Source organism: Dipodomys merriami, unplaced genomic scaffold (genome assembly GCF_024711535.1).
Source record: "Dipodomys merriami isolate MVZ:Mamm:240054 unplaced genomic scaffold, mDipMer1.0.p SCAF_1, whole genome shotgun sequence".
Lineage (NCBI taxonomy): Eukaryota > Metazoa > Chordata > Mammalia > Rodentia > Heteromyidae > Dipodomys > Dipodomys merriami.
The window spans coordinates 58559207-58847564 of NW_027202270.1; the positions used below are offsets into that span (position 1 = coordinate 58559207).

General features: G+C 34.8%; 1 protein-coding gene across 7 annotated transcripts; it reads right to left on the reverse strand.

Moving 5' to 3' along the window:
- Positions 1–38247: 38247 nt before the first annotated feature.
- Kcnj3 (potassium inwardly rectifying channel subfamily J member 3) lies at positions 38248–193491 on the reverse strand. 7 transcript variants are annotated; one of them, XM_070023054.1, is made up of 5 exons: positions 193172–193491; positions 192526–192551; positions 191372–192372; positions 180713–180929; positions 38248–41480 (listed from the first exon to the last, which is right to left on the reverse strand). In XM_070023054.1, the coding sequence occupies exons 3-5, from the start codon at positions 192074–192076 to the stop codon at positions 40894–40896; spliced, it is 1509 nt and encodes a 502-aa protein (XP_069879155.1). In that variant the 5' UTR covers positions 192077–192372; positions 192526–192551; positions 193172–193491; the 3' UTR covers positions 38248–40893. The 7 variants fall into 7 exon arrangements, with proteins under 7 accessions (XP_069879155.1, XP_069879173.1, XP_069879165.1 ...); XM_070023072.1 differs by lacking the exon at positions 192526–192551 and having other exon boundaries at positions 191372–192131; positions 192291–192372; positions 193172–193285; XM_070023064.1 differs by lacking the exon at positions 192526–192551 and having other exon boundaries at positions 191372–192131.
- Positions 193492–288358: the final 94867 nt, after the last annotated feature.

Genomic DNA, 288358 nt, shown 5'->3' on the forward strand with positions numbered 1-288358 from the left:
ACTTTGTTAATGACCATAAAGCAACATTTCAATTTATTGGAGAAAAAAAGTAGGACTTACCAAAGAATGGTTGTAGTGTGAATTTAAATAGATACTGTTAAGATGTAGTCTTTAAAACATGTACAAAAATATGTCAGGCCTACTTGCAAAAGGTAAAGCAAAGAATTAGTAGAAGAAAACCTAAAGTAACAAAATGCATTAACAAAAAATACACTAACAGAAACAAGTCACTAAAATTGTTCTGAACAAAATACAAGAGATGCCAACCATAAAAAGAACATTTCTGACCATCAAATAACTAAAATAAAATTACATAGTTGAAGTAAATATATTAGCCAGTATGCCTGTGAATATAATTCAAATTTAGTTACAAATGAAATACAAAGTAATCAAGGTGACCCTCCTGACCTCATCAGAAAGACTAATTGAAAGCACTAAGGATGCCATGTGTATTATAAGCATATCAATATTTATCATTGCCATCTGATTTTGGCAAGAGTTTAAACTAACCCAACTGAAAAGTTGGCAGTTCCTAAAATGCTTCTATAGCTGATCATATGTGTAATCTATGGTGGTAATTTTAAGTAAATATATGAGATGAATGAATTCATGTGTCTGCTATAAGACTTCTTGCAGCAGGATTACTTATAATAATATAAAACTGAAAGTTAATAAAATACTTATCCCTAATGGATTGAATAGTAGATTAAATTCAATGAATGAAAAATTGCATAGCAATTGAAAATAAGTTTTCAAAAGAACTATTTTACAAGCAACATACACAAATACTCTCCTAGATAAAATGCTGAATGACAGAAATTAAAGGTTTTAAAAATTTTTGTTGTCAAGGTGATAATCATTTCATGTCAGAATACATGCACTTCTATTTAATTCTACATGTTATTATTTATTAACACTTTTGTCTCAGTAAGTTATAATGATTTCTTATTATTAGTTTACAAACTATTAAAAGAAATTATTTGAAAGATATGCCACCTCTCATAATTTATATACTTTTACCTATTAATAGTTGCCATTTTGACCAAGAGTCACTTACAAAAGGTCTGCTGTACAATTCATTTGAAAAGAACAAAAATTACCCTCAAAATGCTTTTATTATGAATCGATATAATATAATTTTGTGGTAACTGACATCATCTGAATTATAAATGTATTAAGAGAAGTAAGGACATAGTGAAAGTTATATTAATGTAAGGATATTTGAACTCAAATCAGCCACCAAAATGAGGGAAATTGTAGAGGAAAAAGTGTGTTACTAGAGTGGAAATTAGACAGGCGGTTACTAGGACAACTGTTGCAAGGTAAACAAGGAGGCTGATCTACGTGCTGTAGATTATATACTCTAGGTCTGAGAGAGGGATATGAAGGAATTTAGAAATCAGCATTCCATTCTGATTGGCCTTGGAAACTAGGCAGTTACTGAGTTACTAATTTTAGGAGTTGATGTATGTATTATTTTATGAACTAAATTTAACCATTGCGATCAGATTTTATTTTGCTGTTCCTACATTAATGTGTGTGATTATCTTTCAGGGAAGGCTATCCAGATGCCATCTTGGCCCTAAGCTGTTTCATGGATAGATACATGTCACTGGTCTAGAATAGAAGCAATGCCTCCACATTTTAGTGAGACCAATCCAACTTGCTGTTCTATTTCCCCAACCCCATTCTCTGAAAAATACAACCTTTATTTCTATGTATGCTTAATAAGTTCCCTGACTAAAGGGGTGGAGGTTATTTCAAGATAGTAGAATGTGGAATCATAGGTGAAGCGGAATCACAGAAAAAGCTTTATTCTCCTTCTCTTTCCATTTCCCTAGATTCTTAGCATTAAGAAGTCCTAATAGTCTGAAATAACACTCTCAAATTCCTTATTTTTTCTTCCTACTTTCTCATTTGCATTGGTAATCAAAATATTCTCTATAGAATTTTGGCTCTAACAAAGCAAAGCTCTAGATGTGTTGTTTCTAATTGAAGTACCTCAGTTTGGATATGAATTTTGTGTGGATAGAAACAGAATTCTTACCCCAACCATTTGTGTCTCTTTTAATAAATAGTTCATTATTATTTACCTGGTCTGATGTAAGTTCTAATGTATAAAGAGACAAAATACTGAAGTTAAATGCAAAATTAGAACATAATTTCAAATTTAATTTGATTTTAGAATAAAGATATATCCATTTATTTTCTCTTGGCAGTGCTGGTATTTGAATTTAATATTTCTCCTTCTCTGGGCAGATGCTGCTGAACTGATTGAGACATTCTTCCAGTTCATTTATTCTGGTTATTTTTGAGATAGGTTCTCACCTTTTTGCTCAAGTCAGTGTGCATCAATTTAGCTAAAATGACAGATTCATGCCATACATGCTACCACACACAAATTTTCTTGTTGAGGTTATCTTCCTCCCTCTCTCTTTTTTTTTCTCTCTTTTTTAAAAGTATGGATAACCTGGAATCAGTGCTCCTAATTTCCTCCCCAGAGTAGATGAGATTACAAATATGAAACAATAGCACTGACCCCAGTTTTAAAATAATAATTCCGTTAAATTTTAGGGTAAAAAAATAGAAAGTGTTTTTTTGATAGTAGACTAATAAAGAAGAAATCTGACTCAACTATACCTCAACTTGAATGTAAACACCTTTCTGATTTTTAAAGAGGATATTGTTGTTTAATGTATTTCAAAACATATTTTGGGATATAGTTTACACAATAAACGCAATCACCTTTTTTTCTAAAGCATTATTATGCTCTAAAATTTTAATTTCATTCTGAAGTTTAATGTGTTTTCTCAGACAAATAAGATAGTGAAAATATGCTATAAACAAATATTAATTTGCACTGATTTTTATCCTTTTCCAAAATGTCATATAGATGCCATCATAAAACATTGCCCTGTTAATATGGCTCTTTAATTTAACAAGATGCATTAGTAACCTATTTGGATCATTTTATGTGAGTGGTAAATTTTTTTAAGTGCCAAATATTCTATAATACATGATTTATATATGTATTTTCATGTTGATGAACACTTGTTTTTTTTCCAGTTTGGAGCAATTTTAAATTGTCACAATTATTTGTGTGCATGCATTTGGTCTTTGTGTGTAGACTGCTGTCACTTCTCTTGGATTAATGATTCAATGTGAAATTGTTGTGCCATTTGTTTAGTGCGTAGTTAGCTCTCCAAGACACTACCAAACTGTTGGCAAAATGCTACTATACTGCAGTCCCCAAACACCACAGGGTAGGTCCCTTTGCTCGGCACCCTCAATCCATACTATAATTTGGAATCTTCAGTATCTTTTTATTTTAGCATTCTAATAGGTGCACCAAATTAGGTTTAAATTGCACTTCTCTGATGACAAATGGTGTTCAGTTCCATTGTATTGGTTTACTTGCAGCCCATTTAAGCTTTCCTTTATCTACAAAGTAAATTGTGTAATTTATTTATTTAAATTGGTGTTTGGATTTGAACTCAAGGACTGGCACTTTCTTGGCAATCACTCTATCACTTGAGCCACACACCCCCACCCTGTATTAAAAGGATGCTTTTGTCATCTTTTATTGTTGTTAATGTTTGTTTGTTTTCCAACATAAATCTTACTAAGCAGTCCACTTAGACTCAAATTCATAATTCTCATACTTCACCCTCTCTAATACTGGAATGATTAGCTGTCACTGTATCACTCACCCTCTTCTTTGTGTTTGAGTGTATCCTATAGATTTAATACATGCCTTATTTCAGAAATATTTTTGCATGAGTTTATTTAATGTATAGCTTGCATTTCTTTTTTATTATTGTGAAAATACCATACAGAGGGATTACAATTACATGGGCAAGGTAATGAGTACATTTCTTATCAAGCATTGTTGCTTCCTCCTTTGTTTCCCCTTCCCATCCCTTCCCATCTTTTCTTTGTAATGTTGTCATTCAGGTTCAGTAAAAAATGAAAGACAGGAGAGGTGTGAAGAAGCATAGTTTGTTTCAGTTGTGTTCTAGACACAAGATTCCCTGCATGGTCAAGTGAAGAAGGCACCAGGAGTCATAAGGAGACAGGAGTGAGGAAAAGGGTTAGGCCACTGCTTCATTCATTCATTCATTCATAGATTTCCTTGGTCAAATTATTTAAGGCAGACACATCTTGTTTCCTGGGATTTAGGAGACAGGTAGAAATATTGTGAGCTCACAATATTTAATCTTAATAGTAATATTATGTCCAGGATGGCCGTTTGCTATTTCTTTAAACATCGCTTGAACTCAGGACTTAGCATTCTTGCTTTTCTTACCTGCTCAGAGCTGATACCCTGTACCTTGCATTATGCCTCTGACCCAGTTTTTGCTGGTTATTTCTCAGCAATGAAATTTGCAGATTGTTTTTGCCTGGTCTGGCTTAAATCCATAATCCTCTGATCTTGGTCTCCTGAGTAGCTAAGATTATACACATGGGTTACCAGTGCTTGGCTATCCTTTTGGCATTTCTAAAAATAAGCTGCCCTAGAGGTTAAGCAGTCTCTTTCCACCATGCTGTTTTTTAAGATGTCAAATCACCATTCACAATAATACTCAGAAAGCTTTAATTACAATAAATTTCCTCTCATTAGGTTTATTTGCAGAATGAAGTAGTGGTTCCTCTCAGACAGAGGTACTGATTTAGAAATCAAGTTATTTAAAACTGTGAAGTGAAGCCTGTATTTGGAAGCATTTTTATGCATTTGCCTTTTTATTGATTTATGAAGTGAGTCTTTTTTATTGACATAATAAAATGAATCAACAACTGTTGGTTTTGCTAAACAAAGATGGAAGTTCCACTCCTGCAGTTACAAATTTACTACAATGCTAACACTGTCTATAAGCATTGTGAGTTAAATGCATTATGATTTAATGCAAAAGCATTGCTCTACACACTATCGTTAATAGCTCAGTAGCAACAATGTTAATTCATCTCCATGAAATAAATGTAGAAGGAACATTGGTGACATTCAGTGACAGAGAAATCCAGTAGACTATGTCAAAACAATAGGAATGAGCATCATCATAGAAGGAAAAAAACCAGAAATTGGAAAATACATCATATCCACTAAGGTGAAATCACAACATATTAGGCAAAAATTTAAATGTAATGATCTCATAAATGAAATAAATATTACTACTCAGATTCTCAGAACATGGATGCATTATTAGTAGAATGAAAAATGACATATACTCATCTTGATCAGTAAAAGCTCATCATATTAAATATATATATGTCAGTTCTTACCTTTGAAAGGTCTTAATATCAAAACAGCTAGACAGCTGTATAGATCATGACAGAATGTGATATGTGGTGATATATTTAAGTGCAAGCGAGTTTGTCTAGACATGTTTATCTAAACATCTCTGTGTCAGGTCTCAGTTCTTTGCATAGAATGAAGAAAATGTCACAGATATTATTGTCATTGCCATTATGAAGAGAGAAATGATATGCCATTTATTTGTCACTTAATCTCTGAGTTTCTTACCAGTGGTTGGTTAACAATACTGAGATCCCACTGTTTGGTAACATCTTCCCCTTTGAAAACAAATTGACTCCAAATATTTATCATCTGCAAACTATAAGAGGGATGTGAGAAGGAGAGATTGAATGTAATAGCTGTGATGATTGGAGGGTTACACGATAGATTACAAGAAATTGAAAGGTAAGAAAATAAAATGCAAGTGCAATAAATGGGAAATTTATACATACTAAGACCATTGCAATGTAAGGTTTTCTGGAGGAAAAATTCTTCAAAATTTTGAGATTACAGATTTCTCTTTTGGTTTTTAAAAATCTAAGCTATTATCTGAGATCCAAGCTTTTGATCTCCAACTTTTGTTTCATAAATGAAGTTTGTAGTCTTGTTATTTAATAAGATTAGGAAATTTTGCTGTATTGTTTGTATCACCTACAATTTCGTGGTGTCGACTATACATGTGTATATACACACATGCATAGAACTAAAGAAAAAGGAGAGTTATTCATAAAATGGTTTCTACATTTAAAAATTATTATATGTGGTGATTGTTACCCAAAGTAGATTTCTTAAAATCAGTGGCTGTGTTTTCTTTATGGTTAAGGATACTGAAAGGTGGAAAGTATTAAAGGTAAACAAGATCAAAGGATATCATACCTATTTGTATATATTATATATATATATGCATACACATGTGTAGGTATGTATATATATATGTATATGTATCATATTGAATCTCACAAAATGCTGTGTGATAAAGAAAGAATAGGGAACAGCAGAGGGAGTAAATTTGATCAAAGTATACTCTTCATGAATGGAAATACCACACTGTAACCTCATATTAAAAATACATGTTAGCTCAAAATAAAATTTTATATGACAGTTACTATATGTTTGAAATGGGCAAGTTTCATACATATGAATTATATTTCAACAAAATTGTTAACAACCAAGTTTTATGTATAATAAAAACACTATCAAATGAGTAGAAATCAAGTGTGTTGTGTGATATATTGATTTTGTAACTACCTTACAATCAGTACTTTACATGATTGAAGTATACAGAATATCAGTGTTCGTTTGATGATTGTGATTGTCAACTTGATTGAATTTAGAAAGACCTAGGAGATTAGTAAACATCTGGGAGTATCTATGAAGTTACTTACAGAGGCAATTAACTAAGGAGGGAAGTCTTTTGAATATGGTATCATTATTTCTTAAAAGAGGGATCAATAGAATAAAAGGGGTAAATTCAAAGAGCCCAAAGATAACATGATTCTTTTCTTGCTCTTTCTTTCTTCACTCTCTCTCTCTGTCTCATTTTTAATGTACATACTTTCTGACTGTTCCACATTTAAAACACTTAAGTATCACTATTGTAATGGAACTCATTTATGTCTTCATAGGAATCTGTCACTTTCTGTCTGTCTCCCTCTATTTCTCTCTCAACTTCTATTTTTCTCTTCTTCTCCCTACTCCTCTCATTCTCTCTCCCTGCCTCTCTCTATCTTCTCTTTATCTCTCTGCTGCTGCTTCCTATATGGATGCCTTGATGTGAACTGCACTACTCTTCCTACTACAATGGACTGACAAAATAAGTCTTCCCTTTCTTAAGTTAATTAGATCAGTGTTTTTTCACAGCAACGAATAACTCATACAATACTCTTGATGTTATATATTTGTGTAAAACCTCACCCTGCAAAAAAATCATACCTATGTTTTTTTATTCATATTGTCCTTACCTTGAAACTTATTTACATTAAAAAATACAGTGTGATAGTCTGCTGGTTGAATGTGGGAGAAATTGAAAAATACAAGATTAACCCAATTCAATTCAATAAGGACAGTGCTACCAGAGAAGTACAATTGAATGGGAGTACTTGTATATCTATAATGAATTTTACTTACTGGGATTACTATTCCAGATGGCATTAATTTTTTTGTAACCTTGATCACATATCATCAGGAGAATATAAAAGAATGTAGAAAAGGAATTAATAATTCCTCAAAGCTACTTAAAGTAATTTGCTTATATATCTGGAAAAAAGCAACAAAATATTAATACATTCTATAAGTTTGGTTTGAGTTTCTTACAATACCATTAAGCGGAATTAAAGAGCTCAATTTTCCCAATCAATTTATAACTACTATATATTTGGAAATTCATATTTTGACCTCAAAAATGTGATAAAGGACACATAAATTATATAAGGAAAAACATGGATGTAGATGAAATATGGCATCAAAATATGTGGAAAATGATTTCCTTGGTTAATTTGGCCACTAATATAACCTTTGTACTTCATTCAGTCAGTTGAAAAGAAAACCACTCTCATACAAGTTGATCTTGCATATTTTTCTCTTATACATGTGGATATTTCTTTATTCACATTTTAAAATATGTCTTTTAAATTTGGCATGTGCTACAAACACTCTTTGTAAGCAATATGCAAGCAATTAATCCATGTACATATGTATTTTATCATTATTGATACCAAATGTTTTGTTTTTCTAAATCTCATCCAGATAAATGAAATATCAAATATGGCATTTGGTCTCTGCTATCTACTACTTTTGATATTAGGTGATACATTTATGAAACATAGATCATAAAGTTGCCCAAACACAGAAAACTTAAAAGGCAGCATTAGTTCAAAGAGACCATACTTCTATCAGTCTTTCTGCCTTTCTTTCATTGTATTTTGTTTCTAAATATGTTCAGAAACACAGTTCTTTCCTAAGATGCAATATAACTTCTATGTGAAGATTGTACATTGCTTGAGGTATGTAAAAAGTTGATAAAACTCAAAGACAAAAATCTGCCTTAGTCCGGCCCCAAATTATAAAGCTATCAACTTCTGAGAAAACTAGAGAACATCTCTTTCATTAAGTTGAAAGTATTATCCCTAAAATAGAATTATAACATGAACTAGGAGGGGAGAATTTTAGAAAAACCAAAAACAATATGATCAATTTTCTCCACATTTAAAATCCTGTTCTCACTTTTGAATTGATTCCACAAGAAGTACTGTGTTTCTATAACAATTGATTTTAACATCCATCATATTTCATTTCATTATGTTGGAAACAGAAACTTACCAAGATTAAAACACAATTAAATAATAGATTGCATAACATCAGTCTCCTTTCTCTTATCCTAATATTCTCCAATTTCTGAACAATCATAAAAACATCTGCCTCAGACAACTAAAGAAATACATTCAATTTATTTATTTACATAATTGCTATTCCTTTGTTACAACACCTAAAATTCCTTTCAGACTTTATTGTTTACATCCAATTAAATTCTTCATATACTAGATAGTCTAATTACATAGCATAATTTTAGCTGCTTCTTACTTATGTTGGTTGCCATTTACAATGTCTACAAAACTTCTTATAATGATTCAGGTAACAAAGACTGATTTTATCTACAGGTACCACTCTGCAAATCTCATTGATCATATTGATCAATTTTGTTTTTCAACTAAAACATCACCATGAACATGCCTTTAGTTGAATAAGGTGTTTTATTAGTCATTGAAGCCAGGGAGAAAACACATTGGGAATGGTGATGCATATCAATAAATGAGTGTAGAAGGAGTTGAAAGGTTAGATAACAGAATTCTGACTGGTGTTGGGTGACATGGAGGAGGATTAAAAGAATTTTCATCTTTTGATCCTTGTACCTTATGTTCATTTGTTCTTTCTTACTATCTACTATCTTATTATCTTACTAGAAGTGATGATATACAGTGATTATTAGAGAAAATACCAAAAATTTTTGCAGTATAAAAATTAAAACTTACTTCACTTAATATAATTTTTTCCAAGCCTTTCCATTTCCTAACAAATGGGCAATGTCATTCTTTCTGATGGAGGCATAGAATTCCATTGTGTATATATACCACATCTTCTTGATCCATTCATCTACTGAGGGGCATCTGGGTTGGTTCCATATCTTTGATGTCGGTATAATTTGTGGAGGGGAAGGGGAAAAAAATCGTTTGAATAGGGATACAGGTGGACCCATTGCAACAATGAGATGTACAAGTCGTTATGTCGAAAAATGAACTTTACAACTTTGGTGGGGGGAGCGGGGGAGGAGGATGGGGGGGCGGGGAGAGTATGGGAAGTGATGGGAAGGGGAAACAAAGGAGGAGGCTACAATGCTTGATAAGAAATGTACTCATTATCTTGCCTATGTAATTGTGACCCCTCTGTACAGTATTTTCACAATAAAAAATAATAATCTTTCACATATACAAAACAAAATAAAATAAAATGATTTGGTTGATAAAGGTTAAAAAATTAAAACTAAGTTATTTATTGATACCTGTTTACTTTTGGCCTGAGGTGTCTTAAAATTAATAGGTGTGAATTATGCCAATTGTATTACTAACCAGAGGGATCATTATAAAATCTGTTAAAGATCATACTTAAAATAATTGCAGTAATTAAGGTTTGCAATAATTTATTGGCTAATTAAAACCAAAATTAGTTGCCTAGTTAAAACCAACTTGGTTAAAATTTTATTATTTCTTTCATCTACTGATGGACATTCTTTGGTTTTAATTTATTTAGAATTATTAGTTCCACCAAGAAAGTGCTATTAGACCATATTTTTACACATTCTATTCTGAACTTGTCAAAATTCTTTCTTTCAAAAGTTTAAATTTATACAATTCAAAAATTTTCTCTTGTTTTCTATACTCTGAAGGAATTATATTAGCTATGTTCTTTAAAAGTTTGACTTTTTTAGTCCAAGAAAATAAATTTTTGACTCATTATTTGATGTGGAGACAAAAAAGCAGAAATTTAAAATTAATAATGAAAATTTAATTTCTGATATTATTATCCATATACATAAACTCATTTGAGCTTTATGTGAAATTCAGAGTATTTCTATTCAAAAGTATTATCAAATAAAACACATTTTAATATATCATTCACAAAACCAACAATTTCTAGAACTATCAAGTAACAAACTTAATAAGTTAGATATAAAGCATACATAAGAAAACTTAACAAAAATATTTGAAGCATGTTAAAAATATACATAGAAAAATATTATTTTCAATGTAGAGAGTTAGATGGTAGAGCACTCTTAATTCTATTCAAATATGCTAAATCAATCAAAACTCCAACAGAGTTCCTCATGGAATTTAAAATCTGATCCTAACCATCATGAAAGGGGAAAGAATGAAGTCCCAAATAGGAATATCTATCTATCTATCTATCTATCTATCTATCTATCTATCTATCTATCTATCTATCTATCTAAACAGATGAAAATTGTCCTTTATCCAACACAACATTTCTGAAAATTAAATCTTCCATTTATCTGTATTGCCTTCCATAAGTCTTTTCAATGTAAGTGACTATATCTTTGTAATATTTAGTGTATATGTGTGTGTGTGTGTGTGTGTGTGTGTGTGTGTGTGTGTGTGTGTGTGTGTGTGTGTGTGTGTTTGCCAGTCCTAGGGTTTGAACTTTGGGCCTGGGCGCTGTCTGTCCCTGAACTCTCGGCCTGGGCCCTGAACCTGGGCTCTTCAGTTCAAGGCTAGTGCTCTAAAACTTGAGCCACAGTGCCATTTGTGGTTTTCTGCTGATTTGTTGGAGATAAGAATCTCACGGATTTTGCTGCCTGAGGTGGCTATGAACTGCAATCCTCAGATCTTAGCCTCCTGATTATGATTTACAGGCTTAGTCACCTGTGCCCGGCTAATAGCTATTGTTTTACTGCTATATAGTTGTGATTTGTGATTTTAATATTCTAACATTTGTGGAAGTTTTCTTTCATTTTTTGTTTATAATTTTGAAACAAACATTTTATTTGCTCAACAAACAATATCTAGGTGTGTGAGGTATTCTCTGGTGCTAAGTACTCATATAATAGCCATATTTTTGGAATCCTTTAGAAACAACTATGGATAGAGTTTAAAAAATAAAAATTTTATCTGTATTTCCCAAGAAAGATGTGGTTCTCTTTCAAAAGAGTAGAGTTCCTTCTTTAAGAATGATGTGAAGCTAGATGTGTTTGTGTGTGTGTTTGTGTGTGTGTGTGCACACATGTATATCAGTGGCTCACACTTTTAATCCTAGCTATTTTTTCAAGGGTATTCTGCACAGAAAAAGAAAAATCACATGATCTCTTCTCAAGAAAGAGCTGGATCCGGTGATGTGAACCTGTTAGCTTACTAGCTAACTAGTGTAAGGTGTCACCTTACTTAGGACACCTTACATAGGTGAATCTGGCCCAGCCATGCACTGCTGTATGAAGTAAGACCTTATCTCAAAAGTAGTGAGGAAAAAAGCAAGCTAGAGGCATGGCTCAGTATAAGTGCCTGTCTCACAAGCATGGAGCAAGCTATTCTGGGAGGTATTTCATAGTTTCTGGCTAGCCTAAGCAAAATCTCACCAGACAATAAAATGTAGAGTTCAGTGATTCAGACTTGTCATACCACTGTGCAAGAAGTGTAAGTAGGAGAATCAGAGTCAGCTGGCCAGGGTATAAATGTAAGGTCACATTTAAAAAATAACAAAAGTAAAATAGGAGTCATCACTTAAATGGTATTGCCCCTGCCTGGAAAATGCAAGGTGCTGAGATGAAGCACTAGTACTGGGCTGGGAAGGTGGCTCAGTGGTAGAGCACTTGCCTTGCATTCATGAGGCCCTGGGCTCGATTCCTCAGCACGACATAAGCAGAAAAAAAAAGCCAGAAGTGGCGCTGTGGCTCAAGTGGTAGAATGCTAGCTTTGAGCTGAAGAGCTGAGGGACAGTGCCCAGGCCCTAGGCCCAGAGTTCAGGCCCCACAACCGGCAAAAAAACAAAAAAAGAAAAGAAAAGAAAAGAAAAGAAACACTAGCACTATAGAAGAAAAGTGATTATTAGCAATTTGTGTTCATTACCTCATATATATATATATATATATATATATATATATAGTATGTACATAATGATATAACCCTACATACATACATAAATGTATAATAATACTGTACATATACATACATATATAAACACAAATATATGTTCATATATGTATATGAAGTATATATAGTTATATATAATGTAGATATAATGTATTTAATGCATATATAATTGTATATAGTGTATGTATATTATGTGTATATGATGTGTATATGATAGGTATATATACATTAGTGTATATATATAATGAGAACATTCTATATTTGATACTTGCCATCTTTACAATATTCACTCTACAAATTCATTATAATGTTTAAAATTCTGTTTGTGTAGATCTTCTTGGATGTTAGTAATATTTTATAAATTACTAACTTTATCAGATTTAGTTTTATTTATTTAATGTTCTTCATGAGATTAGAAATGGTACTTCTGGTAAGTATATGTACATTTATTCGTTTAACTAGTGTACATTTACCCTAATTCTGACATACCCATGACCACTTTTGCTAAATTTTCAAATTGATCTTTTGAATTGTTTGAATTTTCTGCAAGTACTTAGTCTATGAATATTTACTTATTTAGGCATTTTCCCAAATTTCCTTTATGATTTCCTTGTGCATCAGTATAGTTTTTACAATGTTAAATAGAAGTAAAAAAGAATGCTTTTATAACTTAATCTTTGAGTGTTTTAAATCATGGTAGTATTTTTTATTGTAAGGAGGAGTTACAATTGCATAAGTAAGGAAATGAATACAATGCTTGTTGAACATTGTTAGCCCTCCTCCATTTTCTCCTGCTTTCCCTTCCCATCTTCCTTCTCCCCCAAATTATAAAGTTCATTTCCAACGAAGTATCTTGTGAGTATCACTGTTGCATAGATTCACCCTTTGTCCTTTGTCTCACCATTTTTGTGATTGCCCTTCCTATCCTCAAATAAGATAAACTTATATACAAAATAAAAGGTAGGAAAATAAAAAACAAAAGGCAGTAAACCAAATTTTAAAAAATGAAAGAAAAAAAGAAAGAAAAAAGAAATAACTGCAGACAATACACTACAGAAACAAAAATAAAACACCTCTTCTTTCCATATCTTGGAGTTCATTCCAATTATTATCATTTAATAATGTCATATTTACATAATTATTGAGCTATTGTGATCCTCTGCTAGCTTGTTATTGCAAACGAGGGAAACCATGTAGGCTATGTTTATTTGGATCTGGAATACTTCACTTAATATGATTTTCCCCCCATCTTTCCATTATCTTATGAATGGGGTGATGTCTTCTTTCTGATGGAAGCATAGAATTCCATTGTGTATATGTACATTTTCTTGATAAGTTCATCCTTTGACAGGCACCTGGATTTATTTCATATCTTGACTATGGTAAATAATGCTGAGGGATTGGGAGTATGGCTTAGTGGTAGAGTGCTTGCCTACTATTCACAAAGCCCTAGGTTCAATTCCTCAGTGTCACCTAAAATAATAATAAATAAATGTAATACTATGGTTTCTCTTCAGATTGTATAAATCTTTCATCTTTTACTTCAGAATTTTTATTAAGTCCATAAGGTGGTAAAAATCTTTTAGGTTTTTCTCTACTATTAACTGTATCCAAAGTTTGGGTCTACATTTACTATTTTCTTTTTACTCTACTGTTATATGCCTTATGTTGATTAATTTTCTATCCCCAATATAATCAAGGATATGTGAGAGAAATCTACTTGAGGATGTATTGCACTTTTGGAAATGACTTTGGTATGGTTTGAGACTATTAATTTTTGAATGTTGAAATATTAGTGTAAAAGTTCTTATTCACAATGCGCTTTCCAATAAGGAAAAGCCCAGGCCAAGATGGATTCAACCAGGGAATTCTGTAAGACTTTCAAAGAGAAACTCATACCCATACGCCTCAAAGTCTTCTGTGAAATAGAAGCAGAGGGAGCAATATCAAACTCATGCTCTAAAGCTAATATCACACTCATCCCCAAGCCACACCAAAAAAAAAGAGAGAGAGAACTAGAGACCAATCATTTTGATGCAAAGCACCTAAATAAAATTTTAAACAACAGAATACAGAAGCATATCACAAAAATCATATATTATGATCAAGTAGGCTTCATCCCATAGATGCAAAGCTGTTTTAATGTACATAAATCAATACAAGTAATTCATCAAATCAACAGAGCCAAGGTCAAGAACCGCATGTTTATCTCTATTGATGCAGAAAAGGCTTTTCACAAAATATCCACATTAAAAGCTCTGGTGAAAAGAGACACAGAAGACACAGTCTTTAAAACAATAAAAGCCACATATGACAGACCAACAACCAATATCAAACTAAATGGGAAAAACTAAAACCAATTCCCCTAAAATCAGAACAAGGCAAGGATGCCCACTCTCTGTTCTCCCCTTCAATATAGTTCTGGAATATTTAGCCAAAGCAATAAGGCAAGTAAAGGACATCAAAAGTATCCACATGGGGAAGGAAAAAAAATAAACTATCCCCATTTGCAGATTACATTATCTTATACCTAAACCATCCCCAAAACTCCACTCCCAAACTCCTATAACTAATAAACCACTTTGGCAAAGGAGCAGGCTACAGAATTAACCCAAAATATTAGTTACCTTTCTGTACACCAACAATGTACAAGCAGAAAGGGAAATCAAGTAAACAATACCATTCGAAATAACCTAAAAAAAATCTAGGAATTAACCTAACCAAAGAAGTAAAAAACCTATTTCGTGAAAATTATAAAAACATAAAGAAATAAATCAAAGAAGGGCACCAGGAAATGGGAAGACCTTCCATGTTCTTGGGTAGGCAGAATCAATATTGTGAAAATGGCCATACTATCAAAAGTGATATACAAATTCAACGCAATTCTCATCAAAATCCCATTGATGTTCTTTACTTAACTAGAGAAAACAACAAAAACATTCATACAGAACAGCAGAAAACCTAAAATAGCCAAAGCAATGCTAGGCAAAAGATGCAATGCAAGAGGTATCACAATACCAGATTTCAAGCTCTACTACAGTTTCATAATAAAAAAAAAATCAGCTTGGTACTGGCACAAAAATAGACCTGAAGACCAATGGAATAGATTAGAAGACACAGAAATAAAACCACATACTTACAGTCAGCTGATATTTGACAAAAGAGCCTAAGACATACAATGGAAATAAGCATAGCCTTTTCAACTATTGGTGCTGGGAAAACTGGGCAGCCACATATAGAGAACTAAAAGTGGATCCCAACTTGTCACCATGTACTAACATCAACTCAAAATGGAAAGACTTCAACATCAGACCTGAAAATCTGAAACCACTGCTGTACAGAGTAGGATAGACACTAGAATTTGAAGGCACAGGCAAGAACTTCCTGAACAGAGTCCCTGGGCCACACAAATTAGAGAAAGACTCAACAAATGGGACTACCTTAAAATAAAAAGTTTCTACACAGCTAAAGACCTAACTGCCAAACTAGAAAGACAACCAACAACTTGGGAAAATATATTTACCAACAACATATCAGACAAAGGTCTAATATCCATTATATATGGGGAACTCAAGAAACCAATCTCCCTACCCCCCACCAATCTAACAAACTAATCATTTAATGGGCAAGGGAGCTAAAGAGAGACTTCTCAGATAAAAATGGCCAAGCAACACATGAGGAAATGCTCATCCTCCCTGGTTGTAAAGTAAATGAAAATAAAGACAGCCCTGAGATACCACCTTAACCTAGTCTGAATGGCCTATATCCTAAATTCAAATAATAACAAATGCTGGCAGGGATACAGAGAAAGAGGCACCTTACTTCCCTTCTGGTGGGAATGTACACTAATACAATCCCTCTGGAAAGCAGTCTGGAGGTTCCTCAGAAAACTAAACATAGACCTTCCATACAACCCAGCAATATTACTTCTAAGCATCTATCCTGAGCAACAGGAACCAGGATACAAGGACAAATGCACCACCTCAATATTCATGCACTGTTCAAGCGCTGTTCACAATAGCCAAGATATGGAAACAACCCAGATGCCCCACTACAGATGAATGGATCCATAAATTGTGGTACTAATATTCAATGGAATATTATGCAGCCATTAGAAAGAACAAAATAATGGCATTCACAGGGAAATGGATGAAACTAGAAAAATCATGTTGAGCAAAATAAGCCAAGATCAGAGAGACAAATGGCACATGATCTCTCTGATATCTGGATGTTAAATTCAAAATACAATGAAATATGATAAAGAAAACAGGACTCAAGAAACAAAGGACCTCTTTTTTATTTGTCATATTGTTTTTAGATGACTCTGTTTCTGATCTCACATATGATATATATATGTGCACATCTGAGGAAAGCTAGGAGGAGGGCACAGAATCAGGGGAAACAGGTGAAAAAATACAGCAGAGGAGTATATCAGCTTCACTGGATATTGATGAAAGTGAACTAAGTAACTCGCAGGCAGCGATAGAAGGGAGGAAATGAGAGGGAAAGAGGGAACAGCTTACACTAAGCAAAAGAAAAAAATGTACATATCACCCTATTTGGAAGAAATAGTTGTATTGTCAAAGTTTGTAGATTTCACAAGCTTTGTAGGCCATGATAATGAAAATTATCAAGGTTAAAATGTGTTTGTGACTTTAGCTAAGTATCACTATCCCACAATATTGTGAAGTGGTTTTTGTTTTGTATTGTGAAAATACTGTACAGAGGGGTTACAATTACATGGGCAAGGAAATGAGTACATTTCTTATCAAGCATTGTTGCCTCCTCCTTTGTTTCCCCTTCCCATCTCCCCCCCCCAAAGTTGTAAAGTTCGTTTTTCAACATAACTTCTTATAGAGTTTATGAAATCACTTTAAAAAGTAATTTAAAAAGAGACAATATCCTCCTTTGGTCTCACTATATGAATGCTTAGAGTCCTGTTTCATTTATCAAGTCTAAGTGTAATTTTTTTGTCTTTTACCATCCATTGGGTTTATTTGTAGGTTTATAGGCACATTCTAATAACTATAAATGGAGGAACCCATGCAACCTATGCTTCTTTGGGTCTGGTTTACTACACTTTATATCATTTTCTTTCCATTTTCTTAGGAATAGTTCAATATTATTCTTTCTGATGGAAGAGTAGAATTCCACTATGTATAATATATATAGCATTTTCTTACCCATGCATCCACTGAGGGATTGATTCCATATCTTGGCTAGAGTAAACAATGATGCAATAAACATGGTTGTGCAGGTAGCCTTTGTTTGTTGAAATGGAAACAAAAGGCTTTTTGTTTTTTTTTGCTTTTAGCTTTGGCTTTTTATCTTTTGTCGCTTTTTTTATTTCTGCATCTTTTGTTGTACACCAACTTATCTGTTTTGAGGATGGTAAAGGTGAGCACAGAAATGGCAAGACAAAGAATGAACAAATGCGGCAATGATCCAAGACATTTTAAAAATCAACAATACAACTTATTGAAGAGGATGGCCGAGGGAAAAACTGAGAGAAAACAGAGAAAACAAGGGAAGAAATGACACTGTTCAAAAAGAAATGTACTCAGTTCCCAACTTAAGTAACTGTAACCCCTCTGTACACCTATACATTATAAATAAATAAATAAGAAAGAAAGAAAGATACAAAAAGCCTTCAAAATTAATTTGAGATATGTACCTGTTTCTTTTTTCAAAGCTTTAAAACATTAATCATTTATTTTATAAAATTACTAAACAACTGTGTATGCATGGTGTTTTCTTTACCAAAAATATTGTTTCTATTGATTCTATTTCTATAATGATTGTAGTACTTTTATGAGCTCTCTATATTCCTGTTTGTGTAATCAGCATCTTTATAGGGAATATGTGTATTTCATCCAATTTTCAAAGCGAATAACATAATAGTTTGTCATATCTTAGTTTTATGATTTACTCACTGCATCATTTACATTAATGCCATCTTTTAAATTATGGACATTGTTTTGGTGCCTGCTATTTTGCTTTTTCTCCATCTTTTTAGAGGTTTTGTAAGGCTTAAATTTCTTCATCATCTCTATTTTTTCATTTGTGTTTTATTCATTAGGTCTTGTGAATATATTATTTCAGTTATATTTTTCTTTTGACTTCTATCATTCTTCTCCATTCTGAAATAATATTCTCTTGAGAGTTTAGCACAATGATTTTCATTCTGTTTGTGTGTGTGTGAGTGTGTGTGTACGTGAGTGCCTGCTGGCTTTGTGTTCAAGGCCAGGTAGTGCTCTATCACTTGAGCCAGAGTTCCACTTCCAGCTTCCCCCCCCCCTCTCTCTCTGTCTCTCTGTCTTTCTCTCCCTCTCTGGAGATTAGAGATAAAAGTCCTATTGACTTTTCCTTGTTGGGTCTTCAGCTGTCAGCAGAAGAAGGCCCTTAGCCTCTGAGACAGTCAGAAGCAGGGTCGAGGGGTCAAGTCAAGCAGGAAGTAGTTTATTACCACACAGCAAGCACTTTTTAAAGCAAAAAACCGCCAGACATGGAAGGGGAGAAAACCAACCAACCAATCACTGTAGAAGTCACCCTATCATGCGCCTAAGCTTTCTATACTTTCCCTGCTGTCCACGAGCTCTTCAAGCACTGCTGTCACTTCGCCTGATTGTGGTATCCACTCAGATTTTAACATAAACAACTCGGGCTCTACCACTCAACTTCCTCTCAGCAGCCATCTTTGCTGCCCATGTGCCCCACATTTCCTGACTGAGCTAGTTTTGAACTGTGATCCCCTGATCTCAGCTTCTTAAGCAGCTAAGATTTCAGGAGTGAATCACCAGTGTCTGGCTGATTCTCATTCTTCTAATATTCACTTTAATATTTATATTTAATGACTAAAATGCATTAAACTACATTTTATTAAATTTCAATAATTTTACATCATTTCACTAGTGCCTATTGATATGTAAATCTTGAACTATGCAATAGTAAATGTTGGTTTGCTGATTTTTAAGTGTATAGATTTTTATCTAAATAGTTATATCAAATGACAGCTAAGATGTGCTTTAGTCATCAGATTCTACAATTGTTTGAATTTGAAGTCAGTTGACCCTTCCTTCAAGATGCAAGCATGGTGAATTTTTGTGAACTTTCCGTATGTATTTAAAAGTGTGGATACCATGAATTTTGAAAACAAAGACTTTAAATATCATTTGGATCTGAAATGTTCCCAAAAGTTTGTAAGTTGAATATCTGGTTGCTACATAGTGACACTACTGAAAACTCATGGGATGGATGGGTATTTTGATGAGCATTATACCTATTGTAGCTACTAAAAGATAAGAACTTGCTAGAGCAATAAGACAACATGCTTTTGAAGGATATAATTTGTCTAGTTTTTACCTTGCTTTCTTTGCTGCCTGTTCTTCTGCCACATCCTTCTGCTATGATGTTCTCCTTCACCAAAAGCCTGAGAGCAATGCAGCCAGCCTGCATAGACTAAAACCTCAGGAACCTCTTTCTTGTAACTTTGAGAAAAAATACCTCTGTCTTCCTTTTGATAAATTTGTTAAAAATACATTTGTAATAGAGATAAAAAAAACTGACAAATTTATGAATCTTGGTTTTCCACTGACCCTAAAAATTTTATATGATTATCCTATCAATTTCTGAAAGAAGCGTTTGAAAACAGCTCATTATAATTGTGAATTGTTCAATAATAATTTACTAGTTTCTATGTAACTATCTTGTGTTTATATTTTAAGGTCACTTTGATTGGAATTTGTCCTTTGTTCTTCCATGGTACAATTATTTTGGTTCTGAACGCTTTTCATCATCTCTAGTAACATTTTTTGGTATAAACTCTATTTTACCTACTATTAATATAGCTATACCAGTTTTATTTGGACTACAATCTTAAAATTTTATATTTATTCACATAATTGTATTGTAACTCTTACAACAAATATAATTAGATTTTAATAACCACTCATTCAGCAGAATTGTTTGGCAAAATATATGATATTTTATAGGTAGCATTTTTAGTGGCAATGATATTAGAACACCTGTCATACAATACCTGCAGTATGAAAATACTAGTTGTGTCAAAATAGGTTTAAACTGCTCAGTATAACAAAATGTAATAAATTGTTCACCAAAGCAATTTCTAAGATCAGTTCTCAGAATCTAACTCATCTGTTTTACAATTTTAATTTTTTTTTGCTATGATATGCAATCACATCTTACTGATAATGAGATTTAGATGGTTACATGTAGGAGTCAGATAAAAGAATAGCACCAGTCTTACTATGTATTCTCCCTTTCTGGTTTTATGAACCACCTTGCCATGAATTCTATAATCATATTGAAAAGATAATTCTTTTGTTATCATTACTCATGTAAATTCTATTCATTAGATGCATCACAAAACTATCAGACATAAGAAGGTACAAAATTTTCCTGACTAATAGGGAAACCATCACATCAAAACTGTATTAGTTGTTACCATTGGTTTGAATGTGGAAGTAATGAAGATTAAACAGGAGTTAGATATACTTGTACCTTTAGCTTTTTTTGAGGACAGTTGTAGTGGTAATTGTTTGCCCAATATTTGATGAGGAATATGTCATAATGGTGCCATAAATAGCCAAGAGAACATGATATAAATAAGTACCAAGCTTATCTTTTCTGGCATGGAATTTCTATGGTTTGACAACTAAGGTATTATTTGGTACTAAAAATAATTACTGACAATCTGGCCACAATATTCAGCAAACATTTTGAACCATATAGATTGTATGCAGGAGTGCCTTATCCTAGGAAGATGCTCTGCAATGTCTTCATTAAATGAATTCTGTGCTGAAGGTTATTAGAATTGTTTGAGACTTGAGTTATGATTTACAGCCACAGGAAACCCTCTGAAGTACAGAAAGTTTACCAAGTTTTCCATGTTCACTTACTATTTGTATATTCATGTTGAAATCTCTTATATGTATATTATATATCATATGTGATTTTTAAATAAAAAACCTACCCTCTTCTGTAACAAAAGTAGCACAATTTTTCTGCCTGAATTTCTAAAAATATGTACAAATACATCCACATTAAAATGTACTAGGTATATTTTAATATGTACATAAAATGTACATATTTTTTGTAAAACCATAATCTAATTTTTTACATATTAAATAGACAGAAATTCTAATAATGATAAAAGAAAATATTTTGCTAATACAACTTCATATTAAAAAACTTATTTGTTTCTTTTTATTCTCAGATTTAGCAACACTCACTCATTGTTGACTTTTACCATTTTATACACTTTCATGATTCCAGAAATCCACTCAAAGAAACTTTTTTTAAGGGGTTGTTCTGAGTCATAACTGAAAATAAGCCTGGGCATTTTTCATAGACTGTGACAAAAAATAGACATCTATGAGAATAACCTTTCCAAAACTATCTGTCATATTGATGTAATTTTTCATTAAATTTCCATTAAGCTGGAGTGTCATTGTGAGACATAATTTTGTCTAAGCCAAGCCACCTCCTTTGAGAAGACCATGTGTGTGTACCCATTTTCCCAGAACTGAACAATCAATTCAGTTAAATTTCTATGAACAGTTCAAAATGTGGTTTGACTTTACGGACACCAAGTTAATGCATTGGATGGAGCATACTCCCATATATATTTCCCAAGATGTGGGGATTAACTACAAATTAAAAATTTTTAAGTCTGGATACAGAGAGGTGAATATATGTGACTTACATATAAATATCACCCTGCAGATGGTTTCTGATGTCCATCACTACCTGAATTCTAGTGTAGAAGAGAAAGTCAATAATTGAGCACATATTGCCTCTGGTGGAGTTGTCTAAGCATCGTTTATTTTTATGCAAACACATCATTTATTTTGATGCAAACAGTTATGAAAATATCAACATTTTTGCATGTATTTTAAATCTAGTAATTAAGATTTAGGAGGTCGCTTAGTGTAGAGCCACTTGCTTAGCATGTGCAAGACTCAACAATAAAAATTTTATTAAAAACATAAAAGAAAATAAAATAAAATTTCATTAAACCAACAAAATCTAGTAATTAAATGAGAGAATTCATTTAATTTCAAATAATAAACTGTGTTTGATATTTCTTCTCATTTTCTGTATTGTCAATATTGGGTATTTCTTTTTGACAAATAATCAACTTGGATTGTTACAATTGATACAAAATTAACTCTTGATAAACTAGCATGAAATAGTTGAATTGCCATTTTTAAAATATCATTAATTATTTTATTCTGCAATTATTGCCTTTCTTTAAATCAAATTTATATTTTGACTAATATGAGAAGAAGGAAAAAAGCGAATAAACATTTGAATAACTTTTTTATTCCAGGGGATTACATGACTGGAATTGTTTGGAATTAAAATTAGCTGTGAAATTACAGGATACAAAGTGACCTAAACTTATTGGTTTGTTCAGCATACTGAAATATTTATTTGCATGCTAATCATGTAGTTTGTTTCTCATCCTCTTTGCAATCAAAATTTTGGTTCTCATCTACAAAGACAAATTCTGTTCTTCAAAACAACTTTTCCTCTATTTCATGTATAACAATTATTTTTTCTGTACCCAAGCCTAAGGCCTACAACTAGCCTTTACATTAAAACACTGAAGATTTCTACTATAGGTAATATATCAATTTACTAAATTTCTGCCACATAATGTCCATGTATAGTAAGTACCAATGTTTAAGACAGATAGAAGAGATGATGGTTGATATAAATAAGATTCTATTTATAATCAAAACTCTATGGTTTAATAAGAGTGCTAATTGAGATGGCCATGACTGTGCATTTTAAAGAAATTTGTGGATAATGTGACTATGAATCTCAAAGGAAATATAATTTCATCTAATCAATTTTAAATAATTAAAGTAGAGCTAACCAAGTAAATTCTATATAGGGTTATAAAAATATGACTCCCTAAAATAATTGTTTTACTCTGATTTATTATTCCTCTTGAAATATATTTTTATATATACTCTACAAAGGGGTTACATTTACATGAGTAAGGTAATGAGTACACTTCCAATCAAGCATTGTTACCCCTCCTTTGTTTTTCCCCTGTCATCCCTTCTCCCCCCACTTCCCCAATTTCTCCCCCCACCCTAAGTGGGAAAGTTCGTTTTCAACATAATATCTTGTACATCTCATTGTTACAGTAGGCCAACCTGTATCCTTATTTCAGCATTTTATTATTTCCCTTCCTCTCCATTAGAAAAAATGTATATACAGGAGGCAGGGCCCTGGAATCAAATACAGTGAAAACAGGGGTTATACCATGAAGGAAGAACATACGAAAGAAACAAAAAAATCACACAGTACATTATAAGTACATTAAAAACAACAGCAAAAAAGATAAAACCCCTATGTCCCTATCTTGGGGTTCATTTCATTTAGCATCACCTTATAGGGTCATATGCACATAGCTTTTGACCTTTCTGCTTCTCGTAGACTTATACTAGTTATTGCAATTAAGGGAAACCATAGTACCTATGTTTCTTTGGGCCTGGCTTATTTCATTTAGTATAATTTTTCCAAATCTTTCCATTTCCTAACAAATGGCATGATGTCATTCTTTCTGATGGAGGCATAGAATTCTAGTGTGTGTGTGTGTGTGTGTGTGTGTGTGTGTGTGTGTGTGTGTGTGTGTGTGTGTGTGTGTGTGTGTGTGTGTGTATCACATTTTCTTGATCCATGCATCTACTGAGGGGCATCTGGGTTCATTCCATATCTTAGCTATGGTGAATAATGCTGTGATAAAAATAGTTTTGCTGGTAGCTTTAGTAAAGCCTTGTTTGTAATCCTCTGAGTAAATGCCTAAAAGTGGGATAGCTGGGGGAGCACTATGTGTAATCTTTTGAAGAGCCTTCATACTTCTTTCCAGAGTGGCTGTACAAGTTTACACTCCCACCAACAATGCAGGAGGGTTCCCTTTTAACCACATCCCCTCCAGCATCTGTTGTTACTAGTTTTCTTGATTATAGGCATTCTAACTGGGGTGAGGTGGAATCTCAATGTTTTGATTTGCATATCTTTTATGGCTAGAGATGTTGAGCATTTCTTCATGTCTATGGGCCATTCTTATTTCTTCTTCAGAGAAGTCTTTCTTTATGTCTTTAGCCCACTTATTAACAGGGCTGTTGTTTCTTAGAGGATTTGTTGGGGGATTTAATTTTTTGAGTTCTAAGTATATTTTAGATATGAGACCCTGATCCCTCTTAATAGAGCTTGATTTCTGAAATAAAGGAGTGAAGTATTTTAACAATGAAGACAGGAAGATAAAATTTGGTAATAAAATATTTAGAAATTTTATTGGGAAAAGAAGCCATATATTTCATCAGAATCGGTTAGTCCTCCTGTTGGGAATGGGTTCAGGCATTTGAGCTTGATCAGCTTGTTTGTTCAACTGGTGATATACCACTTGAGACATAACTAACTCAAGCCTCACTTTTTGTTGGTTATTTTGGAGATGGATCACATAGAATTTTCTGCTTAGGCTAGCTTTATTTGACCTTCAGTCCTCCATATCTCAGTATCTTGAAGAGCCAGGAAGGCAAGCTTGATTAACCAGTACCTGGATATATGCATTCTGTCTTTTAATAATGGATACTATTAGAAGATTGCTAGCAACTTCCATTTATAATAGTCACATTGCACCGTGACTTTCAGATTGTCCTCATTCAGTCAACCACTGAAATTTAAATCTTCATCAAAGCACCCAATCCCCAGGGTGCACAGAAAGTCTCTGTATATAGCTTATTGATCATCTGGATAAAATACATTAGAATCTGTTTCTAAAATTATATTCTAGGTCACAAGTTTTCTAAAATTATATCCTAGGTCACATATTGAGTATCTATGTGAAACAGTGATGTTTTCCTGCCCACAAAAATATTGATACAAGCTCTCTGGTTTAAGTTTACTAAAACTGCAATCCATTGTCTTAATACCAGTAGAGAATGTAAAGAAGATGGATATTATATATAAGCTGAAATTCAGAGCATCAGATTTCTGGCCGTAATTTTCAGCTTATTTTAACCTATTTTGTTTTTGTTTTTACCCTCCTGTAAGGATATAAATCTCATTAGAAATTTCTTATAGACTGACAAAAATAGACTTCTAAGATAATAACTAAATAATCCATTAAATATGTTTCTTCATATGGAAGGATGTCATTCATAAAAACAAGTGCCTGCTCTTGTTTTCAATTTATATAAATCACATAAAATTACTTAGATTTGGGGATAACATTTTAAAAATTATATCTCTTTTATAAAAAGATGGAAATGAGAAAGATCAAGGAGATAGGCAGAATAATGCTACTTACCCCTCACCAAATAAAAGTACATCTTGATGTCTGGTCTTTATTTTACTTTGGAAAGGGAGTTTTGTCAGTAGTTATTAAGTTCAGGATCTTTAAGATCAGAACTTATCCTTGATGATCTGCCCCATGAGACCCACAATATAACGAGAATGTAAGAAGGTGGTAGAAGAAAACCAGATCAAACTGTGACCATGGAGGAAAAGCGTAGTAAGTAACTATTACCCTAGCTTTGATGATGAAATGAAATAACATCAAACCACAGCATGTAAGTTATCTCTAGAGGGTGGAATATGTAGATTCCAGAAAGAAAATCATGCGTAGTGACCCATTGATTTCCCCACAGTGATACCCAAAATAAACTTCTACAGAACTCTAAGATAGTTAACTTGTATTGCTTAGCTGCTAAATATAGGATAATTTATTGCAATTGTCTTTCTATTCAAAGTGGAATATGAAATACAAGTATTAAATTATACCCACTGTTTCCTGAAACTGCTATGCAATTAGAGAATATTTTAGAACTGTAGAGCACAAATAAAAATCATTGAAATCCCATTTAAAAAATGGATCTCTTAGAAATGTTCATTTGCCAGCATATGGTCTCCCATATATGTGGATATTAAATCCAAAATGCAAGGAGATATGACAGAGTAAACAGAACACAAGAAACCACATATATGGTATAATATGTGTGTGTGTGTGTGTGTGTGTGTGTGTGTGTGTGTGTGCCCATATGATGGAAACTAGGAAGAGGGCACAGAATCAGAGGGAAACAGGAGAAAATATCCCACAGAGGGTCCCATCAGTTGCACTTGACATTGATAAAAAACAAACTAAGAAATTCAAGGACAGCAATGGGAGGGAAGGAATGAGAGGGAAAGAGGGAACAGCTTACACTTAGCAAAAAGAAAATATATACATATTACTCAATATGGAAGAAATAGTTGTATTGTCAAAGTTCATAAAATTCACAAACATAGACCATGTTAATGACAATTTGCCTAGGGAAGGTTAAAATATGTTTGTGACTTTAAGCATCACTATCTCACAATAACATGAAATTTATGTAATCACTTACTCTCAATAAAAAATATTAAAAAAATATTTGTTTGTTAAAACCAACTCAAAATGCTGATTGACCCTCATACATCTTGAGAGAAAACAACTTTAATTTTAGATACAAATAAAATAGTGTGTCCTAAAGTAGTAATAGAGAAAAGTGATTTCATTCTTTTCTCAAAACACAGGTAGCCAGATTCACATTCTGAATGGTCTGTAAGAAGAATATTAAGAAACTTATCTGGGCAGTGATTCTGATCTTAAAGAAGAAGCCTACAGATGCTAATTTCAGTTCCATGAATTGACCATGTCATCCAACAGAAAACATGACTTCATCTCAAATTTGGATGATCTTCTTTAAAATTGCTCCATTTTTATTTTTAATATATATTTGTATTATAAAGCTACAGAGGGTTTACAGTTACATGAGTAAGGAGGGTTGAGTAAGTGCATTTCCTATCAAACATTGTTACCCTCTCCTTTGTTTTCCCCTACCACCCTTTCTCTCCTCACCTCCCCAACTCCTCCCCCCCAATGTAAAGTTCGTTTTCAACATAGTGTCTTATATGTCTCATGGTTGCAATGGGCCAACCTGTGCAAAGACAGGGATCTTTGGGAAGATGAGAAATATATCAAATATGAAATATAAACCAGAAAATCATACTCTGAGAAACAGATGTAACTCAGAATAATAAATTATAACACACTATTATTAATAACTCAGGACAGTTGAAATCATGCAATTAGGGTCAAAGAAAACATTTCTTTAAAAAGAATTTTTTTAAAGAAAAGTTCTTGAGGGAAGATTGCAAAAGTGCAAGGTAGCGTCTAACCGAACTTTCTCCAAGAAACCTGCTTTAGCATCCCAGTGAAAAGTCCATGGCTAGAGAGTCACACCAAGTGAGCCATAATAGTACAGAGATTCTGACCAGAGAGTAAGAATTCAGGCATCCTGCTTGAGGAGATAAATTGGAGCACATGGTGGATGCCACAGCTGCTGTGGCGGCAAAGGCACCAACGAGAGAGTGTCCATGGCTTTTCACTCATCTCCAGTATGAACTGAATGACTAGCGGTGGAAATCCACATCCTAGACATATGCATAGACAGACACAGATCATGGACAGTCAGAAAAACCATGGAGCATGAGTACCCCACAAAAGACGTCTGCACTCCTCTTCACAGAGCAGTTCCTGGAAAGTAACCCTCCCTCCCACCTAAGAATATCATCTTTGATACTGTCACAGAGCCTGCTAGAGCAGCTACCAGATGATTCAGGCTAGGGAAGCAGCGACTTTGGCACCATTTTTCAAACGGTCAAAGAATCTGACCAGTGAGAGTCAGCTCCGCCCAGGGGAAGTTTGCCCCATGCAGGAGGAAAAAGGTCCTCCCGGAGAGAGACATTACCAGATTAGGCACAGTGAGAGGTGGCCCTGCCACCGCTGACAGTGAACAAAGACATTCTACTCATATAGCAGCTGAACCTGCAGATTAGCCAGCTGCAGCCAAAAGTCTGTAAACTCTCACTGGAAGAAAAAAAACAAAAGCAAAAAAAACAAAAAAATTGAATAGTCTGTAAAAGCTGAGAGCAGCTCCAGTCTGGGCCAGAAGAGGCTCAAGAGCTTCCTTCTGGGAGAAGCTACAAGAGTTTCAGGAGCTAGACCCTCTGGGAAAAGCCACTGATTCCAGACAGCCACCAGCCGACCAGCTCCCAAGCTCACTTTCAGAGACTCCAACCCACAAAAAACAAGACATCTCATTCCAGTGTTACACACAAAGTAGATCGCTCTCCCACTAAGTTAGTGTGGGAGCAGGGACACAAAGACTACACATTTGTAAGGCAAGACTTTTTCTCTGTCCGCTCAAGCAAACTGATTTGAGAAACAGACTAAGCTAAAAGGAAAACTGACCACTGCAAGGAAATCAAAGGCTCCATCAAGAGACTGGATAGTGACATAAGGGAGACACAAGATTCCCCCAAATAAATTGAAGAGTTTGTTTTTTTTTCCTGTGTAATTTTTATTTTACTGTTTTTTTTCCTTCCTGGTTTTTATTTTTGCTTTTTTCTTCATTGTTATTTTGTTTATTCCTAGAGATGCAGCCTACAATGATCTTCCTATTAATTGTATGCATACTTAATTCAGGCTATGTTTTGATTATTTGATTTTCAATTTCTCAATCTTAGTCTCTTTAATTTTAGTGTTGTTACTTTATACATATATAATATTTAGGTTTTAAATTTTTTCTGTATTAATTTTTTTCTTGTTTATTTTTTTCTTTCTCTGAATTTAGGTCTTAGTTTTCTTCCTTCTGGTCCCTTCCTTCTCTTCATTACTCTTACTTTCTCTTCCTTCTATTTTTAATTATATCTCTTAATCTTTCTTATAATTTCAACTAAAACTATTTTCCTTTATTTTTGGCCCTTCACTTCTTGGTTTTCTTTAGACCATTGGTTTGTCATTCAGCTCGACTGTATCTGTATCAGTTTTGATGGTGTCAAAGTGGCTCATCATTATCCTTTCATTTCAGATTGCTTTAAAGCTCATGACAGATTTGTTCACTGATTACAACTATGTATAATCCCCACTCCTGAAAATCACAATACCTCTCATGAAGATTAATAGAGGAACTCATGGAATCCACAAATAGAAAGCTGAATGAATTGTAACAGAAGGAAAGGGAGTTGAGTGAAAATATGGCCACTCAGTTAAAGGGTTTGAGAAAACCAAATTAAGGAAGTATATGGCAAACACAACTAACATATACTTAATGGTTAAAAGTTAAAACTATTTCCTCTAAAATCAGGAACAAAACAATGATGTCTGCTCTCTCTCCTCCTCTTCATAGATATTGGAAATCCTAGCCAGAGCAATAAGACAAGAGACAAACATAAAGGGAATCCAAATAAGGAAAGAAGAAATAAAACTTCCCCCTATTTGCAGATGACATGATGCTGTATTTAAAGAACCTACTAGACTACTCTCCAGGTTACTCGAGCTTATCCAAAATGTTGACAAAGTAGCAGGGTATAAAATCAGTAGCTTTTCTGTATGCCAACAACGAGAAGGACAATGTTGAAATCAGAAAATCAACTGCATTTATAATAGCTTCAAGAAATTTTAAAAAAGCCTAGCAATTAACTTAACCAAAGAGGTAAAGGACCTCTAACATGCAAACTTTAAAAGCCTGAAAAAGGAAATTAAAGCAGATTTAAGGAAGTGGTAAAAACCCAACATGCACCTGGATTAGGAGGATTAACATGGTGAAAATGACAATATTGCTCAAAGCTCTTCAACAAATGGTGCTGGCAGAATTGGCTATACTTACGTAGAAAACTGAAGTTAGATCCTTACACATCACTCTGCACCAGAATCAACTCCAAATGGATAAAAGACCTCGAGGTAAGAGCAGGTACCTTGGAAATATTACAGGAAAGGATGGGGGATATTCTAGGGCTCCTTGGCACAGGTTGAAGCTTCCTAAGTAAGCATGCGGAGTCACAGAAAACAGGAAGACTGGATAAATGGCATCAGTCGACATCAATCTGCTGAACTTCTGCATGGGAAAATAAATAGCCCACAGATTGTGAAAAGATCTTCAGTAGCTATACAACAGACAAGGGCCTCCTATCAAAATATACCTAGAACTCAAAAAATTGAACCCTCTCCCAAAAAAAGTCCTTGAAGAAACCACCACTTTATTAATAAGTGGGATAAAGAATTAAAAAGAAACTTCTCTGGAGAGGAAATAAGAACATCCAATATACACATGAAGAAATATTCAACATCTCTGGTCATAAATGCAAATCAAAACTACATTGAAATTCTACCCCACCTCACCCCAGTTACAATGGCCATTATCAAGGAAAAAAACAGTAATAGATGCTGGTGGGAATATGGCCAAAAGGCTGAGCTACTACACTGCTGTTGGGAATGTAAAGTTTTTCAAACATTCTGGATAGTAGTATGGAGGTTCCTCAAAAGACTAAACATAGAGATCCCCTATGATCTAGCAATCCCACTCCTGGGCATTTACACAAATGACCACAAAAAAGGCCACACTAATACTACCAACACAACCATGTTCATTGCAGCATTATTTACCATAGCTCAGATATGGAACCAACTCAGATGCCCCTCAGTGGATAAATGGATCAAAAAATGTGGTAGATAAATACAATGGAATTTTATGCTTCCATAAAAATAATAACATTGTCCCATTTGTAAGAAAATGGAAGGACTTGGGAAAATATTACGTGAAGTGAACCATATTCAAAGAAACATAGGCTCCAAGGCATTTGTAATAATTAATATATGTCTAGTTATATGTCTGTGGTTTGTCTGCTGTTGTTACTATTTTTGATTTGGTACCCTCTGTCTTGTAGATACGTTTATCTAATTTCAGAAGGAGAATCACAAAATAGTGAGACATAGGACAAAGGATGAACCAATGCAACAGTGATACTCACAAGATGCTATGTTGGAAATGAATTTTATAACTTGTCAGAGAGGGGCGTCCTGGGGTGGGTGGAAAGAGAAAGTGGGAGAAAACAAGGTAGAGTGTAACACTGTTCAACAAAAAATGTAGGCATTTTCACTGTATTTGATGTGGGAATAATTTGGAGAACGGAAGGGAAAAAACAAATTGTTTAAATAGGGATACAGGCTAACCCATTGCAACAATGAAATGTACAAGACGCTAGCGATGTCGAAAAACGAACTTCACAATTTAGCCCCGATTGGGGGTAGCATAGTTGAGGAGGTGGGAGGGAAGAGATGGTAGGGGAAAAACAAAGAAGGAGGCAACAATGCTTGATAAGAAATTTACTCATTACCTTGCTCATGTGATTGTAACCCCTCTGTACAGTATTTTCACAATAAAAAACATTAAGAAACAAAGAAATGTACCCATTCATTACCTTATGTATGTAACTGTAACCTCTCTGTACATCACCTTTACAATATAAAATAAAAAATTTAAAAACCAATGTACATATGACCATGTAGGAGGATGCTAATTGAAACGAACCCAAGATAGGGACATGAGAGGTTTTTATCTTTGTTGCTATTGTTTTTGATGTACTTATAATGCATTGTGTAATTTTTTCTTTTGTATGTTCTTTCCTCATGGTATAACCTCTGTTTTCACTGTATTTGATTCCAGTGCCCTAAATCTTGTATATACATTTTTCTAATTTGGGGAGGGGAAGGTATAAAAAAAATGCTGAAATAAGGATATGGGTTGACCATTGTAACAATGAGATGTATAAGACACTATGCTGAAAACAAACTTTACAGCTTTGGGGGAAGGGAAGTGTTGGGGAGGTAGGGAAGGAAGAGATGGTAGGGGAAAAACAAAGGAGGGTTAACAATGCTCGATAAGAAATGTAGTCATTACCTTACTCAGGTAACTGTAACTCCTTTGTACAGTATCTCTAAAATAAAAATTATACTAAAAGAGGTAGAGTTTCTGTGATTCCCTTTCCCTTCCACAGAGCAACTGTAACACACTGTTCATTACCTGTTCAATAAAGATTAAAAATAATACAGTTTGTCAGGGACATTATTTCAGTAAGCATGTGCAATGTTTGGAAAATATTAGACATGGTATAGATTTCTAGGCTAAATACCCATTAACCTGAAAAATCTTGAAAAAATTATTTTCTTAAATTTTATTTCCTTATGGAAATACCTATACAGATATGGAAATATCATATAGAAATACTTACACAGATAATGCTCACTATGCTGCATTATTTTTCATAATGGTGATGATAAAAAATAAAAACTAATCCTAAATTCAAAAAGTTCTTGAAACACAAAAGTAGCTTATCAAAAGTGAAATCTTGAAAGATAAAATGAAATTTAATAAATAGAAATAAATAGTAGTCACAAAGCATAAAGCAAAGAAACTCTCAAAAATTTTAAACAAATATACAGACTTTTCAAATACAAGAAAAATGTAGAAATTAAAGAATTAGTCCCAAAAGTCTAATATTGTAATGAAAACCTCAGAAAGAAGGAATAGAAGATAATAGGTGAAACTAAATAAATAACCTAAGAAAGTTTCCTGAAGTATATGAGAACCCAATTGAAAACACTCAGATAATGTGATCAACATAGTCTATGTTTTGGCAATTAAAGCAGAAATTTTAGAATGCTGGGAAAGAAGAGTATTCTAGAGTCATAAACATAAAATGCATTTTGGCTAGGTTCCAGTGGCTCATGCATGTAATCCTCAGGAGGCTGAGATCTGAGTTCATCAGTTTAAAGTCAACCTTCTCCAGAAAACATGTGAGACCCTTATTTCCTATTGATTTCCAAAAAAGCCAGAAGTAGAGATGTAGCTCAAGTGGTACAGTAGCAGTCTTGATTGCCAAAGCTAAAAGACAATACTGTGGCTCTGAGTTCAAGCACACACATATAAAAAATATACTGTAACACAAGTTTAAAAATCAGAAGTACATCAGATATTTTGACAGCAATATTGAAAACTAGAAAATAATGTTGCTATTGAAACTCAAGGAAAAATAAAATTGATGAGAATTAAACTATTAAAATATACATTTTAATAAACTCTGTAAAATATCTCAAAATATTTACACCACAAAAATTTCTTTATTAAAACAAAGTGTAAACTCAGAATGACATATATATGTGTGTATATAATACATATATACATATATCCCTCATGAAACAAGGACATGAGACCATTGAGGTGGATGAGATCCCCTAGAGAAGGCCCAGAACACCAGCTCTGTGGTAGACTTAAAATAATAGTAACAATAATATTAATAAAAATTACAAGTAGAACAAATCAGAATTTGTTAATAGAGAAGATTGAAAGTATGCTGTTTATGGACAGAATGAGAAGAGAGAAAGCAAAGAATAGAGACTTGTTATTGTAACAAGTCATCTATTAACTTTATAACTTTATATGTATGGTTTATTATGTATAGATTTACATCGTATATATGTATATATAGATATATACTTTCTAGTATAGAGGCATATATATAGTATTTATATATGTTTATATGTGAAATAGCTTTAAAATTCAAAAATACAGAAAGAAATTAATTTCTTCCATTGATGAGAGTGAGGGTCATATATTTACTGAAAACTCAGACTCTTGTATATCCATAATATGAATATGCAGCCTTAGACACTTGGCTTTTCACACAAGAAGCTGGAAGTGGAAATCCTGACTAATTTTAGAGCTCTGTAAAAATCTTATCAAGGCCCTAACATCATACCAATGGTATAGGGACAGAAAGAGTGGCTGTGAATGGGGATCTGGACATGGAGAAAGATGACCTGGAAGTAGTTGAAATCTCCAATTTAAGGATATTAAATGTTACATATATCTTCTCAAGTTAAGAAAATTTTATTACCTGTTTCCAGACTAATGAAAACATAGCAAAACTGAAAAATATACAAGTTAAAGTAAACATACAAATACCCTGGCTATTAGATATAAGATATAATTTTCATCAAAAAGAGAGTCAATGACATCTTTAAAACCAAATAAAAATACTGGTGATTAACAACTTATTTTCATGATAGACGTTCACCAAAATATTTTAAAAAATATTTATGTAATGTTTTAAAAGGAGAAAGATAAAAATAGTGTGAGATGCACAAAGTTACAGTAAGCAAAGCAATCAAGAAATATAGTAGGTAACAATAATATGCTTTGTGCTAAAATTCACAAATAATGTGGACAGAATGTTAAAAATAAACATAATATGCTATAAATATGACAAAAAATTAAATAGAGCTCAGCCTAACATGTTCTGAGATCCTTGGGTTGTTTCAAGAAGGATAGAGTTGTCAATTAAATCTAGATTCGATTATGCATGCAAATTTAAAGTCTTCTCTCTTAATTGATATGGACTGTATAAACAAAGGACAAAGACAAAAGGAGTGACAATGATGGTAGGCATGGTTCTGAGTAAGATTCATTGTACTTAGTAATGTGCAGGTGAAAGTGAATCCCTTTTATACAATTATATGAAAATAATGAAAAAGAGAAGGAAAGATCAAATACAGAATCTATCTATCTATCTATCTATCTATCTATCTATCTATCTATACATCTATCTATACATCTATCTATTTTTCTATCAAATCCAAGAGAAAGCAGAAATGCCTAACATAAAGGTATTATTAAGTAAACATTTAGCTAATTGAATTACAGTCAATAGTCATATACCAATGTATCTGATATGCAAATATAGTGACCATAATACATATACATTATGGTATGTACATGTAAATGCATTTATTACACATGTACATACATGCAAATGCATTTATTTACACATGTACATACATGCATGGACACATACAGGAACATACACATTGAATCACAAAAAAGCATGCTCAGGAATTTCCACTTAGTGATGACTTCTGACAAGAGGGAGATAAATAAAACTGTAAAATTTAAGAGTAAAGTGGTAGCTGTTTTAACTGTTTCTATCCCATTACATGTCTTTAAAATTATGTGAAAAATATGGTAATATGTTACTGGGTCATTGTTTTTAAAACACAGAGCTGATGTATTTGGAAATGAAGAAATTTTATGCTTCATGTAAATATTTTATAATTACGGTTCAAGCATCTAAGGGACTCCTGATATTTAGCTGAATTCTCATTTTATTTTTTTCCATTTATGTATTTTTCTGTGCACCACTTGAAATTTCCTCCTTTCTCCACATTTCATTTGTGTTTACATTATTCTCTACTTTTTTTTAAAGGTGTTATGCAATCCTGACCATGTCTGTTACTTATGGTCTTATCACCTTTTACCAACCAATAATCCAAGTCACAGCAAAAAAAATTAAAATCCATTACACAGAGAATCCTCCAGGTTTCCAACCATTGCCATAGTTAACTGAATTTTTATGTTCATGCATTCCAATTATCTTGGATATTCAGTTGTTGACAAAGATTCTTCATAGACTTTATACTTCTAGATGTAGAAACTACATCTCATGTCCACAGAGATCATTGAGGAATCCACTTTATCCAGTTATAAAATGGATAATGTAGTAGAAATTTCCTGCCATGTTAGAACATTTCTATCATGAATAGATATCTGAAGGCTTGAAATAATATTCCCAAGTCACCACACAAGTGATTAAGATTCTGTATTGAGAAAGGACAGAAGTAGAGCTGTGATTCTTCATAAATAATGAGAATGTAGTGGATCTGAAAATATTTGTTCTTACCACAGAGCCAAGATAATCTAAAACAGCCATGATTTCAAGGAATGTGAGCTGGTGATATAGCTCAGTGGAATAGAAGTTCCTGGGTTTAGTCTCTAGGACCAAAGCAGAAGGTGAAAGAGGAGGGGAGGGAAAAGAGAGACAGACAGACAGACAGATAGAGACAGAGACAGAGAGAGACAGAAACAGAGACAGAGAAACAGAGACAGAGAGACAGATACAGTCAGACAGAGATAGACAGAGACAGACAGAGACAGAGAGGCAGAGACAGAGAAAGAGACTTAGATGGAGGCAGAGAGACAGAGGAAGAGGGAGAAGGTGAGGGAGAGAAACTGAGGGAGAGACAGAGATCTCAGAAGACTCAGAAGGCTAGCTTGTCTCAAAATAAAATATAAAAAACCAAAGAAACAAACATTATAACTAAGATAATAATAATTTGAATAAACAAATAACAAGTCTGATGATCATCCTCTCTAAATCGACTAGATCAGAAACAGTAGTAATTTTTCAAGTTAACTGCTTTTAGTTTTATGAAGCCATTGAGACTGGGGAACATGATATATCCTATAACTAGTGCAGGATTAGGAAACTGTTTCTATTGAATACATCCAGCTGAAATAACTGAATACTTAATTAAAAGATGATAAATATTTAAGTAAAATCATGAAACCTGTTTATTTTGCTGCTTTACTTACTGTGACTGGCTCACTAAAGCGTGAGAAGTTTATGAAGATTCTTCCACAAAATGCAGGTGGCAGATGATAAAAGTAATTTCAAGTAATAGCTTGTTCAGTTGACATTTTGGTTCATGCCTCTACTCAGGAAGCTAAATCTAAAGATCACAGTTCAAAGTCAGCCTCCACAGGAAAGTCCAAGAGACACTTGCTTCCATCTAACCAGAAAACGTTCAGGTGTGGAGCTGTGGCTCAAGTGGGAAAATACTAACCTTGGGCAAAAAGCTAAGAGCCAGTGACTGTCCAGGACTGTCAAAAAAAATCAAGTAATACCAAGTAATACCTTTCATGAATTAAGTCTTCTAATAAACTGAATCAGAGGAAAAAATGTTAATAACTGACTGTAAGAAAGTAGAAAAATGATAAGCACACTGTAAAGCTAAACCCAATAGTTTTAAAAGTTTAATGTAACTTTTATAAAACTGAACTTGCAGTATGGAATACATGAGTTCATACTTTTGTAAGCAAAATGACCTTGTACATTTAAATAATGATAGATTTCATGCCAGAAAATGCATTAGTTTAATAGTAATTTGAGTATATACAATGTTAATCAAGAATAAATTCTGAAGCAGAATGCTAAGATGTGTTGTGCAGTCCATCGGAACTCTTCACAAGTAAGGAAGAATGGTGGAAATTTTCATGATACAAGTAGATTGGAAGGCAGATCTTCCATAACCTCAGTCTCCCGCCAGCAGAAATATTACATTATGTGAACCTTTCCTTGTGCAGACAAAAAGGTGTACTAAACCAAATACTTTGAGCATAAATGGATATTTTTCATTAATATTTAAAGCCATGTACAGATGAGTTTAAAACAGCATAGGAAAATTTTTGCAGAAATAATTAATGCGAAAATACCCTTAACTTTTATATTTATATATTTACAAAATATATTTACATATTGCTGCAAAGAATAAATATTTAAATTGAAGGTAAGCATTATCAAAATAATTATATTTCTTTTATTTACAACATCTTCATAAATAGAATGAAATATTTTGCTATAACAAGAGCTATACCATGAAAATACTACAAAAAAGGATCTAGATTCTGGTCATTAATGTTATTCAGGTCACAATACAGAGAAATAATTGCTTGTGATCATGGCATAGATAATCAGTTCCAAGATCACATTGGTCTACTTTTTCCAAGGAGAATAATAGCTTCTACATTGGAGAGCTAAAATTTATATTGGATTTAATTATCTTTTATTGTCTTTTATTTGAGCTCTTAACCATTCCTAAAATGAAAATGAGTTTTTTTAAATCATTCAATAAAATGCATATAATCCTCATGGTTGAAAGACATACCACGTACAACTTTTTTAAAATGTTACATGAAATCAAGAAGTCTTTCTGGCTGAGATAGATGAAATTAAGATGATTTCACTTAGAATGGTCCATGTCACCAAAAAAATAAATCAGGGAAAGGTGAATAAAAGCAATTCTTTATTTTTATCCAAATATATCAGACTTCGTAATATAGTTTCAACAAAAACTTTACCACATGTCATCCAAATCAGAACATTATAGAGAGAAAAAGAGTGCTGCCGATAATTACACACGCACAACATATATAAACTGGAATCTTCCTGGTTAGCCAAGACCTGTGGTCAGTCTAGAAATAGGGGGTAAACTGCAATAACATGCAGAAATACCACCTTTCCCACACATAGGTGGAAAAGATAAAAGAATACCATTCACTTAGTTTAATTAATTTTGACAGGAGTAGCTCTTTCTCATAATTCAGTTCTCTGTCTAAATATTATCCACCTCCCTAAGTTAGTCACCTCCTCTAAATAATTGATTCATACTCTATAAGGTCATTTTCAATTATGTTACACTCCATTCTTCCAACTGTTATGTTGGCCATTGGAAATTGTCCCAATTTTTTTGTCTATTCTTCTTCCTCTCCTACTGGTACTGATTTACAGCGAACATTTTCTTAGTTATGTTCAAATTCCTAGGAACCAAAAAAAAATGCCTAGGACACAGAAGTCACGCAAAAATATTTCTAAATTAATGAATACATTCAGAGAGTCTGTTTTTGGTTCTCCTCCTTGGCACCAAAAACAAATTAAAATGACTCTCCAAAGTAAACTATGGCTCTGTTAATTTTAAGGTTTTGGATTAAATGATCTATATAGTTTCTTCCACTGCTGAGAAACGATCTATGCCCCATGGTCCCCTTTCCATGCTTGCTACTATTTTCTTTCCTATATCCAGCAACTAAGAATGTTTGGTGGTCAAGGGATAGGGCAACTGCTCTATTCACAGTGGATGGGTTTTCAATGTTGATCATTTTGCCAGTAACAATTCCCTGCTATATATTTGCACCTACAGAATTTGGTTAATACAGAGGTAGCCAGAAAGTATTATTTTTAGAGTTTTGAATGCAGTAACTTACCAATAATAAAATCATGACAGGATTGCTAAAATATAAGAAATGAAGTGAGCAAAACCAGCCATTAGCGATGTACATGTTAATTAATGTGAAGGGGACTAATGCTAGGCAGACTTAGATTGAAATGCCCAAAGAAGTATTAAAGGAAAATCAATTCTATTCTAATAAATTTTCATTAAAGAAGAAAAAATCTATCTCACATTTTTATTTTGAAGGTATTGTACTGATGAGAAGCTTAGTTTCTGATAATCAAGGCTTAATAATGACAATATCAGATATCTGGGGTCCAAAAAATAGTATCATCAAAATTATTAGAGGCCAGGAACCCAAGACACCAAGAAAACCAGTGCGCACATACATACATATAGAAACATACACAAAATACTAATGTGCAAACTATGTTCAACTGAGATCTAATTTAATTTCTTTCTGGTCTAGCCAAAGATTTCTATTTATCTATGAGTAACAAGCCTTGGATAAGTTCCTTGGATGATGAAGAATTACATCCTTTTACAATAAATGCTATAAACAGGAGAAGAGCATTAAAAAGAGACTCAGTTAGACATACTTTAGCATAAATATTTATCATATGCTACACTGCATTTCCATGTTTCCTTAAAGACAAACTAATATTTTTAAAGGAAAAATTTTCCAGACAAAGTGGAAATGCATCCAATTAATTCAGTTTGAAACAGGGACCATTTACTGTATAGTAACACATAGATTCTGATATTTTTTCAATAATAACCTGGTTTTTATAACTATATTCATCATTTGTTTGGAGCTTGTATTTGAATTAGACTGCATACAAAGCCAATTTCCTAGCCTTATTTAGTCCAGGAAAAGACTAAGTAATAAATTAATCAAGATGTATCCCCCATCTAGCAACTTTCAAAAATATAAAAAAAGTATATACCATATGCTGGTATGTTCTATAATTTACAAATTAAATGTATAATGGTTATACTTTTGCAGGTCTGTAGTAGCACAAACTTCTGTGACTCTTTCATGATAAGATACAATTGAAAACTTCCCATGACTTTAAACAGCAGAAAACATCAAATCAGATTTTAAAATGACAAATAATTTAAGGCTAAAATATTGGTATTAATAATTAATGCCATTAGCCTTTCTAGTCTAATAAAGTAAACATGCACGATAATTACAACTTTGAACAAAACATCACAAATTTTACCAGATATATTTATGTATGCTGATATGTATGTGTGTGTGTCTGTGTGTGTGTGTGTGTGTGTGTGTGTGTGTGTGTGTGTAAGTTTACTGCCCTGAAAACTATTCACTCAAGTTTGGCTTAATACATATATTAGAAATGATGGGGATAGTACCACCCATTTAAATATATATTTATATAATTTCCAGAATATACAATATAAATATGCCATATATAAATCATGCCATAAAACTAAATGCAAAATTTGCACATTATTGCATGCTTGATGTGATAATACATGCCCATTAATAACTTTCTTAGGATGTCCTCCCTCTGTAACTTTTGCTTTCTGCAGAATAACAATCCTTGGGAATAAAGAGCTGTCAAATATGCTTATTGGATTTTGGGGGAAATGTACCTTCCAGACTCCATAGGGAGAATAGCCTTATCAGCCAAATATCTGAGTATCTTAAATCAAACTTAAATAATGCCTAAGGGGATGTTTTGTTATGTAAATCGATCAGAGTTCATTTTTCGCAATTTGGCTGGAAGATTTCCTTCCATCCTGGCTACTCCTCCAGCCATCTTTTGGAGCTTTGGTGGCAAATCAGCCACAGATTGACTCATGGGATCAGATAACATCTTGGTAGTTTTAGATACCAGTTTTTCTTCTGAGTTGCCAGGAACTGAACTTATTCGTTGAAGTTTCATGGGCAAATCTCCCAAACTATAGGCTTTTTCTGAAGTTGTTGAACTCATCCTCAAAAGTTTTTTGGGAAAGTCTTCTCTTCCAGTAATTTTCTGCAGCTTTGAGGGTAGCTTTGTGCTAATGTCTTCAAGTCCATCTAAGCAGTCCACAGAATTATGTCTCTCTTTGCTGTTAGTTATGGCTGGTGCAATTAAAGGGGATGACATGAGGAGCATTTCCTCCTGCTCTTTCACACTATAAGGTGGTGTAGGGACTTCAAATGTTGCATGAAACTGGGAGTAATCGACTTTAAAGAATCCTTCTTCTAAAGAAATAACAGGGAAAAATCGGTGACCCCACAAAACTTCATCTTCTGTATATGACGTTCGAGCTTGACAAGTCATCCCTATTAACAGAAGAGAAAAAAGCACCTTGATGAACTGGGCATAATGGAAGAACATGGAAAATTAAAGAATTCATTTTGCTTATTCACTTCTCTGCATATACTAAATGATAATCTAAATGGCAAAAAGAAGTTTTACTACATAGTAATAGCCTTAACTACCTATACTTGTTTCCAAGGAAAAGTATAAGACAGTGCTTCTCTTTGATATTTGTAATAAAATGCATTGGTATTTATCTATAAACAAAATCTAAAGAATAAAAAGAATAATTTCAGAATTTGTATCTCTGTGGCGAGCTTGATGTTGAAATTATGTCAGAAAAATCATTTAAGAAGTAATGTAATATGTGAAATACATTTGACTTTGAATCTAAACTTTACCAATCTTAGGATGCCAAATTTTCCTATGCTCTGAGCATGAAAGGCAATGTGATATAGAAAGTTAAATGTGCCAGGTGCTGGTGGCTCATGACTGTAATCCTAACTACTCAGTAGGTTGAGATCCCAGGATCACAGTTGGAGGCCAGCCCTAGCAGAAAAATACCCATGAGATTCTTATCCCCAGTTAACCACTCAAAAACTGGAAGTGGAGCTGTGGCTCAAAGTGGTAGAGTGCTAACCTTACACAAAAAAGAGTTCAGGAACAGTGCCCAGGCCCTGAGTTCAAGTCCCATGACCAGCAACAACAAAAGGTAAATGTGTCATTTAATATTTGTTAATAATTAAGAGTTCACTTTATATTCCTCACATAATGGTAACAAATAATAGAAGGTGAGAGCCAAAGACAACTCTCTCCCAAGTACTGACAAATGAATATGGTGAAGGTATTTCTGTGTTGGATAATAACAAGCCATCATACTTACTGGTACTATCCTTTTGGATTAAAATTAGCTTAGATTTTAGGTATCTCTAGTAGCAAAACAGTCATCTGAGCCTTGAATATAATTTACTTCATGGTGCCTTAATTTACTCAATTTTTTTCTGTTCAATATCACGTATGCAGATTGAATTACTCAAATCAATCAGCCTCTGAACATTCTTTATTCTTTATATCTATAAGTGCATACATATATTAAAACCATAAAGAAAATTTCAGACAAAAGACATAATTTTTCATTCATGATAAAATTCATTGCTACACCTGAAAAAACATATTGCTGGTTATTAAAATGTATACAAAATTTTGTATTAATGGCTATTAAAATGTAAAATGCCAGATGAATTTAAATTATCCTTTCAATGGTAATAGCAACCTTTCTTCATTTACTTCAATTTTCCCCAACACACAAGTGATTTTTATACTTTGAAGGCCTAGTGTAGTTTGGATTAACAAATATTCTGCTATTTTGCCTCTTGAATAATAAACACATATACAATACATGTAGAGCTAAATTGGATAGTTAAAAAGTCACAAAAACATTTTATTGAATCTTTATAAAGTTTTTGTCTTACGAATATTATTAGTAATATATCACCATGGAATGAGCTGTCATTGCACACATTTTTCTAAGACAACTTTTAAAAACTTACATAGAAAATGAATGCCTAGCAGAAGGCAGGTACTATGCTCAGCTTTCTCTTTACTTTTAGATCCCTAGTAACATCTTGCTAAGATATTCAGCTCATGAAAAAGATTGGGAAATTAGTGCTCAGAGAGCTCAAAATATCTTGATTTCTCAGGTACAAATTTGAGAAACTGTAGGGAAAAGATACCACCATGATTTGTGAGGGGGAATGGAGGAGGAGCTTAGCCATAATACCTCCAATATTTTAGATAAAAACTCCATTGTAAACAATATAGAATTTTAACTCTTCCATGGCACAAATCTGACAGTGACTTAATAATGATATTATGAGACAAACAGCTTCCAGAAACTCATATGAAGGTGAGGAAACTATTTTAAATGTTACTTGAAAGTTTAAATGACATGAACAAATCAGCATTTTTAATTTTCAAACAATTTTCAACCTCTATTTTATAAGAAAATTACCACTTCATATTACCACCATGTAAGAAAAAAATTGGATACATTTAATTGGCTTTTTGAGAAGATAAAAATAGAGAAAAGAATTGTGAATAAGACTAAATATCATATGTTCCTATGCATGAAGAAAGTAAGAAAGGCTAAATTATTCTTTATTTCTCCTTAAATCAGACATTGTCTATAAATTCATATATTGCCTACATTTAACCATTTAAAAAGATCATGTTTTTATACTTATATCTAGTATTTTCTTTACAACCACATTTTTAACTTAAACAAAAGTTACTTCATTGTAACCACTGTTAGTTAATCACAACAAAAATGATCTGTAGTAAGAGCACATGTGCAACATAATTCGGTGTTTTAAAAAGCAAGATAGATATGTTCTATAATGGATATAAACACATCCATACATTAAGATTTAAAGTCACTCGAGGTCATGAACAATAAGAGTAAAGACTGAAAAAAAGATTTTATGGCTATCACCATTGTAATCCTTTTTTTTTTTCGTTTCAGTTTTTGTTCCGGGTGTGTTGAAAACACATTTATCAACAATCTATATTGTGGGCAAAGTTCTCTCCCATGCAATAATCTCTCTTATTCCATGTCCCATAACTGCTGTCTTGGAAAAGGTCCAGATAAAATCTTTACTGTGCAGAAGTTGTATTTGCTGTGTCACAGTATCCAGACATTCCCTTTGGTCTGTGATGAACACCTTGTGTGAGTGACAAACATAGGATTAAAGACAGGATTTCTCTGACCAGGATAAAGGGGGAAAAAAAGGACAATAATCAAGTTACAGGTATTCTGAAGGTTTAATTAAGGACATGTCAAACAAGGATTCCTTTTGTCATCATTTGAAAACCATTCACATTTGTTTGTTGTTTTTGTTGTTGAATTAATCTGAGGAGGTGAACTTAGTTTAATGACAACACACAATCCAGAAAGGAAAATGTAAAAAATACAGAGGTTAGACTACATGGGCTCCCTCATTTTTAATAGACATATTGGTGCTGGATTAAAGCACATTAAGCAATAATACATTCCTTCTTTACTCTGTGAATCAATGCAAGGAACAAATATTTTTTTCACAAAATGTTTTCCATCTAAAGATTCAGAAGTCTTAGCTATTTCCAGTAGCAGCATCTGCTGCTTTGCCAGTTTCCACAGAGATGAGCTTGTGTTGATTTTCCCCACATTTGCTCCAGTCTGGAGTCTGGTTTAAACATGCAAACACTCGTATTGACAGTGAAGAGGTGCAACCAAATTGTACCCTGTGAATAATGGTATTCACCTGTATTGACTTTAAGTGACATTTTTATCTAGGAATTTAGGCGTGGTTTATTTAAGAATAATTTGAATTAGAGAAAGAAGTAATAAGATAATACATTCAAAAAGAAGAAACATGTATATTCTTAGAAAACATAATTATATCTACTTTGAAACTTCTCAATTGAAATTTTATTTTTGAACACCATTTTGGGATAACTTATCCAGAAAATAAAATATAAGCTTTCAATTACATCTTATCCTAGATCATTATCTACACACATTTCAGATACCAGACATTTTTCTTCTAACTAATTTTATAGCTTCTGTAACATTTTAAACATATTGCTCTCAAAATAATAAAATCTTGAAGTAAAACCAGATTTAAATTTATGATGTCTGTGGATTAGCCATTGGCACCTAATCTAATGAAACTGTGAAAAGAATAGAAAACCACACAAAGACTAAAGTGCTAGAAAATTTTCTTAGAATCAATAACATAATGTTATAGTTGACTTTAATCATTCCATTTGTGAACATCTCTTTTTTAATTTTTTATTATGACAATACCATACAGAAGGGTTACAGTTATAAGAGCAAGGTAAAGAGTACATTTCTTATCCAGCATTGTTGCTTCCTCCTACAATCCTTAGGCTCATGTTTAGTCTCTCTTGTTATAGAGAGGGAATATGAGACAGAAAATGTTGAAAAACTCTAAATAGTAGGACTATAAGTACTGTCACATTTTTCCATGTTTTAGCATTATATAAAATGTTTATAACTTGACAGTTAAAAAAGAATCACTTATATCCAATGACTTTTAAGATTATTTTTATATTACCATTCTAGGTCAAATTTCCAATATGTAAATACTTCCCCTGTACATTTATTTATTTTCACCAATATTTAGGAGGAATGGGAAATACAAATGATCCCCAGGGAACAATGAAGACAACAGTCATTCTTGAGTACCCCACACCCAGTTTGTAACCTGGACTGACAAACTTTGACAGATTTTCTGGAAAATATAATTATTTATAGTTTATAAGAGAGAAAAAGAGCCATAGAGATTTACATAATTTTAACCACGCTACTTAATATTGGGATTGTTAACCAAATTCATGTTTTCAATTATGCAAAGTTGTGTTTCATTTCGCTTTGGAAAGAAGATAAGTTAATTTCTTAAAGTAATGTAAAGTCCCTACCATTCTTCTCTTTCTTCTCATGCACTGGCATATCCCTAACGATGCATGCAGATATTTTTAATGTGAAGAAATATCTGAATACTTGTTTTTACTGTAGATGTCATAGCACCTCAAATACATCAATTATCAAAGGTCTGTTTCTACAAAGTTAAAATTTGCAAAGATTTTTCTCTCTCCCCCATTTTCTCTCCAGTTAAGTGTCTCTAGTTCTTTTCTATTTTTTTTTTTTTGACTATCCTGTAGGAAACAACTGAACGTAAACATTGAACAACAACGTGTGAGCTACTGCTCTAAAAAAATTCCAGGGACAGGATTTTGATTTTTTTTAATTTTAAAATTATTTTTCCTAACATCAAAAGGTAAATATTTAGTGAAGCCCTGTGGTAATACTATGCATGTCAAGTATTTCTCTAAGCATTTTCCTCGTGTTACCTGTAATCCTCACCAGACTTTAAGGAAGATAATATTTTTCCCTCCCCATTTTCTAGAGAAAGAATTGAACCTCAGGATAGTTGCAAACTAGTAAGATCACACACAGGTCATCTGAGCTGAAGAAATTGGGTTTAGGAATTCATGATCTTTTCCCTCTCTATCAAGTTGTAGACAAAAATAGGAAGAAGAAAGTTAGAATGGCTATACTCAGGAACTCTAATAACAACAGATGATGGAGGGGATGTGGACAGAAGGGAACCTTACTGCATTGTTGGTGGGAGTGTAAACTTGTTCAACCACTTTGGAAAATAGTATGGAGATTCCTCAAAAGACTCCACATAGACCTCCCCTATGATCCAGCAATCCCACTTTTGGGCATTTACCCAAATGATCACAAACAAGACCACACTAAAGCTACCAGCACAACTATGTTTATTGCAGCATTATTTACCATAGCTAATATATGGAACCAACCCAGATGCCCCTCAGGAGATGAATGGATCAAGAAAATGTGGTATATATACACAATGGAATTCTATGCCTCCATCAGAAAGAATGACATTGCCCCATTTGTTAGGAAATGGAAAGACTTGGAAAAAATTTAGTGAAGTAAGCCAGGCCCAAAGAAACATAGGTCCCATGGTTTCCCTTATTTGCAATAACTAGTATATGTCTGAGTCAAGCAGAAAATGTCAGATAAGTTGATGTTACGGAAATGAACCCCAAGATAAGGACATAAGTGGCTTTTCTTTCTTACTATTGTTTATAACGTATTTATAAGGTGATTTCATTGTTGCTTTGTATGTCCCTCCCCCCGGGTATAACTCCTGTTTTCACTGTATTTGATGTTGGTATAATTTGGGGAGGGGAAGGGAAAAAACAAATTGTTTAAATAGGGATATAGTTGGACCCAATGCAACAATGAGAAATACAAGATGCTATGTCGAAAAACCAACTTTACAACTTTGGCGGTGGGGGAGGGGTGTAGTTGTGGAGATGGGAGGGTAGAAAAGGAAGCAGAAAAAGAAAGGAAGAGGCAACAATGATAAGAAATGTACTCATTACCTTGCTCATGTAATTGTAACCCCTCAGTACGATATTTTCACAATAAAAAACTTATTTAAAATATATAGTTAAATGACTACTCAAAGCATCAGTTTTGGATACAAGTATATTGAATCTAATTTTTGTGATCCAGATGACCTAGTTTTCCATAATAACGTCAGAAGGAAGACATAAATAAAATGGCCATTTCTACAAAAGTAAAGACTGGAGGCATGCTCCACAGCTCCGTGGAGTAATTACGCTTGTGCTAGGAAAAGAGGGAGTCACATCCCACTTCTACAATTAACTTTGGAAAACTTCCTTTGCCCCTCTGAACCTTAGTACTTTCAATCTCTAAAATTTAAATATTACATCCTAGGATTATCAGGATAATTTCAGTTATTTGTGGTATGCTTAGAATGCCTGAGTAAACAGTAACTTTTATAGCTATTGCCATAGATTATATGAAGCAGTAAATTTTGAGAACCTTAACATATCAATAAGTCTTTAAGAAATAATGTGATGAATAAATCATCTTTTGATTTGTCAGAAAACAAAATGTTGCTTTTTATATCTTCCTACTGGTTAAAAGTGTTAGCTGTTAGTAGTGAAAATAAAAATTATATATCCAATAAGTAATCTTGTACCAATCCTTGTGATATGGAGATGTTATACATTTCACTTCATTGTAGCATCAAAAGCCATACTGTGGATCAGGCATTATTAGTTCCATTTTTCATGTAAATTTCAGAAAATTTAAACAGGAGAAAGTAAGCAACAGAGCACTACCTCATGATTCCCTTAGTAATGACACACTGGATATATATATACATATATATATATATATATATATATATATACACACACATATATATGCATGTATGTATGTACGTATCCATGTGAATTTTTGGATATTGGGGCTGATTCAATAATTTGTATACAGAATCCTTATTTCTCAATATCTTCTTTAATATATGGAAAGGATATTACTGCACTAATCTGAAGGGAAAAAAGAACAATAACAGCTGATATCCTAGTGTTGGAAAGAAGGAGGTCATGTCAGCCCTAGAGGCCATTGACAAGAGGCAATATTGTAGTTTTGATGCCAGACCAATCTAGTAGCAAACACAGAATTGTAGCTCTATCAATAAGCTTGAATAAGCTACAAAATACCTTTAAAGCTCAGTTTTATCACCTGTACACTGAGGCCCATCTTGCCGACTGCACATAGATATGGTATACATTAAATTCAGTTAAGTAATATATGTAAATTTCATTCAGTAAAAATGTTGATGATTTTCTGACAGAAGAATCCTATAGGCTACAAGTTTCACTGTATTTGATATTGGTATAAGTTGGGGAGGGGAAGGGAAAAAACAGATTGTTTTAAAAGGGATACAGGTTGACCCATTGCAACAATGAGATGTACAAGATGCTATGTTGAAAAACAAATTTACAATTTAGGTGCAGGCAGGGGGGGGGGAGTGGAGGGGAGGAAAGGGAAGGATCCTTAGTTCAGCAGGTGGGAGGGAAGGGATGGTAAGGGAAAAAAAAGAGGAGGCAACAATGCTTGATAAGAAATTTACTCATTACATTGCTAATGTGTAACTGTAACCCCCCTGTACAGTATTTTCACAATTGAAAAAACTCACAAGCTGAGAATTTGAAATAAAAAGTAAAACCCATGATCTTTCCTTTCAAAATCATCTTAGTTTTTTTCAAATTAATAATTGTTTTTATAGTGACACCAGCAAAGTTAGCATTCAGAGTCCATTGTATAACATAAATTATTTCCCTGGTCTCTCTTAAATATAATTCTGAAATTATTAAATAAGAACATGGTCTGTTTTTCTCCCTATAAGTACTTTCAAAATTTCACCAATTCCCTCAGATATACTGGCTTTGAGACACATTTGGCATTCTCTGTGTGTTCTCTATGGTACTGCTCTGAGCTGAACTAAAATTTAAACTATAAACTCAGAAGAATCTCATAATGTTTTAAAGTCTTGTTTATAAAACATAAATACATTGCGTACTACAGAGTTCAATAATACCAAGGTTGCTGGCATCAGACTCTTCTGGGATATAGGTTGCAAAGCCATTAAGAATATATAAATTGCTTCCAGGAGCTATAGTTTTCAAATAGATGGAATCTCTTTAAAGTTCAATGTATTATTCTGTTCAGACAGACTTTTAGAGAGGAGTAGAAGTTTCTGGCAGGTATTCAACCCAACAGTGTCCTCTATTATTAACAAGCACTTGGTCTTACAATATGTTCTCAGACATCAGTTTGCCATTACTGCTCAAGTGAGGTCAAAGAACTCCTACCAAAATAAAAAGAAGAACCCAATTTTATTGGTTAGGAGACAAAGCTTGAATCAGAAACTTAACTACTAATATTTTTAGAACAGTAGTCTAGTTTTCCAATTCTTGGGAAAATAGTAAAAAAAAAAAAAAAAAAAGCAATGAATAGTAAGACAAATACCAAGCTTCCAAACAGCATTTAAATGTAGAAACAAAGGGAAAGTGATAAATTATGACAGGAAAATCATGCTGAAAATAAATTTAATATAGTGTAAAAGTAAGCAAAATATACAGATATTGTATATAAACAAGCTTGTTCTTGGGTGAACCATTCACTATTGCTAACTCTGTTGACATGTTATTTAAGTTATATGAACATTCATTGTGACTATATAAAGTGATACAGGATAATAATATATAATTTGTAAGACTAATATGACAATCAATACTATAACCTTATAATAACTACAAATGTGTAGGCTTACCACATTAGTTAATAAAAGATTACTGGAAACTATTACTGAGGTTACAATGAATTAAAAGTCCAATTAATTAAAATTCACATTATGTATGTTTAAAATACTATATTCTTCTTAGTTATCAGAAACCATTCAAAACAAATACCATGCCCTTTTTAGCTTCTGTCACTTTGACATGGACTTATTCTCAGATTTCAGATCTAAGGAATCATACATCATGCATACATACATACATACATGATCACACATACATACATGATCTGAGATAACTCCAGTACCAGATTACCGTGGGCTGCCCTGAACCAGTGTGATTTAGCTGTAGAAGCAAATACCTTCTCAAAGTTCATCTAACTGCTTGGCTGGCTTCATAATAGGCTGCCATCAGCCTTCCTCTCTCACTTCTGGTGGAAGCACTGAAGAATTTGTAAAACTTTCTTCCAAGTGACAACACCTGCTTCCTCTAACAGTGAAAACATTTCATTCTTGGCTCACCTCTTTAGTTTTTCTCCTCTGTTACCTATTAAAACATGTTACTTGAATTATTTATGCATGCTATTGCTTTCTTGGAAAGATATCCTTTTATTTTTCAAAATACCCTAATTTTATAGGTATAATGTAACGCAGGTACTATTGGAGGATGCTCCATTTTATAGCTTGTAGCAGAAAAGATTATTTTTTCCAAAGAAAAATTATGAAGTTCCTAGATCATGAAATACATTTCCAGTAATAGTGGCATGAAATCATTTGGGGAAACATTATCCTCAGTCACATAAAGAGAGAAAGAGAAAAAAAAAGCTTTTAAAATACCATTTGCAAGCTAGATGCTCATTCCTGTATTCCTAGCAACTCAGAGGAATGAGACTAAGGATCATGGTTCGAACACAGCCAGCAGGAAAGTTTGTGAGACTCTTACATACAATTAATGATGAAAATGCTGGAAGTAGAGCTGTGGCTCAAGTGATAAGAGAGTTACCTTCAGTAAAAATGTCAAGGGTGAGTGTCTAGGGCTTGAGTTCAAACCTCAGGGCCCTCTCTCTATCTCTGTCTCTGTCTCTGTCTCTGTCTCTGTTTCTGTCTCTGTGTTTGTGTCTCTGTCTCTCTCTTTTACATATATACACACACAAACACACACACAAACACACACATATGTACTCCAGCTGCAGTAATAGCATAGAGAATAACATATTCTAAATGTTAAATCATAACACACAAGTTTAGCTTGAACTTATATTGAATCCTCAAAAGCCGTATTGGTGGCTCATGCTACCCAGGAGGCTGAGATTTGAGCACTGTAGTTCAAACCAACTCCAGGAAAGATGGTCCATGAGACTCTTACCTCTAATTAACCTCCTGAAAACCATATGTGGAGCTATGACTCAAAGTGGTTGAGTACTAGCTTTCAGCAAAAAAGCTCTGGGACAGCATCCCAGCCCAGAGTTCAAGCCCCATGATGGACAAAACAGATAGATAGATAGATAGATAGATAGATAGATAGATAGATAGATAGATAGATAGATAGATAGATAGATAGATAGATAGATAGATAGATATCCTCATTGATTTACAAAATCAGGCCTTATTATAGAATGATAATATAAAACAATTATTAGACATTTTCTAGCCTGACTCCTATTTCCTTTACAATTTGGTTTAAGTTACAACTGTAGCTTCATCTCTTTAAAATTATTAACAATAATAGTCACAGCATACAATTAAAAATATATGTTGGATCATATGTATTTTCTATTAAAATGATTACAAATGGATGTTCATAGCCTGTAAAGTCTTGTTATAGTACAGAGAATAAAGTAGCATGTCCAAAGTCTCATGTCATATGATGGCTGCAGTTAAAATAGTTCAATTCCAGACATAGGCTTTTTCATCTTCATGCTGTTCTATTAAACTTGTTGTGAATAGACCACCTTCTCATTGGTTGAAACTATTGTTTTCTGTTCCTATTACTTGCTCCATCATTCTTCAAATGCTTGTCACATTGCATCCACTTCTCAACCTATAATCAACATTTGGCATTGAAAGAACAAATCAAATGCCTTTAATTCTATAGTCTTTCCTGATTTTTATCCTCACAGTACATTTTTTTTGACACTGGAGTTTAGGAACTCATGCTTGCTAGGCAAACACTCTACCACTTGACCCTGGACTCGAAATTCCCCCACTTTTTTTGCTTTCATTATATATGTTTTTAAGTTTGGAAATTTATTTACCTGGGGACCTACTTGGCCTTATCATCTTAGATAGACCTTTAACATCTTTTAAAAAGGTCCTATGGACACATATGTATGTACATATGCATATTTACACATTCATATTTCTCATTCTCTAGTCATTTTAGAGGTCTCAGTGGCTACATTATAACATCACCCAGTAATGAGGTGATTGATTATTTTTTAAGCATCTACATCCTGTCACCTATTCCTCTAGGTGTTTATTCACACTGTATCACAGTTTAAAAAATCTACCCTATCAAACTCCATTATTTTAGTTTTGAAACTGCTTTTGAAAAACTTTTTACCATGTGACAGATATTCCTTGTTCATGTACTGAGTGTCAACATTTTGGGGTAGAGCTCCTACAAAAGCATAACCAGCTACATCCCCATTTAAGGTATGGTCTACAGCTTTTAATTCTGCAGCAGCAGAACCATTCTAAATCACAGTAAGTTTCCTAGGGGACTTCTTATCCACTCCATCTAATTGCTCAACATTGTATTGTGCATTAGATACCTCATAATTTCCTAGAGAGAACAGAAAAAGGAAAAGAATGTGGTAAATATTAATGGAGAAGTAAATTTTATGAAAGAAACAAATCTATGCCCATAATCACTAACCTACTTTACCAATGCTACAGTCATTTAAAAAAGTAAGCAATGTAATCATTAATGTAGTGGATACATGCAATATGTTGATATAGACTGTGTGCTATCAAGATGATGCTTACAAGCTGGGCATCAGTGGCTCATGCCTGTAATTCTAGCTACTCAGGAGGCTGAGATCTGAGGATTGTGGTTCATAGCCAGCCCATGCAGAAAAATCTGTGAAACTCTTAACTCCAATTAACCACCAGAAAACTAGAAGTGGCACTGTGGCTCAAGTGGTAGAGTGATAGCCTTGAGCTGAAGAGCTGAGGGACAGAGCTCAAGTCCAGATTTCAAGCCCCAGGACTGACAAAAAAGAAAAACAAAGATGATGCTTATATTGGAAATATTTGTTTTTATTTGTTGATTTTGTATTTTGCAGTGTTGAGGATTGAACTCAAGACCTAGCATACACTAGACAAATTCTCTGCACTTAATCACGTCTTCCTCCTGGATGATGATGTATTAATTAGTCCAAATCATGAACTATAAAATGAATTTGAAGCATCTATATTAAAAGCATTATATATTGATTAATGGAATGAAGTAAAAGCCTATAAATTCAATTGTATATTCACGGTATAAATTGTGAATACTAACACAAAGGAATAGGATGTATTTGACTGTAAATGACACTTAGCTACAACCCATTACATGAAATTACACATATATAAGTTGGATTATCCATTATCCATAGAATAATTGAATTAATCAAACATTTTGATGCATTTAAGTACTTGATTGCTATTAAATCTAGTATTATTTATTTGTTTTGCTTGTCCAAAAGGCTTTCAATACTACAGGTCAGTTTGTGAGTACAATACATCTTGATAAATAATTTCTATCCATAATCTAAATAAAATTTGTCACCTTGTGAAGCTCTGTACATTTATTTTTACCTGAAAGTTTAAAACTTGCTTGCTCTCTAACTCATGACTCTTATTTTTCCCCCCTATAGATTGCCACATCTTTTTCAATCACAAACTATAGCTATTTTTTAACATCTTCGTTGGCAGAAATTCAACTACATTTTGTTAGCTTGCAGGCTTAGAACAGAGCTGAAATAAATATTTGCAATTCAGCAGTTGTTCTGAATCCATGCTCTGCAGGAAAAGGTCAGAGAATTTTTATTCTAATTTTTCTGTGTGCTACTTATAGTGGGTAAATGACAAATAAATTCCCTGTAATTTTATCGGAACTATTTCTTAATGGCTTTTATTTTGGGTGTGAAAATTCACATCACAGGAATAATCAGAAATATATGGTCTTTTATCATAAGTATTTTTTAAAAGAAAATTAATATGTTTCTACATGTCTCATGAAGGAATTTAGTTTTCTACCATGTCATGAACACGTCCTTAAAAAGCAAACAATCGAGAGTTTCCTAAACTATATGCTTTCTTATATCCTTGGATATTAATGCGATTTACTTTTTTAAAAAGATCACATTACTAAGCAAGTGATATAAAATCTGAGGTCAATAGCACATAAAATACAAGATGTAAACAGTTACTTCTTTAAACTGGCATTTTCAGAAATAAGTGATAACTAATCTCACTAGCTAATAGTAAAATTAAGTTCAAGGAGTAAGGAAGACTTGATTTCCACTAGCTCTCAAAGTGATTTCCACTAGCTCTCAAAGTGAAAAGTAATCTGTCTACAAAGACTCTGCTATAGTAGAGATCCAGAATTTTCAGAGTCTGGAAAAGTTTGGGGAAAATTTTCATTATATATAGCTTTGTAAAATATTTTGGCATTTAAAAGAATTACCTTAACCATCAAATGAAGCTAAGACCTGTAGTACATAAATTTGCCTAATATTTATTCCAAGGCTTGTTAATATTGCAAACCAACCTCACTGAGGTTTAGAAGAAGGGAGAGAGAAAGGAAAGATATCAAATGAATGAATGCTTATGGAGTACATGAAATCAACTAATGTAGTCATATTTCAACTGAAGACTCACTACACAGAATAATAACTAGTTATGAAAAGGATTTCCTTATCACACTCAACCACAGTTTAATATCATTTTGTTATTTAGAATCTGAGGCCACATTATTTTTAATGTAAGTATATATAATATTATTGTCAAGGAGATGTACAGAGGGGTTAGAGTTACATAAGTAGGGTAATAAGTACATTTCTTGTCAAACTTGTTACCTTCTCCCTCATTTTTCTCCCACTTTCCCTTCCCTCATCCCCCCTAATTTACAGATCTTTTCCAACATATTGTCTTGTGAGTATCACTGTTGCATTGGTTCCCCTCTTGTCCTTTGTCTCACCATTCCCTAATTCAGTAAATGTGTATACAATACCCAGGGTACCAAAATCAAAAACAGTGACAACAAGGGATAAAAAATATCTAAGCAAAATGAACTTTAAGACATGAAGTGAAGAGGTTTTCCTTTGCAGTTGTTGTTTCTCATGTACTATGTGATTTCTTGTTTTTTTGTGTGTGTGTTCTTTCCACATTTTTTTATAATGCCATATTTAGGATGAATAATGCTTACCATAAATCTATTACATTGGAACAAATAAAATAAGAATGAGAAAATAAGTCAGTGGCATGTATGTATTTGTTATCTATCAGATAATATTTTGCCCTGGTTAACAAACATTTCAGAAATTAACAAGGTAATCTGCCAATTGATCAAAAAATACATAAAATGTTGTGATTATTTTCTCTTTTACATGTTTGTCAAAAGTATCTAAAATTACTCTGAGGCTTTTACCAATTGATGTTTTTGTTGGACAAAGAATTTAAATTACAAATAATATAAATGACAAATTTATCTGTTTGCATCATGACACAAAATTAATAGAAATATTTAAAGCCAAATCAAAAGAAATTGACACAGTGGAGAGAAGTAAGGGAGCTTTGTTTCACATATGCTATCATAAAGTACAATGGTAATCAGTACAAATAATACCACTAATGTTTACATACAAATTGCATGTCAGATCCTATGTTAAATGAAATCAATTAATTATTTTCAGAATTCCTATTAGTTACTATCTTCTTATCAAGGTAAAGAAACTACCTCTCCCTCAGGAAAAAAAAAAAAGCAACATATCTGATCAGAAACTTGATGGAGGAAACGCAGAAAGTAAGAAAGTATGTGTGCCACCACCCATCATCAGGAATTGCGAATTTAAATAACACCATGCCAAAATGCTTCTATTAGCATGGGCAAAACCTAAAACAACGACAACATAAATGGTACCAAAGGAATGGGAACTCTCCTTCTTTGCTGGAAGAAGTACCAGGTGGCATAGACAACTGGGGTTTCTTGTAAAGCCAGATACACATTTTCCATATTGCCTCAAAATAAAACCCCTTTCTATTTAACCAACTAAATGAAAAATGTATTCCTACATGGACACTTGGACAAGAATGTTCATAGTAGGTTTGTTTATAATAACCCAACTTGAATCAACTAAGATGCTTTTTGGGAAATGAATGGATAAAAACACATAAAAGTGGTAGCATTATTCAGTGATTAAAAATAAGATGAAGGACTTCAAGAAGACATTCTGAACAGGATACATGTTGTGTTATTAGTTTTTGTAAAAGCAATGGCAGTGATGATATAAACATTAATTATCACCAAGTGTTAGGGGGATGGAATTAATAAGTGGTTATCAGTAATTTTTAGAGCAGAAAAGTGATCCTGTGTGATACTTTGATGGACTCGAGATGTTATGCAGTTGTCAAAACTCAGAATATATGATACAAAGAGCAAAACCTGATGAAAAGTATGGAACAAGATAGCTAATTAGTAATTATATTTACCAAAATTATTCCATATAAATGGTTACCATTTTGAATAATTCATGAAGCCATGACTGAAAAGTGTTTTTTTGCTTTCCCATTACACTAAATAATCAAGAGATAGAAATAACATTTTCTCATAAACTTATAAATGAGTTTTAAAAATATGTGGCCATATGCACAACATGAATAGAACTGGATATCTTTATGTGGAACAATCCATGTAGAGAAAGATAAGTACAAACATGATCTCTCACACATGGAATCTAATAAAGCTGACCTCATGGAAATTATGAGTAAAGTAGTAGTTACTGCAGCTGGGGACATATGGGAAGAAATAGGAAAAGACCTACCAGTGGGTATTAACCTAAATCAGATAGAAGAATTTCTGATGTGCTACTGCACAATAGGAAGAATATAATTATACTGTATTGTGTATGTTAATAAGCTGGAGGGAAGAATTTGAGTAGGTTCAATATGAGGAAATAATAAATGAAGAAACAGACATGTTAACCTAATTTTTATACTATACAATGTATGTATTTGTCAAAAATTTACTAGTACCCCTTAATATATAAATAATCATTTTTTATGGATCAATATCAGTTGTTGATTAACAAGGTAAAACATTTAGTTAAAAAGATTTTATGCATTATTTTAGCTATGAAACAAGAAGTCACATGGTTTTTAATTTTATATGATCTACTTTATTGGTAAATTTATGTAACTTAAACACCTTGACCATTGTATTAGTCAATAGCTTGCCTAATCTCAAGTCTTAAAGTAGACCTAACTGTTTTGCTATACTTATAGCTCCCAAAATAAATGAAGGGGAAAAGAAACTACATGTTCAATATATAGGGATTTACCAAATTTAAATCTCATATTGCAGAGTCCACGAAAAAGCATGTAATTGTGCTTTAACCTATGAAGAACTTTTTGGGGAGTCCAGAGCAAGGTGGCAGAGAGGAGAAGCTGGGGGCTAAACAAACTCTTGTGTAGAAACCTGTTTTAGTGTTCCAGTGAAAAGTCCAAGGCTAGAGAGTCACACCAAGTGTTCCATAATAGTATAGAGAGTTTGGCCAGAGAGGAAAAATTCATGTAGATTGGGCAAAGAGACAGATTTGAGCTCTCGCTGCAGCAGCAGCCACCATACCAATAGAGACAGCTTGGGACAAAGGCGCCATAAGTGGTGTGTGAGCAGATTTTACTCACGGCCAGCAAGAACTGACAGGAGTGGAAATCTTCATACTACTGGCCAGCAAGAACTGACAGGAGTGGAAATCTTCATACAGATAGTCACAAACCATGGATGGCCAGAAAACCAAGGGAAAGATGTGAGTACTACACATCCTCACTCCTTTTCATGGAGCAACAGTGGGAAGGTAGTCCCTCCCCCACCACAGAGAAGAACTCCATCTTTGATACTGAGAAAGTCCAGACAGAGCAACTAGCACATAACTTAGGTCTTGGAAGAAGACAATAGGAGCCATTCAACAGGTCAAAGGAACCTGACCTGCAGGCTCAGCTTCACCCCAATCAAAGATTAATAGAGGTATTGTGTGAGTGGGATGAGAATAAACAAAGATTAATAGAGGCATTCATAGAATCCACAAAGAAAAAGCTGGGGAAATCTATGGAGGCCACAAAGGGAATGCTGAATGAAGCCCAATAGAAGGAAAGGGAGCCCAATGAAACTATAACAAATCAGCTAAGGAATTTTAGGATGAACACTGAAAACCAAATTAAGGAGGTAAAGAAGTCCATACAAGACCTAAAACAAAGCTCTAACAATTTGAAGCATAAAATCTGACCAATTAGAAGGAAAGGAAATAAAAAAAATAGAAAGGCTTGACTGTAGGTTAGACCACACAGAAGATTTAATATCTGAAATGAAAGACAGCCTAGACATTATAGAGAATGAACAGACAAGTACTCAAGACAAATTCAAGAAATATGAGTGAACTATTCAACATTTAGAAGAAACCATCAGAAGGCCTAATTTAAGGCTAATGGATGTAGAAGAGGGCCTAGAGGAAGAACAGAAAGATCTAGGAATTTTTTTTTTACTTTTTTTTTTTTTTTGGTCAGTCATGGGGCCTGAATTCTGGGCCTGTGCACTGTCCCTCAGTTCTTCAGCTCAAGGCTAGTGCTCTACCACTTGAGCCACAGTGCCATTTCTGGCTTTTTTTCCTGTTTATGTGGTGCTAAGGAATCGAACCCAGGGCCTCATGCATGCAAGGCAAGTGCTCTACCACTAAGCCACCTTCCCAGCCCTAGGAAATTTATTTAATTGAATCCTAGCAGAGAATTTCCCAATCATGCAAAAAGATAGGCCCATTCAGATACAAGAATCCTTTAGAACTCCAAATAGACCAGAGCAGAACAGAACATCCCACTGTCAAATTGTAATCCACAGAGTCTCAATTGAGACCAGGGAAAAGATACTTAAAGGTGTCAGGGAGAAAAGATCAAACACATAAAGGGAAACCAATCAGACTAACTTCAGATTTCTCAGGAGAGATAATGAAAGCAAGAAGAGCCTGTAATGATGTATGCCACACCCTAAAGACAAACAACTATCAACCAAGAATAGTGTACCCAGCTAAACTCTCCTTTATAATGGAAGGTCAAACCAAAACCTTCCAGAGCAAAGAAAAATTGAAACAATGTATTGCCACCAAAACAGCCCTACAAAAGATACTTAAAGATGTACTACACATAGAAAACCAAGAAGAGCATGATAAAAGCCTAGAAACATTCCCAAACAGAGAAGCCAAGAACCATAGGAAGAACCCAGATGGCACAGCCCCCAAGAAGGTGGATAACATGGCAGGAACTATCAAAGATCTCTCAGTTCTAATCCTCAATATTAATGGACTTAACACTCCAATTTAGCTACATAAATTGTCTAGTTGGATCAAAATGCAAGATTCTTCTATCTGCTGCCTTCAAGAGACTCACCTTGCTCACAAAAACAAACATATTCTGAAAGTGAAAGGCTGGAATAAAATCTACTAAACAAATGGCCCCCATAAATAGGTGTGAGTTGCAAACCTAATATCAGATAAAATAGACCAAATTAAAATTAGCGAGAAGAGATAAAGAAGGTCAGTACATACTAATTAAGGGGTCTCTTCTTCAGGAGGATATTAAAATTCTAAATATCTACTCACCAAATAACGGAGCACCCAAATTTATCCAAGAAACATTACTTTCCTTAAAATATCACACAGATCCAAAGATATTACTTGTTGGGGACTTTAACATACAAATATCAAGTGGCTAAACTCCATAGAGAAATCTCAGATCTAAACAACTGCATAGATAACTAGACTTAACAGACAGGGACAGAATATTTCAGCCAGCAGCACCAGAACATATGTTTTTCTCAGCAGCACACACCACATTCTAGGTCACAAAGCAAATTTATCCAAATTCAGAAACATTGAAATTGTGTCCTCCATTTTCTCAGACCACAAGGGAATAAAACTATTATTCAACAACTAAAGCCACCAAAGAAAATCTTGTAGCACATGGAGGCTGAACAAAACACTACAGAACCAACAGTGGTCCTTAGAAAAGATTAGAAAGCAAATCCAAATGTTCTGGATAGTTAACAAAAATAAACACACAAATAACAAGCTCCTCTGGGACACAGCAAAGGCAGTACTCAGAGGCAAGTATATAACTCTGAGTTCCTCATCAACAAATTTGAGAGATATAAAACCAACATTTTAAGATAACACCTGAACCTCCTTGAAAAAAAGCAACAAGCTAAACCCCAATCCAGTAGACAGAAACAATTAAAATTAAAGTAGAATTAAATTAATTAGAGTCCCCAAAAACATAGAAAGAATGAACAAAGAGTTGGTTCTTCGAAAAAATTAACAAAACAGACAGAACCTTAGCAAAACTTATCACAAAAGGCCTTCAAAGCAGAACTCATACCAATACTTCTCCAACTCTTCAATGAAATTGAAAGTGAAAGTTCACTGCCAAAATCTTTCTAGGAAGCCATCAAAACCCTCATCCCAAAACCAGGTAGGGACTCATCAAAGAAAGAGGACTATAGACCCATTTCTTTGATGAACATCGATGCAAAATTTCTCAACAAAATTTTGGCTAATTAATTTCAGGAATTCATCAAAAAAATCATACACCATGATCAAACAGAATTTATTTTAGGGATGCAAAACTGGTTCAATATAAGAAAATCAATTATTATAATTCACCACATCAACAAGAACAAGGATAAGAACACATGATTATCGCAAAAGATGCAGAAAAGGCAACTGACAAAATCCAACACCCCTTTATGATGAAAGCTCTGGACAAACCACAAATCCATGGACATTCCTCAACATAATAAAGGCTTTGTAAGACAAACCTACAGTCAGCATTATACTTAATGGTGAAAAGCTAAAACCATTTCCTCTAAATTCAGAAACGAGACAACGTTGTCGACTCTACATTTCTCTTCAATTTAGTATTAGAACGCTTAGCTAGAGCAATAAGACAAGATGCAAACATAAAGGGGATCTAAATACAGAAAGATGAATTAAAATTCTCCCTCTTTGCAGATGACATGATCTTGTATTTAAAGAATCCTAGGGACTCCCTCCCTAATTACTGGAGCTGATTCGAAACTTTGTCAAAGTAGCAGGGTATAAAATTAACCCTCATAAATCAATGGCTTTCCTGATGCCAATAACAAGAAGAGCGCAGCTGAAATTAGGAAAGCAACCCCTTTTGTAGTAGTCCCACAAAAAATAAAATACCTAAGAATTAACTGACTAAAGAGGTGAAGGACCTCTATGATGAAAACTTTATAAACCTGAAAAATGAAACTAAAGTAGACCTAAGGAAGTGGACAATCCTCCCATGCTCCTGGATTGGGAGGATTAACATTGTGAAAATGGCAATACTGCCAAAGGCTATCTACAAATTCAATTCAATACCCATCAATATCCCAGCCTCATTCTTCAGTGAAATAAAAGAAGCAACACAAAAATTCATATGGAACAATTAAAGACCCTGAATAACACAAACAATCCTTAGCAGAAACAACAGTGCTGGAGCAATATTAATACCAAATTTCAAACTCTACTATGAAGCACAGCTTGGTACTGGCACAAGAAACAGAAATGAGGACCAATGGAATAGAACTGAAGACCCAGAAATGAACCCAAAGACCTATGTAATTAACAACCTAATCTTCAATAAAGGAACTAAAAAAATAGAATGGAAGAAAGACAGCCTCTTCAGTAAATGGTGCTGCAAAATTGGTTAATAACCTGTAGAAAATTAAAGCTAGATACTTATCCTGCACCAAAATCAATTCCAAATATATCAAAGACCTTGAAGTAAAAGCAGACACCATGAAAACATTACAGGGAGGATTAGGAGAAACTCTATAGCTTCTTGACACAGGCTGAAATTTTCATAATAGAGATCCAAAAACACAACAAATCAAAGGAAGGTTGGACAAATGGAATGCATAAAATTGCAGAGCTTGTGCATGGCAAAAGATATAGCTAGCAAGATGAATAGAAAGCCCATGTATTGGCAGAAGATCTCCACTAGCCAAACAGTGGACAAGAGTCTTACATCTAAAGTATACTTAGAACGCAAAAAATAACTCCCCCAAGAACAAATCCTTAAAGAAACAACTGCCTCATTAATAAGTGGGCTAAAGACTTAAAGAGAAACTTCTCTCAAGAGGAAATAAGAATGACCAATAGACACATGAAAAAAATGCTCGATTCTCTAGCTATAAAAGAAATGAAAGTCAAAAAAACATTGAGATTCCTCCTCACCCCAGTTAGAATGGCTATAATCAAGAAGTCTAATAACAATAGATGCTGGAGGGGATGTGGCCAAAAGGGAACCCTACTGCACTGTTGGTGGGAGTGTAAACTTGTTCAACCACTCTGAAAGGAGTATGGACATTCCTCAAAAGACTCCACATAGAGCCCCACCATGACCCAGCAATCACACTTTTGGGCATTTGCCCAAACAATCACAAACAAGTCATACTAAAGCTACCAGCACAACTATGTTTATTGCAGCATTATTCACCATAGCTAAGATATGGAAGCAACCCAGAAGGCCCTCAGTAGATGAATGGATCAAGAAAATGTGATAGATATATACAATGGAATTTAATACCTCCATCATAAAGAATGATACCACCTCATTTTTTAGGAAATGGAAAGACTTGGAAAAAATTCTAGTAAGTGAAGTAAGCCAGGCCCAAAGAAACATAGGTCCCATGGTTTCCATTATTTGCAATAACTAGTATAAGTCATGGACAAGCAGAAAAGGTCAAAAGCTATGTACATATGAACATATAAGATGATTGTAATCGAAATGAACCCCAAGGTAGAGACACAATAGGTTTTATCTTTCTTGCTCTTATTTCTAATGTACTTATAATGTACCAAGTGATTTTTTTGTTTCTTTTGTATGTTCTTTCCCCATGGTATAACCCCTGTTTTCATTGCATTTGATTCTGGTGCCCTTGTATGTACATTTTTCTAATTTGGGGAGGGGAAGGGAAAAAACAAAATGCTGAAACAAGGATACCATTGTTGACCCATTGTAACAATGAGATGTACAAGACACTATGTTGAAAATGAACTTTTCGGCTTGGTTGGGGAAGGGGAGAAGTTGGGCAGGTGGGAGGGAAGGGATAGTAGGGGAAAAACAAAGGAGGGAGTAACATGCTTGACTGGAAGTGTACCCATTACCTTACTCATGTATCTGCATCCCCTTTCTACATTATCTTTACAATTAAAATATATATTAAAAAAAACTTTTCCCCTTGTATATTGAACCTATCCTTGCTGCTTGAAGCTTGTTCCCTTTGATGCTAAACACTTCCTAGTATTTATATGCTTTTATCATTCTCCTTAATTTTTTATCTTTAAGCATGTACAAAATAATATATGAATACAATGAATCTTGATCAGTGTCACCCTTTCACATTATCCCCATAGCGCTAAACTCTACCCATTCCCTCAATTTTCTTATTTTTCTAGAACATTCCTTGAGTTTTATTACTGCATCTACCCTTCCTCTCTTCATTTTTCTTCCCTCAATTAATAACTGTTTTCTATCAGAAAACACCACATAAAATATTTAAAAATGCTATCACATATGTTCCAAGTCTAGAAATACTGTGGGAATATTCTAGGACTCTTAATTAGTTTCTATCACCTTCAGACCAAAGGAAACATGCATGAGATATATATATATATATATATATATATATATATATATATATATACACATATATATGTATGTATATATATATGTGTGTTTGTGTGTGTGTGTGTGTGTGTGTGTGTGTGTGTGTGTGTGTGTGTGTGTGTGTGTATTGCTTGAGCCATGGGCCTGGGGGCTGTCTCTCAGGTCTTCAGCTCATGGCTAGTGATCTACCACTTGAGCCACAGCACCACTTCTGGTTTTCTGGTGGTTTTTTGGAGATAAGAGTCTCACAGAATTTCCTGCCCATCTGATTTTGAGCCATGATCCTCAGATCTCAGCCTCCTGTGTAACTAGGATTACAGTGGTGAGCCACTGGCGCCAGGCCATGGAATATTTTTTGAAGAGAAATACAAAATAAATATTCAAAGCCTTTATTGACTACAAGTGGAATTTCAGTCTTCAGTGCTCTTACTCAGACACTTTCCATTTTCTTATTTTTGAAGTCTTGATTTTGTATACATTTATTTTTTTCTTAAAGAGAATCCTTACTTTTTTCTCTCACAAAGTGGCATCATGTAATCAGAGAAAATCACTCTGACTTGCATGTGCAATGCATGTGCAATAAAAATGATGTTTCATTTCCTTGGTGATCCTATCTCATGAATCCCATGTTCTTAATATTTATGAGCAATGGGCTATATACATTCTTTACATCTTTAAAGACATTGTCTATCTCATCTCAACCATGCTTTTTGTCCATTGTACATTTCCTGACCTGGTTTCCTGCCTGTATTTTCTTTTTTAATGTTTTTTAATTGTAAAAATAATGTACAGTGGGGTTACTGTTACATGAATAAGGTAATGAGTGCATTTACTATCGAGCATTATTACCTCCTTCTTTGTTTTTCCTCTACCATCCCTTCCCTCCCAACCTCTCCAACTCCTCCCTCCCTCCCCCCATTTCATAGTTTTGACACCAAAACTTGGTCAGTTATTCTGTTTTAAGAACTCTCACATTCAATATTTTTTCTTTCCAAAGCTACTCAATACTAAACTGTTATTTACTTTCTGAGACTAAAGTTCTCTTACATATAACAATTTCTATAGTGAAAAGGTTTGATTTCTCCATTTTCCTTGCTGAAAATCCTATGACTAAGGAGTATGTAGTGCTGTGAATAAGAGGAAAAGAGGGAATTTGTACTTATCACTTGAAGAAATGTGTTATTCCACTCGGTAGGGAGTACTTGATATGTTTTATCAAAGGCTATGACAGAGTCTGATAGTGTTTTACAGAGATCACTTGGTCTGCTCTGTAGAGACAAAATCTGATTCTGTCATAACTGACACAGTGGGCCAAGTGGGAAGCTGTAGTAAAACACGGTGACAAAACAGTAACTGAAAAGATATCAGAAACGTATTTAGAAGACAAAATTAATAGGACTTGACAAATGAATTTTGAAGGTAAGGAGGAGGGCTAGCTAAATATCCTATTAGAATAATGGAGACAGACATGTTCTGAATATTATTTGTTTATGTCCCAAGAAAGAGAGGATAAAGTTGTAAATTAAATCATACCTTTTGTTTTCTATAATCAAATTTATCTGACAGCTTTGTAGCATGATATCTACCAACAGTCTTAGCAACTGATAAAATGAGTAAAGCTATTGTCACCATCTAATGATGTAATATTAAATCAAGAACAATTACTTTCACCTAAACTTTTTTCCATTCCGTTAAGTTCAAAGGAAATGTTATGACACAAATGTCACCTCAGGTCTCAAGTTTCTATATCTGGCATTAGTTTCACTCATTTTAGGCTTTTTGTTTTGCTCTCAATCTGCTGACAGAGCATTCACCAAATCTGAGCCAACTAATCAGATTAAATACATTAAGTTTGAAATACTAGACCTGTATATTAACGCAATTGTTTGTCCAAGGCTCTTTCCTGGATAAACAGGTATCACTAATTTTATTAAAATATAGTTTTAATGAAAACATTCATGTTTCCTATCATAAACAGGAATCTGTTATATAGCAAAGATAACTCTTGCTGTTTTCCCAAAATATAAGAACAAAATGGGCTCTTATTCTAATAAGAGCTCTGATGTGTGAGAAGCTCAATTACTGATTGCACTTAGAGAATCCATGGGTAACACATAGTTAAATCTGAAATTGATCTAAAAGGCAAGTTGAAGTGCAAAAGATGTAGTATTCTTTACATGGCCCAGCCTTACCTGTTTTCACTTTCGTAACACAATTTGGTTTATAAATGTTGTGAGAACCAAGCACATAAGCTCAATGACCAGGGTATCTGTAATAATCTATGTCTTTCAAAAGGAAGAGAATTCTGATCATGTCTAAGTTATCCAAATTAATTTAATTTTCTGAACAAGTTTAAAGAACATTTTAACTTATCTCTTATTTTTTATTAGCTGCTAGATTGCTATTAGAATATACAGACAGAACAGACATCTGTCTCATTTTCTACTGTCATTAGAAAATAATATTTCTGGGTAGAATACCCACATGGCAGGTAGAAGGCCTATAGTTTAAATCCCAGTACAGCTAAAAAAATAAATACTAAAAATAAACGAAAGAAATAACATTGGGTTTTAATACTGATACAGCTATTCTGATGTTTCATATATATATATATATATATATATATATATATATATATATATAATATATGTATATATAATTTTAACTTCTAATTCACCAGGGCAAGAAAGTAAGGAACAGAATGAAGAATGTGGTAAGATGAAATCCCAATCATTATGGAGTATTTTAAAACAATTTTGCTTCAAAATGACATAAAACTAGCTATAAATAAAACTGTGAAGCTGCAAGTTTATGGAGATAATGCTAGAGCGTGGTCGCCACATAAGAGCAGCCCTGATTGCCCTTAGCGAGGAGTCCAGCTGAGCTCATTTCCACCCTCTGCTGACATCTCTAAATCATGATGGTGAAATTCCATATAATTTGTGACAAATCACGAATAAATATATTACTTATCATGATCCAGCAAACTGATGATGCTAAACGTAGCTGAACTTTCTCATTCAAAAGTTCCCCTTCCTAGAACCTTGGAAGTTCACCCAAGGCTGACTGTGCCTGTGGAATAAGGCCAGGATTGAAGGCTTTGGGGATCACAGTGGGTACCTAAAGATTTTAATTTTTACTGAAAACATTACAATAGGTTTTTCCAAGGATCAGCTACATGTGAAGAGCCATATGATGAGCCTTCTTATTAAAAACCTCCCCATGTAATATTTGTAAAGCCAAGCTTTCTGACTCAGCTTTTGTATGACTATAGTCAAGAGTCATTTATGTCAGCCTTTTAATGTGAACATAAGTAAAATGAAGGTCAAGTGCACAAAATAAAAGCAAAATGTCTAACACAGGAACAAATATTGAACAGTCTATATTTATAATTAATAAAAGTTAAAGAAAATATTCTATTCTTTCCAGAGTTATATTAGAGAACAAAATCACTTATTATGTTTACAATGAACCATATGGCAATAAAGTGTGTATATTTCTGTAAGACATTCTAGAGTAAAATGAGATACACTGGGTAGTGTTATAATAATACAAACCTAATTAAAAAGAAAATCTTTCAAGCACACATATTTGAAGGACATAGATAAATTTCAGAATGTTTATAGAGTATAGTTATATAAGCTTATCTTAAATTTATTGTTTATTCCCCCTTCATCCTATGTTCTTCAATTATCACTATGTTGAGACTCCTAGAAAAACCTTCTATGAATTGTTTCAAGCAGGGATTATCTGTGAGAAGAACTTACATTCACCTCATACTTGTCAAGTAGAAAGACTCTCATTAACATACACCACTTCCTTAATAAAACATGAGAAGTTTATGAGCTCGAGAAATAAGCCAAAAAATGGTGATTGATTTGAACATTCTTGTGAACAGGAATGAAGAGTTTATTCAAGTGTTTCTATGATTGAAGTACAAAATAAAAACAAAATTGCTATAGTTCAAAAATTAATGAAGAGATTTAAAAATCTATCCTTGCAACACTTTGGTTATAGAAGACAATTTTCCAGCATATTATTGACAGTAAAATTACTTAATAGATATCCTTAACTTACAGTATAAAAATAGACAATATGGGCAGATTTATTAATGTGGAAGAATTAAAATCTATGATTGGGCAAAGAATAAGTGAGCGTACAGAAAAGACTCTCAGATGAATGGAAAAAAATACCTTAGAAAACACAACACACACACAAGCACATACACACAGATAGGTTTATTTTAAAAATAAAACCTCTACTCTAAATATGTTAACCAAATTCATTATGTGTCATTTTGAGACAACTGTAGCTCAAACTAATGATATTCATCCTTAGTATCCTGATTTTCAAGGTGTTCTTTTAAAAGAAAAAAGTGATGACTTTAAAATATATAGACATATATATTCTAATTAAATAAAGTATTGTCTGTAATAATGTACCTTGAAGTGAACTTTAGTAACAAGTCTTAATAATTTATCCATGTGGAAAAGTACATTTTTTCACTTTATTAGCGAAATGCTAATAAAGTGAACTTCAAATGACTATCCTTTCCAAATTCCATTTCATATAAATAAAAATAAAACAAAATAAAGACTTTAAAATTCTTTAAATAAGCCAGGTGCCAGTGGTTCATGCCTATAATTCTAGCTACTCAGGAATCTGAGATTTGAAGATCATGGTTTGAAGCCAGGCTGGGCAGGAAAGTCCATAACACTCTGATCTCTAATTAACCACCAAAAGCATATAGAGTAGAGTCTACTGCTCAAGCACTAGAAGGCCAGCCTTGAGCAAAAATGTAAAGAGACAGCACCAGGCCCTGAGTTCAGGCCTCAGTACAAGAACAAAAATAAAAATTTAAAATAGTTTCTGAGTAATTCCAAATGTTCTGATTACCAGATAAACATTTGAGAAAAAAAGAAATCCTTTGTTGGAAAAATGCCATATCCTCTATATCATTTTATGAACATTTCCAAATAGCTCATTGACAAAGTCTATTTTTCAGTCAGTGAATTTTCTAGTTATTAGTTAAATCTTTTGCACATCTGGCCCTCAATAAACAATTTTGTAAGTGTTGAGTAGTAGCCCGGTGATCAAGGACTTAAAGGAGAGTTAAACCTCCAATCAGTCTCCCTCCTTTCCTTTCTCCTCAGAAATCAATATGTGTCCTACATAGGCCTCAATCATATTTATCTTTTATACCATTTGGATTTAATGAATAAAAATCCCACCAGAATCTGAGAAAATAATTTAATTTTGTATGTTCTCTTTCATGGCAGAGAATAGCACTGGTTCTTTTATTTTTTTTAATGAATAAGTGATTTCTTAATATGTGTTTAATTTTTTTACTTTTAATTTTTTTGATGGTCGTAGGGCCTGAACTCTGGGCCTGAGTGATATTCCTCAGCTCTTCAGCTTAGGGCTAATGCTCTATCATTTGAATCACAGGGCCACTTCCAGCTTTTTCTGCTTATGTGGTTCTGAGGAATCAAACCCAGGGCCTCATGCGTGGAAGGCAAGCAGTCTATCACTGAGCCACCTTCCCAGCCCTTGATATGTATTCCCTCACTGCTGATCTTGGAACAGAAGCTATTTGTATTTAATGGACATTTTTCAAAAAAAATTATCAAGAAGTGTACAATGCTTATGTACATTTAGAAGGGATTAGCTTAAATACTAGGTCCCAGAAGTCTGCAAAATAACAGTGGAAGGCTGGATTTAGAAAGCATGGTCTTTAATTGCTTGGCAGATTCTAAAGTGATGTAGAAAAAATGTTTCACATGACAAGACCCAATTTATGATTTTTAAAACCTACTTGAAATAAAAATGATTAAACTAAAGAAATCAGTATATGTGTGATATAATAAGACCAGCCAATGGGAGACCTGTTTTTACTGAGGACTTGTTTAAACAACAGAGAGTTTGTCCCATGCTGTCGCTCATTTGTGTAATGCTATATACTCAGTAGGCTGAGATCCTAGGACAGTGGTTTGAAGTCAGCCAGAGCAAGAAAGCCTGTGAAATGCTTTCTATATATATCAAGGATTTTTTAAAAAATATATACATTTATTGTAAAGATACTGTACAGGGGGGGTTACAGTTACATAAGGTAATAAGTACATTTCCTATTGAGCATTGTTACCACCTCCTTTGTTTTTCCCCTACCATCACTTTCTTCCCCACCTCCCCAACTCCTCCCCCACCCTGGAAGTTGTAAAGTTCGTTTTCAACATAGTGTCTTGGACATCTCATTGTTACAATGGGTCAACCTGTATCCCTACTTAAGCATTTTGTTATTTCCCTTCCTCTCCCCAAATTAGAAATGTATATACAAGATACAGGACACCAGAATCAAATACAGTGAAAACAGGGGTTATACCATGGGGAAAGAACATACAAAAGAAACAAAATATGACCAGATAAGATTATGTAAGCGAAATGAACCCCAAGATAGGGACACAGCGGATTTTCTTTCTTGCTATTGTTTCTAACTTATTTATAATGTACCATGTTATTTTTTTTGCTTCTTTGTATGTTCCTCCCCTACAGTATAACTACTGTTTTCACTGTTATTTGATTTCAGTGTACTGCATTTTGTATATACACTTCTCTAACTTGGGGAGGGGAAGGGATACAGGTTGACCCATTGTAACAATGAGATGTACAAGACACTATGTTGAAAAATGAACTATACAATTTAGGCAGGGAGGAGAGGGAAGGGTGGGGAAAGTGTAGTTGTGGAGGTGGGAGGAAGGGATTTTATGGAAAAACAAAGGTGGAGGTAACAATGCTTGATAGGAAATGTACTCATTATCTTGTTCATGTAACTGTAACCCCTCTGTACAGTATTTTTACAATAAAAAAGTATTTAAAGTAAATTTAAAAAATAAAAAATAAAAACAACAGCAACAAAGATAAAACCTCTTATGTCCCTATCTTAACCACTAATTAACTTTCAAAAAGCCTTATGTGGAGCTTTGGCTTCAGTGGTAGAGCTCTAGTCTTGAACAAAACAGAGCATTCAGGCTCTGATTTTAATCCTCAGGATCTGCATGTGCATATATGCACACACATAAGTTTTAGTGCTAATTTTTTAACTATTAAAGTGTATGTGCCCTTCATTCTTGGTAGGGTGTGTGTGTGTGTGTGTGTGTGTGTGTGTGTGTGTGTGTGTGTGTGTGTGTGTGTGTGTGTGTGTGTGTGTGAATCCAGGGAATATATATATATATATATATATATATAGATATCTATCTATCTATCTATCTATCTATCTATCTATCTATCTATCTATCTATCTATCTATCTATGTGTATATATATATATATATATATATATATATATATATATATATATATATATTCCCTGGATATCATCAGTACTTGCGTACTTGCAGTGATGGCCTCTTTTGCATCTCTAATTTTAGTGATTTGGATTTTCTTTGGTTGGTGTGTGTAAGGATTTGCCAATCTCACATATCTTTGCAAGAATAAACATTTTGTTTCATTGATTCTTGTTGTTTTTATGTTTCCAATTTATTAATTTCTGTGGCCTTCATATTTTATTTTTCCACCTGTTTATTTGGGGTTTGAATTGTTGTTTTCCTAAAAGCTTAAAAGCTTGAAGTGCTTTGCAAAGCTATAGATTTAAGATCTCTCTCTCTCTCTACCACATTACCATTTTTTAAAATATAGTACTAGAGTTTGAACTCATATTCTTGTTAGGCTGGCACTATTCAACTACAGTCATACCCCCAGCTCTCTCTATGTTTAAATGTAGTTACTCATACCTATAAGATTTTCTCTAAGCACAATCTTTGTTGTGTTTCAAACATTATAAGTTGTTTTTATTTTTATTTAATTCTATTTACTTTTTTCCCCATTCTTCCTGCCTTATTTCCACAATGAGTCATTAAACACTCAACAGTGCATTGGTCAATTACCACATGCATGAATATTTTCTGTGATTTCTTTTAAAGAAATAGTTGGCAAGGAATTTAAATATGTCATTCACCCAAAAAGTGACCAGATCCTTTTAAATTTATTTCTCTTTTAAAAGAGAAATTGCTTTGTGCTAAATCCTTGTAAGATGACTAAATAATATAATACTCCTAACACCATGGGAATCATTGTCTTCTATAGATACAAAGTCTATAGATATAACTCATCAATAAAAACAACATGGACAAAATAATAAATGCATGTATAAATGCTTGGATGACAGAAAACTCACTAATATTGGGCATGATAGGTGAGATCAAGGAAACATATATGGAGGCAATATATGAACTGAACTTTCAATAAAGAAGCAAATATTTAATTGAGAGGGACAATGAAAGGAAAGGAATTAATATACTCAAAGATTTATGAAGGCAGTAAAATGACAGGAAATTGCACTTGAGAGATAATAAGCTTTAGGATGTATGTGCTTTGACATGACATGGTGCTTGGATATTTGTTGGCTGGGGGAAAAAGACTAAATAAATAAAACCATGAGTTACAGATGGACTTTGGTCATTATATGTTGGAGAAAGGAAGTGACAAGTTTCTATGGTAGCTCAATCCTCTTTAATTCAGTCTTTCTCTTCTACTTTTTCTTTCATTTTTATTCTTTTCTATGTTCTAATTCTCTACCAGAATTAACTGTTCATTGCTTTACATTTTTTAAGTTTCAATTGCTGGTCATATAAAGTCACTAATTATTGTAGTAAACATTTAAAAGTCAACCCAAAATTGCATGTCTGTGATTTTATACAAAATGCAGTATGCTGGTACAATATTGATATTCGTTTTTCAAGTAAATTATTAGAAATATCAGTTAAGATTGCAAGCAGTTAGTGAATGCTACAAGCTGTTGACAGAACTCTGTGGTAGATTCACTAAATATCCACAAGATTCTATGGATAACATAATTTATCCATAGTAATTGTATTCTCAGATACATGTTTTAATAAGATATCCATTGTTAAAGACTAAAGTACTGAAACGCCATTTAATCAAGCTAAAATCATTTGTAATTTTAGTATTATAAACTTTCTGTCTAGTATAACAGATTACCAGATTATTGTATTCAATATATTTTTATATTTGTCCCTCAATTGATGGATGACATTTTGGGAGGTTATGATCTATTCTAAGAATTAAAACATTTTATTATTGTTGTCGAACTTTTATTGTAAAAGTCATATACAGAGATTTTACAGTTACATAGTCAGGTATGGAGTACCTTTCTTTTTGAGCAATGCCACTCCCTGTCTCATTTTCTCCCAGATTTTTTCCTCACAACTTCCCAGTACCCCCCAAGATTTATGGTTCACTTCCAACATAGTGGCTAGTGTTTATCACTGCTAAATTAGTTCACCCTTTGTCACACCATTTCTGTAAATTTAAGCATTTAAAAAATACAAATTTCAGAATATTACTAGCATATTAAAATAAGGATTCCAAGTCTTTCCATTTCCTAACAAATGGGGCGGTGTCATTCTTTCTGATGGAGGTATAGAAATCCATTGTGTGTGTGTGTGTGTGTGTGTGTGTGTGTGTGTGTGTGTGTGTGTGTGTGTGTGTGTGTGTGTGTGTGTGTGTGTGTGTGTGTGTGTGTGTGTATGAGATCCATTCATCTACTGGGGGCATCTAGGTTGGTTCCATATCTTAGATATGATGAATGATGATGTAATAAGCATACTTGTGCTGGTAGCTTTAGTATGGCCTTGTTTGTGATTGTTTGGGTAAGTGCCCAGAAGCAGTATTTGTTGGGTCTTAAGGGAAGTCTATGTGTAGTCTTTTGTGGAACTTCTATACTTCCTTTAAGAGTGGTTGAATAAGTTTACACTCCCATCAAAAATGCAGTAGGGTTTCCTTTTGGCCACATCCCCTACAGTATTTGCTGTTATTAGATTTCTTGATTATAGCCATTCTAACTGGGATGAGGAAGGTCTCAATATTGTTTTGATTTGCATTTCTCTTATGGCCACAAGAAGTTGAGCATGTCTTCATGTTTCTATTGGCCATTCTTATTTCCTCTTCAGAGAAGTCTCTCTTTAAGTCGTTGGCTCATTTGTTGATGAGGTGGTTGTTTCTTTGAGTATTTGTTTTTGGAGGATTTAATTTTTTGAGTTCCAAGTATATTTTAGATATGAGGCCCTTGTCTGTGAAGCTGGTGAAGACCTCCGCAGTCTGTGGGCTTCCTACTGATCTTAATAGCTATGTCTTTGGCCATGCAAAAGTTCTACAGTTTTATGAAATCTCATTTGCCTAACCTTTCTTTGATTTTTTTTGTTTCTGAGTCTTTATAAACAGAATTTCAGCTGTGCCAAGAAGCCCTAGAGTTTCTCCTGTTCCTTCCTGTAATATTTTCAGGGTGTCTGATTTTACTTCAAGGTTTTTTATCCATTTGAAGTTGATTCTGGGGCAAGGTGATATAAAAGGATCAAATGTTAGTTTCCTACAGGTGTTTAAGCCAGATCCAAAGAAATATAGATCCCATGGTTTCCCTCATTTGCAATAATTAGTATATATCTATGATAATTTTATCAGATGAGCAGAAAAAATCAAAAGCTCCGTACATATGACCATATAAGATGATGTTAAGTGAAATGACCCCCAAGACCAAGATATGGACACAAGACGTCTTTCTTTGTTGTTGTTGTTTTTAATGTACTATGTGATTTTTTTGTTTCCTTTGTATGTTCTTCCCCCTATGGTATATCCCCTGTTGTCACTGTCTGTACTCGATTTTGGTACCCTGCATCTTGTATATACATTGATCTAATTTAGGGAGGGGAAGGGAAATAACAAAATACTGAAACAAGGACACAGGATGACCCATTGCAAAAATGAGACATACAAGACAGTATATTAGAAAAGAACTTTACAACTTCGGGAGGGTAGGGGGAGTGGGGGAGGAAGAAGAAGGGGGTGGAGAGGAGTGTGGGAGGTTGGGGGGGAAGGGATACCAGAACAACAACAAGGGAAGAGGTAACAATGATTAACAAGTAATGTACTCATTGCCTTACTCATGTAACTGTAAACTCTCTGTACAGAGTCTTTACAATAAAATAAAAGATTCATCTTTTTAGTTTACTTTACTCTTGTAATATAATTCTGTTTTTCTCCAATATATTATTCCATACTACAGTAAATTGTTGAAAGATCACTGTAAAAGTTGTCAGCTGCTTGGTTAAACTAGTGTTAGTTCATCTTGTCAGTAAAGCACATGAGTGATCACTCCTTGCTTGCCTACTCTTTAATAATCAATGTGTAGATTTTATTTCATGTGACTTTTCTACTATTTATTTTTGTTGATGAGAGAAAATGGAAATAAATGAATATAAATAAGATCTGAGATCAGTTAAAGCTACCAAAATGTCCCTGAAGGTTCAGATAAATATGAGACACACAGGTCCAAAATGAAAGCACTATGAACATCACATTTAATACTGTATTGTTAATTTTACATGTTAAAACCATTTAAATGATCACATACACAAGATTAACTTCACTTGGTTGGTTAAAAATCTGTTCAGGTTCAATTGCAGAACTCTGAAAATATACAGCAGAATGAATAACTACCTTGGTTTAAAGGTTTATGTAGAAAATATCACTGGGTGTGAAAATTATATTCTATGTAGTGATTAATAATAATTCCATGCTTAAGTGTAGGAATTCTAGAAAAAGACGAGAACAGCATTACTGAATTCTATTTCAGACAATGTCATACTGATTATATATATATATATAAATATATATATATATGTATATTCTCTTACTTTTCAGAAAAGTTTGAGTGCTATTATTTTCATTAATTCACTATATGCTTCTGAGGCAAAATGTGTGTTCTTTAAACTAGAAAACCATCCTAAGGAAGGGTAAAAGTACAACTGATAGAATTTTGTTTAAATTTTATGCAGAATTTTTAGATCATTTTAAAAGCATATAGAGAAAATATTTTACACAAAATTTCACATTCTCATATTTTTGCAGATTATTTTCAAATATCTGCCTGCTAATCTGCCCATGAAACAATATACTTCAAATAAATGAACAGAAGAACTTGGACTTTAAATATAAATAAACCATTAAAGATCTGGAACAAGAAATTCATAATATGAGACCAAAATTATTTGCAAAGGGCACAAAATTAGACCAAATTGGCTAGTAAGATGTAGGGAATTTGAGGACAAAACAGGATAATGAGGACAATTAAGAGAAACATTGAGTAGTAATTTTTATATGCTCATAATGTTACTTAAAACCATATGCAAATTCCCAGACAGAATAAAGAAAAAATTGAAGCCTCTCAAAAAAGAAATCCAAATCAACAAGAAATCAAATGTATCATTTGTACTTATCTATAATTAAGGCACTCAGAAGTCTGGAAACTCTAATACTTAGGATTCAGGCTGCATAGAAACATAGAAATAGAAACAAATGGACAGTGAGCCAAAGGTTCAAGTAAAAGAACAGCAGGAAAAGATCTAGAAATTAGGAAGTGTTTCCAAATAATGAAATGTATTAGAGCAGGAAAAGTTCTCCTGGGGGAAGTATAGAATTCTATGTACTAAGTCATTTCAATAACTAGACAAACCAATCAAAAGTAGCATTAAGCAAACAATCCCACATGAGAAAGAAGTAGTCGGAGATTGATTAGATAATCTAATAGAGCTCTCATCCTTACATTTCCATGAATCTGAAATTCTGAGGTTTGTAGACAGCTTGATCCCCCACTACAGAGATTTAATTTCATTTTTATGACATATGTAATAGGTGAACAGCAGTGATCATGCAAGTTTGGCCTGCCTTGCTTTCCAGGGCTTAAATTTCTGGCCCAAAGCTAATAACAGCTCTAATATCAAGCTCAATGAAACCAATTATTACTAAGTAATTTCTATACAGAATTTCCATCAGACATTTAAAGCTCATATCAGCACCACTAATGTAGAATTATTGAAATTTAAATCAGGGGTGTTTATCCAACATTGTGATGAGATAAAGTGATTTGAGACTGCTTATCATGATTAAGGCAGCAGATTGCAGGTTATTATTAGAATTAGAAAAGGAATATGAAATAATTGGAAGAAAATCGAACATAGATTCTTATTATCAAGAGGAAGAGAAAAGATTGTTTTTTGAATACAATGAGCACACTGTAACATTGTTTTCTCACATTCATCACTTTTATTACCAAGTATGTTCATAGCTGTGACACAAGGCCTGAGGGACAAATGACTCGCCAAGAAAGAAAAAAACAAAGTTTTGGTGTTTAATATCAAACACAAAACTTTACCTCTGAGATATACAACTGGTATTAGTGATTAGTGTACAGGGCAATGAGAAATTGAAGAAAGAATGAAAGTTCATGCACTGAAATACACTTTTTAAGTACATATTTCAGAACATGTCTACTGAATAATTAACATTTGCAAGAAAATATCATCCTTAGGAAACATGTCTTCCAAGAATTACAGAAAGTTCAGCAGTGAAAGCTATTTATAATGGAATTTGTTGATGGAGTCTGGATTTTGAATCCACTACTGAATTCCCCACTACTCATAGAGCCCACTAGTGCATAATTATTTACATTTATTAAATACTATTTGGATGACATTGTATGTAGTGCATCTTTAATAATAGCGTGGCTGTTTTTGTTTCATTCTAGATAATAGCCTCTTTCAACTTTGAGATATCATTTTTGCTTATAGTGTACTATGTGCCATACTGGAGGTATTCCAAAGTGCGTATTTCATTAGAGAAAAAAAATAGCAGATCAAGAATATGTGATATATATACACACATGCCCGTATATGTGTGTATATGTACACATATAATAGAATTTTACTCATTCATGAGAAAGAATCATATTGTACCATTGTAAAGAAATAGAAAGACCTGGAAAAAATATGTCAAGTGAAATCAGAACCAGAAAGACAAGTGAATATTTGGACTTTATGCATAATCTAGATTTAGCTTATAAACTTTAAGTACCTTCAGTTATATGCAAATATATACAAATATATTATCTGAAGTATGGCACATTCAAGGTAGACTCAAACAGTGCAATTCCTTAGAAAGGCAAAGTCAGTGTTCAACAAAATAAACTTCAGAAGTGAATACTTGAAAGGAGTAGTATAGAGTCAAGGGGAGAGAGGTATAGAAAAATAAAAAGGAGAAGAGGGAAAAAACGTAGTCACTAATTCAGTGTACATCCTACAAAATTAAGAAGAATGAGGGAAGGGGTGGAAAAGGGAGAAAATGTTGAAAGGGGTGACATTGATCAAGATATGTTATATTCATAAACTGCCTGTTAAATGGCAACTCCTTTGTACAACTACTTAAAGATAAGTTAAAAATATAAAAAAGAAGTAAATGACAGCAAGAAAAACATGTGAGGCTTTTTTCTAATCAGTGACATACACACTTTAGTGTGGAAATATTTTTATTATGCAGCTGTTAAAGCTTTGTTTATATCCTAACAAGGTCTTTTCAAATTGCAGAGTAATCTTTGATGAATAAGAGTATTTGCCTTTGTTTCCTTAATTGTTTCAGAAAAGGAACATCAAATGCGAAAGCCCCTGAGGAGGGTATAAACTTGCAAGTGTGAGCAGTCATGGGGAGCCAGTGTGTCAAGTAGACAAAAAGTGAAACAATGAATATTAAAAATTGAATCACTGAACTAGGAGGGAGTTGATTCATGTATGCCTTGTAAGTGGATAGAAGAAAACAGTACAAATTGGAAAGCGATTTCCAGATTGGAAACAGATTTCTCTTCAATTAAATGCATCAGAACTTCCTGTATACCCGTACATAAGAACACACCATGTCAATAATGGGTTAGATTGTGTACCTTCCATTAGTCTATCCATTGATTCTTTCTAGAGAACATGAGCATTTATGATAAACCTATAAATAGATCACAAAGAAGGGCACTGCTGAAAGCTGACCATACAATCAATATGAGTATCTAATGCAGTTTGTTTTAAGAGAGAAGAGGCAAAATAAAGAAATGAAAATTCAATAGCATATCCTGTTTGTTATTACTATAATTAATATAGATTCTGGAGGAATAATTATCTGCTGAGATTTTTTAAAAATTTCTAAGTATATCCTACAGCTGCATTAAAACTAAGGTAGTTGTATTTTGAGAGAATTATGTTCTAAATTCAAACATGAAACAGGTAGAAGAAGCAGAGAAAAAAATCTTCCTTAAGGAGAAAACAAGGATAGAAAAATAATTTATATAGAAATCCGCTTTGTACTATAATAATCAAAAGAGCTTGGTACTGGCACAAGAACAGACCTGAGGACCAATGGAATAGAACTAAAGACCTAGAAATGAACCCAAAGACCTATAGCCACCTAATCTTTGATAAGGGAGATAAAAAAAAATAGAATGGAAGAAAGACAGCCTCTTCAGTAAATGGTGCTGACAAAATTGGTTAATTACCTGTAGAAAACTAAAGCTAGATACTTTTCTATCAACCTGCACCAGAATCAACTCCAAATCGATCAAAGACCTCGAAGTCAAAGTAGACACCATGAAAACAATACAGGATGGAATAGGAGAAAACCTAGGTCTCCTTGCACAGGCCAGAATTTTCTTAATGGAGACAAGGAAACACTATAAATCAAAGAAAGGTTGGACAAATGGGATTGCATGAAACTGCAGAGCTTCTGCATGGCAAAGGACATAGCTAGCAAGATCTTGACTAGTCATACAAAGGACCAGGGTCTCATATTCAAAATATACCTAAAACTCAAAAAATGTACTCCCCCAACAACAAATCCTTAAATAAACAGCTGCCCAATAAATAAATGGATTAAAGACTTTAACAGAGATTTCTCTGAAGAGGAAATAAGGATGGCCAATAGACACTTGAAGAAATGCTCCTTTAATTTCCTTTTTCAGGTTTTTAATGTTTTCGTTATACAGTCCCTCACCTCTTTTCTTAACTCGTAAGTATTTTTTTTTGTAGGGCTATTACAAAAGGGGTTGCTTTCCTAATTTCAGCCACACTCTTCTCTTTATTGGCATACAGGAAAGCCACTGATTTCTGAGGGTTAATTTTGTACCCTGATACTTTGCCAAAGTTTCCAATCAGCTCAAGTAACTTGGGAGTGGAGTCCATGGGGTTCTTTAAATACAAGATCACGTCATCTATAAAGAGGGAGAGTTTTACTTCATCCTTCCTTATTTAGATCCCCTTTATGTCTTCTTCTTCTCTTATTGCTATAGCATCTTTTCTTATTGTTATAGCCTAATACTAGGTTGAAGAGGAGTGTCTGGTTCTTGAATTTAGAGGAAATGGCTTTAACTTTTTGCCATTAAGTATAATGCTGGCTGTAGGTTTGTAATATACAGCCTTTATTATATTGAGGAATGTCCCATGGATTCCTAGTTTTTCCAGAGCCTTCATCATAAAGGGGGGGTTGGATCTTGTCAAAAGCAGTATGGAGGTTCCTCAAAAGACTCCATATAGAGCTCCCGTATGACCCAGTAATCCCACTTTTGGGCATTTACCCAAACAATCACAAACAAGATCATACCAAAGCTACCAGCACAACTATGTTTATTGCAGCATTATTTACCATAGCTAAGATATGGAACCAACCCAGAGGCCCCTCAGTAGATGAATGGATCAAGAAAATGTGATATATATCTATATATAGATATATATCTATATATATAATGAAATTCTATGCCTCCATCAGAAAGAATGACATTGCCTCTTTCGTTAGGAAATGGAAATGGAAAGACTTGGAAAAAATCATATTAAGTGAAGTAAGCCAGGCCCTCCCAAAAACATAGGTCCCATGGTTTCCCTTGTTTGCAGTGACTAGTACATGTCTATGACAAACAGAGTAGGTCAAAGGCTATGTACATACGACCATGAGATAATGTTAAGCAAAATGTACCCCAAGACAGGGACACAAGAGTTTTTTCTTTCTTGCTTGCTAGTGTTTTTTAATGTACTTACAATACACTATGTAATTCTTTTTTTTCTATAGTATGTTCCCCCCCCCCCATGGTATAACGTCTGTTTTCACTGGATTTGATGCTGGTGTTCTGCACCTTGTATATATTTTTGGTTATTTGGGAAGGGAAAGGGATATTGCAGAACGCTTAAATGGGTTGCAGGCTGATCCATTGTGATGATGAGATGTACCAGATACTATATTGAAAACGAACTTCATGGTGGGGACGGGGGGCGGGAAGAGTTGGGGAGGTTGGGAGGGAAGTGATGGTAGGGGGAAAATAAAGGAGGAGGTAACAATGCTCGCTATGAAATGTACTCACTACCCTACTCATGTAACTGTAACCTCTGTGTACAACATTCTTATAATAAAAAAAAGTTCAAAAAATTAAAAAAAAGAAATGCTCAACTTCTCTAGACATAAAAGAAACTCAAATCAAAACAACATTGACATTCCACCTCACCTCAGTTAGAATGGCTATAATCAAGAAAAATAATAACAACAGATGCTGGAGGGGATGTGGACAGAAGGGAACCCTACTGCATTGTTGGTGGGAGTGTAAACTTATTCAACCACTTTGGAAAGTAGTCTGGAGGTTCCTCAAAAGACTCCACATAGAACTCCCCTATGACCCAGCAATCCCACTATTGGGCATTTACCCAAATGTTTACAAACAAGACTACACTAAAGCTACCAGCACAACTATGTTTATTGCAACATTATTTACCATAGTTAAGATATGGAACCAACCCAGATGCCCCTCAGTAGGTGAATGGATCAAAAATATATAATATATATAAATATATAATATAAATATAAATATATAAATATATAATGGGATTCTATGCCTCGATCAGAAAGATGACATCGCCCTATTGTTAGGAAATAGAGACTTAGAAAAAATTATATTAAGCCAGGCACAAAGAAACATAGGTCTCATGGTTTCTTTCTTTCTTTCTTTTTTCCTTCCTTCTTTTTTTTCTTCCTTCCTTCCTTCCTTCCTTCCTTCCTTCCTTCCTTCCTTCCTTCCTTCCTTCCTTTCTTTTTTCTTTCTTTTTCTTCATTTCTTTCTTTCTTTCTTCCTTTCCGTCTTCCCTTTCTTTCCTTCTTTTTTAATTGTCCCTAACACTAACCTTGAGCTATCTTGGTACCATGTGCTTAGTCCTGGTGACAGCATAGCCAACATGTGGCCTGAAGAATTCAAGTGTAGTTTTTGTCCAGCCACTACATTCTCTGTTCACTGGTTGTCTGTACAGCTCTCTGAGTTCATGACAGAGGTGTACATGAAACAAGGTAGGGAATATAATATCTCTCAATGAATTTTGTCAAAATAAAGCTTGTTTTTATCTTTCATCTACCACTTCACATGGACAGTCTGGATTTATATAAATCATCCTTACAGAAAGGTTTAATGTTACAAAAATGGACACATTGTTCTGGTAGAAAGATGGAGAGATCAACCACTTTATATCCCAGAGAGTGAGAGAATACCTTACACCCTATTAGGGACAGAACAGCAGTACATTAATGACAACTTCTCATTCAGAGCCACCTCTGGAAATGCCCTTATCAGAAAGTAAAACATCTCAGGGATACTCTCTCAAAAGGACAGCAAATTGCTTAAATATAAATTATCTCTGTGATCACTCATCAAATGGTAATGACCAAACTTGATCACCATTCTCTGTCTTTTTACTTATACATCTGTTGGAAACTCAATGGCAGCTCCAGCTCATGTAGCTACTTCACCACATTTAGCCTCCTACTCCCATTCTTTCTCCATCACTCATTCATTTCATGGGATGGATGGATGCCATCCATGCAATATAAGAGTCAAACTAACTGTCCTCAGGTAGTACAGACAAAGACCGTGAGCTTAGCTTAGTTGCAGACGCTAAGGTTTACTTGGTAGCAGGGAAGCCACATTAGAGAAAGTGTCTGTGCTTGAGAGTGCCTGTTGACTGAGGTAGGTTACACTTAGAAAGAACAATAATTACAATTAACATTTTCTTTCCAGGATTACAAATACATCTAGAGCTAAAATGTATCTACAGAAACCAGGCCTAAATTAATTTTTATAGTCATGTTATAACCTATAATGAGGTGACTGTTAAAACTCTATAAAGGCCACTAAAACACAATAGGTAGATCACATAAGTGGGCTTCCATGAGGCATAAATGAATGATATTTTTATGACCATGTGAGATGGTTATCTCTAAAATGGGAGACATCCAGCTAGAAAGTGTACCACATGCATTCCTGGCTTTAGTGAATTTATCAATGATACACTTTACACACTGAAGGCATCTATCTAAGATCAGCCAAACGTGCTAGTCAACAGATAGTATTGCTCTAATGGTCCTTCTATAAGGCCAAGGTAGAACTTGCAAAATCACTAATCTGTATTAGTATATTGAAATTAATTTCTCCAAACCACAAGAAAAGTAAAAGCAAAGGTTCAAGGAGAAAGTCATATGTCTTTTGTCTTTTTAACATATATCCTATGTTTATATGATGTATTCAGATGGCTAACTCTCCTCTGGGAACATGGTAGAGGTAAATAAGTCCAGTTAGCTTCAACTTGTTTCATGGAATCATAATGACAGTGGCTTTAATTACATGTTATATGAGAAAAGTTTACATAGAGATCCAGTGTCTGTTGATAAAACTAATGAAATGGTCCATAGAATTACTTAAACATACAGACGGTCTATAATTATTTTGATAGGCAGACTTCCAGGGCTTTGAGCATCCTGTAAGTTTTTGAAGAGTGTGCTATACTGAAAGGCCTTTGTCTCCTCATATTAAGCAGATTTTCTAGAGGGTCACATAAACTACTAAGTAGGTCAAGTTCACCAGAGGATAACAACTTAAAGTCTTGCCACCAATGGAAAAGGTATGTTTCTTTGAGATTTGCTACAACATTTAAGATTTGTTAAATAAATAAATAAATAAATAAATAAATGCTGTTACCAGGTGCCTGTGGTTCACACCTCTAATTGCAGTTATTCAGGAAGCTGAAATCAGAAGATCTGAAACCAGCCCATTCAAGTAAGTCTGTGAGACTCTTATCTCTAATTAACCAGCAAAAAGTTTTAAGTGGAGCTATGTACCAGCCTTAAGCAAAACAACTAAGACATTCCCAAAAAGTTAATAACCCAATCAATAAAAGGATAAAGGATCTAAATAGAGTCTTCTCAGAATAAGAAGTATGGCCAATAAACACATGATAATATGTTCAATACTCCTGACCATAAAGGAAATACAGATCTGAACAACATTGAGATTCCGTTTCATCCCATTAAGTTTGGTGAGTGAGCATGGACAATCTGAACAATAGCCAATGCTGGCAGTGATTGGGGATAAAGGAATCTCAAACAGTGTTGATGAGAATGTCAACTAGTAAATCACACTGGAAGGCAGTCCAGAGATTCCTCAAAAACCTAAAGACAATTGCCCTATGATCAAGCCATACCTCTCTGGAGCATCTACCCACAGCATTACAAGTTAGGATACAGAAAAGACACTTGCACATCCATGTTTAATTCCCACACTATTCACCAAAACTAAGATACAGAAATAGTTCAGATACACTACAATAGATTAATGAATCAAGAAAATGTAGTACATACAAACATGACATTTCATTCATCCATTAGAAAGTATAACATTATGTAACATTCAGGAAAATGGATGGCCTAGAACAAATCATGTCAAGTAAATCAGGCTCAGATAGACAAACAGGGCATGTTATCTCTCACATGTGGAATCTACATCCCTAATAAAAAATATATATGATAACTTATACAGGGCTCTATGCATTTACACAAAAGCAAATTGACTGAAGGAAGGTCTACTTAGGGGAGAGATCCAAACGTGTCACGCCTCTAAAAAATTAATGAACTCTTTATCAAAATGAAAACCAGGAAGTGGAAACATATTAGCAGGGGAAGTCAAATGGGAGGGCATATGAATGAAAGAAGGAAGGTTGAATAAATGCAGTCATTATAATCAATGTTCATGATGTAAAAACCTGAATGATGTAATTTGAGGGTAGGGACAAGATGGGGAAAGTGGGGGAGAACAAAGGGGTGGCATTGGCCAAGAAGCATTATACTCATAACCTAACATGGAATTGTAACTTATTTGTACAACTATTTAATAATAATAAATATTTTTTTAAAAAAATCTAAGAGATAGTGACCAGGCCTTGAGCTCAATGCCTAGTATTGGTGTTTATGTGTGCTTGCACATGGACACACACACACACACCCACACACACACACACATACACGCAAGTGCTCATCCCATTCCTAGATTCTATAGCTAGAAAATAAACTCCCTCCCTGTGTAGCATCTGTCTAGTTCCACGATTCTTCTCAATGGTATGGGAAAGATAAAAGGATACAACATAAGCATGCTGTTGTTCAAGCTGCTTATTGCTGTTAAGTAATACTCTCTAATACAAGAGTTTTGTATCTTCTGTCATCAGCCATGTAACCATAGAAAACTAATGTGTCAGCTTGTAATAAGGATGAAATAAAATTTCAGAACCTTCAGAATCCTTGAAGGAAACAACATATACATTAAATAAGAATGTTAAATAGGATATAATTGAATTACACTTAAATTTTGCTTGATTTAAACTATGCTACTATTCTTTTCTATATTTTATTTATTTATTTATTTATTTATTTATTTATTTATTTATTTATTTATTTATTTATTTATTGTGAAAATACTGTACAGAGGGGTTACAATTACATGGGCAAGATAGTGAGTACATTTCTTATCAAGCATTGTAGCCTACTCCTTTGTTTACCCTTCCCATCCCTTCCCACCCAACCCTCCCCCCCCACCAAAGTTGTGAAGTTCATTTTTGACATGACAACTTGTACTTCTCATTGTTGCAACGGGTCCACCTGTAGATAAAATACTTTGCATAGCTTCTTACTAAATTTCCTACATCTATTTTACATTATTCTTCATTATTCTCAATTTTGTATCCTACAGTGATAATCATAAATTTATCATAGCTAGTCCTTATTTTCTAATCTGTGTATTCACATAAACATATCCTTACACTACAAAACTTCTAAACCATGGTATGTACATTAATACAGTGTAGTCTACATTTGCATAACAATGTTAAGAGAGAGTGATTCCACATTACAAATAATTTAAATCTAGATGAAACACAGACCTTGAATTGGGAAGTTTCAAAATCTAGACTTTGAGAGTTTGTGAAGCAAAAATAAATTCATTTAGTTTCTTTTTTGCAAGTTGTAATTCATGTGATGTGCTGGCTTAGAAATTATCCCTGTAATACCATTCAATAATTAATCAAGAAGAAAGAAAGACAAATTTAAAATCACTTCAAAGCGTTATTGAAATGTTTTTTGAAAAAGAAAAAGTCAACTTCAACATACCCTATGTAGAATATAAAATAATTCAGCTTCACAAAACTTCTCCTTGGTATGGTATTAATCAACTCCTTCTATAATTCCCCATTAGCACCCCAGCAAGCTAACTCTACTTCAGCAACACAGATATTACAGGCTAATGGCTTCATCTCATCAACACCAAAGGAAGTTAGCTTTCCCTAGTTTTGCCATTCTTCTTTATTCCTTCTCTTTAGTCTATTAGGTCAAGGTTTATAGAAGATACTATTGCAAAATATGCCCCTATGCATTATTGTTGTTTATTGTTTCATCTTGCTAGTTGTTAAACATTATTGTATAGACTGTGGCTTTGCAATTGCACCATATTCCAATTGATGTATGGATTTCATAGAAAAATTGCCCATTCTTCTCAATATTTCAGTCTGTTTTACAAAGTGCTAAAGAAGGTCCTCCTTTGGAATTCCATACTTTTATTTTCTGGTTCTATTACCTTGTTGTCTTCTGACTTTTACAAATTTTAAATTACATTTTCTATTCCTACATCATCATATATCTAACCTTATTACCTGTGCAACTGGGAGATTCATATTGAAATCATATATACCAAATAGCAGTAATAATGGAGAAAACAACAATGTGTGAATATTTCTTATAATAGTTTATGTTTTAAAAATCTAGGAACATATAAAACATACACATATCCCTCCTCCAGTTGGGAGAATGCTATATGTAAGACTAATGTAGGTTTCAACAGCACCATTATTCTTTAGCATATAAATGTGAATAAGCTGTTGAATTCTTTCCATCTTACTCAATTCATGGAGTATGTAAACAACACCTCCTCAAGTATTAGGTGCTAACTTGTGACCAGTTATGTTGGAGCTTTTATGTGATGACATATCCAGGGCAAAGCAGTGACAGCCACACTTTAATATAAATAATCTGGTAGACAATCTGGAAATGTAACATTTGTGCAAATATGGACAATGGAGGAAATATATATGATGAACAAGAACAAACAGCTTCAGAAACAAGTTGACTATGAATAGGTTTGATTAGAGGGATTTTTCTTGGCTAAAATTGGCATCTTCTCATTGAAAGTGAAATTCTTATCACAACTTCCTCACAAATGTCTCAATGCCTCACCTCTAGATTAGATGTTTGCTAACATTCATTGGGAGACTTTTTATATTATGTCAAAGGCTACACTGTTTTGTATTATCCTTCGCCATGACACAAAATCTACTCTTTGAAATAGATGTTGTTTTTTCTCATTTTACTCATAAAACTGATGCTCAAAAGATAAACTGTCTTATAAAAATTCTAAGTTAAAAAAAAACACAAATTTAAGTTTAAGCTGGATGCCAGTGGCTCATGCCTGTAATCCCAGCTACTCAGGAGGCTGAGATCTGAGTTTTGCAGTTCGAAGCCAGCTGGGGCAGAAAAGTTTTTGAGACGCTTATCTCCAATTAACCAGTAGAATACCACAAGCAGTGCTGTGGCTCAAGTGATAGAGTGCTAGCCTTGAACAAAAAGCTCAGAGGCAGTGCTCAGGCCCTGAGTTCAAGTCTCACTACTGACCAAAAGGCAGGAGGCGGGGAACAACTTAGCTTCAAAAATACGTTGAAAAAGGCTTCAGAATACTGAAATCATTGTTATTAACATAAAATCTTTTAAACTAATAAACTGAAACACCTTAATATACTACACATTGGAAAACTATCAGTCTGTATTACAAATTTAGATTCTATACCCTTTTAATTCTGCTTTCATTTTTTTCTTTCATTTCCAAACTAATAATTAAAATGTCATAATTTTCTGTAGCCAGAACATCATGATTCACCACAAACTAATCAGTATTGTTGACTCCATTTTTATTATACTCCCCCCAATAACAAATCCTCAAAGAAACAACTTCCTGATTTATCAATGGTCTAAAGACTTAAAGAGAGATTTCTCTGAAGAGGAAAGAAGGATGGCCAATATACACATGAAGAAATGCTCAACTTCTCTAGCTAAAAGAAATGCAAATCAAAACAACATTGAGATTCCACCTCACCCCAATTAGAATGGCTATAATCAAGAACTCTAATAACAACAGATGCTGGAGGGATGTGATCAGAAGGGAACCCTACTCATTGTTGGTGGGAATGTAAACTTGTTCAACCACTTTGGAAAGCAGTATGGAGATTCCTCAAAAGACTCCACATAGAGCATTTGAAGAGATGCGAAGGATAAGCGTAGCATGTACACTAAGACAGAATAGCATACAAACAAATACACAGACATTTTAGTTTGAAGAATAATGAAAATTAACTTTCCGGAGACCAAAAATCTGAAATCACTATTACCTCCCAACCCTTTCTAAGAATTGACAAAAGCCAAGCATGAGGAACACGCCAATAATCCCAGTTACTCAAAGTCCATGCAAAATGTAGTGAGACCTTTTCTCAAACATAAATGAAAAACAAAAGGTGTGCGGGCATGGCTGAAGTGGTAGCACATGTAGCACATGTGCAAGTCCTCATGTTTATCTACAATGTTAAAAGAGAAAATAAAACAAAAAGAGACTATAGAAATAACCACCCTTTCATTTGATTTTGCCCTGATCTTCCCATCTTCCCATTTCACTTTAGAACCCTCTCCTCTACTCCACCTCTAATATACTCTAACTTTTATTTTTGCTCAGCTTTATCATTTGCTAATGCACTATAACGTTTTTTTAGATATTCGGTCTAAAATATAAGTTTGATGTGAGATGGGACCTCTTTTTGTAATACTGGTCAGAAACAAATCCTCTATAGTACCTAAGTTTTCATTCAATTCAAGAATGAAGTTCCCAAGGAGGCAGTGGAAAACAAATAGAAGACCTCCATATCTGTACCTAAATAAGACCCAGAAATGTGTTTGGAATGGTAAAATCAAAGAGAAAGTCTGGAGATAGTTCTAGTGATAATGGGTTGAGATTTAAGTTATTAAAGGTAAATGAAATAGTTCAACACAATAGAGATTTCAAAAATATCCAGGATATTTTGATTAGACCATTGGCTCCTCTATCAACAAGCTTCAAACCTTCTAGGCTTTCCACTTTGCTCAACATTACCACCATCAGTTGCACTAAAAGCTTATCATTTCTTTTGACTCTGACTTCTGGCAAATTCATAGAACCACATACAAAATCCTCATAGACACAACATTTTGTATTATGTGTTCTCTCCCCACCCCATATTCTTTTGCTCTCTATCTCTCCTTCCCTCCTTCTCGCTCTCTTACACACATCCTATCTCTCCCCCTCTTCCCCACCTTCTCTCTCTCTCTCTCTCTCTCTCTCTCTCTCTCTCTCTCTCTCTCTCTCTCTCTCTCTCTCTCTCTCACACACACACACACACACACACACACACACACACACACACACACACAATCTGTTCTCCAGACATAGTAAAGCACTCCTGCTCAACAAAATGCCAAACATGACACATGGTTAAACTTGAGATTCCTACACAAAAGGTTCAATATTTTAAATATGTCAAGTCTTCCCAAATACATATAAAATTCAGTGCAATCTTAATTAAAAAAATTTGAACACTTTTTTTTTTTTTTACTTTGGAGGAACTTGTCAGGTTGATTCTAAAACCCATCTGGAAGAAAAGCTGTTCAAAAACAGCCAAGATATTTCTGACAAAAATAAAATAAGGGAAGACTAGATTTTCTTACTATTAAAGCATATTAAAAACTAATATTGCAAAGACCTTGAAGTCAAAGCAGACACTCTGAAAACATTACAGGATGGAATAGGAGAAACCCTAGGTCTCCTTGGCTCAGGCCCTAAGTTTTTGAATAGAGACCCAGAAACACAACAAATCAAAGAAAGGTTGGACAAATGGGATTGCATAAGATTGCAGAGCTTCTGCAGGGCAAATGACATAGCTAGGAAGATCAATAGAAACCCCACGGATTGGGAGAAGATCTTTACTAGCCATACAACGGACAAGGGTCTCATATCTAAAATATACTTGGAACTCAAAAAATTAAACCACCCAACAGCAAATCCTCAAAGAAACAACTGCCCAATAAATAAGTGGGCTAAAGACGTAAAGAGAAACTTCTCTGAAGAAGAAAGAAGGATGGCCAATAGACACATGAAGAAATGTTCCACATCCCTAGCCATAAAAGAAATGCAAATCAAAACAGCATTGAGATATCACCTCACCCCAGTTAGAACGGCAAAAATCAAGAACTCTAACAACAACAGATGCTGGAGGAGATGTGGACAGAAAGGAACCTTACTTCATTGTTGGTGGGAATGTAAACTTGTTCAACCACTTTGGAAAGCAGTATGGAGGTTCCTCAAAAGACTTCACATAGAGCTCCCCTATGACCCAGCAATCCCACTTTTGGGCATTTACCCAAATGATCACAAACAAGACCACACTAAAGCTACCAGCACAACTATGTTTATTGCAGCATTATTTACCATAGCTAAGATATGGAACCAACCCAGATGCCCCTCAGTAGATGAATGGATGAAGAAAATGTGGTATATATACACAATGGAATTCTGTGCTTCTATCAGAAAGAATGACACTGCCCCATTTGTTAGGAAATGGAAAAACTTGGAAAAAATTATATTAAGTGAAGTAAGCCAGCTCCAAAGAAACATAGGTCCCATGGTTTCCCTTATTTGTAATATCTAGTATATGTATGAGTCAAGTGGAGGAAAATGAACCCTCAGATATGTATTTTAATGTTTTTTTTTCTTTCATGCATGTGTTTCTAATGCATTTATAAGATTATCTCTTTGTTGCTTTGTATGCCCCTCCCCCACAGGATAACTCCTGCTTTCACTATATTTGATGTCAGTATAACTTGTGGAGGAGATGGGGAAAAACCAGTTGTTTAAGGATACAGGTGGACCTGTTGCAACAATGAGAAGTACAAGTTGTCATGTCCAAAACGAGCTTTACAACGTCGGTGGGGGGGGGGTGGAGGGGGGAAGGAGAAGGATTGGGATTGGGAGGGAGGGGGGAGGCTGGGAAGGGATGTGAAGTGTAAACCAAAGGAGGAGGCTGCAATGCTTGTTAAGAAATGTACGCATTATCCTGCCCATGTAATTGTAACCCCTCTGTACAGTATTTCACAAATAAAATTAAATTAAAATTTAAAAAACTAATATTGCTTTGATACAGATATATATCAATAAAAACAATAAATGCTGTAAGTATTGCAACATAGTCATTTGTTTAAGTGAACCAACTAGCTACATTTTTTTTTGGTCAGTTGTGGGCCTGGAACTTTGGGCCTGGGCTCTGTCCCTCAGCTCTTCAGCCCAAGGCTAGCATTCTACCACTTGAGTCACAGCACCACTTCCTGTTTTCTGGTGGTTACTTGGACATTAGTATCTCATCGACTTTCCTGCCTCAGTAGGCTTTGAACTGTGATCCTCAAATCTCAGCTTCATGAGTAGCTAGAATTACAGGTATGAGCCACCGGCACCCGGCTAACAATATGACTAGCTTACTGCATCTGGCAAAACATTATCAAGATGGAACCATATTGTTTCATATTACAGAATTATCACTTTTTAAAAAACTAATAACCGTCTATTGAATGTATAGATCATATTTCATCATTCCTTCATTGGTGGATGCTTTACATCTAAACACTGGCCACTATGAATTGTGATCAAAGAGCTATGTAACAGGGAGAAAGTTACAATTATGTTCCAGAGATCTATGGAGCAAATTGTGTACATATATATGGTATTATGTATATATAATATATTATATATTATGTGTTTACATATAATAATATGTTATATACGTATACATAATTATTGTTTATTATATATTCTGTATTCTTGTCTTGAAATCATGTTAAAGGAAAATTTCATGTCAAAGACTATTATTATAATTATATAAATTGGTAATAATAAAAGATGGAAGAAACCTCAATATTCAAACTGAGGAGAATGGTTCATTAAATAAATTATGTTTAATTCCATAAAATATGGTACACAGGTTGCTGAACTTGGTGGCATATTCTGTAGTCCCAGTAACTGGCATTGCAAATGGAGAGATTTACAAGTTTAAGGCTGTCTTAGGCTATACTATAAGACCCGTCCTTTGTAAAAAGTGGTACATAGGGAAGATTGTACAATCTATCATTCAGAAAGCAAGTTATAGTAGGATACATGTGCATATATATTTGTATATATGGCATACATAGAACATATTTTCATTTTGTTAAATAATCACACTAAAATAGTAACAAAAATAAATGTGTTTTCATTAGATAATACACTAATCAGTGAATAATAAAGCTTGAGGTGGGGTATTTCAATATTTTTGATGTGTATCTTGTTTATTAGGTATTTTCAAGATGGAACTAGGAACAGGATTCATGTTAATTCTTTTTATTGTACAGTTGATATACATAGGGGTTAGTTACGTAAGTCAGATAATGAGAACATTTCTTTTTTAACACGGTTATCGGTTATCCTCCCCTCATTTTCTCCCACTTTTTCTCTTCCCAACACCTCAAGTTGCAAAGTTAATTTCCAACATAGTGTGTAGTGAATATCACTGCTGAATTGGTTCACTGTTTGATCTGAATGCTGTGAGTTATTGTTAAGCTGTTAAATGATGTTAATTCCTTAATTGAATCTATACTTTCATTTGTGACATAGTAGTAAACACTTCATTAAAACATTACCTAATTTATAGCTTACATAAATTTTGTAAAACTCCATGAACTATTAATGTGTTAATTTTACAAATAACAAAAAATGGATTTAAAGTGCTTAGCATAATAAATTTATAATAGCTGCCTTTATGTGACAGGCATCTAGAACATCAAATGACACTATGTCTGCCTCAGAAAATTTTCAGTGAGGTGAATAACAGATAGTTTCCAGAGACTAGTATTATAACACTTAATTTGAGATTCTTCTTAACCAGTGAAGTCCTTGTTGTACATTATGCAGTAAGTGTGTGGTGTTTATATTTTTCTGTCATTCAGCATTGTTACAATAGCATGGATAAGCTTAGATGAAAAGTTTTATCAACTGATGAAGCCAGCTACAGTTTGTGAAACAAGGTTTTGTTTTTTGCTATTTCTTATATTGTTTTTCCAGTTATGGGATTTGAATTCAGGTTGTCACACTCTAACTCAGCTTGTTTGCTCATGGCTATTGCTCTACCAATTGAGCCATGTTTCCAGCCTAGATTTGTGTTAGTTAATTGGAAGTGGAGTGTCACAGATTTCTCTGCTTGGCCTAGCTTTGAACCAGGATAAGTTTCAACTTCTTGAGTTACTAGGATTAATTACAGTTATAAGCTCCAATTCCCAGTTTGAAACAAGTAATATTAAAAAGGCTGTTTTTTATCCTTAGAAGGTTATCTTTGCATTGTATGAGTATTTTCCTTTTCCTAATAATTGTATCCTGTTAAACCCTTTTCTAAATTTACAGTAGTAAACAGTTATGCAATTAATTGGGTAATAGGCTAAGAATCTAGGTGAATGAATGTCCACATCAAGCCATCCAGATCTATTAATGTATTGTCACTTTTTCATAAATACGATCAAAAGGGAATGCTGAAATACAATTAGAATATAATGACAGAAAATCTAATGTGCAACACAGACTTCTGTATTATCTTTTCTGATTCTGGATACTTGGGCTGCATATAGGGAAACACAAACCAAGGAACTTCAGTTTAGCAATGACTAACAGTATCACCTGGCTTAGCAAGCTATTTAAAAGGCACACACACAAAATAATTGTATTAATATATCGGTAAAAATCACTGCTAGAAAACAATAAAGGCAGGTGCTTGAAGTACTTAAACACTATCTTGACAGCATCATTGGAAACTCTGTTTTTTAACTTTTGTATGAAGAAAGGAATTCTGCCCACAGAAATCAACAATGTCTATGCGGATTGGCATTTTCTCTTTTCTGGCTACGTCTCCATCTCCACTGTGTCATTCATACTCTATTGTACAAATAAATGATGTTTCTCCAAGACAGACTTCAGGTGTTTTCACTTCCTACGTACACTCACATGACTGAAACTCCGCAGGGCATCAGCACTGTTAAAACACTTGTCATTGTTTTCTGTTAATCTATTATCTATGAATTTTGTGGTGTAGTAGAAGAAAGACCAATGAAAATATCAGTAACTTAGTTAAAAAAAGTACTAACTATGCACAGGATTTTGTGAACCAGTCTGAGTTTATTCCAATTTTTAGTCCCCTTCTCTTAGTGTAAAAGTCACTGTCATTCACAGTCCACTGGGGAAATCCAATTCTTCAAAATCCAATTTCCCAGGTAGAAATCCAATTCTCTAAATCTTTCCTTACTCGGTAATAATGCTTTGGGCTCCACACTGATTTAACAGGGGGAATGAAAGGCACTTCAAAAATGCATGCAAAAATAAAACATCAGGTATTTTTGTATGACTCAAAAGAGGCCAGCTTTTCATATGAGAAAAAAATGCCACTCGTAATTCATTTCATCAGCATAATTAGCGGCCAAATCAATATGAAGCATTATAAAGAAAGACTCCTCGCTGACCTCAAAGAAGTCAAAAACATAATTGTAGTTGCCAGAGCCTTAGAAAGATGTGTGGGAAGACAGGATGCAGTTGGGTGGGAAGAATAAAGTCTAATGTTTACAGAACAGGGGGAAAACTATGCATCAAAACAACTGAGTGCTTCAGAAGAGCTAATGGAAAAGATTGTGAATGTTCTCAACAAATGGAAATCATTATAGATTTGACAATTAATGATTATAAAATTGCACATTGTATACTTGCACTGGAATACTGTACTAAATATGTGTTGTTGCTATGTGCAGTTAAAAATAAAATGTTGACAGCTGATGATGGCTCACATCTGTAATTGGAGGACAGAAATTCAAAGCCATCTGGGTAGGAAAGTTCATGAGACTCTTATCTCCAATTAACCATCAAAAAACTGGAAGTGGAGCTGTGACTAACAGTGGTAGAGTGCTAACCTTGAGCACAAAAGCTCAGGGAAAGTGCCCAGAGCCTCAGTTCAAGACCCATAACCAATTAAAACTACAACACAAAAGTACTTTAAAAAATGAAAATAAAGTCAATTTTGGTAAAATATGCAAAAGAAAACAAATTGCCCTATTAAATGGATTTAAGAATATTGAATAATAATATCTTTAATAAGCTAAAAACACTTGAATATTGTTAAAGAGGGACAAAGTGTTATACAGGAAGAAATTTTCCAAAGTAAAAAAATCTTTTAGCAGTTAAAACATTAGAAATATCGCTAAGAAAACAATAAAGTACTAGGGAGGGAAGGCAGTGATAGAGGTCTTTCCTTACTCTGATCTCAAGTGCAACAAAAGTATAATAAAGATGAGTATTAAATCATAGAAAACTATTTAAATCATTGAATGCCCAATCTAACATGTACATATAACCGTTCTTCTGAATATACATATATATATATATATTCACTTTCAAAGATATAAATAAGCTTGATTTCTATTTTCCTAGGTAATAATGAAAGGTTTAGATGTTTAATGTTATAATACATAATTTCTTCTTTAAATCTAGGAAGAATACATCATAATTAAGCACCAAAAAATTAATCATTAAGCCCATTTAAGTGTAAACAATGTTAAGATATAACATTAACTTAAATTAAAATCAGGTCTACATAAGTATTAACACTTGTATTTAATACTCTAAGTATGAATTTAATCTAGTAAAGTTTCACACTATAAATCAAAATTATTTACTGTTCAAACTATACTTTTTTGCTAAACTTAAAGTTCATATAAGAGACAAAAGAAAATTATGGTTGATTAATAGTTTGATTATCCAAAATTGAAGCATTTAATATAAAGTATTTCAAAAACTTACAAATATCACTAATAATATTGTCTTCCTTTATGAAGATGCCAATTTATTTTCTTATATTCATTTTATATTACAGGGTGCCTTGAATTTAGTGTTTGGTATTAGGAAAGGAACTGTCACAGGATGCATTCTATGGAAGTTTAGCACTCTTTTATTCACTAATATTTACTGAATACCTACTATGTGCTGAAGACTGTAATGAACTAATTTCAATGTAATTAAGCTCTAAGGCTCTTTTGATTAAAAATAATGAGGCAGACCATTCATTATTCAAGAATATTTTGTGCCTATATAAATGAAAACACTTAGCAAAATAAAATTCCCACTTGCTCATATATGAGATTCATTATGACTTTGAGGACAAAATGTTCTTTGGCAGGTTAATTCCCTTCACTGAGAAATGAAGAGGGCTGAATCTGCTTTGCACTCCCTAGTTGGATTTATTCCTGGATCCCTTCCTCTCCTCCACCCAGTCATACTCAACATATTGCACACTGCTCTAATTTGGAACAAGCAGCAACCTCAAAATTCAATTTGGAAAACTTTAGAAATAGAACATATCATGACAAATCAAACGTTTTGAAATAACACTGTTGGCAAGGTGCTTTTTATTTAAAATTGAAAATGTTAACATTCTGCAAGAAGGTGAATTATTTTTCTTGGCAGATATATTTTAAAGAACATTGAAAGGAAATACTAAATAAAAGCAAAACTTTCTAAAGATCAGTCAGTTCTATGACAGGAAAATTTAAAAGTACCTAAGATAAATAACAAAATGCAATCACATTTTTTTCTGACAAGAAACAAATATCTGCATATCCTCTTAACAATACTTACTCAGTAGGCCCAGATATAAAAATTATATAATATATTAATCTATAAAAAAGAAAAGCATGTAATACAGAAAAAATATATTAATCTCAGTCTTCATTTTTTATTTCAAATGTCATTTTCCAATTCAGCAAAACCTAACTTTCCTCAGAGACTGGCTTTGAGGAGTTTCCAGACACCTCCACGTTACATTGCTGAAAGTGAACACACAGCGCTCACTTAAAATAGCAAAGCATTTGCTTCAAGGGAAAAATTATCATAATGTTTGGGCTCAGAATCTGCAATATAAGTGCCTAAAGTCATTAAATCTAATTACATATATTCAATCTACAGCCATTTCTTTGGATACCAGTCATTCATTTATTCACCCAACCAGCAAATATTTATTAAGTTCCAGCTCTCTGTACTGATTACAGAGTTTACAGAGACATGTTTTAAAGGGTTTTCCCCAGTTTCCAGAAAATGTGTGTGTGTGTGTGTGTGTGTGTGTGTGTGTGTGTGTGTGTGTGTGTGTGGACCAAAACCTCTACACTTGAAAACCCCAATATTTTAGAAACTTATAAGTTTGAAACTGCAAATAAACTTTTATGAAAATATTTTCCTTAAAAAGTTATGTAGCTTGATGGCCAGATAGTCCTGGATCAGCAATCATGTTGTCTTACATGATGCTGAAATCAGAATTTTTTTAATAGAGCTGTTAAAAGACAGAGTTCTCCCACAGTTTGGCAGCTACTCATTTTGATCTGTTTGAATAGATAACTGCCATTTTCACCTTTCATCATCAATCTGTGTGCCTAGAAGACACCCATCTATGTCATTCTGTGTGATACCTCAAAACAACTCACTGCTGTGGGATAATTTTCCAATGAGGAAAAAGGAGTAGAGGAAGGGACACTACAAGTATTTGACAGCTTCATGGAAAAAGGAAGATTCACACCAAAACCTTATTGTATTTCTAACACCTTGAGGTCTTTTTATTTCAAGTCATGATATGAATCTTCAACACTGCTGAGTTATTCTGTATAAAAGTTCTCAAGAAGACCTGTGGTAATTCAGACACTGAATGTTCCCCCAAATATCCATGTATGCAAAGCTTAGTCCTCATGTGGCACTGTGGAGAAGTGGTGGAAACGTTATGCAGTAGGCCTAGCAGTAGGTCCTTGGGTCACTAGAAGTATGCTCTTGAAGGGAATGGATGAGAACGAGGATAAAGCCTCATCCTCTTCCCTTTGTTCTCTGGCTCTAAACAGAACAGAAGCTCTAAACCTAGACTTAAGACAATTACTTTTGTTTTTATTGTTATTATAAAGGTGATGTACAGAGGGGTTATAGTTAGCTAAGTCAGGTCAAGAGTACATTTCTTTTTGGACAATGTCACCCCTTCCCTCTCTCTCCCTCCGTTTTTCCCTTCCATCCCCACTGATCAGTTGTATAGTCTGTTTTCAACATAATGTCTAGTGAGTACCACTGCCACATTTGGTGACTCTGTCTCTCATTTCCATGTTCCCCCTTACCCTCTCAAAGACTGATAAAGGAACAAGCAAGACAAAAAGAAATTAAAATGAAAACAGCAACAAAGAACAAACATCTTGTTTCCATTTCCTGGAATTCCTTTCAATAAATGTTATTTTGTATCAGATACACATAGACACTGCACCTTGTATTCTTCTCCTAAGTGTATCTCCTTTGGTCTCACTATGTGTGAATTCTTTTTTATTCTTTATAATTTCATTATCTGAAATGCTTTCTTTTGGTATCAGAAATCAGATTGTCATACAGTCTGTGGCTTATTCTGCTATCCCCCATAAAACCATATCAGGAAACACTTTCTCATCTGTTGTTTAGTGCAATTCTGGCTATTCATTTTAAATAAAATTCCTTTAGATACATTCTTTTTAGCTCACATCTAAGGATTATGCTGCACTAGATCTATAGTAAAGGTTTCTTTTTTCTAACATCTGTGATTCTTATTTAAGATCAAGAAAGACAAAATGATCAGAGAGACTTGTTCATGAGAGACAACATATTCATCTTGTTAAGCAATTGAAGATGGCCAACAACATGGTAAACTAAGTTAATATTTTTAGATAGAATCATCATTTCTGTAAAAAAAAAAAAAAAGTAACCAAGCTGGGTGCTGGTGGCTCATGCCTATAATACTAGCTACTCAGGAGGTTGAGACCTGAGGATCATGGTTCAAAGCCAGCCAAGGCAGGAAAGTTTATGAGACTCTACCTCCAATAAACCACTCAGAAAACCGGAAGTGGCTGAAGAGCTGAGGGACAGCATCAAGGCTCAGAGTTCAAGCCCCATCACCTCCCCCACCCTGCCCCCGGAAAAAAAATAACCAAACGATTAAGAATAAAAGCAGCCAGGCACAGGTGGCTGATACCAGTAATACTAGCAACAGAGGCCAGGATCTGAGGATCAAAACCAGGAGAAATCATGAGCCTCTTATCTCAAATTACCCACCAAAAAACAGAAGTGAAGTTGTCAAGTGTTAGAACATTAGCCTTAAGAAGAAAAAAATAAAATCTCAGGGACAGCACCTAAGTCCTGAATGGAAGCCCCAGGGATAGCACCAAAACCTTTAATAAATAAATAAGTACATGCATGGAAAGAAACCAGATAAACCACTCCATTGGGGACTCATATTTCATATGTTTATGCCTTTTGCCTTGAAAATGATCAAAGTAAGAAAGACTATATGTCAGTGATTGAATCATTGAATACACAATATCACTTTAATGGGGTTTTGCTGGAATTTCACCATCCTGGAATAAGTATGAGTACGGAAAGAAGAAATAACAGTAGAGTATTCACAATGAAACAATCATAGAGCTACCATGTCAGCTGCCCCAGCTCCTAGGATTCCACAAAAGACACACAATTCTGGCATTGGACAGATCTAAAGTACTAGCAGAGTTATGCTGGTTTCCAAAGGACCAATTGCACAAAGAAATCCAGAGGACCAGGTAGATCTCCAAGACAGCATCACATCACTAAGAAAACTGTGCAAACAGGAAGGACACACTGGAATGTAGCACAGGTATGTGCTATGGCACTTTGAAGAATTCCTTATTCTACGAACAATCTTAGGTACAGTCAGGTAAAGGCACAGTCACAGCTTGCCATTTGGGCATGCTCAAGAAGATAAGCAGGAGCATAAAGGGACCAGAATGACGGCCTCCACACACATCTAAAAATAACTTAGTTTGGGGAATCATGGTTTCAGGACTAGAAATACAAAAGCAGTTAAAAGTCAAACCACCCACTTTTCCGTCTACTGAAGAGGCCATGGGAGGACAGGGCTCTTGTCTGCTTTGCTGACTCATGCAAACTCAGGGTCTCATCTAAAATCCTGCTCATCACTGGATTTTTTCATGCATCATCACTGCCTTCGGCTAGATGAGAAGTTGGCTTGACCTCATAGATGAGTACCGAGGTTCTGCTTTTCCGTTCTGGTTTCCCAAAGCCTTGTTTGAAACCCCCAACACTTCTACCCTAGAACTTCTATCTATCATCCCATTTCTCATGTCTATCTGTTTTGATTCAAAAGCCATTCACATCATCCAAGTGAGAAGAATGGAGTGTCTCATGGGGATTTAATGAGGTAAAGTGCAATCTATATACCAAATAGGCTGGTCACAAATAACAAGAAAGTGATTTATTAGCCAGACACAAGTGGCTCAGGCTTGTAATCCTAGCTACTCAAAAAACTGACATTTAGAGGACTGTGGTTGGAAGCCAGGCTAAAAAAAAATCAATGGGACTCTGTCTCCAAAACAACCAGAAAAAAAATGAAAGAAAAACTGAGCTGTATGTCTTATGTAGTAGAGCAGCCACCAAGTGAGCTAGTGGATCATATCAGTAAGGTAGAGCAAAAAACCAGGCCACTGAAATAAAGAAAATAGATTATTTATTTTAGTTTCAATTCTGGAGCCCCTTTTACCTCCTTTTAGAAACACACTTTGGGCATACCCTTTAATTTATTACTTTCAGAAATGAATTAATAACCACTTTTATTATCAATAAAACTAAATGGAACTTGATTTCTGTGAATTTCTTAAACATTACAAAGCATCATTAACAATCATCCTATTAGAGTATCCTTCATAACTCTAATTAATTTCCCTAAGTGCTCTCTGTGGCAAATCATTATTTTCCCCAAATATCATCTTCAAATTATTCCTTTCTCTACCTATTTATTGATGATAATATAAGAGTATATAATTCTACACTAAAACTCAATAAAGATCTTTAGATTCAACATGACAATTTGGTGTGTGTGTGTGTGTGTGTGTGTGTGTGTGTGTGTGTGTGTGTGTGTGTGTGTGTGTGTGTGTGTGTGTGTGTGTGTGTGTGTGTTTTCAGGACAGAAATAAAGGAAATTAGTTGAATTTGCCTATATATTTTTTTGATTTATCATTTGTCCTCACCAGGAAGAGTTTGTTAATAATCTAATGATGTCTGACACTTGCACAGAGCTTTGCCTTGAGATATGATAGTAATCTGAGTATGTGTCCACTTCTGTGCTGCTGAGAATATCAAAGGCACAACCTGTAGAGTTTTGAAAGAAAATAAGCCTAGTTCTCCAGCTCCCTGTGATCCACTAATAAAGCCCTCCATAAAGCAAGCTTACACAAACTGAGATTCCTAGATAAAGTAAATATCCTTAGTATTTTCCTCATATAAAAGCCCCTTGATATTCTAGCCAAGAAAGCAAATTCAAACTGATAGTAGGTTTAATTTCCCCTGTGGCCTCTGTCTTCTTTACTTTACATTTAGCCTGATTACTATTAGGCCCTAGGCACATGGTAACTTCTAGACTAGTTGATTAGGAAGAAATCCAATACTCAAAGTTATGTACTTTTTTCCTTGCAATATTATGCAGCTACGAAAGCTATCAACCACTGTGATCCTCTCCTAAGAATATCCTCCTTTAACTCTAAGAAATGGAAACAAATGTTTGTTTGTTTGTTTATTATACTATTTGTTTTTCTTTCTTTCTTTCTTTCTTTCTTTCTTTCTTTCTTTCTTTCTTTCTTTCTTTCTTTCTTTCTTTCTCCTTTGGTGTATTCCCTTTTGTCACTGTTTTGATTTTTGTGCCCTTTGTCTTGTACATAAGTTAATCTGATTTGGGAAAGGGAAGTGGAATCACAGAAATGGTGGGACAAAGGGTGAACCAATGCACAGTGAAACTCAGTAGACACTATGTTGGAAATAAACTTTATAACTTGGGGGGATGAGGGAAAGGGGGAAAATGAGAGAAAACGAGGGAGGGCCGGGCATCAGTGGCTCACTCCTGTAATCCTAGCTACTCAGGAGGCTGAGATCTGAGGATCATGGTTCAAAGCCAGCCCAACCAGGAAAGTCTGTGAGACTCTTATCTCCAATAAACCACTCAAAAAACTGAAAGTGGTGTTGTGGCTCAAGTGGTAGAGTGCTCTCCTGGAGCTGAAGAGCTAAGGGACAGTGTTCAAGCCCAGAGTTCAAGTCTCACACATGAAAAAAAAAATGAAGAAGGGAGGACACCATTCAAAAAGAAATGTACTCATTACCTGACATGCAATTGTATCCCCTCTGTATATCACTTTTACATAAAATTTAAATTTAAAAGAAAAAGAAAGCTATCAGCCATGAGATATCTGTGTTTGGGGGGCTAGAAATGTGGCTTAGTGGTAGAGTGCTTGCCTAGCATGCATGAAACCCTGGGTTCAATTCCTCAGTATCACATAAACAGAAAAAGCCAGAAGTGGTGTTGTGGCTCAAGTGGTAGAGTGCTAGCCTTGAGCAAAAGAAGCTCAGAGACAGTGTCTAGGCCCTTAGTTCAAATCCCAGGACTGGCAAAAAAAGGAGATGTCTGTGTTTTCAACCAATTAAAAGTTGAATTGTTATAACCAACTAACACAGTAATGCATTTAGTACGCATACCTACAAATTCTTAACCACCTGGAAAAGTTCTTTCCGACCTTAATATTCAACTTGGCTCACAAAGTAATCATAATGAGACAATATCATTATATTTTAGAATTCTCATAGCTCCTAATCCAGGCCCAATCATGCTTACTTATAGAAAGTATTGGGTCTCTCTCTTCTCCAGCTAATTTTGAGCTTTTATATAGTATATGCACCTCATTTTTTGAAATTATTTTCTTAAATACCTTTTACTGACTAGTCTCACACTTGAATTTAAAAGCATCAAAATCACATACCAATAACATTTTATTAAAAAACCTATATAAATATTACCATCAGGAAACATAATAGACATTAACATCTAAAAATAGTAAGAATGCATAACCATACAGAATACATACCCATGGTAAGAATTACTACCATCAGAAACTGTTTCATCAATATTACCTAAAAGGCTACTTGAATTAGCAGTAGAAAAAATGTAAATGACAAGGAAAAATTCCATAGGAAAACTGTCTCATATAGTGTGTCCTCTGCAAAATGGAACTACCATTATTCTCAAACACAAAGGTGCCATCTCTTAGCTTCCTTCTGAAATACCAGCAGTCTGAGTTCTTCTGGGACTACCTCTTGGTCAACCTTTTTATCTGCCTAAAAAAGGAATACGATTATTTGCAATTATCTTGTTAGTTTCTTTATTGCTTCTTCATAAAATTTCCATTACATCTACTACACATTTTAGAAAACCATACTCATCTGGACAGCATTTCCCTATGTGTCAACAAAGAATTTATATGCATGCTGCATATGCTACTTGTCTCCTCCAATGGCTTTCTTTTCCTTAACTTAAATATTGTTTCTCTTCAGGTGCTGTATCCAAGCACCTCTTTTCCTTTAAGCTTCCATAAAAATTATCTGTGACTCTCTTAATTAATTTGTCAAACTGAAGTAACATTTTTATCAGATCCTGAACAGCCATAGGGACTAAGGTCTGAGGATCATGGTTGGAAGCCAGCCTGGGCAGGAAATTCTGAGACCAACTAGTCACCAATAATCCAGAAGTTGGAGCTGTGGCTCAAATGGTAGAGCATTAGCCTTGAGCACAAATGCTCAGTGACAGTGCCCAGGCCCTGAGTTCATACCTCAAGTCTAGCACAAAAAACATGAATGAAATGAACAAAAATGAAATACAATCCTAATTCCACAACAGACTATAAGTTATTTCCATCACGTCTCAGTTATAACCTTTTCCAATATTTAAACTATTTTTTCTTTTCTTTTTTTTTTTTGTTGCTGATTACTGGGCTTGAACTCTGGGCCTAGGCACTGTCCCTCAGCTCTTCAGCTCAAGGCTAGTGCTCTACCACTTGAACCACAAGGGCATTTCTGGTTTTCTGATGGTTTATTAGAGACAAGAGTCTCATGGACTTTTGTGCCTGGGCTGGCTTTGAACTATAATTCTCATATTTCAGCCTCCTGAGTAGCTAGGATTACAGGTATAAGCCACTGACGCCTGGCCTAAACTATTCTTAAATTGACACATTCTTCCTAATAACAGAGACATACTTACTGGAAAATTCCAACAAATAGACTTATTAGTAGTATTCATTAGTGTACTCCCACTTGTCATCTCAAAACTCCACAAAATCACACAAAATGTTAAAGTTTTGAAAAATAATTTTAATATTATCATCCTCATAAAGAGGCATATTTGAACTCAGGGCGTGGATGCTGTCCGTGAACTTATTTTTGCTAAAACAAAAATTTTCATTCTTATTTTGTAGTAAATGCCTGACCTTTGGTGCCCATCTGGTTCCCAAAGTACTGTAGAGGAAGTATTTATCATTTTTTCCCCAAAACACTCGAATTAAGGACACAAAAAGTCCTCAGAAATAAATTGAGGCAAAAATAAATGCAATACTATGTTTTTTCCTAGCTGATGGCAATTTCAGTTGTGCATAAATGAAGCCAAAACCTATTCCAAACAGTTTACCAGATTTGGGAAAATTTTTAAATTAGTCTGTGATATTGATTATATTTTACACTAAATCTATTTCCTTGGGAGATAAAGTTCCTGTTTTAATTGCAGTCCTAAGATACAGATATGTATCTTAACTTCAAGACAGAAACATAGCCAAAAAATTGATAATGTTTTGGCGTTAGACCAGATTTTTAGTCGCAGATTTGAATCAATTTGCTGCAAATATGGGCTAATTGTGTTTACAATCCAAATTTATAGTTTGGACTCCAAACTCCAAGTATATCCAAATATAATTGAATTTGTCAATAGCATTTGTCAAGTAGCTAATAAGTTAAAAAAAGGCTTGAGGACAAGCTCTATTCTAACTTGAATGGTGTTCTTAAGAAAAATCAGACACGGAGAGTCACCAGGGATGTGTGTGTGCACAATGGAAAGGTCATGTAAGGACATAGCAGAGCTGACCATCTGAATGCAAAGGAGAAATGCCTCAGAGGAAACCACATCTGCCAAGACCTTAATCTTGAACAAGAAGTCTCATAAATAAATTCCTGTTGTTTAAGCAACTCAAATGTATGGATTATATATGGGAGCCTTATCAAATAAGACAACAAGTTCAGAACACATGTTTGTCATTTACCAAAAATTATACATTTTATTTACCCATTTATTCCCTATGAGAGCCCAGTTGATGGTAATCACACTTGGAAAAGGTATTTCACTTACATAATTCTGCTGTTTATCTTATTTTTTATTTAGCATATTTAAGTCAAAACTTAGTAAAACCGTTTTCCCTTTCTCTTCCTTTTTCTCTTCCCTACCAACACCACCATCATCACCACTGTAACACAATAAAACTTTTATTACTAAGTACATGGTACTCTGTAGGTGGTCTTCTAAATGCTTTGTATAGTCCACAATGTGCTTTCTCTATTAACTGGGAAACCCACAGACAGAACTTAAGTGACTCAGCCAAGGTCACAGAGCTAGGACACAAATTCAATGTTGTCGAGGCAACCCTGGAATGTTCTTTAACCAGGATGTTACAGGATATTTAAAACAACATTCTCACTGTGTAAAAGTTAAATTGTCTTTCAGTTTAACCTAGTAACTCTCCTTGGATAAATGGAATTTTTATAATAAAATTTGTGTTTAAATTTCATCCAAAGTACCTTCTCCTCTATAAAACACCAGTATCTTCTTGGCTCAGATATATAAGACACATCTAAATTGTATCCAGTTCTTCACAATAGATATAAACAGTATTTCTGTGATAGAAAATAAATTTTGAACACTCAAAATTATTTGAAAATCCTTGGGCAACAATGTAAATTGGCAAGTCAAATGTATCTTTGTCCCACAAGATGCAGACATAAAGGGGATCCAAATAGGGAAAGAGGAAATAAAACTCTCCCTCTTTGCAGATGACATGATCTTAAAGAATCCCATAGCCTCCACTCCCAAATTACTCAAGCTGATTCAAAACTTTGGCAAAGTAGCAGGTTATAAAATTAACCCCCAAAAATCAAGGGCTTTTCTGTATGCCCACAATGAGAAAAGTGTGGCTGAAATTAGGAAAGCAACTGCATTTGTAATAGCCCCACAAAAAATAAAATACCTAGGAATTAACTTAACTAAAGAAGTGAAGGACCTCTATGATGAAAACTTTAAAATCTTAAAAAGGGAAATCAACACAGAACTTAAAAAATGGCAAAACCTCCCATGCTCCTGGATTGGAAAGATTAACATCGTGAAAATGGCAATACTTCCCAAGGCTATCTACAAATTCAACGCAATACTATCAAAATTCCAACCTCATTCTTCAAGGAAATAGAAGAGGCAATCCAAAAATTCATATGGAACAATAAAAGACCCCGAATAGCAAAAACGCTCCTCAATGGAAAGAACACTGCTGGAGGAATATCAATACCAAATTTCAAACTCTACTATAAAGCCATAGTAATCAAAACAGCTTGGTATTGGCATAAGAACAGACCTCAGGACCAATGGAATAGAATTGAAAACCCAGAAATGAACCTACAGACCTATAGCCATCTAATCTTCGATAAGGGAGCTAAAACAATAGAATGGAAGAAAGACAACCTCTTCAGTAAATGGTGCTGGCAAAATTGGTTAACTACATGTAGAAAACTAAAGCTAGATCCTTATATATCACCCTGCACCAGAATCAACTCCAAATGGATCAAAGACCTTGAAGTCAAAGCAGACACTCTGAAAACATTACAGGATGGAATAGGAGAAACCCTAGGTCTCCTTGGCTCAGGCCCAAAGTTTCTGAATAGAGACCCGGAAACACAACAAATCAAAGAAAGGTTGGACAAATGGGATTGCATAAAGTTGCAGAGCTTCTGCAGGGCAAATGACATAGCTAGGAAGATCAATAGAAAGCCTACAGATTGGGAGAAGATCTTTACTAGCCATACAATGGACAAGGGTCTCATATCTAAAATATACTTGGAACTCAAAAATTAAACCACCCAACAACAAATCCTCAAAGAAACAACTGCCCAATAAATAAGTGGGCTAAAGACGTAAAGAGAAACTTCTCTGAAGAAGAAAGAAGGATGGCCAATAGACACATGAAGAAATGTTCAACATCCCTAGCCATAAAAGAAATGCAAATCAAAACAACATTGAGATATCACCTCACTCCAGTTAGAACGGCAAAAATCAAGAACTCTAACAACAACAGATGCTGGAGGAGATGTGGACAGAAAGGAACCTTACTTCATTGTTGGTGGGAATGAAAACTTGTTCAACCACTTTGGAAAGCAGTATGGAGGTTCCTCAAAAGACTTCACATAGAACTCCCCTATGACCCAGCAATCCCACTTTTGGGCATTGATCCAAATGTTTACAAACAAGACCACACTAAAGCTACCAGCACAACTATGTTTATTGCAACATTATTTACCATAGCTAAGATATGGAACCAACCCAGATGCCCCTCAGTAGATGAATGGATGAAGAAAATGTGGTATATATACACAATGGAATTCTATGCCTCCATCAGAAAGAATGACATTGCCCCATTTGTTAGGAAATGGAAAAACTTGGAAAAAATTATATTAAGTGAAGTAAGCCAGCTCCAAAGAAACATAGGTCCCATGGTTTCCCTTATTTGTAATATCTAGTATATGTATGAGTCAAGTGGAAAAGGTCAGATAATGTGATGTCAGGAAAATGAACCCTTAGATGTGTATTTTAATGTTTTTTTTCTTTCATGCATGTGTTTCTAATGCATTTATAAGATTATCTCTTTGTTGCTTTGTATGTCCCTCCCCCACAGGATAACTCCTGCTTTCACTATATTTGATGTCAGTATAACTTGTGGAGGAGATGGGGAAAAACCAGTTGTTTAAGGATACAGGTGGACCTGTTGCAACAATGAGAAGTACAAGTTGTCATGTCCAAAATGAGCTTTACAACGTCGGTGTGGGAGGGGGGCGAGGGGGGAAGGAGAAGGATTGGGATTGGGGGCAAGGGGGGAGGCTGGGAAGGGATGTGAAGGGTAAACAAAGGAGGAGGCTGCAATGCTTGGTAAGAAATGTATGCATTATACTGCCCATGTAATTGTAACCCCTCTGTACAGTATGTTCACAAATAAAATTAAATTAAATTAAAAAAAAAGTATCTTTGTCCCAATAACTGACATACCTTAAAAAAATCTACCTTCACACCTAAATGTGGTGTATTGCAAATCTCAAGTTTAATTTCCATTAAGAAAAGTTGGTAATTTGGTTTTATTTAAAGTGTATAAAACACAGGGAACCACACTCTTTTATTATTCTCTCATGAATCAGTGCCATTATGTGTTCAAGTGTTATTTTCTGTATGTAACATAGTCAATAATAACAGTCATCCAGATGTGTTATAAAGACACAATATATATAGAAGTTAAACTTTATTGTCAAAAACATAGAACAATAGCAAGAGTTACCATGAGTTTCTGTATGGAGATAAAACATTATGTCTTGCAGTTAAAAAGGTAACTTACAATTGCACTTGGGTATATATTTGAGCCTAGCTCTTAACTATGTCACTTTGGGTTGGGTTTCCATTGCTCATCTATATAATGAGGATAAGTATAATGCCTACTTTAAACAGGCTTTGTAAGAATTAACCACATTATTTATGAAGTAGTTAAAATGTGTTTTGCATATGTTATCTTCTATATGTTTATTAAAGAAGCACTATAATGGGTTAGTTAATCTAGGATGTCAGTAGTAGCAGCAAGACATAGACCCAAAAGCTTTCCTCATACTGTGTCATGTGAAAACACATTTCTTCTTCTCTTCCTCATGAAAGATAAATGATGAATATAACAAACAAGGAACAGATCGGCAAAGATCATTAAAGCTCATTAAAATAAAACAGAATCATACAAAATGCATGGAGATGCAGAAGAAGAAAATATTCTTTTTAATGTCCTTAACTATTCCAATACTATTTAAATCCCAGGCACACTTCATTATTCCAATGCCTCCTCGGTTTATTTTGTCAGCAAACCAAAATACTATTTTATGATTTAAATACAGAGCTCTTCATCCAACAAAAAGGGGAGGTTTGTCTGAAGTAATTTAATTTCAACCCATAGTCTTCTTTTGCATCGTTACACTCATTTCTGGGTCAATTGGAAAATGTAAATAAAAATAGTATCGGGAGACTGTGTACTCTGATCTGATTAGAACACTGTGACAAAGCCATTTCTCTCTGAAAATCTTTTCAATGTGGCAGGAGACAAGGGAACACTTTATTAGTTTTCATTCATGGCACAAGATAAGGAATCAGGGACATAGTTTATTGGTAGATATTTTATCATGCTTTTTTCCATTTTCTGATCTATGATGTGTGTGTTGGATGGACAATCCATTTGTGTGTGTTGTAGGAATATAAATGTGTTATTATCATGCTATGCCTTGCAACATTTTAAACTATATATTACCTATTTTCAATTGCATGTTTTAGCAAAAAATTATGGCTAAATATAGTTACACCTGCTATGTGCTAGTTATTTTTTCTGAGAAGTATACATGTATTAATTCAATGAATCATTTCAATAAGAAATTGGCACTATTATTGTACCTTTTTTGCATAAGGAATATGAGGTGTCAAACATATAAGAAACTTAATCAGAATTACATATCTTCCAAGCAAAGAAACTCAGTTTAAAAAAGTATTCTTGCTTAAAATCCTTCCCTTCGAAATTACAATACTTAAATTGTCTGAGTTAAAAAGATTTCCCAGTGTTCACAGTGTGCTTAGGCACCAAGGAATCTAAAATATAAAACCCAAGCAATAATTATATCTATCTATTTATCTATCTATATATATACACACACACACAATCATGTCAGTGATTGTTATTAATCCTTAATAATTAATTACAAAATATATTACTGACAGGAGAAATAATCATAAGAGCAAATTAAAAGTACAAAGAAACATTTAGTCACTAAAACAAGAACATTTAATCAAAGTGTAGAGGTGTATGGGGATTGTTGTCTGAGTTCAGCAAAATGCAAGTCTTTAAAAAAATAAACCAAGACAAAATAAGTATGACATGGTTCGAGTGATAGAACATTTGTCTAGCCAGCAGGATCATCTTTCAATCCTCAGTATCATAAATAAATAAATAAATAAATAAATAAATAAATAAACAAATAAACAAATAAATAAATAAAGTATGTTTCTTAACATTCAGTCACTAAACATTATATACAACAGTAAAGACTGACTCGCAATTTAACCAGACTCAATTAGAACACTGAATAAAATCATTTAATTAAGGTTCTGTTGTGCTCCCACTAAGTGAGCAGTGAGCATAACAGAAGAAATAGATTCACAAATGTACTCCACAGTGACATCACGATCTATATATCCATAGAAATATGTATGTGTATAACAGTACATGTATAGCATATACAAATATTTATGTGAATCTCTCCAAATGCACTTATGCATGTGTATGAATGCATGTGTAATATAAATGCAGAATGTGTGTACAAAACAAGCAAGTCACAACTGCAAATGTGCACAAACTGTGCAAGTTGGAATCCAGGTGCCTTGCACTAGGGCCAGTTCTCTCTCTCCAGTTATCCGCTGTGCCAGGATTCTGCTTTCTCTCTGCCAGCCCAGTAACATTTCTTTGGCCTGAGTCCCATATAATTTTACCATGGCATTCTTAGTGAATATTAGTAACCAGACTTTCTCATCCACTACATGCATGATGGAAACATTTTCAGATCATGTAAAATGTTATTAGGTCACTGTCCCTTAAAAGCCTTTCCATGGTTTTCCATTCCTTACAGGGTAAAATTAAAATCATTTGAGAGGGACATCTCATTTGTCAGTTTCCAAAAGTCACATCATCTGAAACACACATCTCTGTCTCTCCCAACATATGTATACACATATGTGCAAGCATACACACTGACAGGCATATACCTTAGTTTCCATACTGAATTGTTTCTTGTGTCCATACGGTGCTAGGTTGCTTCCTAATATTATGCTTTCGTTTTCTCCACTTTTGACCTCTGAAACTAACTAATCAGATTCGAACATTCCCTCAGAAGTACATTTTTCCCCTGGCTTTTCCAAGATAGAAGCTTTCCTTCTCAACATTTCCACTATTTGATCACTGTGAAAACACTGACCTCTTCTCCCCTACTCTTGCATGAACCTGTAAACACCCACCTTTCTCCACTAATCCTTCCCCTTCTATCTGCTTTCACTTGCATTTTTGTGATCTTATCCCTTTAAGAACAAGAGCTAGTACATTAAAAACAACAACAACAACAAAGAAAGAACACTTGGGGTCCTAGCTTGGTGTTCATTTCACTTAGCATCATCTTCTATGATCCTATGTACATACCTTTTGAGTTTTTCTGTTCATCTGATAAAATTATCTTAGCTGTATACTAATTATTGTAAATAAGGAAAACCATGGGGCCTATATTTCTTTGGGTCTGGCTTACTTCACTTAATATGATTTTTTCTGATTTTTTTCCATGTCCTAACAACCTTTGTTTCCTTTGTATCTTCTTCCCCTTGTTGTCACTGTACTTGATCTTGGTTCCCTGCATCTTGTATATACATTTGTATAATTTGGAGAGGGGAAAGGGAATAACAAAACACTGAAATAAGTACACAGGATGACCCATTGCAACAATGATACCCACAAGACATTATGTTGGAAATGAACTTTACAATTTTGGGGGGAAGAAGTGAGGGATATGGGGGAAGGAAGGGATAGAGGGAGAACAGCAAAGGAGGGGGTAACAATGTTTGACAAAAAATGTACTAATTACCTTACTCATGTAACTGTAACCCCTCTGTACAGCATCTTTACAGTAAAATATTTTTTTAAAAAAAGAACAAGAGCTAGACAAGCATCCTCTTCAAACATATTCAGTATATGACTGGATAATGAGTAGCCATGAAATAATCAATTAGTATTTCAAAACTGACTTTATCTCACAAAACGAAGCTGTAGAAACCATAGGTATCTTATTGAAGCTATAGCAAGTAATATCTGAATAGTATGTCATGTTTCTAAGTTAGAACAGATGGAAGCATCAACATACGTGGTAAGTTTGATTCCAGATGTCTCCACCAGTGCATTCTTCAAGGATCACAACCTTAAAACAGATTCTGATAGATCTCCAAATATGGAATCCCATTGAGTGGATAGTGGGGGCTCTCATTTTAGAGAAGCAAGTGTCTGAATATCTTCAGGCTCTACATCTCATCTCATGGGGTCTATTTTTCTTAGAAACACTTCAACACATGTTCTATAGAAACTTTTTTCAAGTTCAATAACTGCAAAGTTAGATAACATTGCATTCAGTCAATGTTTTCCTCTGTACCATTCAGAAATAAAATATGTAATTAGTAAGTTGTCAATATTGATCCATGTCAAACCAAATGGGGTGGCAAATTTTATCAGGTATCAACAGCTGCTATGCATTCTTCTATGCAATGGACACATAATGTGTTCACTGAAAGGTATATCATTATTTCTCTTTTACATAGGATGAAATGAAAATTTAAGGCATCACACTAACCTTTTGGGTCTATGGACAAACAGCTTTTGTCTCTCACTAATAAATAAAGTCATCTACTAAACTATAAGCTTAAGCTCCTTTCAATGAGCATGAGAGAAAAAAAAATACATCTAAGTGATTAACCTCTACAACCAAATAAAGGATGAGAAAACATTTCCAATATTCACTGTAGTTTTGTACTCACATATGGTAATGATTAAGAAAACGATAATTGAATGAAATTATCTCAAATTCTAAGGTTATTGCACCGTTTCTCATATTGCTTGTTTTAATGGAAAACTATCCATGTCTAACTCTATGTCAAATCCCACTGCAATGTTCTAGATAAAAGTTTGAAGAAAAAAATTTTATGTTTATAATTACAATGGCTAAAAACAGTCTCTGATACAGCAAAAAATATTTTCTGACCTAGGGAGTTCAGATTTCTTGACAAAAATTACCAAAGGGAATGTGTAATTTTGTCTTAAAAGCACTTTAAAGGACAATTTGATGAATTGTTTTGCTTTGACCTTTAAATATCTCAGTTCAAGTGTAGTAATCTTGGTAATGCTATAATATTCAGAAGATAAAGCTGATCTTGAATTCTGTTTAACTAAAAAGCAAAATAAATTATCACTTATTATAATCTTAAAAATGTATTTTTAAATATAAGTGAAAATACAAAAAGAAGTTTTGATTATTCAAACCTTGAAGAAATCTTGAACACAAAAATAGAGCAAATATTAAATTCTTTATTAAACAATCAAACATGCCATAATTTTATAGGTATCCCTTAAAGAATCTTTCATTTATGCATTCTGGTTCTTCTTTGTGAAGACAGACAGAATAAATGAATTAACACACTAGGAATTGTCCACCATTTGGTATTGTAGGAAACAGATTTGGGACAGAACAGTCACTGACTTAGTTTTTGGTTCTTTGCCATTAAATTAAGCCCACATTATAGTTCTGTATTTATGTTTTGTTTCTTAAAATAAAGCTACCCTAAAGTAATCTTCTTCCTTTTGGTTTTTCTTTGTCACCTGAGGGTACAAATTAAATTGGGACAACTGACTCAGAGTAGCTAAAGTTGACAATTTTACCAACTTTATGTTTTAAGCTCTTTAAGAATTGGGTGGGGGGATGGGGGGGGCTGGGAAGGGAGGTGAAGGGTAAACAAAGGAGGAGGCTGCAATGCTTGGTAAGAAATGTATGCATTATCCTGGCCATGTAATTGTAGCCCCTTTGTACAGTATGTTCTCAAATAAAATAAAATAAAATTTAAAAAAAAGCATTGGTGAAGGAACATATTTCAAAAGGGGAAAAAAGTGAATTACAATGCTCTCAAAGTCCCTTGTATTTAAACAGAATGTATCACACAGTGAAGGTGGAGAGAAGAACTGCTACTGATTCATATAATATTTTCACATTCAATAACTGGCATCACTTAAAACATATGTTTTTCAAATATATTCTCACATATTTACCTAGCCAAGTTCCTACTACTGTCTTCCTACCTTTGCACTTCCACACAGCTGGTATCACAGGCATGCACTATCAGGCCTGGCTGATTTTTAAGACAGGATCTCATTGACTTGTTTTTCCAAACAGGGTTTAAACTACCTTATACTTTCAGACGTGAAATCTGTTCTTCAGTCCTTCAGGTTCTATATTTTATTATTTAGGAAAGGAAAAAATAATAAGGAAATCTTATATTGTACATATTTGAAAAACTATAGGTGTTCAATTCTATGAAGCAAAAGCAGTTAAAAAATAAGGAAAACACTGAAAGAATACAACATTCCAATAATAACACAGAAGCACAAATTAGTATTCTCCTACAAAATACCACTCTTTACATAGCAAAATAAATTAACCAGTCTGCTCTGACGGGGAATATAGCTCAGTAGTACAGTGCTCACCCAGACTGTGTGAGGCCCTAACTTAGATCTCCAGTATCACTAAACAAAAAGCATATGTTAATTTTTATGAAACTGAAAAGATACAAAATTCACAATTTTTGTGATATTCACTAAACACTATGAAGAAGACAATTATTGTGTTGTCAAATGTCAGAATAATTAACATAAGTAAAATTCACTTAAGTTAAAATAAACTGTATTTTTCTAAAATTTAAATATGAAAGTATATATTGTTTTGATGAAATTTCATTAAATAAATAGCATCTTACATGATAATAATATCTTTGTGTTTGTAAGTAACCTTTTCCTAACTTTAAGGTTTCCTAATTCCAAGCATTTTCATCCATGCATTATTAAATTGCTCTCAAATATATCAATTAAATCAAGTAATTTTTTGCTAGGCAAAAAAGCTCTTTTGTATTGTGTTCTATTTGGGTGATAGCATGTTGGTAACTTTATCCTGCCCAATGTCAAATCAAGATCTTCATGTCCCCATGTCTAGAGTACCTGGGATTACAGGCATGAACTTCCACACAGATTTTTAAGTCTATTAATTATGTGAGTTATGCTTGGTTTCCATCTCCACTAATGTACATTTCACCAGAAGAATTATTCCAGAGAAACTCTGAACAAGTAAAAACATTTTATACCACAAAAGCTTTAAATATTTCCTATGGTAATTTATTCTAAAATAAAAATCCTAAAATAAGCCAAAGATATTCCAAGAAACTATAGCCATCAGTTCTAAGTATAAAACAGTATGTCATTTGACTGTTCTTCTTGGGATGCTTATATCGTTGTGTTATTACAAAGACTTCAATGTATGTGTAAGTTAAGAGTCCAATGGTGTGATTCATATGAACAACTAAGGAACTGTTTAACAGTTCTTTAGGGGTAGGGGAACAGGGAATTACACAAATGTAATCATTTAACTTTGTAACTGTAACTTGACAGTAGTAATGGAAGGGTAAAATGGGGGAGGGGGATGAAGGAAAGGGTAACATTGATCAAGTTGCATTGTACTCATAACCTGACGTAGAATTGTAACTGCCTTGTGCAACTACTTAATAATTTAAAAATAATTTTAAAATAATTAAAATGATTAAACAATAAATTAAATAATTAAAAATAATTTTTAAAATGACTGCAATGCATATGAGTGCTGTACATAGTATATTAATTTCACCTATCTGACTACAAAAGTGATCATGAGACATATAAGCACATACTTCTTTATGTGCTATAAAACTAATCTTGGAGGTAAAATGAAACTGAGCTTATTAGCATGGAAAATAGTCCCTTTTTTGTTTTTATTTCCTATGATCCTTTTTTTGTTGTCAAAGTGATTGCAGAGGGATTACAGTTACATAAGTAAGGTAGTAAGTACATTCCTTGTTATCCCTTCCCTCTTTCTACTACTTTCCCTCCCCCCCACTCCCACCTCCAAATTGTACAGATCATTTCCAACATATTGTCTTGTACATGTCACTGTTGCATTGGTTCCCCACTTATCCTTGGACTCACTGAAAATTAGTCCCTTTTAAAGGGAGCTTGTTCCACTCTGCACAGTTTCCTTTAAAGCATTTGTATGCTGGGCCAGTGAATTGGTTCATTTTAAAGACATACGTGATTTTAAAAATGATATACCAGAAGCAAATTATGATTGCAAAATGATAAACTACTTGGGTGTGATTGAAATAATAAAGTATTCTTGGATGGATTTTGAAAAATGGAAATGAGAGAGTAATATCCACCGTTGGTCATCTTAACATGTCAAAACTACATTTGATGGCTTTTTCTGTAGCTCCTTGGGATGTCTTTAATAGAAACGTCAACTCTAAGGTACTGACAGAATTAAAGAAAAACACTTCAGGCAATCAGGCTTTGGAGGTATTAATAGTATATATTAAGTATTAAAATAGATGAACACTAATGAATTTGTATCTAAAAAGCTGTCCCCGTACAAATTATTTTTTAAAAAACTTCACATCTTATAATAACAACATAAATGTTTAAGGAGATAGAATTTACATGTTGACATGCTCTCAAATATGAATGAATATTAGACACTCAATCAACTTAATAACACTTCAAAAGTTCTAAAAATGTATAATGAAAATGTGTAACCAAAAAGGAAGTATGTCTGAATTATTAAAACAACATTAAAATGCAGACTGGTGGTGATATCAAAATCAGAGTAAAAAAACAATATTTGAAACACTGCTTCATCTATCTCTGGCTAATGATTCTTCAAAATTGATTTTTTAAAACCATGTATAGCAACAAAATCAGAAAGTATTACAAAGTATTGTGGACCTAATATTTTATTGGTGCCTTTAATCTATCCCTCAAATCCTACTTGTAGAATCACTCCTAATTCAATTAGCTCACAAAATATCCCATTCTGTAAAGAAATGCCAAATTTAATCATTATATGCACACATAATGACTTACAATGATAGTTTGGTGCTAATCTCAGCAGGTTACAAGACAGAAAGGTATGTCATATGATGCTCAAAAGGACATCATAAATTATGCAAGGAGTTATTTTCCCAAGAAACAAAAAATTGGTATTTTAAAATAAATACATCATATCAATTACAATTACTTCAATAACTATAATGTGCTGATTTCCCCCTACTAAATGTAATATGTATTTATTCATTAACGGTCCCTTGTTAGGTTCCTGTTAAAAACCCATTTCCCATTTTGTCTCAGTCAGTTTTCACTAGAATTCCCACTGTTGAGGGCCCATGGATAGTAACCACAGAGCAATAAAGCCTCTGGTACTTTTATTTTCAGGAAAGGTAAATATATGAAACATAAATGTGAATATATAATGAAAAATAACTTAAAATGAAAGCATTTTATTACAGTACTAAATTTCTAAAATTGCATTTCAGAAAACTCTTCAAAAAGCTTGTTGTTTATGTTAATGAATCCATTGAACTAAGTTTTCTGTAAATTTTGGCTGCTGATTTCAAGGTGAAGGTCTCATAGCCAGAGAGCTAGGCAGATATAGTACCATTGAAGGCGTTCTTCCAGCCCTATTTGGGTTGGTTATTTTTTAAATAAAATATCACCTTATGCCTGGGTGTTTGGTTCTGGAGTCTGATCCTGTTATTTGTATTTCCCCACACCACCAGGATAATAGGTGCATGCTACCAGACCCAGCTGTTCCCAACTATTCTATTTTCCCTATAGCTTGGAAGACAGGGGACAGCCACCTAACAATTTCTCCAACCAGCTTTGAACAGTGACCCTTGATCTCCACCTTTCCAGTAAATAGGATTACATGGTTGTTTTACAGCACTGGCTTACAATGGAATTAAACTATGAGGTATGTACTCAATTTTTTTCCTTTTTCATATGATTTTTCACTTGTCCAAACATAATTTCTTTAAAGGTCCTTTTTTGTTGTTTTGGTGTGATTTTTCATAGGGGCAAAGTTAACAGTTTTTCTGTGCCTTGTCTGGACAAATTAGTTTTAACAAATAATTTTTGTTGTTGGCGGTAGTGTTCATGGGGCCTGAACTCTGGGTCTGGGCACTGTCCCTCAGCAATTCAGCTCAAGGCTAGCTCTCTACCACTTGAGCCAAAGCACCACATCTGGCTTTTATTACTTATGTGGTGCTGAGGAATTGAACCCAGGGCCTCATGCATGTAAGGCAAGCGATCTACCACTGAGCCACCTTCCCAACCTCCCCTACTTTTTAAACATTTATCTTCTCAGGACTTACTATTGTCATTTTTAGAATTCATAAGTGTTCACTTTGATCTATTTATTCAGCAATTCTTAAAATCACAGAATATTGAAATCAGTCCATTTAAATGTAAAGAATTCCTACGAGTTAAAAAATATTTGGATTTTCAGCTGAAATAAATTTGATTTAGTTACTGTTCCATATCTTGGAATCTGTAGTGCAATTTGGCTTCAATCTGAGAAAGCAAAATGATTTATAGTGTAATGAAAAGTAATTATTAGACATACCCCTCAAAAAATGTGAACCAATGCAACAGAGATATTCACAAGACAATATGTTGGAAATGAACTTTACAACTAAAGGGAGGAGTTGGGGGAAGGGAAAAGTGGGAGAAAATGAAGGAGGGGGTACATTATCTTACTATATAACTATGACCTCTCTGTACATCACTTTGACAATAAAATTAAATTAAATAAATAAACTCTTATAGAACTATTATGTAGTACATCTAAGGAGTAATAAACTATTATAGCTCAGGATACCCCTACTAGATATAATTATAAGGTCTAACATTCCTAGATAAGAGCTGTAGTTTTAGGAATAATAAACATAACATATGAAAATAAAAACCATAAATCATCATGGATGATTATTAGAATTGTCTTCTGTTTAGAGAACCTAGAAAATACCCTCAAGCAATCTTAATTTATATGAATATGGAGCTTTGGTATTGTGGTATAAGAAAATTTGAAGCGCATGTCCAGAGGATATGTGTGTTTTCATATATTCTTTCACAAATTATAATGTCATAATATATTGCTATAAAACTTGTTAAGGCATTGTATTGCTCATACAAGAACATTGTGTGAACATCATGTCTCCAAAACGCAAATGTTTTAAAATGAAATAGCTAAGTTGAACAGTCCACAGATTCCAAATTTTGTCTTTTGGGCCTCTTTACTCTTTCAGGAATCTATTTCATTATTCCTCTAAAGCCCACCATTATCTTCTTACTTAATCATTAAGTAATTAAAATAGAATGCCTCACTCATTATTTATATCATAAAATCTTGGTAGCTATTCTTAAATAAGAAGCAAAGAGCATTTTCTTTCATCATAACCAGTTACTAACTAACCGTGAATGTGTTATCTATATGGTTATGCACTGTTTCTCAAACACTGGAACCAGATTGGACAGCACCACCCTCATGATCAATTCCCTAGCATTGATTTTTTTGTATGGTACTGGCATTTAGTCATAGCAACTATCAATAATGTTGCTTAACCAAGTTATTACATCATCAGAAACAACATAACATGGTCTGTTGCTGAAACTGAATGTAATAGGAGCTAGTAGTCTTCAGTGAATATGAAAAAGGTTACAAAATTATCTTACAACTGTTCCCCCTCTAAGTTCACTGCAGTTTTTTGATTCCCAATTTTGGAACCATAGGTTAAAGATTAATATATTCCTATTAACAAAGTTCAATGGTAAGATGCATTTAGACCCCGAATAGCTAAAAATCCTCAACAGAAAGAACAGTGCTGGAGGAATATCAACCAAATTTTAAACTCTACTATAAAGCCATTGTAATCAAAACAGCTTGGTACTGGCAGAAGAACAGACCTCAGGACCAATGGAATAGACTTGAAAACCCAGAAATGAACCTACAGACCTATAGCCATCTAATCTAATAAGGGAGCTAAAAAAAATAGAATGGAAGAAAGACAGCCTCTTCAGTAAATGTTGCTGGCAAAATTGGTTAACTACTTGTAGAAAACTAAAGCTAGATCCTTATATATCACCCTGCACCAGAATCAACTTCAAATTGATCAAAGACCTTGGAGTCAAAGCAGACACTCTGAAAACATTACAGGATGGAAGAGGAGAAACCCTAGGTCTCCTTGGCTCAGGCCGAAATTTTCTTAATAGAGACCCAGAAACACAACAAATCAAAGAAAGGTTGGACAAATGGGATTGCATGAAATTGCAGAGCTTCTGCATGGCAAAGGACATAGCTAGCAAGATCAATAGAAAGCCCACGGATTGGGAGAAGATCTTCACTAGCCATAAAACAGACAGGGGTCTCATATCTAAAATATACCTGGAACTCAAAAAATTAAACCCCCACAACAAATCTTCAAAGAAACAACTGCCCAATAAATAAGTGGGCTAAAGACTTAAAGAGAAACTTCTCTGAAGAGGAAAGAAAGATGGCCAATAGACACAAGAAAACTAATTTTATGTAATTTAAAATATACAGATATGCCTCAAATTCCAACAATGTTACACTTGATGAAGCTATCACAAGTTGAAAATATCCTATGTGAAAAAGACACTTGATACATCTTACTTACTGGATCATCATAGCCTAGAAACCCAGTGAGAATATCAGTGTTTACCTTCATGATTGTGGCTAACTGGGGTGCTGCCACCTTCTAAAGTTGCCCAGAATTGAGAGAAAGAGAGCACGGGTGGGGGTGGTGGGGAGAGAGAGAGAGAGAGAGAGAGAGAGAGAGAGAGAGAGAGAGAGAGAGAGAGAGAGAGAGAGAGAGAGAGAGAGAGAGAGAGAGAGAGAGAGAGAGAGAGAGGGAGGGAGGGAGGGAGGGAGAGAGGGAGAGAGAGGGAGAGGGAGAGGGAGAGGGAGGGAGGGAGAGGGAGAGGGAGAGAAGAGAATCCTATCGCATATTGGTAGACTGGAGAAAGATCAAAATTTAATGAATGGTTTCTATACTTTATATGTTTTCACAACATTGTAATTTTTCTAAAAAAAACACTAAATGTTATGTGAAACTACTGTGAATTAGGGAGTATGTGTGTGTATATATGCAATATATGTATATATACACAAATATATGTATATTTGTATATTTATAAATATGTTTAACTATGTAAATATATCAAGGAAATCATATATATGTATATAGCCATATATATATATATATATATATATATCAAGGATATTACAGAATGAATATAACTGTCACAAGAAAATTCATGGAGTAAAAGAATTCAGTGCCTTGTGAAAAATAAAGGGTATAGGGAGCCCAGTTACTTTAAAGGATATGATGAGCCTTCCTTAGCAAAGAAATATTTGCAATTAATTCAAAAGCAGTGGTTCTCAATCAAGAGTGAGTTTGCCTTAGTGATACATCTGGCAATGTTGCTATGGTTTATCATAACTGTGGATGGGCACTACAGCACTACAGGTGGTAAAGGTCAGGGATACTGCTAAGTAACTAACATTGCACAGCCCTTATATCCCTTCATTCCCACAGATTATCTGACCCCAAATGTCAATCTACCTTGTCAAATTCTGCTTTCTATAGGATACGAGGATTTAACTGGGCAGAAATATATATATAGTTATGTGTTCTGGAGTAGGTGGAGTCTGTGAACATTGTGGTCAAATAAATTGGGCAAAAGGCCTTTCAATGTTCAGTGCACGGGACACTGAAAAAGCTAATAGAGAGAACTAGTGTCCCTGGACCCTCTGTAGACAAGTGTGGGATTCTTAAAATTGACTCCGAATAGTAAGGAGAAAATTTAATGAAAAAGGCAATTCTACCCTAATACTCTTTGGGGTAAAAGAAAAGATGGTAGTGATTATTCTGACTATTCTAATACTTCTGGCAATTGCCATGCTCTGTTGGCCACTGTGCTGTTCAGAAGGATTATCAGACATACTTAATCCAACCAAAAACCTGTTGAAGAAAGAGGAAGGCATACCCTATAAACCTTTCTTTTAACACAGATACTTCTTCAGTCCAAAATGTAGCTGAAGTATTTACAGCATTTTTCATGTATTTCAATAATGTTGTAAATTAGCAAGAAACTTTGATAACCCTGCTGAAGACCAAGGGAAATCTCATGCTTTGAATGATGACTAGGAATATACACAAGGGCATCCATCTACCAGCAGTTATTTTACTTAAAGACAAAGGCTACAAAAAGCAGTGCATAGTCTTTAAAAATGATTCTCCTTTTACTTTTGAATTCTTACCCAATAGAAGCAAGAAAGAGAAGTTATGTTGTATTCTTTAAATATATAGTTTGCATAGTCAGGTTCAGAACTACATATCTTCAAGTGTTGATATTCAGACTGTGAAAGATAATTACTTTAAGGTGGAGAAAACTGGGGCTATTCCAAAAAATGAGTTAATTTGCCAAAATTTGGAAGCTAGAAGCTAGAGTCCAAGTTTGATCTCAGTATCTCCTGGTACACAAGCTTTTACCCTACCACAATGCCTTTCAGAGGGGCAGGATCAAAAATGAGCTGCGCTCATCTCTGTAAAGGATTTTGCACTGGAGTTAAAAGTGGCTGGGCAGACCCAGAGCTGAACACCTAATTTCAACCCCCTTTCTCTCTCTGCCTCTGTCTGTCTGTCTCTGTCTGTCTCTGTTCATGTCTCTCTCTCTTTCTATCTGTCCCTCCCCTCCTCCCTCCCTCCCTCCTTTTCTCTGTGTCCTCTTTCTCTGTCTTTCTGTCTCTCTCTCTCCCTCCATTCCTCCCTCCCTCCCTCTACCTCTGTCCTCTCTCTATGCCTCTCTCTGTGTCCTCTGCCTCTCTCTCTCTGTCTCTCTCTCTCTCCTTCTCCCCCATTCATAAGGAAAGTCTATCCATCCTACTTTGTGTCCTACAAGGAGATGATCAACAACTTCATGACTTCATGAGATCACCCTCTTTGTACATCTTCTAGGTTATCAATAGTAATGAAGACCCAAGAAGATATTAAAATAATAAGCTTTGGTGTTACTAAGAAATTCTGGTACTCCTAGCATCCTGGTCAGTGTAGAACCACTTGCAATGTACTCAGAGTCAGGGAACATAATTAAACAAGGGGGAAGTCAAGGTATCATTTCTGTGTTCTTGAATTCACATTAGCTTCAAAGCTTTACTAAGAGACCACAGGCAAAAGATCAGAATCATTCTGGTAATAGCAGCTAAAGCAAATTAAAATGGTACCCTCTGACATAATTTAAACTTAATAACTGAAACATGTTCTCACACACAAAAAAAGACTGTCAGAAATATGAAACACGGAGTTGCAAACATAAAGGTTTTCATTATATCATTTCATTTTATCATCCCAGTAGCTCTGGAAAACAAAGGAATTGTGCTGTGTTATAAATGGAGAAAATTAGAGCTGAAGAATTAAATAACTAACCTAATAATATTATTTTGTTAGAGTGGATTTTCCTTACTTTGTACAAGATCACTGGACGTGTTTTTTTTTATGTTGTTTTGTTATAATGTCACTGGATGCACCTCAACTAACTATTCAAGATAATTCTTCCATCTCAGATACTCAACCATAGGCTTTGCTTTTTTTGCTAGCAGGATATTGTGTTATTATGTTTTTTTTCTTTATTTATGTCTCTTAGACAATGTACTATAGCTTCTCAGACTTCACTATAAATATTTAGTTTCTTATATTTTCAAGTCAATATAAATTCTCATCATTTTCACTACATTTTTTCTCTTACCAACACTATTTTCCTTGCATTTGCCCCCAAAGAATATAACCATCTTATCATAAAGTTATTGTCCAAAAGTTTACAGAGCAGTTGAAACATTAGATAGTGTGCTTGCTGCTCCTAAGAACACCCGCAGACAAGAGACATCATAAAACCTGCTACAAAATGAAAGAGAAAAGAAATCAGTAGAAAGGGATGGAAGAAGAGGGAAGGAACAAGGAAGAGGAGAGAGAAGGGAGAGAGGGAAAAAAAGAATGAAGGAAGAAAAGAGATGAGCGAAAGGGAAAGAACAAGGGAGGGAAAGAAATCAAGTTCCAAAAGTTAATCCTTTGGTAGAAGCATATTTTCATAAATTGGTAACTATGAAATCTTCTAACATCTTTCCAGAACTTCCTTATTACAAGTGGTCAACTGGTAACCTCCCTATTTTCAACCAGGCTAGAGGTTACCCAATCTCCAGAAGCTGTATGTCATCAAGGGATGAAGTATATACAACTGCTGAAATGGAATCACCTTCAAATGCCTCTAATACTAGATGAGCATCACCATAGTAATAAATGTACAAAGTGATACAGAACTTGTTATTTAATGTGAAGGTACATTTTCCTCACACTCATTCAGTCAATGCCTTGAAAAGCAATTTCATGAGAAAATATATTTGTATCCTGCTCTGCTGTAAACAATTGATACAAATGTAATAGCTTAAGTCAGCACCAGCATTACATTATACCTCTTGGAGGGCTGATTGTGATACTAATTCCTTTGTATTTTCTACCTTTTAAGGCTAACGACAGGTACTAGGAAACAACCAATTCCTTTGCATTTTCCAGCCTATGTAGGTTAGCTACATTTCTTGGCTTTGGCTACATCAATCTACTTTCAAAATCCACTGTGATTCCCACATTTATGAGTCTCTTACCTTTTTCCCTTACTTATAAGGAAAAAAATAAACAATTCTCACTGGATACACCTCAATTATTCAAAATAATTCTTTCATCTCAGATCCTCAACCATATCATGAATGCAATATTTATTGTGTTAGGAAACATTCATAAATATTTTGACATAAATATCTTTGAATGGTTATCTTCTTCGGATAAATGGTTAAATTATAAATGGAAATATCCTAAATCATCACATTTCAAATCACAAAGACTCTGCTCAATCATTCCAAGAAGCAATAATAATCTGATTCACAGCTAATGGTAGAAAATAAAAGTAAAGTGACTATAGTATATTTTATTCTACGTGTACATGTTTTCCAACAAGAAATATAAGGACCATATGTCCTGATATCACAAAGAAGTCAAATTTCCTTTTATATGGAGTTAAAGTTTAAGGACCTAACAACAAGCATTTTGGTAAGTTTTTTTTCTAGGAATCATTGATGTGATCCTAACATTGAATAAGGAATGCAGTTATTAAAAATGCTGATGGAAGTATATACCCTATAAATATCATAATTTAAATTAAAATAGATACTTTAATAATTAAAATACTGGTACAAGAACAGACATAACATTTCAGAGGTGACATTAAAACCTAAAACTCTGCACAAAATAACAGAGACTTATAAGTTTTAAATTATTTACAATTTGGGCTAAAAATGTTCTATTTTATGACTTCACTTTAATAAGTGAAGCCACCACATAAATATCAATGAAGTTGTATGATTACCTCATGTCATTAAATAGGAAAAACAGAAAAGAAAAATTTTCCAATGTGTAAAGAAATGTAAAGTTTTAAAAATAGGATTCCTGAAATAAAAAATAATTTAAAGAATAAAATCCACTTCAGTAAATGGTGCTGGCAAAACTGGTTAACTACTTGTAGAAAACTAAAGCTAGATCCTTATATATCACCCTGCACCAGAATCAACTCCAAATGGATCAAAGACCTTGAACTCAAAGCAGACACTCTGAAAACATTACAGGATGGAAGAGGAGAAACCCTAGGTCTCCTTGGCTCAGGCCGAAATTTTCTGAATAGAGACCCGGAAACACAACAAATCAAAGAAAGGTTGGACAAATGGGATTGCATAAGGTTGCAGAGCTTCTGCAGGGCAAATGACATAGCTAGCAAGATCAATAGAAAGCCCACCGATTGGGAGAAGATCTTTACTAGCCATACAATGGACAAGGGTCTCATATCTAAAATATACTTGGAACTCAAAAAATTAAACCACCCAACAACAAATCCTCAAAGAAACAACTGCCCAATAAATAAGTGGGCGAAAGACTTAAAGAGAAGCTTCTCTGAAGAAGAAAGAAGGATGGCCAATAGACACATGAAGAAATGTTCAACATCCCTAGCCATAAAAGAAATGCAAATCAAAACAACATTGAGATATCACCTCACCCCAGTTAGAACAGCAAAAATCAAGAACTCTAACAACAACAGATGCTGGAGGGGATGTGGACAGAAAGGAACCTTACTTCATTGTTGGTGGGAATGTAAACTTGTTCAACCACTTTGGAAAGCAGTATGGAGGTTCCTCAAAAGACTTCACATAGATCTCCCCTATGATCCAGCAATCCCACTTTTGGGCATTTACCCAAATGTTTACAAACAAGACCACACTAAAGCTACCAGCACAACTATGTTTATTGCAGCATTATTTACCATAGCTAAGACATGGAACCAACCCAGATGCCCCTCAGTAGATGAATGGATCAAGAAAATGTGGTATATATACACAATGGAATTCTATGCCTCCATCAGAAAGAATGGCATTTCCCCATTTGTTAGGAAATGGAAAGGTTTGGAAAAAATTCTATTAAGTGAAGTAAGCCAGCTCCAAAGAAACATAGGTCCCATGGTTTCCCTTATTTGTAATATCTAGTATATGTATGAGTCAAGCGGAAAAGGTCAGATAATGTGATGTTAGGAAAATGAATCCTTAAATATGTATTTTAATGTTTTCATTTCTTTCATGCATGTGTTTCTAAGCATTTATAAGATTATTTCTTTGTTGCTTTGTATGTCCCTCCCCCACAGTATAACCCCCGCTTTCACTATATTTGATGTCAGTATAACATGTGGAGGAGATGGGGACAAACAAGTCGTTTAAGGATTCAGGTGGACCTGTTGCAACAATGAGAAGTACAAAATGTCATGTCAAAACCAGCTTTACAATGTCGGTGTGGGGGGGGGGATGGGGGTATGATTGGGTGGGGGGGAGGGGAGAGGCTGGGAAGGGAGTTGAAGGGTAAACAAAGGAGGAGGCTGCAATGCTTGGTAAGAAATGTATGCATTATCCTGCCCATGTAATTGTAACCCATCTGTACAGTATGTTCTCAAATAAAATAAAATAAAATAAAATAAAATAAAATAAAAAGAGAATAAAATCCACACATATTTAACATTAAATTTAAAGCTACTAAGTAACAAAAGGTCTTATACAAATATATAAAGTCAAAAACTTGAAGAATGTATTTATTATCCAAATACAGAAGAAAATGTTATAACAAAATTATTTTGAAAGTGTTAGAATTTAATAAGTAGATAATATCAATAGAAATCAAATGATGAACAACCATAAGAAAAGAAGTCAAAATTCTCTAGTATCAGGCAAATGTAAATTAATAACATCTTGAAGTCACAAGATTAATGTAGTATTTTAGTATTTTGTAAATTGAATACCATCAGTTGATAGCTAGTATACATCAATTATAGAGCTCATGAAAACATATTTTCTTTTTGTTAGTTGAGAGGCTTGAACTCAGGGCCTGGGCATTGTCTCTGAGCTTTTTAGCTCACAGCTAGAGTTCTACACTTGGAGCCACAGTGCCACTTTGGTTTTCTGGAGGTTAATTGGCAATAAGCATCTCACAGACGTTCCTTCCCTGGGGTGGCTTAAATCAGTGATGCTCAGATCTCAGCCTCCTGAGTAGCTAGGATTACAGTCATGAACTGCTGGCACCCAATTGAAAATATTGATAGAATATATGTTGATGCAAACACGGCAGTGCAATTTGGTGATATAACCTATACATGTATGTTCCCACCACCTAGCACTGATATTGATAATTCTATATTTTTGTAAAACTCTCTTTTCTTAAAACAACTTCTAAATTAATATTCAGTTCAAGAAGGTTCGTTATATTTAAAGCTATATACATATGATGAATTAGTAAAATACTGATCAACCTACACTGTGCATCTATGAAAAGCCACATAACTGTTAAAATATATGAACAAAGTGAAGTTAAAAGTAATTTTCAAATGATCTAATTTACCCACATTTTTAAACAAAGATCAGCCAGCACTTATCTTTAAGGAACATACACATATGACAATAAAAAGATGTAACTATTGAATTTGAATTGGTTTAGAGAAAAGAAGATATGGACAGTAAAGTAGTTCATTCAGGAATTATATGTAAGTCTCTCTCACAAGAGAAAAGAATAGGAAAAAAGGAAGGAAGGAAGGAAGGAAGGAAGGAAGAAGGAAGGAAGAAGGAAGGAAGGAAGGAAGGAAGGAAGGAAGGAAGGAAGGAAGGAAGGAAGGAAGGAAGGAAGGGAGGAAGGAAGGAAGGAAGGTAGGTATAAATCTTTATCAATGAATGTAGGTTTTCTAAATAAAACTCAAAATGCTTCAAACATTTCAATATAATCCACTGTTAAATCTGGTTGATAGATGCACAAATGTTTCTTGTCCTCTAAATATGTTATAAGCAAAATTATTAAATTAAATATAAAGAAAACCATTTAAGCTTAGTGAGCAAACCAATTGAAATGCAAATAATTTTGTCATTGTTAACAAGATCCTTCTAGTACAGCTGAAAGTCACTGTTAGTCCCATCACTAGACCAGACAAAAATCCTCAGAATTGATCAATTCCTGAAAACCCTGGACTTTATAATCATGAGATTTTCTCTGGGTTAGATATGAAAATGTTAAATGGATATTTAATGGAAAGATTAGGCTACCATCTGTTCCTGAGTCAGCAAGAACAGTATTTTCATCAACCATGTTATTTCTTTGCTTGTGAAACTTGTTTTTATGTTTGTAGGGACCTATAGGGCAAATCCAAGAATCCAATCAACAGCATGAGCTACAAATTTGAAATCACTAAATAGGCCTTGCAGAAAAAGTTAATAAAAAATAGAGCTGCCAGGACAAAAAGTTTCCCTTAAACCTGACTTGATAAGTTGCTTAAAGTGTCTTTCTATAGATTCATCTAAATACTTATACATTCATGGAATCAACATTTACTTCACATGAACAAAATAATATTTCTCCCTCAACAAGCTTCACCTAATGTCTACGAATGCAGCTCTCCAAGGTTGTCCAGCCTTAGTATTCAAGTGTATTTGACTAGAACAGCACTTACATTAGTATATTACGTGCTTTGAGATTTTATTATTTATTAAACTGCATTTAATATACTACTTCACTAGAAGTCCACACCTATTCATAAAAACAATCCTAACTCTAGAATTCTGAGATTCCTCACTAAGCTGTGCAAATCTACTCATCTCAAACATAGAAAAGAATATTCATTGAATTCTTTACTAAGAGATGCATAAAATGCTTTAAAATAAAGGATCATAGGAGGTAAAGTTTCTGTTCAATAAATCTGAAATTCTTAGTATTTCTTATCATAGCATTTAGACTGCTCCTAATGCTCTTATATAGGAACCTAATCACCAATGTAAAAATACTAAGAGATGGGACCTTCAGGAAGTCATCTGATTAAAGGGCCACTACCATAATGAATAGCATTCCTCTTAATGTCTTTTTGCTTGTTTCTAACGTGAGGATAGAGCCACAGGCTCCATCTAGGAAGAACAGAGGAAGCTATTATACACCTTAAACCTGGCACCTTAAAGCTGACATTCATTGCCTCCAGACCTCTGACAAATAAATGTATATTATGTGTGAGTAACTTTTTAAGGAGAATTTTGATATATTAGCCAAAGCAGACAATGACACAGTCAAAATCAGAGATTAAAAACCATTTTACAAAGTAGAGTGCTGTATCTGAGTCTTATTTCTAGTTCATACTAGCTAGCAAGATTTCATGTGGAGGAAGCAAAAACCCAAATGTGCACATATGTAAAGCTGGAGCTATAGAAAGGAATATGAGGAGAGAGAAAGGGTGAAGTTTGCTTGGTGGAGTGAAAATTGTATTTAAGCTCCTATTCCTGCATTTGATAGTCTGGAAGCTCTATTTCTGATAAGGGAACAGCCTGAACCAGCTGTTGGAATACTAAATCTTCCTCCCCAAAATATCCACTTCACTTATACTGCCACACTGCTCACAAATACAAAATCAGCAGCTTTCCTAAGTTGCTCATCTAGAAAAATGCCAAAGCAGTGGAGAGAACATTCTGATGGTTTCAAATATCTTCATGTATATTCTTCACTGATTATATTTTATTGCCTAACGTCTCATTCCATTCTGAAAGTTTTACAATTCCTGTGAAACTGCTTTGAATCTTAAAAATACCTTTTAAATTCACTACTAATTCATTTCTAAAGGCATATGAAGTTATGATTGTCTTTTGGTGTGATGAAACATGTAATTTGTTTTTTATCTTTTTTATCTTTTATTATTATTACCTTTAATTTGTTGTACAGAAGGGCTTCTCTTCAAGATGCCAATTTATAAGTATAATTTTTTTTCTGTGAATTTGTAAGTACTGGGACTTGAACAGAGCCTGTCCCTGTGTCTTAGATTTTTCACAAAAAGCTGGCACTCTACCACTTAAAACATAGCTCCACATTTGGCTTTTTCTAGGCTAATTGGAGATGAGAGTCTCATGAACTTACAAATGCTGAAGAAAGATACTAAAGAAGTAGGAAGCCCTCTCATGTTCATGGATTAGAAGAACTGACATTGCAAAATGCTAATACCTCTGAAAGCAATCTATAGATTCATGGCAATCCTCACAAAATTCCTGTGAATGTTCACAGAATATGTGAACATATATCAACACTAAAATTCAGATGGAAACATAAAGGACTCTTCCCTAGTCAAACTAATCCCAAGTAAAAGAATAAAACTGGAGTAATCACAATAACTTAATTTTAGATCACAGTATCAAAAATAATGGTTCTAGAACACACACACACACACATGCACACGAGTGCACACACATGCATACATACACACATGCATGCACATATGCTCACATACACAATAGAAGACCCAAAAATAAACTGACACATACATAGTCATCTGATCTTCAACAAAGTTGCCACAAACATACACATGGACAATTCACTAGATATTCTCATGGAACTAGATCACTGTCTCACACCCTGTACAAAAATCAATTCAAAATAATGAAATACTTTAATATATGGAAATTTGAAATACAACAGAAAATGTTAAGGGAAACACTTAAGATATAAGCACATACAAGATTTTCTTATTAGAAATCTAGTAGCCCAGCAAGAAGTGATTAATGGGATGGTATCAAATTACAAAGATACTACACAAGAAATTAAACAGTTGCCAGAATGAAGAGAATGGGAGAAAATTGTTACTTCCTATTCATCTGACAGAGGATTATTATCCAGAGTATTTACTTATTTATTTATCTGTAAGTAGTCATATGAAGAATATCCACAATATTTTAATAACTCTAATACTAAGCATCGAACAAATAATTCAACTAATGAACAGGTAAATCAACTGAACAGACAAATCTCAAATGAATATTTTCAAATTAAATGGTCATTAAATACATGATAAATACTCAACATTCTTAGTTATAAAAAATGCAAATCAGGATGACACTAGACTGTATCTCTCCAACATCAGAATGTCCATTACCATTGAAACAACAAAAACAGTAACAAATGATGAAGAGGAGGCAGAATCAAGTAAAGAAGCCAGGGGCTATGGGGAGAAACTTAAGACAAACTTGGTTGGAATGCAACTTAGCCCAGCCATTCTGGAAATCAGTATGGGGGGTTTTCAAAAACCTAAAAATAGAACCATAATATGATCTGATATACTACTTTTTGGTGTATATTCAAAAGAATATAAGTCAACACACAAAGAAATATTAGCACATTGCTGTTATAGAAGCAGTATTTACATCAGTAAATTATGGAATCAACCTAAGTGTAAATATCAAATGGATAAGGAAAAAATGTTTATATATGTGTGTATATGTATGTATTTTACATATTCATATAGGTGTGGACATATATTACATGTTTTATATGCATATATGTATAAGCATGTACATACAACATGCATACAAATATACATGCATACATATATGTATATAGACATCCTATATATGTTACACCTAAAGACAAAGGAATATTAGTGCCATATAAAAAGAATGAAATTACGTTTTTGTAAGGAAATGGATAAAAATCATCATGTTATCAAAATAACCTAGACTCAGAAAGAAAATATGCACATAGATTCTATCTATCTATCTATCTATCTATCTATCTATCTATCTATCTATCTATCTATATTTCTATCTATCTATCTAATCTATGTGCCTACTTATCTACCTACATATCTATCCAAACTAAAAAGGCATGAATATAAAAGGATGGCTCATGGGAGGAATCAGCAGGATGAGAAAAGGCCAGTGGAAGGGAATTAATGTGGGTGAATATTATCCAAGTATACTATATGTGTGCATATGTGTGTGTGTAGATATGTACCTATGTATATAGGTACATATAGTATCAAAGTTGTGAAGTAAAGAAAAGGAGGGACATAATACAAAAGGAATACAAGAGTAAATTTGATCAAGGTATATTATGCACTTGTATGAAAATATCCCAATAAAACCTTTATGTACAATACTATGTACTAATAAAAGTAAGCTCAAAGATACCACATAAAATAATTTCAAATCATGGGATAGTATTCTATATATTGAGAAATTATTTCTAAAGATGTGTATTCCAAGTTTAATGACAAATTATGTTGATTATGTATTAAAATCAATTGAATTCATTACATTAATGGATTAAAGAAATTTTTGTTTTCAATAGATACAGAAAAAATATATAATAAAAATCAACACTTATTATAGAAACAGAAATCAAAAGGAGCTTTGTTAGTCTTTGCACTTTTTCTATAATCAAAACTGTAGCAAATAGCTTAATTTTTAAAAAAGGAAAAACTGGCAAAACTTGAGGGTTATAATAAAAAATATGAATTTGAAATTAATTTTATGGTTTTAGTAGTAATTGTACTGGTTATAAAGATAACATTAGGAGAAGCTAGATGAAATCTGAGGGAAAACTCTACTAATTATGCAGAATTTCTCTAAATGTAAACTTGTACTGAAACATTTTTTTCAAGAAAAGATAAGGCATGTTCATGGTTAAATGGACAAACTATCACAGAAATAAAGTAAATCTAAAAATTTTAACATATCTTTTGAATTAAATGTTAATTTAAATTATTAAAACAATTATAATTAAAAGAAGCAAATGAGAATAGACTCTAGAATGTAACTTATTAAAACAGAATAAATTTAAGTGAGAAGATGCAGTTTTCCAGAATTAAAACTCAGGTGGACAATGTATTTATGCTTCAGCAATAAAATCTGGATGGAATTCTATGCCTTCATCAGAAAGAATGACATCGCCCCATTTGTTAGGAAATGGAAAGACTTGGAAAAAATTATATTAAGCTAAGTAAGCCAGGCCCAAAGAAACATAGTTCCTATGGTTTCCCTTATTTGCAATAACTAGTATATGTCTGGGACAAACAGAAAAGGTCAAAAGCTATGTACGTATGACCAGATAAGATGATGCTAAGCAAAATGAGCCCCAAGATAGGGACACAAATGTATTTTTTTCTTTCTTGCTAAAGTATTTATAAAGTACCATGTGATTTTTTGTTTCTTTGTATGTTCCCCCCACCCACCCACAGTATAACCCCTGTTTTCACTGTATTTGATGTCCGTGCCCTGCATCTTGTATATACACTTCTCTAGCTTGGGGAGGGGAATGGAATAAAACAAAATGCATAAATAGGGATACAGGTTGACCCATTGTAACAATGAGATGTACAAGACACTATGTTGAAAAACAAACTACAATTTAGGCGGGGAAGGGGGAGAAAGGGAGGAGAAGGAATATAGTTGTGGAGGTGGGAAGGAAAGGAGGGTAGGAGATGTACTCATGACCTTGCTCATATAACTTTAACCCCTCTGTACAGTATTTTTACAATAAAAAAGTATCTTTTAAAAATCTGGATTAAATTCTAAACAAGTAGGATGATTTTTTTTGTGATCTGAATTCTACAGAAAGGCTACAATAAATAGATTATGAAAGAAATAAAAATACATTATTTTCTAAGCCAATATATAGTGCAGTTTCTGAAAGAATTGATTCAATTAGGAGTACCATTAATAAGGATTACTGTCATCCATTTCTGACATAGTATAACTGCTTTAACTTATTGAAAGCAATTTGGGATTGTCATACTACTGATCTCTGCTTTTATAATTACAGATTTAGTAATTCATTACAAAAATTTTCAATTCTACCATGGAACGATCATCATATTATAAATTGAAAGAAAAATGCATGCCTAATGCCAGAGAATTTGAATTTTGTTTAAGGTTAATAACAGTAATCAACCAGGATTGCAGTCTTAGAACACTCCCTGGTACATAAAACTGTTGGTAATCGTTTCTATTCTGCTGTCAAATATTTTCTATAATCACTATACAATCATTAGACACTATAATTCATTTTATTTCACATTTTCTTCCTGTCTCTGACCTTTTAACTCTTCATGATGTTTTAATGATTCAGAAATCACAGTCAGTAACTAGTTCCATTATCAATAACTGTTCTTTATTTTGTCCAGTTTTAGACTCTTACATACTACAGCTTAATGTAACCTCAACCTCACTAAAAAGCTAAGTTTCCTGACTCATTTATTATTACTATATTATAATTAAGGACTATGGTATAGATAGATACAGAGCCCTATCTCTGGCCTTACAAATAGTACATATTTGAGACATCTTTTGAAATAACATACAGTTAAGAAAACTTAGGGAACTTACAAATAGTATATATTCAGAAAATGTTAGTGTTTAGCCATTAATGGGATCATCAATATCATCAAGAGAAGTTACAAAATATTCCCACTTCTATAGTTGAGAGTGCATCAAATAAATTGATTTTTAACTACTAATAGTTTTAACTACTAATATCCCTCTCTCCATTTGTTCAAGTGTTTGTATCTCTTTCCATAAAGCTCCTTATTCTGTTCTGCCATCTTCCAAGATTCATTCATACACATTTGTTATTTTGTTATTATAAATAAATCTGATTTTTTCCACTTATACTAATTGGTTATTGTTATCACAAAAGAAACTTACACTGACTTGGCTTGTACTATTTTCATAATAACAATAGTATATTTTTAAAAACATTTTTTAAGGAAAAACCATCTTGATTTGAGTACACCAAAATCTTTCTTTGTTCAAGATTATTTTGATTTTCAACACTTAAGATGCCTTGAACTGTTTTGTAAATTCATAAAAATTATTTTGAAATTATAATAAAGTTACATTTCCTTAAATGAGTGAAAAATAATTTTAATCAATGTTATAATCTGAATGTGCCAAAATATAAATACTGATGCTAAATCCCAACACTTAGAATGTGACTGTGCTTGAGAGAATGTTTCTAGGAGTAATTAAATTAAAATGAGATGGTTAGTGTGGGCTTGAAAGAATATGACTAATGTCCTTTAAATACATTAGAAAACTGGCAAAGACAGATATAGGATGGACAGAGGTAAAAGAAACCATCCTTAAATCAACAAGTGAGGCCTCAGAAGAAACTGACCTTTGTGACAAATGGTTGTTAAGTTCTAACTAGAGCTGTGAGAAAAATTCAGTTGTGTTGCTTAAGGCACAGAGTTTTTATGAAAGCAACTCTAGAAAAGTAATAGAAACAAACAGTAGAGTAGTTTTTGGGAGAAGATATAATTATGTACCTTATTACAAACTATCAGATACCATTTTAATGTTTAAATCTTGTAAGTAAATTATTAAAGATACACAAAAGAGATAAATATATAGTTCAATTGATGTAACTTATATAGGAAAATTCTTTCATTATACATTTTATTGTAAAAATACTGTACAGAGGGGTTACAGTTACATGAGCAAGGTCATGAGTACATTTCTTATCAAGCATGGTTACCTCCTTCTTTGTTTTTCCCCTACCCTCCCTTCCCTCCCACCTCCACAACTACACTCCCCCCCCACACCTAAACATCTTGTACATCTCATTGTTACATTGGGTCAACCTGTATCACTATTTGAGCATTTTGTTTTATTCCCTTCCCTTCCCTAAGCTAGAGAAGTGTATATACAAGATGCAGGGCACCAACATCAAATACAGTGAAAACAAGGATTATACCATGGGGGAGGAACAAACAAAGAAACAAAAAAATCACATGGTACATTATAAATAAGTTAGGAACAATAGCAAGAAAGAAAAAACCACTTTACATAGAAAGTAATTGAATATTACTAATAACACTTAATTTGAAGTGTTACATGACTTGGCAAATTAGTATCCTAGATAAAAAAGTAGGTAAAATGGAAATTTAAAATATTTTTGTATTTCATGTAAAATTATATTATCCAAACAGTATATTGTGTGAACTTTCCCTACAGATACTTTTATCATATTTTTAACATAGAGGCAAATTTATATCATCTGTTAAAAACAGACAAATTCAACAAATAGAACTTCTGTTTCAAAAGAATTGGGAAAACAATTGAAAGATAAATCTAATTGTGTTACTTTAAAGTAATATGAAGAACCATGTTATTTAGCAATATAACAATCATATACAAAGCTTGATTTTGTCCAAACCCAAACACAAATTTTCAGAAGCTATTTCAACGAAAAATCTCTTATTCACAAAATAGAACGATAATACTCATTTTGACTAGAAAAATAAGCAATTTTGAGCATTTCTCTATCTCTACAGAGAAAAAACTCATAATTTTATTCATGATAGTAATAATCTATAAAACAAAAAGTTTCAAGAAAACAACTATCAAAAGCCTCTGATTGATAAGGTAAATCAAAACCATGCATTTAATAAATAGCTTACATAAATGTGTATAAAAGCATAATCTACTATGGGGCTGGAAACCCATCAATGACTTGGGATGTTAGTTGTTGCCTATACATTTGCTTATTTCTTTGTGCAAGGCTGACATGAAACAAAGTAATTTGTGCTGTAGTTTGCAAGTTAGTCCAATAAGTGGTCTTATTTCAAGATAAGGATCCATAGTAACTTATGAAAAAATAATTCAAATTAGTTTCAAAAACTCTATTACCATCTAATTAAGTAATAATGCAAGCCAGGCGTCAGTGGCTCACGCCTGTAATCCTAGCTACTCAGGAGGCTCAGCTCTGAGGATTGCGGTTCAAAGCCAGCCCAGGCAGGAAAGTCCGTGAGCTTCTAATCTCCAATAAACCACTAGAAGCCCAGAAGTGGCGCTGTGGCTCAAGTGGTAGAGTGCTTGCCTTGAGCTGAAGAGCTGAGGGACGGTGCCCAAGCCCAGAGTTCAAGCCCCACGACCAACAAAAAATATTAATAAAAAAATGCAATTGTTTATATTTTAAGTGCAATAAAACTGCATGTATAAAGTTTGTTCAGTATAGATAAGTACATCATCAATGATTATTAGTATACTGTTATTACACATTACCAGAATTTATGATTAAAAATGTCTTGTAGAACCACTTTCTCGCTCCCTCACTCACTACAGAACAAATTGAAATAAAAATTTTAAAAAAGCTCTAATAGAGAGCCCCCATATAACCATTTACCTTTGAGTTTGTAAAAAGAACAATTAATACAAGCTGTCACTCCTTGAAGATGCCAATGCATTTCTACAGAGAAGCCATAATATATTTTGTTCTTTTTTTTTCTTTTTCTTTTTTCTTTTTTTTTGGTTGGTCATGGGGCTTGAACTCTGTTCCTGGGACCTGTCCCTGAGCTCTTCAGCTCAAGGCAAGCACTCTGCCATTTCAACCACAGTGTCACTTCTGGTTTTCTGGTGGTTAGAGATTAGAGTCTCACAGACCTTCCTGCCCAGGCTGACTTTGAGCAGCCATCCTCAGATCTCAGCCTCCTGAGTAGCCAGAATAATTCTGAAAATCACAGTTCAAAGCCATCCCAGACAGGAAAGTCCATGAGATTCCAATGAACTACTTAAACGCCAGAAGTGGGGCTGTGGCTAGGGCTGTGACAAAATCGAAGAACAGCACCCTGGTCCTGAATTCTACACACACACACACACACACACACACACACACACACACACACACACACACACACACACACACACACACACACACACACACACACACACACACACACACACACACACTAGTACAGAGAATCATGTTCAGCTTCCTTATTTTGAGAAGGATTCTTGTATAATTTCTTGTCTAAGACTGGCCTTTAAGTTTACCCACAATCCTAACTTCAGTCCCATCTTTGAATAACTGGCACATGCCACTGTACTAAATTCTGGGTTGAAAGAGACCTCACAGTATTTTCTGCCTGGCCTACCCTTAAACCGCTGCCCCCTCCACCCCCCCTTTCTTAAATACCAGATAGGATTACAGGCTGAATCACTTGATTGGCTTCTTCCTCAGGTTTCTTTAGTTTCACCTCTTATAACTCCTTTTATTTTACAAATCACACAAGAATTAGGGACCTTAGCCTTAATCCTACTGATGCATCAATAATACTGGTAATTGTCTATGTATTATGACAAGTAAAACTTACTTTCCAAAGAAGGTATTGCTTAAAGTATAACATTAAAGCAGTTTACACAATGAAAAAGTACTGCAAGATTGTTGTGCACCCTTTATTTTAGAAAAGTAATGCACTAGGGCTTCTCTGTTCTTTCAAAAACAACAACAGAAAGCAGTTTTCTATTAGAAGTTTTAAATCACTTAAATATGAGACACAAATTGTGTTTTATTCCTGAGGTCTAAGCTATGGGTTATTATTTCTCATCTAGGTAAAAATATTGTCCATATTATTCTGTCCACAATTTAGTGAATGTATTTCACAACTGATTTTCCAGAAAGTTTTAGTAAGAAAACCTATGTGATAAGACTTGGTACCCATTAATTTCTTATGTAGTTAAGAAAAACTTTATGAACTTTCTTGTGCTGTGATTGTTTTTCAAATAAATAAATTAAAATTTCTTGTTTTAAAGTATCTTAGACACACTTTGGAGATAAACTAAGTACAGAGGACCTTGCTTGTGAATAGATTTGTGCTCTAATAAGAAAGACTGAAGAGACATTTGGCCCTTCTACCACTGAAGACACAGCCAAAAAGTGTCATCCATGGGCCGGAAAATAAGGTCTGTTAGATTCAGAATCCTCCTATTCTTTCATTCTAGCCTTCCTATCCTCCAGGAATGTCAAATTAAACTTCTCTTCTTTATAAGAGGCCCAGTTTATTGTATTCTGTCAGAACAGCCCAAATAGAGTAAGAGAGCAAGGGACCTTGACATCTAAAGTGATACTGGATTTTCTGTTGTCCTGATAGCTATATATGTGGTAAGATTTAGAGCAAAGAAACTGGCAACAGATAAATGTAATGGGCATAGACAAACACAAGAAAAGAAAAAATCCTTTTCTGTCTGTGTGTGTGTGTGGATAGGATTATGGATTGATTTAATAAACATCAATTACTTGAAATGGCTAAAACAATGAATGAATGTCCTAAGTAAAATATTTATGTCATACTTATATACATATTTTACTTGGTAAAATAAATTCAAGATTTATATGTTAAAATCTACAACATTCATCATAATATATTATCAGAGGTATTTTCCTGAGATCCAGACTTTTTATTACAGACTCAGTATATACATTTCTTGGTCATTTAGTGCAAGTTGGAGAATGAAGGGAAATTCATTTTCAGAATCTGACTTTCCTTTTTAAATGCAGTTCTACCTTTTAACTTCTATTTTCAGCTATGATTTTTCTCTATCAATACTGGAAGCTTATTTCCTCCATTTTTATTGTATTCTACCTACTTCCATAAGGAGAAGATTTAATGAAAGAAATAACCATTTCTTAATATCAATGAAGCAATCAATTTTTATTATTAATATGTTTTTAATTGTGAAAATACCATACAGAGGGGTTACAATTACATGAGCAAGATAATGAGTACATTTAAAAAAATGAAGCAATCATTTTTAACAGATTTGATTCTGTCATAGTCATTTAAGGAAAATTAAGTTTTCAGAATCTTTCCTCATGAAAATTAAACATTAGGAAATTGTGCAGTAGTGCGAACCAAGTTATATTTTCAATTCTTTATAATACAGTTTTAAATACACTTATCAAGTTTAAAGGAACAGCTTACAATCCATCCTGAAAATAATCCCACCATTCATATATATTGGGTTACCAGAATGTTCCCTAAAGTTAACTGGTACAAATTTCCATCTCAGATGCACTATTATCTTGCTGTATGACCCTGTAGATGTTACACAACATCTCTGTTAAGTACATTCACTGTATGTAAGATTTGTAGTAGCATAAATCTTAAAATATGAGAGGCTTAAATGACTTAAAATAGAAAATACCAGACAAATAATTTTTAAATAAATATTTCCTAAGATTGTTAAAAACTTTGTTTCTAAGAATGTATTGATACATGCTCTGGATACACTAAATATCTTCCTGAGTTTAATGCTATTTACCAGATTCTTAGGAAATCTGTGAAACAGTGTAAACTATTTAGCTAGTTAGCAGGCTGCACAAAAGCTAAAGAAAAGTGATTGAAGTGCTTTGTCCTGGTCTTTTATGCAAATGTTCATTATTTTTTTAGTCAGCCAAGTCAAATTCAGGGCCAGAACTGGGGCTTCTGCCAATTCAAAATTTTTGGTGCTGATTTCACATCATGAGCCACATTAAAATAATTTTGTACTTATTTTATAGGAGATACCCTTGTTTGTTACATAAAACAACTACAAAAAATGTAAGAACAAGATTAAAAAAGAGAGTCTGTGCTAAAACAGACACTTTAAAAGCAAAAGCTTACCATCTGTGGCAGGAGGACTTCATAAAACCCAGGGGTGTCTCCTTACCCAACTGTCAACCCCAGGAAATGTGCCAAAGGGACAGATGCTAAAACTGGAAAGTCTCATCTAGGGCGTGACATCAGAGTTGTACAATTTCTCTAAAAAAGCATCAGCCACCACAACAGCAACTAAGTATTACTGCAAAAACAAAATCACCCTCCTTAATGAACCATGGCTTCCATGAAATTGTTATACTACTAAAATTCTATTAACAAAAATGAGCATACTGCTTTGTGGGATGTGATGTAAAAATCTGTATTGAGCAAGTTTCCAAGAAACCAGGAAGATTTTTTTTAATCATTGGCAACAACACGGAACATATGATCAAGCAGGAAAATAATAACAGAAGCTACTGCTAAAAATAGTCTCAAATCACAGAGCAGAGCTGATGAAAAACAATAAGGAAACCTTTTCCTCTGTTTTAACAATGCATTGACAAACATGTGATTATGAAAACTGGTCTCTCAAAGGCATCATACAGCATCTAAATGAAAATTAAACCTATAATTAATCATACTGCATGATGGATTCATGACTGAAAACATAGATAAGCCTTTATTTTCAAATACATCGTGGTTACTGGAAAACACTTCAGTGTGGATTTTATTTTTACTCCCTTTAAATTTTCAATTATATCAGCGACATTTGGTTCTGAAATTACATCATTAACAGCTGTAACGTGTTTTAAAGCCCAGCTAAATCAGAAGGTACAATTGCTGACAATGGATTACTTCAGTCAGAAGGGTTGCAAATGCAAAAAGTAGATATCCACGATGAGGAAAGCAGGCTGTGTGAGCACTCAAGAGCCCAGAAAGAAAATGACACAGGTACAGGGGATGGATGCTATTGGATATAAAGCTAGAAGACAAGCTTGTTACTGTCAAATCCTGTGTTTCAGGACACTGTATTTCTGTTTGTAATCTCCAAATTATGTAAGCATGCATAAAAGTGCATATCAAGCATTGTTCAAAACTGTAGCTGCCACATAATATATCAACTAAATCCAGCAAAGTTTAGCAGATGGCAATTCACAGAAGGGTCTCTCTTATGATTACACCCCATAAGGGTAAGGGGGTCTGTTTGTTTTTGCTTTTTTGGTGTACTGTGATGATTTAACTACACATGCCAAAAATCATAGGACTGTTATATGAAGAGAAAGCCTGTGATTTGCTAATTTTTGTCAACTTTTGTGCAGAACAGATCTAATCTGGCTAAGAAAACCATGATAAAAAAGCTTTCTTCAGCTGCTCTGTATCACAAGCAATACTAGATTTCTTAAGAAATGCAAAGGAAAATGAAGAATTCCAAGAATTTTATTCACTTTCTCCTAAAAAGTAAGGGAACTTGCACATATGTTTTATGTGAAATGTACCAATGTACCCTGTCTGATGACTGGTTAATTTAGTGTTTCAGAGAAAACTCATTCATAGGGACTGACAACCATCAAATACAACCCTAAGGAAAGAGATTAAAATATTCATTCCTTTTGCTTATATAGCATATAAGTAATAATAATTTACAGGTCATAGATGAACACATTATCAATTCCAACTTTTGCTATACTCTTAGAAAACCTTAATGATCCACTTTTCTTTTTCATTGTGTTCTAAGGAGAATCGATAAGCTGATTTTCTTATCACTTTATATTCCCATGACTCACTACTTCTCATTTTAATCTACAGAGAAAATTCAAAACAACCCCTAGATGACACCGTACCATACTAATAAATGAAAATAGAGTTATTTTCCATGTAGCAAAATAGATATAGAAATAAAACATCCTTTGTTAAAGCATATTAAGCATAATTGGCCTCTATCATTTATGTGTGTGTGTATGTGTGTGTGTGTGTGTGTGTGTGTGTGTGTGTGTGTGTGTGTGTGTGTGTGTGTGTGTGTGTGTGCACTTTCCTTTCATTCTGTAATCACACGGGTACCCTACTCTGTGGACTAATTTCCCTCTGGACAAGTTAAGAAAATTAAAGATGGTTTCATGCCATGACTCAGATGCATGCTTGTGTTCCTCATTCAAAAATACAAGTCAGAATGGAACTGGAGACTTCTAAGGAATATTTCATTATCATGACCCATTCATTTCTTTGTGGACATCACAAGGAAATGAATAGTCCTTTCCCAAATGGAAAGAAGGATGGAGACAAGGGAAAGAGACAGTGAGTATTTCTCTGATAGATCTGCCAAGTCATCACCCATAGGATTGAGTACTCTAGGAATCTTAAGTAGAAGCTGAGAACTTCTATTTTAATGTGGGAATGGGCGAAATAAGAGAAAAAATAGTCCTGCCTTTTACCCAACATGGGAAGTTTACAGAACTAATTGAGAATTCTCAACAAGCTGTTGTGCTACAAATCATGTAAAAAAAAAATGACACTGATGTCTCTGGAGTATTTAAGACCAATTTTTGCATGGCAAATAGTTTAATATGTTAATATTCTCTCCAATCACAAAATTAAATGACTATACTATCAAAAAATACAAAATAGTGTCTAACTGAAGTCTACATGTAAGATATTAACTAGAGATTCTAGTTAGTTTGTATGAATAAGATAATGCATGGTCTTATGCTTTCCAGCTTCTTCATTATGTACCGTATTACCAGTACTAATATAGAACAAAATTATTTTAGTTGAGTTTTTACAAATATTTCCTAATGTGGCTACTATTTCTGTTACTCAAAGTGTAATTGCATTGGTCCAGGCATACCTGGACACACAGCTGATTTTTTTTTCATTTTTCATGGGGCTTGAACTTGGGGCCTTGAGCCTTTGCTCAAGGCTACACTTTGAAACTTGAGCGTGTTGCACCACCACCACTTCTGGCTTTCTGATGGTTAACTGAAATAAAAGACTCAAGGACTTTCCTGCTGCCTTCAAACCATGATCCTCAGATCTCAGCCTCCGAGTAGTTAAGATTGCGGGCCTGAGTTATCAGTGCCCAACTACACAGCTGACTTTTTGAACTGACCTATCTCTAAATGCCTACTGCCAGCTGACTTTGTTAAGGAGAACAGACAACAACTTCTGAAATAATATTTTCTAATCAGGTAGGTTAGGCAGCTCAACCTCTTACTTCCTAAGACTGTACAAATATAATCTTTTCTAGGAAGACAGTTTGACTTTTGCTTCAGACATCACAATTCTTGACTAAGTAGAGATATCATTTACATGACTCCTTTATGTACATATAAACTATGAAAATATAGGACATATTGTTAAATTTGGGAGTATAAGTTTTTTTTGTCGGCCGTGGGGCTTGAACTCTGGGCTTGGGCGCTGTCCTTGTGTTCTTCAACTCAAGGCAAGCGCTCTACCTCTTAAGCCACAGCACCACTTCCAGGAGTATAAATTTTTAACTGAAGTTTATATTGTCCAGATTGCAATCATAAAAAAAATTTCCAGATAAAAGTAATTCTTCTTCCTTTCATTGATTCTGAAACATAAAATCTATTGCTTATCATTATTCTTCTGAACATGTGTGCCTCTTTCTCCTATGGTATTTTTTGAAACTGCCTCTTAATTGTTGATTTTAATTAATTTAATTACAATTTGTTTTAGTGTGATTTTGTCCATGCCTACACCCATTGAGGTCTGCGTAGATGTGGGTACATTGGGTTATGCTTTTCACCAAACGTGGAAAATTTATGGTGATTCTTTCTTCAACTACCTCTTTTACCTTCTTCCATATTTAAGATAACTTCCACCTGACACTTTTAAAATAATATTACCTAAAATTTAATAGTCTTTTCTTCTACCATATTTAACTTACCTTTAGTTTATTTCAATGTATTTTTGTTTCAGTGATTGCAATTTCCATGTCAGTTTTTAGCTAGGGACCTTTTTAACATTGTGGTACTACTACTCATTTAAGCTTTCTTCTAGCTCTATGAAAGTAAGTATGAAATATGACACATGAAAAGTAGGGATTTCTATATTATATTTTTGCAATATAGTTTTAGTAGGTGTTTTAATGTTCTTGATTACATTTATTCTCCTGTTATGGGACCAGGTTTATCTGTTTCTTTGAATGTCTAGTGACTTGATTGGATGCAAGAAATGTTAAAATTTATTTTGTTTGATACTAGAAACTGTGTCTTTCATTGTTAGGTACTAAGTGTTCTGTATTGCTATAAATATTTATGAGGTTTGTTCTGAACATGATTAAGATACTTGGAAACATATTCAATTTTTCAAGGCTTGCTTTAACATGTTTATAAGTAAATCCAGAACAAATTTTAATCTAAAACTAATTTTGCACCAACCCTGACACATCTGGATGGATGGATAGATAGATAGATAGATAGATAGATAGATAGATAGATAGATAGATAGATAGAGTTCATCTCATGAATCATGAGAGCTTCCTTTTTGGCTCGTATGAACAAGAAACATACCCAGATGTGTGTGATTTCTAACTTTACTAATTTCAAATGTTTGGAGTGTGTGGATCTTTCTTTTGTCACTGGTACCTTTTTTATAGTCTTTGAGAGATCTCTATTGAGTTGAAGATTCTAAATTGTCATTTATCTCCAAGGTTTTACTCTGGCTATAGGTCTTTCCTCTCTAGTATTTTGCACTGTGAACTCATACCACTTTGATCTCTTAGCTCTTTGTCCTCCTTGACCCAGGGAAGCCCGAGGCCCCCACATGAATCCCATTCACTGCCTTATAACCTGGGAAAAAGTACAAACAGTAAACAGGGCAAGTCAAGGTCTCATCTTAAGTTCATGTAATCTGCCAGGAATTAGTATACTTTGTTTTCTAAGACCCAATAAAAAAAATTGGTGTTTAATGTATTTTGCCAGGGTTCCATATGGGGGAGCATACTTTGTGCCTGCTATTCTATCTCGGTTGGCATGGAAATTTGGAATTTTTCAATTTATATATAATTTAAGAGTGAGAGTCTGTTCTTTCTGCCCACACTCATTACTCTTTACAATTCTTATTGCTTCATTTAACATGCACAATATAAGCCCTAGGTGTTGGTAAATGGAACTAGAATAAATTACTCTAGGATAGAGCATAGAATAGTGTCAGGTCATTTTCTTTATTATTTTTAATTCATGACTCTTGACTCCTTTTCACTTCATTCCACCCTAAAACAAAACACAAGAATAATGTCAGGTAATGAATACAATCCTTTAAGGTCATGAATGTCCCTTAATTTTTCTAGAGGCCCAAGTACTCAGTACTAAAGAAAATCTGTAGCAACTGTTTCAATAATCATGTGACTTATTATATTTATGTAAGATAAGCTCAGAGGACACTATAAATTTTACTACCAAGAGGGAAAAGAGAAAAATGGAATAGAAATTAAATTATTGCCAGGCACTGGTGGCTCATGCCTATTTTCCTAGCTACTCAGGATGCTGAGATCAGAGGATCATGTTCCAAAGCCATCCCAGGCAGGAAAGTACATGAGACTCTTGTCTCCAATTAACCACAAAAATCCAGGAGTGGAGCTATGGCTCAAAGTTGTAGAACACTAGCCTTGAGCACAAAAGCTCAGGGACAGTATCCAGACCCTGAGATCAAGTCTCATGACTGGCACACAAAAAAAAAAAAAAAAGAAAAGAAAAAGAAAAGCAAGGAAGGAATGATGGATGGAAAGAATTAGATTTATTCAGAAGACATGTTACCAAAGCATAAAACAATAATTAATTTTACACGGTACTTACAACTTAAACTTTGGCTTTCCAATATACAAAAATTTAACCTAAAATGCAAATTTGAGCTTTTTTATAAATTTCAATGTTTAAAGTTGGAAGGTTGGAACTGTTTTTTTTTTAACTCAGGCCATATTTTGCTTAAAAAAACAGATAAGACTTGTTATTCAAACCCCAAATTCCTTAATTTTATCTATTTTCATGTTATAATTTTATTACAATATTTCATAATTTTATTTATGTCTTTCTTAAAAACTAGAGGGAATAAATGATAAAACAGTAACTCAATATGGCCATGTATGATAACATAAAAAGGTAAAAATAAAATTTCAGAATAATTGGTGTACCCTTACATATGCCTAGTTCTACTTTCAAACTGGACCAGCAGACTTTTGACTACTTGAATACACTGTGCACAAACACAAATAATTCAAGGAAATTTCATTAAATATTTTCATATCCTTAGTTTGAATATCTCCTTCAAAACTGATATTAAAATCTAATTGTCTCAGTAACAGTATAAAGAATTAGGACTGTAAGAGAAGATTAGGTCAGAGGGCTCTGTCTTCATGAATGGATTAATGTCCTTATCACATGAGTGGGTTAGTTTTCACAAAATAGAATTCCTTTTCTCACTGTCACCCTGGTGTGCTTAACCTTTCCCTTTGGATGTCCTTACTGAGTATTGTTGCCATTTTCTTGGACTTCTCTGTCTCCAAAATCATGAGCCAAATAAACTGTATTATTTATTAAGTACCTAATCTGTGGCATTCTGTTATCAAAGCAGAAATTGACTAAGATGTCAAATGAAAGCAAAATCTTGTAGGATCTTACTAAATCCAGTTTCCCTTCACGTTTAGAGGAAGATTAACACATAATTGAGTCAATCCATGCCCAATTATCCAAATTTGTTTTTGTTTTTTGTTTGGTTTGTTTTAAGATAACCTACATTATCAAGTGAACAGAGTAAAAAAGTCTTTCCCCTAACCTCACTGGAACAAGTAAAGATACATACAGCCATCACTTTTGTTACTGAAAATAAACATAACTTTTGGTTTTTGTTGAGGAACCTAGGCTTGAGGTGGAAAGAACCGAACAGTTTTCCTGTCTCTCTTTTCTGATTCATTTAATTTTGCTAGAGCTTCATACTTCAGTGTTCTGACTTGATGTTTAAAGTAACTTTCTGATACAAAACAATCCACATTACAACTTGGGAGTGGGGAGGGAGAAGTTGAGGAGGTAGGGAGAAAAGGGATGGTAGGGGTAAAAATGGAGGGGTAACAATGCTCAACAGGTAATGTACTCATTAGCTTACTCATGTAACTGTAACCCCTCTGTACAATATCTTTACAATAAAATATCTACATTAAAAAACAATCCACATACTCATAAGTGAAACTCATTTTTACTACTAAATGAGCTAGTCTAAATGAGACAAGGATGTCCTCTCTCCCATTTTTCTTCAATTTAGTATTACAATGCCTTTCTACAGCAATAAGACAAGATGCAAACATAAAGGGGATCCAAATAGAGAAAGATGAAGTAAAACTCTCCCTCTTTGCAGATGACATTATCTTGTATTTAAAGATTCCCATGGACTCCACTCCCAAATTACTCAAGCTGATTCAAAACTTTAGCAAAGTAGAAGGGTATAAAATTCACCCTCAAAAATCAATGGCTCTTCTGTATGCCAACAATGAGAAAAGCGCAGAGGAAATCAGGAAAGAAATTCATTCGTAACAGCCCCACAAAAAATAAAATACCTAGGAATTAACTTAACCAAATCAGTGAAAGACCTCTATGATGAAAACTTTAAAAACCTGAAAAAGGAAATCAAAACAGAACTTAGAAAGTGGTAAAACCTCCCATGCTCCTGGATTGGAAAGATCAACATCATGAAAATGACAATACTTCCCAAGGCTATCTACAAAGTCAGTGTGATACATATCAATATTCCGATCTCATTCTTCAAGGAAATAGAATAGGAAATCCAAAAATTCATATGGAACAATAAAAGACCCCGAATAGCAAAAATGATCTGTAACAGAAAGAACAGTGCTGGAGGAATATCAAGACCAAATTTCAAACTCTACTACAAAGCCATAGTAATCAAAACAGCTTGGGCTTGGCACAAGAATGGACCTCAGGACTAATGGAATAGAATTGAAAACACAGAAATGAGCCCACAGACCTATAGCCACCTAATCTTTGATAAGGGAGCTAAAAAATAGAATAGAAGAAAGATAGCCTCTTCAGTAAATAGTGCTGGCAAAATTGGTTAATCATTGTAGAAAACTAAAGCTAGATCTTTATATATTACCCTGCACCAGAATCAACTTCAAATGGCTCAAAGTCCTCAAAGTCAAAGCAGCTACCCTGAAAACATTACAGGATGGAATAGGAGAAACCTTAGGTCTCCTTAGCACAGGCCAAAATTTTCTTAATAGAGACCCAGAAACACAACAAATCAAAGGAAGGTTGGATAAATGGGATTGCATGAAGTTGCAGAACTTCTGCATTGCAAAAGACATAGCTAGCAAATCAATAGAAAGGCCACAGATTGAGAGAAGATCTTCACTAGCCATACAACGGACAAGGGTCTCAAATCTAAATTATACCTGGAACTCAGAAAATTAAAACCCCTGACAACAAATCCTCAAAGAAACAACTGCCCAATAAATAAGAGGGTTAAAGACTTAAAAGAAACTTCTCTGAAGCGGAAAGAAGGATGGCCAATAGAAATATGAAGAAATGCTCAGCCTCTCTAGCCATAAAAGAAACCCAAATTAAAACAACACTGAGATACCACCTCACCCCAGTGAGAATGGCTATAATCAAGAACTCTAACAACAACAGATGCTGGAGGGGAATGTGGCCAGAAGGGACCCCTACTGCATTGTTGGTGGGAGTGTAAACTTGTTCAACCACTTTGGAAAGTAGTATGGAGGTTCCTCAAAAGCCTCCACATAAGCTGGGCTTTGGTGGCTCATGCCTGTAATCCTAGCTACTCAGGAGGCTCAGCTCTGAGGATTGCGGTTCAAAGCCAGTCCGGGCAGGAAAGTCCATGGGACTCTTATCTCCAATAAACCCCTAGAAAACCAGAAGTGTAGCTGTGGCTCAAGCGGTAGAGCACCTGCCTTGAGCTGAAGAGCTGAAGGATAGCGCCAAAGCACAGAATTCAAGCCTTCAAGCCCCACGACTGCCCCCCCCCAAAAAAAACTCCCATAGAGCTCCCCTATGACACAGCAATCCCACTTTTGGGCATTTACCCAAATGATCACAAACAAGGTCATACCAAAGCTACCAGCACAACCATGTTTATTGCAGCATTATTTACCATAGTTAAGATATGGAACCAACCTAGATGCCCCTCAGTAGATGAATGGATCAAGAAAATGTTGTTTATATACACAATGGAATTCTATGTCTCAATTAGAAAGAATGACATTGCCCTATTTGTTAAGAAATGGAAAGATTTGGAAAAAATTATATTAAGTCAAGTAAGCCAGGCCCAAAGAAACGTAGGTCCCATGGTTTCCCTTATTTGCAATAACTAGTATATGCCTGAGACAAGCAGAAAAGGTCAGATAAGACGATGTTAGGGGAAATGAACCCCAAGATAAGGACACAAATGGTTTTGTCTTTTTGGCTATTGTTTCTAATGTATTTATAATGTTATTTTTGTTGTTGTTGCTTTGTATGTCCCTCCCCCATGGTAAAACTGCTGTTTTCACTGTATTTGATGTTGGTATAATTTATGGAGGGGAAGGGAAAAAAACAAATTATTTAAATAGGGATTCAGGTTGACTCATTGCAACAATGAGATGTACAAGACGCTATGTCGAAAACTGAACTTTACAACTTTGGGGTTGGGGGATGTAGTTGTGAAGATGAGAGGGCAGGGATGCAGGGATGGTAGGAGAAAAACAAAGGAGGAGGCAACAATGCTTGATAAGAAGTGGACTCATTACCTTGCTCATGTAATTATTACCCCCTCTGTATAGTATTTTCACAATAAAAAAAACATATTTTAAAAAATGATCCAGTCTTGTCTATAACCAAACGTGAATGGCAAATGCCATTTATTTGTCTGTCATTTAATTATTTATTATTTAGTAGATACATGTGGTCTAATCTCTTCCACTCTCCAAGTTCTCCATTACCCACTTTCCATCTACTATCTCTTAGGAATAAGGAAAGAGAAGAAAGAAGCAAAGGGAAAAGCACTGGTTGTCTAGTAATCTCAGTTGAAAAGTTTCAATCTTAAATTCAAGGCAAGAAGTTTTCATACAAGTGGGTATCACTGACTCAGCCTCCTTCTTCCATCCAAAAGAAGGCCTCAATGTAAAGCTGATTAAAATCGTCAAGATGATATACTTATTTCACATTTTTGTTAATGTTGACAGTCTTAAAATAGGAACTTTAAAAATATTTACATTTAAATGCTTACTTTCTTAGGTGAATACATTTTTTTCTCTTCAAGGAAAAGGGGAAACCAAGTTGATCACTTATTATCTATTAATTTTTTATTTCTCAAGGAAAAGAAAAATATTGAAAATAAATTCTTCAGTAGGTACTAATATATGCTTGTTTAATTTATGCTTCAAATTAATTTAAAGTAAGGAAAAACTAATAACTTGAAAATCATATTTAAATCAAATATGGTAAATAAATTTTTTGTGGTATAATAATTGGTTTTAGCCTGGCACTGGTGGCTCACATCTGTAATCCTAGCTACTCAGGAGGCTGAGATCTGAGGATCATGGTTCAAAGCCAGCCCAGGAAAGAAAGTCTGTGAGACTCATCTACAAAACCAGAAGTGGCGCTGTGGTTCAAACAGTAGGGCACTCACCTTAAGCTGAAGAGCTGAGGGATAGTGCCCAAGCCCAGAGTTCAAGACCCATGACTGTCAAAAAAAAAAAATGGTTTTAACACCCGAAATGAATTCAAACAGTTAGCATGTCTGGTTTTATCTCTAAATTTGTATGAAAGAAAGTAGAAAAAAAAAAGAAAGTAGATGTTGCAAAACAAAATGTATTTATACTAAAAGGTAAATTTTAAACATACTAAAATTGTAATGTGTTTGTTTTAATATTGTGTTACACAAGTCTGGTGTCAATAGTTCATGCTTATAATCCTAAGGATGTAGTAGGCTGAAATTGGAGGGTCATGGTTAAAAGCTAGGCCTGGCATGAAAGTCTCTGAGAGTCTTATGTCTAATTAACCACACACATACACACACAAACCAGAAGGGAATCTATGATTTTAAAAGCTCAAGGAGAGTATCCAGGTCCCAAGTTCAAGCCCCAATACCAATGACCTCCTCTTGAGAAAAAAAAAAAAAAACATTTAGCAAAATTGGGCTGTTTCGTAGAAAATTTACTCGACAGTTGATTGAATTTTCCAATTAGAAAATGAATCACTGGCCCAGCGCGGTGGCTCATGCCTGTAATCCTAGCTACTCAGGAGGCTGAGATCTGAGGACTGCGGTTCAAAGCCAGCCTGGGCAGGAAAGTCGGTGAGACTCTTATCTTCAATAAACCACTAGGAAACCAGAAGTGGAGCTGTGGCTCAAGCAGCAGAGTGCTCACCTTGAGCTGAAGAGCTGAGGGACAGCGCCCAGGGCCAGAGTTCAAGCCCCATGACCAACAAATGAATCACTGTAAAAAGCTGTATATGTTTTTGTATTTTCCATCCTTGATTAATCCCTCCTACTTTCAAGTAATTTGTAAATCATAGATGCTTTTGAATGACATTTTCCAGAGACCATTCCAAATATCCAGAGCTGCTCATGCCATCATGATGGGCAGTGAAGGAACAGACCCAAGCAAGGCAGAAATGAGCTAACAATGAGCAACTCGAAGGCCACATGACCTCTTATCCATGCAGCTCTAAGGCAAGTGCAGATATGTGGGAAAAAAAATTAAAGAAATGAACCTAAATAATATTTTGAATCTTATTCTAAAATATGTGAATTTTTTAAATGTTTCTAAAGAATTTATTGAAGCCTGGTACTGTCTTTCATCTTCTGAAACTCGACTTAGTCAGGGAACTATTAATGCCTTGAAAAAAGGTCAGGAGTGAAAAGCCAAACTGTCCACAAATGTTTCTCTAGGAAGTAATGACAATTAGTATTGCAACAAAATTGCCTTGCAATGAGCAGAACATATAGAAAGACAAAGAATGCAGAACCAAATGTTTAAAATTGAAGTAATGACAATTAGTATTGCAACAAAATTGCTTTGCAATGAGAAGAACATATAGAAAGACAAATACATTTAAGAATGCAGAACCAATGTTTAAAACTGATCTTTTACTAAACTGCACTTTATACAGTGAGCTTCATGAGAGGGAAAATCACATACCAGTTCTTTTTAGCTTAATAGAACATTTTAATTTTGTTTTTACTTATGTCATGCATAAGTCAACACTGGGACATATAAATGACATGTTATTCTCAGATTAGTTCTCCCTCTACAGATATGGGAAAATAATATTGAACTCCTGGGAAAGTTGTGAGTAAAAAAATGTACTTTCTTAAGAGTTCAGTCTCTTTCTTTTTTTATAAATTTACTTTATTGTTATTATAGAGGTAATATACAGACAGGCTACATTTACATGAGCCAGGTAATGAGTATATTTCCTTTCATACAGCGTCATCTGTTCCCTCCTTCTCTCCCAATCCCTTCTTCCCCTTTTCCACCCACAAGCTAAATAGTTAACTTCCATCAATGTTCAGTCGGCTCTATTGCTGCATCTTTTCACCTTTTTTCCCTCAAGTTCTGTGCCCTTTCCCCACCCACCAGAAGATGTACCCAGGAATAAACACTTTATAAGGCAAAGAAGACAGAATTATCAAAAACTAAAAACTAGAAAAGAAAAAAATATATTTTGTATCCATAACTTGGAGTTCATTTCAATACAAATACTACTTTATATAAATATGAAGACGTTCTTAGGCTTTGTGCTTTTGTGATTCTCACCCTCTTTTGGTCTCACTGTATGTGAGTATCTAGAATCCTGTATAATTTTTCATCTCCCAGTGCATTTTAGATATAACTTCTACATATCATAGAAAACATGTGCCATTTGTCTCTCTAATCTTGGTTTACTTCACTTAACATAATTTGTTCTAGTGTCATCCATTTCCTTGCATGTGACATGATTTTGTTCTTTTAATGGCTGTGTAAAATTCCACTGTATACAGGTACTACATTTTTTTTTGATCCACTCATCTATTGTGGAGCATCTGGACTGTTTCCATATCTTGGCTCTGGTGAATAGTGCTGCAATGAACATGGATGTGCAGGTGTCCTTATCATACCCTGGCTCATGATGCTCAGGGGAGATGCCAAGAAGTAGGAGGGCTGGGAAATTCTATGTTTAGTTTTTTGAAGACCCACCAGACAACTGTCCAGAATGGTTGTACTAGTTTCATTCCCTTTCGGACTCATAATAATCAATACAATGCTGCTTTTCTACTATAATTCTTGAGAGAGCCATATGATGACACTTTACTATACAGACATCCACCAAAACCAGCTTATTCAGTGGGAAAAATAGTATTTCCATTAGAATGGTTTGAATCAGGAATATACTCAGCAGAAAAACAAAAAAAGGGGCTGGGAAATTAAATCATTTCATTTGAAAACTTACTGGACAAAACCTTTCTTTTGTTTGTTTCTAAAGCAACATCTATTCAAATCTCACATATTTAACAAGATTTTTCATATGGCAACAAAAATAGGACATTATGTAAATGCCATCATGATTTTGATAAGCAAAAAGCATGAAAAGCAAATACATTACAATTAATACCTAAAGAAGTTATCTGGCTTATCTCACAACAACTCAAATCTATATTTAAAACCTGTGCTTTTGGAATAAAATCTTCTGTGAATTTACTGGATACATTTTGTTATTCAGGATGCAGGTAGATTAGAAAATAGTACAAAGAAAGGCAACTGAAGCTAGTAATTTTAAACATAAAATTGTCAATGTACTTTAAGCTTTTAAAACTGTAGAAATTTTGTTAACTCTAAAGATCCTGTCAGAGTTTTCTTTTTTTTTTTTTTTTTTTGGTAGGTTGTGGGCATGAACTCAGCCTGGGCACTGTCCCTCAGCTCTTCAGCTCAATGTTAGCACTCTACCACTTGAGCCACAGTGCCACTTCCGGCTTTTTCTGCTTATGTGGTGCTGAGGAATCGAACCCAGGGCCTCATGCATGCAAGACAAGCACTCTACCACTGAGCCACCTTCCCAGCCCTAAGATCCTCTCAGAGTTTTCTATGTGAGCTGACAACCTCATTTCTTATTTTGTGCCCCATGAGAATAGCAAATGCAATTCCCTAACTAGACACACTATAGATGCCTGTAGGACTTCTATTTATAGGCTATACTTGCAGTGAATTTAAACAACATCTGGACAAACTATACTAATTGCAATCTGTCTAGGCAGTTACTGAAACCTCTTTCAAACTCTTTGTATTCTAAGTTTTTATATGACTTGAATTTAAGTGAATTACATTCCTATTTCTTTGTAAAAAAAATCTAATGTACTTTTTAAGAATGATCTTTTGGTAGTTTATAATTTCAACGCTTCTTCATCAATATTACTTCTTCCTTGATTCTCTACCATCTTTCCCAACCCCATCCATACCCTCAAGTTACTGTGGTTCCATTTTCCAAACTTTATAAATGTGATTTCAGTTTTTGGTAGGCTTCCTCCTTCTGCTTCAACTAGGGAAAAATGTAGATTATCAAAAGGAATGTCATAAAATATATTATAGATTATATTATAGATTATATAGTGATCTATCCTAGAAATTTACTGGGAGGACTTTATAATATATGTTTTTTCATGCTAGCTTTGGGGCTTGAACTGAAGGCTTGGGAGCTGTGTCTGAGCTGTTTTGCTTAAGGCTAGCACTCTACCAATTAAGCCACAGCTCCACTTCCAGCTTTTGGGTAAATAATTGGGGATAAGGGTCTTATGGCCTTTCCCACATAGACTGGCTTCAAACTTCAATACTTAGATCTCAGCCTCTTGAGTAGCTAGAATTACAGGTGGGAATCTAGTGTTGGGATGGAATGACACTTTTAATCTAGGATAAGATTTAAATTAGGTAGAGATAAAAATGCATTATATAAATGTGCATTAACAAAATTTGAGATTCCTCAAATATTGCACATGTGCTTTAGTGGTAATTAAATATGTAAAATTCATAGAGTGGTCAAAAATGCGTGACTATATTCTTAATTATTCTTTACTTATGCCTTAGCCTTCATACTAAGAAGCAATTAAGCAACTATCGAGTCACTTAATATTCTAATACTCTTCCAAAACAAAGTTTTCCTAAATATAAACTTTTCCATTTCATTATATTTATTTATTAATTTATTTCTGTTACTGTTTATTTGCTTTGGAAGTATTGAAGTTTTATTTATTTTTATTGTAAAGATGACATATAAAGGGTTATAGTTTCATAAGTAAGGAAATGAGTACAATTCTTGTCAAACATTGCTACTCCCTCTCTCATTTTCTACTATCCCTCCTCTCAACTCTTCCCCAACCCCAAGTTGTAAAGTTCATTTCCAACATAGTATCTTGTGAGTATCATTGTTGTATTTGCTCATCTTTTGTCTTTTGTCCTACCATGTCTGTGATTTCCCTTCCCATCCCCAAATCAGATAAATTTATGTAAATACAAAATGTATCAACATCAAAAGCAGTGATAACAGGGAGTAAACCAAAGGAAAATTTTTTTAAATGAAAGAAAAAGAAATAATCATCTTGTTTTCATATCTTGTAGTTCATTCATTTTGATTAGCTTCATTTTGTAAGGTTGTATGTACATAGCTCTTGAGCTATTGTGACCCTCTGCTAGGACTATTCTAGACATATACTAATTATTACATATGAGGGAAACCAGGCAGCCTATGTTGGGTTTACTTCACTTAATATGATTTTCCAAGTTTCCTTTTCCTTATGAATGGGACAATGTCATTCGTTATGATGGAAGCATAGAATTCCATTGCATTTATAAATCACATTTTCTTGAACCATTCATCCACTGACGGCATTATTTTAAACTTTTAAATTACTAAACTGGAGAAATTTCATATAAAATGGTACTATTTATTATGTTGATTTGGCTTAACTTTTAAAACAGTTGAGCAAAGATTTTGGGTTTTTTTTCTGAAATTATTCATTTCTACTTATCATTATTTATCACTAAGAGATGAGAAATTTTATATAGTCCAAGACAATATGGACAGGTAAAAACAATCAATTCCTTAAACTGCTCCAGTTGGAACTAGAGGTATGAGGAGGTATTTTTGTTGTTGTTTTTATTTGTTTTTGTCAGTAGTGGGGCTTGAACTCTGGGTCCGGGCACTGTCCCTCAGCTCTTCAGCTCAAAGGTGTACCACTTGAGCTGCAGTGCCACTTCCGGCTTTTTCTGCTTATGTGGTGCTGAGGAATCGAACCCAGGGCCTCATGCATGCAAAGGAAGCACCTCACCACTGAGTCACCTTCCCAGCCCCAGAAGCAGGTACTTTTGTCCAGTGTAATGCTCTTGTCAGAACAGAGTAGCAAAACCTCTCTAGAAGAAAGCACTGCTGGCCTTTCTGCCTGTGCCATTTTTATGCTTCCAACTCTGCTTTTAACCTTGAAAGAGTAGCAGCATTGATGACACAAAGGGGGGGGGGGAATGTTAAAGAAGCAAAGGATCACAAAGGTTCAACCATTATGTGCATGTGGACATACAAAATTATGTTTATCAACAAATTCCAAGAAATAGAAGCAAGAGTTTTTGGTTATTTTGTTTTTGACCTGTTTTCTTCTCTGTTGCTGTTTTGTTGTTGTTCTTCTTTTTTGTCCTGTACCTTTTGTCTTGTACATAAGTTTATCTGAGGGAGAGTTCATGAGGAGCACAGAATTAGTGGGACAAAGACTAAACAAATGCAGCAGTGGTACTAGACACTAGGTTGAAAATAAACTATGCAACTTGTGGTGGGGATGGAGGGAAAAACTGGGAGAGAGTGAGGGAAGAGGTGACATTGTACTCATTACCTGACTTATGTTAACTATAGTCCCTCTGTACATCACCTTTACAATGACAATTTTTAAAAAACAATGGGAAGACAAGAGTCTGGTTCTTTGATGACATCTTTGCACATCAGAACTAGCTTGGATGACTTAGCTTATTACAAATGAAAAAATAAACTAAGCTACAGTTGGTTAGACTTTACTACTATCTCAACTAAACACATTCCTAATTTATAAAGCCTTACTTAGCCAGAAGTGTTGTAAAATATGAAGTCAATAGAGTGGTGACACAGATCAATATGCATTGTACACATAAACTACCTTGTTAAATGTCAAAAAATTAATACCTAACTTAAAATTAAGATAAGTAGGGAAAGGGGTGGGATGGGAGGGATAGGTCAGAAAAAAAGGGGTGCCATAGATCAAAATGCACTGCATTTATAAACTGCTTGGGTGAATGGCAGCTTTGTACAAGTACTTAAAGATGATAAAAATATTTTAAAGAGTATTTCAAACTTTCTAATGAAAAGTTATTTGGATGGAAAGTAATTCGTTGACATTTGATAAATTACAGATTCTGTGTTACATTAGATTTGTGGCCTTGTAATTCTCAGTCTTTGGCTCTTATTGGTGATACATTTATGACAATTATTGTCAGACAGTATAAACCAATATAGTATTTTATCAGTGATTATTATATAGAATGATTACCTTACTGAAAAAAGTAAAATATAAAGAGAAGGACAGAGTTCAATTAGGATTGAACCCTATAGTTACTGATAGAAGAAATCCTAAAAGTGATGTTGTGAACACTGAATATTATATTCAAGGTCATTGTCCAGTTAAAATAAAGTTAATTAAATATCCCTTATCTAATCAACTAAAGACTGCTACCCTATTTTTTAGCACCTTATGATATTTTATTTCATTAAAATTAAATGCTAGGTGAAATTCTTCTAAGATGGTCTGGTTGGCAAAGACAATTATTAACGTATAAATGGTGAATCTAATTCCCTCAATATAGAATAAGTCAATACAATGTTGAATTTATTCTAATCATGCAAAACATGTACTTTTCAATTAAAACTGTGCTGAAATGGAAGTATACTCCATCTCTGGAACTCGTTAATGAAATTCTACTGTAAATTTATGCTAATTTTGCACAATATCCATCCTTGAAAAGTTCACAGAAGTAGTGTTTAAAAATTAGTGTACATTACAGATGTTAATATTATTAGTCTTCCAAAATAAGTTCAACAAAATCTTATAATATTAAAGATTTTTTATTTAACAATAACAGCTATTGATATTTAGGTGTGCCTCTTAAGTAGTAATATGCTAAGCATCCTATACAACCTTATTTGAGTGTTGTTCATTGCATTCTCCCCTATTACTCAAAGATAAATTTAGACAAGTATAATTTCAACTTTCATTTAACATATGAATATATCAAACCAAAGGGAAGTAAATCAACTAATCCAGAATCAGGCAAATAGTATATGTCCCAAGGAAACAAAAACAGGTAATTTCACTTCAACATCTATGCTTAGGATCAATTTGTATGGCAATTTTATCAATACAGTTCAACTTATTCTACCATCTGACATATTTTAAATATCAACAAGGTGAAATATCATTTAACAATTCTACAGGAAATTCATAATTCAAACAACTGTGTCAATTCTGAATTTTAGTAAGAGTGAAAGATTTGTTTCAAGGTTTCTATGAGCCAAACACATAATTTCCCATGTTATATATAAATTGAAAAGAGGCTAATTTTAACCATAAAAGCTTGGAGAACATAATTTTTTAAAGATAGGTCTTTTTCAAACTGGCCCTTTCTATGATGATCTATCATCAGAGAAAACATCACACACACACACACAAATCTTTAAAGATATACAACAGTTAAAAGACTACTTCTTCCAAAAGCAATGCCAAGAGTGCATACCAATAGTTTACTGGTTGTAATTCCCCTGTCATTGAAAAAAAATAGTTAACAATGAATGATCAAGAATGTACACTTGTTAAAAATATATTCAGTATGACACAAATAACAAATTGGACATCACCAATAAATGAAAGAGTTTGGTAAATAGAACTAGGAAATAATGACCTAAATATTCAGAGAGTGACATAAAATAATATTTAAATCATTTCCTTCATCAACAAAATTATGTTTTTAATAATGACTCTTAATGATTTCATAAAATATTAATTTCTCTTTGCTTTACCTAAAACCAGGACATTCACTTCTGCTCATATATTATATTAAATAGATTTTTTATTTCAGATTAATATTTGACTAATTAAAGATCATACGGTCACTTAAGGGCAGCACTGGATTGGAATCCAACATTCTTTTTTGGGGGGGGGGGTCCAGTCGTGAGGCTTGAACTCTGGGCCTGGACGCTGTCCCTCAGCTCTTCAGCTCAAGGCTAGAGCTCTACCATTGAGCCACAGCACCACTTCCGGCTTTTTTCTTTTTGCTTATGTGGTGCTGAGGAATGGAACCCAGGGCCTCAGGCATGCAAGGCCAAGTGCTCTACCACTGAGCCACCTTCCCAGCCCCATGGAATCCAACATTCTATCTACCACAGTAGCTGGCCTTACAGGAATAACGACATCTATAAAAGTTATTTTTGTTGGGTGTGGGGGATGGATCAGAGTTTGAACCCAGAGCCTTCTCCTTGGTCAGCTTAATTGTTCCACTAACATTGTACTACTTGAACTTCCTCTAGCCTGACATTTACTGGTTGTTTTGGAGATGAAGTCTCAGAGACTTTTGTTCCCAGGCTTTAATCTACCATCCTACAGATTTCAGTCCTGAGTAGCTAGGATTACAAGCATGAGTCTTTGGTGTATGCTAAAAAACCTAAGCAAACTTTTCATGTGGAAATCTACTACCTCCACCTATGATCTTCTGTAAAGTTTTGAATAAAGATAATGTATGATATTTCCATAGATTCAAATTTCATAACCTAAAATGATTTTCAGGTTATTAGCAGAACTTTCTAGAATACTCCAAGTACTCCAAGGGAGTTAATAATGGGAAGCTAAGAGTATCGTCAAGAACTAATGATATAAATTTCACACGCTATTTTGTTAAATATTTATAAGGAAAAATTACTGGAGGTAGAACTCTGAAAGCCATGGATTGCAGCATGTGGAAGCAGGAGAGAAAAATATAGTATGGACAAAGCAATCCCAATTCATCTACCTTGAGAATGTTTTCCAATCCAGGACCTCAATACTGCAATGGATGTTCTATATCTCATCTGCATTCTCAGGATAACTCTACAAGTTATGAATAGACAAGTAGTGTTACTACTACCTTCCAAATAAAGTGAAAATAGTAACTTTCAAAAGTATAGGTCCTTCCTCAAACATCCTGGTAGTGGGTAGGGTAATGAAAGATATAAATAGTAGAAGAGAGCAGATCTCTAAAAGCTAATTCTGTGAGGAAAAATCAGAGGATAAACATCTATTATCTGATTAGAAGATGATAAGAAAAATTGTGAGTTAAAAAATGAAAATCTATATATTAATAAAAGGATGTTTTGTGATGATGGCTCACACTTATAATCCTAGCTACTCTAGAGGCTGAGATCTGAGAATTGCAGTTCAAAGCCAGCCCCGGCAGAAAAGTCTGTGAGACACTTACCTCGCATTAACCAACAAAACTGCAGAAATAGAGCTGTGGCTCAAGTGGTAGAGTACTAGCCTTGAGCAATAAATACTTAGGGACAGTGCCCACGTTCTGAATACATACCCCAGAAATCATACGAGTGTGCACGCGTGTGCGCACACACACACACACACACACACACACACACACACACACACACACACACACACACACAAAACTTGTAGTTGATATTGGACTGATATAGTTAAATTTTGGAAATTTTTCAAGTGTCGAAGATTACTTTGGAATATGCACCATTTTGTAGCAGATTTTCCTAGGGAAATAATTAAAATCCAGATGAATGTGGCTTATACCTACCTGTATCCAAGCTACTCAGGAATCTGAGACATGGAGGATTACAGCTTAAAGCCAGCCAGGGAGAAATGTCCCTGTCTCCATCTAATATTAATCAGCAGAAGGACTGGACTAAAGACCTAGCTCAAGCAGTACAGACCCAGCTATGATCAAGAACCTGAGTCTTTGAATTTAAACCCCAGCACCAGCTCACACACACACACACACACACACACACACACACACACACACACACACACACACACACACACAGATGAGTCATTGAAAAACTCTTTACAGTAAAATAACATTTCTTCACATTTCTTCATAGATCAAGTCTTCGAGGATATAAGTGTACATCAACAATCAGATGAAATGTAACATTTTTCCATATATGTGTGAGTGCATAATTAAACTAAAATGTTACATGCATAATGTAACAGTAAGAGAGAGCTCACTTTCCCACTGCATCTGATATTATTCATTCAGCCAGGTAAATAGTTATTTTCAAATTAAAATAGCATTACTCTGGAGCATGGCAGTATAAATGCTAAAAGGCAATAAGCCATTTATTCCAGGAAATGAGATGTGTTGGAGAAGCCTTCTTCAAACAGGCTATGTTCTGTTCTATTTTATTTTATTTTATTTTATTGGTGCTGGCCCTGGGGCTTGAATGGGTTCTGGGTACTGTTTCTGGGCTTCTTTGCTCAAGGCTAGTGCTCTACCACTTGAGCCACAACACTACTTTTAGCTTTTTTTTTTTTTTTTTGGTGGTTAATTGGAGTATCATGGTCTATAATGGCTGATTTGAACTGCAGTCTTCACACTCCAGCCTCCTTATTAGCTAAGATTAAAGGCATGAGACTCTAGTGCCTACCTGTTCTTTCTTCATGCTAGAATAAAATCTAATGCATGAATGAAATCTTGGCAAAACAGTCTGATTTTGATTACAAACCAAAAGAAAACTTCTGATATAAGAAAAACTGAATCATCAATATTATTTTTCTCCTAAATCAATTGGAAATGTATTTTGTTTAAAAAATTGTCTACAAATATGAATGTACATATAACATTTAACTGTAGACAATACTTTTCTGAACTTCTTATCTTACAGTAGAGATAAAATAGTACTGATAATAGCCATACTATAATGATAACAATAAAAGAACTGGCTTAATTTTGTATTACTTATCAGAAACCTAGAATATATACCCACATACCCCCTTACACACACACACACACACACACACACACACACACACACACAATTTTTGTGATCTCAGATGCTCCTGATATCTTTCTAATTGGAAACTGTCAAAATCATACTATTCTACATAACTATAAAACTTGTAATTTTAACTTTTATACAAAATATCTATCTAAATTTTAAATGAAATAGATAGCCACTTTCTAAGATTTTGTTTCTTCAGTTTTCTTCCTTAAAATATTATGAAAAACAAATTGCATGTACACTTCAAAAGTGCAAACTAGTATGTAATTTTAAATCATATGTAACTGAGAATATATAAGTAGTTTCATAGACATCTTCTGCAAAGTTTTTCAAAATTTGACAAATCTATTTTCATATTACTATATATAGAGTGGACCTTTAAAACAGACATTTTATGACAAACTCATTCTATGCTTTTAAAGACTTTCAAAAAGAAACATTTGCAATATTTTTGTTATCACCATAGTTTAGAACAGTTTGTTTTTACGAAGGCACTGAGCTTGTCTCATCTAACTTATAAAAGTTATCTATCACATAGAAGACACTTTTCAAAAGGCTTAGTGAATTCAAACTATGGCAAAAGGAAAGTAAAATATAGTGAAATTAGAAATACTAGGTATAAGTACTATTGCTATCTACGTTCACTTTATTTTCCAGAGAATGGATAGCAAGCTAATCCTTGAATTCTTCTGCTTAGAAACCTGTGTTTTTCCCAGAGCTTGAAGCTCAGCACTCCAGCCTACACATGACGTTCTCCCAGAATCTTTCTAGTCTTACCTTCTAGCTTTATTCCACTCCATGCCTTCATTCCAGTCCAATTCAAATTTTAGAGCCTCTTCTACTGGTATAGTCAGTCCTCACCTACTCACCTGCCTATGCCTGTAAGACTCATTTTTAAAAATATATATTATTATTATCTTTAAATATCTGTACAAAGGAGTTGCTATTCACCAAAGTGTTTTATGACTATGACACATCTTGATCAATATTCTCACCTACCCTACCCAACCTATCCCTTCCTTTACTTATCTTAATTTTAGGTTATGTATTGAGCTTTCTGCCATTGAACAAAGTAGTTTATGTGTACAATGCATCTTCATCCATGTCATTATTTCAACATCTTCACCCCCTTCCATCCACCTCATCTCTTATATTTCTAAATTTTGTGGTATTTACAATGAATTTTTGCCTGCAATCCCTCTTTCATTATTTTACCCTATTTTCCTTGGCACACGCAATCGGCACAAGAATAGGGCTGAGGACCCATGGAACCAAAGATACAGAAATGAACTCACAGACATGTAGCCATCTAATATTTAATAAGGGAGCCAAAAACACAGGTTGGAAGAAAGACAACCTCTTCAACAAATCATGTTATCTACAGGCAGAAAACTGAAACTTGACCCTTATATATCACCTTTACCAGACTCAATTAAAAATAGATCAAAGACTTCAATGTAAAGCCATAAACCATGAAACTATTAAAGGAAAGGGTAAAGGAAACATTAGGCTCAATGAAAAACTGGAAAAATGCAACTGCATCAGATTTACAAGTCTCTGCCTGGCAAAGGACATAACTAACAAACTAAATAGCAAACCCACAGAATGGGAGAAGATTTTTAGGGCCTAATATCCAAAATATAATTAAAGCTCAAAAAATTAAATCCCCAAAACCCTCAAAGACACAACAGCCTAATTAATAAATGGGCTAATGACTTATAGAGAGACTTCTCAAAAGAAGAAATAATAGTGGCCAATAGATTTATAAAGAAATGTTCAATATCTCTGGTCATAAAGGAAATGAAAATCAAAACAACATTGAGATTCCACCTCACCCCAGTTAGAATGGCCGATATCAAGAAAACGAACAACAACAAATGCTGGCATGAATGCCTCCTTATCTTAATGTCTTGTCCATTTTCAGGCATCAAACTTCAAAGGGCAACATGTAAGGTTAAATAATAGGAGTTATCAACAAGTTATCTGCTGCAGTCTCTTAGCTACAAGTGGATGCTTAGGGCTTCTACTAGCTGCCAGTTTACAATCTCCCTTCTGAATGATTACCACAGAACTCTACCTGCCCTACAAACTTCTAGTTTCATCTGATTTAATATTTTCTACAATGTCAGCCAGAGTGACTTTTTCCCTAAATCCCTATTTTAATCATGTTTAGTTTCCTGTGTAAAGGATATCTGCACTCCATTACCTGTTACAACTGTGAATAGGTAAAGTTTGTATTTTCCATTCCTAATTTGCTATGTTCCTCTATAGCTCTTTCCCTAACTTCCAGTCTACTTTTAGCATATAAATATAACTCAGTAACAATCACAGCAAGTCTTCCAACATCTGTCATCCTTCCCATGACCTTTCTACCCTTTTTTGCCTGGAAAACTCCCGTTGACTTTCTCCAAGTCTAGTCTGTGCCCCCTTCCATCCCCAATAATAAGGTACCTTTCTCACTCCGCAATGCTCATAACTGCCTATAGATATGAGTGCTTTGCATTGCACATCAAGTTATGAGTTCTGCTAGCTGGTGCTCTAGGCACTTATTACCCTCCACTGAATATCTAGCATGGCATGGAGCTTGATATCTAGAGGCTGTCCAATAAATAGCTTTTAAAAATGTGGATGTTGCCAGGCATTGATGGCTCAACTTGTAATCCTAACTACTCAGGAGACTGAGATTTGAGAATCATGGTTGAAAGCTAGCCCTGTATGTGAGACTCTTTTTGTTGTTGTTGTTGTTTAATTTTATTTTATTGTAAAGATGTTGTACAGAGGGGTTACAGTTACATGAGTAAGGCAATGAGTACATTTCTTGTTGGGGATTTTTATCCCCCTCCTTTGTTGTTCTTCCACTATCCCTTCCCTCCCCCGTCTCCCCCACTTATCTCCAATTAACCACCTAAAAACCAGAAGTGGAGCCTTGGCTCAAAGCGGCAGAGCTAACTTTGACCAAAAAAGCTCAGGGACAGTGCCCAGGCCCTGAGTTCAAGTCCCATGACCAAGAAAAAAAACAAAAACACAGATGAATATGGATGTCTCAATGCCAAAACTTCAACTTGGAGTATATTTGCCTACAAAAGAGGGCTTTCTAATTTTATTTGTAATCAAGTCTATCTTTCAGTTATAACCTGTTGACTTGTCTTATCCTTTACTCAGCTTGGTAACCACTTGATCTGATGAAAACTTTTTTTTTAAATGGTGCTGTCCCTGGAGCTTGAACTGAAGATCTACATGCTATCTGCTTTTTTGCTGAAAGCCAACACTACCACTACCACAGCTCTACTTCTGGCTTTTGTGGAAGTTAATTAAGGTAAAAGTCTCATGGGCTTTTTTGTCTTGTCAAACCACAAACCTCAGCTCTCAGCTTCATAAGTAGCTAGCATGATAGGCATGATCCACTGGTGCCCAGCTATGGTCAAAACTTTTACCCCAGACATGATAAGATCATTGACAACTCATAATAAAACATGCTTTCTATGTCAACAAACTTATTTTAAAGTAGAGAATCACAAATGCATTTAAATAAATGAGACATTGTCTGTAGTAAGGAAGTGGGAGCAAGGTGCCAAGCACCTCTGAGCTTTCCCACCACTGAGTTCTGAGAAGAAAAATAAAGCTATTCCCTCATCAAATCATAATTTCCATTTCTATAAAATGGAAAGTTTCAATAAGATTAGGACTAAGGTGCATTTTATCTTTAGAATTCTATCATTCCAATTCTATTTAATTATGTGACGGCTAAATTTTTTTAATTTAATTTTTTTTTTCTTGTTCCTGGTTCCAGTGGCATACATTATAAAAAGAGAAAAATATGCTTTTTTTTTGTTTTTTGGTAGGTCGTGGGGCCTGAACTCTGGGCCTGGGCGCTGTCCCTCAGCTCTTCAGCTCAAGGCTAGCGCTCTACCACTTGAGCCACAGTGCTTCTGGCACTACATTTTACAAAATAAGTATATATATATATATATATATATATATATATATATACATATATATATATATATAAGTCAGAGAAGACATCACATTGGGAAGATATAACTAAAGGATCAATTTAGATAACTTACAGTGTTTTCACTGGTGTCTGGGCTGCTGGTAAAGAGGAATTACAAATGAGGACGCTGTAAAGCTTGTAGCTATACTTTGAGTAACACTTCAACCCCAGTTTAGCAATATTGGGCTCTGTACTCAGAAATCTGAACTTTGTAGACTGGTGTTCTATGACTTCAGCCACAGCCCCAATCTTTCATGCTCCCCCACCAGTCCCAGGGCTTGAACTCAGGGCCTGGGCACTGTCACTGAGCCTCTTTCTGTCCAAAGCCACTTGAGCCCCTTGAGCCACAGCCCCACTTCTGGTTTTTTTCTGAGTAGTTTATTGGATAAGAGTCTTTCAGACTTTTCTGTCTGGACAGGCTTTGAACCACAATCCTCAGATCTCAGCTTCCTGAGTAGCTATAATTACAGGTGTGAGCCACTGGGTCTCCCTTTATGCCCAAGTTACCCTGAACTACAATCCTATTTATACTTCATGCCGGGGCTGGGATAACAAGCACACACCACCATGCTCATCTTTTTCTGTTGAGATGAGGTCTCATGGATATTTTTTCCAAACTGACCTTGAACTTTTTTTTATTGTAAAAATACTGGACAGAGGGGTTACAGTTTCATGAGCAAAGTAATGAGTACATTTTTTATCAAGCATTGTTGCCTCCTCCTTTGTTTTTCCCTACCATTCCTTCCCTCCCATCTCCTCAACTACACTCTCCCCCCCCCCCCGGCTAAATTGTAAACTTTGTTTTTCAACATAGTGTCTTGTACATCTCATTATTGCAATGGGTCCACCTGTATCCCTATTTAAACAACATCAAATACATTATACCAACATCAAATACAGTGAAAACAGGGGTTATACCTGGGGGAGGGACATACAAAGCAACAAAAAAAATCACATGGTACCTTATAAATACATTACAAACAGTAGCAAAAAAGAAAAACCCACTTGTATCCCTATCTTGGGGTTCATTTTGTTTAACATCATCTTATCTGACTTTTTCTGTTTGTCCCAGACATATACTAGTTATTGCAAATAAGGGAAACCATGGAACTTTGATTCTATCTACAACTCCCACATTGAAAGGATTACAACAAAAGCCATTGACAGCCAGCCTTAAGCACATTTTAAAGAAGAACTAAGTTCAGTTTGTTAGAATTCATTTAAACAAGTCAATAAATTAAAGCCATGATACAATCAGTTTCTTTAATGTTCTCAAAAAACTCCTATGTTGAAGGCTTGTAATCTAATCAGTGGTGCTATTAGGAGGTGGTAGAAAATGTAGGAGATTGCACCTAGTTGGAGCAGGTCACTAGAAGCAAGCCCAGGGAGATAGGGGGACCTTGGATCTTTCCTCTTTATCTCTTTGCTTGCTGGCCACACAAAGTAAGAAGTTCTGTTCTATCATAAGCTCCCTGCCGTGGTATCCTGCCTTGCCACTGACTTAAAGATTGAGGTCAAGCAATCATAGACCAAAACATCTGAATTCATACACCAAAATAAATATTTCCTCCCTCTAAGTTGATTTATCTCTGGTACCTTTTTCAGAGACAGAAAGATAATATAAATTATGAGATAATTAATATACAGAATAATAGAAGACATGAAAAGTTCAAGACTGAATGCAAACGATGATGGTTCATGGTTGTGATCTTAGTTATTCAAGAGACTGAGACCTAGAGGATCACAGTTTGAAGCCAGTTTGAACAGAAAAGTCTGAGAGATTCTATCTTCATGAGCCAGCAAAATACCAGGCTCTTGGCATGGTGCAATTGGTAAAGCCTCAGCCATGAAACAAGAACATTGAATGAGAATAAAAGGCCCTCAGTTCAAGCAGCAGTACAAGGATTAATATAAAAGTAAAAATAAAAATAGGCTCCAGATGTTCAAGATTGAAGTCTGTTTTCAATTGCATTAAATTGGCCTTATAAATTTAAGTCATCACAATTTTTTTCTTAGAAGATTACTGTAAGATAGTATCATTCTATAATTTATAGATCATAAAATATCAAATTTTTAACTACTACTTTAACCCTTATAAACTTTAAGAGTATTGATTATAATATATAAATATTAAATGAATGTTACTGAATTGTACTTGAGTAAAGGCCATTGGTAAAAATCAAATGTAGAAAAAACAGATTACCCATGTTGAAATATTTTGGGAGCTGATAATGCTATTCTAAATAAATACAGAAACATATACAAAGAAGCTCCATCATTTTTTTTTACTTTCTCTAAGCAGTGTTGCCAAATGCAGAAAGATTGGAGCCATTTCTGGGGAACTGCTGAATCAGGAGCATGAGTCAGAAAGTAAATTCATAGCACAAAAAAGTACTAAAAATAAAATAAAATAAAATAAAAAAGTGCTGAGAGGCCATCCACAAACAACACATTTATGTTCAATGCAGAATGTCCAAACCTTCACTAATCCTCACAGCCCCATATGTTTGTCCCCTCTCATATTTATGTATAATGAAGAGAAAGCTTTTTTTTTTATAAGAACTCAACTTTTACCTGTATTTTGGAGGGAAATTGTCGCACAAAATAGACATTACAAATGACTAAACAAAACACTGAAAGCTGACAACATTTTCCAACTTAGATGAGAACAAATCTATAATGAAAATAAAATTAAACAAAATGAAATAAAGGACTTGCATTATAGTTAATTTAGAAATATATGGAAAAATTGCTTGACAGTAATTTAAGGAAGACTAAGATGCTCTTTCTTCAAATCCCAGTGTGATCGAATCCTCTCTTGGCTATGGGCTAGACATATCTCTTCTCTGAGGAAGGCAATAGGAATGGTTCAAAACCCAAGGTAAGGAGTATATTTTTGGCAGAAGAGACTAAACAAGTATAGCTCATGTTCAACCAACACAATTAAGATGATGTTCCTAGAGTAAGTCACCACCTGCACAAGAAATAATTGATTATCCTATTTATCTCTATTTCTTTATCCTATGAGGGAGACCTCTCCCATGTTTTACTGCCACTCTATCAGTATCAGAATTATTATTGAATATTAAGATGTCATAGCTTACAAAATAATTACACATCATTTAATCTCACTCAGCATTTATTTTCAACAGCAACAGTAACAGAGCAGTTACAGTTTTTCACTATTTCAGTGCTACATAGCACCTAGGGCACATTAACAACAATGTAAAAATTAGTCAAAGTGAAGCTTTGTCAAATGGATTCCTTATTTGTCAAGCTAAACTCACTCTATCTGAATCTCAATGCTCCATATCATTGCCTGTTAAAATCCTCTTTCTATTCAATTCCTGTTACCCTTGTGAAAATTTCCCAGGAAGCAAATGCCTAAAGTGCCTTGGTTTTAGTGACTAACAGCCAATGTTTGTGTCATTTTAAAAATAAAAATTGTCCCTTTGAACTTTGCCATAAGCATATTGATATTCCCTACTCTGCAATGGTACAAAGTTTTCTGGATCTAATGCATATGTGGCAACTCTGCATCAGCGAGTGGCACCAACATTTTTGACATTTATATTATTGCACTCAATGTTCCACTATAGACATCACATCTTGTTCTTGGTTAACATGGCAATCCACTTTAAATATATACTGCTTTTCACTCTTTCATACACACATTAATTTATATTTGGCTACAGCAGACAGCACAGTCTGAATCAACACAAAACTTTCCGAAGACTTCACAAGTTTAAAGATCTGTGCTGTTTTTCAGGTTTAGCACATATCAACATAGAAAGTTAGGTCAAGAACTAACTACTGACTAACTACTGAGTACTTAGTTCATTGGGTATTATTGGTTCTCTTAGTTGCAGGATAGAGACTTCAGAACATAATGGACTTAATAAAAATCACTCTGTGCCTAACAGGTATGCAAATTTCATGTAACACAAATCCAGAATATTATAAAATTGCATAGCTAAACAAGGGCCCAGATACCACTATTTTGTTAAGCATGAAATGAGTTAATGTCTATATATTTGAATTTTTTTCTTACTGGACTATTCCACATTCTATCTCAAATTAGTTTTGCGCAATTATAGTTGCTCAATATTTACATATAATAATTAACTGGATTATACATAAGGTTTGCTAGGTTCTTCTGTTCATATAAGGCTTTAACAAGATTGTGACAAATGGAGATCCAATCCTACTTCAACATATCTAAAGATTAGCAATTTACCCCGAAAGTCCTGCTGTCTAAGAAATGAGAACCCTCTACCATCAGACACTAAAGACTGAATTGAAAGTCGGGTGCTGGTGGCTCATGCCTGTAATCCCAGCTACTCAGGAGGCTGAGATCTGAGGATCATGGTTCAAAGACAGCCTGGGCAGGAAAGCCTTGAGACTCTTATCTCCAATAAACCACCAGAAAACCAGAAGTGGTGCTGTGGCTCAAGTGGTAGAGTGCTAGCCTTGAGCTGAAGAGTTGAGGGGACAGTGCCTAGGCCAAGTTCAAGCCCCATCACCGACCAAAAAAAAAAAAAGATTGAATTGATTAAATTTCATAAGACAGAGAAAATTTGAGACTTCAGTGTTGACAAAAATAGAGTAAGGAAAAGGGTGGCAAATGGAAAACATGAATGTTAAATTATTCCATCATCAATTAAATTCTGGCTAGCTGACAATTAGGAAAGCTGTTGAGTGGAGTGGTGACCAGGACATTCATGGTTTCATTACTGAAATTCTCATGTCTCAGGAAGTATTACAGTCAAGAGCAAATCTGATGATTGACCCTTCTACTTCCTCCTTCAATATTTACGAGCTACATTTTAAAATCTGATTAACAAATAAAAGAAATGATAAAGGTTTCCTACATAAAAGATATCCAAAGTCTTCCATATTTTAATTCAGCAACTGATTAATAAAGGCTCTTTACAAGAGAAAACTACCAGTCAAGTAATAAATAATTAACAAATAAGTAATCATAGAAGGTATTGGAAGAGGCATCAAATCTATATACATCATTGTCACTGTTATCTGAAATAGTAACAATGTCTTTGAAAGACAGAACCAATTTAGCAGTGATACTCACTAGATACTATGTTGAAAATGAACTATACAACTTTGGGGGGATGGGAGAATGGAGGGGAAAACCTGGAAGAAAATGAGGGAGGGGTAATACTGTTCAAAAAGAAATGTACTCATTACCTGACTTAGGTAACTGCAACCCCTCTGTATATTACCTTACAATAAGTTAAAAAGGAAGAAAGGAAGGAAGCAAGGAAGCAAGCAAGCAAGGAAGGAAGGAAGGAAGGAAGGAAGGAAGGAAGGAAGGAAGGAAGGAAGGACAGCAGTAATCTGCATAATGAACAGAAGAACGGAGAGGTGAACAAGCACATCTTGATTTAGCTGCTAACTACAAACATTATTAGCCCAGAGGCTAATAATTCAAAACTGGAATTGGAAAGGATGAGTAAAATTTCCAGTAATTAAGTAAATATTACTTCCTTTATGGTACAAGACTGTTTTCTGTTTTCTGTTTTCAAATGGATTACTAAGAAGTATTGGTTGATTAGTTACAAAAAGCTAAATACAGTGGAATCATTAGGAGAGGAAACATACAAAGGAGCATCTCTACAACTTGAGAGACTGCTCTATGGCTTATTTCTTTAGAAAAATTTGAGCTCTTTTTTACTAGTAAGGAATTACAGTATATATCTCGTTAGTGTTGTTTCATTTATTATTCTCCATTATTTTATTTCTTTTGGGCATCTCTGCTTCTTCTAAGCAGCCTGTGGGAGTTCCAGGAAAGGAATCCTAGGGCCACTTTTCCTATTCCTCTTTAATCAAAAGTAACAGCAGAAACCCGAGGCTTTCTTCATTATTTTCAACAGTCCCGTAGTTGCTGGAGCCAGGCCATTTTATGCAGACCTTAATTACCTCTGTTCTAGGCTGTTGAAACAACTAAATGACTGGTCCGTCTCCAATCTCAGACCATTCAATCCATCTTACAACAGCAACCAAAGGGTCTTTCTTTCTTGCAAATATTTTCATAGCATTGTTTATTTAAGTCATTTATAGGCTTCATTTTCAGCTGACTTATGTCCAAACTTTCATTCCAAACTCATCTGTATCCAGTATTCTTATACTACTGTCTGTGAAGAAACTGACTTATCCATGATACTCTTAATAAAATGAACCCTCAATATGTACACTTGCTGTCTTTCTGACCAGAAGGTCCAGCTCTCAGAAGCTCGTTGATTTGCTTCCCCACTTCCCTTTCAGGTTTTAACACATCCCATGTCCTGCAGATGACCTTCCAGATCTTTCCAAGGTCAAATCCAGGGGCTAGTCTTCTCTGCTCCTACTATAACTTAAATGTGTTTGAGTACCAAGTGCTAATACTGAATTTAGCTCAACATCTTTCTCTCTTTTCACTGTGGACTTCTTCCTTAAGCAACCTTGCACCATGTTGAACCTAACTACATAGGTAAATTCATAAGCATCTATTGCTTGATTTACTTGACAAACAAATCATGACTCAGAAAATAAGCTTGTAAAAAGATGATAACTGTACTAAATTCAGTTGGAATTGAACAAGTCAGCTGTGTTTACTGGATCCCCCACTTTCTGAGATCTAGAGCACACACACACACAAAAGAGCTATAAAAGAAAGTCCTTCATGTATATATATATATATATATATATATATATATATATATATATATATATATATATATGTGTGTGTGTGTGTGTGTGTGTGTGTGTATTGGAAGTTTATAGCTTATTTGAAAGTATAAACTTACATGATAAAAATATGATAAGATGACTCATACATACCTATAAAGAAAATATTTCCACTAAAAGATAAGACACTAGGGATATGATTTTGTTAACTATACTAGAAATTTATGCATAGAGTGCATATTGCAATTTACTCATATTATCTGACAATATGTAATATAAAAGCCAGTATAGCAGATACAAAATTTCAAACTCACCACTAGTCAAAAGAAACCAAATGATGACAAGAAATTTAAATATATATATTTATTTTTTGCAGGATTATGAGGAAATGGAACTTTTGTGTATTTTTGTAAACTGGTACTGAATTTTACAGTAATAATCACAAAAAAACATTAAAAACAGACAGCATAAGTGGGAGATTTTGCTCAGGATTTTTAAAAATAGTTGCAACCGATTGTCTTTGGCTCCTGCTTCTAATCATAGTTACATAGTAGACCGAAATCCAGAGACTCATAGTTCAAAGCCAGTCCAGGCCAGAAAAAAAAAGACCGTTTCCAAGTGAATGAACTAAAATAGTGGCTGGAGGCATGGCTCAATTATAGAGCAACTGTTGAGCAAACAAGCCAAGTTATCTTGAGGCCTTGAGGTGGTAAGGAAAACAGCTAGAGAAACTGATATGCCCAGGGAATATTCAACACATATGGCCCCTCCTGTGGAGAGAAGACAGACTTGCTACCCCAAGTGATACAACAAAAAACAAACCATAGTCATTGAAAATGGAGCAAAAATGAGAGCCATGAACCAGTGTCTGGGCATCATAGGAAGAGAAGTAGCTGAGCTTTCTTCACAGGAACTCTGTGTGGGTGAGTGTGTGTGTGTGTGTGTGTGTGTGTGTGTGTGTGTGTGTGTGTGTGTGTGTGTGTGTATGTGTGTGTTGATGTAGCAGTCATTAGAGTTTTGAGCAGAGGTGTGTCTTGAAAATACTATTGGATACAAATCTTTTGGGTAGCAGTAGACCATGACATGTGCCTGTAAGGAGAGATCCTTTAGGAGCTAAATCCATTTCTGAATGGTATGATTCAGTGATACCACGATGTGAGCTTAAAGACTGAGTGGGATGCATTCTTGAGAAGAGAAGCAACCAGATACCACACCCCCTGGGAACTTTGGCCCTCCTCCCAGTCATTGCTATGCTCAACCCAGGGACTTTGGACTCAGGCCTTGCCTGACCTCCCCATACTCTTAATCCATCTCCTTCTGCTTTTTTTTTAATGGCTTATAAGACTCCCTAAAATTCTAGATGATGTAGTTTAGTCTGCTTATTTTATTTACCAAATGATAACAATAATCCACAAGGGAAGGATTTTTTTTATTTTTTTATTTTTATTTTTGTCTACAATTGTGTTCTTTAGCATTTACAGTCATGGTTAACCTGCACAATAGTGCAATGAAGAAATTAGCTAGATTTATGAAGAAAAGAGGTAGACTGTGGATAAATGGCTGTCATTTGATCGGGACAAACTTTCCAAGAGAGGATGTAAGGTTATGACCTCGTATTTGGACTAAGGAAAATTGAATTTTGGGGAAGTGATCTGAAATTCATATAGGAAATGCAAGAACAAAATGATGGGAGATTTCTTACCCAATATATTGTGAATTTGCCAAAATAGCAAGCATCTGAACCAGACAAGAATGATGGCAACGGCAGAAAGTTAGGGAGAAGCTGCAGACAGAGGAAGGCTAAGGGACTATGACAGAGAATATAAGAAACAACTGGAAAATACAGAGAAAACTTGGGAGAAAATGTTATATCTCAATCCCATGGAAACAAAGCCTTCAAAATGTAAAAGAGCAATTAATGAAATGTTTTCTATAGGGGGAAAAAAACTCTGAAAACATTTTACACAAGTAGAGTTAATAGGATTTTAGAAGATAACATGAGAAGAATCAAACTTTAAGTTATAGGTAATGGGAAGAAATGTTTAACAAACATGACTGTCTCTGTAAGAGACAATGGGAGGGTAAGAATAGTCACTTTCCCCAACAATAACAGGAAAGAGATAATGTAACTATGCAGAAAAATAAGTAGAGTAGACAGATGCACAAGAAATTGAAGTGTCACTGTTTTTAATAGAATAGGTGAAGAGATGATAAGCCAAGAAAGGGAAAGGACATCTGGGAATGGGGACATGGAAAGAGAAAAGGTCTAAAATAGATCCCATGGGGAGTAAGCTTGAGAATACAGAAAAGACAATTAAAAAGACTGCCAAATAGCATCAGAAACCAGATTGAAGTTTGAAAGCATCAGTTCTAATGAGCCAAATCTGCCATGCTTTGCTTGCCTCCAGCAGGGCTCTCTCCTGGGAGGAGAGGAAAAGAGAACAAGAGGTATAGGTAGGCTACATTAGGAATTTGCTGGTTCCTGGTGAATAAGAAGCAGATCTTGGGCATGGAATGTCTGTCTTGTTTACATCACAAAGGGCAAAAAGCCCCGAGTCTGATCATTGTAAAACATTTCCAAGAAAATGAACGTTAATATAGGTGAATCTTGGGATGAAAGCTGAAATTTTCATGAAAATTAGCAAATTTCTAATTTCTCACCTTCTTCCCCCACTACATTATTCCCTGCTGATACCTCAGGATTGAGAAGTAGCAAAAAAAAAAAAAAAAAAAAAAATTAAAGATTGTGAACTGGTCACATGAAACATGAAAGTGGTAACTCCAGAGAATTGTACACATTTCCAAGTCATCAGCTACTAACTTCAACAATAACAACAACAAAAAAGTAATGCCACCTACTAGAAGAAAAGTGGGCCTTCTGACATGTACAATTTATTATTACTAAATAATTACTTGGCTTTATGATGAAATCCCAACACTTCCCCCCATCCTCACACACTGAACACCATTCACAGTCTCCTTTAAACACCTCTGCCATTTCTTGGTGCCTAGAATAAGTCAAACCAATTCCCAAGTCAGGGCCCTTGTATCAGCTGATTTGCAGTGTGTGCCACACTGCACCCCCCCCCCCCCGCCCCGACAAGCCCAAGCTTTCCCTCTGGATAGGAGAGGCTCAGTTTAATTTCAGAATGACTTCCTTTACCTGTAGCAATCTCTGTGCACTTTCTATCCCATGATCATGTTATTTTTTATTTCAACATATTAGAACCTAATAATATTGTGTATATGTATTTATGGTTTGTCATCTTCCTTCTCTAATTAGAATAGAACCCAGGGAGGAAAAGGAATCTGTCCATTTAGGTCATCATGTTATAGCAACTCCAATACTTTTAAGCACACAGCATAAATTCAGTAATTACAGTAATTACTTCTCTACTGGAAATAAAAACATGGTACTTTATTGCTAAATGTGATAGGAAGTTGTTCTGAGTAAAAAAAAAGTATTGGGAAGGTTTAGTATTAATGGAACTTGAGTAGAAAAACTGGAAAATCTTGATGTCTTAATAGCAACAAATCCTGTCTAATACTAATGATAATATTATAATCTATAATGAGACAAGCAAATTATTGTGACTGGAGAGATAAGGGAGGAAGTATCCTTAAAGATGAATCTAAATTAATTCAAGAGAATTAATGGCAAAATGGATATAAAACATGTTATTTTGAACAGGTTTGGTAGAGTAGAGCTGCAGGTTTTAGTTACAACAGTTTCCATTAGAACATATATTGAAACAAAATGTCTGATAAATTTTCTTTATGTAAGCAATATTTCTGCTGTATTAGACCTAGAAAACACATGTAATTCAGGGGTTAAGAGGAAGCAGGCTTATTAATTCTCTTCTTCATAAAAGATAATTTCTAAATAAGAAATGAATTATTAGACAAGACCATATTTCTTTTGGAAAGAGTTCTTTGCAAGTTCATTGACAATTTTTTTTCAAGCATGAAGGAGGAAATGTTAAAACCAATATTCCTAAAGAATAAATGATGTTGCAAAATTCCTCTTGAATCTATATAATATACCATTGTTGGCTATCCTGAAGGAAAGAAATAAAGGAATGAAAGAAGGAAGGAAGGAAGGAAGGACAGGAAGAAAGAAAGAGAGAAAGAGAGAAAGAAAGAAAAAGAAAGAAAGAAAGAAAGAAAGAAAGGAAGGAAGGAAGGAAGGAAGGAAGGAAGGAAGGAAGGAAGGAAGGAAGGAAGGAAAAGAAAAAAGAAAGAAAGAGGAAGAAAGAAAACAGAAAGAAAGAAAAAGAAGAGAGAAAAAAGAAAGGAAGGAAGGAAGGACAGAGGGAGGGAGGGAAGGAGGGAGGGAGGTAGAAAGGAAGGAAGGAAAGAAGGAAGGAAGGAAGGAAGGAAGGAAGGAAGGAAGGGAACAACCTGCTTTAATATTCCCCTGAGATACTCATGTTGAAGCCAAAATATTTAATAAATAAGATAACCTCATACATACCTAAGCAGAAACATTTGGTAAAGACCTTAGTCTAAAGTCTTCAAGGACACCATTGTCAAGAAACACAAAGCACATTTGGGGGGTTTATTTTATCTTTTAAGTGTGAGTTTGTAGGAAAATGCTTTCACTTTCAAGAAATATACATGGTACTTATAAAAATCAGGGAAAGAATGGATGGATAGGTAAGTATATCTTAAGCCTTTAAAACTGTCTCTATACATGTATATATCATGATAAATTACACACACATACATATATATGATACATATAAGTGATATATATATATATGTGTGTGTGTGTGTGTGTGTGTGTGTGTGTGTCACTTAAAGCCTCATGCCTTTAAACCTAGCCACTCAGAAGGTTGAAATCTGAGAATGATCATTCAAAACAAGTTTGTCCAGTATAGTCCATGAGATTTTTATCTGCAATAAACCAGAAAAAAAATCCAGAAATGAATTTGTGGTTCAAGTGATAGAGCACTAACCTTCAACAAAACAGCTCCAGGACAAAGCCCAGGTCCTGAATTCAAGCCCCAGTACTGGCACATACACAAAAAGCCCTTTCTTAATAATGATTTGAATAATAATTTTATGGTAGGTTATGAGCTCATAGTTATATAACTGTATGAAATAAATCAACAAAAAATAATAATAACTGTCTGACCAGGTACTGGTATCTCTCACAATGCAATCCAAGTTACTTAGAAAGCTGAGATTTAAGGATGGTAATTCAAAGCCAGCCAGGCTGGAAAGTTAATGAAATTATTATCTCCAATTAACCACGGAAAAGCTAGAAGTGGAGCTGTGGCTCATAAGTTCAGGGACAGTGCTCAAGCTCTGAGTTCAAGCCTAAGACTTGTGTGTGCACACACATGCATACACACACACACACACACACACACACACACATACACACACACATTGTAACACTAAGAAATGAGATGTAAAAAATGATATTGAAATATAGATGAAGAAATGCAAAAATCAGTTTGTTTACTAATATAAAATGTCTCATATAATATTGGTGTCACTTAAATGCTAATGAAAAATTGAATAAGGCTTACAATCTTAAAACAGTGCACCAAACCAAATTTCACATATATTAAAATTTTTATAAATCCTCAAAAAAGGTTCAGAGTCTTCATTTTAAATTGATAGACTAATAAACATTATAGTAAAATGTCGATTCAAGGTACTTGTTTATTATTTGTACTTTAAAAGAGAGATTCTAAATTTCAGAGATACATTATGTGATAGACGAGAAAACTATAGTAGTTTCACTGCTCCTTGTACAAAAATGACTTATGTAAACAAATTTGTATAAAACTTGAATATAAATTGGGAGCAGTGTTGCAGTATTTGTATACTTTATACATAAAACTATGATTATCATGATGTTTGAAGAAAAATTAAAAGTGAAAATATGCCTTGCTATTTATTACCTGGATAACATGTAAAATTCAAGATATACATTCATTTGCATGTATAATTATGAGACTATATTTTGTCCTATGAATCCAGTAGCTTCTAGACTACTGAGGCATTGTTTCAAGCATAAATAATATGCTCAAATTTACGTTTTTGCCAACCAAATTTTCAGAGAGCAGCAAACTTTAAGGATTTAGAACATTCCAGTGGAACAAAAATCTTAAGGAATAACATACAGCACATATCTAAACTGATGCAAAAGGATGAAAAAAACCTTTTTAATTCAAAACTATAATCAGGGTTCAGCTGGAGAAGTCTAGTGACCTGTTTTGAAATTAAAATTAAAATGTTGCTTTTGTTCAAACACATACACATGCATACACGCAGGCAATTTTCCATTCAGATTGCACATAGGAATACCAAACTATATCAAGAAACCCGAAATCAACATCCTCAAGGCAAGAATATATACATTGAATTCAGACTGTTAGCCTGATTTAAATTTTTTAAGAAAAAATTATGATTAGAGGAAATGCAACTTTATAATAAAATAGAACATCATAGTAATTTCCAAAGCATCATGTCAGTTTCTTTCCTTCTAGTGAGAATTTCTGTGGTCAATATCTGATAGGTAGCCACCAACAGAGTAAATCTTAATTGTCAAAGCAGTATCAAACTAATGTTACAAAGATATGAGACAAGTCATTACTTCATTCTTGAGAACTCTCAGCAATTTATCCCAATCTGTACAGATACTGTACATACAATAATATCATTATGGAATAAGAAAACATGATGTCATAGCTATAGTTTACTCACCAGTAGTTTCCACAATGCCTTCTAGGATGACGACAATCTCGAACTGTTCAGTTTGCATGCTTCGTTGGGATAGGTCATAAAAGGGGCTTTTGGCATCGATCACGTGGCAAATTGTGAGTGGGGACACAAGAAAAAGTTGATCTGCCCCTGTACTAAAACCTACATCCAGTTCAAGTTGGTCAAGGGGAAGGAACTCACCCTCAGGTGTCTGCCGAGACTAGACAAGCACACAGAAAAAGAGAAGAAATCACCACTTGTACTAAGATTTTCAAGGCAGCCCAATAGTAATTTACATCATTGCCAACATTCTGCACTATCAATCATCTGTAATAAAATCCAAACAAATCATTATGCAGCTATGTTCTAGCAAATGGGCTGAAATCCCACATAGCTCATACAGAACCTACATGCATTATTTATAATATACAATTTGCTATAATTACCATTCCCTTACTCGTGAGCTTTGGAGAAATGCCTGCTCCAACAATGGCTGTTAGCACCAACTGTGGAACTGAATGTACATGTGCCATTGTTTGACATAAATCACAGCATGATAACTCACCAACTCACCGGTTGTCAATATTTTCTTTCCCCATGAAGCAAATAAGTGGGCAATTCTTATGGAATTTATAAAGGTGAAAAAGGCTGAATATCATTTAAGAAGAGATTTATCCATGTATTGAAAAGTACAATGCAATCATTTATTTGCTAAGGACTTTTGAAAAGTCACAAATGGTTATAAATGAATAAAAATGAAGATTTTTCTCATACTAAATTGTGTTATGTACACAAGTGCTCACATACTGAAATTAACAGGCAGATGCTATTACCTGATGACTTTTACAATTTGATAATAATCTGCATTATATTTCCTTCCCCCCACACTCTTTTTGTCAGTTGTGGGGCCTGAACTCTGGGTCTGGGCATTGTCCTTCAGCTCTTCAGCTCAACGCTAGCACTATACAACTTGAGCCACAATGCCACTTCTGGCTTTTTCTGCTTATGAGGTGCTGAGGAATTGAATTCAGGGCCTCATGCATGCAAGACAAGCACTCTACCACTGAGCCACCTTCCCAGACCTGTAATTCCTTCTCTATACATTTTAAAGCATAGTGACAAAGTATGTCAAATTGAACTTTCTTTAATCAAAATTAAAAATCAATATTTGATGAAGTTTAAAAAATATTTTATCAGGCCATAGTATTGTTTCAGGATAACTCACCCCAAAACTCAGATTCAATAAAGTATGAATCTACTTGCTTTCTAAGGATCAAAATGAAAGTTAAATATAACTTCAAAATTGACAAACCATGAAAGAAAACTTACTCACTTTTTCTATTAATTTTCATTGTTTCCCATGTATAAGCCAATATTTAAGTTTAATTTGTAAATATAAGTGGTAAATACAGATGGATAATTAGTGGCAACATACAAAAAATAGTAGGGAGAGGACTATGCTGCTGGTCAAATGGAACTTTGGAGAACACATGACATTTCTTCAGACTCTTAGAAAAACTGATTTAATAAACTAAACTGAACTTATTGCACTACTCTGTCCAATGAAATGGCCATTTAAAGATACAAAGCTTATTCACAGAGCAAGAAATGCTTTGATTTGTATGTTGGGTAAATATATCTCAAAACATTGAGAAATTGATTTAGTGACCTGTTCTTTGTGCAAATAGAAGTAAGGGTTTCAATTTGTCAGGTTTATATGGGCAATACTTTCTGTAAAGAATTTCAAAAGCAGAATTAGTTAATTAGAGAGGCTAATTTTGTACTTGGTGATATTCAGGAATATTATTCGTCCAGAAGAAAATCCAATGAAGACATTGAAGTTACTTTTCTTCTCTACCTTGTAGGTATTTTGGAGAAGGAAGAGAAGAAAAAGAGAGAACACGAGGTAGAGGACAGATGACTTAAAGGAAAAAAAAATTCACGGAGGGGAAATAAATAAAAACATCCACTATAACAACCAATGTTGGAGAAAATAAGGCATTTCAAAGCTAACATAATAAATTTTTTCAAGCTACCTATATTTCTCAACCTATTCTCTAATTAGTGAAATATAAAACAAATCAGCATCTTCCTCCTACACTATATCAAATATTGATAAAGATAAAAAATAAGAAAAAACATAAATATAACCATAAAATTATGTGTATGCTTGTGTGGTTATTTTCTAACCTTGTAAGAAATAGGTGCTATATAAACACAAGGTGGTGTTTTGGTACTTGTAATGATCAAAATATGGGTCTTTTAACTAGCTGTTTTATACTTTACCTTCCCAGAATTTTGTGTCAGTATTGACCCTGATAATTCTTTTTAAAACATCAATTTACTGTTTATTTATCGTAATTTTCCTCAAGGAATATATTCATTTGCACACAAATACTAAAATTTGGCTTCCTTTTTTATGTATTTGTTATTTAAACCTGTTCCTTGTCATAAGGGAGCTTATCAGAAGCTATTAAATCATATATTCCTTAATCTTTTGACAACTCATATAAAGAAATGCCCTAGAAAACAGGTAGGCCACCAGAAAAATTTCCAGTTTGTAGTAAGATATATTTTATTTTTAGTAGTTTCTTCAGATATAGGTCATTTAAGCTTAACATACATGATCCATATTTGTTCCATTCAGGCTCAACTTCTTATTTTAAATGTGTGTCCATATATTCAAAATGATACTAGGTAATTCCACCTCCCCTCTCCCACTGCTCTGTATCCTGTCCCAGACTTCTTAATATGTGACATAATGGAAAAGTATTAATAACTTCATTTTTTATATTTTCAGAAATATGATCCTTTGTACATTCACATTGAAATTGTTTTCCAGTGGCTACTATCTAAGTTAACATTTCTTTAACTATTGAGTCACCCTACATACATGAACATTTGTTATCACCCATCTTATTTCTTTATATTAAACCATAAAATATTTCACCTATCAATATGTTCACACCCCTGTTCCTTGTTTGCCTCTTGGAGTCAGTAATGGACTAGAATCAGACAGAAGGCTCTGTTGAAGGTCAATGTGAAGGGTACAGTATGAGTGGCAGGTGTTGGAGGACTGGCAGTGTCTGAAGTCTGAATAGACCCCAGTTATGGTAGCAGAGCTCAGCCAAATGTTACAGAAACCTACAGAGACCTACTCAATAAATTTAAGAAGTAAGCACATACTACTCCAGATTATAAAACTCTAATCTAGTGTGTCCTAATTCATAGACATGCTAGAGATTGTGTCTTTAAACCATTAAATTATACAAGTAAAGTAAAAGAAATTGAGAAATTTTATTGAGAGAACTGTAATAAACATACACACACTTATATACATATATATATATATATGACAGAGCAAGATAAAGGAAAAGATGAATTATATATGTGCCTACATAAACTCAAACTGATTTTAAGTTTGAGCATTAGATAAAATGGTGTCACTGTAATCCATTAGTTTCATATGTCTTATTTATCAACTACTGTATTTCACTTAGAAATATCTGACCATAGACAAAATAGTCCGAGGTACACATAGTTTAACCTGACTTCATGTGGCATTAAAAGAACTATCATCTAAGAAGACTATCTTGGATAGTCTTTTTTCCCTAGTACTACAAACTTCATAATTCCAAAGGGAATAAAATCCATTATTATTTCCTTGATAAGGGGAGTAAATAAGATGTGCTATGTGGAACTGCCATAATAATATCCATAATTTTATATAATAAATTTTAAAAATTTAAATGAATCTAAGGAACAGATAAATTGAAAATAAGGATGCCCTAGATCAATAATTCAGATTGTTTCAAAATTCAAAACAATTGCTAAAAATTTAGACAGCTATGATAAAAAGAAACTTCTAATAATAAAAGTTGACTCTTCCTTATTAAATAATAATTAAAACTGTGGACTGAATTAAGCATTTATAGCTCTTAAAAAGTTAGAACATATTTATAAATCTTATGACCTGAAAAGTGTTTCTACTAACTTTGATTTGTAGTTGTATGAAATCTTAGAAAGAAGTAAAGATCATCCTGCTATTATATACTCTCTTCTGGTTGATTGAATTATAGTTATAAAAAAAATTGAAGATATTTAAGGCTTAAAATTTGCTTAGATTTATTGTCTAGAAATGATCATTTGAACATCCTGAAATTTTGAAACTTTTGTAAAGTATACGAAAATTTCTAAGGTATTTGTCATGGTGAAATAGCTGTTTAGTAAATAGTTTAATAGTATATATTTCTATTTTATGTAAATGGACCTATGTGTCCTGTTTAAGACATGTGTCATATTCTATTGTCCTATGTACTAATTTTTAAATAGAAATAAGTATTCAATTTGAATAGCCTTGGATTCCAAAGAGAACTACAAAATAATCAACTACAATTCTGAGTACAAATAGCTACTCAGGAGGCTGAGATCTGAGGATGGAGGTTGAAGCCTGTCTGGGTAGGAAATTGTATGAGACTTGAATCTCCAATTAATCACTATTAAAGCTACAAATGGAACTCTGAGTTAAGTGGTAGAGCACTAGCCTTGAGCAAATCTCAGGGAGGGTTGCCAAGCCCTGAATTCAGGCCTCAGGACCATCACATACAAAATCAAAGGAATCATAAGTCACAAATGCCTGCAGAGACCACTACAGTCAGGTACTTTCAGATAGCCTTTATAGGACAGATGAAAGACAGTTATTGGTGGGTACACACACGTGTATATGTGTGTGCATAGTAGATACTAGATATACATTTAGTAATGTCATGACAGGAGATAAGTAGCCACTTGAATTCTCCAGGACCAACACAGCATTAATATAATCTGTATCTTCACTACAGTGTTTCAATCTCTGATCTGAAACTGTGCCAGAAGTTTCCTAGCTTGGATTGAGGCTGGTGAGAATTTTGAATATAACATGTACTCACTTTCACCTGTCTGTCCATATTTAACTGTGTCATATTCCCAGGCTTGATTTACTCCTTACCACACTACCTCAGACAAGTCTCTGCTGGAAAGGCTATGCAGGCCAGAGGCTAAGGTGGAGAGAAAATACAATCTTTCCTAACACATTCCTAGTAGTTAGTGTAGAATTTCACTTTCCTCTTTATTTGTGTAAGTCACATGTATTCGTACATACTGAGTAGATGCTGAGGTCAGAAAGAAAATTACACAGAGAGAGGCCAGAGTCATTAATACCTAAATCTAATATTAGGAGGAAAAAGGCCAAAAAAGAGTTTTTGAGATCAAAAGCAAAAGAGCCTATGTAACCAAAAGCAGATCATAATTTAAGTAAGATGGAGAAGAATGTAAGCCTAGAATATTATCTACTTTGGCTGCCAAAATGTACATTAATTTGGGATCTTAAGCTCTGCATTCCATGAATATTCAGGTAGAAAAACCAAGGCCAGTATCAAGACTAAAGTAAAGATTTTTAATGCTAAACTAATTAGTTCCAAAAATGTCCTTTTATGCAGGGTTCTGGTGGCTCATGCCTGTAATCCTCGCTGCTCAGGAGGCTGAGATTTAAGGATCTCAGTTCAAAGCCAGCCCAGGTAGGAAAGTCTGTGAGACTTTTTATCTCCAATAAAACTACTCAGAAAAAGCCAGAAGTCTAGCTATGGCTCAAGTGGAAGAGTGCTAGCTCAGGGACAGAGCCCAATCTCTGAGTTCAAGCCCCAAGATGAGTAAAAAAAAAAAAGTTCATTTTAATATAGCCAATGGACCTTCAATAGATGCAAGTCATTTATCTTATAACAGATGACATAAGGAGCAGCTGTAAGGGCCTGTTACAGAATTTATAATAACTATGGTCAGAATTTGTTAGCTTCCTGCACATTCCCCTCCCACATACCAAACACTCCCTAATCCATCAAATGTTTTAGTCTGCCTCCTTTATAATTTGTTCTTTCCTACTGCTTTTTATTTGTGAGTATTTATACTTTTTCTATGTTGAACTTTTTGCTCTGATTACAGGCTACTCTTACTTTTGAGAAACCATATGAAATTTAAAAATTCAAGAAAAAAGATATTACTGCTGGTGGGGAGGAGAATAATAGTAATAGATTTTAGAAAGAATCCAAGATCTTCTAGATACTTTGTGCATTTAATTTGTTAAAATGAAGACAAATAATATTCTTAATATATCAAAAGAAGTTGAAATTAATAAAAATCAATTGATTAAAAAAGTCAGCCATACAACATAAAATTGTATAGCATTAAAACAAATTCACATTAAAGTACAAAATATGAAATGAAGACAAAATCTATAAATACATGAGAAAAATGAAAGACTCTTGAGGTCCAGGAATTTCTATGGTTAAAAGATTTAATACAATTTTAATACAGGGCTAAGGATATGGCTTAATGTCAGAGGGCTTTCCTAGCAAGTTTCATGGCCCTGTGGTTGATCCCTTGTGATTCCAAAAAACAAATTTAATTTAAAAAATAAAAAATAAAAGTGTGTCTGGACCTGGTAATGTAACTGAATAGCACAGTTTATTCATGAGGCCCTGAGACCCTAGGTTTAATATCTAGAACTGGGGGAGGGGTGAGTAATGGGGGAAAGAAGCTACATTCTACAAGGAGGATAAATAGTCTAGCAGTTTGAAGACAAGATCTTTTTTTTTTTTTTTTTTTTCTGTTGTCCTGCACTTGACCTCACTGATGTGGAAAAAGCACTCGGAATCTGATTCTGAACATCCATATGAATGAAGAACAGAACAAGTAAATACCAAAACAATATATGTGATGTTAGAAAAGACAGGGAATACAGGAATTCATTCTATTGCCTTTCCATAAATCAAAAAATGAAAATTAAAGGATGCATAGCTAACCTTTTGAGAAAGAAAAATATGACTACTGGCAATGAAATGTAAAGAAATAAAAATATCTTTCTGTGAGAAAAAAATCACCTTTATCCCTTTCAAATTATGTATCTAAAAATAGTAGACTTCATGCTTATGTTTAAAAGTATGTGTAAATATGAGCATATATAATAGAAACCTATAGTCATATATAGGACAGCTTTTAAATAATACAGTTGCAAACTCTTGAATTATTTAATCCTTCCCTTAAAAAGTTGGATGTCTAGAGCAGTCTATAACTATTGTTAGATTAACATGAAGGACAAAGTGATGATTTCCAAATTTTGTTTTCCAACATATGTTCCAGCATTACAACTATATATTTCAACTCCCTAATCCAGGCACTTTAGCTAAATATGTGGAGGGATAATACATTAAATTAACAAAACTATGATAGTAGTTTATAACTATTCTCCAGGTAAGAAAACACAAAAGACATTAATGTTTCAAGATGGATATGATGATAAGATGAACTATTAGCGCTCATCTTAATATAGTACTATAGTTTACTTGTAGCTAAATTATATAATTTTAAAATTTCACTTTTAATTTAAACTTTTTTAGTAGAAAAAATAACTGGCCTTGTCAGGCATGCTGTTAGAATATCTATATTTCATTTCTAAGAGAAATTTCAGTATTTTGTAGTTGAAAAGTAAAGAATAAAGTTCATATGAAGAAATTGTCTTCATATAAGCAAAAAGAAAAATTAAAAATTAACAAAGAATTTTTAAGGTTCCACCAAAAGTTATAGAATTCAAAGGAGTTATTCATGGAAAATCTCAGAATGGCCAGTATTAGAAACTCAATGCATAATCTTACAGTCTTCTCAAGAATCAAAAGTGGTTTTGAATAATTATAGAAAATTCTATGTTCTAACTCATTAAAAAAGCTTTTGTTCCAAAAATAAGGGAACAGCAGTAGAAAAATGACAGGTTATAGACAAAAATATATGAACAGTAATTAGTATCAATACTATCATTAGTATAGTAATGTGTAATAACATATTACATGAGGAATACATAGAGCTAATGGAAAAATATTAAAACTTTGACCTTTGGCAAAGCTTATATCCAATAACAAAGTTAACTGTTTTGAAGTTAACTGTTTTCAAAACAGAAAATAAGAACACCTTGGTTAAAGAAAAATCTCCCCTTTAACTTTTCTGATTATTATCAATTCCTCAATAAAATGTGACTCTTTTTCAATAAATTCTTAGGAATTTCCAATAATTACAAGAGTTCATTTTAATTACTATTCGTACAGAGACAAAATTCAAGCAAAGTACATTATCATTGCTTGAAGTACATTGCTTGAAGAACTACTTATGATTGGCCTTTTACTTCCACAAAAATAAGTGAAAATGTTTACTATAATTTTGTTTAAATATAAATGTAAGACTATGTATTGATCATTTTTAATTCCAATACTGGTATTCTCCTAATAACTTATTAGTAAAAAGATTATAGGAGTACCATTCTACTATCACAATTAAATATTACTTTATCACCTTGTGTTAATATAGTACACTTGCTTCAAATTTTTCAATACTATTAACATTTTTTAATCAAGATGATATATGTGGTACATGGCATCATGTATGGTTTGTGTGCTTTAGATAGACTGTACCATTATATTTCCATATGTGTGTATATGTTTGTGTGTATGACAGGGAGAGAGGAAGAGAGAGATTAATATATGCTATATATTATATATTATATTAATCTATGAGAATAATATATACCATGTCAGATATTACACATATTCTATTCTATATCTACAAATTCAAATTTTTGGGATTTGTCCAAATAAAATTTGATGACATCTAAAAACATCTGAAATATATTGCCTCGGAATTAACTCTGTTTTTATAACTTTAGGTATTTGCAAACCAAATAAGTATAATTTTCAATTTCCACTGGATCAGTCAATATAGTAAACTATTATTTAACAATATTCTCAAACTGGTTATGAACATAGATTCCTTGGGAGAAACTAGGGACTAGACTAAAAGTCAAAGTGTTCCTATCTGCAGAGTAGGCCTAACTTGAAGAAAGATGCTATATTTGGTGTATGTATAGAAATAGACTTATCAATATTATCACTACAATAAACATGTAAGCAGCACAACTGTTTTGCTTGATCTGGCCAACCCCCTTATTTCAGACATTAGTAAATGAAATAATACTCTAAGGTTACCTCTAACAATTGTATGTAGTTCATTATAATTAATTACAAAATAATGTAATATACTCAGATTATTTACTCCTAGTATTTTCATGTGAATATACGTTAGAACAAGGCTGGTAAGTACTTTACCCTTTGATATACAAAATCTCATGCTTCCTAATATAGCAGAGTAAAATATGGTTGTGATACAAAATGACAGGACTGGTGAGTGGCTTTAATTCTGTACTGAGTAACTTAGTCAAAAAGAATTAGAATAAGAAATTATAAGAACAAAAATACTAAAATCCCATAAGGGGAAACATTTTAAAGCCCCTTGTGTCACATTTAACTTAGTTGTGGCTGTGGTAAACAATATATTTTCGTACTGTGAAAATTAAAATTCCAATGGCCAAAATCTCAATTTAAGTAGTTATCAGATTTTCATTTTATCAACATTTCAATTCTGAATCTGGTTGTGGTTTTTTTTATTCAATTATAGATAAGTCTTTTCTCATTTATGACCTATTCATTTGGGGTTGTCATTTTCAATTTATAAACATTTGAAAACTACTAAAGCAAACTCTTCCAAAAAAAGAAGATTGTGGGAGTGGGGAGGGAACAGGAGGAGAGGAGAAGGAGGAGCAGGAGGCATTGTAAATGACATCTAGAGGGAAAACTAGGCTTTAATCCCTCCTCCCCAGGCACCAATTGGATGAGTGAGGGGTGGGGGGTGGACTTGAGTTGTGTGTGTGCTGCTGCCCGGTAATGACTAGGAAGACCTGGCCCTAATAACCACTCTATATGCAATTTGTTTTAGCATTTACACCACTGATGGTAGGAAGCAATCTTCTTTAATGGATGCTGAAAAGCTTCACGTGAAATCTATAATTGACAAAGGCTTCATAGAAACAGGTAATTAAGAATAAAATTATCAAGTGGCTCCACAGGAAAAGCACTCAAGCTTTCACAGAATACTTCTCTAGGAAAATATTTAGTAAAAATAAAAACTTAAAAGGACCAGGTGTGATGTCTTCCACTTTATTAACTGTGCCCTGGGCCTGGGCTTTGTTTAAAAAGATGACCACAGGTGGACTGAAGCTTCTAGAGCCTAGAACAATTGATCCACCTGTTAACATTATTAAGGTCCGTGGAGGGGGTGGGGAAGAAATAAAACACAATAAAGGCAAACCCCAAAGTAAAAGTTGAGGCAAGTTCTTCAGCTCTTCAAAACGAAAGCTGATCCGTCGATGGTTTCTTTTTTAGTATCTGAAGTTTAATAGAGTAATGCCAAGTTGGTAATAAAAGCAAAGCAGGCTGAAAAGCAAAGCAGGCTGGTGACCAGGACAGGGGAACTAATTATCCCTCAAGGCTCCATGGCTCTGCTTCAACGTTACTAGTTCTGAACAGGATCCAAAAGCATCTGAAATGATGCCTATAATTAAGAGCTCAAGAGTGGGTGGGGAAAAGAACAGAACTGCAACTGGGCCTCCCTCCCTCCTTGCCCCTTCAGCCCACCCCCTAAAGAGGTTTACCTGCACAGGTGAATGGGGGGTGGGGGAAGAGGGACTGGAGAGGGCCGGCAGGCTCTGGGTGTCCCGTGGAGGGGAGGGCAGAGGAGGGGAGCACTTACTTTGAGCAGCTTACAGCGGATCTGCGCTGAGACCATGTGGCTGTTGCGCAGGTTGCCCACTCGGAACATGAGCGTGAGTTTCCCGTCCCTCATGGAGATCACCGCGTGCTCGCTGAACATGAGGGTCTCCGCGCGCTTCTTGGGCTGGGACATCTTGATGAACATGCAGCCGATGAGGAAGGCGTCCACGATGGAGCCCAGGATGGACTGGAAGAGGAAGAGGATGATGCCCTCGGGGCACTTGTCGGTGATATACCGGTAGCCATAGCCGATGGTAGCCTCGGTCTCGATGAAGAAGAGGAAGGCAGAGGGGAAGTTGTAGACGTTAGCCACGCAGGGCGTGTAGTTGCCGACGTGGGCTTTGTTCAGGTCGCCTCGGGTATAAGCGATCACCCACCACATGGACGCCATGAAGAGCCAGGCCACCGTGTAGGTGAGGATGAAGATGAAGAGGTTCCAGCGCCACTTGAGGTCCACCAGCGTGGTGAAGAGGTCCGAGAGATAACGGCTGGTCTCGCTGCCCAGGTTTCCGTGCTGGACATTGCACCGACCGTTCTTGTCCACGAACCGCTGCCGCTTCTTCTTGGGTACCAGCTGCTGCTGCTGCGGGCCCTGCCCCGGTCCCTGGGGCTGCAAGCCAGAGCCGCTGGACGAGGTGGTCACTACCTGGTAATCGTCCCCAAATTTCCTTCGGAGTGCAGACATAATACGGAGGGGCGAGCCAGATTCAAGCGCGAAGCGAAGGCGCTGGAGCCAAGCGCTGCAAACCAGCACCAAAAAGGAGGTGGGAGCGGGGGGGGGGGGGGGGAGGGCGGGAGGGAGGAAGGGAAGGAGGGAAGGTGGGGGCCAAAGCAGGCGCTTTTTTCCCCGAGCTTTGGGGGGAGCGGGGGTTGGGGCTGGGGGTGGGGGAGAAACGCACCCAGCGCAGGAGCGGCGATCTCTTGCCCCGCGGCTAGTGCCTCTCCTCCCCCGGGACGGAGATCGGCGTTTCCAAATTGAGTCTTAAAACATCAACATGAAAAAGTGTTCCCGGGCACTCCAGGCAGGAGGGACTCGAGGACCGGAAACCCCCGCTACAATTTTGCCTTCCAGCAGCTTCGCGCGGCTCCTCTTTTCTTTCCCCACCTCTGGCATGCCGGGGCCACCTCTCTTACCTTATCCTTCACCACCTGGAAACTGACTGTTGAAAAGCAACGATTGGCCAGCAATTCCCACCTCACCTGCCAACTCGCCAGACTGCCAGAGCTGCACTACCTGCTTGGACCAGACCCTCCCACCCCCTCCCTTCTGCACCCCAATCTCCCGCTCCCCCCCGTCCCCCCGCCCCCCCCCCCCGGGGAGAGGTCTTCGTGGCTCCCCTGGGCGCTCGGGCCGCCTATCTTTTAGCCAAAATCCCGCCCAAAGGCATGTCTGCAGGGCCAGCGATGCAACGCCTCCCCCCCCCCCGACCCACGCCCCGCTGGGTTCAGAATCCCCTGGTGGGCGCGAGCGGCCACGAAATCCTTGGAGCGGACCTTCAAGTCCCCCGCCCCGCTTAAAAACACCCCCGCGCGCAGGCCGGGGTGCGGAGCCCCGCACTCGCCCAGCGGGAGAGCGCAAGAGGCAGCGCCGCACTCGGCAGCGGCAGCCTGGCCTCGCACCCTGAGCTTAGGGCCGTTTTCCCACTTCCTACTTTTCCTAGTGGACCTCGATGGGCGCCCGAGCAGGTCCTTCGGGCTGCGTGCGTCCCCGACAGCCCACACTGTCCTCAGAAAAATAAATTAAGAAATAAATTCCTGCCGCGCCGGGCACTGAACTAACCGGGACACCGGACTCTGGGGTTCCTTGGCGCGGTGTCCTCTTTTCCAGGCAGATCCGTGGTGTGGCTGCTGATGGACAAGGTTCCAGCCTTGGGCTTCGGATCAGACTTTCGGGTTCAACACGAGCACCTCTCTCCAGCTCTTCCTATGCCTGGCGGTAGAAACCTTTGCCTCTTGCTTCCTAGGTCCACTACTCCCGGCCCGCGCCCCGGTGGCCCCGGGTAGAGGACGCGAGGCGCTAGCAGAGGCGGCGGGAATGAGGTGTGTGTGCTGGAGCGTGAGATCAGCTGCAGAGCCGCGCTAGCCCCGCCTGTCCCTGCCTTCCCCCACGGCTCCACCAGCCCCAGTTGCACCTCCGCGCCTCAGTTGAGCCTGCAGTGTCTGGCAGCTCAGGGAAAGCTAGCCCCTCCAATGAGAAGCAGCTATAAATCTGCTCCAAACGTCAGCCAACTCTTCTTCCTCACCCCCTTCCCCCACCCAACCGCCTTGCATCAGTCAGAAAGCCCCCAACAAGCAGCAAATCCTGCTCTCTGAAAGAAGTACAGTATGTTTCTACAAGTAGGGCCCTCATTTCCATGGATGCCCGCAGCTTGGGGGACGCATCATAAACAGTGATCCCAACTGGCTAGGAGATGGGCATTTTCAGAACTCAGAATTACAAAAGCCAAGCAGCCTTTGGATACCAACAGAAAACGGAGGGGATAGATAGGAAAGCTGCCAATCCTTTCGGAAAATGGCTCTATTAGAACGGCTCAGCATATCTGGAGTTTATATGTGGCTGTAAATGAGGGAAGAAGGCTAGATTTTAATGGCCCCAGACAGCCAGTGAACTTAATGGAGGGACAAAGTGCAGAAATAATTAATATATTGTCCATGAGTAAATGCCAGCTTATTTACCACATCTCAAGTTTGGTTTAAAATAACATAGAATCTTATTGCCTATTTCTTTCAGTCCAGACACATAAAATTGACTGTATTAGAAAGTTGACCGGTCATATTGTTAGAAAAAGTAAAGAGGTGTTGCTAGAATACTATGTAAGGGGAAATACCCAATCACTCCAATTCTCTGCTAATCGGCCCTCCACTTTACCTCCCTACCCCTAAAACTTAGTGCAGGCAAGTGTGTGTGTCAGCTTGTCAGCCCTTAGCAGAGGACTCTTGCACTGTCCTTTTATTAAAACATCGAGTTCCAGTTACAGATGCTTTTCCTGCAAGCTCTCTGATAAGAGGTCAGTAATTCTCTGTTATCCTTCCAGATTACATAAGAAGGGAAAGTGACACCACTGTGAGAAGTGAAAGCTGTTCTGATCCTGGAATCATAAGACCTGATTTGAATCCTGACAGAGTCCTTTACAAACTGTGTGACCTTGAGCAAGTAGCTGAACTTCTTTGAGCTTCAGTTTAAACTGTGTTTTGGACATGGCACAGGCCTGTAGTCCTAACTACTCAGGAGGCTGGGTTTGAAGCCAGCTGGGCAGCAAGTTCAAGAGACTGTTATCACTAATTAACCACCAAAAAGCTAGAAAAGGAGCCTGTGGCTGAAGTTGTAGAGCACCCTGAGTAAAAAATGTTCAGTACCCAGGCCCCCTAGGACACACACACATACACACACAGAGGTAATTTAATTTACTATTTTCCTAATGTGGATATGAAGAAAAGAGATTGAATGTGGCTTTGTAATCTCTGTTCTGAAGAATGCTATAACTAGGCTATAACATTTCAACAAAGCCAAGAAGAGATTATGAAGAGTTGGCACCATGCTGTGACCTAACCAATATTACCATCTCATCTCTGACCACTACACCCTGCCCTGGCTCACTATGCCCTTGTCAAGATGGCTTCTTTCAATTTCAAATCAAGGCATAGACAACCCTGGCCATCTGCATATCTGCTGTGTCTAACTACAAGGTTCTTGACCTGACATACTGGCTCCTGTAGTCAGGGCTCTCAGTCTAACTGCATCATCCTCTTCTGGGTGACTTTCCCAAGTGTACCAAGTCCTCTTGTCACATCCACCATCTTCATAATATCTTCTTCTGGCTGCTATTTTCTTCATGTGTTTGATGTCTCTCTCCCTCATTAAGAATTAAGCCATAACAGAATCATAGTAATATATTTATAATTATATAAATGTGGTTTACTTATATAATTTATACACTAAAGCATACATATGTTTATACTTACATAGCTAGAGGGTTATAATTATTTATCATTTATATACTAAATTATATGTATGTACTTACATGATAAACTAAGAGAACTTGGAAACATAAAGACAGAAAAATTTCCCATGTGTATTAACCTTTAAAACTGACATTTATCCAGATCCCGTTATTTTTATTTTGATCTAATATCTTTCAAACTATCCCCCTACCCACCTCATATTTATATAATACCAATAGACATCTTTAAGACTGCATTTCATTTCAGATCAAAATAAGTAATTTTCTGTTTTTTTGTTTGTTTTTTGGTTTTGTCGGTAATGGGTCTTGAATTCTGGGCCTGGGCACTGTCCCTGAGCTCTCCAGCTCAAGGCGATTGCTCTACCACATGAGCCACAGAGCCACTTCCAGCTTTCCTGTGGTTTATTGGAGATAAAAGATTCACGAACTTTCCTGCCTGGACTGACTTTGAACCATGATCCTCAGATCTCAGCCTCCTGAGTAGCTAGGATTACAGGCGTGAACCACTGGCGTTGGCTTATTTTTCTGATTTTTATTCATTCATTTCCTTTTTCAAATTGTTCTAGGTAGTATTACTAGATCTACTGCCTTAAAAGGATTCAGGTGGACCTGTTGCAACAATGAGAAGTACAAATTGTCATGTCAAAAAACGAGCTTTACAATGTCGGTGGGGGGGGGGAAGGATTGGGTGGGGGGGAAGGGGGAGGCTGGGAAGGGAGGTGAAGGGTAAACAAAGGAGGAGGCTGCAATGCTTGGTAAGAAATGTACTCATTATCCTGCCCATGTAATTGTAACCCCTCTGTACAGTATGTTCACAAATAAAATAAAATAAAATAAATGAATGTATATTTAGTTCTGGAATAAAAGGCAAAGTCTCAACTACTGTTTGTTTTCTAAATATTCTCTTAAAATATGTCTTAATGAAAAACATCTTTGCCATTTACTAGCAACCAAATTTATAAACAAATAAGTTTATGCATTAAAAATCACATTCTGGTCCAATTTTCTGATTTTACAAATGTACCAAACAAGGCTACAAGAGTAAATGACTTGCTCAATGTCACAAGGCAGTTAAGTGGAGACTGACATTTGAACCCAATGCGTAGGTCTTCAGGACCTACGTGCTCCATCATCCTCTGACCAAGAGTCTGCACTCTTTGCATCTAACCCACAGCAAAGACCTCCCTCCTCTGTATACCATATTCCCACTGATGCTGAAGCCTATCCAAATAAAACCACTAACCAAGACCTCCAAATTTTTTCTACCTCTGTGCCCTACATTAACTTCACTTACTCTCATTTCTTATCACACTAGTGTCTTATCATTTCATCCAGACACCAGTATGCAAGAACAGCAAAGAATTTCTCCATATTATGTCTCAGTTACCACCTCTTCCACGCAGTTTCTCTTCTTCCCCATCAATACCTGTAACCTATCCTTTATGTACTCACATTTCAGCAGATTCATCATGTAGCATTTTTTGCACATTCTAGCTAACAATTCTGCCTAGGATTTACTTATATTCCTCCTGTGAAAAAGAGCACATCCTCCTAGTCCTAGTATTCCTATCTACTACTCTATCTAGATTCCAGTGATGCATCCTAGCCCCATAAATGCTAGCATGTAAGAGAGCTCTGGAGATAACCCACGTACAAATGTCTAACTTTAAGGTGTCAGGCAACACACTTGCAACTTTAAGGGCAGTACTTATACTATGTAGCTAGAAAAAATGAAGCAGAGATCCCAAAACACATGTGCTTGTTTACAAGGTCTCTATTATAAGAGACAAACACTGATAAGTTAATTTTTTTCAGGATGCCATCATATCATTCTTTAAATGTAACAGAATCTTTGACCTCCTTGTGACATTGAGTCCAACTCCCTGAAAATATTTTCAGATGAATCCAACTTGTCTTTTTCTGTGAGGACAGCTGCTCCCAAGATGAAGTTCTGGAGGGCAGCCAGCACCATGGTGCCAAGGCCAAGTGGTATGTGTGGGGAACGAATGACAGAAAGCCATCTAATCAGGTGCTTTTGGATGAACTGAGGTCAAACAATTTAAGCACAGTGGGTAAAAGGCATGAAAAGCATATAATTTCAGGCCAGACTACAAAAGCCAAAAGAAAATGTGAAAAATAAAAGTGCAAAACAACTATTTAAATGGCATCTAACATTCAAAGATAAGATGTTAGAATGTATGTACACTAGCATAGAGTTCATGGGCACAGGTGGACCCATGAGCTATATTTAACAACAAACTCAGATAAGAGCAATTTAGATATTTATTCTGCCTAGAAAGAACTTCTGGCACTGTCTTGTATGCTGTGTTCAAAATTAGCAGTATCATGAATAACTGTAACTTCAAAACTAAAGGATATAATTTTGTATTTTACATTAAGCAGGCATGACTTTGTACCTGCACTCATGCTATTATGTAATTGAACAGTGTGAGGAAAGAGTATATCTAATATAAAAGAAAAAAACCTCTGCCCTGAGAAGTCCAAATTCTAAAAATGACTTAATCGGCCAACTGTGACAAAAGCAAGGCTTTGAACATATCAGTATACCTGAAGTCTGTCTTCTTGTCACTCACTTCTGTCACTGTGACTAGCCATGTGACAGTCTGCATGGCCAGAGATAATAATTACTCTTGGAAGACAATTATTTTATATTTTAATAAGGAGAATAATTCCTAACTCTGCCATTTTTCCAAAAGTACAATGCAAAGGTTGGCAACACTGGTTATCTAACACTTTCATGTATCAAAAGATGACACTTTCCCATTGCTACCATAAGGTTTGCTATATCTGGGAAGAGGTCACTGTTTGAAATTCTACATGCAATTTGGGGAAACAGAATGGTGTTCCTTTTTTAAAAAAAAAAACCCATCCTAAAAAAGAATACTGAAGTTATTTTTTCTCTTGCCAAAAAAAGGAAGAAAAAATGAAAAGGAGAAATCAGTTGGAGATTTGATTGCACAGACTTGAGAACAGAGGCATTGCCAAACCATGGCAGATGACTCACGGAGCCTTTAATCGTAGCTCCAACCCTGGCCTCTGTGTGTGGATTCAGGGAGAAGCAATAAAACCATTGGCACTCAGAGGCCACTTATTTAGTAAGATGTTCCTGACTTACCCTTTCTTTACTGTGGAGATGTACCTTCTAGTACTCTGCTTTATGGAAATAGAGAAGGACAATATTTTTAAAAATTCTTCTGGAACTCAATTTTTAAAAGAATAATTGGAGCTAGAGATGAGGCTCAAAATATCAAGAAAAAAAGTTAATGATTTCCTACTCTTAGCCTTGTTAGTGACAGTTATATTTCTAATGATTTCTATTGAGACACTAAAGATGTCTCAGATTCACAATGTGCATAGGAATGTTGCTTGTATCAATATCACAGCCATTTACTATACATACAACATGCATCTGTCACTATGCCAGGAGCTATGCAGGTCTGAAATGTTGAAGACATGGTATCAATGAAATTATCACCACTAGTATTAAGACAATACTAATAATTCAACTCAGCAAATTTTTAGAGGAAGAGGATTGCTTTATTATCAGTCAGAATAAGTGCCTTTATGAAATTCTGTTCTTTCTAATAGGAGTTTTTCAATTTTTTTCCAACTGGAATCAGTTATATTTATTCCATATTAATTATCTCTACCCAAAATGCACTGTTTTAGAACTTTGAAAATTTTAATAACAAAATTCATGTGGGATAAGATTTCTGTTAGAATCAAATAAGAAAGAATTTATATGTGCATTATAGAAACTTCCAAACATGTATTAAAGTACTAAGAAGAAAAAGAATTATGAGCAATATCATCTGGTTTTCTACATCTGTGAATATAGGAGAAATTGAAGTTATTTTCCAACAATTAGGAAATAGCAATATACTATTGTAAAATTGTTTAAAAATATTTTAAAAGATCAAGTCAGATTGCAATCTTACCAGTTCAGTTAACCTGGGAAGCAGATACTGATGAGTAAGAGGCTTCCTAGAAGGTAATGCCTATGAATGGTAAAAGGGGAAGTAATGAGAGGAAGCAGACAGTCTTCCACGAGAAAGCAGATCTGATGCCCTTGTTCTATGGTTTGAATATAAGTATTTCTTCTAGAGCTGCATATGTTGAAATTTACTTGCATGGTCTTATAAAGGTGGAAACTAAATTTGATTGTGTGATTAGACATGGGGATATTAGGACAGCTTTAGGGTTATATAAGGTCATCAAGATGGAACCCCTATCATTGAGTATTGATGACTATGTAATAAGAGAGATAGGGAGATGAAAGAATATGGACATTTATTTGCATTTCTGTGTCTTGCTGTATGATACCCTGTACTAATTTAGGAGTAGCAGCAAAAAGACAATCATCCCATGCAGGCCTGGGAACCTCTAGAAACTGGGAGCCAAAGAGAACTTTTCTTTAAAAAGTTGCCTAGTATTTTGATACTTACTAATAGTTCTGAAGCTAACTTATCCATTAAAGGAAGCTGGAGGGGGCTGGGAAGTTGGCTCAGTGGTAGAGCGCTTGCCTTGCATGCCTGAGGCCCTGGGGTCAATTCCTCAGCACCACATAAGCAAAAAGAAAAAACCTGGAAGTGGCGCTGGGACTCAAGTGGTAGAGCGCTAGCCTTGAGCTGAAATGCTGAAGGACAGTGCCTAGGCCCAGAGCTCAGGCCCCACGACCGGACCCAAAAAATAAATAAATAAAATAAAGTAAGCCAGAAGGAGTAATGAAAGTGTCTTAAACTATTTTGTAAATTAGATAAAAAGTCCTGGCTAAGTTAATGGGATGAACTAGAGCACAGATTACCTAAATTCAGAAGAAATGCAATGATATGAATAACTCACTAAATTGTCTCCAGAGCTTAAAACACTGCATAAAAAGTGGAAAAGTCCCATCGCTGCAGCCAGTTAGCTAAGTGCCCTCTTTCTAGCTGAAGGGCAAGTTCTTATTACAGAGAGATGCAGTGCATATAACTCAATGAGTCAGAGGAATTGGAATTTATTAGTATTTCACCAAATGTTTCTTATTCAGAGCTAGGAATACTTTCATAATCTAACAAACTGATTCTTGAACAGTTCAATCATGTTTCCTTTTTTCCTGGTATAATCACATGAGCCCTTTCGGCCTAAGAAGGAAATGTGTTGATCATAAGTTTGACTATAACAGGTAAGAAAGAATACATCTCTTTAAGTTCCTTTACTGTTCTCAAATACTAAGATTGCATGATTGCGGAGGTGAATAAAGCAGAGCACAGTAAATCAAGTGACAAAGGAGTGGGAAACAACAGTCAAAGACCTCAGGGCAAGAAACCCAGGTTAGAACAAAAGGGAAAACCATGACTGCAATTTTGTGAAGTTGTACTCCCATGTATACAGTTCCCAGCTGCATATTAGAAGATCTTTAGACATCTCTCTAGATCAGTTATATTATATGCACTTTGGGCAAGGACTCAGAAAAACAGTATTCTTGAAAAGCTCCTGCTACATCTGACCGCAAAGCTGAGATTGGGCAAGTCTGCTGTATGGGTACTGAACATACATTGGTAAAGTAATTTCCCTAGGAAATGTTACACACTGAAACACTATTGATCTTTAAGTTCTGAGAGCCTTTATCCTTTGGTGCCAAAAAGAAGAGAGTGGGGATTAGCAAACTCTGGCTCTTTCTCTCTTACAAGTCACCAGAATTCAGCAAGTATGGATGCAAATTTGGGGTAACAGAAACAACTTCCACTCAATTAAAAAGTACCTAAGCAAAACAGGGCCCATTTTGCTTTGACTATAACTGAAACCATACTCACCACTCACACAGTCATAAATAATAGACACAAAGCAGGGAACACTGGGGCCACTTTGTTATTAAGCCCATAAATGTTGTGAAATCTTTAATTAATAATGTTTCTGGTTTCTCAGTAAAAGTTCTATCTTTATAATCCGTTTCAAGATTATGTCTTATATTTTCTGGAAAGATGGATGGAAGGAAGGAAGGAAGGAAGGGAGGGAGGGAGGGAGGAAAGAAGGAAAGAAAGGAAGGAAGGAAAGAAGGGAGGGAGGGATAGAGAGAGGGAGGGACAGAGAGAGGGAGGGACAGAGAGAATGAAAGAAAGGAGGAAAGGAGGCAAGGGAAGGAGAACATTTTAAATTATCACTTCATTGACTACTTAGAAGCCAATGGAAGAGAAAAATCATTGTGTGGACTCCATGACAGACAGGCAAACTGCAATCAACTACTTTGACTCTTCAATGCATATAACAAAAGGCAGGTGAAGAGTAATTGCAGAAATAATTAAAAAATCACTAGAAAGTGGGATGTTATTTTTACACATTCATGTGTTGAATTCCTTCCCGGTTTTTCTCAGGAAAATGTTAACAGTCATTGTCAGCTAGCTTTTCACTTGGGGAAAAAATACCTGTTTCTCTTTTACCCTCTTAAATGGTGACATAAATTTCTTCTCCTTCATAATTACCTACAAGTTTGCCAATCATCTTCAGGATTCTCTAGGAAATCACAGAAGATGCCTAGATATTATTTCAGGAGTTGGGCGGAAATTTATTAAAATTGTCCACTTACTTATTATGCGCTCCTTCTTTTTACATACAAAATGAGTGTTTAAGGAATATAAACTTCAGAAGTTAAATTATCAAGTACTGATCAAAATTGACAGAAAAAATAGTAACTGTAAGGCTAGGATGTAGTTCAGTGGCAAAACACTTGCCTAGGAAGTGCAGTGTCCTAGGATGGATCCCCAGTACCGAAAAAGGAAAGACAAAAAAAAAAAAAAAGATAATTACTCTATGCAATACCATAGGAAGCATATGTCTATTTTATTATCCTATAGGTAAAGTTGTATTTCAAAAACATCTTGGTTCTGCATCATTGCTTCTGAATGATTTCCTAACATTTTTTTCTCCTTCTCTCATCTCAACTAATTAGGAGTCCATTCTGTGAACACAAAGTCATGGAAAGACTTTTAAAAATGAGTCTATTTCTCTGTTAGAAAAAAAGAAACGAATGGACATTATCAGTCTATTAAATACATAGAAAGATGGTTGCTGTTCCACTTTTACATTCCTGTAGGGTTTCTGCTTTACATCAAACTAAAAGATCCAAAAAGGGCTAAAAGCATGTTGCAAAGTTACCAAGTAATGAGCTAACTTTGTAACTTTGTAGATGAGGAGAAAGTCCTTTTTGCATAATTACTTTAGTAAAATCAAAGAGGTATGAAACAATTAGGAGATGGGAAATGGAGGTCAGATCCCATTTGGCACCTTCAGTCAAGTGCATATTCATTTTCATATTCTGAGAGGCTGGAACTGCGACTGATGAAATGTCCTCACATATTCTGTCAATGTCAGGATACAAACATCACCAAATAAACCCTTGTGTCAAAATGTCACATAGTGATTATTTATGCTTCTTGACAACACCAGTGAGTGACAAGACTGCCCCTATGGCTGTGAGAGGTTGCATACCAATTGTTACAGGTAACATAGATGGACAATGTAGTCATCAGAACTCATTTAAGCTGATTCAATTAATTAGGTACTTTAAAAGTGACCAATACAATAAATGCTATTGTGATTCTCCTGAAAAACCTATTGTCTAAACAGCTTAATGCAAACCATTTCATAATTAGCATGCATCTCTGATTTCTGCTATCAAGTAGGTATTCACACTGAAAGGGAAGTGTCACTTATTTTTCTTCTTTAATTGTTATTGTTTTGCAATTTTCTCCTAAGATTGGATTTGGAATCTGCAATTTAGGGAAGAATGAAATAACTTACAAGTCTGGATAACACAGAACAAGTCCAATAACATCTTAGGAAGATACAAAGTAACTAAGACTCTGGTTGACTCTTGAATTCCATATTGTCTCTCCTTTCAGTTCTTAGTGGAGAGCAAGAGACAGAAAAAATGATGAATGGGAGAAAAGTACACATTGTCAAAACATTAATCAAATCTAGCAGTAAAATCTGTAAGGTAACTATAAATGTGTTATATATCTTAAATGTTAAAGACTGATAAAGAATTATTAAAGAGTATTATTTTTAATAATATATTATTAACCATCCTGCAATAGTTGATTCAATGTATACTTATAAAGTATAATATTAAGTATATCTTTAAAAAAGTATATCTATTAAGAGTTTGGCAGACCTGCACTTTGGTTTTCTTATTGTTAAATATGAGACAGAAAAGGCACCAGCCTTCATGAGGCCATTTAATGGAAGGATTAAAGGAGAGCATCTGCAGAGACAGAGATGTGAAGATCTGGCACAAAACATTTTTAAGGTCAATCAAAAATATTTTCACAAGTTATCTTTATATGAAAGTTTGGTCCACATGAAGAACCACTAATTTGGTAATACAAATGACAAAAGTGATTTTGGAGCTGCAGAAATACACTAAAATAAATACAATTATTAACTTTTAAAAGATGTCCACTGTATTGTCCTTTCTTTATATTATGGGTTAATAAGTTTCAAATTATGCTTTCTTAACATAAATAAAAATGTGCTTGCTTTTATTCCTTAACCACTACCATTTTCATATTAGTCTCTTAATGGTGACTGTGTCTGAAATTACCCCATACTGTATCTCTGCTCTTCTTAATTCAACCTTGCTCATAATATCTGCCCAGGGAGAAGATGTAAACACATTTGCCACCCTATTTAACTTCTTTGGAAAATCTTAACTTTGTATAGAGAACAATTGGGCTTACACAGTCCAAAAGTAAGCCAGCATCTCCCACCCAGTCTCAACAATACCAACAAAACTATGTCAAGCAAAACAACAAAAACATGTCCCTTAAAATTTTCTGTACTAAAATGTTGAAGTAGTTATTCATCAGAATACATTTTAGGAAATGAATTTGTCAGGCTCTGGGACACCTAACAGTGGTTGGAAAATGAACAGTTTGTTATCTCTGCAAGGGGAGAAGAAGGGCTGAGGAAAGGGAAAAAGAAGGAGCTGAGAGTTATGAATATGAGCTCTACATTAGGGAGACTCTTCATGCTGGAAGGCCATTCCTCGCCAGACAGTCTTTAGTATAGGGCAATGTTCCTTGGTCTATGATTGTTATTGAGGTCAATGGCATGCCAATCTCTATGTCCACTTTGATATACAGCAAAGCAAAGGTGGCACTTGGTACAAGTGAAAGTAAAGAGACTCAAAAGAAATAAATAAAAATTCAAATCACATAGGCTTTGGACTAGTTAAGGCCATCGAGTTCAAATCAGGTTAGAATAATTCTATGAGAGGCAATGAACCTTAAGATTAAGACTCTTTCTTTCTTTCTTTCTTTCTTCTTTCCTTCCTTTCTTTCTTCCTTCCTTTCTTTCTTTCTTTCTTTTGTCTTTTGTGATACTAGAACTTAGCTTTTACCTTGAGACCAGTGCTCTACCACTTTAAGCCACAGCCCTACTTGAAGTGTTAAGTGGAGATAAGTGGTTAAGTGGAGATAAGAATCTCATAGTCTTTCCTGTCCAGGCTGGCTTTGAATCTTAGTGCCAGGTCTCAGCCTCCTGAGTAGCTAGGATGTCAGCAGTGAGCCACCAGTGCCAAGCTTGACCTTATATTTATGACATTGACTTAGATTGGTTTCTTTGAAAATATTTTCTTCACCAAGCCAAAGAGATCGGCCACTTGCCAACTAAGATTTTCACCACTAAGATATCACTATACTCTGCATGGGTTACAAATTGACACAACTCTAATAGGAAGACTTTGAAATTCAGAGATAAGGATGGGTCAAAAAATAGCTAAGCAAATAACAGTTAGCAACATTCATGGAGTGTTTCAAATAATGACTTTTGGAAGAAAATCCACCTAACATAACAACGCACATTGAAATCAATGCTATTTAAAGGTAAAATAGGTGTTCTATAAAAAGTGCCACTGACATAACGTCTGTGCATCTCATTGTTGCAATGGGTCCACAACAATGAGATGTACAAGACATTAGGTTGAAAAACGAACTTTACCACTTTGGTGGGGGCGGGGGGTGAGATGGGAGGGCAGGGATGGGAAGGGGAAACTAAGGAGGAGGCAACAATGCTTGATAAGAAATGTACTCATTTCCTTGCCCATGTAATTGTAACCCCTCTGTATGGTATTTTCACAATTAAAAAACTTATTATTATAAAAAAGTGTCACTGATACTTCAATTCAAACAGTATAGAAAGTTTTGACTTTAGTTTTTGCCTCAAATAAAAGCAAAATATTATAGCAATGATCCACTCATGTGAGTACACTTATGCATACACACACATGCACACATATACAGACATACCCAACACACATGTATGTGCATACATGCACACTCAGAAGCACATATAAATGTAAAAAGATAGATATACATAAACCTGTACATTCATATGTACATACATATGAACAAGTAGGCACATACATAGATTCACACACATATAACCATTCACACACATGCACATTTTCACACATATGCACACATACACACAGAGAAACCTCCTGAGAAACACTAGGTACAAATTCTAGTGCAAGAGAATTTCATTTTCAAAAGCAGGGACACTCTAAAATAGCAAATACAATCTGACAAACTATCATCTTGAGAATGGCAAGGGTAAAATCTTACCCTGAGAGTATGTTTTCCCATACTGTCTATTCCCTATCAATTTGCAAGAAGTTAGGAGTTAGGACTGTAGGAATAGCAAAGTTACTGATAACAGTGACCAGTACTAAATACCTTGTGGCCTTAGGCAGAACTGTGATTGAAAATTGGAAAAAATAATACTTTTGGAAATATCATAAAACAAAGGAATGGAAAGAGAAAGGCAACTATTTCTATTGAAGCTGGACTTTAGCCCCAAATTCCACCTATTTATATCCATCTTCATTGTGGTGTCCAAGAGAAATCTGAACCCACTACTGGGTTCTGAGGAGCAAATTTTATCTCCCATAATTTTCTGGAATTTAACAGTTGGAATAAAGGGGCATGGAGAGAGGGAGACATGCCGATATCATTCCCAAATGTGTCCACACAGGATTCTCTCACATTTGAGATGGCACAAACTTGACAAGAGCAAATTGCTTGAGGTACTGAAGAGCTCATGAAAAACCAAAGTCTCTCTTTCAAGGAGAAGGAGTTAAGCCCAGTAGCCAGCAGCAAAGCCTTAGTCACCAAAGGCTGAGCAATTCTGCCATGTGTTGTTCCTCACACTCAATGTCTCTCATCCAGACTTCGATGGCCTAACACAATGCATGAATCTTACAGATGTGCAGATGGGAAGGATTCCAATGAAAATGGAAAATGGCAGTTTCATTAATATTTCTGTCTTTAAAAAGGTGACTCTAAGTTACTTGCCTTGGTAACTACAGTGAAATAAGCAGACACATAGCAGGGAAGGGAAGAAAATTATTTCGAAAAGGCTTGCTTTCAGAACATCGGCACTCCGGGCTGGGAAGGTGGCTCAGTGGTAGAGTGCTTGCCTTGCATGTATGAGGTCCTGGGTTCGATTCCTCAGCACCACATAAGCAAAAAGAAAAAAGCCAGAAATGGCACTGTGGCTCAAGTGGTAGAGCACTAGCCTTGAGTTGAAGAGCTGAGGGACAGCGCCCTGGCCCAGAGTTCAGGTCCACGACCGGACCCCTCCCACCCACCCCCCAAAAATACAAGAATATAGGGACTCAAACAATGCTCTTATTCCAGCTTCCTGATTGGGTAGAAGTGTATTCCAGGTGAATCCCTGCACCTGGTACCCAGTAGGAGCCGATCTGATCCCATCCTGAGGTTTTCAAGAGGGCTCAAGAGAACGGACAAGAGTTCCATGAGCACTCTTCCCTTCTCTGAGAAGACAGAGTAAGTAAAAGTAAAAATCTGTTACTTGGTCAGACTTCAACTATACATCGACAATAATTAGTTGACACCATTCTCATTTGGTCCAGCCACTCTGAAAATGTGATGGATGCTGGAAACCCTTCATTTAAAGAAAAGATTGCAATTAAGTGGTAACAATAAAGAAGTTATGCCCCAGTCGGATGCTGGTGACTCACGCCTGTAATCCTAGCTACACAAGAGGCTGAGACCTGAGGGTTGCAGTTCACAGTCAGCCCAATAAGGAAAGTCTGTGAGACTCTTATCCCCAATAAACCAACAGAAAAACAGAAGTGATGATGTGGCTCAAGTGGTAAAGCACTTGCCTTGAGCTAAAGAGCTGAGGGACAGCACTCAGGCCCAGAGTTCAAGCCCCACAACCAACCAAAAAAAAGAAGAAGAAGAAGAATTTATTTCCCAAATGGCTTTGTCTGGTCTTTATGCTTTTAACTCCCAACGGAAAGTGGGGTGGTGGCGGAATAGTCACAATCTCCTCTATCAATTATATGATATTCTGTCATTGGTCCTTCTGGAATAATTCTGTCATCTCACATTTGCTGAGTAGAAAGAAAAAAGAAAGCTCCAATGTATAGGTATGCCTACTTTATTTAGGGTGAAAAGTAGGTTATAGGACAAAGATGAGAAGGTACAGTTGAGTCACCCAGAATGGCACTGTTTTGAAGGAAAATGCACTTGGACATCAGGAGCTGACTTTCTCAAGCAGAGTCACAGGCCACAGCCTTGATCTGATAATGGTTGTGGCTCTACATGAATGACCCATGGGGCAACAGACTGCCAAGTATAGTGGGTTCATGAGGTGACAGAGACCTAGCTTCTGTCTTGACCCAGTGTTCATGGGACAGGACTTGTTCTCTTGGGAAATAGTTGTTTTTATCACAAAATAGTCTTAGTCACTAGAAAGGGAATGTCAAGCAGAGAAAGCCCTATGCTAGATGGTCCCAGATGCAGCCATGGTATGCAAGTGCTAAGCCATTGATTCTGACCCACAGCGATTTGCACCAGCAGTTCCAAAATGCCCATTCCTGTCATCTGCTAGAGTTTGCTTCCCATTGTCCCAGACTCATGAAGTGACAAAGAACTAAGAAGCCTCAAACCTCAAGTCATTCTAGCTTTTTTGACAGAAGATTTCCCATTTTGAAGATGTTTTGAATGTTCCTTTGACTACCTTAGGATTCCCCCACTGCTGCTCTGAAACCAGCTGGACTCTGCTGTCTTCCAGTATCTCCTGCAGCTCCTGCCTTTGAGAATACCTCTCCCGCCCCCTTTGCTGTCCTCACAGTTGCAGCCATGGAGTCCTTTCTGAACTAATTCTCAACCAGCTCTTTTCCCCTCCAACATTGTTTGCTCCTTCAAAAATCCCTCTTGCCTGATTTTCTTGGCTGCTCTGTACTAGATTAGCCCTTTTCTTGGCACTTCATAGGTGTGACTCAAGGCTGTGTTCTGGTGTTCCATGAGACCTAGTGATCTGCATTAAATATGCAAAGTATTCTTTGAAATTGCTTCCTTTAGTTTTTTACTTCCTACCTCATTCCATGGATACTTGTGTGGAGTACACAAATAGTCTGTTAATTGTTAATGAAGCCGTTCTTGCTAGAGAATCTTAGCCCAGAGAAATGTTTGTTGCCATATATCAAGCCAGAAATGGCTACTAGGATAATGTTGACTGAGACCATTTCATAATTTCTAAACATGTCTCAGGGTTCTGACACTTCATTTCACAAGGGATGCGATAACTGACATTTGATAAGTGGCATGGTTCATGGTTTTAGAGACTCATAAAAAATGATACCTAGATATAACTGAAAATATCAGACATGGGGCACATTACACACTGATCACATTATATGTTCAACAATTGTTTTAATGCACATATTCTTATGACTTTATTGATCATATATAGTCATCAATCAACATACCTTAACAGAAAAGTGAAAACAACTGGGCACTGGTGGCTCTCTCCTGAAATCCTAGCTACTCAGGAGGCTGAGAAATTAGGATTGCAGTGCAAAACCAGCTAGGACCTAAATTTCCTGAGATTGTATCCAATTTTTCAACTAAAAACTGAACTTCCTTTCTGAAAGGACTTCCTTTCTGAATACTCTTAGTACACTTCTTATTTGTTAATTTGTCTTTGTTTTATTCACATGCCTAGCTAAGGACTGTAAGAGAGATGAAGAAATTTCCCTCCCCTGAATAAATGTGAAGAGAATTGGTTTATATGATATTAAATGTGTTATATGACTTCAATAAGTAAGCTAAAGAGGCATCAATTGAATGGATTAAAACCCAGAAACCTACTTAATAACCTATTATACCATAAACAAATTACAAACCAATAGAAAATGAATGAGTTCTTAATAAAAGTTACTTTTATTGTCCTTATTGTTGAATAGCATTTTAGCTTTGAACTATAGAAATGGATTCTGAGGAAAAGATTTATGGGATATTTATTAGAAAACCCAAACTCACACAGTAACAATAAAAGTAAGGGAATGAGAAGAGGACTGGAGAGAGTCAACAGAGAGGAAAAAGAATTCATTGTGAATACTCAACTTATAATGAAGTTGTGTCTAGCCCATGATATGCTGAAAATATTCTAAGTAAAAAATATTCTAACTAATAGAGCTAACCTACCAAACACTGTAACTTAGCAACACAGCACACAGTAGAGTGTCAGCTGTTTACTTTCAGATCAGACAGCTTCAGCTCACTGACCCTGGCTTGCGTCAGGGCAGTATTTATCACTTATTAGCTCTGGGAAACACCAAAGTCTGAAAATTGAAGCATAGTTATCACTGAGTAGAATTTGCTTTCTTTATTATTGCAGCAAAAAAAAAATCCTAAATCAGACAATCAGAAGTCAGTGGCTATTTTGCGTTGATTGGGCCACCTTAGGAGATGACTTTCTAGGAGGCAGTAGAAACAGTCACCCTCCAACAGGGGGCCAGATGGCCAAAAAACTCAACCTCTAGCCTCCCTTTTGTCACTGATTGGTCATTGATATGACGCATGAATATTAATCATCAAAGATCTCCAACATTCCAGCCCATATTGTTACACAAACAGAAATGACAGACTGTCCCTCTCCTGCATAAAACCTCATCCTGTGCTTCATGAGACTTCTGTGAAGTTGGTGGCACTACACTCCCATTTGATCTTGACAACAGTCACTGACGGCAAAGCAAGGTAAATAGGAAAGGGAAAAGAGTCGAGGCAGTACTACTCTGAAGCTATCCTAGTGGTTTTGTTCGTTGTTTTGAATAAGCTGTACATTTTTTTCTTTAAAAAAATCTTTTTTAAATTTTCATTAAGTAATTGTACAAAGGAGTTGTCATTTACCAAAGCAGTTTATGAATAAAATGCGTCTTGATCAATGTACCCCTTTCAACATTCTCACCCATCCTTCCCCTCACCACCCCTTCCCTGACTCTTCTTAGTCTTGTAAACTATACATTGAATCCTTGACTGAATTCTCTCTTTCTCTTCATTCATCTATGCCTGTCCCTGTGACTTTATATTACCACTTTGAGTCCTCATTTCCTGGTATTTTATTTTGTTGAACCTTGATTTTGGCTAAGAGATTGTATTATTTAAGATCTCCCTGAATGTACCATATTAAATTCCACTGTACACTGTTGGTGGGACAGAACCACTCTGGAAAACAGTATGGAGACTCCTCAAAAATAAAATATAGCCAGGCACTGATGGCTCAAACCAATAATCTTAGCTACTCAGGAGGTTGAGATCTGAGGATTATGGTTCAAAGCCAGCATGGGCAGGAAAGTCCAATTAACCACCAGAAAACTGGAAGTGGCAATATGGCTCAAAGTAGTAGAGTACTAGCCTTGAGCCAAAGACTCAGGGACAGTGCCCAGGCTTCAGAGTTCAAGCTCCATGACCAACAACAACCACCACAACAAAAATTAAACATAGAACTACCCATGACCAGGCAAGTCCACTCCTGTACATTTACCTCAAAAGATTAAAACCCAGGATAAGGTAATGCAAACAGCACAGCCATGTTTATTGCAACACCATTCACATAGCCATAGTATGAAATCAACCCAGATACCTCTCAATGGACAAATGGATCCAGAAAAAAATATATATAGGGAGATAGATAAATATATCTCCATATATAATCAATTTTTACTCATTAATTAGAACAAGATAATGTAGCATTTGTGAAGAAATGGAAAGACAGAAAGACTTCAGGAAAAATATGTTAAGTGAAATAACTCAGTCCAGAGAAACAGAGGATAAATGCTTTACTTTGTATGTGGTAGCTAGATTTAGATATCTTGATTTTTTAATTTTAATTTTATTGTCAAGGTGATGTATATATGGGTACAGCTATATAAGTAAGGTAATGATTACATTTCTTGTTGAATTTGTTACCCCCTCCATCGTTTTTCTCCCATTTTTCCTCCTTCCAAGCCTCCCCGCCCAGTTATACAAATCATTTCCAACATATTGTCTTGTGAGTATCACTGTTGCATTGGTTCCCCCTTCCTAATTACATAAATGTATATACAATACCCAGGGTACCAAAATCAAATACATTAGTGACAACAGGGGATGAACCATAAAGAGAACAAAACACACACACACACACACACACACACACACACACACACACACACACACACACACACAAATCACGTAAGTACATTAAAAATAACAACAAAAAAGGAAAATCTCTTGTGTCCATGTCTTAGAGTTCATTTCACTTGGTATCATCTTTATGGTCATATGTATGTAGATATTGAGCTGTTCTGCTCATCTGCTAAGATTATCCCAGATGTATACTATTTATTACAAATAAGGGAAACCATGGGACTTATGTTTCTTTGGGTCTGGCTTACTTCACTTAATAGGATTTTTTCCAAGTCCTTCTATTTCCTTACAAATGGAGCAATGTCATTCTTCTTGATGGAAGCATAGAATTCAATATATGTATATGCATATGTATATGCCTCTTTTTTTTGATCCATTGAACTATTTAGGGGCATGTGGATTGGTTCCTTATCTTAACTGTGGTAAATAATGCTGTGATAAACATACTTGTGCTGGTAGCTTCAGTATGGTGGCCTTGTTTATGGACATTTGGGTAAATGCCAAGAATCAAATATAAAAAACGGTTGGACAAATGGGATTGCATTAGAACTTCTTCATGGCAAAGGACATAGCTAGTAAGATCAATAGAAAACCCACAGATTGGGAGAAGATCTTAACCAGCTATACAACAGACAAGGATCTCATATCTAAAATATATCTGGAACTCAAAAAATTTAAATCCCCCAACAACAAATTCTCAAAATAACAATCGCTCCATTAATAAGTGGGTTAAAGACTTTAAGAGAGATTCTCTGAAGAGGAAATAAAAATGGCCGATGGACACATGAAGAAATGCTCAACCTCTCTAGTCATGAAATGCAAATCAAAACAACATTGAGATTCCACCTCACTCCAGTTAGAATGGCTATAGTCAAGAACTCTAATAACAACAGATGCTGGAGGGGATGTGGACAAAAGGGAACACCACTACACTGTTAGTGGGAGTGTAAACTTGTTCAACCACTCTGGAAAGCAGTATGGAGGTTCCTTAAAAAATTACACATAGAGCTCCCCTATGGCACAGCAATCCCACTTCGGCATTTACCCAGATATTCTGTTTTTTTAATGACTGATAAATTTTCATGTAGGAAAATAGTATCAACTTAAAAGCTTTTTTGCAGCATTTTCCCCCAGAAAATGTGAGCACATTTAACCACTAACTATAGAAAAAGGAAACCATTCAATAGAAAGTACATTAGGAAATTATACATGTGTAATTGTGATTTGTAAGGTAAATTAATGACTATTTAATATTTCTAAGGAAAAGCATCTAAGCACTCCAGCAATTGAAGGCAGCAAAGGAAACCACAGGCAAGTACAATTTCTGCGAGGCACTCAGTGTAATTAAGGCATTTCTTCAAACACTTTTTTCCACTCCAAATGCATATCTCAGCTCTCTCCTTCCTTTCCTTTCATGTTTTTATATGTATTCTCTTGGTCTCCTCCAAGAACCCTCCTTCAGAAGTTTATATTACACTCTTAAATTTTAGCCAGATCAGTCTTGCTACTGTTTTCTCCTCAATCTGTGGGCTCTGAAAGTGTTTTCATCCCAAATTCCTAATACTTTAATGTCTAGCATGATGACATGTGGATTGTTTTGTCAAGTCAGATCTATTTGGAGTTAAAAATAAATATTTTGACTCTAATTGTATATATCTGTCTTTGGTCTTACAAACATATCAAGGTTTTTAGGTTCAAATCTGAAGTCCTAATTCTTTTTTCAAAACTCATTGTTGTTCTTCCTTTACTGCTTAGAGGTATTATTGGAATTACCACTCATAGTTTGTTCCAGGGTAGAAATCTTACCGTAACACTCGACATATTCTACTTTCTCCATTTCCCTACATTTGACAAGTTAGTTTCCCTTGCCACTTAGGTTTCAGAATGTCTCTCATACCCATTTGTTTTTCAAATCCACTGTAATTTCCTTTGTTCAGAAGCTAGGGATTACTCATCTGAAATATTGCAATAGCTTCTGTTTCTTCTCTAACATGCTCTCCTCATTGAAGTCTTGACTATGTTCCTGCCAAATGATCTTTTTGAGAGCATTTTCATCTGATCATATCCCTACCCTGTTCTACAGAAGGAGTATTCTGTCTTAAATTAATGATTATTCCTAGTGTCTCAAATTTAACCAAAAAACAAATACATCATCCCCTTGTACTATACTTCCTGGCTTTAAACCATCTAGATCATAGTTTTGCAATTTTCCATCCATGGGTTTGAAAATTCCAACCTGTGGATCCCATACAATATGAAGTCTAAATTAGTTCATATTGAGACTATATTGTATTGCTTACTATAGAGAAGGAATCCAATTTCTGTTATTGAATGGATTGATAGTTAAAGCAGGATCTGCTATATTAGCACTTCTAAAATATGTCCAAGAAGTATGCTAAAATACAAAAAAATATGATTTATAGAGACAAGGCTGAGATATCCTAGAAAAATAAATAAAACAGGTGTCTCTAATGGAGTACTCAGAAGAATTAATATTTTAATGTAAATCATAACTTAATAAAGTAGCATAGTAAAATATTATCTGATCATATTGATGATTGAACAAATTTTTGAAAGGAGTAAGATCCTAAGGAAATTATTTTAACTATGTAGAAATTAAAAGTAGCTTTTGTTCATGCCTATACTCATGCTAGAACATGATTCAAACACATGCTTTCCTTCTGATTATATGTGAGAACATGATTCAAACACATGCTTTCCTTCTGATTATATGTGAGAGAGGTGGAAATAGCAGACAGAATTACTCTTCTACCACAATTTAAGCAAATAATTCAAATGATGCCCTATTTAATAAATAGTAATAAATAAAAGATCATTTTCAAGCTCAAAATTTTATGAAAATGTTAATCCAAATTATTGAGAATACAAGGCAACACTGATAACAGACAGAAAATGGGCATATTGATCACTACTACATGTTTAACAAAGCAAAAAAAAGTCTAAAAAATTATTGTTGTCATACAATACACCTCCTTCAGGTAAAAATCCCAAACTATTCTCAAATTTTACTTTTTTTCTTTTTTTCCCTTTTTCTTGGTCATGGGGCTTGAATTCTGGGCCTGGGTGCTGTCCCTCCGCTCTTTAGCCCAAGGCAAGCACTCTACCACTTAAGCCAAAGTGCCACTTCTGGTTTTCTGGTGGTTTATTGGAGATAAGAGTTTCATGGACTTTCCTGCCTGGGCTGCCTGTGAACCGTGATCCTCAGATCTCAGCCTCCTGAGTAGCTAGGATTACAAGCATGAGCCACCGGCACCCAGTGATTTTTCATTTTTATTAATAGAGGCAAACCTAATTCTATTCATTTGTGTTGGTCATACAAATATCTATTCACAGGTAATACTTTCAAATATCTGTATTCACTCATAACAGTCTGTGAAAAGGCTCGACAAAGGAACACTAACAAATTAAATGGTAAATATTCTGTGTTAGATTAATGAGGATATAGTGACCATATGCAGTCACACATTATTGTGGATGTATCTGTGATGTTGGTTTTGAATGGTATTTGTATTTCAATGAGTGGGCCTTGAGTAAGGTAGATTGTGCACCATAAACGTCATGATCCTTCTGGGACCAGCCAAAGTCCTGAATGCAACAAAAGGCTGACCACTTTAGAGTAAAAAGGAATTGTTCCCCAGATGAGTTTTGGACTTCATCTGTAATATTGGCTCTTCCATATTTACCAACATTCTGACTTTGAACTTGAACTGTGACTCTTTCCATAGTCTGTAACCTATAGGGATTTGGGGCTCAGCACATCTCATGATCATGAAAACCAATGTTGTTGTTGTTGATGTTGTTGTTAAAGGATTAGTATTTGGACTCAATATCTTGTGCTTACAAGGCTTGTGCTCTAATGCTGGAGCCGTATCAAGCAACCTTTTGTGATCTTAGTTAATATTTTGGATGGGGTGTCAAACTTTTCCTCAGGACTGGCCTTGGACCATGAGATTACCCACAACTATCATGTAGCTGAGATCACAGGTGCATACCACTGTATAGGACTTATATGTTGAGATGAGGTCTCAGTGACATTTTCCCCAGAATTGGATTACAGTCCTCTAGATCTCTGTCTCATGAGTAGTTGAGATTATAGACATATGCTACTATATCTGTAAACCAATTTAATAATTTTTAAAATTTTTTTATTTATGTAATTGATTTTATTTTATAATTTACAAAGAGATTTCAAATCAGCATGTCAATTCATGAGTATAATGCAAGTTGATTAATATTGCCTTTTCTCTTATATAGAGTAAGACAATTGTCACATATAATTTATATAGATAGGACATAGATAACTATACTATTAAGTAATAATTATAAGAAAAAAAATTCTGTTTATGTAAACTGCAGATGCAGATTTTTCCAAATAGTTTTAATCTACAGTTGACTGAATTTATACATGCAGAATCCATGGATACAAAGTGCTGACTGTATGTATGTATTATATGTTCATAATATACGCAAATACTATTGGTTATTTTGGGGAACCCAGAAAAGCCATGGCAATAATCATACAACTGTGCAGTGCATTCAGTTTCACTGTTTCCCATCCAGGGCAATATAGTTTATAATGACTGTCTGTACTCTACAGTGTCTATGTTCTCCTCCACCCCATCCTGCATGTTGACTAGATCAAACCAGACTCTCTGAAAAAAATCAAAAAGAAAATAAGAGAAAAAGTCAATCTCCCTTGAGACACTTGCATATTCCATTAAAAAATAAATCTCAGGTATTTGAAATATGAAGCAAGGTTGAGAAATCTCATGCAGGAATGCAAGAATTTATGTCACATGTCAACATTAGTGGGCTTTCTTTTTGTTTTGTTTTAATTCTAAGAGCCGTAGGAGGCCATTAAAAAACTCTTACATAACACAGTGTCCCTTTTAGTGTTGGAAGGTTTTCCTACACTCATTCTGGCAACTGGAAGAAAATGAATTGGTGGGGGGCATAATTAAGTGACTGATATAGGAAGGTAGCAGGGAGGAACAAGCTCAAGGATTCAAGCTGAGTGAAAACATGGAATGAACAGAAAATTATCAGCTAATTGTCTAGGGACAGGTATTACAGAGTCAAATTGACTCCAGCTTTCTGCAGGCTAGAGAGTTTGTCTGATTTTCACTGAACAATAGACAAGAACAGCATGTTTTCAATTTGATATGGGGTATTTATGTTTGAAATTCAACAAATTGATTATGTTTGTCTAGAATGCCATTACAAATTTGTCAGTGAACATGATACATAAGCCCAGTACTTGTTCATTTTTGGTAGCACTTATACTGACTCCATAGGACATAGATTTTAACAGATAAGAGAGAAACCAAATTAAAAAGAAAATGTAAAAGGCCACATTGGGAAGAGGGGTGTGTGTGTGTCTGTGTGTGTGTGTGTGTGTGTGTCTGTGTGTGTGTGTGTGTGTCTGTGTGTGTGTGTCTGTGTGTCTGTGTGTGTCTGTGTCTGTGTCTGTGTGTCTATTTTTACTTACTCAAAGTGTGGTCAAGATATTATTTTTAAAATTTTATTTAAGCTGGTGCATTGCCTTTTCTTAAAAGGGAAGAAAAAGTTGTCAATGAAATTGCCCAATGACTCTTCAAATTAGTCTTCTGTTTTCCTCCTAACTTATAGGAGGTACCAGTTAATAGATTCCTAATAATAACAGTCAAGTTCTGATCATTTTACTACAAATTTTCGTTATTTGAGACATTCATAGATATCCATATACTAGCATGACTTTTTTCTTGATTCTTTAGTAAAATAGTGTATGTCTAAATGTCTGACATAATAAGAGGTTTAATTCTGTGATGTTTCCCAATAAGATGAGCATTGTGCTGAGCTCAGCTCAGATTTGGGCCTTACAATCACCTATGTATGAAGCTGACAAATCTCAGAATGCAAAGAACTAATTGGAGTTCCTTTTGCTTAGCATCATCTTATATGGTCTTACGTACATAGCTTTTGAGCTTTTCGGCTCATCTGAAAAGTTTATCCTAGATGTATCCTAATTATTGCAAATAAGGGCAAACATGGGACCTATATTTCGTTGGGTTGGCTTACTCCAATTAATTTGATTGCACAAAAGAGGTTTTGTTGTTGTTGTTGATCTTGCTGTACTATGCATTTTTTTTGTTTCCTGTATATGTTCTTCCCCTTATGGTATATTCTCTGTTGTCACATTTTGGTACCCCGCATCTTGTATATACATTTATTTAATTTGGGGAATGGAAGGGGAATAACAAAATGCTGAAACAAGGAGACAGGATGACCCATTGCAACCATGATATCCCACAAGACATGATGTTGGAAATGAACTTTACAATTTTGGATGAAGGTGGGTATGGGGAAGGTTGAGGAGGGAAGGAATAGTAGGAGAAAACAAACAAGGGAGTAGCAATGCTTGACAAGAATTGTGTTCATTACCTTACTCATGTAACTAATCCACCTGTACAGCATCCTTATAATAAAATATTTTTTTCAAAAAAGGACTGAATTGGTGTGGTGAATTTTAATTATCATTGTAAAAATAATAATACATGGATGTTGAAAATATAGATAAACTACTTCATGATGGATTCATTCCCTTACCTTCAAACTGCATACATATTAAAGGATGAGTTTTTGCTCCCTTGTGTTTGGTTCTCACCTGTGTTCTCTTTCTTCTCTAGGATGAGGTGACAAGAGGATCCTCATGGCCTGCCAGCATTTTAGTCTTGAACTTCCTAGCCTATGGAACCATATGCCAACAAACTTGCTCTTGAGTGCTGACTAGGCTATTACATTCATTAGAACATTCTCTCAGCAAATTCATACTCCCAGCAGATAACAAAAACTCTGTTGAAAAACTAACAAAGGAAGTTCGGTTAGGGTAGTACATGCCTATAATCCTAGCTACGCAAGAGGCTGAGAGCTGAAGATCATGATTCAAAGCCAGCCAGGGCAGGAAGACTCTTGTGTCAAATTAACCACCAAAAGCTGGAAGTGGAGCAGTGGCATAAGTGGTAGAATTCTATACTTAAGCACAAAAGGTTGTTAACAGTGCCTGGGCCCTGAGTTCAAGCCTTAGGGCCAGCACACACAAATAAACACTAACAAGGCCTGGAGCCCGTGGCTCATGCCTGTAGCCCTAGCTACTCAGGAGGCTGAGATCTGAGGATATCCGTTCAAAGCCAGCCCGGGCAGGAAAGACCATGAGACTTCTATCTCCAATAAACCACCAGAAAACCAGAAGTGGCCCTGTAGCTCAAATGGTAGAGCCCTCCCTTTGAGCTGAAGAGCTGAGGGACAGCTCCCAGGCCCAGAGTTCAAGCCCAACAACCGACAAAAAAGAAAATAAAAACACAAAACACTAACAAACAATATAAAACAATATAACTAAAACAATATAAAAATTGGTTTTACCTACAATTAATGATTTATGATTAGGTTAATTGGAGCAAGTAAAAGGCTATGTTTGATAGCCTGCTAATTGAAACCTGCAACTTATTGTTGTTATTCTTTGTAACAGAAACTTCAGGCCAGTGATGAAAACTACAGGTAAAAGGAGGCAGCTACAAGATTGGTAGACAAAGCTACAGGAAAGATCTCTTACCCACGAATAGCATAATTCCTTTATTACTGCAAATATGTGTCAGTCAACAAAAAGCGGAGCACACTGAGTCATGCCTATCATCTCAGCTATGCATGAGACAGTTCAGCCCATCTGGAACTTAAACAGGAGATCCTATTCTAAAGTAATGAATAAAACAAATGGTGTGGCGCATGTAGAATTCTGGCTTGACAATTACAAGACCCTGAGTTCAAACTCCAGTACTACTGAAAAAAAAATTTAAAAAGAGACCTCACTGTAAAAAGTTTGGTTTTATTCTGCTGAAAAAACTGAAGAACAGTGTTATTCAGTGAGGACTTACAGGTTAGTGAAATAAGCTGGCAACACGTTTCTGTCTCCTTGAGAACATGAATGGCATACGCTCATGACAGAGTAGTTGTTACCTAGCTGAAGATCTCTCCTGGGCCTGCCTAAATCTATTATTGTCCAAATCATGAAGGCATAAGTATATGGTTAATCCAAGTTGATATATGGTATGAAAAATGTTAGGCTTTGAAATGTATTTTTGTTCTAACATTTGGATGTGTGTCTGATGTTCTGAGAAATTACTTCAAAGAGATTAATGAAGCCATACTGTGAAGACCTGACTCAGGAGAGCTGGGAAATAGTCCAACTCTTTCTTCATTCTGCCTCCCCATCAAACTCCTCCTTGACACCCACTCTCTAACACCACAAGGAACAGCTAAGATGTCTCTCAGAATAAAGCTAGCTTTCCTTACAGCATAGGGCAAGGGATAAGAATACCAAGATCTTTTTGCGGTTGATGTTTTACAGCGAGGAATACAGATTTTTAAAATTATGTTTGTTATCAGTTTCTAATACACGATTTTATTATTTTTTAACATTCTTTGTTTAACATTGTTTAACATTCTTTGATTCATTTAAAGATCACAGTGCTTCTAGGAAACATAAACTGGTTTATGTTTATGTATCAGGGATGAGGAGGTAATCTTAGTCTCGTGGCTACAAGTAGTTACGTGTCCTAGATAAATATGATGGCTGTTGTTGTACTGAAACTAGGCTCTCTTTCTGAGGTAATACAATACTCAGATGTGAGAGATAAGCTTACTACAATAATTTTCATGAAATAAGTCATCACCAAGAGAAACAGATATGTGAAGATGCATAGAGCTGGAATAGCTGGGTCTATCATAATAGAATAAACTACTACATGAAATCATTTCTGAACAATACCCTTCCCCATGCACCAGCACATGCACTCAATCAACCAAAATCTTTATTTTTTAAGTCCAATAAAATTTGGCTTGGTGTTATTAGCAATATGAAGCCTGCTAATTAAAATAATAAGTCAACATGCAGATAATTAAACTGATTAAGAATTGTCAGACATATTAAAATATAAAAGCTGCCAACTAATATGAAAAAATTACTCTGGATAATTATATGGGATAAACACCTTTTCTCAGTACTTACAGCACACAAACACACACATACATACATCCTCCTCCTCTTTACCAATTCGTGTTGCCTGTTATATTTAAATTAGTTGTGCTGTATATTTGCAAAGCACACATGACAGAAATGCAGTCATCTCCACGTGATGAGTTAAGCCCACTTGTTCTTGAGAAACTAGCCTTGAAAGAAAGCCAACACCAATATACACCAGAAACCAGAATATTCAGCTTCAGAAATTCTAGTGGGATAAACTGCTGGGCTTTAATTAGAATTAAATTGTGTTTTTGTACAAAGAAATAATGTTTGATCAGAAGAAAGATAATGGCATTAGCAATAAAGGAAAATAAGACTTTATGTAATCACAATACATTTATGTAATTGACATGTTCTCACTGCCAATATTTTTTAAAAGAGTCGTGTCCTTTATGGAAACTTCTGTAGTGATATTACACAATAGTAATATTCTTATGCATGCTAGAACCAAAGGCAAGATTAAGGAAAGGCAAAAATGTTTTACCATTTAAAAATATTATGGTATATATAAGCATATGATGAGTTGTTCCTCTAAAATTTTTCTACAGCAATTTGTTTGGCTTATGATGCAAGAGAAACCCCAAAACAAATTGACCAGATAAAACCTTATCAATATTGTCGGTTATCTTCATAGAAGTAATTAAAAATTAATAAAGACGATGTCATAATCAAAGACTCTCTTCTCGTTTTTCAAGTCCTGTAGCTAGGCAATTGCTTCCTCTAAGAAAAAAAATCTTGGAGATGCATCATTAACCATGCCCTGTAGTAAGAACAACTGTATAGAAGCTGTTCCTGAAAGTATTCACTGATACATGCTGCCAGAGTAATGGCGTGCATCAGCACTCTGCTTCCTACTGCTGAGATGTGTGAGACTGATTGGCAGGCTTGTCATCAGAAATTGTGAAACAGAAATTATAATACAATAGAAGGATAAATCCATTGCAAACATAGCCGCCAGAGAGAAAGGTGGAAATATTTTAGTGATGGAAAAAGGCAGTTTGGGATGCCCTGTTACAGGTACCTATGATTGAGTGAATGGAAATTGTCTTCATAGAATCTGATCAGTGTAGAGGTGAGTCACTCATTAATCAATCAACAGTTAATGTTGGAACAAAAGAGTTCTAAAGAGAAGATATGCATTTTCTCTATTACTAGGAAAAGAAATAAATATAATGAACCAGTCTGGTAGAATACTGAGTTCCTGTAACTCAAAAGAATAGAATTATTTACCCAACGTGGCAACATAATTTGTTAATTTCCCATTGCTAATCAATTAAATTATCTATACTCCATACACTATTTTCTTTCTTCTTTAACTTCATAGGAACAATATGAAGTGACAACCTCTTCATCCCAACAGTAAACTTATGAATGGAGAAAACAAGATTGCCATAATTGAGCTAAATATAAATGTAGCTCACAGAGATCAATGTAGAAAAACACAAAGCAGGGTCCTTTAACTTCAGTATCACCAACATTAGGCTCACAGGAAATGAATTTCTCTTCTGTGAATACACAAAATTTTAAAAAGGGAGTCTAGGACAAAGATAAGCAACTGTTGAAGTTTCCATAAACAGGATCACAAGCTTTACATAACATAAAGAGGAAGAATAGAGAAGGCAGTATTTAATCATGGGTCACTAGTCCTGGCCATAAAAATATTGCAATAGCCCTTTATTTTCTAAGTACACATTAACCAGACAGTTTTATAGTTGTTTGTCTTCTGTGTTGTTTCCCATGGTAACAAATTTATTTATTCTAAATGTTATTATTTGCTCTTCACATATCTATGTGCCACCTATTTGTGAATATGTTTAAAAAGAGTTTGTCCTCCATAATCTTATTGTGTCTAGCTTTAATTGAATGGCATAAGAAAACAAGAAAATTCCTTAGAATAAGCAATGAGAAGACTCCCCAGGAAGTGACACATCCTGCCCAAGCAGCCTTGATGGGACCTTTGGTTTTCTGGCCTCCTTTACCCACTTCCCATCTCTCCAATTTGTAAAGGAAAGCATTGATAATCAATAGTAATGTCATTCTCTTTTTTTTTCCAATACAGAACATATATCTTAAAAGTATATAAGAGAAAAACAAATTTTAATGACTAATTTAGTCTTATTCATTAAATGTATCAACTTATTTCTAATTTTATAATCTGTTGTTATTACCATTATTCTTCTTCTGGCCCTGGAGGTTGAATTCAAGGCCTCAAGTGTTTCACTCTGCTTATTTTGCTCACCGTGGATGTTCTGCCATTTGACCACACTTCCATCATGGCTTTTGGCTAGTTTTTTGGAGATATAGTATTTTGGACTTTTCTTCCAAAGGTTGATATCTTTATTGTAAAATATCAGACCCCTGAATAGCTAGGGTAACAGGATGAGCCACTGGCACTCAGCTAAAGATATAGATCCAAATAAACATATCACTTAGAGATATAGATGCTACAAATATATATATTCGAAATGTATCTCTTTTAGAAAGAAATTTATGTAGAGGTTCTAAATATTCCTTAAGTGCTTACAACTTTGGACTGATAATTCAATTTGAAATCTAAAAACGAATTCTATATTCTAAAATGAGACTCATATACAAAAGCCTATTTTGAAGTTAGGCACCAGTGGCTCATGACACTGTGGGGATTGCAGCTCAAATACACCTTGGGAAGAATAGTTCTGGAAGCCCTATCTCAACCCACAGCTAAGCATAGTACTTCACACCTGTCATCCCAAGATACATGGGAAGCTAAGATTGAGGGGATCATAATGCCAGGCTAGTCTGGGCAGAAAAAGTTGTTTCCTCTGTGGAGGTAAACTGGCAATGGTGCTGCTCACCTGTGATCCTAATAAAAACAGGAAGCCTTAAAGCAGTTAGATCAGGGCAGGCTCACACCAAGAGGGAAAAATCTGGTTTAAAACTATGGAAGAGATGATGCTGTGCAAAAAGAAATGTACCCATCACCTTACTTATGTATCTGTAATCCCTCTGTACATATCTTTACAATAAAAAAATCCTAAAAGTTACCATTAAAAAAAAAAAACAGGACTGGAGGTGTTGCGTAATGATATCAGCTTATAAAATGTGAGGCTCTGAGAACCCCTTGTCTACCCACTCACCCCTGCTGCCCCCCAAAAAGGAATCATAGTAAAGTAGACTTCAAGGTATGGTTTACAAGCCAACAAACTTGCTCACAGTGAGAACATACTGAAGTAATGATGGATCTCTCAGATGAATTATAAAAATGGGAAAATGTATGAATTACAGAAAATGACTATGAAGATTAATATTTGAATATCCATACAAATTTCAACAATATGTAAAACAAAAATCCAGGTTTAAGAAAAGCAGTTAAACCCTCTGTACAGCATCTTTACAATAAAATAAAAAAAATTTAAGTAAATTATCAATAATAATTATCTTGGGTGATGCAATTTTGAGGAATTTTAAGCTTATTTTGCTTTTGTATACTTTCAAAAATTGTATTAATAACCCAGGTTTTGGTTGTTTCCTAATGGGAAAATTACTTTCTGTCGATTCAATATTTAAAACACGTACGAGTGACAGAATTAGAAATTGTTATTCTAGAGAAATGGTTTTATGGGCTGGGAATGTGGCTCAGTGGTAGAGTGCTTGCCTAGCATGCATGAAGACCTGGGTTTAATTCCTCAGTTCTACATGCACAGAAAAAGCCAGAAATTGTTCTGTGGCTCTAGTGGTAGAGTGCTAGCCTTGAGAAAAGAAACTCCAGGACAATGCCCTGGTCCTGAGTTCAAGCCCCAGGACTGGAACAAAAAAAGTTTCAATCTGGGCTGGGAATGTGGTTCAGTCGTAGAGTGTTTGCCTAGAAATGGTGTTACATGTAATCACAGTATATTTCCTTGATGCATTTTCTATTTGTGCATCAAACACCAGTTTTCCTTTGATTCACTGTTGTACTCAATGGATCACAGATTCACTGAGCATCCGTGTATGTCCACAATGAAAAATAATACCTTAATTTCCCTTTATAGTTTGCATCACAGAGACCATTGTAATATTTTATTAGAGTTGTTTTTATTTTATTATAACAGAGTATGGTGTGAACTTAGAAACACAGTGATATGCACCTATGACCCTTTGTGGAGGGAAATAACCTGTCTTGGGAAGGATCAGAAAGAACTCCTCAGAATAGGAGAGTCAGTACTGAAAATTAGTAACTGACACTTAAGTGAGTGCTTACAACAAATGGGTCAAATGGTGCTCTCTTTACATGTGTTAAATTATTCATTAAGTTAATAATCCAAGAAGGTTGTTTTAATATTAGTTTAATCATCATAGGATTAGAAAGCCAGAGTAGAAAAAAAATTAATTCCCATAATAGTGACAGGACAGGATCTGAATCCGTAAAATCCATCTGGAGAGTCCTTTAAGTCACAACACTGACATTAGAGGAGCATAACATAGTTGAGGAAAGTTAAACCAGAAACAAAGGAGAGCAGATGAATAGAAGCAGGAATGTAGTAAACTGAGAGGAACAGAAATCTGGGCTATGGCTGGACATTGGCTGGAGAGTGCTGAGAGGAGACTGAAAAGGTGTCAGGCAGCTGTAAGCTGTTTGAGAATTTGTCCTGTATCTTGCATTGATGGATGGACAACTAAATAGAGTTTTAAACAAGAAATGTGATTATCCAAGGCAGTTTACAACAGTCATTGTTCTGAGTGAGGAGAATGGATTGGAGGGAAAATAAGAATTGAGATTGTTGTTTGCTCTAATGTATGCTGCTCATTAGCTTATTTGTAGATTTATTTATCCTTATATAGTTGTGCAAAGGGGTTTCAATTCAACATGTCAGTTTATGACGATGTGCATCCTGATCAATGTCATCGCTTCCATTGTTCTCCCTCTCTCTTATCTACACTTCACTCTACCCATCCCCTCAAGTTTCCTAGTTCAATTTTCATATATGTTCATTGAATAGTATGGCTATATTCACCCACTATGCCTCTTTCCATTTGTCTTCCTTCTTCCACTTAAGCCCAACAACTTCAGACAAAATACATTCCACCTTTCTGGTATTCATTGTGTGAAACTTCAAGTTAATTAGGTACTTTTAAAATGTTTATTAGCTTTACATATTTAGGAGTTGAAGTTTAATAAATTTACTGTGTCCCATAGGTTAGGCATTTGGGAGTTGCATATGTTTATTATGATTTTATTGCTAAAAAAGAACCACAAGAAGGATACATGAATACTCATCTTATAGATTTAGACAATACCTCTATTTGGAAATCTCTCCATAGTATTTAAACATGACCTCTTAAGTTGTTGAGCAGGAAAGGGTGGAGAGATGGTTGCCAACTTGCTTTGTTCAAATGCAGTCTGCTTATATATCTAGTTGTAGTGATGCAAATGAGAATCTTAATGAAATTTGTATAGTTATATTAGTTTGATAGAGACAGTGATAAGTTACACAGGAGAAATGTCTTAAATCATAAAGATTAATTTTCTTATGAGTTTGGAATTCCAAAGCATGTACTCTCAATTCGTTTTCTCTGGTCTCTCCTTGGTTTGCTGATGGCTTCTTCTGTATGGAGTCCTCATACAGCCTTTTCTCAGCTCATGCTCTGTTGCCTCACTTTGGATATCAGTCATAAAAGACCGAGAGACTCATGTGTGTAATGTTGCTCACTTCATTTAGCATTAATTGCCATTATAAAGCTCTCCTGAATACAGTCATGTGCAAGTTTGAAAGATTAGGACTTCACAAGGTAAATTTTGGAGAGACATAATTCCTCTGTACCAATAGCCATGCTAATAGACTGGCTGAACTATAACTTAGAAATTATTTACTTTAATTTTATAATATCTATCTATCTATATATAGATATGTATTACTTACAGTTTGTCCAGCAGGGTTTTCATGATTACAGAAATTAAGCATGTTTTGAATTACAAGTCTCAAGTGAGCTATGAAGGATGTTAAATTTTGTATTCACCAGATTAAAATATATCCATTTTAGGATCAGGAAGGAACCAATTATAAAACACTAATGATGACCATATTCACTTTTTTTCTCAATATGCAGGTTTATTTTTTTAATTAAGATTTTTATTGTGAAAATACTGTACAAAGAGGTTATAGTTACATGAGCAAGGTAATGAGTACATTTCTTATCCAGCATGATTGCCTCCTCCTTTGTTTTTCCCCTACCATCCCTTCCCTCCCACCTCCTCAGCTACACTCCCCTCACCCCACCCCCTTTACAACTTCAGAGGGAGGTGGGGAGGGTGGGAAGGGTAGATAGGAAAAGTGGGGGAGGTGGGGGAGGGAAGGGATAATAGGAAAAATACAAAGGAACAGGTAACAATGTTCTTCAAGAAAGGTACTCATTACCTTATTCATGTAACTGTAACCCTCTGTATAGCATCTTTACAATAAAGTAAATAAAAATATCACCTATTGTTTTCACAACAATTGAAAATTTGCTGTAAAAAGTTCAGTGAGATATACCTGTTGAGTCAAAACTCTGCTTACAGCTAAATAAAAGGAAGATTTTTCTCTCTTTTTGTTCCTTCTTAATCTTTTATTATCCAAAAGTGGTGGAAAGGTAGTAATTCAAGTTAGGGAAACCAAATCAGGGATGTCACAATTATATTAAAAAATCTTAACTTGTTATTATTACTATTTATATTATTATTTTCATATGTGTAAATTCTTTTTATTATAATAATGAAATTTAAAATATAAAGAAAGATATTTTGATACACTTCTGTAATGAAATGATCACTTGATGTACCTCCTTCACTTTCAATAGTTAATTATGTAAGGGAATGTTAAGAACATCTAAAATCTACTTGTTTAGCAAACTTTAAATATATAATACAGCGTTATTAACTACAGTCTTTCCACAATACGTTAGATCTCTAGACCCTACATACTGCATGTAATACCTTTTGATCACCTCTCATTTCTTGTTGTTACCCATCTCTGATAATCACCACTGTACTTGTACTATGTTCATTTCTTTAAAAATTTCTACATATTAGTGAGAATATGAAGTATTTTCACTTCTATATCTAATTTGCTTTACTCATTATAATCTCCTCCAAGTTAATTCATGTTCTTTTTCTTTTTTTATATTTTTTAAATTGGTCTTAGAGCTTGAACTGTGGCCTGTATGCTGTCCCTGAGCTATTTTTGCTCAAGGCTTGGGTTCTACCACTTTGAGCCACAGCACCACTTCTGGCTTTCTGGTGGTTATTTGGAGATAAGAGACTCATGGATTATCTTACCCAGACTGGCTTTAAATTCTGATCCTCAGATCTCAGCCCCCTGAATAGCTAGAATTACAGGCAAGATCAACCAGCACTGCCTTATTCAAGTTCTTGAAAATGATAATCTCTCCTATTTAAAGCTGAAAAGTTTTACACTGTGTCTATATTCAAGATTTATGTATCTATTCATGAAGGAACTAATTTTTAAAATATATTTACAATTATAAATTATGGTAGTTTGGCACTGTTGGTTCATGAACATGAGGCTGAGATCTAAGGATGGTGGTTAGAAGCCAACCCTGGCAAAAAGGTCCATCTCCCAATAATTAGCAAAAAAGAAATCTGGAAGTGGAGCTGTGACTCAAGTAGTAGAGTTCTAGCCTTGTGCAAAAGAAGCCGAAAGATAGTGCCCAGACCCACGTTCAAGAGCTAGGATGGGCATACACACACACACACACACACACACACACACACACACACACACACACACACACACACACACACACACACACACACACACACACACTATGCTGTAATGGTCATGAGAGAACAGATATTGACTTTTCTACATATCTGGATGCAGGAGTGATCTGTTATAAATACTTTTAGTTTTAGATTTTCATCCAATATCTACACTATGCTTTCCTTTATATAAAAGCCATCCCAATCCCAATATTTCCTATAAGTTAAAGATCTTTTTTCCTCAACCAATTAAAAACAGAACTTCTATAGAAGCCAGCTATACCCAAATGTACAAGTTAGCTCTTATAGTATTTTTACACTTTGTTTATCTCAGTACTATTCATAATAGCCAAATCATGGAACTAGCCTACATGCCCATTTCAGATGAATAAAGAAAATATAGTGCATATACAGACTAGAGTACTATTGAGCCACAAAGAAGAATCCAGTTATGTCATTTTCAGAAAAACAGATAGGCCTAGGATTGTCATGTTATATGAATTGAGCCAGTGCCATGATGGCAAGTATGTAGAATCTGGTGTGGATGTTAACATGAAAGTAAAAGGGCACCATGAGGAGTTTGGAAGAGGAGAAGAGGCAGGGTGAGGGCCAAGATGTATAAGCCAGAGAGTGAATATCATCTCGGTAAATTACACACTAAAATGAAAATGTCATAATAATGCACCTTACTCCATATAATTAATACATTAATAAAAATAGAAAAGCAAGTTTGTCTCTGTTGCAAAATCCACCAGCTAATCAGTAAAATTATCTTCAATGATATTTATTCTCTAGGACTATTGTATTATTTACTGGAATTTCATCTTGAATGATTCATCAGTTCATGTCAGGCACTGATTTGTCTTTTAAAATAGAAATATCTGTACAGGAGTAGCTTTCAAACCTTTCCCTCCCCTGTGCTCTATGATGCCTTATTAAAAGTAAGCACTGGTGGCATTAACAAGTAAAAGCAGAGCTGCTTTGGTTGAATTAGGGCCACAAAGCCAGAAGCCCAGAACACCATACTGAAACAGAAAAAATTTAAATCCATTACTTTTGAGAATGTCATGTTTCCCAGTGAATAAATTTCACAATTCATTATACACAAAAGTCAGGACAAATGTTGAATGTAACTGAATTAGAAAGCAAAAAGAAGCAAAATATCTTTGAGATTGAGGTTAGTCCTAACTGGCCCTGTTGAGATTTCCTTTCCTGTGTTGCTTCTGATTGTAGCTCAGCTACATCTCAAGAAGTAGATACACAGAACTTACCTTTGCACTTCAATCTATTTTTGTTTTTGTTTTAGAATCAGTTTATCTGTGATTCTAGTCACTCTCTAAATCATGTGGCTCTCTACCTCCAAGAAGTACATTTTCATGTGGACTTATTTCAAATTGTAGGATATTATCATTCATGAACATACATGTTTTAAAATATTCTCGTGATTTTGAAATGCCCATGTGTACTGGAGTATGCACGCTAAGTAGTTATCACCCACCATTTCAATGATTGATTTGAAAGGAACTCAATCAAAAATCATGTAACCATCTCCAGATGTTTCTTAGTTATTGCTTATTCCAAAGGATGGCTATATTGGTCTCTATATAGGTATGTATATATATGTACAGGTTTATGTTTATTAAAGTAGGAACATATACTATAATTACAAGATGTGAAATAGCCATCTGCAGAAAGTTATCCTTTTCTCAAGGACTTTCAGATCCAACGGAGTCACTTTCTACTCATGGGTTTCTCCTGGATGGCAGCTGCACAGCACTGAAAAGAGTAATGATGGTGCTGAACACGTAATGTGTACTGAGATGGGAAATGTCCTCTTCTATTCTTCAGGCGTTCAGAATAACTTCTAAAACAACTAGTGTGTGATATACTAGCAAGCCCTGTAGGTAAACATACTTTGTTATGTTTTAGCTGGGCTCCTATTGATTAATAAGTAATCTCTTTAGATTATAATTTGAAGACACAAGCCAGTAGTTTAAATATTAATGTTAATTCTTAAAGAAAGGAATCAACCCCAATATGTTACTTCAGCATAGTCTTCCTTCTTAGTACAAAGACTCCTTGTATCTGAATTGTGATTTTTATAGATAGCTTACAAAAATATTTATTGGGAATGCATATTGTAAAGAAGTCTGGAAAATTCTGCTGATAGTTCTTCCTTGATCATACATCACCAATAAAACAATTAGATTCTATTGCAAATTTTGCTCAGAAAAATAAATTCAGAGATTCCTTGAGAAAGAAACGTTTTGTTTGGGTGTGTTTTTCTTTGTTTCAATACATTTTCCCCTTGTTTTCTGATACAGTCAGAAAGCTATCATTTAGTAATATAAAACAAAAATAGAGTTGTATGTAATTCTTTTGAAGAACAATAGCTTTGTGTTTGAATTATAAAAGAAAATCTATTTGGGGAAATACATTTGGAGAACCATAAAATTGCTGTAGCTATTTTGATAGATTTTCACCCAATCTCAATGTTACATTATTCAACATACATTTGCAGATTTTCTTTTTTGTTAAGAAAAGGACAGAGAGGTATGTTACATATTTGGTAGCTACTGAAAAAATTAATACACTAAAACTAACTAGAGGGAGAAGATCAACACAGAACTAGCAAGACTTATTGCAAGCAGATTTAAGTTGATATTACTACAGAGGCTCAAAGAGTGCCTTGATAATTTTGGTATCCAATGGACACAGTTTAGGTATAGATAGATACATTAATCTTCAGGTGGTACTTCCATTAACGGGCAATATGATCATTAGACTATTACTCATCTCAGTGCACTGACCCACTGAATTCATGGCTGAATGAGATATTAAGGGGTGGGACTTGCTGGAAGAAGAGATGATTAGGGATATAACTTAGAATCATATCTCTTGTCCTTGGCTCCTTCTTGTCTGGCTCTGCTTCCTAGACACACAAGCTGAATGGCTATGTTCTGTGATGCCCTCCTGCCATGCCAATCATATTCTGCCTCACCACAAGTCAGAGCAATGTTAGAAGTTGACCAGGGACTGAAATCTTAGAGACCTTGAGTCAAATTAAATCTTTCTTCTTTTTGAATTGTTTCTCTTGAGTATTTTTTCACAGAGACTAAATGTGACTAATACATAATGAAAGAAGGAAATTTAGTATAAAGAATTAATTTTTGAAGCCGGGAGCCAGTGGCTCATGCCTGGAATCCTAGCTACTCAGAAGGCTGAGATCTGAGAATTGTGGTTCAAAGCCAGCCCGCGTAGGAAACTCTGTGAGACTCTTATCTCTAATAAACCACTAGAAAACCGGAAGTGGCTCTGTGGCTCAAGCGGTAGAGCGCTCACCTTGAGCTGAAGTGTTGAGGGACAGCCCCACGACTGACCAAAAAAAAAAAAAATTTGACTGGAGTTTCTCAATTTCTGAACTGGTTAAGTGTTCCTTTTCTGCTTTTAAAGATCAGTTCTTTCCAGATGAATGTATGTTCTTTTCTATGATTTTTCAGGGATTTAACGCAAGGACCAAAACACTCCAATGAAATTATAAGGCCAACAAATGAAAAGCTACTCAGAATGCCTGAAAAGTATATTTAATTATGTCATAACAACATGCTTAACAAAAAAAATTGATGAAGATGTGGTGAAATAAGTGCTGTCAGATCCTGCTGGTTTTAGTATAAATTGGATGGCCAAATTGTCTATAAGCATCATATTTAAAGACAAACTTATATATATATATATATATATATATATATATATATATATATATATATATAGACAGTCTTTAGCAACTCAAGTCCTAGTTGTTTCATTTAGTATCATAGCTGAACATGATTACAGAGAATAACATATAGGGGTGTTTGAAGCAGTCTTTCTAGAATAGTAAAAATTATCATCAAGAATAAGCATTAAAATTTTCTTCAGAATTCAAATGATTTATATTAGTCTCTTGAATTCTTTAAGTTACACATTGAGGTTAATTCCTTAAAGCTCTTAACATCGTTTTTATTTTTTTTCATGGTCAGTCGTGGGGCTTGAACTCTGGGCTTGGGCTCTGTCCCTGCTCTCTTGAGCCGGTTTTCATGGACTTTCCTGGTCAGACTGGCTTTGAATCGTGATCCTCAGATCTCAGCCTCCTGAGTAGATAAGATTAAAGGCATGAGCCACCAATCCTCGGCCACATTAAACATCATCTAATGTAAGGATCTGCTTCCTGCGTGAAAGCTGTCCCTGCTCATAGTCCTTGTGTCAGATGCAAGCACACACACACACACACACACACACACACACACACACACACACACACACACACACACACACACACACACACACACAAATACCTTAAAATCCTTACTCCAAATTGCAAAACTTCTAGTCATTTCTGAAATCAAGGCATATCCTGCCTACTTTGTCAAAAACATTGTTGTACACTTATTATGAACTCCAAAATGTTAATCTCCTACCACATACCCATTCGACTTCTTTGAGAAATATGGAACTCATGATTATCACTTAATTGGCTATGTGATATTTTGGTAGAAAATGACCAAGGAAGATAGTCAGTTGTTAAGGTGGGGAAAATCAGCAGACTGCTGAAAAAATGACAAGTGTGGCTTGATGCAATGGGACCTTCAGTTCTACCTTTGATGTAGAACTGAATAGAACAAAAGTAGACAAGTAAACATTGGAAAGAATTGGGTTTGATTTTAGGATCCATATTAACTTACAGGGAACAGGACAAAAGATGATCAAGGCAGAAGTAAAACAAGGGACTCAGGTGATACACAGAGACATGATCCACTGAACAATGTCATTCTGTTTAATTGTGGATTGGAGTAGGTTGTGAGTGCAGGAAACATGGGCATATAGAAGATAACTTTCCCTACATAAATTCCTCCCCATTATAGAATTCTTTACAGAAAAAGGAAAAAATGCAAAGAGGTATGTGTGGAACAAGGTCAATCCCCTAATGCCTTGTCCATAATTCTTAACAACTTCTTAAAGAGTTTGCTACTTTCTTCCTCTCCTAGATAGACTTATGCTCCAATAATATAAACGATTTATCATTATACTTTGAAAAATTTTGTCTCTCTTTTGTTCTTCCATTGGTTTATGATCTTGAAAACTTATTTACAAGTCAATTAATCTGACATCTGCCCTTTGATTTGTTTTAATCCAATAGCAAATACAATATTTAGTCAAACCAATGATTCCTTCCTTTTGTTTACTTCTGTTTATTTTGGTAAGTTTTTAGCAATATTCTTATTAATAAAAAGGTGCCTACAATATGAAATTCAGATTAAATGTGCATATATTATAGCAGAGCTAGTACAAGTTTATGTGAAAAGTGGTGTTTTACATAACTAAAAGGACTGGATATTTCAGAATTTCTTTCTTTTTTTTCTTTTACAATTTTTGACCCATTTTACTAAAAGATACTCCAAAAATTAGATATTTGCAAAATTTATGACATTAATGTTTGATAAAGTTTTACCTTAAATTTGTAAGTATTCATACTTGTATTCTCATATTGATGGATTCAATGTATTGGATATATTCAGAGCCCATTTGTTTACCTAAAAGTAAAAAGTCAATACATGTTCAAATTGTGTTTACCTCAAATGAAGTATAAATGTAAAGTTGATTAGTAATTACCTAGATCATTAATTTTAAATGATCATAGTATGATGTAATAATTGCACTTGACATGTTATTTTCTGTGTTCTACACTTTCTGACAAAATTTTAGCTATATTTTTATGAAAGACCACTTTATTTTGATTATTCTAAATTAACATATAGAATTTGTAATAACAGAATCAAACACATCCCTAGAAACAAAGAGTTTGCTTCTAAAACAATATTAAGTAGAGTGGTAGAAAGATAAAACTTTATAATTCAAGTTTAATTTCATGGGAATGGAATGAGAGAAAAATTCAGAATCCTAGACTCGCTTTTTACTAGTAATATTTTAATGTTTTCGGTATCTTCTCTGAGTATAAGAATAGCAATAGTATTCATCACATAATTTTGGCATGTATTTACCATCTCAATATATTTTGAAACAATAAACATTAGCTATTAAGTGATATACATTCAGAATTGCTGGGTTATATTTTCCTTCTGCAAGACACTGTTCAGCTAGAATCCTTTTAAGCTGATTACTTTCTAGTAAGTGGCTTTATTCCATTTATCTGTAAAACAACCCCATACAGGTCTACTCAGTTATCTATACCAATTGATGATGGACATACAGATATACTTTATTGAAAAATGTGATTTGGAGTGGGTTTGATGGCATCACAATTGCAATCTCAGCTACACCACAGGCTGATACTACAGGATCTACTGAGACCAAATGTCAAAGCCAGCCTGGGCAGCATAGCAAGACCTTGTCTCCAAAAGGAATTATTATTATTATTTATTAAATAATATAATTATATAGTATAATTATACTATATAATTATTATAAAATAATAAATCCTTTTGGAATTATGTATAATTATATAATATATAAATATGATCATATGTAAACTATATATTATATAATAAGATTTAAATTTATATGCAATGTGATACTCTTATTTTAGTCCAATATATAAAAAAGACCATTTTTTTGTAAGTATCACTATTGTTCAAGCATTGTCTGTGGCCAGGCCTTCTACCTGCGTTCCTTGAACTCAAGGAAAAAAGCTTTAATCCTATAAATTCTAAATTACACTCTGATTCTTGAATATTAAGAATGAGTGAATTGAATTCCATTGTGTATATATATATATATATATATATATATACAATGTGATATATATGTGATATATATATATATCACATTTTCTTGATCTATTCATCTACTGAGAGGAATTCTATGCCTCCATCCAAAAGAATGACACTGCCCCTTTTGTTAGGAAATGGAAAGACTTGAAAACAATTATAATTGAAGTAAGCCAGGCCCAAAGGAACATAGTTCCCATGTTTTCCCTTATTTGCAATAACTGGTATATGCCTAGGACAAGCAGAAGAGATCAAAAGCTATGTACATATGACCATATAAGATGATGCTAAGCAAAATGAACCCCAAGATAGGGACACCAGAGGTTTTATCTTTCTTGCTCTTGTTTTTAATGTACTTATAATGTACTGTGTGGTTTTATTGTATGTTCTTCCAACCATGGTATAACCCCTTTTTTTCTCTGTATTTGATTCTGGTGCCCTGCATCTTGTATATACATTTTTTCTAATTTGGGAAGGGGAAGGGAAATAACAAAATACTGAAAGAAGAATACAGGTTGACCCATTGTAACAATGAGATGTACAAGACACTATGCTGCAAACTAATTTTACAACTTCGGGGGGAGGGTGGGAGAGGAGGAGTTGGGGAGGTGGGGAGGGAAATGATGGTAGGGGGAAAACAAAGGAGGAGTTAACAGTGCTTGATAGGAAATGTTCTCATTCCTTACTCATGTAGCTGTAAACCCTGTGCACAGTATCTTTACAATAAAAATACATACAAAAATAAATAAAACAAGAAAAAATAAAAAATAAACTTCTTACAAAAGGAAAGAAAAGAATGAGTGAGTTGGAGACTGCAAGCCTGACTCAAACTGTGTAGTACTTGCATAAGAGTCTTGAGTTCAGTCCCCAGTATTGCCCTGCACAAAGAATGGTGCTTGCTTGGGTGTAGTTTTAAAAGTCATTGAAGTATTCATTATGTTTGCTATGATTACAGTACTGTTTCCACCATGTATCTGAATGTGCAATGGTCCCTTCATTCCTGGGTAAGATTCTAAGACACACTCACCCAGAGATGAACCCCCTAAACTCATTTTTGGAATCTAGAGGCATTTCAGGTAATCACTGAACTGAGCAAAATACTGAATCACCCAGCCTTTTCTACAAGGACAGGATATTTGTTGAAACTGTATATTCTTATAGTTCTTAGAGGAAGAAATAGTTCTTAGTCAGAACTATTTTGAAAGATTCATGCCTAAAGCACACTGATCATTTGTCATGTCGCAGTTTACATATAAAGGTAGAAAAGTGAATCATTTTAAAATGTTACTCAGTTTTGTTTTGAGGTTTTCAAACACACCGGAATATATGTTCTTTGCATCAAACAGCACATCAGCAACAATTCAGAGAGAGATCCAAATTCAGAGCTGAAAAAGACAACTGCACCATGTCATAAGATCTTGAGCAACACATCCCTGATCAGTTTTTAACAATATTATCTATAAATGGTATAGTAAATTACGTCGAGTTTATGTTGCTTTAGTCAATTCATTGAGTTTTAAAAATACATTTTGCCACAAAAATTGAAGTTTGAAATATCAATCATAATGAACATAAATTTATAATCTTTGTATTAATATTTTAAGTAACACTTGAGGAATAAATTAAACATATCCTGTGTAGATTTTTTTTATCTATACCATTTAAAGAATGTAGTACTCTGGTCACTTTGTCCAAACCTACGTTACTGGGTTAAGGAAGCATGCTTAAGTGTGTGCATATGAGTGTGCATGAGCATGTGTGTGTGTATGTTCATGTGTGTGTGCGTTGAGAGAGAAGGAAGGAAAGGGAGAAAAACAGAAGAGAAAGAAAGAGAAAGAAAAGAAAAATTTTGAAATGGAAAAAAAAGTAAACAATATGTACAACAAAATGGCGTAAAACCTCCAGAGAGAAGGACAGGGCCAAGAGAAACTTAAAACTCCAAAATTTTTCATTTGATTACCCATACAACCTTAGGTGTTTTTTTTATTGTCAAGGTGATGTACAGAGAGGTTACAGTTAAGTAAGGTAATAAGTATATTTGCATTGGTTCCCCCTTGTCCTCTAACTCACCATTCTGTTGGTTGTTCCCTTTTTCTTCCCTGATTCAGATAAACATATATATAATACCTGGGTATAAAATCACATACAATGACATCAGGGATACAAAAGAAACAAGAAATTGCATAGTAGATTAAAAACAACAACAGCAAGTCTTGTGTTCATGACTTGGAGTTCATTTTGCTTAGCAACATCTTATATGGTCATATGTATGTAGCTAATGAGCTATCTGCTCATCTGGAACTATCTGCTCATCTGCTAAGGTTATCCTAGATGTACACTAATTATTGCAAATATGATTTTCTTTATTGTATTCATTTCCCCATCCATTAATTATGTAGTCAACATAGAGTTATCAGCCTCATTCACAGAATTATTGCAGTATTTCATTTTAATTCTATAAAAAATATTTGAGATCACACTAAGTATTATGAAGGTACACTTTCATTGATGAGAAGAATGCCAGACAAGTAGTGTGGTCTCCTAAGGCTTTATATTGGACATTCCTGATATGAAGTCTGGTTTTGTACATTCAAATGAGTATCTAGGACCCTCTTGCAGCAGCAGGATGGTAGAGCATAACGTAAAACAATGACAGAGTTCAGCCCAACCAGTTTAACTCAGTCATAAAATGTGGCTCAATATAGTGTATGACTTCATGCAGTATGTAATACTTTAGGCTTAATTTCTTCAACTGATAGTGGATACACTAATTTTTACTCTTAAGATTAAAAATATTCATAGAAGTGCCTAGTTTACCAGAAAGCACATGTTTAATAAATACTAGTTATATTCAATGGCCTATAATATAATGCACTTTTTCTTAGTTAATTTATTTGCTCCCTTCTAATGGTACATAAAGAAGCAAATTGGGGCCAAAAAAAAGACAGAGTAAATAGATACTTCCTATTTGATGGATCTAATGTACAACAATAATGACCTTCCAGAAGTCACTCACTTTGAGCGTGAACCTTTTTGCCTTAAATTATTAACTGTAACAAAATATAATTTAGCACTGTACCTTCCTCCACTATTTCATGTTTATACATTTCTAGAAGGAAAAATTTGTAAAACTCTAAATATAAATCCACATCAGAGAATGATGGCAAGAAGTAAAATTACTAGCCATAGGAATACAAGTTTATTTAACTTCATTTTTAAAAACCTATAAAGTGGGAAGCTAAGTATTTCATCTTACAACAGTACTGCACTGCTAAACATTGTACTTATGCAACAAGAATTTTAAATTTAGACAGCCTTATATTTTCAGTATGCTCCAAAATAAATATCAGGTTAATTTTTTTACTCCCAAATTGAGGAGAAATACTTCAAATACGATTTGGAACCTTTTTTTTGGCAATTTTGTCATATTTGGAACTGTTTATAACAGTATTTGCAAAAGAAAACCTTACCAGTAAGATAACTATGATTAGTAAGCTGTGTTTTCTGTTATTCAGAGCTCTCCAAAAATTCTCCTGCTGGGCTGACATTTAAAAGGTTAGCATAGCAAAAAGTGTTTCTCCTTTCAAGAGCTGATAATAATAATAGTAATAATAGTAATAATAATTTTAACATATTTTTACAGATACAGAAGTGAAGGTAATCACAAGCTTCACTCTCTATAAATAATAACCATGTAATGCATACCCAAATAGGAATATCATACATAATTAATAATAGAAAACTCTTTGAAAATATTGCAAACACACATCTACATATAGTTTTAAATGTAAATTTAAATATAAGAAAATGTATTTACCAATGCTACTTACTGAGTTTATCCATGTAATTAATATCATGAATCACATTAATTTTTAAATCCCAAAACAAATTTAGAGTAACCACAAGGTCTTGAGAGGATGTTTTATTATTCCTTCATAAATGAAGTTCAGGATAAAACAGGCAGGCATCTATAAATGTATTGCCTTGATTAGGCTTATTTTAAATCCTCTATTAGAAGAGTGAAGGCTTATTTTTTTTTCAAAACAGGTTAGAATTACTGGGACAGCTTCAGAAGACAGAAGTAGAATCAATCAATGCCCTTAACTAGGAAACAGATTTAACTTCAGCATAAGAATACATTTTCTAACAATTAGAGCTCTCTGCCCTAGGACATAGTAACCTGGAAGCATTCTCCAGGAGATTGCAATCTTCAAGGATGGTCGATAGAGGATTACTGTATGGCAATAATCTAAGGGATCTTCTAAGGGAAACTTACTGCATTTTTCATTGGCCAAATGAAAATAAAGTTGAGCTAAGCTAAAGAAAAACCAGTTTAGAAACAAGGAGAGTTATCAAGAGAATTTTCTTTTTAAATTTAACTTAAAGTATTTTTAAAATGTTATTAGGGAAAATAATAGCAAACCAACTATTTTGGATATTAAAAGCAGCTATATAGTACTCTTGCCTGTAAACATGTTTCAAGTATATCACATTATTTTTATTTTCCAAGTTCATATATTATGAAAAATTTTAAGTTTTTACCTAGTCTCTACAAAAATTGGTTCATAATGCTATGATTTTAAATATGAATGTGAATGTGAAAATAGTGTAGATGATCAACTACCTCAATAGAGTAATGTTTAATATGCTGAATGCATATTAAAGGCAAGATTCTTCACTGGGTCACGTAAGAGGCAAATGCCTCTGAAGACACAGGGTAGAGTGATATTAGGGGTCTTCATTCTTACTTGTCTCTACTTGCCGGTTTTACTTTGCTATTATGATCGAAGAAAGGGACTATGCTGGGACAAAGGTCACAAATGTTGAGGGGTGAAAGATTTTCCAGAAATCTAAAAGACTCAAAAACTGACCTACTATAGCTAGCTGGCTTCATGGAACTAACTGTTAGTGTTTCTATCTTTGGTGTGATATGCTGGAAATTTCTAGGACAAAAACTACAGAAGATGATTCTTCTTGTTTGCTGTGAAAGGAGTTAGAAAAGGATAAAATTTGTACGTAAACAATTAGAAATAATCTTTTATTTAAATCCACTCATTATCTTCCTAACAGCTCTAAACTGTTCATACCATGAAATAGCTGTAATGTCTTCTCCCATCAATACTTGCTCTAATAGAAATAAGGTGTCTCAAAACTTTCTGATTGAAAGGGCTATCTTCAGTTTCCAGGCTTCTCTTTTCATTGCCATTTTCCTTTTGGGTCTTTCTTTGGCTTTCAAATCATTCCAAAATTATTTCTCGCCTTCTGGGTTGTAAATAACTACACTGGCCTTTTCTATTTCACTCTCCTTTGGATTTTTTGCCTTTCCTTGAATAGAAATTGAGACTGGAATTGGTCATGATAGGAAAAGGGGAAGATAGAAAGAGAAGACTGTACTCTGAGCCAATAGAGTACTTGGAGAATTGGGAGAGAACTAGAAAAACATTTATTAAAGGTCAAAAGATGGGTTGCCAGGCAATAAAGTAGAAAGGCAGCAGATATTGGTCTGGAGTTGAAACATAGTTACTAAAAATGGCAAGACCAGCTGAGACCAGCACAAAGAGTAAAGAGTGCAGCCATAGAGGAGGGAAATGAAACAAGGTTAGAAACAAGGTCAAGTGTCTCAGAGCTCAGTGTGTTGTAGGAACCATACACATAAATTTTTAAATACACAAAATTACTGACAATGAGTTAGGAAATCTCCTAAGAAAAGCCAATACTGACCACAGATGACTATAGGAAGGGTATAGGAATTCCAGAAACGGAAAGCAAGACAATTTTGACAAACTTTCCTACAGTATGAAGACCTAGATGAATTGCCCATAATATTTAACAACATTAACCAAGTTCTTTATAAGAATTACAGATCTATCAGATCACTGCATATTTATATATCAAACCAACAGGGGTAAGAAAGAAAACAAAAATGGGAATATGTATGTAAGTTTATCTGACTTGGGGAGAGGAAAGGGAGCACTGAAATGGTGGGACAAATGGTGAACAAATGAAGCATTGATACTCACTAGAGACTATGTTGAAAATGAGCTATACAACTTGTGGGGGAGAGGGACTTGGAAGAGAAAAAACTGAGAGAAAACAAGGGAAGAGATGACACTATTAAAAAAGAAATGTACTTAATAACTTACTTTAAAATAAAATAGAATTTTGAAATGTATTTTCCAAATGCATCTCCACCAATATTTAAAAGGTAACTATTTTTTCTTGGTCTATCCATTTTCCTGCTAAATACATAATATTAATCTGCCTGATAAATAAATTACAAGTAGTGGACATAAACCTGTCTTACAGTTAAGACTGCTCCAGAACTCAATAAGAAAACTGAAAAACAAAACCTGACATTTATAAAAAGGAATCTAGCCAGAAAGGCCAGCTATATTACTGGTGCTCAGATTTATATAGAGCTTCAGCAAGCATTTTCAACTCTTGTATTGGTAGTGATAATGATGTATTGATTTATATCTCAATGTATTTACACCATTCTAAATAATTAATAATAATTAATTACTGTGTTCTTCTAGAAATTGGTACTTACTATGAGGAACACACCACTGGGAGGAGAGTGTCATTTCAGGAGTGATATCATGAGCCTCAAGTAACCACTTAACAAATGTAAATGATTCTGCTAAGCATAAAGGAAAGGAGTTGAAAATTGATTCTGAGATCCATCTGAATTGCAGACAATTACAAATCTGTTTCCTCTATATCAACCACTCACTTTGCTATGTTCTTTAACCTCACTCTTTCTATTCCTTATTCCCCATACGAAGCTAAACATTCTATCCCACAACACTTTACAATAAAACCTTCAAATGAAAATTTAAAAGTGAAGTCTTTTGAGGAACCTTGAGCTCCCCTATGACCCAGCCGTCCCACTTCTGGGCATTTACCTAAATAACCACAAACAAGGCCATACTAAAGCTACCTGCACAACTATGTATATTGCAGCATTATTCACAATAGCTAAGATATAGAGCCAACCCAGATTAAATGAATGGATCAAGAAAATGTTATATATATATATATATATGTATGTATAAAGGAATTCTACGCTTCCATCAGAAAGAATGACACTTCCCCATTTGTAAGGAAATTGAAAGACAGAAAAAATTGTATTAAGTGAAGTAAGCCAAACCAAAAGAAACAGAGAGATCCCATGGTTTCCTTATTTGTAATAAATAGTACACATCTAGGCTAATCTTAGCAGATGAGCAGAATAGCTCAGTAGCTATATACATATGATCGTATAAGATTATGCTAAGTGAAATAAACTCTAAGACATGCTTTTGTTTTGTTGTTGTTGTGTACTATGTGATTATTTGTTTCTTTTGTATGGTATTCCACCTATGGTATATCTCCTGTTGTCACTGTATTTTATTTTGTTACCCTGGTATAGTATATACATTTATTTGAATTAGGGAAGGGAAGGGAACAACAGAATGGTGAGACAAAGGACAAGGAGGGAACCAATGCAACAGCGATATACACGAGACATTACATTGGAAATGACCTGTACAACTTGGGGGGTTGGGCAGATGAGGAGAGCAAATGTAGGAGACAAAAGAGAAAGGATAACAAGCTTGACAAGAAATATACTTGTTACCTTACTTATGTAACTGTAACCTCTTTGTACATCACCTTGACAATAAAAAATTTAAGTGAAAAATGTTAGGGGAAAGCAATGAGACACAATGAGCAAGCGTTGCAGGATTAAAACCAGAGAAACATTCTCTTCAAATATGACCTTAAATAGTAGGCATAACAGGAAATTTCAGCAGTGGCTGAAATTTTCAAACTAAATTACCTGAAATACAATTAAATATATGGCTCTATGTGTTCAAAAAAAAGACAAACTTTTGAGAGTTTGTTGTCATTTGACCCAGGAATGCCATATCTAAGAATTTAGAAAATAGCTATTCATATAAATTAAATGATATAAGTGCAATAACATTGTTAGATTTGTTTTATAATAGGAAAATACTGGAAACAATTTAAGGGGTCAAATAATTGTTAATGGAATCCTATATAGCAATAAAACAAAATATTAGGACATTATATAGCAATTTCGAAGACTTCCCCACAACTCTAGGTGTTATTCCTGCTTCACAGAAATAGTTGATAGTTTAGAAAACAAGCAATGTGTGCGGATAAGCAAGTCCCAGAACTGGTATGAGCTGGAGTTAAATTTTAGCCTAAGTAGGCTTTCAAAATACATTTGCCACTTAGTGAGAACACATTTTTGCCTGTATTAATTATTACTAGTATTTCCATTCATGTTTAGATATGTGCTAGTTTACATGGTAATTTATGGCAATAATGTATAAAGAAAATGCTCTATAATAAAGGGGAAGTGGAAGAAAAATGAACATTATATAAGAATGTGGCAATGCTGTTCTGGATTTCATTTCAGTAACTCAAATTTTTCTCTTTACTATATTTCTACCATACTAAAATGATATTTTCATTTTGTACCATTATACTACGAAACACATCTATTTATTTGGATTTCTAGAGAGTATATTACATTTTTCTGGTTTCTCAGGTTTGTACTGAGACACATCATAATGAACTAATGTGTGTTTGAATTCTATTTCTACATATCAATATGTTCTTGCTTTCTACTCTCTAATAGCCACATCAAATTTCATACCTGAGGAAAGAATTGTTAAAATGCCCATCTTGTATCTTAGATGGAGCATGACCAATAACTAACTAATTCATTTTCATTTCAGGGATTACTGACATTATTGTATTTTAGTTTATGTATAAAATTTTAATAAAGTAGTAGGGGTCTTGTATTGATAGAAAACAAAAAAATCACATTTTACAATTATAAAGGTTTTAACAGAAGTGTAAACATTAGGTAAAATATATATTTTGTATGTGCCTCTACCTTGGCTTGAACTCAGTGCCTCATACTTTTGCTTAGCTTCCTTGCTGGGCTTACATTCTTCTCTTTGAGCCAAGGCTCCAGGCTGGTTAATTTTTGCTGATTAATTGAAGATGGACTTGCATTAACTTTTATAACTTGGTTGGCTTCTGATCTCAGCCTTCTAAATCTCTTAAATTACAGGTGTGAACCACTGTTGATTGACATGACTAGGTGAAATAATTTCAAGGTTTCCAGTAGCCATATATTGGTGCTAATCAAAAATTCTATCTAGATTTTTACATTGTTAGAGAAAAATAAGATAAATAATAAAATATATTTAAACACAAGAGGTGTGAGTTGAAGAACTGTGAGTAGAAGTTGATTTACAGACATTATAATAGTTCTGCTAGAACAACCATATATAAAATTTTATCTACTATGCTGAAGTTGTATAGCATTTTTAGTTTAGAGCAGTGTACATTAATCGAATCTTCCTTATTTTAGAGCAGTGTACATTAATCGAATCTTCACAGGGGCAGTGTATAGCATTTCTTTTGCATTTTAGCAACAAATTCAGTTTTTCTCCTAGTCATCACTGCATTAGTAACTTCTAATTTTATTTTAACATTTTCTCTATGGGTGATCTATATGATATAAAAAATAGATCTCTAATGATCTCTGTAATATAAAATAATGCCATTTAGCCAGGTTCTGGTGGCTCATGCCTATAGTCCTAACTACTCAGGAGGTTGATATCCAAGATGGCAGTTCAAATCCAGTTCAGTCAAGAAAACTCATGAGACTCATCTCAAATTAACCACCAGAAAACCAGAAGTAATGTTGTGGCTCTAAGGTAGAGCACTTGCATTGAGTGAAAGAGCTCAAGAATATTACCCAGGTCCTGAGTTCAAGCCACATGACCAACCAAAAAAAAAATCATTTTTGCTTCCTCTTTTTTGAATGTATGTTTGAAATACTCATTTTGGAGCAGGACTACTCATTGAGAAAAGACATATTCCAATCCTCTTTGACCTATCAACACATGATGAAAAAGTGCTTCACTTATTATAACATCTATTATGTTATAGTAATATGATTTTTCCAATTCTTTTGATTTCCTTAAGAATGGGGTGATGCCATTCTTTCTGACAGAAGCATAGAATTCCATTGTGTATATATACCACTTTTTTCCATCCATTTATCTACTAAAGGGCATCTGGATTGGTTCCATATCTTACTAGGGCAAACAATACTGCGATGAACATTGTTGTGCTGGTAGCTTTAGTGTGGCCCTGCTTGTGATCATTTGGGTAAATGCCCAGGAGTGGACTGCTGCATCATAGAGGAGCTCAATGTTTATTCTTTTGAGGAACCTCCATACTTCTTTGCATAGTGCTTGAACCAGTTTCAATTCCCAACAACAGTGTAGTAGTATTCCTTTTTGGCCACATCCCTACCAGTATCTCTTATTATTTGTTTACTTGGTAATGGTCATTCTAAGTGGGATGAGGTGAAATCTCAATGTAGTTTTTATTTGCATTTCTTTTATGGGCAGAGATGTTGAACATTTCCTCATGTGTCTATTTACCATTGTTATTTCCTCTCAAGAGAAATCTCTTTTTAATTCTTCAGCCCACTTATTGATGGGGTGGTTGTTTCTTTGGGGATCTGTTATTGGGGTGTAATTTTTTGAGCTCTAGGTATATTTTTGATATGAGACCCTTGTCCATTGTATGGCTAGTGAAGATCTTCTCCCAATCTGTGGGCTTTCTATTGATCTTGCTAGCTATGAACTTTCCTGTTCAGAAGCTCTGCAGTTTAATGCAATTCCATTTATCCAGCCTTTCTTTGATTTGTTGTGTTTCTGGATCTTTATTTAGGAAGTTTTGACCTGTGCCAAGGATCCTTAGCTTATCTCCTATTCTTTCCTGTAATGTTTTCAGGGTATCTGCTCTTACCTCGAGGTCTTTGATCGATTTGGAATTGATTTTGGTGCAGGGTGATATATAACAATCTAACTTCAGTTTTCTAGGTGTATAGCCAATGCTACCAACACCATTGGTTGAAGAGGCTATCATTCTTCCATCTGATTTTGGCTCTCTTATAGAAGATTAGGTAATGATAGGTCTGTGGGATCATGTCTGGATCTTCAGTTCTATTCCATTGGTCCTCAGTCCTGTTCCTGTGCCAGTACCAAGCTGTTGTTTTGTTGTTGTTTTTTTTTTAATAACTACAGCTTTAAAATACAGTTTGAAGTTTGGTATTGATGTTCCTCCAGCACTGTTTTTCCTGCTAAGGGTTGTTTTTACAATTTGGGGTCTTCTTTTATTTCATATGAATATTTGGATTGCTTCTTCTATTTCATTGAAGAATGTTGTTGGGATATTGATGGGCATTACATTAAATTTATAGATAGCTTTTGGGAGTGTTGTCATTCTCACACTGTTATTCCTGTCAATCCAAGAGCATGAGAGGTTTTTCCACTTCCTGAAATCTACTTTATTTTCCTTTTTCAAGTTTTTAAAGTTTTCATCATACAGGTCCTTCATCTCTTTGGTTAATTCCTATGGTTTTGGAGTTTCTTTTCTGATTTCAGCCTTGCTCTTCTCATTGTTGGCATACAGAAAAGCTACTGATTTTTGTGGGTTAATTTTATATCCTGCTATTTGTCAAAGTTTTGGATCAGCTCAAGTAACTTTGGAGAGTAGTCTATGGAGTTCTTTAAATAAAGGATCATGCCATCTAGCAAGAGGGAAAATCTTCTTTCTTTCCCTATTTGGACTATATAAAATTATGCTAATCAAAATGAACTACAAGATATGGAAACAAGATTGTTTTTGTTTTGTTTTGTTTTTAATGTACTGTGTGAAGTTCTCTTTCTTTTTTTCAGTTTTTTATCCCCCATTGTCACTGTTTCTGATTTTGGTGCCCTGTGTCTTTTATATACATTCATCTCATTAGAGGAAGGGAAGGAGAATAACAAAATAGAGAGACAAAGGACAAAATGTGAAACAACGCAACAGTGATATTCACAAGACACTATGCTGGAAATGAACTTTACAACTTGGGGGAGAAGGAAAGTGGCAGGAAATGTGGGAAGGAGTTAATGTTCGACAAGGAATGTACTCATTACCTTACTCATGTAACTGTAACCCCTCTGCACATCACCTTTAAAATAAAATAAACAAAATTTTTAAAAAAGACTAATATAACATGTTTTCCAATCAAAACTTTGTCCTTATATCCTCACACTGTGGTCAAGAAATACAATCATCTTTAGTTTGATTGTATTTTAATACGTTTTAATAATTTCTAATTATAATAAATAATATCTATAAATATGCATGCATATGTACACTTTGTGTGTCATAAATATTTGAAAAGTAGCCATTCAGATCTTCAGATAAAAAAATCATAGGCCATTCTATATATGTCATGATCCCAGGGAGAGAAAAAAATCTTTATGAAATTCAGTTATAGATTTGTACTTACCTTTCCTATAAGCAAAAACATGATCATAGGAACAAGGTCTCTATTTTATTGAAGTATTATTTCTTTAAAATATCTTACAAAGTTGGCCTACTGACAGCCTCAGATCTAAAATAGCTGAACTTATTGCAGTATAAATTCCTCTCATGACAGAATAATACAGATTAATCTGTAATCAAATTAATGTCATCAGTTCAAATTTACAGACTAAAAAAATGAATGGTTTGGAAAAATGCATTGTTTTTTCTGTATGTGTAATATAGATAGGGTCTAGAATTTTTTGCTTGCTTTGTCTTTAAGATTACCTAGTGGGGGCTGGGAAGGTGGCTCAGTGGTAGAGCGCTTGCCTTGCATGCAAAAAAGATTACCTAGTGTACAGGAATTAATATTATAAGTATTCAAAATATAAGGTAGACTAAATTTTGTCTTGGATCTCCAAATTGTATCATCACTTCATATCAACTATGAAAAGTAAATCATCAGATTAATTCCAATTAGGGCCTAAACTCTTCTTTAAAATTACTGTAGTGTTTTTTGCCTTTAAGCTAAGCCAATTAAGTTCTATATACTTAACTAAAATATTAATCCATTAATAATAAAATGTTTTAAAATAATTGATATGTGTTTTAATACAATTATTTAAAATTATTTTTAAGCTTCGGAGATAGTAGAGTTGACTTGCTCTTTCTCAGTGATCAGTTGTGAGGAAAGGAAGTTTATTTGTTGTAAAGTATTTCAAAAGGTTTAGGTAAAAAGGCCAGGTTATTACTGAATATTGCCCACTGGCACAAAAAGGGCACACATGGCCTAATGATTAGATTAATTTTAGCAAGTGAGCACTTTGGTGAACCTATTCAGATTCAAGGCAGATAAAAATAATTAACCAGAATTCACTTTTTTAGGGGAGTAGTTGATGAGTGCCCAGAGAAGTCTACTTCTGAAAGGGATTTTGAAGAACAGTAAGGTTTGGACTTTGAAACTCTATTTCAATTTCAATAAAGTCTCAAATAAACTATAGTACATGAAAAATACAAACTTGGGAAAGTGAGGCAGGGGAGCAACATAGCAAAAGAGGGTATTCCTCTTAAGATAGCAGGACTGCAACTTAAAGAACAATGGGCAGGTCAGTGAGTAGCAGTAAGACATTGTTATAAGCAAATTTGCATCAATAGGATTGATGGAAGATATACTAAAGTCTTACCAAAAGCAAGGTAGTTGAGGGTCTGAGAAAATATCAGTAGTGAGTTAAAAAGTTTAATTTGAGAACTGCCCTCATTTAGATGCTGTTGGTGAGATTGCTGGCTACTGCATTAGAGTCCAGTCTAGACTATTTGGAACTTGAATTCATTTACAAAGTTAACTGGTAAACCTCTGTTTAATTTATGATAGGTGCAGATTTTTGGTGCATGATAGCAGCAAGTATTATAGAGTATTGAGAGATGACTGAATCAAAAGCCCTCTGACTTAATCAATGGATAAATTGACTCCTAATATTCTGACATTATTTGATCTCTCTGTCTCCCTGTCTCTTTCTCTGCCTTTGCCCTCCCTTTTCTCTCTCTCTCTTCTTCCTGATGCACATATCTCAGTTGCTACTAACAATTCCATTTAACAATTTGATGCTGATAAGGAAAGCCAAACTAGAAAAGATTTTAAAGTAAATATAAAGTCACCAGATTACCTTGAGCAGAAGTTTGACTTTCAGGAGACCTGCTTTCTTACTCCCAGTGAACTGTCAGTCTACAACCTAGTGATTCCCTTCACCCTCCATGTTATTCTCAAAGACAACTAACATGAAAACTCCTCTCCTAGACAAAAGCTGAAAAATGTGTGTCAATCTCCCAGAACTAAGGAAAAAATTGAAACAATCATGAATTCATTTTTGTTAAACAACCTATTACTCCTAAGTGTAAGGTCTGCACAGGGACATCTCCCTACCTCTTGGCTAAGTTTCTGCCCAGTATATTACCTAGGTAACTGGCAGAGCTGGAAGAAGTCACCTTCCTTCCTGCTAGGTTCCATCCTGGGCCACCTCCGGTCACATGCCTCCCATCTGACCTTAGGAGGGTCCCAGACCCTGAGGTAATGTCTGTATCCAGTGTGGCCACACCTTTCCCCCACCTAACCACACCTCTTCCTGTCCCTAGATAAATCCTGGCCCAGAGGTGGTGGCCCCTTTTTCCTTTTCAGCCATACTTCTCCACCATGCAGGGCTTGGGAAGCAGTTCAGTAAATAAACTTCTTCTCCTGCCTGAATACCATGTGGTGTTCTCCTCATCGGCTACCTAATGAAACCTACCTATTTAATATACCTTACACTAAGGCTCTTACAGGTGAAAGGTACATGACATGCATGTCTATGCATTCAACTAGGGCTGAAATAAAACCAATGAAGACAAAAAAATGATATGTATTTATGCCCCTGTATTGCGATTTGGGTTTATTAGTTTATTTTTGGTGATTTTTTATTACCTTAAAAATCCTTTTAAGGTAAAACGGTAATGTTTCAGAAGAGCAAAGCAGAGAATTCAGAACCAAGCTTACCTTATCCCCAAATTAGATCACCTTTCTGGATCCATCATAAAGAACAATTTGCTATATGTATATCATTATTATGTATAATACACATAATGTCTAGGACATAGTTATCCACACTTCCTAACAGTAATACTGTTTTCAAACAAATGTTAATTTCTGCACTTCTACTTAGCTTTAGAATGTTGCTAAATTCTTTGTTTGTTTGTTTGTTTGTTTTCTGGTTGTGGGCTTGAACTCTGGGCCTGGCCACTGTCCCTCAGCTGTTCAGCTCAAGGCAAGTGCTCTACCACTTGAGCCACAGTGCCACTTCCAGTTTTCTAGTGGTTTATTGGAGATAAGAGTCTAACGAGCCAGGCGCCGGTGGCTCACACCTGTAATCCTAGCTATTCAGGAGGCTGAGATCTGAGGATCGCGATTCGAAGCAAGTATGGGCAGGAAAGTCCGTGAAACTCTTATCTCCAACTAACCACGAGAAAACCAGAAGTGGCACTGTAGCTCAAGTGGTAGACTGCTAGCCTTGAGCTGAAGAGCTGGGGGACAGCGCTCAGGCCCAGAGTTCCAGCCCCAAAACCGACCGGGGAAAAAAAAAAAAAGAGTCTAACGAACTCTCCTGCCCCAGCTGAGTTTGCACCCTGATCCTCAGATCTCAGCCTCCAGAGTAGCTAGGATTACAGGCAGGAGCCACCAGCGCCCAGCACTAAATTCTTGTGTTACTTTGTCCATTCTTCCATGAAAGTCTTGACATATGAAATAAGAGGCTAAGTATGGCTTATGAGAATATGATTTTTGAGCATCATACAGGCTTGGCACATTTATGAAAATGATAAAATTAAATAGCTAGAAATGGAACCAAAATTGTTATCATGAGACAATTCTCAATAAAACACATGTTCTCCTCACACAGTTTTGCTGGAATAAAATCTTTCTATAGTCTCGACAGGGTCATTTATATATAATAGCCAAGTGCTAAACACTGAGAAGATATATCATTTGGGGGGAAATGGATAGACCTGGAAAAAAAAAAGTATGCTTTGGATCTAAATTATAAATTTTTATGTAAACAAATTCAGGGTCAAATACATATACACACAAACATTAATTAAAATATGGTATATGAAAGTGAAGATTCCCATGGAATGCCTCCTTTGAACAACTTACAGTTTAACAAAGAGAACACCAGGAAGGTGGAGCATGTGTTTTTGGGTAGGGGACAGAGGTGGGTGGGGTCATGAAAATGGAGAGAATGGCAGGTCAGTGCAGTCATAATATTCAAAGTAAACATGTAAAAATGGACTTAGATCAATTACATTCCCACCAACAATGCAGTAAGGTTCCCTTCTGTCCACATCCCCTCCAGCATCTGTTGTTATTAGAGTTCTTGATTATAGCCATTCTAACTGGGGTGAGGTGGATTCTCAATGTTGTTTTGATTTGCATTTCTTTTATGGCTATGGAGCTTGAGCATTTCTTCATGTGTCTATTAGCATCCTTCTTTCCTCTTCAGAGAAGTTTCTATGTAAGTCTTTAGGCCACTTATTTATTGGGCAATTGTTTCTTTTAGGATTTGTTGTTGGGGGGATTTAATTTTTTGAGTTCCAGGCATATTTTAGATATGGGACCCTTGTCCATTGTATGGCTAGTAAAGATCTTCTCCCAATCCATGGGCTTTCTATTGATCTTTCTAGATATGTCCTTTGACATGCAGAAGTTCTGCAATGTCATGCAATCTCATTCGTCCAAACTTTCTTTGATTTGTTGTGTTTATGGATCTCTATGAAGAAAATTTCGGCCTGTGCCAAGGAGACCTAGGGTTTCTTTTATTCCATCTTGTAATGTTTTCAGAGTGTCTGCTTTGTTTCTGAGGTCTTTGATCCATTTGGAGTTGATTCTGGTACAGGGTGATATATAAGGAGCTAGCTTTAGTATTCTACAAGTGATTTCTCAAAAGACTCCAAATGTAGCTCCCCTATGACCCAGCACTCCCACTTTTGGGCATTTACCCAAATGATCACAAACAAGACCATACTACAGCTACTAACACAACTATGTTTATTGCAGCATTATTTACCATAGCTAAGATATGGAACCAACCCAGATGCCCCTCAGTAGATGAATGGATCAAGAAAATGTGGTATATATACACAATGGAATTCTATGCCTCCATCAGGAAGAATGACATTGCCCCATTTGTTAGGAAATGGAAAAACTTGGAAAAAATTATATTGGGTGAAGTAAGCCAGACCCAAAGAAACATAGGTCTCATGGTTTCCCTTATTTGCAATAACTAGTATATGTCTGAGACATGCAGAAATGGTCAGATAAGTTGATGTTAGGCAAAATGAACCCCAAGATAAGTATTCAAATGCTTTTTCGTCCTTGGGATTGTTTCTAACATATTTATAAGATGATTTTTTTTGTTGCTTTGTATGTCTCTTCCCCACGGTATAACCCCTTTTTTCACTGTATTTGATGTTGGTATAATTTGGGGAGGGGAAGGGAAAAAACAAATGGTTTAAACAGGGATACAGGTGAACCCATTGTAACAATGAGATGTACAAGACGTTATGTGGAAAAACGAACTTTACAACTTTGGCCGGGTGGAGGGTGGGGTGGGTAAAGGGAGAAGGGAGAGATGGGAAGGGATGGGAAGGGGAAACAAAGGAAGAGGTAACAATGCTTGAGTACATTTCTCATTACCTTGCTCATGTAATTTTAACCCCTCTGTATGGTATTTTCACAATAAAAATGGATTTAGATAAACTGAGGGGGAAAATGGGGTTGAGAGGGATGAGGAAAAATGATGTAAGAGGTGACAGAGATCAAGATGCTTTGTACTCACACATGACATGTTGCATAGAAGATAAAAGACAAAAGATGAGAAGACAAAAAATAAGCATTCTTAGTAAGAAAAAGAATCGAGAGCTTTGTATGTCCCTCCCCCACAGTATAACCCCTGCTTTCACTGTATTTGATGTTGGTATAATTTGTGGAGGGGAAGGGGAAAAACAAATCGTTTAAATAGGGATACAGGTGGACCCATTGCAACAATGAGATGTACAAGTCGTTATGTTGAAAAACAAACTTTACAACTTTGGTGTGGGGGGAGCAGGGAGGATTGGGTGGGGAGGATGGGGGAGGAGGGGAAGGGATGGGAAGGGGAAACAAAGGAGGAGGCTACAATGCTTGATAAGAAATGTACTCATTATCTTGCCCATGTAATTGTAACCCCTCTGTACAGTATTTTCTCAATAAAAAAATAAAAAAAAGAAAAAGAAAAAAAGAATCGAGAAACCACAGACAATTAGTTCTTGAGTAATAAAGGTCATAAAATATAATAATTGATGATCAATAATTTTTGAGAAATTCTTCTATGTCAGCTACTTTTGAACTTATTTAATATGTAATGTATTTAAATGTCACAAGGGTATTCTGCAAACCTTAAAGGTAATCAAATACAGTGTATAAATCAACGTATTTGAGGCCACAGCTAGTAAAAGACTAGAATATGACATAGCTAGTTAATGGAATTCAATCAACTTTACAAACTCCACTTTGGCTATTCAGAAAGTTGTTTCTGTTTCTGATTGTCTAAAGAGAATTTTTGATCATTCAAAAACAGATGACAATATTTACTACACCTTGCTGAGGTCAAGATTCTATATCCAATTGCAATCCAATTGCAGCATTTATTTTGTTTTATATTTATAGTATTTGTTTGTATGCATAACCAACTGTTAAATATGCAGGAATAATCTACATGAAAATTATCATTATGTAAAGTATATTTTATTAAAATAAAATCCTTGAAGTGTATATTTGACTCTAATTTAAAATATGAACTGCAAAAATCCTGGATGTTTCACACAATTAGTTTGAATACTTCTTTAGGAAAATAAATAAGCAAGTAATTAAAGGTTATATTTAAATCCAAGAGATACACTAAGTAGGAATTGTGATTATGTAGCCAATATGACATGGTATTGGAGAGAGGCAAGGAGCATTTGCTAGGGAAGAATGAACAATATACTCACTCTAAAAGATAATAAGCAACCATTTATGTGAAACTGAATTAGCCAACAAAAGTTACGTTTAGTAGATTTCAATGGCTACCTTGTCCCTACTTACACAATGAAAAGTAACTGAAAAGATAGAAATATCAGCTTCGAGTGTGTGAATGAAAATTTGCTTGTGCTGTTAGAGTGTCTTCACATCAGTTTGTAGGAATTTGAGAGGAAATATCATCCAGTTTTCTACTTCCTACTGGAACTGAAAAATTAAACATGTTTAGAAAGCAGAATAGAATCAACTTCAGAGTACCAAAATTAATCTTTCATTAGCAAATAAAATCCATGGATCCTCACACAGTTCCAAATGCCAAATAGTAAAATTCCTAGGAGCTTAAGACATACCACTGAACCCTGGAAATCCTATTTCTCAGTAAAAATGCATTCAGCAATCCAATCCTTAATGTTCTTCTTTCATAATTTATCAAGTCTAACTTCCATATTCAGTCAGTATTAGTTAGGAGAAAAGCTCTTTCTATGAGTCATAGGAAGGAAGGAAGAGAATAAAATGTTTATATAATACAAAGCTTAGTGAAAAGTAAAAGTAAAAATAAAGATAGGCTAGAAGGGGATTCTACATCATCACTGTAAGGGAATGGAAAAGACCCCAGCCACATCAGCTAAGCCATGTCCACAGGAGATTAAAGGAAACAGAGACAAATATAAACCACCAAAAAGCCATCTGGAGTTTTATTATAATATAAATATACTTCATAAACATACTTCCAGTTTTCCTGGGATTTGAAAGTCAAAGAATGACAAATTGTTCAGCAATGATATTCATATTTTATGCTGCTAATCCCTATAAAGTTAAAAATCATTAAATTAGAGACGGCGTTGGTGGCTCTCCGTTGTAATCTTAGCTACTCAAGGAGGCCAAGATCTGAGAATCACAGTTCAAAACTTCCTTCAGGCAGGGAAGTTCCTTGGACTCTTTTTTTCTTCTTTTTTTTTCTTTTGCTTCTTCTTTTCTTTCTTTCTTTCTTTCTTTTTTTTTTTTTTTTTTTTTTACTGTGAAAATACTGTACGGAGGGGTTACAATTACATGAGCAAGATACTGAGCACATTTCTTATCAAGCATTGTAGCCTCCTCCTTTGTTTCCCCTTCCAATCCCTTCCAATCCTCGCCCCCCCCAACCCTCCCCCCCCCTCCCCCCCCCCTGCCCCACCAATCTCCAGTTACTCACCAGGAAACCAGAAATGGCTCAAAGTGTTAGAGCAGTAGCCTTGAGCGAAAGAGCTCAGGGACAGCACCCTACACCTGACAAGACAAAAAACAAACAAACAAAAACCCCTCATATAGGTTGGATATTTGTTATTTTCAACAGTAGTACTTGTTCTCAGTCTTTGATGGACTTTGTAATGCACTACTATTGTTCTGAAAAAGTAGTAGAATTAGAATCAGTAAGTATAGGTATAGTTTGGTTTTGCTATGTGTTATCATGGAGTAACTTCTAAAAGTTATTTGTAAAGTAGTTTTTGTGGTTATTTACACTTATAAATAGCTTAAGAATTTTAAAGGATTAAAGTGTACAAATTACATAGATTTAACTGATATTTTGATAAAGATTTCTGACCTTAATAACAGTGGAGGGATGAATAAATTTTACTGCCAAACATTCATATAATTAAAATGTAAAACACAATGGTTAAAGTGTGAAAATATGAAAGTACTTTCTATACTTGCAAATCTTTGTAATTTGATATTTTAATTTTTCTCATAGTTCATTCAACCTCACTATAATGTACAAATCATGATATATTATGATAGCATTTTTTATTTAAGATTTTTTAATATCCTAAAGAAACGTTAAATGTAAATGTTAATGCTACTCTGGGAAAATGATTAAGGCTACATACATTTTGCTTATGTAAAATATATATAAAAGATATATTTGCCTATATTTGTCTGTATACATAATATTTTAGATTACACATTTTTCACATGGTAAAGCAATATCTACAAATATATATACAATATGTACAAAAATTACATTTCATATTTGTTTAGTTTATATATATATGCTGATATCAAATATATTCTGTATATAGTATATAGCTATCTGTATATACTAAGACCATAAAATTCAGTTCATAGGATTGTCAATAAATAATTTAGTTTAAATTATGATTAAAAATCAATTAAATATACTTCTTAATTAACAATCAGATAATGTAAACATTTTGAGATCTACCATTGCTGGTATAACCATAAAAGGGAAAAAGCAATTTTTCCAAGTACACATATTTTTAAAAACCATGTCTTTTTACTCAATTAATCATATTATTTCTATAACTAGGAAATAATCATAAGTCAGTACATGTTTATTGAAATTTTACTTAAAGATGAAAATTTGGATTTTCTCTTCATGGAATGTTAAAGGACACGTTTTCAGTTTGTGAATGATAACGAGCTACTAGGAACTGTTGTTGTTACACCCAAGAGATAGTAAGATATTACCGATAGCAGTTTAGTGGTACTGAGAAAAGGAAAGAGTGACATGTACATGAGGAATTCCAGCTGCTTTACTGTATGTTTTCTTTTTTCTTTTTTTGTCGGTCATGGGGTTGAATTCTGGGCCTGAATGCTGTCCCTCAGCTCTTCAGCTCAAGGCTAGCGCTCTACCATTTGAACCACTGCACCACTTCCAGTTTTCTGAGTGGTTTATTGGAGATAAAAGTCTCATGGACCTTCCTGACTGGGCTGGATTTGAACCATGATTCTTAGATCTCAGCCTGCTAAGTAGTTAGGATCACAGGCCTGAGCCACTTTTCTTTGATAAAATTCCATGCAAAATATTAAAAGTGACAATAGAAACTTTTTTTTAAAGAAATACAGATAGCTAAATATATTATTAAAATATAGAGAAAAATGTTCTGGACATAGAAGAAAATGGACTATTCTGCTGAAGTTAGAGAACTATATTTTTTCTTTTCCTAAGGAAAAGACTGATTAATGTTAACCTGAACATTTTCAGTCCAATAAATCATTCTCACCACCATAAATTCTATATCTACACTGAAAATTAACATAATTGACACTCTTAATATTCTTTCACAACACTAAACACTAAATCAGAGAGTGAATTTGACTTTTTGAGGTTGGATATTTCATCATGCTTAGCTAGTGTTTTTGGTTCGATGGTATTTGATTCTATTTATATTTTAATTTCATCATGCGTGCTTCAGCTCCAGATAGAGTTACATGGAATCCAGTAAAACACATAGAACAGGAAAAAATGATACATAAGTCAAACTCTGAACATGTTGGAAACGATTCTAAACCATACTTGCTCTAGAAAATGTTAGTATATTTCTCTCTTTACCCAGGTTTTCTCTTTTGCCAGAAACCTTCCCCGAAAGCATTATATTTCAGAAATGCTCATCTATTCAGTTACTTACAGAATGAAACTGTAAATGAAGAATAATTAAATCTGAAATAGAGAAAAAAATGTTCAAATGTACAAAGATATCGTTACATATAAAAAATAGAATTAACGGTGCTGGGAAGGTGGCTCAGTGGTAGTGCACTTGCCTTGTACGTGATTCCTCAGCACCACATAAGCAAAAAGCCGGAAGTGGCGCTGTGGCACAAGTGGTAGAGCGCTAGCCTTGAGCTGAAGAGCTGAGGGACAGCGCCCAGGCCCAGAGTTCAGGCCCCACAACCGGACCCAAAAAAATAAAAAAATAAAAAAATAGAATTAACAATATTTACATGACACTAGAACTGTCTAAACTAAGTAAAACTGCAGAGCTTGTCAAGCCATCACTTTATTCAACAGTACTGGTGGCTTACATTTGTGATTCTCGAAGGCAAGAGAGTCAAGAATCAAGCCCAGATAGAAAGCTCTGTGAGACTCTAATTCCAAGAGACCATGACAAAGGTCAGACTGGAGCTATGGTTCAAATAGTAGAACACCAGTCATAAGAAGGCTGAGCATGCCTTCTTGAGCTTGAAGTTCAAGACCCAGTATCAGCACATACAAACACATAAACATACACACACACACACACACACACACACACACACACACACACCCCTACACACACTTTTTTTTTTAAATTCTGTAACATTTAGAAGATCTTTTAAGATATTTTTCCCTTAAAATAAAATGCCTTGGTCTGAAGGAGAAGCTCATTTATATGTCATTTTGCCTTAAGTGACAGTTGGCATTTATTATTTTTCAGGTATATAAATTAAATATATTAGGAAATACAAATATATTAGAATTTATTCTTGAATGTCCAAATGTTGAGAAATTTTTAGCAGATAAAAGTATACTACAGGGCTGGGAAGGTGGTTCAGTGGTAGAGCACTTGCCTGCATGCATGAGGCCCTGGGTTTGATTCCTCAGCACCACATAAGCAGAAAAAGCTGGAAGTGGTGCTTTGGCTCAAGTAGTAGGGTGCTAGCCTTGAGCTGAAGAGCTGAGGGACAGGGCCCAGGCTCAAAGTTCAGGCCCTCATGACCGGATCCTCCCCCCCCCAAAAAAAAAAGTGTACTACTGGGGCTGGGAAGGTGGCTCAGTGATAGAGTGCTTGCCTTGAATGCATGAGGCCCTGGGTTCAATTCCTTAGCACCACATAAGCAGAAAAAGCCAGAAGTGGCACTGTGGCTCAAGTGGTAGAGCGCTAGCCTTGAGCTGAAGAGCTGAGGGACAGTGTTTAGGCCCAGAGTTCAGGCCCCACAACCAACCAAAAGAAAAAATTATACTACTTGATTCATATGTATTTATTTACAGGCATATATATATATGTATGCATATATGTGTATATATGTAGACATACACATATATTGAAATTTTTTTAAAGTTTCAGTCTTTTATATCTATTCCCATGATTTCTAGAACTTTTAACTCAATGAAGCATCCTTCAATATATCTATCCTTCACTTTGTGAAGGATCTTTCATTTATCCATCCATCCATTTCAGTACTATGCACTTTTTATGCCACAGGTACTAAATTCTGGGTACATAATGGAGCAGATGTGAGGTATTATGTGATCTCTGTCCTCTGGGATCTTCAGGGTTTGGTGACAGTAGGATTTACAGATTGTCTTTATTAGAATGACTAATCAATTCGTTTTATAATCTAATATAATATGGCAAGAGTTTGCTACTGATTTTAATAGCGGTTGTGATATTATGCCCATGGAAACACATGTTGAAAGCAGGAGTGGCTGTGCCTGCTTATTTATATCCAAAATGGTCCTTACACTTTTTTTTTTTGTCGGTCATTGGGCTTGAACTCTAGGATTGGGCGCTGTCCCTCAGCTCATCAGCTCAAGGCCAGCTCTCTACCACTTGAGCCACAGCGCCACTTCCGGTTTTCTGGTGGTTAATTGGGGATAAGTGTCATGAACTTTTCTGCCTGGACTGGCTTTGAGCTTCGATCCTCAGATCTCAGCCTCCTGAGTAGCTAGAATTACAGATGTGAGCCACTGGCGCCCGGCTATCCTTACTCTTTCAGTGGCACTCATAGTGGCAAAAAAAAAAAAAAAGTTCTGTTTTTATCCTTACCTTGTTTGACGAACATTTTTTTGAATTTTAATATATATTTTTTATTGTAAAGGTACTGTATAGAGGGGTTACAGTTGCCTGAGTAAGGCAATGAGTATTTTGTTTTCCCCCTACCAATTTTCTCCCTACCAACCCAACTCCTCCCTCCTGCCCCTCCAACGTTGTAAAGTTCATTTACAACATACTGTCTTGTACATCTCATTGTTACAATGGGTCAACTTGTATCCTTATTTCAGCATTTTGTTTTTTCCCTTCCCCTCCACAAATTTGAAAAATGTATATATAAGATGCAGGGTACCAGAATCAAATACAGTGAAAACAGGGGTTATACCATAGGGGAACAACATACAAAAGAAACAAAAAAATAACACTGTACATTATAAGTACATTAAAAACAAGACCAAGAAACATAAAAATATTTGTGTCCCTATCTTGGGGTTCATTTCACTTAGCATTATCTTATATGGTCAGATATACATAGTTTTTTACCTTTTCTGCTTGTCCTAGACCTATATGATGAACCATTTTTCATGAGGCTGTTTTTTATACAAACATACATATTAGATTTTTTAAGTAGAAAAACTACTGGTTATAGTACAAAAGGAAAACAGTCATATTTATTATTGGTTGACAAAACCACACTACCTCTCAAATAGCCAATTTTACAAATCAAATATTTAATTGATGGTATCCTTTAACCACTTCTAAAAATTTGCCCTAAATTTCTTGTTTCATGATTTTCTATTGATCTGAAGGATACTCATGTGGTTTCCCAAGAGATATTCAAACTATGAGCATCTTTCTATTTCAAAATGCTACTTCAAAAATGTAATGTTTCTCTGAGAATAGATTTCTAAGCATAAAATTTTCATATCAGTGAGCTCTGTAAAATGCTATCAGTAAGAAATTGGTTAAGAGATATTCTTGGCTCCTTTGACCATTTAAGCTGGATTGTGTGGTATTTCAATGAGCCCTAAAAATTTATTAAGCCTCAGCTTTAAATGCCCTTGTAATTTGTAGTTTTTCTCTGTTTTGATTAACCTGTCAGAAAAGCAAAACTTAAAGAAAACATTTAAGCCCAGATGAATGTGGCAATTATTTATACTTCATAATATTTACCATTTAGCTATTTATTAAATACCAAGTTTTTAAACATGGAACTATAAATTTAACATGAAGATGTGTTCATTTTAGTAGTTTAAGTTTTGTGTGTGTGAGTTCCTAAAGCTTGAACTCAGGGCCTGGGCACTGTCTCTGAGCTTCTTTGCCTCAGGGCTAGTATTCTAACACTTGAGCTACAGTGCAATTTCAAGATTTTTCTGAGTAGTTTATTGAAGACAGGAGTCTCATGGACTTTCATGCCCTGGCTGGCTTCTAGCCATGATCCTCAGATTTCAGCCTCCTGAGTAGCTGGGTTTATAAACCTGAGCCACCAGCACCCAACTGTATAAATTTAATAAAGAATGTAAATTAATGATTAAGAGCAGAAATTGATCCATAAAATTCTAACCAGAAGAGACAGGTGGGAAATTTTAGTACATAAAATCAAATCATATATATTTAATTGCCATTAGATTGACTTGAGGCTTCTGAGAAAGAACTTTACAACAAAACACTGTGACAGCAATACATTTTATGTGCCAGAATTAACTTCATCAAGTACATATTGCAGCAAAGTTTTTTTAAAATTTCTTTTCATTGTCCTCAAATGGAATTAATTTGGGGTAAGATAACTTGAATATTGGCTTAAGAAATCATAAAATGGGGGGAAAAAACTTTTAAGAACCAGGTATCCCAGGCAGATATATCTGGACTTAGTGTGAAAGAATGTTCTGGTAAGTGTTCGTAATTATCTGTTGCATTGATGTTTGTTGTTGTTGTAGTTTTGGATGAATAACTATGAGAAGTGAATTATATTGCTACTCTTGATAATAAATTGTAATACTAAGTTGACTTAATTTAGAAATTGTTTTCAAATAATTTGTTAAATTTCAGAATGGCAAAAAAGCAAAGTGATATGTAGCTTTATTACACATGGCTGAATAAGAAAGAAGTTTGAGTCAAAATTGTTGTTGATACACTTCTGTACATCAACTCTACTATATGCATATATATGCATATATATGCATATATATATGCATATATATGCATCCATATACACACATATATAAACGTGTTGTTGATAAACATGAAAGATGGTAGCTCTTGCACATGAAAGATGATTAAAGTCATGGCCTTTGGACAATGTGAAGAGTAAGTCAGAGAATTCTCCAGTCCACTATAATACACATGGTCCACTTCCAGCCAAGATGACATCTAAGAAGTATTTCCAGACTAGAATGACTCTTTTGGGGATGCAGTCTTTCATTGCTTTCCATGAGCTGTGATAAAAGAATAAATTAATGGATATATTATTGCCATTTGCACTCCACATTATTGTCAAGATAAGGAATAAAGTGGATCTTTTCCTCTTTCAAAGAACATTAAATATAGTGTAAAATATTTGTATTTATTTATTTTATTTTGTACCAGTAATGAGGCTTGAACTCAGGCCTTACCAAGTTTTATTGTTAAAAACTAGAGCTCTATCACTTGAGCCACAACTTCTCCTTTTGGCTTTTTCTTTGTTAATTGAGGATATGAATCTCTTGAATTTGTCTGCCCAGGTTGACTTCAACCTTGATCCTGAGATCTCAGTTTCTTGAGTTGTTACAGGTATAAGCCACCTGTGCCCACTGAGACAGACTTTTAAAAAAAATGTTTATTGTGAAAATACCATACAGTGGGGTTAAAATTACATGGGCAAGGTAATCAGTACATTTCTTATCAAGCATTGTTGCCTCCTCCTTTGTTTCCCCTTCTCATCCCTTCCCTTCCCCCCTCCCTGTAAAGTTTATTTCTCGACATAATGACTTGTACATCTCATTGTTGTAATGGGTCCACCTGTATCTCTATTTAAATGGTTTGTTTTTGCCCTTCCCCTCCACAAATTATACCAACATCAAATACAATGAAAGCAGGGGTTACAGCATGGGGGAGGAACGTACAAAGCAACAAAGAAATCATCTTATAAATATGTTGGAAAAAAATTCTATTAAGTGAAGTAAGCCAGGCCCAAAGAAACATAGGTCCCATGGTTGCCCTTATTTGCAATAACTAGTATATGTCTGAGACAAGCAGAAAAGTCAGATAATGATGTTAGGTGAAATGAACTCCAAGATAAGTATTCAAATGCTTTTTCAGACTTTTTTTAAAAGTACAACATATTTAGAAATTGAACAAATGCTCACATATTAAAATATAATATCCAGGATGTGTAATATCATCATGTGCTACTGCAACGACTCAAAATAATAGTGTTCCCAAGGTTAATGTTCTTAAAGCAAACGACAGAAAATGAGTTAAATTTCACTAGTAAAAGTGGAAAGTCATGAGGCAATAGGTATGGCCAAAGAGAAGATAATAAGAAAAGACTTGAAGAGTAAAGGAGTATTGCACGCTCAAGAATATGACAGTAACAGATTTCTAGTATGAAATGTTGAAGAGAAGGCAGATAAGTATAACGTGGAGGTAGGGAAAGAGATGGGAATCAGTTTAAAGCAGAGCTTTTTATGTTCAGTTACCAGAGCTCAGAATTTTAGAGCAGAAAATGATATGAAGATATTTGACATTTTAAAGAGTCTCTCTGGGTGCTATTTAAAGAAGTTAAAACAGCGTAAGAGGATTGTAATGTACCCAGCAAAATACTGTCATACATGGACTACTACAGAGACATAGGGCCTGCTTGTGAAACATCCAAAAATATATTCAGATGGGAGTTGATGATATATTAGGTTGAAAGAGAGAGACATGGCAAGTTCATATACATTTTTAAGCTTGTGAAGCAGTGTGAATTGTTGGATAGCCAGCAGAAGAGAAAACAATGGAAGAATATCAAGAGTTACATCAGAAGATAGCCATGACTTTGGGCTGAATCTAAATTTAGAATCTAAAATTCAAAGTACAAAAGCAGATGTGAGAATCCATTCAGTTAAATTCCTCATTTTTGCAGTAGAAGGTGAAGGCAGTGAAAACTTCCAAGAAATATATACATATGTATAGATATGTATTTGCAGAATCTTCATGCAATATTGCAAATTTCAAATTTGTAATGACTATGTCCTATGAAATCTGACACTGAAATATTTGACAATTTATGGAGAGATAAATGGCATATGATTTTGTGTAATTTCCTAGAAAAAATGTAAAAGAAAATAATGATTCCAACCACAAGTAAATAATTAACTATTGAAAATTTACAACTTGTGGGGAGAAGGGGGGTAGGGAGAAAAATGAGGGAGGGGTAAAAATGTTCAACAGGAAATATACTCACTACTTTACATATGTAATGGTAACCCCTCTGTACATCACCCTGACAATAAAATTAAATTTTAAAAAGTAAGATGAATAGAGGTTGAATAGTGTTGAAATAGATTATTTGCAGCTATGAAAATGACACAAGCAAACCCATTTGGATGCTTTTTATGGAAAGGCAAGGAGTGAGATAGAGTGGGGATGAAACCGACTAGAATAGAATGTGGAGACGGCACAATAAAATCCAGCCTGTACAACTAATATAAGTTAATTTATAAATGATAAATGATGAAAGAGAAAATGGAATTAGGTATGTGGGATATGGTTCAGTGGTAAGATACACAGTCATGAGTTCAAATATAGTACCACCGAAGCAAATCAATTAAAGCCAATGCCATTAATTAAAATTAGGTGAAAAACATTTAGATGTAATTTTTATTACATTTATGTATAATTCCTCCTTTCAGGAGTTCTCTGTCTAGTGTAGGTAAAAAATATGAGAATGGAAACACACACTTAAAATAGGTGAGCTCTGATGGTGAGTAGAAAAGAAGCCATCCATAAGAAACACCCTAAGAATGCCCCTCTAGAACGTGTACAAATTTCAAATTCTTCACATTATCTGAAGGAGTGTGTTTCTCTCTTTCTCTCTCTCTGTGTGTGTGTGTGTGTGTGTGTGTGTGTGTGTGTGTGTCAGTTGTGGGGGGTGGGGTAACAGAGATAAGGCTGTTGATAGAACAAGGGAAAGACTATTTACAAGTTGGAGATACATAAATGAAGGAAATATAACACAAAAAAACAAAACTTTACTTCCAGTATCCAGTATTTTTATATCCACCTGCAAATCACATTTAGAAATCACAGATTCCGATAATGCAGTGAGTTTACAATGCTCAGGTACACCTTAGAGTCACCTTACACAGATTCAATTTACCTTCCATAAAATGGTGATTTCTTTTTTCCCAGCAAGTAATTCAGAGAAGGATAATAGAAATTATAAGCTAATATTTGTGGAAAATCAAAGAAAATGAAGAGACACTCATTATAGCACATATTGAAAAAGCCACTTGAGAGCCATTGTACCAGATGTCAATTTATATTGCGCTTTAGGGAGAAAAAGTAAAAGAAAGCAGAAACAATACTTTAGATGCAAGGTAAAACTGAACACAAATAGTAATAATACTAATAATATTAGCAAATGATGAACGCAATTACAGAATATTTTTGCACTTAGAGTCCTAGTGCTTTAAAAAAGTCAGATATTAATTTGGCTAATTTTCTATTTTAAGAATGATCCTCTCTGCTATCATCTGCCTTAACATATAGTACTATAACAGCTCTAAAGCTCCTTCACAGAAGGTTGCCACAGCAACAATCCTTCCATACACATGGAAGAAATTGTGGGGAAAATACAGGTGAAATCAAATGGACCCTAGAAAGAGAAATATTGTTTGTGTTTGAGGGAGAAATGAGAAATCTGAGGGAAATGGGGAAAAGGGAAAAGACGGGGCTGCATAATTGTGCTAATTATTGGATCAGGCAGCTTCACACAGCTCTGGGTTTATGTACAAAACCACCTAAACAGAATCATGTTACTCCTGCAAGACAGGAAAGGATAATGGCCACACAGATGACTACAGAGGAAGAAATAGGATTAGTATACTAATCAAAGAGGGCTAAAGTGAGGTTGGTGAGATAGTGCACAACAAAAGAATTGCAGCCCCCCCCCCCTTGGCTACCAGCTACCTCTGACCACTGTTATTCACGTCTTTGCCAATATATATTTTGCCAATATATATTTTGATATTTGGTGGTCTTTTTGTTTGCTTATTTTAGTGTGTGTGTGTGTGTGTGTGTGTGTGTGTGTCTGTGTGTGTGTGTGTGTGTGTGTGTGTGTGTGTGTGTGTGTGTGTGTCTTGGTTTGGGGGCTTGGGCTCTGTCTCTGAGCTCTTTGCTGAAAGCTACTGGGCTACAAAGTTGAATCACAGCTCCACTTCTGACTTTTTAGTGTAGCTGAGTCTCATGGACTTCCCTGCACAAGTTTACATTTAACCATGATCCTCGGATCTCACCTAGCCTCTTGAGTAGCTAGGAGTGGTGTGAGCCACCAGCACCAGCCATTTATGTTTGAGATGCTCTTAAAAGAAACCTGAAGAAAGTTTAGCTTTGAATTTAGCTATTTCAGACTCATAAACCCTGTGGTCTGAGGAAAAGAACAATTTCTCCTGACAAAGTCAAAGCTGGAGACCTGATAAAGGAGGCTGGGCTTGACTTAGGCCTTTTTGGTGATATTGTCTACCTCCATGCCTCACCTTTCAGGGGACTGATACCAGCAAACACACAGTGGACTCCAAATTTCAATGTCTATCATTTCATCTGCTCTCTAAATTTCCCTTCTTGTAGTATCTCTGCTCTCTAAATTTCCCTTCTTGTAGTAACTCTTTTTGTTTATTTACACTGAAACTTGTCTAAACCCACTGCTTTTCCTTAGTATCATGGTAAATAACTTCTGTCACTCTGAGTATAGCCAAAATCACCCTGAGTATTGATGACTACACTATGATGTACAGACTATTTTTCCCATTTCAAGGTAAGGATCCCAAGTATTTAAGTTATAATAACACTGAATCAAGTCATGAAGCTAATAGGTGACAGAGTTGGGAATAGGCCTGAAGTGTGACCTGAAGGTAGCTGCTGTAGGTTTCATACTCAGTTTCCTATTGACTACCCATTAGAAAACATCCATGAGATACAATGCCCAGATTGCTTCTCTCCCCTGCAAACTCTTTCCTGTTGTTAGAGGAATCTTTAATGCATCAAAAGAGCAAACAAAGGATTAAGATAGCAATTTTTAGATTGAGATAATTAGGACCCAGTTTGTCAAATTCTACCCAATTCATAAATCAATGCACAATTTGTCACTAGGGTTTTTCTTTGAGTCCTCAGCTATCAGGGATGACCTCCAACAAAGTCCTAAGCTCAGGATAGGAGGTAGCCTTAGGCTTTTCTGTATGACATATTGCTCCCTCTGCTGGACTGTAAGGGACAGTGACAAAAATCACCTTGAAGTCCGAGTTCAATACAATGCCTTTCTCCCCATTTCCAGGGACATTGGGGAAAACAAATAATGATCACAAACAATTCAAGAATAGATGGCCCCAGATAGCTGAGAGATAACAAGGGAAGCCATGGAGGCCTGTCCCTAGCACACATTTATCTTCTGTGGCTAGGTCTTATTTTCTTATTCAGAAAGGCAGCAAAAATACATTTTTCTGTATCAACAGCAGAAGCTGACAATTGTCATCATGATCTGTTTGGAAGATAGATCTAACATTACAGTCTTAAATTTCTGCTATTTGTAAAGCCCTCCCGGTGTGCAGATAGTACATGCCTCATCATTTTGGAAACCTTTTCTTGTCTACAAATTAACAACATGAAAGAATATAAACTGACAAGGTAAAGCAATTTATAGCAAAAAGAAAAAAAGCTTACTGAAATGTAATCATGATTCTGAATTAAGAATGGTGCAAAAATATGGTAGGAAAAGGGACCAAGTCTCATAAAAGTTTTGAATCCAAATTGAACTTACATAATTCAAGTAACATAGCAAGATGCAAAGATTGTGAATTGTACTCAGTTTCATTTTTTTTTTTTTTTGTTCACTGAGAGCTAGGTATGGGGAACTTGGAGCTGGGTGAAGGGAACATCTTTTTTAACATTTGGTGAAGAAAATAGAAATAAGGACTTTTAGTTGCAAGTTCTTTCTTTAGGAATTGATCCCCTACCTGGACAAGGAGAGAGAGAGAGACAGAGACAGACAGACAGACAGACAGACAGACAGACAGACAGACAGACAGACAGGATGAAATCAATAAGGGTACACTATTTAGCTGGTTATTATTGGGGTCAGTAGAATTTACTTATACAAATGAAATCTAGTGGTAGATGATGAGCATGTCTCATGGTACCCCACATGAAGAGCAAATGGTCAGGAATACTCATATGTCAGTTTTTTTATGTTGTAAATTGAGAGCTGAACCTGGCTTAGGAGAGAAGAGATAAATTCTATATCATATCCACATAAAGCACATGTGAGCTGAGCAGTACTGCCACTAAAGAGACCCCGCCTTAGTACACTAAAATGGTAAGGCCCAAGACAGAAAGGTAAGACACCTCTCAACCTTCTAAAGAACTCCGTAGTGGTTAGCACAATGTTTGGTCTTGAGATAGAAGTCAGGTTCAAAGAGGGTTGACCTAGTTTTATATGAGAAAAAATAAAAGACATATCCTGACTCTCAGCAATTAGAGGAAAGGAGGAAATAATAGTTAAGAAGTAGGCAATTTCATAATTAGACATGTCAGCAGTTGCTAGGTTAAAGAATACAGGCTTCATCTTTGATGAAGTAGGACCTGGAAAATCACTAAGGGTCAGAGGAGACAAAGTTCAGTGAGATCTGCTTGAATGCTGAAAGCAGAAGAATATGGAAAAAAGAATTTATAACATGTTTAATTATCAACATAATTTGGGGGATTACATTAAGCTACATGTGTAGAGAGTCATTTAACAAAGACAGAATAGTGGGCATACTTCCTGAATTTTCTAATGTTCTAAATGTCTTCCCACACATTATCCTCAGCAATAAGAAACACTGCCCCACATCAAATCACCCATTCTATGGGCTGTTTTTTTGTTTTTTGTGTTTTTTTTTTGTCTTTTGTTTTCAATAAAATAGTACTGGAGTTGGAACTCAGTGCCTTCACTTGCTCTGCTAGCACTCTGCCACTTGAGTCTCATGTCTCTTTGGTTTATTTCCAGATAACTTCTTAATTCTTCCTGGGGCTGGCCTCAGATTGCCACCTTTGCCTGCTGTTTAACTACGATTTGTGCGTGTGCAACACCATACCAAGCATAAATCATCTATTTAAAAAACATCAGTTAATGGAAGCAATACGCTGAATCATTCTTAAGAGAAAAGATTGTCCATGGTCCATCTACTACTGAAAAGGACTTTATTATTTAGATCCATTGTTTAATTTGGCTACTAGATAGACATATGCCTGGATCCCATAATTTTAATACTAATTAGAATGCTTTTCATTTAGTTATGAATCGTCAAATTTTATGAATTATCTGAAATAAGTATTCATGATAAATTCAATTACAGCTTTTCTTAAATTTATTATAGATAAAATTGGTAGTGTCTGTTTAGAAGGTGAATGTGAAAAGTTTTATTTCAACTGAAGAACTAAAATTGGTCTTCCCTTCTCATAAAAAGTACTTAACCTTGATTTGTCAACAATCTCTGGCTGAAAAGAACTTAGTAAAAACATAATAATTATAATATATTTATTATGATTATTATTTATAACAATTTATAAAAGATTGTTATAATCATTACAATTGATAATTGCAATAATAATTATAATTATATGTTTTTACATTTACTATATTAAAATGCTGAAATTCTTTGTGACTCATTGTAACAATGAGATATTCAAGGCACTATGTTGAAAATGAACTTTAAACTTGGAAGGTTAGGGAGGAGTTGGGGAGGTGGGGAAGGAAGGGATAGTAGGGGAAAAACAAGGAGGAAGTAACAATGTACTTATTACCTTTCTCATGTAACTTTGTACAGTATTTTTACAATTAAAATACATACAGAAAAGAAATTTATTTCCCATATATAGAGAAAGATATAAATAAATATGAAATATATGTATATATTCATATATATACATCTGTTAAGTGTCTACTAAATATGTAACTTTGTACTCAATACTGAATTAAAGAATGAAGCAGTAATCTGATATGTAATCAAATATGTAAATTTGAGAGAGTCTGCATTTTTGAAAAACAGTATTTATATCCATTTTAGTTTTATATCCATTTTAGTTTTATATTTACATAGTACTTCTAGATACTAACTATGCAGTTCTCGTGACTGCATTTTGAGGTATACATAATAGTTTTCATCCTAATTTTTCAGGTGGGCAAAATTAAAACGTCTGAAACCTAGGATAAAATACACATTAAATTACAATTGGGGATCAAATTTCCTGGGTAGTACAAAGTTAATGTGCAAAGCTGCTATACTGTATTGATTCCAATAGGGATCTTGGTTTAGAACAATAAAATTACACATCTAAATAAACTCCTAGCTTTTTGGTCTCTTTTTTAAGCCAGGAAATTGACAGACCATTTGGAAAAACTTTTTAACTTCTGCAATTATTATAGATCATTGAACATAAACCACTAAAAGTTTTCCATTCTTTTCTAGGTTTGAAAAAACATAAATTGTAATTTTCTTTGAATATATTATGTTCTTCCATGTCCTATGAAATACTCTCATTAGTTAGTATAAATAGTAATAACCACTTTTATTAAAATACACTGAAATCCTTATAACTCTAGAGCTTAGCATAGGATACTTACTGGATCATTATTCTTTTATTGTGAAAATACTGTACAGAGGGGTCAGAATTACATGGGCAAAGTAATGAGTACATTTCTTATCAAACATTGTTACCACCTCCTTTGTTTCCCCTTCCCATCCCTTCCCCTCTCCCACCCCTCCCACCAACACCCTCACCCCAGACCCTAGTTGTAAAGTTCATTTTTCGACATAATGTCTTGTACATCTCATTGTTGTAATGGGTCCACCTGTATCCCTATTTAAACAATTTGTTTTTTCCCTTCCCCTCCACAAATTTTACCAACATCAAATACAATGACAGCAGGGGTTATACCGTGGCGGAAGGACATACAAAGCAACAAGGAAATCATCTTATAAATAGGTTAGAAACAATAGCAAGAAAGAAAAAAAAACATTTGAATACTTATCTTGGGGTTCATTTTGCCTATCATCAAATTATCTGAACTTTTCTGCTTGTCTCAGACAAATACTTCTTATTGAAAATAAGGGAAACCATGGAACCTATGTTTCTTTGGGCCTGGCTTACTTCCCTTAATAGAATTCTTTCCATTTCCTAACAAATGGGCAATGTCATTCTTTCTGATGGAGGCATAGAATTCCATGGTGTATATATACCACATTTTCTTGATCTATTCATCTACTGAGGGGCATCTGGGTTGGTTCCAGATCTTAGCTATGGTAAATAATGCTGAAGTAAACATAGTTGTGCTGGTAACTTTGGTATGGTCTTGTTTGTGATCATTTGGGTAAATGCCCAAAAGTGGGATTGCTAGGTCATAGGGGAGCTCTATGTGGACTCTTTTGAGGAACCTCCATACTACTTTCCAAAGTGGTTGAACAAGTTTACACTCCCACCAACAATGCAGTAGGGTTCCCTTCTGGCCACATCCCCTCCAGTATCTGTTGTTGTTAGATTTCTTGATTTTTGCCATTCTAACTGGGGTGAGGTAGTATCTCAATGTTGTTTTGATTGGCATTTCTTTTATGGCTAGGGAGGTTGAGCATGTGTCTATTGGCCATCCTTCTTTCCTCTTCAGAGAAGTTTCTCTTTAAGTCTTTAGCCCACTTATTTATTGGGCAGTTGTTTCTTTGGAGATTTTGGGGGGGGATTTAATTTTTTGAGTTCCAGATATATTTTAGATACGAGACCCTTGTCCGTTGTATGGCTAGTGAAGATCTTCTCCCAATCCGTGGGCTTTCTATTGATCTTTTTAGCTATGTCCTATGCCATGCAGAAGCTCTGCAATTTTACGTAATCTCATTTGTTCAACCTTTCTTTGATTTGTTCCTCTTAACTCAGGAATGAGACAAGGATGTCCACTCTCTCCACTTCTCTTCAATCTAGTATTAGAATGCCTAACTACAGCAATAAGACAAGATGCAAACATGAAAGGGATCCAAATAGGGAAAGATGAAGTAAAAGTCTCCCTCTTTGCAGATGACATGATTTTATATTTAAAGAATCCCACGGACTCCACTCCCAAATTACTCAAGCTGATTCAAAACTTTCACAAAGTAGCAGGGTATTAAAATTAACTCTCAAAAATCAACGGCTTTTCTGTATGCAAACAATGAGAAAAGTGTGGCTGAAATCAGGAAAGCAACTCCATTCGTAATAGCCCCACAAAAAATAAAATGCTTAGGAATTAACTTAACCAAAGAAGTGAAGGACCTCTATGATGAAAACTTTAAAAACCTGAAAAAGGACATCAAAACAGAACTTAGAAAGTGGAAAAACCTCCCATGCTCCTGGATTGGAAGGATCAATATCATGAAAATGGCAATACTTCCCATAGCTATCTACAAATTCAATGAGATACCTATCACTATTCCAACCTCATTCTTCAAGGAAATAGAAGAGGCAATCCAAAAATTCATATGGAACAATAAAAGACCCCAAATAGCAAAAATGATCCTTAACAGAAAGAAAAGTGCTGGAGGAATATCAATACCAAATTTCAAACTCTACTACAAAGCCATAGTAATCAAAACAGCTTGGTACTGGCACAAGAACAGACCTCAGGAATAGAATTGAAAACACAGAAATGAACCTACAGACATACAACCACCTAATCTTCAATAAATGCAATTTGATTTACAGACATACATATGTAATGGAAAATATTTCTTCACTACAAAATCACCCAGATTGGTAATAAATGTATAATTACAAATAAATTTTCTGCATGAGAAACAAAACCATGTTATTAAGATTAGAATAGGAAGACAGCAATATCCTTGTAAATATGGTTCACTTCTCTACAATATTCTGTAATAAACCAGACATTGCAAATTACTGACCCTATTATGAGCATTCCTCAGAAATGTTCTGACTCCTTACAGAAAACCATCTAAAAATCTGCGAATATTATTTGAATCTCCTGGGCAATATTTACACTTTATTGTTAGAGAAAAAGTTGTTTACCTATGAGAACAGTTGAAAACTCATATCCTAAAAGTTAGGGTAAAAGTAAAATTATCTAAAAGATAAATCTATTAATAATCACAGATTCTTTGAGCGAAAAGTCATAATTATATGGCATATTATGCAAATATTTACAAATACTGATGTTAAGCAAAGGGCAAGCTGAGCTGACTTGGTCTAAATACTTCCTCCAATGAATTAAACTCATTGTTATTACTAAGATTTTACTTTAGTAGGTATTTTCAAAATGTCATTGCCTCACTTCTTCATTTAATGCAAACTATGGTTCTGTACATTCATAGAGCTTGTTAATGAGATTTTCTAGCCAATCTGTTCAGCCAATAGAGGGTAATATGAGTCAGAAGTAGATAGGTCCAAGCCATTTGTGCTAGTATCATAACTTTTGTCATATTCAATTGGCTAGGAATTGATTACTGTCCAATGAGATATGAAAGGAAATCTAGTTGATATCACTTAGTAAAGGTCTTCACCATTACATAGGGCTACAATACAAAAACCATTCATTTTCCCTGAGAAACCTGCAAATGAGAATCATCTTAGGATATAATTATATCAATTATATTTAGCAGCAGCAGCATTATCATCATAATCATTGCAATGTGGAAAACCAAATTAAGGACCTTGTGTATACTGTTACATCACTTAACCACATTTTCAGCCTACTGGATAAGTATTCAGAACAGATAACACACCATAGAAAATATGGAAAATAGAAAGAATCTGTAACCATTTCTCCTTTCAATTAATCAGCCTGATACATGCCCTATTTTTTGGTATATATATTTTTTTATCTTAATTTTAAAAATAATTGTCCTAATTCTTTTGCTATTTATACCTGGGTACATATTTATATTACAGCCAACTTATACAGCCAACTTATATTACTAAGAGTGTTCTGCAACTCAATTTCATATTTATTTAAAGAATTATGCTATGCATGAAACCCTGGGCTCGATTCCTCAGTACCCACATACACAGAAAAAGCCGGAAGTGGCACTGTGGCTCAAGTGGTAGAGTGCTAGCTTTGAGCAAAAGAAGCTCAGGGACAATGACCAGGCCCTGAGTTCAAGCCCCAGGACTGGCAATAAAAATAATAGGCTGGGAATCTGGCTCAGTGATAGAGTGTTTGCATTTCATGAATAAAGCCCTGGGTTCAATTCCTCAGTACCATATACAAAGAAAAAAAAAAGTTGGAAGTAGAGCTGTAGCTCAAGTGGTAGAGTGCTAGCCTTGAGCAAAAAGAAGCTCAGTGACAGTGCCCAGGCCTAGAGCTTAAGCCCCAGGAATGGCAAAATAATAATAATAATAATTATAATAATTATGATGGTGGAGGGAAACTAAATTCATGGGGAAAATATATGAATGTTTTAAATGAAAAGTAAGCCTGTTTTATAAACTAAAATCTAAAACAGTATGAGAGTCTGTTGCTTTTTAAGAACAATGGTTCAATTGAAGTAAATTAATCTACCAAGGTGATTAATAGGCAGAAGACGTATCTGTGATTAAAATTATGTTATTTGAAACATTCATTTTTGCAAATATAAAAGAAAATAATTTAGGATTACTGTGGAAATAGGAAATAAGTTCTACCTTCTCAATTGATTATAATCCTTCAAAGGCTTAACACTGAGTAGATAGATTTCAAGTTATTTGATTACCTAGACTTCCCAATTCAAATGAAACCTTATAAATATCCTTCAACCCCCTTAACTTCACAGGTAAACCTCAGACCTAAATCCATCTTTGTAACCTGCATTCCCAGGCATTTAACTTATCAAAGCCAGATATGTGTGTGTGTGTGTGTGTGTGTGTGTGTGTGTGTGTGTGTGTGTGTATGTGTGTGTGTGTGTGTATACATGTGTACGTACTGGTCAGGGCACTGTCTCTGAACTTATGTACTCAAGGATAACAGTCTACCATTTGAGCCACAGCTCCACTTTGGGCTTTTTGGTGGTTGGAGGTTAAGAGTCTCCATGGACTTCCCTGGCTGGGCTGGCTTCAAATCTCAGCCTACATAGTAGATCTCACGCAGGATTTCTCATGGGTAACCTCATGCTGTTTTGCTCCTTAGACTCTTCTTTTCACATTTTTCACACTATCTTTTTACAATACAAACTTTGTGTAGTAATTTTATACGCAATCTTACTGACTCTCAATTACAATCCTAAAGATTAATAAACAAAGTCCTTATCATGGCTGAGATAATCAAGTTGTTCAATTGCATTCTCAATCATAGTGAATGACAATGTAGAGTTATTCTAATAAAACTAAATGCTTCATTTGTTTTACTTTTAAATCACATCTAATACTATTCATAAACTTTAATTCCTGTCACTCATCCTACTTGTAGAGATAATTCTATATTCATATTTTCTCTATCTAGAAACATTGAGTCATTTTAGGCCTTATTCCAGCACAGCATTTTCTGTGGAATTTTTCTTAACTAACTTCCCACACCTAAAGTATTCCCTCCATCCTGTACTTGTTGTATTACATTCAAATTGTGCTATAGTTCTTATTATGTTAGTTGGACAGGAAACTTCACTTTGATATGAATACATATGCATAAAATGTACCTTGATAAAATTCATCCCTCCATCACTCTTCTTTTTTTTTTTTACTGTGAAAATACCATACAGAGGGGCTACAATTACATGGGCAAGGTCATGAGTACATTTCTTATCAGGTATTGTAGCCCCCCCCATCACTCCTCTTAATTCTCCTCTCCTCCCTCCCAAACCAGTCTCAACAAGCTTCACTGTTCTGTTTTCACAATGGCGCATTAAATGTGCATATTCACCATCCCTCAACTCTCCCTTCACCTTTCCTGTTCAAGTAGTGCTCTCCTCACACACAGGACATGTTTTTACCTCTTGTCTTCCATTGTTTAATTGTTCAAAGTGGTTTCATTATACTATTTCACACATACACATATACAGTGTTTTAATCGTATTTTCTCATCTACTCTTGCCTTTTCTCATGACACTCTATTAGGCATTAAGCTTCAGTGAATTTCATTTAATATCTTCATTTACAGATGCAATATGTTTTGATATTATTCACTCTCTAGCATTCTATTATTCCCTCAAGCAATCCAACAATTAAAAATATTTCAGGCCGGGTGCTGGTGGTTCACACCTGTAATCCTCGCTACTCAGGAGGCTAAGATCTGAGGATTGTGGTTCAAAGCCAATCCAGGCAGGAAAGATCATGAGACTTTTATCTCCAATAAACCACCAGAACACCAGAAGTGGCACTGTAGCTCAAGTGGTAGAGTGCTAGCCTTGAGCTGAAGAGCTGAGGGACAGCACCCAGGCCCAGAGTTCAAGCCTGACAACTGACCAAAAAAAAAAATCTCTATTTTTTTGGTAGCATTGAGGTTTGAACTCAGCATCTCAAACTCACTCAGCTTGCACTTTACCACTCAAACTATGCCCCCCTCTCTCTACCAACATACTTATATATATACACAAGATCTTCTTACAGTTTTACGTGTGTTTGTAATTTAGGTCTTATGAAAAATATTCCTAATAGAATTTTTGGGTTATATATATATGATGGCAAGCATTATGAATTATACACTTGGAAGCAATTGTTGATAGTAAAACAGGGAAGATTACTAGAGGCATAGCTAAAACTGTTTCTGTGTCATGAGCTGGAAGGTACCCTCATTCCTGGCATGAATGGTGAGAAATAATTGGAAATATAACTTACTAAAACTGTAGGGATTAGGCTGAATATGATGGTGATTTTCTTTAGAATTTTGATAGAATTGAGTAGATTGTTTTAGGGTGAATTAAAATATTATTTATTTGATTCTTCCATGTTATTTCAAAATATCTGAGGATAAGATCATTACAATTCTCAAAAAACAACACTGTTTTTGGCTTATTTAGATGAAAGAATTATCTTTAAAGTAAATGTATGTGTGCTTAGAGTTTTAATTCAGGAACCATATAAGTAAAATTAGAAAGACAAATCTTGTTCTACTCACTTCATACATAGAGAGCAAGAATCACATTTTACTTGAAATGAGTCCTCTTTTCTTAAAAAACAAAGCTGATATTTTATAATAATTAGTTTTGCTTAATTTCTGAACTATTGTTTTTCCACATTTTTTTCAGCTATTCCAAAAAACTCTTTTGTCTAATGAGTTGCCAGCAAAGCCAATTTTTGGACAATAACTGGCTTTTCAAATTATATTTTTACTGGAAGGATTTCTGGCAGAAAGTTAAGCAAGTGAGGAGTCAAAGGTTTTATTTACCAATGTCTTCAATTCCTACAATTATTTCATAAGACTCACAAAGTCATGTTAAGTTTCAAGAAGTAAAGCAGATCCTAGTTTTAGTTGAGAAAAATAATAGGCTGAACCAAGCTATTCTATTAAGGAAGTAAAAAAAAGGACATAGTCACAATAGAATAGCTACATGCAATTAGATTCAAACCTACTAGTCTTTCCCTTTTAAACATAAAACTCAGAAGACATAGAACTGTAATTAGGCTCTGTGTTCCTCAAATACCTAAAGCTATCATCACTATATTTTCTTTAAAGTCATATGTAAATATTAACACTCAGAAGCTGATTTTGTTCTAAAACAGAATTATATAGACTATTTTAGGTTATTAATATGATAACACCATATTCATCTGTAACTTGTTGAATAAATCCAGTTTACTTGAAGATACAGTGTCAAGAATAAACTTGGAGAGTAAAAGCAACACTCTAAAGAATTAAGTGTTGATTCCCTGATCATTGAAGCCAAATCTGATCACTTTGCTGATTTATTTTAGTGAATCATTTGGTTATACCAACTGCTTTTTTTGACATGTTGTTTATGGATACAAGTAATATAGTCAAAGCTTATGGATATAAAGGCACATGTGAGTAATACTACAAATTGATATACTCATTTGACATTTCAGTTCATCAAGATCGCAGAAAATATAATTCACTTGAAAAAATAGGAGCATAAGTAAGCAAACATCTGAAGAAAAATAGGGGATGCTAACTGATAGTATTGAAACGGAAGGAGGAAGGGGTGAAGGAAGATACAAGTTGTCAAACTTCTGTTTCATTAAATGTAAAGAATAATATAGAACTTCAATAATTTAATTGTATTTCAACCAGCATATATTGGGAAGAATAAAATCATTGCTTCTGAAAATCACTATTCTAGTATTTTTTCAGTGGAGTAAAAATCAAATATCCAGTTGACACTTTACATAGACTTACTGCTCAGGAAGGAAATACATTGTATTACAGTTTCTGTCTATATTCAGATTAAATACGATTTTCTAATTTCCCTAGAGCTGTCAGGGAACAAAGTGGCTCATTTTTTTCACATGAACAATTGAAGTAGCAGTGAAACTCTTAATGAGAGCTAGTTACTTGTGGGTTCAAGACCCAAAGATGAATTTTGTCAGTGTATGTCTCACACCTACTCAACTGCATGTGGAGAGTGCTGATCATACTGGGAAAAATCTGATGAGACCTTGGGACAGAAAGAAATTGACATGAATAATATCAGAATGCTCTAGAATGACTGTAAGGGTGAAGATGATGAAAGATGGAGATTTTTGACCAATCAATCACATATAAACTGTTTTCTGAAAACAGCGCCATTCATTTTCAATGTGTTAAGATGCTTGCGGTATTAAGGAGAGCAAAGAATGTTCTATCTATTCACATTTGTCAAGTTCACTACGTGCTATTTGCTGGTAAATGTATTCTGAATGTAAATATAAGTCAGTCACCCTTCCTTCACTACTGAAAATTACTTAATGTAGTCATTTCATGAAGATTAGGCCCATTACTATGGGCCTGTACCAAGGCAGAGCATGTGGCAGAACATTGTGACTTATTTCATGACCTAGAATCAAAAAAGATGAAGAGTAAGCCAGTGTCCTAAAGAACATCTTATGGATACACTCACAATTGTGGAAAGAGCTACCACGAGGTGTTACCTCATAAAGATAAGACCACTTACCAGGCAACACCATCCTGGAGATCTTTAACTTAGAGTCTTTAGAGAACATTCAATATCTAAAATATGGCAGAATAATAGAAGCAACACTAAAATGTATTTTTTAAAAGAACAAAACTAAGGTCTGATAATACATGTCCAGAAAAGCAATTCAAAGAGCCTGGATTTTTTAACTTATTACATATAATTAGACTTTTATAAACTTCAAAATTTAGGTACTACTTACAATTTGAACCAATTTCATTGCTGTTAGTCTAATGTTACCTTTGATATATGGTTCCAGCTATTAGTGTATAATATGTCCTTATTAGTAAATAAAGGGATACATACAAGGAAGTATAAATATCAGCCTGATTACAAAAACTTTGATCACTTTTCCATAAATAAAATGTTTTAGCTTCAAGTATTCTTTAAGAATTTTCAACAGCCAGGCACTGTGGCTTACTCCTCTAATCCTAGCTACTCAGGAGGCTGAGATGTGAGGATTGCGGTTCAAAGACAGCCTGGGGGAAAAGGCCAGGAAACTCTTCTCTCCAATAAACCAGAAAAAAAACTGAAGTGGCACTGTGGCTCAAGTGGTAGCGCTCTCACCTTGAGCTGAAGAGTTCAGGGACAGTGCTCAAGCCCAGAGTTCAAGTCCCATTACCGACACACACACACACACACACACACACAAAAAGAATTTTCTAACAAAACCTTTTACTTCTGATATATTCCAGTATACCTTTTCAGAACTCAGAATTCTGTTTCCTAATTGTTGCTATGATTACTGATATTTTTTAAGAGACTTGAATGTATACTCCATGTCTATAGCTTTTAAGACCAGTATTAATTCTTTACTCAGTTTCTCTTTCTTAAGTGACAATTGGTTGTGAAATCAATCTCCCTCCCTTGGTATGGTAATATCCGGTATGCTACAGCCTACTGCATTTTAAAACTTCAATCTGCTTGAGCTCACATAGGAAACTGTGATTGAAACTCATTTCCTTAGTTAAATATCAGACTGCCAGTTGATAGGGAGATAATAGAGACATCTGTGGAGAGTGATCATTTACTCCTTTAGTAAAGTCACAAGTCATCATTCATACATACTAACAAGTATATTGCCATTTACACAATGAAGTAAATATGTAGATTCCTTTTGCTATTTATAAGGTTTAGCTTATATTTTATCTTGGTAAGGCATTTTCCCTTTGCTTAATTCTTGATATATTCTTGTACTATCTCTTTTTGCTAATACATATAACTTGCTTAATCTTCTAGGGTTTAATTTAAAATCTTTCCAAGTAGATGATGTATTGAACAAGAAATTAGTCTGCTAAGGAAATGGAAATGACTGTCAAGTAAAATGAAGCAGTTGAAAATGCCATAAGTAGTTACAAAACAGGTGGAACACAACATGTATTTTGAGAAAAAATATCAGGAGAAGGACTATAAGTGAATATGTTGCTTGGTTTACTTGTTTGAAAATCTTTACTCTGACAGGTGTAATACAAATAGACAAAATGTGTGCTAGTCTAAGAACTGGTAAGCAAACCTTATAATGGAAAGTTTTCACTTGTTTTACATTTTACATGGGTGCTACTCACTACTGAGCTTTTCCTCTCAAATTCTGCTAATATCATTGTTGCCTCCAAGTCATGCCTACAGTACCAGAAGTAATAGGGTAGGGAAAATAATTTCCAGTACGTTATTCTTGAAGAGAAAAACTAAGCAGTACAAACAATTCACAATAATGCCACAAAACAGATGCTTTTGGCCACAGGGCTCATAGGATAAAATTTTCCAGAAATATATATCAGCTGACAAAGCCTGGATGCCTTAATAGTAATTTCATTTGTAGTTTTTGGAGGAAGCTGCACATTGCTTTGCAGAGTGGTTAAACAAGTTTGCACTCCCACCAACAGTGTAGTAGTGTTCCCTTTTGGTCACATCCTGGCAAGTATCTGTTGTTGTTAGATTTCTTTTAAAAAAAAATAAGTTTTTTGTGTGAAAATATCATACAGAGAAGTTACAATTACATGGGCAAGGTAATGAGTACATGTCTTATCAAGCATTGTTGCTTCCTCCTTTGTTTCCCCTTACCATCCCTGCCCATCTTCCCCGCCTCCCCCCCACGCCCGCTGGGCCAAAGTTGTGAAATTCGTTTTTCGACATAAAGTCTTGTACATCTCATTGTTGCAGTGGGTCCACCTGTATCCCTATTTGAACAATTTGTTTTTTCCCTTCCCCCTGAAATTATACCAACATCAAATACAGTGAAAGCAGGGGTTACACCATGGGGGAGGAACATACAAAACAACAAGGAAATCATCTTATAAATAGGTTAGAAACAATAGCAAGAAAGAAAAAAGACATTTGAGTCCTTATCTTGGGGTCCATTTCACCTAACATCAACTTATCTGACCTTTTCTGCTTGACTCAGACATATACTAGATATTGCAAATAAGGGAAACCATGCGACCTATGTTTCTTTGGGCCTGGCTTACTTCACTTAATATAATTTTTTCCAAGTCTTTCCATTTCCTAACAAATGGGGCAATGTCATTCTTTCTGATGGAGGCATAGAATTCCATGGTGTATATATACCACATTTTCTTGATCCATTCATCTACCGAGGGGTATCTGGGTTGGTTCCAGATCTTAGGTATGGTAAATAATGCTGCAATAAACATAGTTGTGCTGGTAGCTTTAGTATGGTCTTGTTTGTGATCATTTGGTTAAATGCCCAAAAGTGGGATTGCTGGGTCATAGAGTTGCTCTATGTGGAGTCTTTTGAGGAACCTCCATACTGCTCTCCAAAGTGGTTCAACAAGTTTACACTTCCACCAACAATGCAGTAAGATTCCCTTCTGGTCACATCCTCACATCTGTTGTTACTAGAGTTCTTGATTATAGCCATTCTAAATGGGGTGAGGTGGTGTCTCAATGTTGTTTGATTTGCATTTCTTTTTTGACTAGAGAGGTTGAGCATTTCTTCATGTGTCTATTGGCCATCCTTCTTTCCTCTTCTTGATTATCGACATTCTGACTGGTGTAAGGTAGAATCTCAATGTTTCAATTTGCATTTCTTTTATAGCTAGAGATATTGGGCAGTTCTTCATGTGTCTCTTAACCATTCGTATTTCGTTTTCAGTGAGGTCTCTCTTAAGGTCTTTAGACCACTTTTTAATGGGGTGGTGGTTTCTTTGGGGGTTTGTTTTGGGGGAATTTAATTTCTTGAGCTGTTGGAAGATCCTCTTCCGATCCGTGATCCGTGGGCTTTCTATTGATCTTGCTAGCTATGTCCTTTGTGGTGCAGAAGCTCTGAAGTTTAATGCTATCTCATTTATTGTCTAATGTTATCCCATTTGTTGTGTTTCTGGATCTTTATTAAGAAAGTTTTGACCTATGCCAAGGAACCCTATTTCTTCTTGCAATATTTTCAATGTATCTGCTTTTACTTCCAGGTCTTTCATCCATTTGGAGTTGTTCATGGTGCAGGGTGATATATAGAACTCCCCTATGGCTCAGCAATCCCACTTTTGGAATCTACCAAAATGTCCACAAACAAGGGCACACTAATCACACCAGTACAATGATGTTCATCACAGCATTATTTACCATAGCCAAGATATGGAACCAAGCCAAATGCCCCTCAGTAGATGAATGGATCAAGAATGTGGTATATACACACAATGGAATTCTATGCTTCCATCAGAAAGAACACCATCGTTCCATTCATAAGGAAATGGAAAGACTTGGAAAAAATTACATTAAGTGAAGTAACCCAGAAACAAAGAAAAGTAGATCACATAATCTTCCTCATTTGTAAGAACTGGAATATGTAGAAGATCCTCTTAACAGGGGATCTCAAGATCCCAAACGCTTAGTGCAAAGGACTATATATAATGAAACATATTAACACAAACTCCAACTTTTGGAAATAAGAGGCTCTCATTACACCTTGTATATAGTTGGTTCTTTTTCTCTATTGTTGTTTTCTCCCCCATAGTTTCCCTCATTTGCAATAATTAGTATACATCTAGGATAATTTTATCAGATGAGCAGAAAAGCTCAAAAGCTATGTACATACGACCATATAAGATGATGCTAAGCAAAACAACCCCTAAGATATGGACACAATTGGTTCTTCTTTGTTGTTTTTTTATGTATTATATGATTGTTTTATTTCTTTTTATGTTCTTCCCCCTATGTTATATCTCCTGTTATCACTGTATTTGATTATTGGCTCCCTGCATCTTCTATACACATTTGTCCAACTTGGGAAGGGGAAGGGAATAACAAAACGCTTAAACAAGGATACCGGATGACCCATTGCAGCAATACCCACAAGACAGTATATTAGAAATGAACTTTACAACTTGGGGGGATGAGGGAGTGAGGAAGGTGAGGGAGGGAAGGGATAGTGGGATACAACGGAGGGGTTAACAATTCTCACTTGACAAGAAATGTACTCATTACCCTACTCATGTAACTGTAACCTCTCTTTACATCATCTTTACAATAAATTAAAATTTAAAAAACAGTAATTTCAAACCTTTCTTTTATGTATGCAAAATTTTAGTTGAGCAAAGAGAACCAGCTAAACTAGAAAACCTTGGTTTTGTTTCCAAGGTTTTGGCCTTGCTACTAAAAGAAACCTTCTCTTTTGGAGAACTAATCACCAAAAGATTTGCATATGAGAGATGTAGCATGTCCTGTTCAAGCTAGTTAAGGAGGATTTTCCAAGGCCATTCAGCTCAGGAACAGGTTTGTTTGTGAAGGCAATTACTGATGGTAAATAGCTTCACTGGACAATATTATGTCTATATTCATATGAATATAGTTTTCTGGATGATTTTCCTGTCTCTGACTTCAGTGCCTTACATAAAACAGAAAATGTTCAGATGCTAACAGAGATGAATGTCCCTCCAGAAGGTTCAGAGTTTAGAAGACATGGAGCAGACAGGGAAGCATCATTGTAGCTAAAGAAACTTCCTATTTCTACAGTTCTCTTAACTCAGGCTGGGATCTCTTGCATAATAGAAAAATATGCTTAATTCATGGGCCTGTTATGAAGATTCAATAAAATATTGACCATGGAATATTTAGTAAATACAGTGGACTAAATGTTATGTTTTTATTCACTCTCTATGACTTATTTACTTTTTCACAAATGCAAAAGTAACTCAAAATTGGGTTTAGGAGAGCAAATGAAACTTCATGTAATGATCTCAAGTTATTTAGTCATTATTGTTTAGATTAGTATCTCAAATACTTTGTATCTCTGAACCACTTTTGAAATATGACTAATAGATACCTGAGAAATATTTTGGTATTATTTAGGGAAGGTGCTCTTTTACCTTAGAGAGTAGGTATAATTTTTCAGGTTAGCAGTTTGCTAAGGTTGATGACCTTGAAAAATTTTAAAAGCTCAAACTAGCAAAAGTACATTCTATGACCCCTATCAACAATACAATAAACAGAGTTATACATGAACTTTGTTATTTTATGTAATCCAAATAATTTTGCCAAAAATTACTAAGATGGTGTCTAATTATATCTACTCTCTGGCAAACATGCACAGATTATTCTCACATATTTCACTGGCAAGAGCAATAGAGCAAATTACCACTTTACAAAGCAAAGAATCTCCATAATTTAGAAATCTTTAGAATTGTTTTATTGAATGAAGAACTGTTATAATAGCCTTTGAAGAAATAATCCAAAAGCACAACATTCATATTTACATATGAGAAATAAAATTACAAATGTTAGAATCTAAAATTTTATTCTATAATGTCTTGAACTAAGTGTATATTTAATGAATTTTTAAAGCTAGGCATGTAGCTCAGCATTAAAGTACTTGCCTTGCGTGTTTGAGTCTGTGGGTTCAATCACACCACTAAAATTTGTTGTATATAAATAAGTGGATCTTTCAAAATAAAATATTCATTTGTTTTCAGAGCTCCATACTTAATGCTTAAGTATAATTATATATTTATGTTTCTAGGGGAACACTAGCCTAGGAAGGAAAGAAGGGACCTGGGAAGGTGGCTCAGTGGTAGAACTCTTGCCTTGCATGCCTGAGACCCTGGGTTCGATTCCTCAGCACCACATAAGCAAAAAGAAAAAAGCCGGAAGTGGTGCTGTGGTTCAAGTGGTAGAGCGCTAGCCTTGATCTGAAGAGCTGAGGGACAGCGCCCAGGCCCAGAGTTCAGGCCCCATGACTGCACCCAAAAAAATTAGGTAGGAAGGAAAGAAAGAAAGAAAGAAAGAAAAAAGAAAGAAAGAAACAAAGAAACAAAGGAAAGAAAGAAAAGAAAGCAGGAAGGAGTTAATTACTCCTAGAATGTTCTTTTTGATGATTTCATGGCTCAGATAATAGCACCAAGAATTTTATCATATAAAATGTATTTTGACTAAAACAGACTTCTAAGGATAGCCTCAAGGAAGAAAATGTGCCAGAAAATATAGTGAAGAAACCATGCATAAGTTTAGTATTTCTTTTTTGGGAAAAGACTGATTCTGTTTATAATTCTGTTGCTGAAAGATTTTTAAATGACTCTTCTATTTTACTGATACAACAAAACATAAAAATTGCCCTTTACCACTTAGAATAATGTGGTGTTTAATACATGCATTCCATTCTGTAATGTTTTAATTCAGATGATAAATATCTCCTGGAACACTCCTTTACATTGAAAACCTTTAATATACTTCTAGCTTTTTGTAACATACCTTTATTAGTTTTTTTTAATTGCCAGTGCATCAGATGTTTTTACACTATTTAACTGTAACTTAGTCACTTCTCCCTTCTGCCTTACCCTGTCCTCTCCTCAGCCTCAAATAACAGCCATGATACTCTCAACCTCCACATGATCAGCATTCTCAGATTCCCATCTGAATGCAGCACTTCACTTTCTCTGCTTGAGTTCTTTAATTTGACAGTGATCTTTAGTATCACCCAGAGTGTCAGAACTGACAGCAGTGCATTCATTTTTATCACTAAAGCAGAAAGTTCTGATGTTGTTTTGTTTTTCCATAGAACTGGGGGTTATTCTCTTCCATCATTAGGCCATAGCAGCACATTTATTCCTAGACTATCATGACAAAACACTAAACATAGAGATCTATTTTTATCCTTTTTATCTTCACTTTCTCAAAAATTCCTCTGAAGTCCATTGCACACCTTGTTTTTTTATGGTAATTTATTCAGAACAATAAGATACTATGTAAACCAATGTTATAGAGTTACCAGTTAACCTTCTTTTGAATATATTTTTGAGATTCTACTTCATTGAAAATAATTGGAGTTAGGGAAGTATTAGGAATATGAAGTATTGTGTTTGAACTGCTTGCTTCCTTTTAATCCTGTCAGATAAAGGTCACCTAAACTTGTCACTATTGACAACTTTGTACCTGCTAAAATGGATATATTCCTGAGGTTTTTTTTTCCTTTCCTTTTTTTTTTTTCTGAGGAGCTCTTTTGCAGCTTAGTATACACACTGAGAGTAGAAAAGCAATTGATCAAAAACCTTGTGGGGCTAAGTGTCATTTGCTATTATAACTATCTGTACTGGAAAAAGAAATTTGAGCATAAACTAAAAAAAAAAAAGTAAACATTCTTGGAGAAATGTTGCAGTCACACTTAAAATTTCTCTATCCAACATTTCTGATAATTATTTCAACACATTAGATAATTCTAAGGGAAATTATGGTTTCAGGATATTAAATAATACTACTTACAATGAGGAAAAAATAACCTAAAACAGATTTCTAATAATAACACAATGGGATTATTATGATCTTGGCTTTTACTACTCACACTTGTATAATACTTAAATGCATATATTTAGAATATTTGCCATAATCTAGTGTCCCAAACCTGTAATTCTAGATACTCAGGGTGCTGAGATCTGAGGATCGTGGTTCGAAGCCAGCTGTGGCAAAAATGTCCATGAAACTCTTATCTCTTTTTAACCACCAGAAAACTGGACAAGACCCTGTGTCTCAAGTGGTAGAGCACTGGCTTGAGCCCAAACGCTCAGGGACAGTGCCCAGGTCCTGAGTTCAAACCCTATAACCAAAAAAAAAAAAAGGGAAAGAAAAAAGACTATTTAACAGTATATAACAATAATATTAAAATTTAGTGCTTAACAATATTTTAGGATCCAAATGTAAATGTTGATTTATATGTTCAACACAGAAATAGTAACCACTGTCCATCTCCAAAATTCCCATTATGAAGTTTATTTTTTGCACAACCAAAATCCAGTAATAAGCATGAAAAATGACATGATCTGCTTAGTAACTCAGTCTATTGCAGACTCTGCCATCTTTAATACCTACACCTCAAGGTCACCCTGAACATTGACATCAATCAATGCACAGAGAAAGAAGATCAAGAAGATAAAATAAGACATCCTTATTGGCCAGGCTTGGCAGTCGTGTTCATCATCTGTGATACATACATCACATCACATACATATTCCATTGGCTATAACTCAATTACACAACACTTTCAGTAGGGCAGACTGGAAAATACAGTCTAAGAATTAAATAAGATAGCAGTTTTAGTAAATAGCTAGCCAATGTGTTTTGTTACGTTTTAATTCCAGTAATATCCCACTAGTTGCTTATAATTTTATGTACATTTCTTAAAGAAATTTTTGATCTTCATTTAAAATTTTTGAGTTCATGCAAGAAATCAAAAAATTACTTTTAAAATCATGTATACCCAAATAATAGTGAATTTCTTATAAAGCAAATCTAATGTAGGAAAAGATTATCATTGTACATGATAATAAATCATTAATGATGAGATAAATATGCTGAAAGCAGTGATTCTTGTATAAGATAGCTTGCCTGGGCTTGAAGGATATGATATGATAGTTTAACTCATTGACTGAGAATCATCTTTGCACTTGTTTGATTAACCCTTCCCCATGCAGCTACATGTGCTGCTCAAAGTACACACTTGTAAACTGTCTAGTTACTTCTCTAAGAGTCACTTCTCTAAGAGTTACCTTAGAGTTAAAAAGCCACGTGGTTATTAAGTCACTTGCAGGGTGTTACAAAAGCCCAATTTCCTGATAGACAGATATATATTTCAAGTTAATTGTCAAATTTTCTTGAGGAATCATATTGAGTCTAGATTAACTTGACAGCATACTTCCATTACTACTTCTCACATCCTCTCCAGCTTCGCTGACTCCCTTACAAGATGTAAATAAGTATCTTTCTTGC

Excerpts from the sequence above, each read along its gene's own strand:
- Kcnj3 (XM_070023064.1), bottom strand. The coding sequence starts at position 192,076 with ATGTCTGCACTCCGAAGGAAATTTGGGGACGATTACCAGGTAGTGACC. Across the intron at positions 180,930-191,371 it reads TCCGCTGTAAGCTGCTCAAA|TCTCGGCAGACACCTGAGGG; the intron begins GTAAGTGCTCCC and ends GTGCTTGTCTAG. Across the intron at positions 41,481-180,712 it reads AGGCATTGTGGAAACTACTG|GGATGACTTGTCAAGCTCGA; the intron begins GTGAGTAAACTA and ends TTCTGTTAATAG.